Raw genomic sequence first — 288358 nt, 5'->3', positions numbered from 1 at the left:
ACGCAGGTTATGGAGGATCTCGCAGGACGTTGTGCCAAACATCTTGTATCACTGACCCCAGATCTTCTGTGTATGAGGCTCGTGCGGATCCTTCTGTCTCTTCATGTGATCCCAGACAGACGAGACGAGGTGAGATCAGGGATCTGTGGGGCGGTTGATCATTTCCAGGACTCCTAGTTATGACATTGGCTGGATGTTTGGGGTTGTTATTTGGCTGCAAAATACATTTGAAGCCAACCAGACGCCTCCTGATGGTTATTACATGCTGGAGGATTTATCACTATTGAGGACACCATTAATCCTGACTAAATCCCCAACTACATCTGATAAATTGCAGCCTTAACCTTATAGGAGCCTCCACCATGCTTTACTGTTCCTGCAGACCCTCATCATTCTGCCAGTCTCCAGCCCTTTTGGTGCAGCTGAATATTTCACATTCCAACCCCTTTTGGCTAAAATTCTTCCATGAAGAAAATTTCTGGTCAGACTTTGCTGAAAACTATATGGGTGCAGCTGGTCGTACTGGTGTCTTCTGGTGCTAATGGCACTGCTGTGCATCTGACTTAGAAGAGATCTGACATCACGTGTCTTTCATCTGCTGCACTAACTTCCCTTGGCCGAACTCTCCGTCTATGGTTCCCAACATTGCTGATTTCTTGGTGCACATCTTTAACTCCAGTCTGCCTATAAATCTTTGTATTTTACATTCTTGATGCACTATAAATGCCTCGTGTCTTGTTGCTGCGCTCAGTCTCGCCATGTGCGACCTGTGACGTTAAACTCTTCCAGAATCTCACCTAGATTTAAGCCAACTACGCATCTGCTTCTGTTTGTTATTGACCATGTGTCAACTTATCTATGAAAATGATAATCCTTGTTACCTGTGTGGTATAATACGGTACTTATACATCTCACTGTATTCTTAGGCTATGTGCACACGTAGGAAATGTGGTGCAGAATTTTCTGCACTAAATCTGCATCTACAGATTTGATGCAGTTTCTGTGCAGTTTCCTACATGTGCACATAGCCTTGCTGTGTAAATACAAGTGTACCAAGAAGAAATGATGAAAGGTAAACGCTGTCACTAAACACTGTAGTGCTATAGTGTAGTATTATAGTAGTTATATTCTTGTACATAGGGGCAGTATTATAGTAGTTATATTCTTGTACATAGGGGGCAGTAGTATAGTAGTTATATTCTTGTACATAGGGGCAGTATTATAGTAGTTATATTCTTGTACATAGGGGGCAGTAGTATAGTAGTTATATTCTTGTACATAGGGGCAGTATTATAGTAGTTATATTCTTGTATATAGGGGTAGTATTATAGTAGTTATATTCTTGTATATAGGAGCAGTATTATAGTAGTTATATTCTTGTACATAGGGGGCAGTATTATAGTAGTTATATTCTTGTACATAGGAGCAGTATTATAGTAGTTATATTCTTGTACATAGGGGCAGTATTATAGTAGTTATAATCTTGTACATAGAGAGCAGTATTATAGTAGTTATATTCTTGTACATAGGAGCAGTATTATAGTAGTTATATTCTTGTACATAGGGGACAGTATTATAGTAGTTATAATCTTGTACATAGAGAGCAGTATTATAGTAGTTATATTCTTGTACATAGGAGCAGTATTATAGTAGTTATATTCTTGTACATAGGAGCAGTAGTATAGCAGTTATATTCTTGTACATAGGGGCAGTAGTATAGTAGTTATATTCTTGTACATAGGAGCAGTATTATAGTAGTTATATTCTTGTACATAGGGGCAGTATTATAGTAGTTATATTCTTGTACATAGGAGCAGTATTATAGTAGTTATATTCTTGTACATAGGGGCAGTAGTATAGTAGTTATATTCTTGTACATAGGGGCAGTATTATAGTAGTTATATTCCTGTACATATGAGGCAGTATTATAGTAGTTATATTCCTGTACATAGGTACAGTATTATAGTAGTTATATTCTTGTACATAGAAGCAGTATTATAGTAGTTATATTCTTGTACATAGGGGACAGTATTATAGTAGTTATATTCTTGTACATAGGGGCAGTATTATAGTAGTTATATTCCTGTACATAGGGGCAGTATTATAGTAGTTATATTCTTGTACATAGGGGCAGTATTATATTAGTTATATTCTTGTACATAGGAGCAGTATTATAGTAGTTATATTCTTGTACATAGGGGCAGTATTATAGTAGTTATATTCCTGTACATAGGGGCAGTATTATAGTAGTTATATTCTTGTACATAGGGGCAGTATTATATTAGTTATATTCTTGTACATAGGAGCAGTATTATAGTAGTTATATTCTTGTATATAGGGGCAGTATTATAGTAGTTATATTCCTGTACATATGAGGCAGTATTATAGTAGTTATATTCCTGTACATAGGTACAGTATTATAGTAGTTATATTCTTGTACATAGAAGCAGTATTATAGTAGTTATATTCTTGTACATAGGGGACAGTATTATAGTAGTTATATTATTGTACATAGGAGCAGTATTATAGTAGTTATATTCTTGTACATAGGAGCAGTATTATAGTAGATATATTCTTGTACATAGGGGCAGTATTATAGTAGTTATATTCTTGTACATAGGGGGCAGTATTATAGTAGTTATATTCTTGTACATAGGAGCAGTATTATAGTAGTTATATTCTGTACATAGGGGCAGTATTATAGTAGTTATATTATTGTACATAGGAGCAGTATTATAGTAGTTATATTCTTGTACATAGGGGCAGTATTATAGTAGTTATATTCTTGTACATAGGAGGCAGTATTATAGTAGTTATATTCTTGTACATAGGGGCAGTATTATAGTAGATATATTCTTGTACATAGGGGCAGTATTATAGTAGTTATATTATTGTACATAGGAGCAGTATTATAGTAGTTATATTCTTGTACATAGGGGCAGTATTATAGTAGTTATATTCTTGTACATAGGAGCAGTATTATAGTAGTTATATTCTTGTACATAGGAGGCAGTATTATAGTAGTTATATTCTTGTACATAGGGGCAGTATTATAGTAGATATATTCTTGTACATAGGGGCAGTATTATAGTAGTTATATTCTTGTACATAGGAGCAGTATTATAGTAGTTATATTCTTGTACATAGGGGCAGTAGTATAGTAGTTATATTCTTGTACACAGGAGCAGTATTATAGTAGTTATATTCTTGTACATAGGGGAGTATTATAGTAGTTATATTCTTGTACATAGGGGCAGTATTATAGTAGTTATATTCTTGTACATAGGGGGCAGTATTATAGTAGTTATATTCTTGTACATAGGGGCAGTAGTATAGTAGTTATATTCTTGTACATAGGGGCAGTATTATAGTAGTTATATTCTTGTACATAGGGGCAGTATTATAGTAGTTATATTCTTGTACACAGGAGCAGTATTATAGTAGTTATATTCTTGTACATAGGGGAGTATTATAGTAGTTATATTCTTGTACATAGGAGCAGTATTATAGTAGTTATATTCTTGTACATAGGGGGCAGTATTATAGTAGTTATATTCTTGTACACAGGAGCAGTATTATAGTAGTTATATTCTTGTACATAGGGGAGTATTATAGTAGTTATATTCTTGTACATAGGGGCAGTATTATAGTAGTTATATTCTTGTACATAGGGGGCAGTATTATAGTAGTTATATTCTTGTACATAGGGGCAGTAGTATAGTAGTTATATTCTTGTACATAGGGGCAGTATTATAGTAGTTATATTCTTGTACATAGGAGCAGTATTATAGTAGTTATATTCTTGTACATAGGAGCAGTATTATAGTAGTTATATTCTTGTACATAGGAGCAGTATTATAGTAGTTATATTCTTGTACATAGGAGCAGTATTATAGTAGTTATATTCTTGTACATAGGAGCAGTATTATAGTAGTTATATTCTTGTACATAGGGGCAGTATTATAGTAGTTATATTATTGTACATAGGAGCAGTATTATAGTAGTTATATTCTTGTACATAGGAGCAGTATTATAGTAGTTATATTCTTGTACATAGGGGCAGTATTATAGTAGTTATATTCTTGTACATAGGGGCAGTATTATAGTAGTTATATTCTTGTACATAGGGGGCAGTATTATAGTAGTTATATTCTTGTACATAGGAGCAGTATTATAGTAGTTATATTCTTGTACATAGGGGCAGTATTATAGTAGTTATATTCTTGTACATAGGGGCAGTATTATAGTAGTTCTATTCTTGTACATAGGAGCAGTATTATAGTAGTTATATTCTTGTACATAGGGGCAGTATTATAGTAGTTATATTCTTGTACATAGGGGCAGTATTATAGTAGTTATATTCTTGTACATAGGGGACAGTATTATAGTAGTTATATTCTTGTACATAGGGGACAGTATTATAGTAGTTATATTCTTGTACATAGGGGCAGTATTATAGTAGTTATATGTTCCTTTATCTTCTATAGTATAGCTTGGTTATTGCTGATCATTTAGTACCTCCTGTTTGTCTGATAATATCGTGTCTTACGTTTGCACTTTATGTTCTTTAGTTGCAATTATCGCTCCTTCTCTTTTTTCCTGTGTATTTTTTTGCCATAGAGAAATTTGAATTGAAAAAAAATACTAAAATTGTTTTTCTTCAGTTGAGGTTTAAAGGGTTAAATGTGATATAAAGTGGATATTGATCTTTCGGCTGCTTGATTAGATAGCGCAGTGGTGCACTGTAACCCACGGCAACCAAGAGAAGAGATCAGTTTTGCAGGACTGTGAGCGCTGTCCGTGGTGTAATAATCTGCAGGATCTGTCACATATGTCAGTGCTCGGGAGGTAGAGGGGCAATGCTCTGCAGAGACTTCACTGACTGGTGTTGTCTCTTCACAGTTCTATACTTCACCATTAGGTGGCGCTGTCTGAGTACTTTCTTGAGCATATAGATATTTTAGTGCCTCTTCCTGCTCACTTCTGTCCGTTTTATTTCTTTGTTGCTGTATCTGGCTGCCAGGATTAAATATGTATCATGCTCTCCTCCCTGCATCGCCATACATCTTGACATTGACTGAGAACAGAATAGTGAGTGCAGCTCTGGGGTATAATACAGGATGTGAGTTCTCTTGCTCTTTGTGTCTAGGGCAGAGGTCTTCAATTGAATGGTCCAGCTTCCAGGAATCTGCAGCTGTTAGGGCATGCTGGTATTTGTAGTTTTGTAACATGTTTAGGGTCAGGTTGGTGTACAGGATCCTGCCCTGTGCAGGGCACTAATGATGGGTGACTGGGTTGAATGTCAGGTGCACTGCGCCTCCTTGTGGGTGGCTGTGGTACTGCAGACCACTGTAGTATTCTGCCATTAGACATGGGGGCAGTTTGGTGACTTTGCCCCCTGCCCGTGTGCTGACAGCGGTGTACATCTGCCGGGAGCTGTAATCACACAGCAGCTGCAGAGCATCGCACGGTGTCCCTCCCTGGTGTGCGTTCCTCGGTGTCGCCTTCCTCGGTCTCTGTGTTTGCCACTGGGTTGTAAAGTTTGGCGGTGGCCATCAGGAGTGACGATGGATAGATAAGTGACCCGTGTGCAGCCTGTGCTGGGTGCAGGGTGTGATAACTCCTCCGCCCTGCAGCCCGCACAGCTGGCCGGCTCATGTCCTATATGTTGTGTCGTCATTATATGGCAGCACGATGACTCGGTGCATCCGGGTGCACGGACCGCTGCGTCCTGACGATGCCCGTACCACTGACACTGGACGTGCGCCTAAATCTAGAGAAGACGGAAGGCCGACAGCACTAAGTATGGAGGCTCCGTCATATTCCAAGGAGCCGCCTGCAGAATCAGCAGCACAGACGTGAAGGACAGAGTCCAGGACTTAGTATTAAAGCCTTGTCCTCTGGAATTCATCACCTGGGATCGGGCGCTGGTGTTTTACTTCTATCTAGCTTCCTTAATCTGTGCGTGATCCACTGGATCCAGAAGGGTGAAAACATAAACGATCCCCCCGTGGTGCATGGGAGGTCTCGGAACTTGGCCCTATATGAGTCTGGGGTGATAGCATGGTAATCCAGGATAGTCCACTATACAATGTTATAATCCAGGTTCCACTGGGAGTCAATGGTTCGGTAAGCCTCCGCCATGCTACCGTTCAGGAGTCCCACTAACAAACGCATCCAGCCAGAATGGGGCACCTCCATCACAGCACACTGCTGCTCAAAGTCCTTGAAGAACCCATCCACATCTCCGGAAGCCTCATCAAATGGCTTAAACTCTGTCCGGGTGATCCGTACAGACTCCTGGATCGTGGGGTTTACATTCCACATCGCGTTACTCCCTCTTTCCAGCTCCATTGCTTCTTGTCTCCGCTGTGCCCGGCGGGCAGCCTCCTCCTTATTCTCCTGAGAGACGTCTGGGCCCAGAACCGCCATCTTTTCTTCATACCACACCACCCACTGGCTTTTTGGGGTGGGGGTCCTCGTCTCCAGTGCTCGTCCTTCAGACATATGGGAGTAGGTGGTCTGGCTGGCACCCACCAGTAGCTCAATTAAGGCCTCTTTAGTCAGTCCCTGGTAGTTCAGGCCCAGGTCTCTGGCTCTCTCCTGTAAACTGGATACAGTACAATTTATGGACTCTGTGGATGGTTCTCCATTACGTTACGCTCTGTTGATCCCACCGCTGCCACCAGTTGTCACGGGGTCCTTCTCCGGTACCATACAATCAACAGAGCAAGAGAATAGTGAGCAACTCCAAAACCTTTATTTAGGCAAAAATACGAAAGGTCCATATACGATCCACCACACAAAGGATAAAATAGTCCAGAATTCGAATACAGTTCAGTAAGAAGATAAAAGCCCTGGGAGGTGAGAGTCCAACAATCCAGCAGAGGATAACAGTCCATATTCGCTTCTTTCTCTCTGAGATGCTGTGAACACATCATCATTTCACACAGGACTGATCTGTGTCTCCCCTCCCTGATATTTACAAGTCTCCCTCCTCATTCACAGGTCAGGAGGGGGAAGGTCTCAGGGGCTCATTGTTTCAGCAAGGGAGGTCAACATGTCATTAGCATATTAGCAAACAATACAGAACTGTGGGGGCTGATATCAGATGGCAGCAACAGCCATTCATCAATTAGCAAATAAGTACAAGAGAACAGCATGAAAATAAGTAAAATATAAATATACACAAAAATGATCCCCACATAGCATATCACACCATCACAACCTCTCCCCCTCATAATAAGTGGGCACGCTATGAGGTCTACACAGACCTCTGCTCACTTTAGCCCACATTGCTCCACTTGTTTATAGTTCCTTGTACAGTGGCAGGGGTTACAATAATCATGAACACTTGTCCATAAAGTCCCGGGTCCTGGCTTTATGGTCATACCAGGCTTTTTGACTGGACTGGGCCGTTCGCTGATGTTCATTAGCCAAGGTAGCTAGCTGGGCGAGACGGTCTCTGAACTCTAGAGTGTAGGGAATGATGGGCGTCCCGGTATCTGCGATATCTCCCTCCAATTGTTCTTTCAGAAGAGTGAGAGGCCCATGGACCTTCTGCTCCCACAAAATGACTTTGTAACTCCCCAATGTCATTTCCAAGGAGGATATCTGCAGGAAGTCCTCCCATAACTCCAATCCAACACAGTTTTTCTCCAAAACCATAATCCAAATGTACCAAAGCTCGCTGTATATATATGCGGACACCCCCCGCCAGGACAATGGGAATTCCCGGACCCTGGTGATATGCCTCAGGTCGATTCACACGGGGGTCAGCGATGGTCAGGAATGCGGCTGGGTGGAAGGGCAGATATAATCGGAGGGGGACGGGGCGCAGGAGCAGGCCGTGGTTCATTGTCCAGAAGCCTCCTCCATTGCGGTCGGATAGTAAGGGCTTCATCGGCCAGGGCTGCAGCTCTATCCACGGTGCACGCCGTTTGCTCCCGGACCCATTCCGGTACCTCTGCGGGGCACTTGACAAGAAATTGTTCTATAATGAACGCCGGTATAACATCTTCCACAGTAAAGGCGTTTTCTGCTTCCCGCCATCTCCGACATGCCTGGGACATCTTATGTGCATACATCCTAAACGATCCCCCCGTGGTGCATGGGAGGTCTCGGAACTTGGCCCTATATGAGTCTGGGGTGATAGCATGGTAATCCAGGATAGTCCACTATACAATGTTATAATCCAGGTTCCACTGGGAGTCAATGGTTCGGTAAGCCTCCGCCATGCTACCGTTCAGGAGTCCCACTAACAAACGCATCCAGCCAGAATGGGGCACCTCCATCACAGCACACTGCTGCTCAAAGTCCTTGAAGAACCCATCCACATCTCCGGAAGCCTCATCAAATGGCTTAAACTCTGTCCGGGTGATCCGTACAGACTCCTGGATCGTGGGGTTTACATTCCACATCGCGTTACTCCCTCTTTCCAGCTCCATTGCTTCTTGTCTCCGCTGTGCCCGGCGGGCAGCCTCCTCCTTATTCTCCTGAGAGACGTCTGGGCCCAGAACCGCCATCTTTTCTTCATACCACACCACCCACTGGCTTTTTGGGGTGGGGGTCCTCGTCTCCAGTGCTCGTCCTTCAGACATATGGGAGGAGGTGGCCAGGCTGGCACCCACCAGTAGCTCAATTAAGGCCTCTTTAGTCAGTCCCTGGTAGTTCAGGCCCAGGTCTCTGGCTCTCTCCTGTAAACTGGATACAGTACAATTTATGGACTCTGTGGATGGTTCTCCATTACGTTACGCTCTGTTGATCCCACCGCTGCCACCAGTTGTCACAGGGTCCTTCTCTGATACCACACAATCAACAGAGCTAGAGTATAGTAAACCACTCCAAGACCTTTATTTAGGCAAAAATACGAAAGGTCCATATACGATCCACCACACAAAGGATAAAATAGTCCAGAACACAAATGCAGTTCAGTAACAGGATAAAAGTCCAACAATCCAGCAGAGGAGAACAGTCCATATACTCTTCTTTCTCTCTGAGGTGCTGTCTTCACATCATCACAGGTCAGGAGGGGGAAGGTCTCAGGGGCTCATTGTTTCCACAAGCTAGGTCAACATGTCATTAGCATATTAGCAAACAATACAGAACTGTGGGGGCTGATATCACATGGCAGCAACAGCCATTCATCAATTAGGTAACGTTCACATTAGCGTTATGCTAGTTTGCGTCATGCGCCCCTATATTTAACATGGGGGACGCATGTGTTTTTGTTTGTTGCGTTGTGCGACGCATGCGTCTTTTTTGCCGCAAGCGTCGGACCAAGAAAATGCAACAAGTTGCATTTTTCTTGCGTCCAAATTTCGGCAAAAAACGACGCATGCGTCGCAAAACGCAGCATTTTTGCGTGCGTTTTGGCGCGTTTTTGCGTGCGTTGTGCATTGCGTCGCCGACGCAGCGGCGCACAACGCTAATGTGAACGTAGCCTTAGCAAATAACTACAAGAGAACACCATGAAAAGAAGTAAAATAGAAATATACACAAAAATGATACCCACATAACATATCACCCCATCACAACCGTGCTATACCGCCATATACTAATCAGAGGAAAAGTGACCAATCGGGGTCCAGCTTTCATTTACCAGTGATCAAAGGGAAGATATAATCACTGATCGGATTGGTTTTTAAAAGCAATATCACTGCTTTCCTGAAAACCAGTATCATAACATCTTCCTCAATGTGTCCAACAGAATAGTGAGTGCAGCTTTGGGGTATAATACAGGATGTAACTCAGGATCAGTAATGTAATGTATGTACACAGTGACTGCACCAGCAGAATAGTGAGTGCAGCTCTGTGGTATAATACAGGATGTAACTCAGGATCAGTAATGTAATGTATGTACACAGTGACTGCACCAGCAGAATAGTGAGTGCAGCTCTGGGGTATAATACAGGGTGTAACTCAGGATCAGTAATGTAATGTATGTACACAGTGACTGCACCAGCAGAATAGTGAGTGCAGCTCTGGAGTATAATACAGGATGTAACTCAGGATCAGTAATGTAATGTATGTACACAGTGACTGCACCAGCAGAATAGTGAGTGCAGCTCTGGAGTATAATACAGGATATAACTCAGGATCAGTAATGTAATGTATGTACACAGTGACTGCACCAGCAGAATAGTGAGTGCAGCTCTGGAGTATAATACAGGATGTAACTCAGGATCAGTAATGTAATGTATGTACACAGTGACTGCACCAGCAGAATAGTGAGTGCAGCTCTGGGGTATAATACAGGATGTAACTCAGGATCAGTAATGTAATGTATGTACACAGTGACTGCACCAGCAGAATAGTGAGTGCAGCTCTGGAGTATAATACAGGAGGTAACTCAGGATCAGTAATGTAATGTATGTACACAGTGACTGCACCAGCAGAATAGTGAGTGCAGCTCTGGGGTATAATACAGGATGTAACTCAGGATCAGTAATGTAATGTATGTACACAGTGACTGCACCAGCAGAATAGTGAGTGCAGCTCTGGAGTATAATACAGGAGGTAACTCAGGATCAGTAATGTAATGTATGTACACAGTGACTGCACCAGCAGAATAGTGAGTGCAGCTCTGGGGTATAATACAGGATGTAACTCAGGATCAGTAATGTAATGTATGTACACAGTGACTGCACTAGCAGAATAGTGAGTGCAGCTCTGGGGTATAATACAGGATGTAACTCAGGATCAGTAATGTAATGTATGTAGACAGTGACTGCACTAGCAGAATAGTGAGTGCAGCTCTGGGGTATAATACAGGATGTAACTCAGGATCAGTAATGTAATGTATGTACACAGTGACTGCACCAGCAGAATAGTGAGTGCAGCTCTGGGGTAAAATACAGGATGTAACTCAGGATCAGTAATGTAATGTATGTACACAGTGAGTGCACCAGCAGAATAGTGAGTGCAGCTCTGGAGTATAATACAGGATGTAACTCAGGATCAGTAATGTAATGTATGTACACAGTGACTGCACCAGCAAAACAGTGAGTGCAGCTCTGGGGTATAATACAGGATGTAACTCAGGATCAGTAATGTAATGTATGTACATAGTGACTGCACCAGCAGAATAGTGAGTGCAGCTCTGGGGTATAATACAGGATGTAACTCAGGATCAGTAGTGTAATGTATGTACACAGTGATTACACCAGCAGAATAGTGAGTGCAGCTCTGGAGTATAATACAGGATGTAACTCAGGATCAGTAATGTAATGTATGTACACAGTGACTGCACCAGCAGAATAGTGAGTGCAGCTCTGGGGTATAATGCAGGAGGTAACTCAGGATCAGTAATGTAATGTATGTACACAGTGACTGCACCAGCAGAATAGTGAGTGCAGCTCTGGGGTATAATACAGGAGGTAACTCAGGATCAGTAATGTAATGTATGTACACAGTGACTGCACCAGCAGAATAGTGAGTGCAGCTCTGGGGTATAATACAGGAGGTAACTCAGGATCAGTAATGTAATGTATGTGCACAGTGACTGTACCAGCAGAATAGTGAGTGCAGCTCTGGAGTATAATACAGGATGTAACTCAGGATCAGTAATGTAATGTATGTGCACAGTGACTGTACCAGCAGAATAGTGAGTGCAGCTCTGGGGTATAATACAGGATGTAACTCAGGATCAGTAATGTAATGTATGTACACAGTGACTGCACCAGCAGAATAGTGAGTGCAGCTCTGGGGTATAATACAGGAGGTAACTCGGGATCAGTAATGTAATGTATGTGCACAGTGACTGTACCAGCAGAATAGTGAGTGCAGCTCTGGAGTATAATACAGGATATAACTCAGGATCAGTAATGTAATGTATGTACACAGTGACTGCACCAGCAGAATAGTGAGTGCAGCTCTGGGGTATAATACAGGAGGTAACTCAGGATCAGTAATGTAATGTATGTGCACAGTGACTGTACCAGCAGAATAGTGAGTGCAGCTCTGGAGTATAATACAGGATGTAACTCAGGATCAGTAATGTATGTACACAGTGACTGCACCAGCAGAATAGTGAGTGCAGCTCTGGGGTATAATACAGGAGGTAAATCAGGATCAGTAATGTAATGTATGTACACAGTGACTGCACCAGCAGAATAGTGAGTGCAGCTCTGGGGTATAATACAGGATGTAACTCAGGATCAGTAATGTATGTACATAGTGACTGCACCAGCAGAATAGTGAGTGCAGCTCTGGGGTATAATACAGGATGTAACTCAGGATTAGTAATGTAATGTATGTACATAGTGACTGCACCAGCAGAATAGTGAGTGCAGCTCTGGGGTATAATGCAGGAGGTAACTCAGGATCAGTAATGTAATGTATGTATACAGTGACTGCACCAGCAGAATAGTGAGTGCAGCTCTGGGGTATAATACAGGAGGTAACTCAGGATCAGTAATGTAATGTATGTACACAGTGACTGCACCAGCAGAATAGTGAGTGCAGCTCTGGGGTATAATGCAGGAGGTAACTCAGGATCAGTAATGTAATGTATGTATACAGTGACTGCTCCAGCAGAATAGTGAGTGCAGCTCTGGAGTATAATACAGGAGGTAACTCAGGATCAGTAATGTAATGTATGTACACAGTGACTGCACCAGCAGAATAGTGAGTGCAGCTCTTGGCTATAATACAGGATGTAACTCAGGATCAGTAATGTAATGTATGTACACAGTGACTGCACCAGCAGAATAGTGAGTGCAGCTCTGGGGTATAATACAGGAGGTAACTCAGGATCAGTAATGTAATGTATGTACACAGTGACTGCACCAGCAGAATAGTGAGTGCAGCTCTGGAGTATAATACAGGATGTAACTCAGGATCAGTAATATAATGTATGTACACAGTGACTGCACCAGCAGAATAGTGAGTGCAGCTCTGGGGTATAATGCAGGAGGTAACTCAGGATCAGTAATGTAATGTATGTACACAGTGACTGCACCAGCAGAATAGTGAGTGCAGCTCTGGGGTATAATACAGGATGCAACTCTGGATCAGTAATGTATGTACACAGTGACTGCACCAGCAGAATAGTGAGTGCAGCTCTGGAGTATAATACAGGATGTAACTCAGGATCAGTAATATAATGTATGTACACAGTGACTGCACCAGCAGAATAGTGAGTGCAGCTCTGGGGTATAATACACGATGTAACTCAGGATCAGTAATGTAATGTATGTACACAGTGACTGCACCAGCAGAATAGTGAGTGCAGCTCTGGAGTATAATACAGGATGTAACTCAGGATCAGTAATATAATGTATGTACACAGTGACTGCACCAGCAGAATAGTGAGTGCAGCTCTGGGGTATAATGCAGGAGGTAACTCAGGATCAGTAATGTAATGTATGTACACAGTGACTGCACCAGCAGAATAGTGAGTGCAGCTCTGGGGTATAATGCAGGAGGTAACTCAGGATCAGTAATCTAATGTATGTACACAGTGACTGCACCAGCAGAATAGTGAGTGCAGCTCTGGGGTATAATGCAGGAGGTAACTCAGGATCAGTAATGTAATGTATGTACACAGTGACTGCACCAGCAGAATAGTGAGTGCAGCTCTGGAGTATAATACAGGAGGTAACTCAGGATCAGTAATGTAATGTATGTACACAGTGACTGCACCAGCAGAATAGTGAGTGCAGCTCTTGGCTATAATACAGGATGTAACTCAGGATCAGTAATATAATGTATGTGCACAGTGACTGTACCAGCAGAATAGTGAGTGCAGCTCTGGGGTATAATACAGGAGGTAACTCAGGATCAGTAATATAATGTATGTGCACAGTGACTGTACCAGCAGAATAGTGAGTGCAGCTCTGGGGTATAATACAGGAGGTAACTCAGGATCAGTAATGTAATGTATGTACACAGTGACTGTACCAGCAGAATAGTGAGTGCAGCTCTGGAGTATAATACAGGATGTAACTCAGGATCAGTAATATAATGTATGTGCACAGTGACTGTACCAGCAGAATAGTGAGTGCAGCTCTGGGGTATAATACAGGAGGTAACTCAGTATTACAGATTATTATTATTTATTATTATAGCGCCATTTTTTCCATGGCTCTTTACATGTGAGGAGGGGTATACATAATAAAACAAGTACAATAATCTTAAACAATACAAGTCATAACTGGTACAGGAGGAGAGGACCCTGCCCGCGAAGGTTCACAATCTACAAGGGATGGGTGAGAATACAGTAGGTGAGGGTAGAGCTGGTCGTTCAGTGGTTTGGTGGTCAGTGGTTACTGCAGGTTGTAGGCTTGTCGGAAGAGATGAGTCTTCAGGCTCTTTTTGAAGGTTTCGATGGTAGGTGAGAGTCTGATGTGTTGGGGTAGAGGGTTCCAGAGTAGGGGTGATGTGCGAGAGAAGTCTTGTATACGATTGTGGGAAGAGGAGATAAGAGGGGAGTAGAGAAGGAGATCTTGTGAGGATCGGAGGTTGCGTGTAGGTAAGTACCGGGAGACGAGGTCACAGATGTATGGAGGAGACAGGTTGTGGATGGCTTTGTACGTCATGGTTAGGGTTTTGTACTGGAGTCTCTGGGCAATGGGGAGCCAGTGAAGGGATTGATAGAGGGGAGAGGCCGGGGAATAGCGGGGGGACAGGTGGATTAGTCGGGCAGCAGAGTTTAGAATAGATTGGAGGAGAGCGAGAGTGTTAGAAAGGAGGCCACAAAGCAGGAGGTTGCAGTAGTCGAGGCGGGAGATGATGAGGGCATGGATCAGGGTTGTTGCAGATTCTTGGTTGAGGAATGTACGGATCCGGTAATGTAATGTACACAGTGACTGCTGATATTTAAAGAAACCAGTCTCAGGATGTGGACACGCCATTTAAAGGTGCAGACCATAAACTGGATTAGTGGAAAAAGAAGAGAAAACTCCACATCCCGATTCATTGTATAAGAACATCCACATTGTCTTCCATCTTGATAGATAGAACAACATGTCGCATTATTGTGTTTATTCCAGAGATGACATCTGACGCGTTTCTGGCGTGGAAAAAACGCAAAACTATAAGCAATGTAAAACCCTCAACGACACATAATAATTCTAATGAAACGTCTCCTATTCCGGAGCGGTGCCGCTGTGGAGGGCTTTATGGCTTCGAAAAAGTCAATTATCGCCATGAGGTGGAGATGGTGGGGGAAGCAGCATGGAGTCCGAACCTAAACGCCACATATCCTAATGGTGAGAATTATCCGCAGGATTAATCGTCCGTCTATTCCTCTGGATTATGGAGGCTCGGTCTTTCTCTCGCTGGTGAGCTCTGTTCACACGTCGGTGGTTTCGGTCAGATTTTTGCTGGAATATACGCAATAATACGACTTGTTGTTCTGTCAATCAAGATGGCAGACAATGTGGATGTTTTTATATGAGGTTTTGGGATGTGAAGTCTTCGCTCATTTTTCCTCTGATATCGCGCCCTTGCTGCCCGACGTCGTCAGCCGTGGTGATGCAGCCGGCGCTCGCTCGTTATCTCTTGGCAGCTGAGCTAACGCTCCGTAGGTTCTTTCCTATAATTAGAGAGCAAACACTCTGCTGTGGAGAGAATCGGCCATGACCCCAGGAGACCCCGTTATCTGCCCCACCTTCCTGCCCCCCAGCTGTCCTGCCCCGATCCGGCTGTTTGCTCAGGAGGTGGATTATTACCATAAACCCAAACTCTGCCATATAAATATCACCCAGAGCGCTGCGCTCATCCCAGAGACCCACGACTCCTGACAGGTGAGCGCTGAGCTGCGGGGCCGATCTGATGGAGATCCTGAGGGTCTTCAAAGCAACATTTAAGTCGTCTTTACTGGGGGATGATCAGAGATTTGTTCTGTTCTGTGGTTTTATATCACTCGTGTTGTGGTGTCATCTTATCAGAACGACGTGACGTGTGTTCATCTCATTTCCTTTGCAGAATGTTGCTCTGGATCCTCCTCGGTATTTGCTGTATCGCTGCAGGTAGGACGGGACCCCCTCATATATGTGACCACACGCCCCTGCAATTCACAGACCCGAATATCTAACCCTATTCTTCTCATACCAGCTCAGCCCCGTAGCTCCTCTTACTCTGGAGAATATGGCGGTGGTGGCGGCAAACGCTTCTCACACTCTGGAAACCAACTGGACGGACCAATTACAGCCCTGAGGGTTCGCACAAACCGCTACTACATTACCGGGTGAGAAGCCCATTACACACCGACCAAAACACTGCCCCCCTATGTGCAGGGATATTACTACTATAATACTGCCCCTGTGTACAAGAACATAACTACTATAATACTGCCCCTATGTACAAGAACATAACTACTATAATACTGCCCCTATGTGCAAGAATATAACTACTATAATACTGCTCCTATGTACAAGAATATAACTACTATAATACTGCCCACTATGTACAAGAATATAACTACTATAATACTGCCCCTATGTACAAGAATATAACTAATATAATACTGCCCCTATGTGCAAGAATATAACTACTATAATACTGCTCCTATGTACAAGAATATAACTACTATAATACTGCCCCTATGTACAAGAACATAACTACTATAATACTGCCCCTATGTACAAGAACATAACTACTATAATACTGCCCCTATGTACAAGAATATAACTACTATAATACTGCCCCTATATACAAGAATATAACTACTATAATACTGCCCCTATGTACAAGAATATAACTACTATAATACTGCCTCTATGTACAAGAATATAACTACTATAATACTGCCCCTATATACAAGAATATAACTACTATAATACTGCCCCTATGTACAAGAATATAACTACTATAATACTGCCCCTATATACAAGAATATAACTACTATAATACTGCCCCTATGTACAAGAATATAACTACTATAATACTGCCTCTATGTACAAGAATATAACTACTATAATACTGCTCCTATGTACAAGAATATAACTAATATAATACTGCCCCTATGTACAAGAATAGAACTACTATAATACTGCTCCTATGTACAATAATATAACTACTATAATACTGCCCCTATATACAAGAATATAACTACTATAATACTGCCCCTATGTACAAGAATATAACTACTATAATACTGCCCCTATATACAAGAATAGAACTACTATAATACTGCCCCTATGTACAAGAATAGAACTACTATAATACTGCCCCTATATACAAGAATAGAACTACTATAATACTGCCCCTATGTACAAGAATAGAACTACTATAATACTGCCCCTATGTACAAGAATAGAACTACTATAATACTGCCCCTATGTACAAGAATATAACTACTATAATACTGCCCCTATGTACAAGAATATAACTACTATAATACTGCCCCTATGTACAAGAATATAACTACTATAATACTGCCCCTATGTACAAGAATATAACTACTATAATACTGCCCCTATATACAAGAATATAACTACTATAATACTGCCCCTATATACAAGAATATAACTACTATAATACTGCCCCTATGTACAAGAATATAACTACTATAATACTGCTCCTATGTACAAGAATATAACTACTATAATACTGCCCCTATGTACAAGAATATAACTACTATAATACTGCCTCTATGTACAAGAATATAACTGCTATAATACTGCCCCTATGTACAAGAATATAACTACTATAATACTGCCCATATGTACAAGAATATAACTACTTTAATACTGCCCCTATATACAAGAATATAACTACTATAATACTGCCCCTATATACAAGAATATAACTGCTATAATACTGCCCCTATGTACAAGAATATAACTACTATAATACTGCCCATATGTACAAGAATATAACTACTATAATACTGCCCATATGTACAAGAATATAACTACTATAATACTGCCCCTATATACAAGAATATAACTACTATAATACTGCCCCTATGTGAGGATTTCATATGTGTTTTTCCCCTCAGGATACAGGTCCGTTATGGGACCACCTGGTCAGACTATAAAGGGGGCTCCGCTGGAGATTTGGAGGAGATCTTCCTGCACCCCGGGGAGAACGTCATCCAGGTATCTGGGAAATATTCCACTTATCTCAGGAAGTTGGTGTTTATCACAAATAAGGGGCGTCAGTTCTCCATCGGTAAAGAGTACGGCACCAGTTTCAATGGCGCCCCCCTGTACCCCAACACCGTCCTGAGGTACATCAGCGGCAGCTCCGGCTCCGTCATCGACGCCATCGGCTTCCACTGGGACTATGCCAGCAGTAACTGTGTCCACTGTGCCAAGTAGTGCACCAAGTCGCCGCGCTCCGGCTGTAGATCTGTATTTTATCTGCCCGTCATCAATGTAAATCTCCCCGAAATAAAACCTGAAGCTGAAACCGTCTGATGTCTCCTGTACTGACAGCGCGCGGGCGGAGCCGACCCAAGTGTACCACCACTCCTCACCCCCTAGGTAATAGCTAACTGCGGCACTGCAGAGTATCACACAGGATTAGATACATGGCTCAGAGAGTATCACACAGGATTAGATACACGTCTTAGAGAGTATCACGCAGGATTAGATACATGGCTCAGAGAGTATCACGCAGGATTAGATACATGGCTCAGAGAGTATCACACAGGATTAGATACACGTCTTAGAGAGTATCACACAGGATTAGATACACGTCTTAGAGAGTATCACGCAGGATTAGATACATGGCTCAGAGAGTATCACACAGGATTAGATACATGGCTCAGAGAGTATCACGCAGGATTAGATACACGTCTCAGAGAGTATCACGCAGGATTAGATACACGTCTCGGAGAGTATCACGCAGGATTAGATACATGGCTCAGAGAGTATCACACAGGATTAGATACACGTCTCGGAGAGTATCACGCAGGATTAGATACATGGCTCAGAGTATCACACAGGATTAGATACACGTCTCAGAGAGTATCACGCAGGATTAGATACATGGCTCAGAGAGTATCACACAGGATTAGATACACGGCTCAGAGAGTATCACACAGGATTAGATACACGGCTCAGAGAATATCACACAGGATGAGATACATGGCTCTGCAGTCAGTATCACACAGGAGAGGATTAGATACACAGCTCAGCAGTCAGTATCACACAGGAGAGGATTAGATACACAGCTCAGCAGACAGTATCACAGGAGAGGACTAGATACACAGCTCAGCAGACAGTATCACACAGGATAGGATTAGATACACGGCTCAGCAGTCCGTATCACACAGGATAGGATTAGATACACGGCTCAGCAGACAGTATCACACAGGAGAGGATTAGATACACGGCTCAGCAGTCAGTATCATACAGGATAGGATTAGATACACGGCTCAGCAGTCAGTATCACACAGGATAGGATTAGATACACGGCTCAGCAGTCAGTATCACACAGGATAGGATTAGATACCCGGCTCAGCAGACAGTATCACAGGAGAGGATTAGATACACAGCTCAGCAGACAGTAACACACAGGATAGGATTAGATACACAGCTCAGCAGTCAGTATCACACAGGAGAGGATTAGATACACGGCTCAGTAGACAGTATCACAGGAGAGGATTAGATACACGGCTCAGCAGACAGTAACACACAGAAGAGGATTAGATACACAGCTCAGCAGACAGTATCACACAGGATACAATTAGATACACGGCTCAGCAGTCAGTATCACACAGGAGAGGATTAGATACACGGCTCAGCAGACAGTATCACACAGGAGAGGATTAGATACACGGCTCAGCAGACAGTATCACACAGGAGAGGATTAGATACACGGCTCAGCAGACAGTATCACACAGGAGAGGATTAGATACACGGCTCAGCAGACAGTATCACACAGGATAGGATTAGATACACGGCTCAGCAGACAGTATCACACAGGATACAATTAGATACACGGCTCAGCAGTCAGTATCACACAGGATAGGATTAGATACACGGCTCAGCAGTCAGTATCACACAGGAGAGGATTAGATACACGGCTCAGCAGACAGTATCACACAGGAGAGGATTAGATACACGGCTCAGCAGTCAGTATCACACAGGAGAGGATTAGATACACAGCTCAGCAGACAGTATCACACAGGATACAATTGGATACACGGCTCAGCAGTCAGTATCACACAGGATAGGATTAGATACACGGCTCAGCAGACAGTATCACACAGGAGAGGATTAGATACACTGCTCAGCAGTCAGTATCACACAGGAGAGGATTAGATACACAGCTCAGCAGACCGTATCACACAGGAGAGGATTAGATACACGGCTCAGCAGTCAGTATCACACAGGAGAGGATTAGATACACAGCTCAGAGTCAGCAGACAGTATCACACAGGAGAGGATTAGATACACGGCTCAGCAGTCAGTATCACACAGGAGAGGATTAGATACACAGCTCAGCAGACAGTATCACACAGGATACAATTGGATACACGGCTCAGCAGTCAGTATCACACAGGAGAGGATTAGATACACTGCTCAGCAGACAGTATCACACAGGAGAGGATTAGATACACGGCTCAGCAGTCAGTATCACACAGGAGAGGATTAGATACACGGCTCAGCAGTCAGTATCACACAGGAGAGGATTAGATACACAGCTCAGCAGACAGTATCACACAGGAGATGATTAGATACATGGCTCAGCAGTCAGTATCACACAGGAGAGGATTAGATACACGGCTCAGCAGACAGTATCACACAGGATAGGATTAGATACACGGCTCAGCAGACAGTATCACACAGGAGAGGATTAGATACACTACTCAGCAGACAGTATCACACAGGAGAGGATTAGATACACGGCTCAGCAGACAGTATCACAGGAGAGGATTAGATACACGGCTCAGCAGACAGTATCACACAGGATAGGATTAGATACACGGCTCAGCAGACAGTATCACACAGGAGAGGATTAGATACACGGCTCAGCAGACAGTATCACACAGAATAGGATTAGATACACGGCTCAGCAGTCAGTATCACACAGGATAGGATTAGATACATGGCTCAGCAGTCAGTATCACACAGGAGAGGATTAGATACACAGCTCAGCAGTCAGTATCACACAGGATAGGATTAGATACATGGCTCAGCAGTCAGTATCACACAGGAGAGGATTAGATACACAGCTCAGCAGACAGTATCACACAGGAGAGGATTAGATACATGGCTCAGCAGTCAGTATCACACAGGAGAGGATTAGATACACGGCTCAGCAGACAGTATCACACAGGATAGGATCAGATACACGGCTCAGCAGACAGTATCACACTGGAGAGGATTAGATACACTGCTCAGCAGACAGTATCACACAGGATAGGATTAGATACACGGCTCAGCAGACAGTATCACAGGAGAGGATTAGATACACGGCTCAGCAGACAGTATCACACAGGATAGGATTAGATACACGGCTCAGCAGTCAGTATCACACGAGAGGATTAGATACATGGCTCAGCAGTCAGTATCACACGAGAGGATTAGATACATGGCTCAGCAGTCAGTATCACACAGGAGAGGATTAGATACACAGCTCAGCAGACAGTATCACACAGGAGAGGATTAGATACATGGCTCAGCAGTCAGTATCACACAGGAGAGGATTAGATACACGGCTCAGCAGACAGTATCACACAGGATAGGATCAGATACACGGCTCAGCAGACAGTATCACACTGGAGAGGATTAGATACACTGCTCAGCAGACAGTATCACACAGGATAGGATTAGATACACGGCTCAGCAGACAGTATCACAGGAGAGGATTAGATACACGGCTCAGCAGACAGTATCACACAGGATAGGATTAGATACACGGCTCAGCAGACAGTATCACACAGGATAGGATTAGATACACGGCTCAGCAGACAGTATCACACAGAATAGGATTAGATACACGGCTCAGCAGTCAGTATCACACAGGATAGGATTAGATACACGGCTCAGCAGACAGTATCACACAGGATAGGATTAGATACACGGCTCAGCAGACAGTATCACACAGGAGAGGATTAGATACACGGCTCAGCAGACAGTATCACACAGGAGAGGATTAGATACACAGCTAAGCAGTCAGTATCACACAGGAGAGGATTAGATACACGGCTCAGCAGTCAGTATCACACAGGAGAGGATCAGATACACGGCTCAGCAGTCAGTATCACACAGGATAGGATCAGATACACGGCTCAGCAGTCAGTATCACACAGGAGAGGATTAGATACACGGCTCAATCCTATGTACATTGTGTGTATGCGCAGTTCCGAATGTGTCCACTAGATGTCCTTGTTGTTCAGCTGCTTTCAGTGATTTCCGCCTTTTTTATCCCTTTTTTTATGTATTTATTTTCCCTCTTATACAGCGCTATCTTATTTTGCAGCTTTACGGACACTATCCTCGTTGTCCCCATTGGGGCTCACAATCTAAATTCCGTATCCGTGGGTCTTCGGAGTGTGGGAGGAAACCCACGCAAACATTGGGAGAACATACAAACTCCATGTAGATATTGTACTGGGTGGCATTTGAGCCCAGGACCCCAGTGCTGCAAAGCACCAGTGTTAATCACTGAGCCACCGTCATGTGCTAATCACTGAGCCACCGTATGTGCTAATCACTGAGCCACCGTATGTGCTAATCACTGAGCCACCGTCATGTGCTAATCACTGAGCCACCGTATGTGCTAATCACTGAGCCACCGTCATGTGCTAATCACTGAGCCACCGTCATGTGCTAATCACTGAGCCACCGTCATGTGCTAATCACTGAGCCACCGTATGTGCTAATCACTGAGCCACCGTATGTGCTAATCACTGAGCCACCGTCATGTGCTAATCACTGAGCCACCGTCATGTGCTAATCACTGAGCCACCGTAATGTGCTAATCACTGAGCCACCGTATGTGCTAATCACTGAGCCACCGTATGTGCTAATCACTGAGCCACCGTATGTGCTAATCACTGAGCCACCGTCATGTGTTAATCACTGAGCCACCGTCATGTGCTAATCACTGAGCCACCGTAATGTGCTAATCACTGAGCCACTGTATGTGCTAATCACTGAGCCACCGTCATGTGTTAATCACTGAGCCACCGTCATGTGCTAATCACTGAGCCACCGTATGTGCTAATCACTGAGCCACCGTATGTGCTAATCACTGAGCCACCGTCATGTGCTAATCACTGAGCCACCGTCATCTGCTAATCACTGAGCCACCGTATGTGCTAATCACTGAGCCACCGTATGTGCTAATCACTGAGCCACCGTCATGTGCTAATCACTGAGCCACCGTATGTGCTAATCACTGAGCCACCGTATGTGCTAATCACTGAGCCACCGTATGTGCTAATCACTGAGCCACCGTCATGTGTTAATCACTGAGCCACCGTCATGTGCTAATCACTGAGCCACCGTATGTGCTAATCACTGAGCCACCGTATGTGCTAATCACTGAGCCACCGTCATGTGTTAATCACTGAGCCACCGTCATGTGCTAATCACTGAGCCACCTGTTGTGAATTCTGTGGCTGAGTTCACTTCTGTGGTCACAAGTGGTATTGCAGTCTCTGGGCTTCCTCCCTCAGGTGTTTTGGTGAGCTCGTTGGCTGCCTTGCTATTTAGCTCCACCTGAGTCTGTCTTCCTTGCTCCTTGTCAATGTTCCAGTGTTGGATCTGAGCTACTGCATCTTTCCTTGGGCCTGCTGCTCTGCTAGATAAGTGCTTCTAGTTTGTTTTCTGTTTTTTCTGTCCAGCTTGCTATTAACTTTTGCTGGAAGCTCTGAGAAGCAGAGGGGTGCACCGCCGTGCTGTTAGTTCGGCACGGTGGGTCTTTTGCCCCTTTGCGTGGTTTTCGTTTTAGGGTTTTTTGTAGACTGCATAGTTCTCTTTGCTATCCTCGCTCTGTCTAGAATATCGGGCCTCACTTTGCTGAATCTATTTCATTCCTACGTTTGTCTTTTCATCTTGCTAACAGTCATTATATGTGGGGGGCTGCCTATTCCTTTGGGGTATTTCTCTGAGGTAAGTCAGGCTTGTATTTCTATCTTCAGGCTAGTCAGCTCCTCAGGCAGTGCCGAGTTGCATAGGTAGTTGATAGGCGCAATCCACTGCTGCTTATAGTTGTGTGAGGATAGATCAGGTACTGCAGTCTACAGAGATTCCACGTCTCAGAGCTCGTCCTATTGTTTTTGGTTATTGCCAGATCTCTGTATGTGCGCTGATTACTGCACGCTGTGTTGCCTGATTGCCAGCCATAACAGTACAAGGAGCCTCACCAATGATTCCCAATAGAGGGAAAAAAGAAATCCTGACATCATTTTTTTTTCTTAGCTCTGTCTTCAGTCTTTTTTTTCCCCTAGACATTAGAGTGCTTCAGGACACAGCTGTGGACATGGATATTCAGGCTCTGTGCTCCTCAATGGATAATCTCGTTGTAAATGTACAAAAGATTCAAGATACTATTGATCAGAAATCGATGCTAGAACCAAGAATTCCGATTCCTGATTTGTTTTTTGGTGACAGAACTAAGTTCCTGAGCTTCAGAAATAATTGTAAGCTATTTTTGGCCTTGAAACCTCATTCTTCTGGTAATCCTATTCAACAGGTTTTGATTATTATTTCTTTTTTGCGCGGCGACCCACAGGACTGGGCGTTTTCTCTTGCACCAGGAGATTCTGCATTGAGTAATGTTGATGCATTTTTCCTGGCGCTCGGATTGCTTTACGATGAGCCTAATTCAGTGGATCAGGCTGAGAAAAATCTGCTGGCTTTATGCCAGGGTCAGGATGATGTAGAAGTATATTGTCAGAAATTTAGGAAGTGGTCAGTACTCACTCTGTGGAATGAATCTGCACTAGCAGCTTTGTTCAGAAAGGGTCTCTCTGAAGCTCTTAAGGATGTAATGGTGGGATTTCCTATGCCTGCTGGTTTGAATGAGTCTATGTCCTTGGCCATTCAGATCGGTCGTCGCTTGCGCGAGCGTAAATCTGTGCACCATCTGGCGGTACTGCCTGAGAGTAAACCTGAGCCTATGCAGTGCGACAGGACTATGACTAAAGTAGAACGGCAAGAACACAGACGTCTGAACAGACTGTGTTTCTATTGTGGTGATTCTACTCATGCTATTTCTAATTGTCCTAAACGCACTAGGCGGTTCGATAGCTCTGCCGTTATTGGTACTGTACAGTCCAAATTCCTTTTGTCCATTACCTTAATGTGCTCTTTGTCATCGTATTCTGTCATGGCGTTTGTGGATTCAGGCGCTGCCCTGAATCTGATGGATTTGGATTATGCTAAACGTTGTGGATTTTTCTTGGAGCCTTTGCGGTGTCCTATTCCGTTGAGAGGAATTGATGCTACACCTTTGGCCAAGAATAAGCCTCAGTACTGGGCCCAGCTGACCATGTGCATGGCTCCTGCACATCAGGAAGTTATTCGCTTTCTGGTACTGCATAATTTGCATGATGTGGTCGTGTTGGGGTTGCCATGGCTACAAACCCATAATCCAGTATTGGATTGGAACTCTATGTCGGTAACCAGCTGGGGTTGTCAGGGAGTACATGGTGATGTTCCATTTTTGTCTATTTCGTCATCCATTCCTTCTGACATCCCAGAGTTCTTGTCGGACTTTCAGGATGTATTTGAAGAGTCCAAGTCTGATGCCCTACCTCCGCATAGGAATTGTGATTGTGCTATCGATTTGATTCCTGGTAGTAAATTCCCTAAGGGTCGTTTATTTAATTTGTCCGTACCTGAACACACCGCTATGCGCAGTTATGTGAAGGAGTCCCTGGAGAAGGGACATATTCGCCCATCGTCGTCACCATTGGGAGCAGGGTTCTTTTTTGTAGCCAAGAAGGATGGTTCGCTAAGACCGTGTATTGATTACCGCCTTCTTAATAAGATCACTGTTAAGTTTCAGTATCCCTTGCCATTGATTTCTGACTTGTTTGCTCGGATTAAGGGGGCTAGTTGGTTTACTAAGATTGATCTTCGTGGTGCGTATAATCTGGTGAGAATCAGGCAGGGAGATGAATGGAAAACGGCATTTAATACGCCCGAGGGTCATTTTGAGTATCTGGTGATGCCGTTCGGACTTGCCAATGCTCCATCTGTTTTTCAGTCTTTTATGCATGACATTTTCCGTGAGTATCTGGATAAATTCTTGATTGTTTACTTGGATGACATTTTGATCTTCTCAGATGATTGGGAGTCTCATGTGAAGCAAGTCAGAATGGTTTTCCAGGTACTGCGTGCTAATTCCTTGTTCGTGAAGGGATCAAAGTGTCTCTTCGGTGTGCAGAAAGTTTCATTTTTGGGGTTCATCTTTTCCCCTTCTACTATCGAGATGGATCCGGTTAAGGTTCAGGCCATCCAGGATTGGACTCAGCCGACATCTCTAAAAAGTCTGCAGAAATTCCTGGGCTTTGCTAATTTTTATCGTCGCTTCATCTGTAATTTTTCTAGCATTGCCAGACCATTGACCGATTTGACCAAGAAGGGTGCTGATTTGGTTAATTGGTCTTCTGCTGCCGTGGAAGCTTTTCAGGAGTTGAAGCGTCGTTTTTGCTGTGCCCCTGTGTTGTGTCAACCTGATGTTTCTCTTCCGTTCCAGGTCGAGGTTGATGCTTCTGAGATTGGTGCAGGGGCGGTTTTGTCACAGAGAGGTTCTGGTTGCTCAGTGTTCAAACCATGTGCTTTCTTTTCCAGGAAATTTTCTGCTGCTGAGCGTAATTATGATGTGGGCAACCGAGAGTTGCTGGCCATGAAGTGGGCATTCGAGGAGTGGCGTCATTGGCTTGAGGGTGCTAAGCATCGCGTGGTGGTATTGACTGATCATAAGAACTTGACTTATCTCGAGTCTGCCAAGCGCTTGAATCCTAGACAGGCCCGTTGGTCGTTATTTTTTGCTCGTTTTGATTTTGTGATTTCATACCTTCCGGGCTCTAAAAATGTGAAGGCGGATGCTCTGTCTAGGAGTTTTGTGCCCGACTCTCCGGGGTTATCTGAGCCGGCGAGTATCCTCAAGGAAGGAGTCATTGTGTCTGCCATCTCCCCTGATTTGCGGAGAGTGTTGCAGAAATTTCAGGCTAATAAACCTGATCGTTGTCCGGCCGAGAAACTGTTCGTCCCTGATAGGTGGACTAGTAAAGTTATCTCTGAACTTCATTGTTCGGTGCTGGCCGGTCATCCAGGAATCTTTGGTACCAGGGAGTTGGTTGCTAGATCCTTCTGGTGGCCATCTCTGTCACGGGATGTGCGTGCTTTTGTGCAGTCCTGTGGAATTTGTGCTAGGGCTAAGCCCTGCTGTTCACGTGCCAGTGGGTTGCTTTTGCCCTTGCCGGTCCCGAAGAGGCCTTGGACACATATGTCGATGGATTTCATTTCTGACCTTCCCGTTTCTCAAAAAATGTCGGTCATTTGGGTGGTCTGTGATCGCTTTTCTAAAATGGTCCATCTGGTGCCCTTGGTTAAATTGCCTTCCTCCTCTGATTTGGTGCCTTTGTTCTTCCAGCATGTGGTTCGTTTACATGGCATTCCTGAGAATATTGTTTCTGACAGAGGTTCCCAGTTTGTCTCGAGGTTCTGGCGAGCCTTTTGTGGTAGGATGGGCATTGACCTATCTTTCTCCTCGGCCTTCCATCCTCAGACTAATGGCCAGACCGAACGAACCAATCAGACCTTGGAAACATATCTGAGATGTTTTGTTTCCGCTGACCAGGATGATTGGGTGTCATTTTTGCCGTTGGCTGAGTTCGCCCTTAATAATCGGGCCAGCTCGGCTACCTTGGTCTCTCCATTTTTTTGCAATTCTGGGTTCCATCCTCGTTTCTCTTCAGGACAGGTTGAGTCTTCGGACTGTCCTGGTGTGGATTCTGTGGTGGACAGGTTGCAGCAGATCTGGACTCAGGTAGTGGACAATTTGACCTTGTCCCAGGAGAAGGCTCAGCTTTTCGCTAATCGCAGACGCCGTGTGGGACCCCGACTTCGTGTTGGGGATTTGGTTTGGTTATCTTCTCGTCATATTCCTATGAAGGTTTCCTCTCCTAAATTTAAACCTCGTTTTATTGGTCCGTATAGGATTTCTGAGATTCTCAATCCGGTGTCTTTTCGTCTGACCCTCCCAGACTCCTTTTCCATACATAATGTATTCCATAGGTCGTTGTTGAGGAGATACGTGGCACCTATGGTTCCATCTGTGGAGCCTCCTGCCCCTGTTTTGGTGGAGGGGGAATTGGAGTATATTGTGGAGAAGATTTTGGATTCTCGTGTCTCTAGACGGAAACTCCAGTATCTGGTCAAATGGAAGGGTTATGCTCAGGAAGATAATTCCTGGGTTTTTGCCTCTGATGTCCATGCCCCAGATCTTGTTCGTGCCTTTCATGTGGCTCATCCTGGTCGGCCTGGGGGTTCTGGTGAGGGTTCGGTGACCCCTCCTCAAGGGGGGGGTACTGTTGTGAATTCTGTGGCTGAGTTCACTTCTGTGGTCACAAGTGGTATTGCAGTCTCTGGGCTTCCTCCCTCAGGTGTTTTGGTGAGCTCGTTGGCTGCCTTGCTATTTAGCTCCACCTGAGTCTGTCTTCCTTGCTCCTTGTCAATGTTCCAGTGTTGGATCTGAGCTACTGCATCTTTCCTTGGGCCTGCTGCTCTGCTAGATAAGTGCTTCTAGTTTGTTTTCTGTTTTTTTCTGTCCAGCTTGCTATTGTCTTTTGCTGGAAGCTCTGAGAAGCAGAGGGGTGCACCGCCGTGCTGTTAGTTCGGCACGGTGGGTCTTTTGCCCCTTTGCGTGGCTTTCGTTTTAGGGTTTTTTGTAGACTGCATAGTTCTCTTTGCTATCCTCGCTCTGTCTAGAATATCGGGCCTCACTTTGCTGAATCTATTTCATTCCTACGTTTGTCTTTTCATCTTGCTAACAGTCATTATATGTGGGGGGCTGCCTATTCCTTTGGGGTATTTCTCTGAGGTAAGTCAGGCTTGTATTTCTATCTTCAGGCTAGTCAGCTCCTCAGGCAGTGCCGAGTTGCATAGGTAGTTGTTAGGCGCAATCCACTGCTGCTTATAGTTGTGTGAGGATAGATCAGGTACTGCAGTCTACAGAGATTCCACGTCTCAGAGCTCGTCCTATTGTTTTTGGTTATTGCCAGATCTCTGTATGTGCGCTGATTACTGCACGCTGTGTTGCCTGATTGCCAGCCATAACAGCCACCGTCATGTGCTAATCACTGAGCCACCGTCATGTGCTAATCACTGAGCCACCATGCTTAGATATGTTTCCTCTTGGAGATGAACACAGTATGGTAATCCGGCAGCATCATTTTATTATTATTATTTATTTATATAGCACCATTAATTCCATGGTGCTGTACATGAGAATGCGTTACATACAGGGTTATAGATATCGTTTACAGTGACAGACTGGTACAGAGGGGAGAGGACCCTGTCCTTGCGGACTCACATTCTATGGGATTTTTACCTCCTTTACCATTCAGACACTGCCCATGGCTGTCATCAGGGATCTGCCCATCATTGTATACATGCGGCCTTCATGGTGACAGGTATTCCGGGCCAGGTGCCCATTAGGTGCCAGTCTACTGCTAGGCAGTGTGAGGCTTCAGGTGCCGCAGACACGGTCCCAGCACGAGCCTGCGCCGCTCCCAGATCTATACAGCCCCCTACACATGGCACCAGGAGTCCTGGAGGGGCACTGAGACCGGGGTATAGACATCACTATGTACAGGCAGCAGAATAATCACAGCTTATCTATAACATAGTAACATAGTTAGTAAGGCCGAAAAAAGACATTTGTCCATCCAGTTCAGCCTATATTCCATCATAATAAATACCCAGATCTACGTCCTTCTACAGAACCTAGTAATTGTATGATACAATATTGTTCTGCTCCAGGAAGACATCCAGGCCTCTCTTGAACCCCTCGACTGAGTTCGCCATCACCACCTCCTCAGGCAAGCAATTCCAGATTCTCACTGCCCTAACAGTAAAGAATCCTCTTCTATGTTGGTGGAAAAACCTTCTCTCCTCCAGACGCAAAGAATGCCCCCTTGTGCCCGTCACCTTCCTTGGTATAAACAGATCCTCAGCGAGATATTTGTATTGTCCCCTTATATACTTATACATGGTTATTAGATCGCCCCTCAGTCGTCTTTTTTCTAGACTAAATAATCCTAATTTCGCTAATCTATCTGGGTATTGTAGTTCTCCCATCCCCTTTATTAATTTTGTTGCCCTCCTTTGTACTCTCTCTAGTTCCATTATATCCTTCCTGAGCACCGGTGCCCAAAACTGGACACAGTACTCCATGTGCGGTCTAACTAGGGATTTGTACAGAGGCAGTATAATGCTCTCATCATGTGTATCCAGACCTCTTTTAATGCACCCCATGATCCTGTTTGCCTTGGCAGCTGCTGCCTGGCACTGGCTGCTCCAGGTAAGTTTATCATTAACTAGGATCCCCAAGTCCTTCTCCCTGTCAGATTTACCCAGTGGTTTCCCGTTCAGTGTGTAATGGTGATATTGATTCCCTCTTCCCATGTGTATAACCTTACATTTATCATTGTTAAACCTCATCTGCCACCTTTCAGCCCAAGTTTCCAACTTATCCAGATCCATCTGTAGCAGAATACTATCTTCTCTTGTATTAACTGCTTTACATAGTTTTGTATCATCTGCAAATATCGATATTTTACTGTGTAAACCTTCTACCAGATCATTAATGAATATGTTGAAGAGAACAGGTCCCAATACTGACCCCTGCGGTCCCCACTGGTCACAGCGACCCAGTTAGAGACTATACCATTTATAACCACCCTCTGCTTTCTATCACTAAGCCAGTTACTAACCCATTTACACACATGTTCCCCCAGACCAAGCATTCTCATTTTCTGTACCAACTTCTTGTGCGGCACGGTATCAAACGCTTTGGAAAAATCGAGATATACCACGTCCAATGACTCACCGTGGTCCAGCCTATAGCTTACCTCTTCATAAAAACTGATTAGATTGGTGACAGGAGCGATTTCTCATAAACCCATGCTGATATAGAGTTACACAGTTATTCTCATTGAGATAATCCAGAATAACATCCCTCAGAAACCCTTCAAATATTTTACCAACAATAGAGGTTAGACTTACTGGCCTATAATTTCCAGGTTCACTTTTAGAGCCCTTTTTGAATATTGGCACCACATTTGCTATGCGCCAGTCCTGCGGAACAGACCCTGTCGCTATAGAGTCACTAAAAATAAGAAATAATGGTTTATCTATTACATTACTTAGTTCTCTTAGTACTCGTGGGTGTATGCCATCCGGACCCGGAGATTTATCTATTTTAATCTTATTTAGCCGGTTTCGCACCTCTTCTTGGGTTAGATTGGTGACCCTTAATATAGGGTTTTCATTGTTTCTTGGGATTTCACCTAGCATTTCATTTTCCACCGTGAATACCGTGGAGAAGAAGGTGTTTAATATGTTAGCTTTTTCCTCGTCATCTACAACCATTCTTTCCTCACTATTTTTTTAAGGGGCCTACATTTTCAGTTTTTATTCTTTTACTATTGATATAGTTGAAGAACAGTTTGGGATTAGTTTTACTCTCCTTAGCAATGTGCTTCTCTGTTTCCTTTTTGGCAGCTTTAATTAGTTTTTTAGATAAAGTATTTTTCTCCCTATAGTTTTTTAGAGCTTCAATGGTGCCATCCTGCTTTAGTAGTGCAAATGCTTTCTTTTTACTGTTAATTGCCTGTCTTACTTCTTTGTTTAGCCACATTGGGTTTTTCCTATTTCTAGTCCTTTTATTCCCACAAGGTATAAACCGCTTACACTGCCTATTTAGGATGTTCTTAAACATTTCCCATTTATTATCTGTATTCTCATTTCTGAGGATATTGTCCCAGTCTACCAGATTAAGGGCATCTCTAAACTGTTCAAACTTTGCCTTCCTAAAGTTCAATGTTTTTGTGACTCCCTGACAAGTCCCCCTAGTGAAAGACAGGTGAAACTGTACAATATTGTGGTCGCTATTTCCTAGATGCCCAACCACCTGCAGATTTGTTATTCTGTCAGGTCTATTAGATAGTATTAGCTCCGAGGCCGCACACTGGACCAGAGCCACGGGAACAGCACAGCTGGGTACTGATAATGTGTGCACGGGCAAGCTGTGTATCTAATCCTCTCCTGTGTGATACTGACTGCTGAGCTGTGTATCCAATCCTCTCCTGTGTGATACTGTCTGCTGAGCCGTGTATCTAATCCTCTCCTGTGTGATACTGACTGCTGAGCTGTGTATCCAATCCTCTCCTGTGTGATACTGACTGCTGAGCCGTGTATCTAATCCTCTCCTGTGTGATACTGACTGCTGAGCCGTGTATCTAATCCTCTCCTGTGTGATACTGACTGCTGAGCTGTGTATCCAATCCTCTCGTGTGTGATACTGACTGCTGAGCCGTGTATCTAATCCTCTCCTGTGTGATACTGACTGCTGAGCCGTGTATCTAATCCTCTCCTGTGTGATACTGACTGCTGAGCTGTGTATCCAATCCTCTCCTGTGTGATACTGACTGCTGAGCCGTGTATCTAATCCTCTCCTGTGTGATACTGACTGCTGAGCCGTGTATCTAATCCTCTCCTGTGTGATACTGACTGCTGAGCTGTGTATCCAATCCTCTCGTGTGTGATACTGACTGCTGAGCCGTGTATCTAATCTTCTCCTGTGTGATACTGACTGCTGAGCCGTGTATCTAATCCTCTCCTGTGTGATACTGACTGCTGAGCTGTGTATCCAATCCTCCTGTGTGATACTGTCTGCTGAGCTGTGTATCTAATCCTCTCCTGTGTGATACTGTCTGCTGAGCTGTGTATCCTATCCTCTCCTGTGTGATACTGACTGCTGAGCCGTGTATCCAATCCTCTCCTGTGTGATACTGTCTGCTGAGCTGTGTATCTAATCCTCTCCTGTGTGATACTGACTGCTGAGCCGTGTATCTAATCCTCTCCTGTGTGATACTGACTGCTGAGCTGTGTATCTAATCCTCTCCTGTGTGATACTGACTGCTGAGCTGTGTATCCAATCCTCTCCTGTGTGATACTGTCTGCTGAGCCGTGTATCTAATCCTCTCCTGTGTGATACTGACTGCTGAGCTGTGTATCCAATCCTCTCCTGTGTGATACTGTCTGCTGAGCCGTGTATCTAATCCTCTCCTGTGTGATACTGACTGCTGAGCTGTGTATCCAATCCTCTCCTGTGTGATACTGACTGCTGAGCCGTGTATCTAATCCTATCCTGTGTGATACTGACTGCTGAGCCGTGTATCTAATCCTCTCCTGTGTGATACTGACTGCTGAGCTGTGTATCCAATCCTCTCCTGTGTGATACTGTCTGCTGAGCCGTGTATCTAATCCTCTCCTGTGTGATACTGACTGCTGAGCCGTGTATCTAATCCTCTCCTGTGTGATACTGTCTGCTGAGCCGTGTATCCAATCCTCTCCTGTGTGATACTGTCTGCTGAGCCGTGTATCTAATCCTCTCCTGTGTGATACTGACTGCTGAGCTGTGTATCCAATCCTCTCCTGTGTGATACTGTCTGCTGAGCTGTGTATCTAATCCTATCCTGTGTGATACTGACTGCTGAGCCGTGTATCTAATCCTCTCCTGTGTGATACTGACTGCTGAGCTGTGTATCCAATCCTCTCGTGTGATACTGTCTGCTGAGCTGTGTATCCAATCCTCCTGTGTGATACTGTCTGCTGAGCTGTGTATCTAATCCTCTCCTGTGTGATACTGTCTGCTGAGCTGTGTATCCAATCCTCTCCTGTGTGATACTGACTGCTGAGCCGTGTATCCAATCCTCTCCTGTGTGATACTGTCTGCTGAGCTGTGTATCCAATCCTCTCCTGTGTGATACTGACTGCTGAGCCGTGTATCTAATTCTCTCCTGTGTGATATTGTCTGCTGAGCCTTGTATCTAATCCTCTCCTGTGTGATACTGTCTGCTGAGCCATGTATCTAATCCTATCCTGTGTGATACTGACTGCTGAGCCGTGTATCTAATCCTCTACTGTGTGATACTAACTGCTGAGCCTTGTATCTAATCCTCTCCTGTGTGATACTGTCTGCTGAGCCATGTATCTAATCCTATCCTGTGTGATACTGACTGCTGAGCCGTGTATCTAATCCTATCCTGTGTGACACTGACTGCTGAGCCGTGTATCTAATCCTCTCCTGTGTGATACTGTCTGCTGAGCCGTGTATCTAATCCTCTCCTGTGTGATACTGACTGCTGAGCCGTGTATCTAATCCTCTCTTGTGTGATACTGTCTGTTGAGCCGTTTATCTAATCCTCTCCTGTGTGATACTGTCTGCTGAGCCATGTATCTAATCCTATCCTGTGTGATACTGACTGCTGAGCCGTGTATCTAATCCTATCCTGTGTGATACTGTCTGCTGAGCCGTGTATCTAATCCTCTCCTGTGTGATACTGACTGCTGAACCTTGTATCTAATCCTATCCTGTGTGATACTGTGTGCTGAGCCGTGTATCTAATCCTCTCCTGTGTGATACTGTCTGCTGAGCCGTGTATCTAGTCTTATCCTGTGTGATACTGTCTGCTGAGCCGTGTATCTAATCCTATCCTTTGTGATACTGACTGCTGAGCCGTGTATCTAATCCTCTCCTGTGTGATACTGTCTGCTGAGCCGTGTATCCAATCCTATCCTGTGTGATACTGTGTGCTGAGCCGTGTATCTAATCCTCTCCTGTGTGATACTGACAGTTGAGCCGTGTATCTAATCCTCTCCTGTGTGATACTGACTGCTGAGCCGTGTATCTAATCCTATCCTTTGTGATACTGACTGCTGAGCCGTGTATCTAATCCTCTCCTGTGTGATACTGTCTGCTGAGCCGTGTATCTAATCCTATCCTGTGTGATACTGTCTGCTGAGCTGTGTATCTAATCCTCTCCTGTGTGATACTGCCTGCTAAGCCTTGTATCTAATCCTCTCCTGTGTGATACTGCCTGTTGAGCCGTGTATCTAATCCTATCCTGTGTGATACTGTCTGCTGAGCTGTGTATCTAATCCTCTCCTGTGTGATACTGACTGCTGAGCCGTGTATCTAATCCTATCCTGTGTGATACTGTCTGCTGAGCTGTGTATCTAATCCTCTCCTGTGTGATACTGCCTGCTGAGCCTTGTATCTAATCCTCTCCTGTGTGATACTGACTGCTGAGCCGTGTATCTAATCCTATCCTGTGTGATACTGACTGCTGAGCCGTGTATCTAATCCTATCCTGTGTGATACTGACTGCTGAGCCGTGTATCTAATCCTATCCTGTGTGATACTGACTGCTGAGCCGTGTATCTAATCCTCTCCTGTGTGATACTGTCTGCTGAGCCGTGTATCTAATCCTCTCCTGTGTGATACTGTCTGCTGAGCCATGTATCTAATCCTCTCCTGTGTGATACTGACTGCTGAGCCGTGTATCTAATCCTCTCCTGTGTGATACTGTCTGCTGAGCCGTGTATCTAATCCTATCCTGTGTGATACTGACTGCTGAGCCGTGTATCTAATTTTAAAAAACTGAACGTCACATCAAAACATAGACTAAGGCTATGTGCACACGTTCAGGTTTTTTTGCGTTTTTTCGCGGGTAAAACGCAATAAAAACTCATTAAAAACGCATACATTATGCATCCTATCATTTAGAATGCATTCTGCATGTTTTGTGCACATGATGCGTTTTTTTTCCGCGAACAAAAACGCATCGCGGTAAGAAAAGCAGCATGTTCATTAATTTTGCCGATTTTCTGCCTTTTTCCCCGCTATTCTATGCATTTGGGAAAAAACGCATAAAAAACGCGGTAAAATCGCGGCAAAAACGCATGCGGATTTCTGGCAGAAATGTCCGGCTTTTGTCAGGAAAATTTCTGCAAGAAATCCTAACGTGTGCACATACCTTTAGTGTGAACAGGTGCTGAACCTAGAGTCACCAACTCATATACAGTCAAATAAATAAGGCAGCACACTGCGGCGCTAAAACATGCAAACATGAAAATTAAACTGCATTACTGCACTAGAAATATGAAAAATGAGAGCGTTTAGCGCATAAATTGGCCAATTCATGTGTACCTGGTAGCCACATTAGGGCATCTCTCGTTCGTATACCAGGTCCTACACTTTCCTTTCCACGCTGAGAATAAACGTCTTCATCTGAATGGGTACCTGTGAAACCTCCTCTGAGACTAAATTTCTCTCTCTCTGTGGAGGGGTAATGGACCTGCTGCGATTAAAACACCTGTGGCTAAGAGGCGGAGTGCTCAGTCAGAAGGCTAGTGAATACAAATTTTAAAAAACTGACCGAAAGTGTAGGACCTGGTATACGAGAGATGCCCTAATGTGGCTACCAGGTACACATGAATTGGCCAATTTATGAGCTAAACGCTCTAATTTTTTCATATTTCCAGTGCAGTAATGCAGTTCAATCTTCATGTTTGCATGTTTTAGCACCGCAGTGTGCTGCCTTATTTGACTGTATATGAGTTGGTGACTCTAGGTTCAGCACCTGTTAACACTTAGTCTATGTTTGTATGTGACGGTCGTTTTTTTTAAATTTGTATTCATTAGCCTTCTGACTGAGCACTCCGCCTCTTAGCCACAGGTGTTTTAATTGCAGCAGGTCCATTACCCTTCCACAGAGAGAGAGAAATTTAGTCTCCGAAGAGGTTTCACAGGTACCCATTCAGATGGAGACGTTTATTCTCAGCGAGGAAAGGAAAGTGTAGGACCTGGTATACGAGAAATGCCCTAATGTGGCTACCAGGTACACATGAATTGGCCAATTTATGAGCTAAACGCTCTAATTTTTTCATATTTCCAGTGCAGTAATGCAGTTCAATTTTCATGTTTGCAGGTTTTAGCGCCGCAGTGTGCTGCCTTATTTATTTGAGCCGTGTATCTAATCCTATCCTGTGTGATACTGTCTGCTGAGCTGTGTATCTAATCCTATCCTGTGTGATACTGTCTGCTGAGCCGTGTATCTCATCCTCTCCTGTGTGATACCATCTGCTGATCTGTGTATCTAATCCCATCCTATGTGATACCGTGCCTTAGAGCTCTGTAATGCTACCATATAGTGCTAATCTATCACTTCCATGTGTTAAAATAACCCCCCATATAGTGAACATGCAGCAATGCATAAATAATGCCGCCATATATTGCTAGTATACCTGTGCCATCTGATGCTGAAACAGCACTACATAAGTAAATGGGGAGGAGGCCGCATACTGTGCTGTCGATCTTTGTTACAGATGTCTGTAAATCATCCGCTGATGGTAAAATTTCCCCGTTTAACCGCCATATGAGCCTCGCCCTGCTAATGACAGCGCTATAATATGGCTATGGAGACTCGCGGAAATATTCTCCTCCCCTTTTAATAAATCTTCCCCAGTCCATTATGTACAATTCTCCCCATCCCCCATTCTTGCCTTTACACACTGTGCCATATAATATAGAGGGATCAAGGCTGATACCAGGGAGCAGTAGATGTCTGCAGGGTTACAATGTCATAAATGTGTAGATCTAGTGGAGGATTTAAAGCAGGTGATGCTCAGGGCCAGCAGTGGAATGATAAACCTGACTCGTTCCAGCTTCTCGCACTCAGGATAGATCAGGATCTGCATCCAGATCCGAGGAGTCGGCAAGTGAGGAGTCAGAGGAAGAGTCAGAGAAGTCAGCAAGTGAGGAGTCAGAGGAAAAGTCAGAGAAGTCAGCAAGTGAGGAGTCAGAGGAAGAGTCAGAGAAGTCAGCAAGTGAGGAGTCAGAGGAAGAGTCAGAGAAGTCAGCAAGTGAGGAATCAGAGAGGTCAGCAAGTGAGGAGTCAGAGGAAGACTCAGAGAAGTCAGCAAGTGAGGAGTCAGAAGGAGAGTCAGAGAGAAGTCAAGTGAGGAGTCAGAGGAAGAGTCAGAGAAGTCAGCAAGTGAGGCGTCAGGAAGAGTCAGATAGAGAAGTCAGCAAGTGAGGAGTCAGGAAGAGTCAGAAAGAGGAGTCAGGAAGAGTCAGATAGAGAAGTCAGCAAGTGAGAAGTCAGAGGAAGAGTCAGATGGAGTCAGAGGAAGAGTCTTACAGAGATGGCTCCTTATACTTACAGAGATGCTCCTTATACTTGCAGAGATGGCTCCTTATACTTACAGAGATGCTCCTTATACTTACAGAGATGCTCCTTATACTTACAGAGATGGCTCCTTATACTTACAGAGATGCTCCTTATACTTACAGAGATGCTCCTTATACTGACAGAGATGCTCCTTATACTTACAGAGATGCTCCTTATACTGACAGAGATGACTCCTTATACTTACAGAGATGCTCCTTATACTTACAGAGATGGCTCCTTATACTTACAGAGATGCTCCTTATACTTACAGAGATGCTCCTTATACTGACAGAGATGCTCCTTATACTTACAGAGATGCTCCTTATACTGACAGAGATGACTCCTTATACTTACAGAGATGCTCCTTATACTTACAGAGATGGCTCCTTATACTTACAGAGATGCTCCTTATACTTACAGAGATGCTCCTTATACTGACAGAGATGCTCCTTATACTTACAGAGATGCTCCTTATACTGACAGAGATGACTCCTTATACTTACAGAGATGGCTCCTTATACTTACAGAGATGGCTCCTTATACTGACAGAGATGCTCCTTATACTTACAGAGATGCTCCTTATACTTACAGAGATGCTCCTTATACTTACAGAGATGCTCCTTATACTTACAGAGATGCTCCTTATACTTACAGAGATGGCTCCTTATACTTACAGAGATGCTCCTTATACTTACAGAGATGCTCCTTATACTGACAGAGATGCTCCTTATACTGACAGAGATGGCTCCTTATACTTACAGAGATGACTCCTTATACTTACAGAGATGCTCTTTATACTTACAGAGATGCTCCTTATACTTACAGAGATGCTCCTTATACTTACAGAGATGCTCCTTATACTAACAGAGATGCTCCTTATACTTACAGAGATGCTCTTTATACTTAGAGATGCTCCTTATACTTGCAGAGATGCTCCTTATACTTACAGAGATGCTCCTTATACTTACAGAGATGCTCCTTATACTTACAGAGATGCTCCTTATACTTACAGAGATGCTCCTTATACTTACAGAGATGCTCCTTATACTGACAGAGATGCTCCTTATACTGACAGAGATGCTCCTTATACTTACAGAGATGTTCCTTATACTTACAGAGATGCTCCTTATACTTACAGAGATGCTCCTTATACTTACAGAGATGCTCCTTATACTTACAGAGATGCTCCTTATACTTACAGAGATGCTCCTTATACTTACAGAGATGCTCCTTATACTTACAGAGATGCTCCTTATACTTACAGAGATGTGTCATGCAGCTGCAGTGCAGTACAGCGCAACCTCCACCAGGGGGAGCCTGGTAGTGAAGCCAGACTGCACACACAGAGCAACTGAACAGACGCCACCTAGTGGCGAGAGCGAGGTCAGGAAAACCAAGTCAGAGCACAACAGTACAAACGGATTCCGACAGAACGGATAGTCAGGATATAGCAAGGGATCAATAAACCAGGACGGGCAAAATACGGTACCAAAGGGATAAACTGAAACAGAGTCAAAGAGCCAAGCCAAGATATCATAACCAGGGAGTCAAGCAGATAAACAGACAGACAAAGACACTGGGAAAGGGCAGGCGGGGGGATAACAGACACAGGACAAGTCAGGGTTCAGTAGGACAAACCAAGGGCTTCCAGAGTCAGGTTCACACGCCAAAGACAGAGCTATAGCTGACACCACCCTCAGGATACCTGGAAGCTAAATAGCAAACCCGAGTCCAGAAGGAGGCAGATCAAAATTAACCCTTGACATGATCCACCCAGAGAAAAGGCAGACAGAACTAAACTCCGGAACGGATCATGACAGATGCTCCTTATACTTACAGAGATGCTCCTTATACTTACAGAGATGCTCCTTATACTTACAGAGATGCCTCCTTATACTTACAGAGATTCTCCTTATACTTACAGAGATGCTCCTAATACTGACAGAGATGCTCCTTATACTTACAGAGATGCTCCTTATACTTACAGAGATGTTCCTTATACTTACAGAGATGCTCCTTATACTTACAGAGATGCTCCTTATGCTTAGAGATGCTCCTTATACTTACAGAGATGCTCCTTATACTTACAGAGATGCTCCTTATACTGACAGAGATGCTCCTTATACTGACAGAGATGCTCCTTATACTTACAGAGATGTTCCTTATACTTACAGAGATGCTCCTTATACTTACAGAGATGCTCCTTATACTTACAGAGATGTTCCTTATACTTACAGAGATGCTCCTTATACTTACAGAGATGCTCCTTATACTGACAGAGATGCTCCTTATACTGACAGAGATGTTCCTTATACTTACAGAGATGCTCCTTATACTGACAGAGATGCTCCTTATACTGACAGAGATGCCTCCTTATACTTACAGAGATGCTCCTTATACTTACAGAGATGCTCCTTATACTTACAGAGATGCTCCTTATACTTACAGAGATGTTCCTTATACTTACAGAGATGCTCCTTATACTTACAGAGATGCTCCTTATACTTACAGAGATGCTCCTTATACTTACAGAGATGCTCCTTATACTTACAGAGATGCTCTTTATACTTACAGAGATGGCTCCTTATACTTACAGAGATGCTCCTTATACTTACAGAGATGCTCCTTATACTGACAGAGATGCTCCTTATACTTACAGAGATGCTCTTTATACTTACAGAGATGCTCCTTATACTTACAGAGATGCTCTTTATACTTACAGAGATGCTCCTTATACTTACAGAGATGCTCCTTATACTTACAGAGATGCTCCTTATACTTACAGAGATGTTCCTTATACTTACAGAGATGCTCCTTATACTTACAGAGATGCTCCTTATACTTACAGAGATGCTCCTTATACTTACAGAGATGGCTCCTTATACTTACAGAGATGCCTCCTTATACTGACAGAGATGCCTTCTTATACTTACAGAGATGCTCCTTATACTTACAGAGATGTTCCTTATACTTACAGAGATGCTCCTTATACTTACAGGGATGCTCCTTATACTTACAGAGATGGCTCCTTATACTTACAGAGATGCTCCTTATACTTACAGAGATGGCTCCTTATACTGACAGAGATGCTCCTTATACTTACAGAGATGCTCCTTATACTTACAGAGATGCTCCTTATACTTACAGGGATGCTCCTTATACTTACAGAGATGGCTCCTTATACTTACAGAGATGCTCCTTATACTTACAGAGATGGCTCCTTATACTTACAGAGATGCTCCTTATACTTACAGAGATGCTCCTTATACTGACAGAGATGCTCCTTATACTTACAGAGATGTTCCTTATACTTACAGAGATGCTCCTTATACTTACAGAGATGGCTCCTTATACTTACAGAGATGGCTCCTTATACTTACAGAGATGCTCCTTATACTTACAGAGATGCCTCCTTATACTGACAGAGATGGCTCCTTATACTTACAGAAATGCTCCTTATACTTACAGAGATGGCTCCTTATACTGACAGAGATGCCTCCTTATACTGACAGATGCCTCCTTATACTGACAGAGATGCTCCTTATACTGACAGAGATGCTCCTTATACTGACAGAGATGCTCCTTATACTTACAGAGATGCTCCTTATACTTACAGAGATGGCTCCTTATACTTACAGAGATGGCTCCTTATACTGACAGAGATGCCTCCTTATACTGACAGAGATGCTCCTTATACTGACAGAGATGCTCCTTATACTGACAGAGATGCTCCTTATACTTACAGAGATGCTCCTTATACTTACAGAGATGCCTCCTTATACTTACAGAGATGGCTCCTTATACTGACAGAGATGCCTCCTTATACTTACAGAGATGCTCCTTATACTTACAGAGATGGCTCCTTATACTTACAGAGATGGCTCCTTATACTTACAGAGATGCTCCTTATACTTACAGAGATGCCTCCTTATACTGACAGAGATGGCTCCTTATACTTACAGAGATGCTCCTTATACTTACAGAGATGTTCCTTATACTTACAGAGATGCTCCTTATACTTACAGAGATGCTCCTTATACTTACAGAGATGCTCCTTATACTTACAGAGATGCTCCTTATACTTACAGAGATGCTCCTTATACTTACAGAGATGCTCCTTATACTTACAGAGATGCTCCTTATACTTACAGAGATGCTCCTTATACTGACAGAGATGCTCCTTATACTGACAGAGATGCTCCTTATACTGACAGAGATGCTCCTTATACTTACAGAGATGCTCCTTATACTTACAGAGATGCTCCTTATACTTACAGAGATGGCTCCTTATACTTACAGAGATGCTCCTTATACTTACAGAGATGCCTCCTTATACTTACAGAGATGCTCCTTATACTTACAGAGATGTTCCTTATACTTACAGAGATGCTCCTTATACTTACAGAGATGCTCCTTATATTTACAGAGATGCTCCTTATACTTACAGAGATGCTCCTTATACTTACAGAGATGCTCCTTATACTTACAGAGATGGCTCCTTATACTTACAGAGATGGCTCCTTATACTGACAGAGATGCTCCTTATACTTACAGAGATGCTCCTTATACTTACAGAGATGCTCCTTATATTTACAGAGATGCTCCTTATACTTACAGAGATGATCCTTATACTTACAGAGATGCTCCTTATACTTACAGAGATGCCTCCTTATACTTACACAGATGGCTCCTTATACTTACAGAGATGCTCCTTATACTTACGGAGATGCTCCTTATACTTACAGAGATGGCTCCTTATACTTACAGAGATGGCTCCTTATACTTACAGAGATGGCTCCTTATACTGACAGAGATGCTCCTTATACTTACAGAGATGGCTCCTTATACTTACAGAGATGCTCCTTATACTTACAGAGATGGCTCCTTATACTGACAGAGATGCTCCTTATACTTACAGAGATGCTCCTTATACTTACAGAGATGCTCCTTATACTTACAGAGATGCTCCTTATACTTACACAGATGGCTCCTTATACTTACAGAGATGGCTCCTTATACTTACAGAGATGGCTCCTTATACTTACAGAGATGCTCCTTATACTTACAGAGATGCTCCTTATAATGACAGAGATGCTCCTTATACTAACAGAGATGCTCTTTATACTTACACAGATGGCTCCTTATACTTACAGAGATGCTCCTTATACTTACAGAGATGCTCCTTATACTTACACAGATGGCTCCTTATACTTACAGAGATGGCTCCTTATACTTACAAAGATGCTCCTTATACTTACAGAGATGCTCCTTATACTTACAGAGATGGCTCCTTATACTTACAGAGATGGCTCCTTATACTGACAGAGATGCTCCTTATACTTACAGAGATGCTCCTTATACTGACAGAGATGCTCCTTATACTTACAGAGATGTTCCTTATACTTACAGAGATGCTCCTTATACTTACAGAGATGCTCCTTATACTTACAGAGATGGCTCCTTATACTTACAGAGATGGCTCCTTATACTGACAGAGATGCCTCCTTATACTGACAGAGATGCTCCTTATACTGACAGAGATGCTCCTTATACTGACAGAGATGCTCCTTATACTTACAGAGATGCTCCTTATACTTACAGAGATGCTCCTTATACTTACAGAGATGGATCCTTATACTTACAGAGATGGCTCCTTATACTGACAGAGATGCTCCTTATACTGACAGAGATGCTCCTTATACTGACAGAGATGCTCCTTATACTAACAGAGATGCTCCTTATACTTACAGAGATGCTCCTTATACTTACAGAGATGCCTCCTGATACTTACAGAGATGGCTCCTTATACTGACAGAGATGCTCCTTATACTTACAGAGATGCTCCTTATACTTACAGAGATGCCTCCTGATACTTACAGAGATGGCTCCTTATACTGACAGAGATGCTCCTTATACTTACAGAGATGCTCCTTATACTTACAGAGATGGCTCCTTATACTTACAGAGATGGCTCCTTATACTTACAGAGATGCTCCTTATACTTACAGAGATGTTCCTTATACTTACAGAGATGCTCCTTATACTTACAGAGATGCTCCTTATACTTACAGAGATGCTCCTTATACTTACAGAGATGCCTCCTTATACTTACAGAGATGCTCCTTATACTTACAGAGATGTTCCTTATACTTACAGAGATGCTCCTTATACTTACAGAGATGCTCCTTATATTTACAGAGATGCTCCTTATACTTACAGAGATGCTCCTTATACTTACAGAGATGCTCCTTATACTTACAGAGATGCTCCTTATACTTACAGAGATGGCTCCTTATACTTACAGAGATGGCTCCTTATACTGACAGAAATGCTCCTTATACTTACAGAGATGCTCCTTATACTTACAGAGATGCTCCTTATATTTACAGAGATGCTCCTTATACTTACAGAGATGATCCTTATACTTACAGAGATGCTCCTTATACTTACAGAGATGCTCCTTATACTTACAGAGATGGCTCCTTATACTGACAGAGATGCCTCCTTATACTGACAGAGATGCTCCTTATACTGACAGAGATGCTCCTTATACTGACAGAGATGCTCCTTATACTTACAGAGATGCTCCTTATACTTACAGAGATGCCTCCTTATACTTACAGAGATGGCTCCTTATACTGACAGAGATGCCTCCTTATACTTACAGAGATGCTCCTTATACTTACAGAGATGGCTCCTTATACTTACAGAGATGGCTCCTTATACTTACAGAGATGCTCCTTATACTTACAGAGATGCCTCCTTATACTGACAGAGATGGCTCCTTATACTTACAGAGATGCTCCTTATACTTACAGAGATGTTCCTTATACTTACAGAGATGCTCCTTATACTTACAGAGATGCTCCTTATACTTACAGAGATGCTCCTTATACTTACAGAGATGCTCCTTATACTTACAGAGATGCTCCTTATACTTACAGAGATGCTCCTTATACTTACAGAGATGCTCCTTATACTTACAGAGATGCTCCTTATACTGACAGAGATGCTCCTTATACTGACAGAGATGCTCCTTATACTTACAGAGATGCTCCTTATACTTACAGAGATGCTCCTTATACTGACAGAGATGCTCCTTATACTGACAGAGATGCTCCTTATACTGACAGAGATGCTCCTTATACTTACAGAGATGCTCCTTATACTTACAGAGATGGCTCCTTATACTTACAGAGATGCTCCTTATACTTACAGAGATGCCTCCTTATACTTACAGAGATGCTCCTTATACTTACAGAGATGTTCCTTATACTTACAGAGATGCTCCTTATACTTACAGAGATGCTCCTTATATTTACAGAGATGCTCCTTATACTTACAGAGATGCTCCTTATACTTACAGAGATGCTCCTTATACTTACAGAGATGGCTCCTTATACTTACAGAGATGGCTCCTTATACTGACAGAGATGCTCCTTATACTTACAGAGATGCTCCTTATACTTACAGAGATGCTCCTTATATTTACAGAGATGCTCCTTATACTTACAGAGATGATCCTTATACTTACAGAGATGCTCCTTATACTTACAGAGATGCCTCCTTATACTTACACAGATGGCTCCTTATACTTACAGAGATGCTCCTTATACTTACGGAGATGCTCCTTATACTTACAGAGATGGCTCCTTATACTTACAGAGATGGCTCCTTATACTTACAGAGATGGCTCCTTATACTGACAGAGATGCTCCTTATACTTACAGAGATGGCTCCTTATACTTACAGAGATGCTCCTTATACTTACAGAGATGGCTCCTTATACTGACAGAGATGCTCCTTATACTTACAGAGATGCTCCTTATACTTACAGAGATGCTCCTTATACTTACAGAGATGCTCCTTATACTTACACAGATGGCTCCTTATACTTACAGAGATGGCTCCTTATACTTACAGAGATGGCTCCTTATACTTACAGAGATGCTCCTTATACTTACAGAGATGCTCCTTATAATGACAGAGATGCTCCTTATACTAACAGAGATGCTCTTTATACTTACACAGATGGCTCCTTATACTTACAGAGATGCTCCTTATACTTACAGAGATGCTCCTTATACTTACACAGATGGCTCCTTATACTTACACAGATGGCTCCTTATACTTACAGAGATGGCTCCTTATACTTACAAAGATGCTCCTTATACTTACAGAGATGCTCCTTATACTTACAGAGATGGCTCCTTATACTTACAGAGATGGCTCCTTATACTGACAGAGATGCTCCTTATACTTACAGAGATGCTCCTTATACTGACAGAGATGCTCCTTATACTTACAGAGATGTTCCTTATACTTACAGAGATGCTCCTTATACTTACAGAGATGCTCCTTATACTTACAGAGATGGCTCCTTATACTTACAGAGATGGCTCCTTATACTGACAGAGATGCCTCCTTATACTGACAGAGATGCTCCTTATACTGACAGAGATGCTCCTTATACTGACAGAGATGCTCCTTATACTTACAGAGATGCTCCTTATACTTACAGAGATGCTCCTTATACTTACAGAGATGGATCCTTATACTTACAGAGATGGCTCCTTATACTGACAGAGATGCTCCTTATACTGACAGAGATGCTCCTTATACTGACAGAGATGCTCCTTATACTAACAGAGATGCTCCTTATACTTACAGAGATGCTCCTTATACTTACAGAGATGCCTCCTGATACTTACAGAGATGGCTCCTTATACTGACAGAGATGCTCCTTATACTTACAGAGATGCTCCTTATACTTACAGAGATGCCTCCTGATACTTACAGAGATGGCTCCTTATACTGACAGAGATGCTCCTTATACTTACAGAGATGCTCCTTATACTTACAGAGATGGCTCCTTATACTTACAGAGATGGCTCCTTATACTTACAGAGATGCTCCTTATACTTACAGAGATGTTCCTTATACTTACAGAGATGCTCCTTATACTTACAGAGATGCTCCTTATACTTACAGAGATGCTCCTTATACTTACAGAGATGCCTCCTTATACTTACAGAGATGCTCCTTATACTTACAGAGATGTTCCTTATACTTACAGAGATGCTCCTTATACTTACAGAGATGCTCCTTATATTTACAGAGATGCTCCTTATACTTACAGAGATGCTCCTTATACTTACAGAGATGCTCCTTATACTTACAGAGATGCTCCTTATACTTACAGAGATGGCTCCTTATACTTACAGAGATGGCTCCTTATACTGACAGAAATGCTCCTTATACTTACAGAGATGCTCCTTATACTTACAGAGATGCTCCTTATATTTACAGAGATGCTCCTTATACTTACAGAGATGATCCTTATACTTACAGAGATGCTCCTTATACTTAGAGATGGCTCCTTATACTTACAGAGATGGCTCCTTATACTTACAGAGATGGCTCCTTATACTTACAGAGATGGCTCCTTATACTGACAGAGATGCTCCTTATACTTACAGAGATGCTCCTTATACTTACAGAGATGCTCCTTATACTTACAGAGATGCTCCTTATACTTACAGAGATGGCTCCTTATACTTACAGAGATGGCTCCTTATACTGACAGAGATGCTCCTTATACTTACAGAGATGCTTCTTATACTTACAGAGATGCTCCTTATATTTACAGAGATGCTCCTTATACTTACAGAGATGATCCTTATACTTACAGAGATGGCTCCTTATACTTACAGAGATGGCTCCTTATACTTACAGAGATGGCTCCTTATACTTACAGAGATGGCTCCTTATACTTACAGAGATGGCTCCTTATACTGACAGAGATGCTCCTTATACTTACAGAGATGCTCATTATACTTACAGAGATGGCTCCTTATACTTACAGAGATGGCTCCTTATACTTACAGAGATGGCTCCTTATACTGACAGAGATGCTCCTTATACTTACAGAGATGCTCCTTATAGTGACAGAGATGCTCCTTATACTTACAGAGATGCTCCTTATACTTACAGAGATGGCTCCTTATACTTATAGAGATGCTCCTTATACTGACAGAGATGCTCCTTATACTTACAGAGATGGCTCCTTATACTTACAAAGATGCTCCTTATACTTACAGAGATGCTCCTTATACTTACAGAGATGGCTCCTTATACTGACAGAGATGCTCCTTATACTTACAGAGATGGCTCCTTATACTTACAGAGATGCTCTTTATACTGACAGAGATGGCTCCTTATACTGACAGAGATGCTCCTTATACTTACAGAGATGGCTCCTTATACTTACAGAGATGCTCTTTATACTTACAGAGATGCTCCTTATACTTACAGAGATGGCTCCTTATACTTACAGAGATGCCCCTTATACTTACAGAGATGGCTCCTTATACTTACAGAGATGGCTCCTTATACTTACAGAGATGCTCCTTATACTGACAGAGATGCTCCTTATACTGAGAGAGATGGCTCCTTATACTTACAGAGATGCCCCTTATACTTACAGAGATGGCTCCTTATACTTACAGAGATGCTCCTTATACTTACAGAGATGCTCCTTATACTGACAGAGATGGCTCCTTATACTTACAGAGATGCCCCTTATACTTACAGAGATGGCTCCTTATACTTACAGAGATGGCTCCTTATACTTACAGAGATGGCTCCTTATACTTACAAAGATGGCTCCTTATACTTACAGAGATGATCCTTATACTTACAGAGATGCTCCTTATACTGACAGAGATGGCTCCTTATACTTACAGAGATGCTCCTTATACTTACAGAGATGCTCCTTATACTTACAGAGATGGCTCCTTATACTTACAGAGATGGCTCCTTATACTTACAGAGATGCTCCTTATACTTACAGAGATGCTCCCTATACTGACAGAGATGCTCCTTATACTGACAGAGATGCTCCTTATACTTACAGAGATGGCTCCTTATACTTAGAGATGGCTCCTTATACTTACAGAGATGCTCCTTATACTTACAGAGATGCTCCTTATACTGACAGAGATGGCTCCTTATACTTACAGAGATGCCCCTTATACTTACAGAGATGCTCCTTATACTTACAGAGATGCTCCTTATACTGACAGAGATGGCTCCTTATACTTACAGAGATGGCTCCTTATACTTACAGAGATGCCTCCTTATACTTACAGAGATGCCTCCTTATACTTACAGAGATGCCTCCTTATACTTACAGAGATGCTCCTTATACTTACAGAGATGCTCCTTATACTTACAGAGATGCTCCTTATACTTACAGAGATGCTCCTTATACTTACAGAGATGCTCCTTATACTGACAGAGATGCTCCTTATACTTACAGAGATGCTCCTTATACTGACAGAGATGCTCCTTATACTTACAGAGATGGCTCCTTATACTTACAGAGATGGCTCCTTATACTTACAGAGATGCTCCTTATACTTACAGAGATGCTCCTTATACTGACAGAGATGGCTCCTTATACTTACAGAGATGCCCCTTATACTTACAGAGATGCTCCTTATACTTACAGAGATGCTCCTTATACTGACAGAGATGGCTCCTTATACTTACAGAGATGGCTCCTTATACTTACAGAGATGCCTCCTTATACTTACAGAGATGCTCCTTATACTTACAGAGATGCTCCTTATACTTACAGAGATGCTCCTTATACTTACAGAGATGCTCCTTATACTTACAGAGATGCTCCTTATACTTACAGAGATGCTCCTTATACTGACAGAGATGCTCCTTATACTTACAGAGATGGCTCCTTATACTTACAGAGATGGCTCCTTATACTTACAGAGATGGCTCCTTATACTTACAGAGATGCTCCTTATACTTACAGAGATGCTCCTTATACTTACAGAGATGTCCACTGACCCGGGAGTCACCTGTTTTATTTTACACTTGCCATTTTGTCTGAGGTTTGGGGTTTTCAGACATTTTACTGTGATTCGTCATTGATGACTTTTGAAAAAGTTTCACATTTGGGCGCACATGTACACCAATTCCTTACCGGAGAGATTGTATGAACGGCAGATAATTTGGCACAATTTTAGCTAAATATGCAAGACAAAAAAATAAAGAGCATTTTTTATTTTGGGCGTTTTTAAAGAATTTGGTGCAAAAACATCAATGAATATCACAAGACAAAAAAAAAAAAGAAAAATGACTCCAGAGAAACCCCACAAATGATGAATCGGACCCTCAATGTTTCTGTTTCTCACAAATCTCAAGACCTCTGTTTGCAGTCAGTGAGTTCCCTACCTAGCCCTGCCCAAATAGCTGAGGATTTGTTACAATGTATCAGTGCAGGTGCGATCCATCAGCCGCAGGTCCTGTGTCCTGCTGGGTGCTGCTCACGGAGTCCATGCTACACTTCAATGATGAGGGTACAATGACCCTCTGGACTGGCTCATTGCCCCAGCTGCTGCAGAACTTCTAGTTTTAGATCCACCTTGGACTGGGATGAGTGGATTACACCACAGTTTGCTTTCAGGGCGCAGCTGCTAATCCTCCCACTGAGATACAGGCTCCATGTGTCCAGGGTGGAGTGCGAGCAATGACTTCTCGTACTGATCTCCCTCCAGACTCATTACAGGTCAATGTCCGGAGCTTTCCTTCCTTTTGAATAAGGAAAGACTATGAAGACCACAGCGCTGTCCAGTGTCTACTGTATACTGTCATGTAGTGCTAATGTAATACTGCCATGCAGTGCTGAAATGCCACCATATAGTGCTATACAGTGTCTACATAATACATTCATATAGTAATAATATGACAGTGCTGGAACAACACAAGCCTGTATCAGGCAGTGAGCATCAAGACCACTGGGCTCCAGAGAGGTCAGGGGTGACACCAGAGAACAGTAGATGACTGCAGGGGAAGAATGTACGAGTTTCACAGCATGCGATAAAACATATACATTAGATTGTCCCTCTCAGGCTGCCATAGATCCTGGGCTGCAGAGAGTGGGAGCTTTGCATCTGTATGGAGCCCGGGTGGCTCTGGGACTGAATGGCAGCTGCTTATTAATGGCTACTAAAAGAGATGATGGGCTGACAGAGGAGGAGAACAGCACTCGGCGTTGAGAGACACCAGACCCAACAATGCAGACGGCTGCTATCAAAGCAACCTGGGCTTCCATAACCCCTCAGCAGCGCCACGGGCTGATCGCCTCCATGCCACGCCGCATTGATGCAGTAATTGATGCAAAAGGAGCCGCGACCAAGTATTGAGTGCATTTACTGCACAGACATTTCAGTAGGAAACATTTCAGATTTTACAATCATTTTTCAAGCTGGTGTTATAATCTAATTTACTGAGATGATGACTTTTGGGTTTTCATTGGCTGTAAGCCATAATCATCAACATTAACAGAAATAAACACATGAAATAGATCACTCTGTGTAATGGCTCTATAGAAGAGGATTCTTTACTGTTAGGGCAGTGAGAATCTGGAATTGCTTGCCTGAGGAGGTGGTGATGGCGAACTCAGTCGAGGGGTTCAAGAGAGGCCTGGATGTCTTCCTGGAGCAGAACAATATTGTATCATATAATTATTAGGTTCTGTAGAAGGACATAGATCTGGGTATTTATTATGATGGAATATAGGCTGAACTGGATGGACAAATGTCTTTTTTCGGCCTTACTAACTATGTTACTATGTTACTATGTAATGTAGGAGATTCACTTTTGTATTGAAGAACTGAGATAAATTCACTTTTCTTCCTGTGATCCCCCACTTCCCCATACTGCCTCCTTGTGTACCGTGTGCGGAGTCATTGATATAATTATATGAGCCGCCATAAAGTGATATCTGCTGGGCGCCAGATGTTGTGCAGGGGATGAGGGGCAGAGGATGTATACAGGGACCCGGATCACCTCTTATCTCCCTGCGCCCTTTGTATCTCCGGTCTCAGCCGTGCTCGGGTCCTGGAAACTAAGAACACTGCAGTAAAATTCCTGAGATGGGCAGTGATAGGGTTAAGGTGTTGTCACTGCACTGCCCTGTATGATGGCGCCATATGGTACCCGGATGTCAGGAGGCCATATATACCGCTGACAAGAGCCACAGTCACATCCCCACGACCGACACCAGGTGAGTGGCTCTTCCAGGAGTAACGGGACCATGGGGGCCACACTGGCCGAGGCAACGTAAGAGCCCTGATACTATGACTCCCTGTATGAAGACTTCCAGATGTAGGCATTGATGGTATACAGCACTGTAATACGGGGGGTACTCCTATAGGAGGTCATTATCTGTATACCAGCGGTGGTACTCCTATAGGAGGTCATTATCAGTATACCAGCGGTGGTACTCCTATAGGAGGTCATTATCAGTATACCAGCGGTGGTACTCCTATAGGAGGTCATTATCAGTATACCAGCGGTGGTACTCCTATAGGAGGTCATTATCTGTATACCAGCGGTGGTACTCCTATAGGAGGTCATTGTCAGTATACCAGCGGTGGTACTCCTATAGGAGGTCATTATCTGTATACCAGCGGTGGTACTCCTATAGGAGGTCATTGTCAGTATACCAGCGGTGGTACTCCTATAGGAGGTCATTATCAGTATACCAGCGGTGGTACTCCTATAGGTCATTGTCAGTATACCAGCGGTGATACTCCTATAGGAGGTCATTATCTGTATACCAGCGGTGGTACTCCTATAGGAGGTCATTATCTGTATACCAGCAGTGGTGCTCCTATAGGAGGTCATTATCAGAATACCAGCAGTGGTACTCCTATAGGAGGTCATTATATTATACCAGCGGTGGTACTCCTATAGGAGGTCATTATAGTATACCAGCGGTGGTACTCCTATAGGAGGTCATTATCAGTATACCAGCGGTGGTGCTCTCAGTGGTGGGTTATTATCAGTATACCAGCGGTGGTACTCTCAGTGGTGGGTTATCAGTATACCAGCGGTGGTGCTCTCAGTGGTGGGTTATCAGTATACCAGCGGTGGTACTCCTATAGGAGGTCATTGTCAGTATACCAGCGGTGGTACTCCTATAGGAGGTCATTATCAGTATACCAGCGGTGGTACTCCTATAGGTCATTGTCAGTATACCAGCGGTGGTACTCCTATAGGAGGTCATTATCAGTATACCAGCGGTGGTACTCCTATAGGAGGTCATTATCTGTATACCAGCAGTGGTGCTCCTATAGGAGGTCATTATCTGTATACCAGCGGTGATACTCCTATAGGAGGTCATTATCTGTATACCAGCGGTGGTACTCCTATAGGAGGTCATTATCTGTATACCAGCGGTGGTACTCCTATAGGAGGTCATTATCAGAATACCAGCAGTGGTACTCCTATAGGAGGTCATTATATTATACCAGCGGTGGTACTCCTATAGGAGGTCATTATAGTATACCAGCGGTGGTACTCCTATAGGAGGTCATTATCAGTATACCAGCGGTGGTGCTCTCAGTGGTGGGTTATTATCAGTATACCAGCGGTGGTACTCTCAGTGGTGGGTTATCAGTATACCAGCGGTGGTGCTCTCAGTGGTGGGTTATCAGTATACCAGCGGTGGTACTCCTATAGGAGGTCATTGTCAGTATACCAGCGGTGGTACTCCTATAGGAGGTCATTATCAGTATACCAGCGGTGGTACTCCTATAGGTCATTGTCAGTATACCAGCGGTGGTACTCCTATAGGAGGTCGTTATCAGTATACCAGCGGTGGTACTCCTATAGGAGGTCATTATCTGTATACCAGCAGTGGTGCTCCTATAGGAGGTCATTGTCAGTATACCAGCGGTGGTACTCCTATAGGAGGTAATTATCTGTATACCAGCGGTGGTACTCCTATAGGAGGTCATTGTCAGTATACCAGCGGTGGTACTCCTATAGGAGGTCATTATGTGTATACCAGCGGTGGTACTCCTATAGGAGGTCATTGTCAGTATACCAGCGGTGGTACTCCTATAGGAGGTCATTATCTGTATACCAGCGGTGGTACTCCTATAGGAGGTCATTGTCAGTATACCAGTGGTGGTACTCCTATAGGAGGTCATTATCAGTATACCAGCGGTGGTACTTCTATAGGAGGTCATTGTCAGTATACCAGCGGTGGTACTCCTATAGGAGGTCATTATCTGTATACCAGCGGTGGTACTCCTATAGGAGGTCATTATCAGTATACCAGCGGGGGTACTCCTATAGGAGGTCATTGTCAGTATACCAGCGGTGGTACTTCTATAGGAGGTCATTGTCAGTATACCAGCGGTGGTACTCCTATAGGAGGTCATTATCAGAATACCAGCAGCGGTACTCCTATAGGAGGTCATTATATTATACCAGCGGTGGTACTCCTATAGGAGGTCATTATATTATACCAGCGGTGGTACTCCTATAGGAGGTCATTATAGTATACCAGCGGTGGTACTTCTATAGGAGGTCATTGTCAGTATACCAGCGGTGGTACTCCTATAGGAGGTCATTATCAGAATACCAGCAGTGGTACTCCTATAGGAGGTCATTATATTATACCAGCGGTGGTACTCCTATAGGAGGTCATTATAGTATACCAGCGGTGGTGCTCTCAGTGGTGGGTTATTATCAGTATACCAGCGGTGGTACTCTCAGTGGTGGGTTATCAGTATACCAGCGGTGGTGCTCTCAGTGGTGGGTTATCAGTATACCAGCGGTGGTACTCCTATAGGAGGTCATTGTCAGTATACCAGCGGTGGTACTCCTATAGGAGGTCATTATCAGTATACCAGCGGTGGTACTCCTATAGGTCATTGTCAGTATACCAGCGGTGGTACTCCTATAGGAGGTCATTATCAGTATACCAGCGGTGGTACTCCTATAGGAGGTCATTATCAGTATACCAGCAGTGGTACTCCTATAGGAGGTCATTATCTGTATACCAGCGGTGGTACTCCTATAGGAGGTCATTATCTGTATACCAGCGGTGGTACTCCTATAGGAGGTCATTGTCAGTATACCAGCGGTGGTACTCCTATAGGAGGTCATTATCTGTATACCAGCGGTGGTGCTCCTATAGGAGGTCATTGTCAGTATACCAGCGGTGGTACTTCTATAGGAGGTCATTGTCAGTATACCAGCGGTGGTACTCCTATAGGAGGTCATTATCTGTATACCAGCGGTGGTACTCCTATAGAGGTCATTATCTGTATACCAGCGGTGGTACTCCTATAGGAGGTCATTATCTGTATACCAGCGGTGGTACTCCTATAGGAGGTCATTATCAGTATACCAGCGGTGGTACTTCTATAGGAGGTCATTGTCAGTATACCAGCGGTGGTACTCCTATAGGAGGTCATTATCTGTATACCAGCGGTGGTACTCCTATAGGAGGTCATTATCAGTATACCAGCGGGGGTACTCCTATAGGAGGTCACTATCAGTATACCAGCGGTGGTACTCCTATAGGAGGTCATTATCTGTATACCAGCGGTGGTACTCCTATAGGAGGTCATTATCTGTATACCAGCGGTGGTACTCCTATAGGAGGTCATTATCTGTATACCAGCGGTGGTACTCCTATAGGAGGTCATTATCTGTATACCAGCGGTGGTACTCCTATAGGAGGTCATTATCTGTATACCAGCAGTGGTACTCCTATAGGAGGTCATTATAGTATACCAGCGGTGGTACTCCTATAGGAGGTCATTATCAGTATACCAGCGGTGGTGCTCTCAGTGGTGGGTTATTATCAGTATACCAGCGGTGGTACTCTCAGTGGTGGGTTATCAGTATACCAGCGGTGGTGCTCTCAGTGGTGGGTTATCAGTATACCAGCGGTGGTACTCCTATAGGAGGTCATTGTCAGTATACCAGCGGTGGTACTCCTATAGGAGGTCATTATCAGTATACCAGCGGTGGTACTCCTATAGGTCATTGTCAGTATACCAGCGGTGGTACTCCTATAGGAGGTCATTATCAGTATACCAGCGGTGGTACTCCTATAGGAGGTCATTATCAGTATACCAGCAGTGGTACTCCTATAGGAGGTCATTATCTGTATACCAGCGGTGGTACTCCTATAGGAGGTCATTATCTGTATACCAGCGGTGGTACTCCTATAGGAGGTCATTGTCAGTATACCAGCGGTGGTACTCCTATAGGAGGTCATTATCTGTATACCAGCGGTGGTGCTCCTATAGGAGGTCATTGTCAGTATACCAGCGGTGGTACTTCTATAGGAGGTCATTGTCAGTATACCAGCGGTGGTACTCCTATAGGAGGTCATTATCTGTATACCAGCGGTGGTACTCCTATAGAGGTCATTATCTGTATACCAGCGGTGGTACTCCTATAGGAGGTCATTATCTGTATACCAGCGGTGGTACTCCTATAGGAGGTCATTATCAGTATACCAGCGGTGGTACTTCTATAGGAGGTCATTGTCAGTATACCAGCGGTGGTACTCCTATAGGAGGTCATTATCTGTATACCAGCGGTGGTACTCCTATAGGAGGTCATTATCATTATACCAGCGGGGGTACTCCTATAGGAGGTCACTATCAGTATACCAGCGGTGGTACTCCTATAGGAGGTCATTATCTGTATACCAGCGGTGGTACTCCTATAGGAGGTCATTATCTGTATACCAGCGGTGGTACTCCTATAGGAGGTCATTATCTGTATACCAGCGGTGGTACTCCTATAGGAGGTCATTATCTGTATACCAGCGGTGGTACTCCTATAGGAGGTCATTATCTGTATACCAGCAGTGGTACTCCTATAGGAGGTCATTATCTGTATACCAGCGGTGGTACTCCTATAGGAGGTCATTATCTGTATACCAGCGGTGGTGCTCCTATAGGAGGTCATTATCTGTATACCAGCGGTGGTACTCCTATAGGAGGTCATTATCAGAATACCAGCAGTGGTACTCCTATAGGAGGTCATTATATTATACCAGCGGTGGTACTCCTATAGGAGGTCATTATAGTATACCAGCGGTGGTACTCCTATAGGAGGTCATTATCAGTATACCAGCGGTGGTGCTCTCAGTGGTGGGTTATTATCAGTATACCAGCGGTGGTACTCTCAGTGGTGGGTTATCAGTATACCAGCGGTGGTGCTCTCAGTGGTGGGTTATCAGTATACCAGCGGTGGTACTCCTATAGGAGGTCATTGTCAGTATACCAGCGGTGGTACTCCTATAGGAGGTCATTATCAGTATACCAGCGGTGGTACTCCTATAGGTCATTGTCAGTATACCAGCGGTGGTACTCCTATAGGAGGTCATTATCAGTATACCAGCGGTGGTACTCCTATAGGAGGTCATTATCTGTATACCAGCAGTGGTGCTCCTATAGGAGGTCATTATCTGTATACCAGCGGTGATACTCCTATAGGAGGTCATTATCTGTATACCAGCGGTGGTACTCCTATAGGAGGTCATTATCTGTATACCAGCGGTGGTACTCCTATAGGAGGTCATTATCAGAATACCAGCAGTGGTACTCCTATAGGAGGTCATTATATTATACCAGCGGTGGTACTCCTATAGGAGGTCATTATAGTATACCAGCGGTGGTACTCCTATAGGAGGTCATTATCAGTATACCAGCGGTGGTGCTCTCAGTGGTGGGTTATTATCAGTATACCAGCGGTGGTACTCTCAGTGGTGGGTTATCAGTATACCAGCGGTGGTGCTCTCAGTGGTGGGTTATCAGTATACCAGCGGTGGTACTCCTATAGGAGGTCATTGTCAGTATACCAGCGGTGGTACTCCTATAGGAGGTCATTATCAGTATACCAGCGGTGGTACTCCTATAGGTCATTGTCAGTATACCAGCGGTGGTACTCCTATAGGAGGTCATTATCAGTATACCAGCGGTGGTACTCCTATAGGAGGTCATTATCTGTATACCAGCAGTGGTGCTCCTATAGGAGGTCATTGTCAGTATACCAGCGGTGGTACTCCTATAGGAGGTCATTATCTGTATACCAGCGGTGGTACTCCTATAGGAGGTCATTGTCAGTATACCAGCGGTGGTACTCCTATAGGAGGTCATTATGTGTATACCAGCGGTGGTACTCCTATAGGAGGTCATTGTCAGTATACCAGCGGTGGTACTCCTATAGGAGGTCATTATCTGTATACCAGCGGTGGTACTCCTATAGGAGGTCATTGTCAGTATACCAGCGGTGGTACTCCTATAGGAGGTCATTATCAGTATACCAGCGGTGGTACTTCTATAGGAGGTCATTGTCAGTATACCAGCGGTGGTACTCCTATAGGAGGTCATTATCTGTATACCAGCGGTGGTACTCCTATAGGAGGTCATTATCAGTATACCAGCGGGGGTACTCCTATAGGAGGTCATTGTCAGTATACCAGCGGTGGTACTTCTATAGGAGGTCATTGTCAGTATACCAGCGGTGGTACTCCTATAGGAGGTCATTATCAGAATACCAGCAGTGGTACTCCTATAGGAGGTCATTATATTATACCAGCGGTGGTACTCCTATAGGAGGTCATTATATTATACCAGCGGTGGTACTCCTATAGGAGGTCATTATAGTATACCAGCGGTGGTACTTCTATAGGAGGTCATTGTCAGTATACCAGCGGTGGTACTCCTATAGGAGGTCATTATCAGAATACCAGCAGTGGTACTCCTATAGGAGGTCATTATATTATACCAGCGGTGGTACTCCTATAGGAGGTCATTATAGTATACCAGCGGTGGTACTCCTATAGGAGGTCATTATCAGTATACCAGCGGTGGTGCTCTCAGTGGTGGGTTATTATCAGTATACCAGCGGTGGTACTCTCAGTGGTGGGTTATCAGTATACCAGCGGTGGTGCTCTCAGTGGTGGGTTATCAGTATACCAGCGGTGGTACTCCTATAGGAGGTCATTGTCAGTATACCAGCGGTGGTACTCCTATAGGAGGTCATTATCAGTATACCAGCGGTGGTACTCCTATAGGTCATTGTCAGTATACCAGCGGTGGTACTCCTATAGGAGGTCATTATCAGTATACCAGCGGTGGTACTCCTATAGGAGGTCATTATCAGTATACCAGCAGTGGTACTCCTATAGGAGGTCATTATCTGTATACCAGCGGTGGTACTCCTATAGGAGGTCATTATCTGTATACCAGCGGTGGTACTCCTATAGGAGGTCATTGTCAGTATACCAGCGGTGGTACTCCTATAGGAGGTCATTATCTGTATACCAGCGGTGGTGCTCCTATAGGAGGTCATTGTCAGTATACCAGCGGTGGTACTTCTATAGGAGGTCATTGTCAGTATACCAGCGGTGGTACTCCTATAGGAGGTCATTATCTGTATACCAGCGGTGGTACTCCTATAGAGGTCATTATCTGTATACCAGCGGTGGTACTCCTATAGGAGGTCATTATCTGTATACCAGCGGTGGTACTCCTATAGGAGGTCATTATCAGTATACCAGCGGTGGTACTTCTATAGGAGGTCATTGTCAGTATACCAGCGGTGGTACTCCTATAGGAGGTCATTATCTGTATACCAGCGGTGGTACTCCTATAGGAGGTCATTATCAGTATACCAGCGGGGGTACTCCTATAGGAGGTCACTATCAGTATACCAGCGGTGGTACTCCTATAGGAGGTCATTATCTGTATACCAGCGGTGGTACTCCTATAGGAGGTCATTATCTGTATACCAGCGGTGGTACTCCTATAGGAGGTCATTATCTGTATACCAGTGGTGGTACTCCTATAGGAGGTCATTATCTGTATACCAGCGGTGGTACTCCTATAGGAGGTCATTGTCAGTATACCAGCGGTGGTACTCCTATAGGAGGTCATTATCAGTATACCAGCGGTGGTACTCCTATAGGTCATTGTCAGTATACCAGCGGTGGTACTCCTATAGGAGGTCATTATCAGTATACCAGCGGTGGTACTCCTATAGGAGGTCATTATCAGTATACCAGCAGTGGTGCTGCTATAGGAGGTCATTGTCAGTATACCAGCGGTGGTACTTCTATAGGAGGTCATTGTCAGTATACCAGCGGTGGTACTCCTATAGGTCATTATCTGTATACCAGCGGTGGTACTCCTATAGGAGGTCATTATCTGTATACCAGCGGTGGTACTCCTATAGGAGGTCATTGTCAGTATACCAGCGGTGGTATTCCTATAGGAGGTCATTATCAGTATACCAGCGGTGGTACTTCTATAGGAGGTCATTGTCAGTATACCAGCGGTGGTACTCCTATAGGAGGTCATTATCTGTATACCAGCGGTGGTACTCCTATAGGAGGTCATTATCAGTATACCAGCGGGGGTACTCCTATAGGAGGTCACTATCAGTATACCAGCGGTGGTACTCCTATAGGAGGTCATTATCTGTATACCAGCGGTGGTACTCCTATAGGAGGTCATTATCTGTATACCAGCGGTGGTACTCCTATAGGAGGTCATTATCTGTATACCAGCGGTGGTACTCCTATAGGAGGTCATTATCTGTATACCAGCGGTGGTACTCCTATAGGAGGTCATTATCTGTATACCAGCGGTGGTACTCCTATAGGAGGTCATTATCTGTATACCAGCGGTGGTACTCCTATAGGAGGTCATTATCTGTATACCAGCGGTGGTACTCCTATAGGAGGTCATTATCTGTATACCAGCGGTGGTACTCCTATAGGAGGTCATTATCTGTATACCAGCGGTGGTACTCCTATAGGAAGTCATTATCTGTATACCAGCGGTGGTACTTCTATAGGAGGTCATTGTCAGTATACCAGCGGTGGTACTCCTATAGGAGGTCATTATCTGTATACCAGCGGTGGTACTCCTATAGGAGGTCATTATCAGAATACCAGCGGTGGTACTCCTATAGGAGGTCATTATCTGTATACCAGCGGTGGTACTCCTATAGGAGGTCATTATCTGTATACCAGCGGTGGTACTCCTATAGGAGGTCATTATCAGAATACCAGCAGTGGTACTCCTATAGGAGGTCATTATATTATACCAGCGGTGGTACTCCTATAGGAGGTCATTATCTGTATACCAGCGGTGGTACTTCTATAGGAGGTCATTGTCAGTATACCAGCGGTGGTACTCCTATAGGAGGTCATTATCTGTATACCAGCGGTGGTACTCCTATAGGAGGTCATTATCTGTATACCAGCGGTGGTACTCCTATAGGAGGTTATTATCTGTATACCAGCGGTGGTACTCCTATAGGAGGTCATTATCAGTATACCAGCGGTGGTACTTCTATAGGAGGTCATTGTCAGTATACCAGCGGTGGTACTCCTATAGGAGGTCATTATCTGTATACCAGCGGTGGTACTCCTATAGGAGGTCATTATCAGTATACCAGCGGGGGTACTCCTATAGGAGGTCACTATCAGTATACCAGCGGTGGTACTCCTATAGGAGGTCATTATCTGTATACCAGCGGTGGTACTCCTATAGGAGGTCATTATCTGTATACCAGCGGTGGTACTCCTATAGGAGGTCATTATCTGTATACCAGCGGTGGTACTCCTATAGGAGGTCATTATCTGTATACCAGCGGTGGTACTCCTATAGGAGGTCATTATCTGTATACCAGCGGTGGTACTCCTATAGGAGGTCATTATCTGTATACCAGCGGTGGTACTCCTATAGGAGGTCATTATCTGTATACCAGCGGTGGTACTCCTATAGGAGGTCATTGTCAGTATACCAGCGGTGGTACTCCTATAGGAGGTCATTATCAGTATACCAGCGGTGGTACTCCTATAGGTCATTGTCAGTATACCAGCGGTGGTACTCCTATAGGAGGTCATTATCAGTATACCAGCGGTGGTACTCCTATAGGAGGTTATTGTCAGTATACCAGCAGTGGTGCTCCTATAGGAGGTCATTGTCAGTATACCAGCGGTGGTACTTCTATAGGAGGTCATTGTCAGTATACCAGCGGTGGTACTCCTATAGGAGGTCATTATCTGTATACCAGCGGTGGTACTCCTATAGGAGGTCATTATCTGTATACCAGCGGTGGTACTCCTATAGGAGGTCATTGTCAGTATACCAGCGGTGGTACTCCTATAGGAGGTCATTATCAGTATACCAGCGGTGGTACTTCTATAGGAGGTCATTGTCAGTATACCAGCGGTGGTACTCCTATAGGAGGTCATTATCTGTATACCAGCGGTGGTACTCCTATAGGAGGTCATTATCAGTATACCAGCGGGGGTACTCCTATAGGAGGTCAATATCAGTATACCAGCGGTGGTACTCCTATAGGAGGTCATTATCTGTATACCAGCGGTGGTACTCCTATAGGAGGTCATTATCTGTATACCAGCGGTGGTACTCCTATAGGAGGTCATTATCTGTATACCAGCGGTGGTACTCCTATAGGAGGTCATTATCTGTATACCAGCGGTGGTACTCCTATAGGAGGTCATTATCTGTATACCAGCGGTGGTACTCCTATAGGAGGTCATTATCTGTATACCAGCGGTGGTACTCCTATAGGAGGTCATTATCTGTATACCAGCGGTGGTACTCCTATAGGAGGTCATTATCTGTATACCAGCGGTGGTACTCCTATAGGAGGTCATTATCTGTATACCAGCGGTGGTACTCCTATAGGAGGTCATTATCTGTATACCAGCGGTGGTACTCCTATAGGAGGTCATTATCTGTATACCAGCGGTGCTACTCCTATAGGAAGTCATTATCTGTATACCAGCGGTGGTAATCCTATAGGAGGTCATTATCAGAATACCAGCAGTGGTACTCCTATAGGAGGTCATTATATTATACCAGCGGTGGTACTCCTATAGGAGGTCATTATAGTATACCAGCGGTGGTACTCCTATAGGAGGTCATTATCAGTATACCAGCGTTGGTGCTCTCAGTGGTGGGTTATCAGTATACCAGCGGTGGTGCTCTCAGTGGTGGGTTATCAGTATACCAGCGGTGGTACTCTCAGTGTATATCCTTTATCTGGTCTCCTTGGTTACAGCTCTGCCCGGTGACCCCTCCACGACTGCGCTGCGCTCTCTTCCTGCACCATGCTGGCTCTGCTGTGCCTGTGTCTGCTCCTGGGCTCCTCGGTGGCCTCCAGTGGTGAGTGACGTTATTACAGCTTGTCCTGCTGTCATCCATATAATCTGCTGGTGTAATATGTCATTGTATATCTGTGTATATGACATTGCGTCTCTTTTCCTTCCATAGTGCAATCCCGTATGTCTTCCTTTGTGGGGGAGTACGGGGCAGGCGGGGGCACTGCATTTTCCTTCTCATCTGAGCAGCTGAATGGGCCGATAACAGGACTGCGAGTGCGTGAGAATCCAAGTCATGTCATCGGGTGAGATACTTGAGATTTTACTCTGTTATATTTCTATATTGCTTTTTTATTGCACTGCATGATGGTGCTGACCTGTAAGGTGAATGTTGTAGGGTCCAGAGACAGAAGTCGTGGCAATAATCTGTCAGTGTGCCAAAGTGTTTGTCACTTGGTTATTTAGCTGGAATAATAATCATTTCCACAATTGAATGTGTTAAAAATTTTTTCCTGTGCTGAGATAATCTTATATATGTGCCCCTGCTGTGTACTGTGTAATGGTCGTGTCCGACCATACAGGAATATGGCCTGATCATACCACAGTTACCAGGGGAGGAAGCAAAAGAGTCTACAAACAGGACAACATGGGATCACAGCTGTTTATATCTGTGAGGTAAAACTTTTGTCTGCCTGTTTTATCACAGGAGCGAGGGTTTCTGCCTCATGCCCAGCCCTCCAAGCTCACTATAAATCAAGTTAGTGACATTTGAGCCCAGTGGCAGCCGAAGCTTCTACATTACTGACGTGATTTTATGATGAGCTCAGGGGATTGAAGAACCAGCAGAAATAATTGCTCCTGTGATAAAACAGGCAGAGAAAAGTTTTATCTCACAGAAAGCAGCAGCTTCAACCCACTGCTATGTAGTCTGTATAATCACTTATATGGCCAGGAATTGCGGTACGTGCCAACCATGATCACAACAATTGAGACATTGCATAGCAGTAGCACATTTATAAACGTATCTCAGAGCAGGGTTTTTTTTAAGACCTCCAACTGGGAATTATTATTAGTCAAAGATCTATAATTAAAATGTACTTTGTTTGTGGACAGCCCTTTTAACCTTGTGGTATACTGTCATACTGAACACTGCAGCAATATAGTGAGTGAAGAGTTAAAGGGACTCTGTCACCTGAATTTGGAGGGAACAATCTTCAGCCATGGAGGCGGGGTTTTGGGGTGTTTGATTCACCCTTTCCTTACCCGCTGGCTGCATGCTGGCTGCAATATTGGATTGAAGTTCATTCTCTGTCCTCCATAGTACACGCCTGCACAAGGCAAGATTGCAGGCATGTACTACGGAGGACAGTTTTTCAACGCATCCGCTACCCATTCTATGTCCCGGAGAGGAAGGGGCGGAGTTGCGGCCGCGCATGCGCGGTCGGAAATGACGGATCCGACCTACGAAAAAACGTTACATTGAACGTTTTTTCGTGACGACGGTCTGCCAAAACACGACGGATCCAGTGCACGACGGACGCGACGTATGGCCATACGTCGCGATCCGTCGGCAATACAAATCTATGGGCAAAAAACGCATCCTGCGGGCACATTTGGAAGGAGGCATGCGAAGTACATGCGAAGTAGGCAGCGTGCAAGTGTGACGCTACCTGTACCCGTAAGGGTACGTGCAGACGATCAGTAATCGCTGCTGGTTGGACGCTGTGTACTTGCGCAGAGTCCAGATGTTACAGTGTAGTGGATGAGACTTCAAGAAATCCCATGTCCACTATGCTTGCACGGAAAGTGGAGACGGACATGCGGCGCATCTTTCCAGACCACAGCATGTCAGTAAGAGAAATTTCTCCGATAGAATGTATTATCCGCGCGGTTTAGTGAACACATGCGGAATCACCTGCGTTCAATAGACAGCAGCTCTTTCAGATCGTCTGCACATACCCTAAGAGGAAAATCGCGGCAGCTAAAAAACAGAAAACCCATCTGTGCCACATCTATGGCCTATAGGGCAGAGTCCGCATCATACCAGGATTCCAGATCGGGTGCGCTGGCCTTGTTATTGAACTGTGTTTTGCCCGATCTTGCTGGTCTCCTTGTAATATAAAGGTGCTTGGTTAAATAGTTGTAGCGTAACCAGCGGGCCGCAGATCGATGGAAAAGCCTAGAGATCCAGTTTTGCGACTGGACCTGTGAGCGTGCGCCATATTGGAGCGCGAGACGGGTGATTGCCTGTGACAGACTGGGCGCAATGCTGACCATGTGGCAGAAGAAGCGGCCCAATGAGGGCCAATATGGCTGACAATGGGGAAGATCCCGACAGTCTGTCTTGCGCCCTCACGTTCTCCTCTTGCTAGTGGCGGAGCATCGTCTCTCCCCGCAGATCGTCTCTCCCCGCAGATCGTCTCTCCCCGCAGATCGTCTCCCCCCGCAGATCGTCTCCCCCCGCAGATCGTCTCTCTTACTCAGGTTCTTATCTCCTCAGGATCCAGTTCAAGCATGGCGATATCTGGGGAACTTATTACGGGAACCCCTCAGGAACGCTCTTTGAGGTCCTTCTACATAAAGGAGAGAATATCGTACAAGTGTCCGGGAAGGTGGCCTCATACGTGAATGAGCTGGTCTTCGTGACAAGCCGTGGGAGAATTCTAAAATTTGGACAACCTTCCGGAAACAGCTTCAATGATTTCCCCCTGTACGAAACCACCGTCCTCCGCTACGTGAGCGGCCGCTATTCATCCGTTCTGCACAGCATTGGTTTCCACTGGGGAATCAACCCAGGCTGTGTCCACTGCAAAGATGAGTCCAAATGATGAGACCGTCATTCAAGAATGATCTAGAGGGTCCAAGAACCCGACCGACAGATCTCCCACACACACAGTACCCATATATGTTATCCCAAAAAATGAGCTTTTACCTGGTGTTTCTGCCCCTACGGTCACTTTGCATTTACCTGCACTATACAGTTTTTGGGAGCTGCCACTGTCTGGCCTCAGTATTGGTGCAACTTACTAAAATCTGCCATTGTCAAAATATATAATAATGCATAAACTTGCAAAGTATTAATATGACCACAAGGTGGCGCTGTCCTGTCACTTCTCTAGAAAACAATCACTAAATAAATAATAAAAATAATAAATGATTTTTCTATGATAACTTTTTTTTAGATGTATCTGTCAGTCTAACACTCACTAGTGGAGTCACTGTGTACATACATTACATTACTGATCCTGAGTTACCTCCTGTATTATACCCCAGAGCTGCACTCACTATTCTGCTGGTGCAGTCACTATGTACATACATTACATTACTGATCCTGAGTTACCTCCTGTATTATACCCCAGAGCTGCACTCACTATTCTGCTGGTGCAGTCACTATGTACATACATTACATTACTGATCCTGAGTTACCTCCTGTATTATACCCCAGAGCTGCACTCACTATTCTGCTGGTGCAGTCACTATGTACATACATTACTGATCCTGAGTTACCTCCTGTATTATACCCCAGAGCTGCACTCACTATTCTGCTGGTGCAGTCACTATGTACATACATTACATTACTGATCCTGAGTTACCTCCTGTATTATACCCCAGAGCTGCACTCACTATTCTGCTGGTGCAGTCACTATGTACATACATTACTGATCCTGAGTTACATCCTGTATTATACTCCAGAGCTGCACTCACTATTCTGCTGGTGCAGTCACTGTGTACATACATTACATTACTGATCCTGAGTTACCTCCTGTATTATACCCCAGAGCTGCACTCACTATTCTGCTGGTGCAGTCACTATGTACATACATTACTGATCCTGAGTTACATCCTGTATTATACTCCAGAGCTGCACTCACTATTCTGCTGGTGCAGTCACTGTGTACATACATTACATTACTGATCCTGAGTTACATCCTGTATTATACTCCAGAGCTTCACTCACTATTCTGCTGGTGCAGTCACTGTGTACATACATTACATTACTGATCCTGAGTTACATCCTGTATTATACTCCAGAGCTGCACTCACTATTCTGCTGGTGCAGTCACTGTGTACATACATTACATTACTGATCCTGAGTTACATCCTGTATTATACCCCAGAGCTGCACTCACTATTCTGCTGGTGCAGTCACTGTGTACATACATTACATTACTGATCCTGAGTTACATCCTGTATTATACCCCTGAGCTGCACTCACTATTCTGCTGGTGCAGTCACTGTGTACATACATTACATTACTGATCCTGAGTTACACCCTGCACTATACCCCAGAGCTGCACTCACTATTCTGCTGGTGCAGTCACTGTGTACATACATTACATTACTGATCCTGAGTTACCTCCTGTATTATACCCCAGAGCTGCACTCACTATTCTGCTGGTGCAGTCACTATGTACATACATTACTGATCCTGAGTTACATCCTGTATTATACTCCAGAGCTGCACTCTCTATTCTGCTGGTGCAGTCACTGTGTACATACATTACATTACTGATCCTGAGTTACATCTTGTATTATACTCCAGAGCTGCACTCACTATTCTGCTGGTGCAGTCACTGTGTACATACATTACATTACTGATCCTGAGTTACATCCTGTATTATGCTCCAGAGCTGCACTCACTATTCTGCTGGTGCAGTCACTGTGTACATACATTACATTACTGATCCTGAGTTACATCCTGTATTATACTCCAGAGCTGCACTCACTATTCTGCTGGTGCAGTCACTGTGTACATACATTACATTACTGATCCAGAGTTACATCCTGTGTTATGCTCCAGAGCTGCACTCACTATTCTGCTGGTGCAGTCACTGTGTACATACATTACTGATCCTGAGTTACATCCTGTATTATACCCCAGAGCTGCACTCACTATTCTGCTGGTGCAGTCACTATGTACATACATTACATTACTGATCCTGAGTTACATCCTGTATTATCTTCCAGAGCTGCACTCACTATTCTGCTGGTGCAGTCAGTGTGTACATACATTATATTACTTATCCTGTTTTGATCCTGAGCTGTAGTGAGGCTGTGACCAGGAGCGGGGCTGTGATCAGAAGAGGCTTTGTGCCTAGGAGCAGGACTGTTACTGAGAGGAGGGCTGTGACTGGGATCTGGGCTGTGATCAGGAGCAAGGCTATGATCAGGAGCGGGGCTGTGATCAGGAGTGGGGTTGTGACCAAGAAGCGGGGCTGTGATTGGGAGCTGGGCCGTGATCAGGAGCGGGGTTGTGACCAGGTGCGGAGCTGTGATCAGGACCGGGGCAGTGACCAGGAGAGGTTCTGTGACCAGGTGTGGAGCTGTGACCAGGAGCTGGGCTGTGATCAGGAGCTGGGCTGTGATCAGGAGCTGGGCTGTGATCAGGAGCCGGGCTGTGATCAGGAGCCGGGCTGTGATCAGGAGCCGGGCTGTGATCAGGAGCTGGGCTGTGATCAGGAGCCAGGCTGTGAACAGGAATGGGGCTGTGACCAGGAGCGGGGCTGTGAACAGGAATGGGGCTGTGATTGGGAGCGGTGCTGTGATCAGGAGCCGGGCTGTGATCGGGAACGGGGCTGTGATCAGGAGCTGGGCTGTGATCGGGAACGGGGCTGTGATTGGGAGCGGTGCTGTGAACAGGAATGGGGCTGTGACCAGGAGCGGGGCTGTGACCAGGAGCGGGGCTGTGATCAGGAGCGGGGCTGTGACCAGAAGCCGGGCTGTGATCAGGAGCAGTGCTGTGACCAGGAGCGGGGCTGTGATCAGGAGCGGGGCTGTGACCAGGAGCGGGACTGTGACCAGGAGCGGGGCTGTGATCAGGAGCGGGGCTGTGATCAGGAGCGGGACTGTGACCAGGAGCGGGGCTGTGATCAGGAGCGGGGCTGTGATCAGGAGCGGGGCTGTGACCAGGAGCGGGACTGTGACCAGGAGCGGGGCTGTGATCAGGAGCGGGGCTGTGATCAGGAGCGGGGCTGTGACCAGGAGTCGGGCTGTGATCAGGAGCTGGGCTGTGATCAGGAGCTGGGCTGTGACCAGGAGCGGGGCTGTGATTGGGAGCGGTGCTGTGATCAGGAGCCGGGCTGTGATCGGGAACGGGGCTGTGATCAGGAGCTGGGCTGTGAACAGGAATGGGGCTGTGACCAGGAGCGGGGCTGTGACCAGGAGCCGGGCTGTGATTGGGAGCGGTGCTGTGATCAGGAGCCGGGCTGTGATCGGGAACGGGGCTGTGATTGGGAGCGGTGCTGTGACCAGGAGCGGGGCTGTGACCAGGAGCTGGGCTCTGATCGGGAGCGGCGCTGTGATCGGGAGCGGGGCTGTAATCAGGAGCAGGGCTGTGAACAAGTGCTAGGCTGTGATCGGGAGCGGGGCTGTGACCAGGAGCTGGGCTCTGATCGGGAGCAGCGCTGTGATCAGGAGCGGGGCTGTGATCAGGAGCAGGGCTGTGACCAAGTGCTAGGCTGTGATCGGGAGCGGGGTTGTGATCAGGAGCGGGGCTGTGATCAGGAGCAGGGCTGTGAATATATCACATTGGTTTGTTCTTAGTTTCTATCATACTTGTATTTTTTTAACACTGTCTTTCTGGATTAAACATTTAATATCTTTGTTCCTTTTGTTCTGTAAACCGCACCCCTGAAGCCAATCGCTACCTGTAATGGGCGTCCAATCGGCCGGTATAAACGATTGGTGATGGCAGCGAGTAGTTCTTTTGTTATTGTGGAGCTGGCAGTGACAGCACCAGGGTGTACATATATATTCCATGCGTTCCCCAATAACCGGCCTAGTAGTGGAGGCAGCCTCGTCCATCACACGTCAGTCAATTGCTTACTTGTCCTGATGATTGGAGGCAGCGGAGTTGTGTCCCATGACAAACTGGTGGCAGTGATGGGATCTGCGTGATCTCTCCTGTGTCATCTGTGAGAAATGGTGGGATCCGCGTGACCTTTCCCGCTGTTATCCTTGACACCGAAAACACCTAAACAGCCGTGTGTATCTGTGACTGACTCCCCTATCAGATACACCCACCATGTCAGTCACACACGAGCGCCCTCCACAGAGAACACCGACTGACAGGAAGGAGGTAGAGTGACACTGCTGAGGTAGAGTGAAAGCTGAGCGCTGATTGGTTGCTTTGGTGATATAAAAGCTGAGCGCTCAGCTGATTGGTTACTCTAGTAATATATAAGCTGAGCGTTGATTGGTTGCTATGAAGAGTGAGACCCATTCATCCTGTACAGACCACATGAGGAATCCGGGGAGGTTATGGCGGCCATCTTGTCTGATCAGTGGTCACTGTATATGTGGAGCTGTGGGGTCTGGAGTCCGATGATGAAGACGTTGGTGACTTCACAAGATGGGGGATGGAAATGTCTCAATAAGAACAGCGTATAAAATCCTCCATCTTAAGAAGCTCTGACCAAAGCCTGATGCCAAGAGCTCACCATCTAATGGGTCCGATGCTGATGTGAGGAGAGAGACATGAGGACCTGCATCTACTGCTTGGGGAAGTCTTCCCTGTGTGTAGCCATGACACCCAAATGAACACCACCATGCTTTACACTACAGGCTGCATCCAAGAAGATCAGCGGAAAATAATAACAATAAACTACGGAGGGCGCCGTTGAGTAGCAGCACTGCAGCTGCCATCAGGGCTTCGAAGACTCAGAGGATGAGAGTTGTCCCCCAACTTATACAGACGCTTACAGAAGAGGGCGACCGTCGTTTTTTCAGGAGGGGAGGTCATCCCATTAAGTGGACATGTTTTCCTGTGAGCTGAAGATAATGTCCCAGGTGAGGCTGACACCTCTAGAATCCTCTCTGCACCTGACGGGCGTCATGGTTGTCAGCTTTCGGGCCTTGAGCAGCTGTCAGGGAGCTCCTGGGACTCCGTCGCCTCCGGGAAAGATATTTCCACCTTGCAGCTTATGACGGATCAGGGCAGCTCATAAATGCCTGGTGTCTGCGCCTCTTCTAGAAGTCTCCACTGCTTATCCTCACAGTCCCAGGTCACAAGAGCTGTACTACTCCCTTTGTTTCACCACCACTTTCCACTCTGCAATTGGCAGCGAGCTCTCCGCACTCCCTGCGTGGCATACAGTATACGTTCCCCTCTCCGCACTCCCTGCGTGGCATACAGTATACGTTCCCCTCTCCGCACTCCCTGCGTAGCATACAGTATACGTTCCCCTCTCCGCACTCCCTGCGTAGCATACAGTATACATTCCCCTCTCCGCACTCCCTGCGTGGCATACAGTATACGTTCCCCTCTCCGCACTCCCTGCGTAGCATACAGTATACGTTCCCCTCTCCGCACTCCCTGCGTAGCATACAGTATACGTTCCCCTCTCCGCACTCCCTGCGTGGCATACAGTATACGTTCCCCTCTCCGCACTCCCTGCGTGGCATACAGTATACGTTCCCCTCTCCGCACTCCCTGCGTAGCATACAGTATACGTTCCCCTCTCCGCACTCCCTGCGTAGCATACAGTATACGTTCCCCTCTCCGCACTCCCTGCGTAGCATACAGTATAAGTTCCCCTCTCCGCTCTCCCTCCGTGGCATACAGTATAAGTTCCCCTCTCCGCTCTCCCTCCGTGGTATACAGTATACGTTCCCCTCTCCACTCTCCCTCCGTGGTATACAGTATACGTTCCCCTCTCCGCACTCCCTGCGTAGCATACAGTATACGTTCCCCTCTCCGCTCTCCCTCCGTGGTATACAGTATACGTTCCCCTCTCTGCACTCCCTGCGTGGTATACAGTATACATTCCCCTCTCCACACTCCCTGCGTGGTATACAGTATACATTCCCCTCTCCACACTCCCTGCGTGGCATACAGTATACATTCCCCTCTCCGCTCTCCCTGCGTGGCATACAGTATGCGTTCCCCTCTCCGCACTCCCTGCGTGGTATACAGTATACATTCCCCTCTCCGCACTCCCTGCGTGGCATAAAGTATACATTACCCTCTCCGCTCTCCCTGCGTGGCATACAGTATACGTTCCCCTCTCCGCTCTCCCTGCGTGGCATACAGTATACGTTCCCCTCTCCGCACTCCCTGCGTGGCATACAGTATATATTCCCCTCTCCACACTCCCTGCGTGGCATACAGTATACGTTCCCCTCTCTGCACTCCCTGCGTGGCATACAGTATACATTCCCCTCTCCGCTCTCCCTGCGTGGCATACAGTATACATTCCCCTCTCCGCACTCCCTGCGTGGCATATAGTATACATTCCCCTCTCCGCACTCCCTGCGTGGCATACAGTATACATTCCCCTCTCCGCTCTCCCTGCGTGGCATATAGTATACATTCCCCTCTCTGCACTCCCTGCGTGGCATACAGTATACATTCCCCTCTCTGCTCTCCCTGCGTGGCATACAGTATACATTCCCCTCTCCGCTCTCCCTGCGTGGCATACAGTATACATTCCCCTCTCCGCTCTCCCTGCGTGGCATACAGTATACACTCCCCTCTCCGCACTCCCTGCGTGACATACAGTATACATTCCCCTCTCCACACTCCCTGCGTGGCATACAGTATACATTCCCCTCTCCGCTCTCCCTGCGTGGCATACAGTATACATTCCCCTCTCCGCACTCCCTGCGTGACATATAGTATACATTCCCCTCTCCGCTCTCCCTGCGTGGCATACAGTATACATTCCCCTCTCCCCACTCCCTGCGTGGCATACAGTATACATTCCCCTCTCCGCTCTCCCTGCGTGGCATACAGTATACATTCCCCTCTCCGCTCTCCCTGCGTGGCATACAGTATACATTCCCCTCTCCGCACTCCCTGCATGACATATAGTATACATTCCCCTCTCCACACTCCCTGCGTGGCATACAGTATACATTCCCCTCTCCGCACTCCCTGCGTGGCATATAGTATACATTCCCCTCTCCGCTCTCCCTGCGTGGCATACAGTATACATTCCCCTCTCCGCTCTCCCTGCGTGGCATACAGTATACATTCCCCTCTCCGCTCTCCCTGCTTGGCATACAGTATACATTCCCCTCTCTGCTCTCCCTGCGTGGCATACAGTATACATTCCCTGCTCCACACTCCCTGCGTGGCATACAGTATACATTCCCCTCTCCGCACTCCCTGCGTGGCATACAGTATACATTCCCCTCTCCGCTCTCCCTGCGTGGCATACAGTATACATTCCTCTCTCCGCACTCCCTGCGTGGCATACAGTATACGTTCCCCTCTCCGCACTCCCTGCGTTACATACAGTATACATTCCCCTCTCCACACTCCCTGCGTGGCATACAGTATACGTTCCCCTCTCCGCACTCCCTGCGTTACATACAGTATACATTCCCCTCTCCGCACTCCCTGCGTGGCATACAGTATACATTCCCCTCTCCGCACTCCCTGCGTGGCATACAGTATACGTTCCCCTCTCCGCACTCCCTGCGTTACATACAGTATACATTCCCCTCTCCGCACTCCCTGTGTGGCATACAGTATACATTCCCCTCTCCACACTCCCTGCGTGGCATACAGTATACATTCCCCTCTCTGCTCTCCCTGCGTGGCATACAGTATACATTCCCCTCTCCGCTCTCCCTGCATGGTATACAGTATACATTCCCCTCTCCGCACTCTCTGCATGGCATACAGTATACGTTCCCCTCTCCGCACTCCCTGCGTGGCATACAGTATACATTCCCCTCTCCGCACTCTCTGCATGGCATACAGTATACGTTCCCCTCTCCGCACTCCCTGCGTGGCATACAGTATACATTCCCCTCTCCGCACTCCCTGTGTGGCATACAGTATACATTCCCCTCTCCACACTCCCTGCGTGGCATACAGTATACATTCCTCTCTCCGCACTCCCTGCGTGGCATACAGTATACGTTCCCCTCTCCGCACTCCCTGCGTGGCATACAGTATACATTCCTCTCTCCGCACTCCCTGTGTGGCATACAGTATACATTCCTCTCTCCGCACTCCCTGCGTGGCATATAGTATACATTCCCCTCTCCGCACTCCCTGCGTGGCATACAGTATACATTCCTCTCTCCGCACTCCCTGCGTGGCATACAGTATACGTTCCCCTCTCCGCACTCCCTGCGTGGCATACAGTATACATTCCTCTCTCCGCACTCCCTGTGTGGCATACAGTATACATTCCTCTCTCCGCACTCCCTGCGTGGCATACAGTATACACTCCCCTCTCCACACTCCCTGCGTGGCATATAGTATACATTCCCCTCTCTGCACTCCCTGCGTGGCATACAGTATACATTCCCCTCTCTGCTCTCCCTGCGTGGCATACAGTATACATTCCCCTCTCCGCTCTCCCTGCGTGGCATACAGTATACATTCCCCTCTCCGCTCTCCCTGCGTGGCATATAGTATACATTCCCCTCTCTGCACTCCCTGCGTGGCATACAGTATACATTCCCCTCTCTGCTCTCCCTGCGTGGCATACAGTATACATTCCCCTCTCCGCTCTCCCTGCGTGGCATACAGTATACATTCCCCTCTCCGCTCTCCCTGCGTGGCATACAGTATACACTCCCCTCTCCGCACTCCCTGCGTGACATACAGTATACATTCCCCTCTCCACACTCCCTGCGTGGCATACAGTATACATTCCCCTCTCCGCTCTCCCTGCGTGGCATACAGTATACATTCCCCTCTCCGCACTCCCTGCGTGACATATAGTATACATTCCCCTCTCCGCTCTCCCTGCGTGGCATACAGTATACATTCCCCTCTCCCCACTCCCTGCGTGGCATACAGTATACATTCCCCTCTCCGCTCTCCCTGCGTGGCATACAGTATACATTCCCCTCTCCGCTCTCCCTGCGTGGCATACAGTATACATTCCCCTCTCCGCACTCCCTGCATGACATATAGTATACATTCCCCTCTCCACACTCCCTGCGTGGCATACAGTATACATTCCCCTCTCCGCACTCCCTGCGTGGCATATAGTATACATTCCCCTCTCCGCTCTCCCTGCGTGGCATACAGTATACATTCCCCTCTCCGCTCTCCCTGCGTGGCATACAGTATACATTCCCCTCTCCGCTCTCCCTGCTTGGCATACAGTATACATTCCCCTCTCTGCTCTCCCTGCGTGGCATACAGTATACATTCCCTGCTCCACACTCCCTGCGTGGCATACAGTATACATTCCCCTCTCCGCACTCCCTGCGTGGCATACAGTATACATTCCCCTCTCCGCTCTCCCTGCGTGGCATACAGTATACATTCCTCTCTCCGCACTCCCTGCGTGGCATACAGTATACGTTCCCCTCTCCGCACTCCCTGCGTTACATACAGTATACATTCCCCTCTCCACACTCCCTGCGTGGCATACAGTATACGTTCCCCTCTCCGCACTCCCTGCGTTACATACAGTATACATTCCCCTCTCCACACTCCCTGCGTGGCATACAGTATACATTCCCCTCTCCGCACTCCCTGCGTGGCATACAGTATACGTTCCCCTCTCCGCACTCCCTGCGTTACATACAGTATACATTCCCCTCTCCACACTCCCTGCGTGGCATACAGTATACATTCCCCTCTCTGCTCTCCCTGCGTGGCATACAGTATACATTCCCCTCTCCGCTCTCCCTGCATGGTATACAGTATACATTCCCCTCTCCGCACTCTCTGCATGGCATACAGTATACGTTCCCCTCTCCGCACTCCCTGCGTGGCATACAGTATACATTCCCCTCTCCGCACTCTCTGCATGGCATACAGTATACGTTCCCCTCTCCGCACTCCCTGCGTGGCATACAGTATACATTCCCCTCTCCGCACTCCCTGTGTGGCATACAGTATACATTCCCCTCTCCACACTCCCTGCGTGGCATACAGTATACATTCCTCTCTCCGCACTCCCTGCGTGGCATACAGTATACGTTCCCCTCTCCGCACTCCCTGCGTGGCATACAGTATACATTCCTCTCTCCGCACTCCCTGTGTGGCATACAGTATACATTCCCCTCTCCACACTCCCTGCGTGGCATACAGTATACATTCCTCTCTCCGCACTCCCTTCGTGGCATACAGTATACATTCCCCTCTCCGCACTCCCTGCCTGGTATACAGTATACATTCCCCTCTCCGCACTCCCTGCGTGGCATACAGTATACATTCCCCTCTCCGCTCTCCCTGCGTGGCATACAGTATACATTCCCCTCTCCGCACTCCCTGCGTGGCATACAGTATACATTCCCCTCTCCACACTCCCTGCGTGGCATACAGTATACGTTCCCCTCTCCGCACTCCCTGCGTGGCATACAGTATACGTTCCCCTCTCCGCACTCCCTGCGTGGCATACAGTATACATTCCCCTCTCCGCACTCCCTGCGTGGCATACAGTATACATTCCCCTCTCCGCACTCCCTGCGTGGCATACAGTATACATTCCCCTCTCCGCTCTCCCTGCGTGGCATACAGTATACGTTCCCCTCTCCGCACTCCCTGCGTGGCATACAGTATACATTCCCCTCTCCGCACTCCCTGCGTGGCATACAGTATACATTCCCCTCTCCCTGCGTGGCATACAGTATACGTTCCCCTCTCCGCTCTCCCTGCGTGGCATACAGTATACATTCCCCTCTCCGCACTCCCTGCATGGCATACAGTATACATTCCCCTTTCTGCACTCCCTGCGTGGCATACAGTATACATTCCCCTCTCCGCTCTCCCTGCGTGGCATACAGTATACATTCCCCTCTCAGCACTCCCTGCGTGGCATACAGTATACGTTCCCCTCTCCGCACTCCCTGCGTGGCATACAGTATACATTCCCCTCTCCACTCTCCCTGCGTGGCATACAGTATACATTCCCCTCTCCACTCTCCCTGCGTGGCATACAGCGTACATTCCCCTCTCCGCACTCCCTGCGTGGCATACAGTATACGTTCCCCTCTCCGCACTCCCTGCGTGGCATACAGGATACATTCCCCTCTCCACACTCCCTGCGTGGCATACAGTATACGTTCCCCTCTCTGCACTCCCTGCGTGGCATACAGTATACATTCCCCTCTCCGCACTCCCTGCGTGACATACAGTATACATTCCCCTCTCTGCACTCCCTGCGTGGCATACAGTATACATTCCCCTCTCCGCACTCCCTGCGTGACATACAGTATACATTCCCCTCTCTGCACTCCCTGCGTGGCATACAGTATACATTCCCCTCTCCGCACTCCCTGCGTGGCATACAGTATACATTCCCCTCTCCGCACTCCCTGCGTGGCATACAGTATACATTCCCCTCTCCGCACTCCCTGCGTGGCATACAGTATACATTCCCCTCTCCGCACTCCCTGCGTGGCATACAGTATACGTTCCCCTCTCCGCACTCCCTGCGTGGCATACAGTATACATTCCCCTCTCCGCACTCCCTGCGTGACATACAGTATACGTTCCCCTCTCCGCTCTCCCTGCGTGGCATACAGTATACGTTCCCCTCTCCGCTCTCCTTCCGTGGCATACAGTATACGTTCCCCTCTCCGCACTCCCTGCGTGGCATACACTATATATTCCCCTCTCCGCACTCCCGGCGTGGGATACAGTATACATTCCCCTCTCCGCACTCCCTGCGTGGCATACAGTATACATTCCCCTCTCCGCACTCCCTGCGTGGCATACAGTATACATTCCCCTCTCCGCACTCCCTGCCTGGTATACAGTATACATTCCCCTCTCCGCTCTCCCTGCGTGGCATACAGTATACATTCCCCTCTCTGCACTCCCTGCGTGGCATACAGTATACATTCCCCTCTCCGCTCTCCCTGCGCGGCATACAGTATACATTCCCCTCTCTGCACTCCCTGCGTGGCATACAGTATACATTCCCCTCTCCGCTCTCCCTGCGTGGCATACAGTATACATTCCCCTCTCCACTCTCCCTGCGTGGCATACAGTATACATTCCCCTCTCTGCACTCCCTGCGTGGCATACAGTATACATTCCCCTCTCCGCACTCCCTGCGTGGCATACAGTATACATTCCCCTCTCCGCACTCCCTGCGTGGCATACAGTATACATTCCCCTCTCAGCACTCCCTGCGTGGTATACAGTATACATTCCCCTCTCCGCTCTCCCTGCGTGGCATACAGTATACATTCCCCTCTCCGCACTCCCTGCGTGGCATACAGTATACATTCCCCTCTCCGCACTCCCTGCGTGGCATACAGTATACATTCCCCTCTCCGCTCTCCCTGCGTGGCATACAGTATACATTCCCCTCTCTGCACTCCCTGCGTGGCATACAGTATACATTCCCCTCTCCGCACTCCCTGCGTGGCATACAGTATACATTCCCCTCTCCGCACTCCCTGCGTGGCATACAGTATACATTCCCCTCTCCGCACTCCCTGCGTGGCATACAGTATACATTCCCCTCTCTGCACTCCCTGCGTGGCATACAGTATACATTCCCCTCTCCGCACTCCCTGCGTGGCATACAGTATACATTCCCCTCTCCGCACTCCCTGCGTGGCATACAGTATACATTCCCCTCTCCCCACTCCCTGCGTGGCATAGAGTATACGTTCCCCTCTCCACACTCCCTGCGTGGTATACAGTATACATTCCCCTCTCCGCACTCCCTGCGTGGCATACAGTATACATTCCCCTCTCCGCACTCCCTGCGTGGCATACAGTATACGTTCCCCTCTCCGCTCTCCCTGCGTGGCATACAGTATACATTCCCCTCTCCGCTCTCCCTGCATGGTATACAGCATACACTCCGCTCTCCCTGCGTGGCATACAGTATACGTTCCCCTCTCCGCTCTCCCTGCGTGGCATACAGTATACGTTCCCCTCTCCGCTCTCCCTGCGTGGCATACAGTATACATTCCCCTCTCCGCACTCCCTCCGTGGCATACAGTATACATTCCCCTCTCCGCTCTCCCTGCGTGGCATACAGTATACATTCCCCTCTCCACACTCCCTGCGTGGCATACAGTATACATTCCCCTCTCCGCTCTCCCTGCGTGGCATACAGTATACATTCCCCTCTCCGCACTCCCTCCGTGGCATACAGTATACATTCCCCTCTCCGCTCTCCCTGCGTGGCATACAGTATACATTCCCCTCTCCGCACTCCCTGCATGGCATACAGTATACATTCCCCTCTCCGCTCTCCCTGCGTGGCATACAGTATACGTTCCCCTCTCTGCACTCCCTGCGTGGCATACAGTATACGTTCCCCTCTCCGCACTCCCTGCATGGCATACAGTATACATTCCCCTCTCCGCTCTCCCTGCGTGGCATACAGTATACATTCCCCTCTCCGCACTCCCTGCGTGGCATACAGTATACGTTCCCCTCTCCGCACTCCCTGCGTGGCATACAGTATACGTTCCCCTCTCTGCACTCCCTGCGTGGCATACAGTATACGTTCCCCTCTCCGCACTCCCTGCTTGGCATACAGTATACATTCCCCTCTCCGCTCTCCCTGCGTGGCATACAGTATACGTTCCCCTCTCCGCTCTCCCTGCGTGGCATACAGTATACATTCCCCTCTCCGCACTCCCTGCATGGCATACAGTATACGTTCCCCTCTCCGCTCTCCCTGCGTGGCATACAGTATACATTCCCCTCTCCGCTCTCCCTGCGTGGCATACAGTATACGCTCCCCTCTCCGCACTCCCTGCATGGCATACAGTATACATTCCCCTCTCCGCTCTCCCTGCGTGGCATACAGTATACATTCCCCTCTCCGCACTCCCTGCGTGGCATACAGTATACGTTCCCCTCTCCGCTCTCCCTGCGTGGCATACAGTATACGTTCCCCTCTCCGCACTCTCTGCATGGCATACAGTATACATTCCCCTCTCCGCACTCCCTGCGTGGCATACAGTATACGTTCCCCTCTCCGCTCTCCCTGCGTGGCATACAGTATACATTCCCCTCTCCGCTCTCCCTGCGTGGCATACAGTATACGTTCCCCTCTCCGCACTCCCTGCGTGGCATACAGTATACATTCCCCTCTCCGCACTCCCTGCGTGGCATACAGTATACGTTCCCCTCTCCGCACTCTCTGCATGGCATACAGTATACATTCCCCTCTCCGCACTCCCTGCGTGGCATACAGTATACGTTCCCCTCTCCGCTCTCCCTGTGTGGCATACAGTATACATTCCCCTCTCCGCACTCCCTGCATGGCATACAGTATACGTTCCCCTCTCCGCTCTCCCTGCGTGGCATACAGTATACGTTCCCCTCTCCGCACTCTCTGCATGGTATACAGTATACATTCCCCTCTCCGCACTCCCTGCGTGGCATACAGTATACGTTCCCCTCTCCGCTCTCCCTGTGTGGCATACAGTATACATTCCCCTCTCCGCACTCCCTGCATGGCATACAGTATACATTCCCCTCTCCGCTCTCCCTGCGTGGCATACAGTATACGTTCCCCTCTCCGCACTCCCTGCATGGCATACAGTATACATTCCCCTCTCCGCTCTCCCTGCGTGGCATACAGTATATGTTCCCCTCTCCGCTCTCCCTGCGTGGCATACAGTATACATTCCCCTCTCCGCACTCCCTGCGTGGCATACAGTATACGTTCCCCTCTCCGCTCTCCCTGCGTGGCATACAGTATACGTTCCCCTCTCCGCTCTCCCTGCGTGGCATACAGTATACGTTCCCCTCTCCGCACTCTCTGCATGGTATACAGTATACATTCCCCTCTCCGCACTCCCTGCGTGGCATACAGTATACATTCCCCTCTCCGCTCTCCCTCCGTGGCATACAGTATACATTCCCCTCTCCGCTCTCCCTGCGTGGCATACAGTATACATTCCCCTCTCCGCACTCCCTGCATGGCATACAGTATACATTCCCCTCTCCGCTCTCCCTGCGTGGCATACAGTATACGTTCCCCTCTCTGCACTCCCTGCGTGGCATACAGTATACGTTCCCCTCTCCGCACTCCCTGCATGGCATACAGTATACATTCCCCTCTCCGCTCTCCCTGCGTGGCATACAGTATATGTTCCCCTCTCCGCTCTCCCTGCGTGGCATACAGTATACATTCCCCTCTCCGCACTCCCTGCGTGGCATACAGTATACGTTCCCCTCTCCGCACTCCCTGCATGGCATACAGTATACATTCCTCTCTCCGCTCTCCCTGCGTGGCATACAGTATACATTCCCCTCTCCGCTCTCCCTGCGTGGCATACAGTATACGTTCCCCTCTCCGCTCTCCCTGCGTGGCATACAGTATACGTTCCCCTCTCCGCACTCTCTGCATGGCATATAGTATACATTCCCCTCTCCGCACTCCCTGCGTGGCATACAGTATACGTTCCCCTCTCCGCTCTCCCTGCGTGGCATACAGTATACATTCCCCTCTCCGCTCTCCCTGCGTGGCATACAGTATACATTCCCCTCTCCACACTCCCTGCGTGGCATACAGTATACGTTCCCCTCTCCGCACTCTCTGCATGGCATACAGTATACATTCCCCTCTCCACACTCCCTGCGTGGCATACAGTATACGTTCCCCTCTCCGCTCTCCCTGCGTGGCATACAGTATACATTCCCCTCTCTGCACTCCCTGCGTGGCATACAGTATACGTTCCCCTCCCCGCTCTCCCTGCGTGGCATACAGTATACATTCCCCTCTCCGCTCTCCCTGCGTGGTATACAGTATACGTTCCCCTCTCTGCACTCCCTGCGTGGCATACAGTATACGTTCCCCTCTCCGCACTCCCTGCATGGCATACAGTATACATTCCCCTCTCCGCTCTCCCTGCGTGGCATACAGTATACGTTCCCCTCTCCGCACTCCCTGCGTGGCATACAGTATACATTCCCCTCTCCGCTCTCCCTGCGTGGCATACAGTATACGTTCCCCTCTCCGCACTCCCTGCGTGGTATACAGTATACATTCCCCTCTCCGCTCTCCCTGCGTGGCATACAGTATACATTCCCCTCTCCGCACTCCCTGCGTGATATACAGTATGCATTCCCCTCTCCGCACTCCCTGCGTGGCATACAGTATACATTCCCCTCTCCGCACTCCCTGCGTGATATACAGTATGCATTCCCCTCTCCACTCTCCCTGCGTGGCATACAGTATACGTTCCCCTCTCCGCACTCCCTGCGTGGCATACAGTATACATTCCCCTCTCCGCTCTCCCTGCGTGGCATACAGTATACATTCCCCTCTTCCTCTTAGATATGTCAGTCTTCACTGTAGTTTTGGGATTGTGTTCATGAACCAGGACCTTTTGGATGAACCTGGCCACTAATCCCTCCAGTAGAAAGAAGTGCTGCAGTGTAAAGCAGTATTGGGTAATCACAAGACAGATTAACGGCAGGACGCTCATCTATACTAATTGCATATATTATATATATATATATATATATATATATATATATATATATATATATATATATATATATACCAGAAACCTGTGTCCGCTCCAACATAGAAACTAATGGAAAGTGACATTCTCCTGCCATTGATATCCTGCCTTCAATTAGTGGGATCCAGACCGCCGGGGTCAGCTGACCGATCAATCAATCCATTTACTGCCGCCATTTTGGTAGCATTATCAGGGGCCGCAGTGGAGGGGTCACTGATTTAATTGACTCAGTCACAGATATTCTCTCCTTTCATTCATGTCTTGGCTGAAAACCCTGAAGGATTGTGCAGTAATTCCATCAGTGAGTGGCCACATCACAGCCGCAGGGAATAAGATCCTGAGATAATCCAGACTCTTCTCTGACACTGGGAATTAATTACATGAGATTAACGAGGGAAGTTACAGCCAAACCAGACATAACTGTCCTTATTCCCGGGAGGAAGCGGCGCCACGAGAAAAAACGTTGAAATATTGATAAATACGAGATGGATGAATATAAGCGTTATGGGCTCACATGGTGGGGTGGATTCTCTGCGCTACAGGTCTAGGCCAGAAGCACAAACCAGGGGCTATTGTGCAATGGAGAAGGTAACGGATGACACATGGATCAGTGAGGAGCAGGATATCAGGGTGAGTAGGACAGTAGACAAGAAAGTTGAGCAGGTGAAGGAGAGTCAGGTGTGGGGATGCACACAAGAGCAGTAACTATAAAGGAAACTTGCAGGGATGCAGTTAATCACAGGAATGCAGTCTGGTATCTTCTAGCAGGACAATGGTTAATAGCAGCAATGTGGCAGACAACTAAATGCAGTCTGGTACTTTCCAGAAGGACAATAGTTAATAGCAGCATTTTAAGGGACTAGTAATTACAGCTTGTTACCTTCCAGTAGGACACTGGTTAACAGCATCAATGTAACAGAGAAGTAAATTCAGTCTGGTACTTTACAGCAGGACAATAGTTACTAGCAGCAATGTAACAGCGCAGTAAATGCAAACTGGAGATTGACTTGAAGAGATACCTTGATTGCAGAGGCCATGTGTGCACAGCACTAAGAACAGTTGTGAGGAGTTGGTAACTTGCTCCCTGAGAGTTTGTTTTGGACTATGCAGCGCCCCAGAGTCCTGGTTTGTTGCAGTAATGTTATTCTTCCTCCAGGAGGAGTGATGTTACGTCTGAAGCCAATGAAGGAGATCTTCTGTCCAGGTATCATAACCATTACATACATTTCACACTCCAGTCCACCAGGGGGAGCAAAGGTTCTATCTACTAGACCACTCCTCACACAGGGTAAAACTGGTGGGTTGGTTAGAAAGTGAGAGTCAGAATCAGTCGGAGGAGGAGAGGAGAGCAGACGGAAGGTCTACAGAGGGAGAAGGATACGGAGCTGCGCCTGCATCCCATGCGGCAGCATCCTAGGAAAGGACACGAAAGGAAGTGTGTGCAGTGAGTTAGCAACGAAGTCATAGCAACAGGAGTGAAACATCAGAGGGAGACCAGCTAGAAGCATGCTGCCTCCTTCTGAAGCGCAGAACCGGTAGCCAGAATACCGAGGGAGTAAAGAGCTCTATGCCGTTACTTCAGAGACTGGCAGGACAGTTAATTCCACGTTGGCTGTCCGACCCATCATACACAGGAGGCTCGGTGGCAACTTGTGGGGGCTGGGGCATCTCTAGGGTCCCTATAAAAAGCCTCAGGCCACCAGTCATACATGTTTTGTTCTATCCGACCACGGGGAACAGTGAGAGGAGTAACAACAGTGAGGACCTTATTGGAGCAAGTAGGGACCTACTGTATTACTGTGCGCTAGGGGAAGGCTACTGATTTCCACCTGGATAAGAGGACTCTGGATTTGCCTTCAGACCAACCGGACTCTGCCTGCCCTGTGGTCCCTACCCTGGGCTGTGGATGCTGAAGCCTTCAGTAAAAGGTAAAGAGAATGCACCCATTGTGTCCTCGTTATTCACTGCGCCTTGCACCATCCACCATCTACACACCGGGAAGCCCTGAGGACATACTTCACATGTGGGAAGGTATAACATCTAGCTGCCATCACATCACCCCAGCGGACCCCTAAGCAGCGCCGGTCATCCTGACTGAACACCACAGGTGGCGTCACGAACATTATCCTATAAACTTCAGTCCTTTTATTGGACGCCCCTCAAAGGGCCACGGGCTGGGTCCAGACACCGTGACATCCCCACCGACTACAGAAGGGGCCCGGTACCGAGTACCCCATTGCCCTGACGTGGGGGCGCTCCAACTACACCTAGTAAACTGGACTGAGCTTGGGAATAACCTTGTAGCATGGAAGTCAGGAGTAGTGGAGGAGACGATAGACACCTGGCCGGTGCGGAGCCAAGGAAAGAACATGAAATCTCCCAACAATCTTAAGCAAACTGTGGACAAAGCCTTAAAGGCCTAGGGCTATGATATCAGAGGAGGTCGGCGAGAAACCCAGCATGGATTCCTGCAAAAGGAGGCGACCAGAGAAGAAGGGAGACGGGCACGACGCTTGTGCTGGGACAGGCAAGTAACAATACAGATAGATAATAGATAGACAGATAATAGATAGATAATAGACAGATAATAGATAGATATAGATAATAGATAGATAATAATAGATAGATAGATAATAGATAGATAATAGACAGATAATAGACAGATAATAGGTGATAGAGGGATCGCTGTGTCCTCTCAGTATTGGGGGCCGTGGCTGTAGCCTGATGCTGGGGTCTCCACATTGCTGCCCTTTACTCTGGGGGTCCCCGTGGTTGCTGGGCGGCAGCGGTGCCAGGAGCGCCCCTCATTCCGCAGAGCCCCCAGCGCTGTGTGAGCACAGAGCGAGTATAATGTGCGAGATGATGCAAGTAAAGCACGATGAATAAATGACAAGCTGTGGGTATTAATTCCCCGCCATCCAGAGAGCGTCAGCAAGGAGGGGGCACAATGGGGATGTGAGGAGGGGGCTGTACGGGAGCGGGAGATCAGGGGGGGGCAGCCGCTAATTATTACACGGTTATGACCAACGAATCGTCCGTGAACGTAATAGATTAAATGATTCCGAAGATTTCAATTGGTCGGATCTAATGGCACCAGCGCCACCATGATCGCTATATTCACTCACTATTGTCGTCAGTGTTTACTGCGGTTCTGGGATTCTACTCATAAAGTGGGTGAATCAGGATGAACATAAGGGGGTCTGCAGCCAATATAATATGAGAGACTCCGCAAGTCGCCCCTATAGAGAGCGGCCGGGGGATTTGTGTAATTTCCGTAAACTGTGCTAAACAAATGGAGAAGCAAAAGTGAAGGAAGAGGACGGCAGCAAGTGATGGATGGCGGCGGCTAACGTTATCACTACAGCGCAATATACCGGAGGAACAATGGAGCCGTGTGCCAGGCAGACAGCAGGCCGTTATACATATGCCGCGGCTATAAAACCGCCGCCGAGCGCTGATTAAACTGCTGCCAAAGAAATAAAATACCTCATTATCCCATCCCCCTCTCCACTGGAACGAGCTGGATGTTTCCAAATGCGATAAAACTCCCTCAGCAGTGTATATACACATCCGGGAAAGGTGGGTGACAGTGGTACTGTCCCTAATACAGGGGTACAGGTCGTCCGCATACAGAATCCAAGGATCTTGGCTGAAAGGAGGCACTGTCCCTTTAAGAGTTTGGACTGGGCCTCCATATGTTTCCATTGCCATAGTATGTAATAAACCCAATCATCATCAGGAGAGCTCTAGGAAGGCTCCTGTAAATGCCCACCCAGTGTTCCTGGTTTGTAGGAGGGGGAATAATCGTGTCGGGGAGTCGGTGCGTCGGGGGAATAATCGTGTCGGGGGAGTCGGCGCGTCGAGGGAATAATCGTGTCGGGGAGTCGGTGCATCGAGGGAATAATCGTGTCGGGGAGTCGGCGCGTCGGGGGAATAATCGTGTCGGGGAGTCGGTGCGTCGGGGGAGTCGGCGCGTCGAGGGAATAATCGTGTCGGGGAGTCGGCGCGTCGGGGGAATAATCGTGTCGGGGAGTCGGTGCGTCGGGGAATAATCGTGTCGGGGGAGTCGGCGCGTCGGGGGAATAATCGTGTCGGGGAGTCGGTGCGTCGGGGGAATAATCGTGTCGGGGAGTCGGTGCGTCGGGGGAATAATCGTGTCGGGGGAGTCGGCTCGTCGAGGGAATAATCGTGTCGGGGAGTCGGTGCGTCGGGGGAATAATCGTGTCGGGGAGTCGGTGCGTCGGGGGAATAATCGTGTCGGGAGAGTCGGCACGTTGGGAGAATAATCGTGTCGGGGGAGTCGGCACGTCGGGGGAATAATCGTGTCGGGGGAGTCAGCACGTCGGGGAATAATCGTGTCGGGGAGTCGGTGCGTCGGGGGAATAATCGTGTCGGGAGAGTCGGCACGTTGGGAGAATAATCGTGTCGGGGGAGTCGGCACGTCGGGGGAATAATCGTGTCGGGGAGTCGGTGCGTCGGGGGAATAATCGTGTTGGGGGAGTCGGCGCGTCGGGGGAATAATCGTGTCGGGGAGTCGGCGCGTCGAGGGAATAATCGTGTCGGGGAGTCGGCGCGTCGGGGGAATAATCGTGTCGGGGAGTCGGTGCGTCGGGGAATAATCGTGTCGGGGGAGTCGGCGCGTCGGGGGAATAATCGTGTCGGGGAGTCGGTGCGTCGGGGGAATAATCGTGTCGGGGAGTCGGTGCGTCGGGGGAATAATCGTGTCGGGGGAGTCGGCTCGTCGAGGGAATAATCGTGTCGGGGAGTCGGTGCGTCGGGGGAATAATCGTGTCGGGGAGTCGGTGCGTCGGGGGAATAATCGTGTCGGGAGAGTCGGCACGTTGGGAGAATAATCGTGTCGGGGGAGTCGGCACGTCGGGGGAATAATCGTGTCGGGGGAGTCAGCACGTCGGGGAATAATCGTGTCGGGGAGTCGGTGCGTCGGGGGAATAATCGTGTCGGGAGAGTCGGCACGTTGGGAGAATAATCGTGTCGGGGGAGTCGGCACGTCGGGGGAATAATCGTGTCGGGGAGTCGGTGCGTCGGGGGAATAATCGTGTTGGGGGAGTCGGCGCGTCGGGGGAATAATCGTGTCGGGGGAGTCGGCACGTTGGGAGAATAATCGTGTCGGGGGAGTCGGCACGTCGGGGGAATAATCGTGTCGGGGAGTCGGTGCGTCGGGGGAATAATCGTGTCGGGGGAGTCGGCACGTTGGGAGAATAATCGTGTCGGGGGAGTCGGCACGTCGGGGGAATAATCGTGTCGGGGGAGTCGGCACGTTGGGGGAATAATCGTGTCGGGGAGTCGGCACGTTGGGAGAATAATCGTGTCGGGGGAGTCGGCACGTCGGGGGAATAATCGTGTCGGGGGAGTCGGCACGTTGGGGGAATAATCGTGTCGGGGAGTCGGTGCGTCGGGGGAATAATCGTGTTGGGGGAGTCGGCGCGTCGGGGGAATAATCGTGTCGGGGGAGTCGGCGTGTCGGGGAAATAATCGTGTCGGGAGAGTCGGCACGTTGGGAGAATAATCGTGTCGGGGAGTCGGTGCGTCGGGGGAATAATCGTGTCGGGGGAGTCGGCACGTTGGGAGAATAATCGTGTCGGGGGAGTCGGCACGTCGGGGGAATAATCGTGTCGGGGGAGTCGGCACGTTGGGGGAATAATCGTGTCGGGGAGTCGGTGCGTCGGGGGAATAATCGTGTTGGGGGAGTCGGCGCGTCGGGGGAATAATCGTGTCGGGGGAGTCGGCGTGTCGGGGAAATAATCGTGTCGGGAGAGTCGGCACGTTGGGAGAATAATCGTGTCGGGGGAGTCGGCGCGTCGGGGGAATAATCGTGTCGGGGGAGTCGGCGCGTTGGGGGAATAATCGTGTCGGGGGAGTCAGGCGCGTCAGGGGAATAATCGTGTCGAGGGATTCGGACCGTCGGGGGAATAATCGTGTCGGGAGAGTCGGCACGGTGGGAGAATAATCGTGTCGTGGGAGTCGGCGCGTCGGGGGAATAATCGTGTCGGAGGAGTCGGCGCGTCGGCGGAATAATCGTGTCGGAGGAGTCGGCGCGTCGGGGGAATAATCGTGTCGGGGGAGTCGGCACGTCGGGGGAATAATCGTGTCGGGGGAGTCGGCGCGTCGGGGGAATAATCGTGTCGGAGGAGTCGGCGCGTCAGGGGAATAATCGTGTCGGGGGAGTCGGCGCGTCAGGGGAATAATCGTGTCGAGGGAGTCGGCACGTCGGGGGAATAATCGTGTTGGGAGAGTCGGCACATTGGGAGAATAATCGTGTCGGGGGAGTCGCCGTGTCGGGGGAATAATCGTGTCGGGGGAGTCAGCGCGTCGGGGAAATAATCGTGTCGGGGGAGTCGGCGCGTTGGGAGAATAATAATTTCGGGGGAGTCGGCACGTTGGGAGAATAATCGTGTCGGGGGAGTCGCCGTGTCGGGGGAATAATCGTGTCGGGGGAGTCGGCGCGTCAGGGAAATAATCGTGTCGGGGGAGTCGGCGCGTTGGGAGAATAATAATTTCGGGGGAGTCGGTGCGTTGGGAGAATAATCGTGTCGGGAGAGTCGGCGCGTTGGGAGAATAATCGTGTCGGGGGAGTCGGCGCGTCAGGGAAATAATCGTGTCGGGGGAGTCGGCGCGTTGGGAGAATAATAATTTCGGGGGAGTCGGTGCGTTGGGAGAATAATCGTGTCGGGAGAGTCGGCACGTTGGGAGAATAATCGTGTCGGGAGAGTCGGCGCGTTGAGGGAATAATCGTGTCGGGGGAATAATCGTGTTGGGGAAGTCGGCGCGTTGAGGGAATAATCGTGTCGGGGGAGTCGGCGCGTTGGGAGAATAATCGTGTCGGGGGAGTCGGCGCGTCAGGGGAATAGTCGGGGGAGTCGGCGCGTTGGGAGAATAATAATTTTGGGGGAGTCGGTGCGTTGGGGGACTCCAGATGTATAATCCCGCTACTTAAATTTGCTGATGATGCTTAATTTCTAATCTGACAGCTGAGATACCAGAGATTAAACAGAGGATGAAACACGACATACAGGAGCCGCATCAGTGAGAGAGAGACACAAAAGAGAAATATAGAGCTGAGAGAAAGCAGAAAACAGACATAGAAGAGAAAGATACAGAAGAGAGAGACTTAGAAGAGTAAAAGAGAGACAAAGGAGAGAGAGACAGCAGAGAGGGACGTAGAGAGACACAGAAGACAAAGACGTAGAAGAGAAAGACAAGACACATTAGAGGGAAGCGTAGAACACAAAGAAGACACAGAAGAGAGCGATAACACATATAGTGGCTTCCGAAATTATTTCCCCCCCCCCCCCCCCCTATCTCTTGGCATTTTTCTTGTTTTGCTTCCTCACAACCTGGAATTTCACTGTTTCTTCAGGGTTTCCATTAGTTCACGTAGAGAACGTGCCGACAGCTGTGAAGATTTGGTTTTATTTTCATTGTGAAACAGACAACAAAAAGGACAAAATATCTGAAAACCTCAGTGTGCAGAACTATTCACCCCCTAAAGTCAGTACTGTGTGGAGCCTCCTTTTGGGGTAATTACAGCTGCAGTCACTTTGGATAAGTCTCTATGATCTTTCCACATCTGGCCACTGGGATTTTTGCTTTTTCCTGAAGGAAAAACTTCTCCAGGTCCTTCAGGTTAGATGTTTCCTCTGGTGAACAGCGATCTTCACGTCTGACCACAGATTCTCCAGTGGATGAAGGTCCTGGCTGGGACTCGGCCGCTCCAGAACATTTACACGTCTCCCCTTACACCCCTCAGTGTGGCTTTAGCAGTATGCTTTGGGTCATTGTATTGTAGGAAGGCGAACCTCCGTCCTGGTCTCACATCACTGACAGACTGAAACAGGTTTTCCTCAAGAATATCTCTGTATTTCGCACCATCCATCTTCGCCTCTACTTGGACCATTTTCCCTGTACATGCTGCCGAATAAAACTCCCCACAGCATGATGCTGCCGCCACCATGTTTCACTGTAGGGATGGTCTTCTTGGGGTGATGAGCTGTGTTGGTTTGGTGCTAGACATAACATTTACCTTGTTGGCCAAAAAGTTCCACTTTGGTCTCCTCTGACCACAGCACCTTCCTCTGTACATTTGTGGAGTCTCCCACATGTCTTTTCTCATACTCAAAACAAGCCTTACAATGTTTGTGTGTAAGTAAAGGCTTTTTTCTGCCCACTCATCTATAAAAGCCACCTCTATGGAGTGTACGGCTTATTGTGGTCGTGTGGACAGATACTCCAGTCTCTGCTTGGGAACTCTGCTGCTCCTTCAGGATTACCTTTGGTCTCTGTGCTGCCTTTCCTGCCTGATTAATGCCCCCTTGCCCGGGCTGAGAATTTTCGCCCTCTCTTGGCAGGTTTGTTGTGGCACCATGTTTTTTACATTTGATGATAATAGATTTAAAGTGAGTCTGTCACCCCAAAATTCGAGTATGAGTTGTGGCCACCAGGTATGAGGGGCTTATCTACAGCATTCTGGCAGGAAGACAAGAAGAGGACGTCATCGTATGAAGATGGGAGGCGCTGGACCCGGACCGCGAATTGGACCGGACCGCAGCGGGAAAGCCCCTGGGTGAGTATAATCTAACCTGTTTTTCTTATCTTTCAGGTTATATCAGGGGCTTATCTACAGCATTACAGAAGGCTATATGTAAGCCCCTGATGCCGGTGGCCACAGCTCATACTCAAATTTTGGGGTGACATTCCCTTTAATGGTGCTCTGGGGATCATCAGAGAGACACAGAAGAGACACAAAAAAAGACAAAAAGAGGAGATATACACAAAAGAGAGACACACCGGAGAGACACAGAAGAGAGACACAAAAGAGAGACACAGAAGAGTGACACAGAAGAGAGACACACAGGAGAGAGAAACAGAAGAGAGAGACACAGAAGAGACACAAAAGAGAGACACAGAAGTGAGACACAGAAGAGTGAGACACAGAAGAGTGAGACAGAAGAGAGACACAGAAGAGAGACACAGAAGAGAGACACAAAAGAGAGAGACACAGAAGAGACACAGAAGAGAGACGCAGAAGAGAGACGCAGAAGAGAGAGACACAGAAGAGAGACACAGAAGAGAGAGACACAGAAGAGACACAGAAGAGAGACACAGAAGAGTGAGACAGAAGAGAGACACAGAAGAGAGACACAGAAGAGACACAGAAGAGACACAGAAGAGAGACGCAGAAGAGAGACGCAGAAGAGAGAGACACAGAAGAGAGACACAGAAGAGAGACACAGAAGAGAGAGACACAGAAGAGAGACACAGAAGAGAGACACAGAAGAGAGACACAGAAGAGAGACACAGAAGAGACACAGAAGAGAGAGACACAGAAGAGAGACACAGAAGAGAGACACAGAAGAGAGAGACACAGAAGAGAGACACAGAAGAGAGATGCAGAAGAGAGACGCAGAAGAGAGACACAGAAGAGACACAAAAGAGAGACACAGAAGAGAGACACAGAAGAGTGAGACACAGAAGAGAGACACAGAAGAGAGACACAGAAGAGAGAGACACAGAAGAGACACAGAAGAGAGACACAGAAGAGTGAGACAGAAGAGAGACACAGAAGAGAGACACAGAAGAGACACAGAAGAGACACAGAAGAGAGACGCAGAAGAGAGACGCAGAAGAGAGAGACACAGAAGAGAGACACAGAAGAGAGACACAGAAGAGAGAGACACAGAAGAGAGACACAGAAGAGAGACACAGAAGAGAGACACAGAAGAGAGACACAGAAGAGACACAGAAGAGAGAGACACAGAAGAGAGACACAGAAGAGAGACACAGAAGAGAGAGACACAGAAGAGAGACACAGAAGAGAGATGCAGAAGAGAGACGCAGAAGAGAGACACAGAAGAGACACAAAAGAGAGACACAGAAGAGAGACACAGAAGAGTGAGACACAGAAGAGTGAGACACAGAAGAGTGAGACAGAAGAGAGACACAGAAGAGAGACACAGAAGAGAGACACAGAAGAGTGAGACAGAAGAGAGACACAGAAGAGAGACACAGAAGAGAGACACAAAAGAGAGACACAGAAGAGTGACACAGAAGAGAGACACACAGGAGAGAGAAACAGAAGAGAGAGACACAGAAGAGACACAAAAGAGAGACACAGAAGAGAGACACAGAAGAGTGAGACAGAAGAGAGACACAGAAGAGAGACACAGAAGAGAGACACAGAAGAGAGACACAGAAGAGACCCAGAAGAGACACAGAAGAGAGACGCAGAAGAGAGACGCAGAAGAGAGACACAGAAGAGAGAGACACAGAAGAGAGACACAGAAGAGAGACACAGAAGAGAGAGACACAGAAGAGAGACACAGAAGAGAGACACAGAAGAGAGACACAGAAGAGACACAGAAGAGACACAGAAGAGAGAGACACAGAAGAGAGACACAGAAGAGAGACACAGAAGAGAGAGACACAGAAGAGAGACACAGAAGAGAGACGCAGAAGAGAGACGCAGAAGAGAGACACAGAAGAGAGACACAGAAGAGAGAGACACAGGAGAGAGAAACAGAAGAGAGACACAGAAGAGAGACACACAGGAGAGAGAAACAGAAGAGAGAGACACAGAAGAGACACAAAAGAGAGACACAGAAGAGAGACACAGAAGAGTGAGACAGAAGAGAGACACAGAAGAGAGACACAGAAGAGAGACAGAAGAGAGACACAGAAGAGAGACACAGAAGAGAGAGACACAGAAGAGAGACACAGAAGAGAGACACAGAAGAGAGACACAGAAGAGAGACACAGAAGAGTGAGACAGAAGAGAGACACAGAAGAGAGACACAGAAGAGAGACACAAAAGAGAGACACAGAAGAGACACAGAAGAGACACAGAAGAGAGGTGTAGGAGAGCCGTGAAGAGATGTTATAATTAATAACCCTCCCACGCCTTAATAACATAGGGAGACTTTCAGGCAATGCTCCCTGGGAAATGTATGCAAATACCGGAGCAGGTGTTTTTCCAGCCTTTAGATGCCGGAGACCTGGGGAGGAGGCGATGACTGTGGAGGGCTCAGTAGGACGATGGTACAATGATTTTGGAGTGGGGGAGAGGAAAGTCAGACAAGGAAATGAATGGGAAGATCTGAGAGCGAGAGATTCACAGAGACGGATCGGGGGGATTTTTTATTTCGTGCTTCTGTTTCATAACCCAGCTCCTGGCGGAGAGTGAAATGGGGTCACACTGAGTGGGTAAAGCCGCAGCTTCCACCGCCGTCTGCCGGGTTATATATAGTCTGGAAGTGTCTCCGCTATGATTCTGCTTTCTAAAGCCGGAGCCACATGGAGCCGCTGAAATATTTATTGGGCAGAAGTTCTATCATTTCTCCATCCAGTGAGGCTGGAAAAGTTTCCGAGCGAGGCCCAAGCTGCAGGCATCCTCCATAGCTACAGCTGTGCGATACATAGGCTGACTGGCCGGCTCGGACTGGCCCCAGGGCAACAGGGGCATCATAAGAGTGCCGAGGAGAAGGAACAGAGGGGGCCGGGAGCAGGAGCTGTGCCCGCCGGTGTCAGATGTGCGTGTAAGACCGCGTTCACACTGGCGCATAAACCGGACACGTGCAATCCCATAAGAAATCAGACCAATGTTATTCAATGATTCAGTGCAGATCTGCGGATCTTTTCTCAGCTGTATTCAGCATGCTGTGATTACACTCCGAAATGGTAAAAAAATTACATACCACACGGACCATCAGTGTAATGACCACCATTATACAGACCATCAGTGTAAGGACCACCATTATACAGACCATCAGTATACGGACCACCATTATACAGACCATCAGTATACGGACCACCATTATACAGACCATCAGTATACGGACCACCATTATACAGACCATCAGTATATGGACCACCATTATACAGACTATCAGTATACGGACCACCATTATACAGACCATCAGTATATGGACCACCATTATACAGACCATCAGTGTAAGGACCACCATTATACAGACCATCAGTGTAAGGACCACCATTATACAGACCATCAGTATACGGACCACCATTATACAGACCATCAGTGTAATGACCACCATTATACAGACCATCAGTGTAAGGACCACCATTATACAGACTATCAGTATACGGACCACCATTATACAGACCATCAGTGTAATGACCACCATTATACAGACCATCAGTGTAAGGACCACCATTATACAGACCATCAGTATACGGACCACCATTATACAGACCATCAGTGTAAGGACCACCATTATACAGACCATCAGTGTAAGGACCACCATTATACAGACCATCAGTGTAAGGACCACCATTATACAGACCATCAGTATACGGACCACCATTATACAGACCATCAGTATACGGACCACCATTATACAGACCATCAGTATACAGACCATCAGTATACGGACCACCATTATACAGACCATCAGTATACGGACCACCATTATACAGACCATCAGTATACAGACCATCAGTATACGGACCACCATTATACAGACCATCAGTATATGGACCACCATTATACAGACTATCAGTATACGGACCACCATTATACAGACCATCAGTGTAAGGACCACCATTATACAGACCATCAGTATATGGACCACCATTATACAGACCATCAGTGTAAGGACCACCATAATACAGACCATCAGTATATGGACCACCATTATACAGACCATCAGTATACGGACCACCATTATACAGACCATCAGTATACGGACCACCATTATACAGACCATCAGTATATGGACCACCATTATACAGACCATCAGTATATGGACCACCATTATACAGACCATCAGTATATGGACCACCATTATACAGACCATCAGTGTAAGGACCACCATTATACAGACCATCAGTATACGGACCACCATAATACAGACCATCAGTATATGGACCACCATTATACAGACCATCAGTATATGGACCACCATTATACAGAACATCAGTATATGGACCACCATTATACAGACCATCAGTGTAAGGACCACCATTATACAGACCATCAGTGTAAGGACCACCATTATACAGACCATCAGTATATGGACCACCATTATACAGACCATCAGTGTAAGGACCACCATTATACAGACCATCAGTGTAAGGACCACCATTATACAGATCATCAGTATACGGACCATCATTATATGGACCATCAGTAGACATACCACCATTATACTCCAGCAGAATAGTGAGTGCAGCTCTGGGGTATAATACAGGAGGTAACTCAGGATCAGTAATGTAATGTATGTACACAGTGACTGCACCAGCAGAATAGTGAGTGCAGCTCTGGGGTATAATACAGGATGTAACTCAGGATCAGTAATGTAATGTATGTACACAGTGACTGCACCAGCAGAATAGTGAGTGCAGCTCTGGAGAAAAATAATACAGGATGTAACTCAGGATCAGTAATGTATGTACACAGTGACTGCACCAGCAGAATAGTGACTGCAGCTCTGGAGTATAATACAGGATGTAACTCAGGATCAGTAATGTAATGTATGTACACAGTGACTGCACCAGCAGAATAGTGAGTGCAGCTCTGGGGTATAATACAGGAGGTAACTCAGGATCAGTAATGTAATGTATGTACACAGTGACTGCACCAGCAGAATAGTGAGTGCAGCTCTGGGGTATAATACGGGATGTAACTCAGGATCAGTAATGTAATATACACAGTGACTGCACCAGCAGAATAGTGAGTGCAGCTCTGGAGTATAATACAGGATGTAACTCAGGATCAGTAATGTAATGTATGTACACAGGGACTGCACCAGCAGAATAGTGAGTGCAGCTCTGGAGTATAATACAGGATGTAACTCAGGATCAGTAATGTAATGTATGTACACAGTGACTGCACCAGCAGAATAATGAGTGCAGCTCTGGAGTATAATACAGGATGTAACTCAGGATCAGTAATGTAATGTATGTACACAGTGACTGCACCAGCAGAATAGTGAGTGCAGCTCTGGGGTATAATACAGGAGGTAACTCAGGATCAGTAATGTGATGTATGTACACAGTGACTGCACCAGCAGAATAGTGAGTGCAGCCCTGGGGTATAATACAGGATGTAACTCAGGATCAGTAATGTAATGTATGTACACAGTGACTGCACCAGCAGAATAGTGAGTGCAGCTCTGGGGAATAATACAGGATGTAACTCAGGTCAGTAATGTAATGTATGTACACAGTGACTGCACCAGCAGAATAGTGAGTGCAGCTCTGGAGTATAATACAGGATGTAACTCAGGATCAGTAATGTAATGTATGTACACAGTGACTGCACCAGCAGAATAGTGAGTGCAGCACTGGGGTATAATACAGGAGGTAACTCATGATCGGTAATGTATGTACACAGTGACTGCACCAGCAGAATAGTGAGTGCAGCTCTGGGGTATAATACAGGATGTAACTCAGGATCAGTAATGTAATGTATGTACACAGTGACTGCACCAGCAGAATAGTGAGTGCAGCTCTGGGGTATAATACAGGAGGTAACTCAGGATCAGTAATGTAATGTATGTACACAGTGACTGCACCAGCAGAATAGTGAGTGCAGCTCTGGGGTATAATACAGGATGTAACTCAGGATCAGTAATGTATGTACACAGTGACTGCACCAGCAGAATAGTGAGTGCAGCTCTGGGGTATAATACAGGATGTAACTCAGGATCAGTAATGTAATGTATGTACACAGTGACTGCACCAGCAGAATAGTGAGTGCAGCTCTGGGGTATAATACAGGATGTAACTCAGGATCAGTAATGTAATGTATGTACACAGTGACTGCACCAGCAGAATAGTGAGTGCAGCTCTGGAGTATAATACAGGATGTAACTCAGGATCAGTAATGTAATGTATGTACACAGTGACTGCACCAGCAGAATAATGAGTGCAGCTCTGGAGTATAATACAGGATGTAACTCAGGATCAGTAATGTAATATACACAGGGACTGCACCAGCAGAATAGAGAGTGCAGCTCTGGAGTATAATACAGGATGTAACTCAGGATCAGTAATGTAATGTATGTACACAGTGACTGCACCAGCAGAATAGTGAGTGCAGCTCTGGAGTATAATACAGGATGTAACTCAGGATCAGTAATGTATGTACACAGTGACTGCACCAGCAGAATAGTGAGTGCAGCTCTGGGGTATAATACAGGATGTAACTCAGGATCAGTAATGTAATGTATGTACACAGTGACTGCACCAGCAGAATAGTGAGTGCAGCTCTGGGGTATAATACAGGATGTAACTCAGGATCAGTAATGTAATGTATGTACACAGTGACTGCACCAGCAGAATAGTAAGTGCAGCTCTGGGGTATAATACAGGATGTAACTCAGGATCAGTAATGTAATGTATGTACACAGTGACTGCACCAGCAGAATAGTGAGTGCAGCTCTGGAGTATAATACAGGATGTAACTCAGGATCAGTAATGTATGTACACAGTGACTGCACCAGCAGAATAGTGAGTGCAGCTCTGGGGTATAATACAGGATGTAACTCAGGATCAGTAATGTAATGTATGTACACAGTGACTGCACCAGCAGAATAGTGAGTGCAGCTCTGGGGTATAATACAGGATGTAACTCAGGATCAGTAATGTAATGTATGTACACAGTGACTGCACCAGCAGAATAGTGAGTGCAGCTCTGGGGTATAATACAGGATGTAACTCAGGATCAGTAATGTAATGTATGTACACAGTGACTGCACCAGCAGAATAGTGAGTGCAGCTCTGGAGTATAATACAAGATGTAACTCAGGATCAGTAATGTATGTACACAGTGACTGCACCAGCAGAATAGTGAGTGCAGCTCTGGGGTATAATACAGGATGTAACTCAGGATCAGTAATGTAATGTATGTACACAGTGACTGCACCAGCAGAATAATGAGTGCAGCTCTGGAGTATAATACAGGATGTAACTCAGGATCAGTAATGTAATGTATGTACACAGTGACTGCACCAGCAGAATAGTGAGTGCAGCTCTGGAGTATAATACAGGATGTAACTCAGGATCAGTAATGTAATGTATGTACACAGTGACTGCACCAGCAGAATAGTGAGTGCAGCTCTGAAGAAATATTCACGCTGCAACTTAGAATCTATTTAACTCCGTGACATGTAGATGGATAAAAATAAATGCAATGATGGCTTCCTCTTTAACGCTGGTCCTGAGCTCGTTTTCGGGTGCTGCGGTGTGGACACATGAGGCTGTGGCATGGCTTGGGTCAGGCTGGTGCCGGCAGTTCCTTATGTCGCTGGCTCAGTTCTCACTGTGGATGCTTATTTGCTGCAGGCAGTGAACGCTCGAGTAGCCGCAGATCAATGACAACTAATCAATAGTATCAATCCGTGAGACAGGAATCCCTCCGTGCTGCTGCACATTATCCGCCTTCTCATCCCCTATATTAGTATTTGCCATTTCTCTTTTCTTTTTTTCCTCCATCTCAGCATTGAGGATTTATCTGCGTGCCCCTGTCTGCGGATCGCGCGCTCCCTCCTCCTCCGGAATCCCCATATTCCCCAAGGCTCTCGCTTTCCCGGATAAAGATCCCTTCAGATGCGAATAACAGCGCACAATTAATTCACAACAGCAACCAACATCCCCTGAACCAGCTGAGGTCACATGTAGCAGAACAGCCGCGACGTGAAATGGGGGGAAAGAGGGGCACAATACAGGGGACCGAGGATAATAATGGATATCAGAGGGGGTGAGCTTCATGCAGTGATGGAAAACGCCCGTAAACCCACCATGTATGCCGCATGTGAATGGGACTTTATACCATTACTCGAATGGCTGCTCTCTGGGCCAGGGACGGACTGATCGTTCAGCAAACGTTGGAAAGCCCAGACCAGAACTGGAGTATGAGTATGAAAATGTGGAATGAGGGACCATTGGGGGCATGAAGCTGGAGTCAATATGGGGGGAACATGAATGGTGGTCATGAAGGAGGAGAAAGTGGTGGGCCATGAAAGAGTAGAAAGGACGTCAGTGATGGTAGTGGTGATGTAGGAGTAGAGGTGACGCACTGTAGGTGGTGATAATCATGAAGGAGTAGATGAGACCTAAGCAGTACAATTGGTCATAAAGGAGCAGAGGGGACATCAGTGGTGCTCATGATGGACTTGATGAGACATTACTGATAGTGGACATGATGAGACATCAGCGGTGGTCATGAAGGACTTGATGAGACATTACTGGTAGTGGACATGATGGGACATCAGTGGTGCTCGTGAAGGACTTGAGACATTACTGGTAGTGGACATGATGGGACATCAGTGGTGTTCATGAAGGACTTGATGAGACATTACTGGTAGTGGACATGATGGGACATCAGTGGTGCTCGTGAACGACTTGATGAGACATTACTGGTAGTGGACATGATGGGACATCAGTGGTGTTCATGAAGGACTTGATGAGACATTACTGGTAGTGGACATGATGGGACATCAGTGGTGCTCGTGAACGACTTGATGAGACATTACTGGTAGTGGACATGATGGGACATCAGTGGTGTTCATGAAGGACTTGATGAGACATTACTGGTAGTGGACATGATGGGTCATCAGTGGTGCTCGTGAACGACTTGATGAGACATTACTGGTAGTGGACATGATGGGACATCAGTGGTGTTCATGAAGGACTTGATGAGACATTACTGGTAGTGGACATGATGGGACATCAGTGGTGCTCGTGAACGACTTGATGAGACATTACTGGTAGTGGACATGATGGGACATCAGTGGTGTTCATGAAGGACTTGATGAGACATTACTGGTAGTGGACATGATGGGACATCAGTGGTGCTCGTGAACGACTTGATGAGACATTACTGGTAGTGGACATGATGGGACATCAGTGGTGTTCATGAAGGACTTGATGAGACATTACTGGTAGTGGACATGATGGGTCATCAGTGGTGCTCATGAAGGACTTGATGAGACATTACTGGTAGTGGACATGATGGGTCATCAGTGGTGCTCGTGAAGGACTTGATGAGACATTACTGGTAGTGGACATGATGGGACATCAGTGGTGCTCATGAAGGACTTGATGAGACATTACTGGTAGTGGACATGATGGGTCATCAGTGGTGCTCGTGAACGACTTGATGAGACATTACTGGTAGTGGACATGATGGGACATCAGTGGTGCTCATGAAGGACTTGATGAGACATTACTGGTAGTGGACATGATGGGTCATCAGTGGTGCTCGTGAAGGACTTGATGAGACATTACTGGTAGTGGACATGATGGGACATCAGTGGTGCTCATGAAGGACTTGATGAGACATTACTGGTAGTGGACATGATGGGACATCATTAGTGCTCGTGAAGGACTTGATGAGACATTACTGGTAGTGGACATGATGGGACATCAGTGGTGCTCATGAAGGACTTGATGAGACATTAGTGGTAGTGGACATGATGGGACATCAGTGGTGCTCATGAAGGACTTGATGAGACATTAGTGGTAGTGGACATGATGGGTCATCAGTGGTGCTCGTGAAGGACTTGAGACATTTCTGGTAGTGGACATGATGGGACATCAGTGGTGCTCGTGAAGGACTTGATGAGACATTAGTGGTAGTGGACATGATGGGTCATCAGTGGTGCTCGTGAAGGACTTGATGAGACATTACTGGTAGTGGACATGATGGGACATCAGTGGTGCTCATGAAGGACTTGATGAGACATTACTGGTAGTGGACATGATGGGTCATCAGTGGTGCTCGTGAAGGACTTGATGAGACATTACTGGTAGTGGACATGATGGGACATCAGTGGTGCTCGTGAAGGACTTGATGAGACATTACTGGTAGTGGACATGATGGGACATCAGTGGTGCTCCTGAAGGACTTGATGAGACATTACTGGTAATGGACATGATGGGTCATCAGTGGTGCTCGTGAAGGACTTGATGAGACATTACTGGTAGTGGACATGATGGGACATCAGTGGTGCTCATGAAGGACTTGATGAGACATTACTGGTAGTGGACATGATGGGACATCAGTGGTGCTCGTGAAGGACTTGATGAGACATTACTGGTAGTGGACATGATGAGACATTAGCAGTCGGTTTTGATGGGACTGCAGTGATGGTGGTAGGGGTTACCGCCATTGTTTTCATCAGTCTTTCCCTGGGCCTCATTTTCCATTCTCTCCCTCCTCCATCCTCTCTTCTCCTTTTTCCTCCATTGCTTCCCTCAGTCCTTCTCCCTCACTCACCCTTTTCTCTCCCAATTCTCTATCCTTTTTCTTTTCCTCCATAGTTTCCATCAGTCCTTCTTCCAAACTCATCCTCCGCTCTCCCTCTCCTTCACCATCTCTACATCTTTTTCCTCCACAGTTTCCTTCAGCCTTTCTGATTCATTCTCCACTCTCCCTCTCCTCCTTCCTCACTTTTTTTTACCTCCATTGTTTCCATTAGTTTATCCCTCAGCCTCATTATTTTCTCTCCTTCTCCTCATTCCTCACTTCTTTCACCTCCATTGTTTCTATAAATCCTTCTCTCTGATTCATCCTCTGTTCTCCCTCTCCTCCTTCCTCCCGTCTTTTGCCTCCATCAGTCCATCCCTCAGCCTCATTCCCAGCACTCCTTCTCCATCCAGTCTTCTTTTACCTCCATTGTTTTTGTAGGTCCTTCTCTCAGACTCATCCTCTGATCTCCCTCTCTTCCATCTGCTCTTATTTTACCCCCACTACTTCCATCAGTCCTTCTCCCTAAATCATTCTCTTCTCTCCCTTTCCTCCATTCTCTGTTTTCTTTTACCTCCATTGTTTCCATCAGTCTTTTTCTCTGATTCATCCTCTGCTCTCCCTCTCCTTTTTCCTCACTCCTTTTACCTTTATTACTTCCATCAGTCCATCCCTTGGCCTCATTCCCCTCTTTCCTTCTCCTCCATCCTCTATTCTTCTACCTCCATTAGTTCTATAAGTCCTTCTCTTTGATTCATTCTCCACTCTCCCTCTCCTCCATCTTCTGTTTTTCTTTTACCTCCTCCATTTTTCTCCCTGACTCCTTCCCTGCTTTCCCTCTCCTCTTTGCCCACTTCATTTACCTCCATTGCTCCCATCAGTCCTTCCTTCAGTCTCATCCTCCGCTCTCCCTCTCCTCCATCCTCACTTCATCTTTTACCTCCATTGCTTCCATCAGTCCTTCCTTCAGCCTCATCCTCCTCTCGCCCTCTCCTCCATCCTCACTTCATCTTTTACCTCCATTGCTTCCATCAGTCCTTCCTTCAGCCTCATCCTCCTCTCGCCCTCTCCTCCATCCTCACTTCATCTTTTACCTCCATTGCTTCCATCAGTCCTTCCTTCAGCCTCATCCTCCTCTCGCCCTCTCCTCCATCCTCTCCTCTTCTTTTACCTCAATGGCTTATGGCTTTACCTCAATGGTTATTAGGTCGCCCCTCAGTCCTCTTTTTTCTAGACTAAATAATCCTAATTTTGCTAATCTCTCTAATGATCTTCTTGCTGAGGGAGACTCTTCACTTTTCCCAGAAGGCACCTGGAATATGCAAATCGTCCTCTTCAAGCTTCAATCCCTGGTTTTGAAGATTTATCTGCGAGCGCCTTAGTGATATTCCTCTCCTCAGTTCTATAAGATTTATGGAAAGGCGGACATTTATAAGCGGTCCTTCATGAAATATGTCACCCATTATAGGAAGCCTGGATGCGGAGTGAAGAGCTCAGGTCGGCGGGTCCATCCAAGGATATATTGTATATGACTCGTGCTGACAAAAGACAAACCCCTGGTTTATGTCACGATTCACCTGCCGTCGGCTCTGCGCAGCGCAGTCTCCCGGATCTTGTGTTCATTGTAGGAGAGGATAATACAAGAAGCGGAAATACTCGATGTGAGAACCTCAAGAACAGCTGGAAGGACGTCTATCTCTGGAGGACCCATCTTGGCCATGCGTTGATTCAGTAGGAGATGTGTAATGTTTCCTTACACCTGTGGGGGTGACAAACAGACAAACAGACGGAAGTGGACCTTAGATAATTATATATATCGACATGTATGTAAGTACTTGGATAAGAATACAGTAATTAACCAGAGCCAGCATGGGTTTGTAGCAAACAAGACATGCCAGACTCATCCAATTTCCTTCTATGATGGAATCACTGACTGGTTGGATCAGGGAAATGTGGTAGATATAGTATATCTGGACTTCAGCAAAGCATTTGATTGTGTATCTCATACTATCCTTATTGAAAAAATGACTAAGCATGGGATTGACAAGGCTACGGTTAGATGGATTTATGACTGGCTCAGTGATCGTACTCAAAGAGTGGTGATAAATGGTTATACATCCAGTGTTTTAAGTGGGAACCACAAGACGCTGTCCTGGCCTCAGTGTTGTTCAACATTTTTATAAATGCTCTAGATAAAGGAACTGAAGGTAAACTGATAAAATTTGCAGAAGATGCAAAGCTAGGAGGGATAGCTGACACTAGATAAGACAGAAAGGATTCAGAAGGATCTAGATAAGCTTGAACAATGGGCAGCAACTAATAATGGCATTTAACAGGGAGAAATGCAAGACTCCACATCTGGGCAAGAAAAACGAAAATTACATGTATTGAATGGGAGGAATAGAACTAAGCAACAGTACGTGAAAAAAACTTGGGTATACTAAAAGATCACAGATTGCACAGGAGTCAACAGTTTGATGCAGTAGCAAAAAGGCAAACATTGTTCTAGTATGTATTAGGAGAAGCATAGAGTCTAGATCACGTGAAGTAATTCTCCCCCTCTACTCCTCCTTGGTCAGACCTCATCTGGATACTGGGTCCAGTTCTGGGCACATTTTAAAAAAGACATCAACAAACTGGAGCAAATTCAAAGAAGAGCGACCATGATGGTGAGTGGACTGCAAACCATGTCCTACGAGGAACGACTGAAAGATCTGGGAATGTTTAGCTTCAAAAAAGAAGACGGAGAGGAGACTTAATAGCCGTCTACAAATATCTGAAGGGCTGTCACAGTGTAGTGGGATCATCATTATCCTCATTTGCACATGGAAAGACGAGAAGGAATGGGATGAAACTGAATGGGAGGAGACACAGATTAGATATTAGAAAAAAATTTTTTGACAGTGAGGGAGATCAGTGAGTGGAACAGGCGGCCACGAGAGGTGATGAGTTCTCCTTCAATGAAAGTCTTCAACCAGAAGCTGGACAGACATCTGTCTGGGATGGTTTAGTGAATCCTGCATTGAGCAGGGGGTTGGACATGAGGACCCCGGGGTCCCTTCCAACTCTAACATTCTAGGATTCTAGGATTCCAAACAGGCACATGTACCATAGACACACACACACCCTGCCTGGTGCTATTATAGGACTTTTCCGTATTGTAAAGGGCTCTAGGTTCCTGCACAGGGCTAATGGGGCATGGATCTGGGATAGTGAGCAGTGTATCTCAGTCCTCGCTATGAGGCCCTCTCTTGTCTACAGACGTTTAGTCCTAGCCCCCAGACCCTTTAATTCTGCCACATCCCATCAATGGTGGTGATCCCTGTACTCCATGTGCCTTGCTCCAGGAGAAGAAGGGTTAAGTCCGAGCTGTAGATCTCTCAGGCTCTCTGAGGATAACTAAGGATTATTTCCAGACGGAAAGATTTATGATCAGATATTCTGTTTTTGTGGGGGGGGGGGGGGGGGTGCACATGTCTGACCCATGGAGAAAGAAAGAAAAGAATAGACCCCAATCATAAAAACGTATATGTAGAGTCGTGGCCATCTTATCAAAAATTATCCTTAATGTGCTTAAAATAGCAAGTAACACAAACTAGTCATTTCTATCAATGATTCCAGTTATCAGCACGGCCCCAGGTCCCAGGTCCTCCTCTGCTTTGTACCAGATGCATTAGAGTGTGAAGGGGGCTGGCTGACTGCTCCCATACACCTAAGCCAGCCCCCTCCTCTGTCATTGTATTGGCTGTGACATAAAAGGGGGCTGACTTGGCTACTGAATTGAGCAGTCAACCATCCCTCTTCACACTCGGCACTTGTCACATGCCGACACCGGAAAAGCCGTGCCGACACCGGAAAAGCCGTGCCGACACCGGAAAAGCCGTGCCGACACCGGAAAAGCCGTGCCATCATGGTACAAACCGGAAAGTGAAGCCGTCAGGACTTGAGGCCGGAGATCACAGGATAACTTGCTATTTTAAGATAATATAGGGGGACTTTTTTTTTGCAGGCTGATCCCTTTAACGTAAAAAGGAAACTCTCGCCGTAATCGTACTGACTTGGAAAATCGGGTCACCAGGTCACGAACACCATAAAAATGAAACAAAGGAAAACCATGCAGAATTGTGGGTTATTTTATTAACCGCACTTTAGAACATTTCACAATTTTTCTGAATTTTATATTGCAAAATGAAGGGCGTCATTCAAAACTACAAAATCTAAAGTTATGGCTCTCTGAAGAAGGAAAGGTGAAACACAGAAGTGTCTAGGAGAATAATTGGCTTACTTGTACTTAGCAACCAATCACATCACAGCTTTCATTTCATATTCTGCTTTTAAAAAATGAAAGCTGTCCTGTGATTGGTTGCTATGGACAACAGAGACAGAATAACACAAGTGGGAGCCCAGTCCTTGTGTCTATATCAGCCAATCAGAGCCCAGCTTTCATTTTCTAAATGACTCTGTTAAAATGAAAGCTGTTCTGTGATTGGTTGCTATTGGAGACATAGTAAGGCGCATATCTGTAACGGCCGCCATATTGGTTGTCTCCCAGCTTTCCTGAAAACAAACACAATAAAGAAATGACTGAAAACAGTCGCCCTAGATTTTACATTTACAGGGGATTTTTCAGTCATTTTGGGACTCGGCGCTCAGCAGTCGTCCATATCTTTTGAGGCCCTGAGGAAAGGGGGAATTAACAAATAACTACAGTCAGGACAGTGGTTGTCGGTAACGATGGCGCCGGCAGATGATAACCCACCACATGAAATGTCTTCTTACCTCACAGGACAGCAGCCATATTGGTACAATACGTCACCATAGAAACCAACATGTCGGCATCATAAGAGCGGGGACAACCAGATGAACTTCCCATTGTGGTGAACTATTCTCAGTTTTGCTTTTTTTTCCTTCCTTTCACCAAGAACAATGACATTTCTTTTTTTCCTCCACCGCAGCGGAGCTTGTTTTTACTGGTATAACGAAATAAGAAATGTGAGCAAAAATTCCAAGTGCAGTAAAATGATGAAAAAAAAAAAACAATAGTTCCGTATTTTGTGATCATTATGTGGTAAAAGTAACCTGAAAATGTGATTTTGATGAGAGATAGCAAATTTATAAAGTTGTTTTTTTTTTCTGGTATATTTTTTTTTATGTAATAGGTTAAAAAAAATCTGAAATTTATAAAAAAAAATAATAATAATAATTTACCTTTTAAATGTTTTATGTTCAGGGCCTCCTTTTATGTGTTTTTTTTTTATGTGTACCATTATGGGGCGTATATGACATGATGACTTCTTTTGATTGTATTTTTTGGAGAAGGAGGTGCAAATATACTGTATATACCGGTGTATATATATATATATATATATCTATATATATATATATATATATAGATATATATATATATATATATATCTATATATATATATATATATATATATATACACACATATTATTTTATTTTGCTGTACATCATTTACTGTCTAGGTAAAATATGTGAACACATGCCGACACCGGAAAAGCCGTGCCGACACCGGAAAAGCCGTGCCGTCACGGTACAAACCGGAAAGTGAAGCCGTCAGGACTTGAGGCCGGAGATCAGAGGATAACTTGCTATTTTAAGATAATATAGGGGGACTTTTTTTTTGCAGGCTGATCCCTTTAACGTAAAAAGGAAACTCTTGCCATAATCGTACTGACTTGGAAAATCGGGACACCAGGTCACGAACACCATAAAAATGAAACAAAGGAAAACCATGCAGAATACTAGGTTTACACCATGGAGCCAAACGCCGCCACGATGGGCTGTTAAGCGTCACTATTTTTCATATTTTGTTATGTGCTGCCTCCAATTGTTTTTGTATATATATATTATTTATATATATATTCATTTTTTATTATTATATATATTATTTTTATTTATTTTTTGCCTAACCCTGTTTACTGACTTTTGCAGATGCAGCGATTACGGACAGGTTAATGTTTTATTTCTTTAAATAAAGGAAATAGACAGCTATGTTTGAATTTTTAAGTTTTTTTGTTTTTATAAAAATTTTTTCACTTTAATCTTTTGAGTCCCCTTTTGGGGTCCTGAACCTGCGGCCTGTCTATTGCGATACAACAAGACGGAAAAGTGCCTAATGGACGCTCGAGTGGATACCTGGACTCTAAGCTGCATCTAAGGGTCTTTAACAGCAGCGATCGGCGCTCGGCTCCTGAGCACCCGTCATAGGGTGCCACCGTCCACCAGCAGCCGCTGATGACACCACTCCGAAAATGCATTTATTTTAGGAAATATACAGTAAAGCTATAGGCAAAGTCTTCCATGAGCGACATGTCAGATGCGGTGAGCGTCACTGTCGCTGGTAGAAGAGAACGGGGGACGTATAATATCCCGGCTGCAGAATCAGGACCCCGAACTCATCATCATTCCTAAATAATATGATTTAAAGGGGTCCTTCAGTCACATGACTCATTCAAAAAGGACCCTTTTCAAAGGACTAGAATTGGAACTGTGTGAGTATACTAGGATTGTGATGGTAAGAAGCGCAGCACTGAAGCACAAACTGCAGCTCTGTGAAGAAAGCAGGAAGCAACAGGCCGGTGCCTGACCCATCCTGTATACATGATCATGTTCACACTGACCTCCGGCACAAATCCAGAATATTCCATAATCTGTCACTGATGTGGGATAAAGGAATTCATCTGATGTTACACATTGTGATTATTATTATATACGATCACACATGGTATACACATGTCACACCGCATTACAGCATAAATCCGTGCCAGGAGGCCTCCTCTGAGCTGCCGCTAATATGTAATAGCACCAGTCATTCTGCTTATGAAGGATGAGGAGAACAAATGGCATCTAGATAAAAAGGCAGAAAAGGGATTTATGGAAGGAAGAAAGGACGGGTTACAGTCTCCGAATGAACAATAAGAGAATGTGACAGGCTGACAGGAGCGCCACCGACCGCCGACCGCCAATGTCTGACACCAGAATGTAATAACTCCATAGTTACATGGAGATGGAGCGAAGCAAAGAGACGAGGAGACTCAATATAAGGAAATCACGAGCAAAACAGCTTCAAGGGAATGTCCACTTCTGAGCCCCATTGTAGATACAAGTATTAGATATAGTATGTATACAACAGAGTCACTGCGTACATACATTACATGACTGATCCTGAGTTACATCCTGTATTATACCCCAGAGCTGCACTCACTATTCTGCTGGTGCAGTCACTGTGTACATACATTACATTACTGATCCTGAGATACATCCTGTATTATACCCCAGAGCTGCACTCACTATTCTGCTGGTGCAGTCACTGTGTACATACATTACATGACTGATCCTGAGTTACATCCTGTATTATACCCCAGAGCTGTACTCACTATTCTGCTGGTGCAGTCACTGTGTACATACATTACATGACTGATCCTGAGTTACATCCTGTATTATACCCCAGAGCTGCACTCACTATTCTGCTGGTGCAGTCACTGTGTACATACATTACATTACTGATCCTGAGTTACATCCTGTATTATACCCCAGAGCTGCACTCACTATTCTGCTGGTGCAGTCACTGTGTACATACATTACATGACTGATCCTGAGTTACATCCTGTATTATACCCCAGAGCTGCCCTCACTATTCTGCTGGTGCAGTCACTGTGTACATACATTACATGACTGATCCTGAGTTACATCCTGTATTATACCCCAGAGCTGCACTCACTATTCTGCTGGTGCAGTCACTGTGTACATACATTACATGACTGATCCTGAGTTACATCCTGTATTATACCCCAGAGCTGCACTCACTATTCTGCTGGTGCAGTCACTGTGTACATACATTACATTACTGATCCTGAGTTACATCCTGTATTATACTCCAGAGCTGCACTCACTATTCTGCTGGTGCAGTCACTGTGTACATACATTACATTACTGATCCTGAGTTACATCCTGTATTATACCCCAGAGCTGCACTCACTATTCTGCTGGTGCAGTCACTGTGTACATACATTACATTACTGATCCTGAGTTACATCCTGTATTATACTCCAGAGCTGCACTCACTATTCTGCTGGTGCAGTCACTGTGTACATACATTACATTACTGATCCTGAGATACATCCTGTATTATACCCCAGAGCTGCACTCACTATTCTGCTGGTGCAGTCACTGTGTACATACATTACATTACTGATCCTGAGTTACATCCTGTATTATACCCCAGAGCTGCACTCACTATTCTGCTGGTGCAGTCACTGTGTACATACATTACATGACTGATCCTGAGTTACATCCTGTATTATACCCCAGAGCTGCCCTCACTATTCTGCTGGTGCAGTCACTGTGTACATACATTTCATTACTGATCCTGAGATACATCCTGTATTATACCCCAGAGCTGCACTCACTATTCTGCTGGTGCAGTCACTGTGTACATACATTACATTACTGATCCTGAGTTACATCCTGTATTATACCCCAAAGCTGCACTCACTATTCTGATGGTGCAGTCACTGTGTACATACATTACATTACTGATCCTGTATACAGAGATACATGATAAGATCCTGTCTGCAGCCATCACTAGGGGGAGCTCCCTGTATACAGAGATACATGATAAGATCCTGTCTGCAGTCACCACTAGGGGGAGCTCCCTGTATACAGAGATACATGATAAGATCCTGTCTGCAGCCACCACTAGGGGGAGCTCCCTGTATACAGAGATAGAGGATAAGATCCTGTCTGCAGTCACCACTAGGGGGAGCTCCCTGTATACAGAGATACATGATAAGATCCTGTCTGCAGACACCACTAGGGGGAGCTCCCTGTATACAGAGATACATGATAAGATCCTGTCTGCAGCCACCACTAGGGGGAGCTCCCTGTATATAGAGATACATGATAAGATCCTGTCTGCAGCCACGACTAGGGGGAGCTCCCTGTATACAGAGATACATGATAAGATCCTGTCTGCAGTCACCACTAGGGGGAGCTCCCTGTACACAGAGATACATGATAAGATCCTGTCTGCAGTCACCACTAGGGGGAGCTCCCTGTATATAGGGATACATGATAAGATCCTGTCTGCAGCCACCACTAGGGGGAGCTCCCTGTATATAGGGATACATGATAAGATCCTGTCTGCAGCCACCACTAGGGGGAGCTCCCTGTATACAGCGATACATGATAAGATGCTGTCTGCAGCCACCACTAGGGGGAGCTCCCTGTATACAGAGATACATAATAATAATAATAATCTTTATTTATATAGCGCCAACATATTCCGCAGCGCTTTACAGTTTAACAGTTTCAAACACAAAAGTCATAAGTAACAACGTTAACAATACAATAATTAAAGCAAAATAAGACGACCCTGCTCGTGAGAGCTTACAATCTACAATGAGGTGGGGGAGATACAAAGTACAGGTGTGTATTTACAATGATGTATTTACAATCATGGTCCAGCCATCTTCAGGGGTTGGGGAATAGATGGGGATAGTGAATGGGCTACACACAAACATAACATAACTTTGATTAGTGAACGTGATAGGCCGCTCTGAACAAATGTGTTTTGAGCGAGCGCCTAAAACTATGCAAATTATGGATGGTCCTAATATCTTGGGGTAGAGCATTCCAGAGGATTGGCGCAGCACGGGAGAAGTCTTGGAGTCGGGAGTGGGAGGTACGGATTAGTGCAGAGGTTAGCCGAAAGTCATTTGCAGAGCGCAATGGTCTGTTAGGCTGATAGACAGAAATGAGGGAGGAGATGTAAGGGGGTGCCGCACTGTGGAGAGCTTTGTGGGTGAGAACAAGTACTTTGAATTGTATCCTGTAATGAATGGGCAGCCAGTGTAACGACTGGCGAAGAGCGGACGCGTCCGAGTGATAAGATCCTGTCTGCAGCCACCACTAGGGGGAGCTCCCTGTATACAGAGATACATGATAAGATCCTGTCTGCAGCCACCATTATGGGGAGCTCCCTGTATACGGAGATACATGATAAGATCCTGTCTGCAGCCACCACTAGGGGGAGCTCCCTGTATACAGAGATACATGATAAGATCCTGTCTGCAGTTACCACTAGGGGGAGCTCCCTGTATACAGAGATACATGATAAGATCCTGTCTGCAGACACCACTAGGGGGAGCTCCCTGTATACAGAGATACATGATAAGATCCTGTCTGCAGCCACCACTAGGGGGAGCTCCCTGTATACAGAGATACATGATAAGATCCTGTCTGCAGTTACCACTAGGGGGAGCTCCCTGTATACAGAGATACATGATAATATCCTGTCTGCAGCCACCACTAGGGGGAGCTCCCTGTATACAGAGATGTTGTGAATTCTGTGGCAGAGCTCCCTCCTGTGGTCACAAGTGGTACTTCGGCTGGTTCTCTCTGTGAGCTTCCGTTGGTGGAGGAAAATGGTACTGCGGCTTCTGAGTTTCCTTCCTCAGGTGATGTGGTGAAGTCGTTAGGTGCTGCTCTATTTAACTCCACCTAGTGCTTTGATCCTGGCCTCCAGTCAATGTTCTAGTATTGGACCTGTTTCCTCCTGGATCGTTCCTGTGGCCTGCTGCTCTGCATAGCTAAGTTCCTCTTTGCTATTTGTTTGCTGTTTTTTCTGTCCAGCTTGTCAATTTGTTTTTTTCTGCTTGCTGGAAGCTCTGGGACGCAGAGGGTGTACCTCCGTGCCGTTAGTTCGGTACGGAGGGTCTTTTTGCCCCCTTTGCGTGGTTTTTGTAGGGTTTTGTGTTGACCGCAAAGTTACCTTTCCTATCCTCGCTCTGTTCAGAAAGTTGCGCCTCACTTTGCTAAATCTATTTCATCTCTACGTTTGTCTTTTCATCTTAACTCACAGTCATTATATGTGGGGGCTGCCTTTTCCTTTGGGGTATTTCTCTGAGGCAAGGTAGGCTTATTTTCTATCTTCAGGCTAGCTAGTTTCTCAGGCCGTGCCGAGTTGCATAGGGAGCGTTAGGCGCAATCCACGGCTGCCTCTAGTGTGGTTGGAGAGGATTAGGGATTGCGGTCAACAGAGTTCCCACGTCTCAGAGCTCGTTCTTGTTTTTTGGGTTATTGCCAGGTCACTGTATGTGCGCTGACCTCTATGTCCATTGTGGTACTGAATTACCTTTCATAACAGTACTGGAGGCCAAAAGTACTAATGATTCTCAATAGAGGGAAAAAAGAAGTTCTGAGACCATTTTTTTTTCTCTGCACTGTGTTTTGCCTTTTTTTTCCCCTAGACATTTGGGTGGTTCAGGACACAGGTGTAGCAATGGACATTAAAGGTCTGTCTTCATGTGTGGATCAGCTCACGGCAAGCGTACAAAGTATTCAAGACTTTGTGGTTCAGAATTCTATGTTAGAACCGAGAATTCCTATTCCTGATTTGTTTTTTGGAGATAGAACTAAATTTCTGAGTTTCAAAAATAATTGTAAACTATTTCTGGCTTTGAAACCTCGCTCCTCTGGTGACCCAGTTCAACAAGTTAGGATCGTTATTTCTTTTTTGCGTGGCGACCCTCAGGACTGGGCATTGTCTCTTGCGTCAGGAGATCCTGCATTAAGTAATATCGATGCATTTTTCCTGGCGCTCGGATTGCTGTACGATGAGCCTAATTCTGTGGATCAGGCAGAGAAGAATTTGCTGGCTCTGTGTCAGGGTCAGGATGAGATAGAGGTATATTGTCAGAAATTTAGAAAGTGGTCCGTACTCACTCAGTGGAATGAAGGTGCGCTCGCAGCTATTTTCAGAAAAGGTCTCTCTGAAGCCCTTAAGGATGTCATGGTGGGATTTCCTATGCCTGCTGGTCTGAATGAGTCTATGTCTTTGGCCATTCAGATCGGTCGACGCTTGCGCGAACGTAAATCTGTGCACCATTTGGCGGTATTACCTGAGCTTAAACCTGAGCCTATGCAGTGTGATAGGACTTTGACCAGAGTTGAACGGCAAGAACACAGACGTCTGAATGGGCTGTGTTTCTACTGTGGTGATTCCACTCATGCTATCTCTGATTGTCCTAAGCGCACTAAGTGGTTTGCTAGGTCTGCCACCATTGGTACGGTACAGTCAAAATTTCTTCTGTCCGTTACCTTGATCTGCTCTTTGTCATCGTATTCTGTCATGGCATTTGTGGACTCAGGCGCTGCTCTGAATTTGATGGACTTGGAGTATGCTAGGCGTTGTGGGTTTTTCTTGGAGCCCTTGCAGTGTCCTATTCCATTGAGAGGAATTGATGCTACACCTTTGGCCAAGAATAAGCCTCAGTACTGGACCCAGCTGACCATGTGCATGGCTCCTGCACATCAGGAGGTTATTCGCTTTCTGGTGTTGCATAATCTGCATGATGTGGTCGTGTTGGGGTTGCCATGGCTACAAGTCCATAATCCAGTATTGGATTGGAAATCCATGTCTGTGTCCAGCTGGGGTTGTCAGGGGGTACATGGTGATGTTCCATTTCTGACTATTTCGTCATCCACCCCTTCTGAGGTTCCTGAGTTCTTGTCTGATTACCAGGATTTATTTGATGAGCCCAAGTCCGATACCCTACCTCCGCATAGGGATTGTGATTGTGCTATCGATTTGATTCCTGGTAGTAAATTCCCAAAAGGTCGACTGTTTAATTTATCTGTGCCTGAGCACGCCGCTATGCGGAGTTATGTGAAGGAGTCTTTGGAGAAGGGGCATATTCGCCCGTCATCATCGCCATTGGGAGCACGGTTCTTTTTTGTAGCCAAGAAGGATGGTTCACTGAGACCTTGTATAGATTACCGCCTTCTAAATAAGATCACGGTTAAATTTCAGTACCCCTTGCCATTGTTATCTGATTTGTTTGCTCGGATTAAGGGGGCTAGTTGGTTCACTAAGATAGATCTTCGTGGTGCGTATAATCTTGTGCGTATTAAGCGAGGCGATGAGTGGAAAACTGCATTTAATACGCCCGAGGGCCATTTTGAGTATCTAGTTATGCCATTCGGACTTGCCAATGCTCCATCAGTGTTTCAGTCCTTTATGCATGACATCTTCCGAGAGTACCTGGATAAATTCCTGATTGTGTACTTAGATGACATTTTGATCTTCTCGGATGATTGGGAGTCTCATGTGAAGCAGGTCAGAACGGTGTTTCAGGTCCTGCGTGCTAATTCTTTGTTTGTGAAGGGATCAAAGTGTCTCTTTGGTGTTCAGAAGGTTTCATTTTTGGGGTTCATCTTTTCCCCTTCTACTATCGAGATGGACCCTGTTAAGGTCCAAGCCATCCATAATTGGACTCAGCCGACATCTCTGAAAAGTCTGCAAAAGTTCCTGGGCTTTGCTAATTTTTATCGTCGCTTCATCTGCAATTTTTCTAGTATTGCTAAACCATTGACCGATTTGACCAAGAAAGGTGCTGATGTGGTCAATTGGTCTTCTGCTGAGGTGGAAGCTTTTCAAGAGTTGAAGCGTCGTTTTTCTTCTGTCCCTGTGTTGTGTCAACCAGATGTTTCGCTTCCGTTCCAGGTCGAGGTTGATGCTTCTGAGATTGGAGCAGGGGCTGTTTTGTCGCAGAGAAGTTCTGATTGCTCGGTGATGAAACCATGTGCCTTCTTTTCCAGGAAGTTTTCGCCTGCTGAGCGAAATTATGATGTGGGCAATCGAGAGTTGCTGGCCATGAAGTGGGCATTCGAGGAGTGGCGTCTGTTGTGAATTCTGTGGCTGAGTTCACTTCTGTGGTCACAAGTGGTATTGCAGTCTCTGGGCTTCCTCCCTCAGGTGTTTTGGTGAGCTCGTTGGCTGCCTTGCTATTTAGCTCCACCTGAGTCTGTCTTCCTTGCTCCTTGTCAATGTTCCAGTGTTGGATCTGAGCTACTGCATCTTTCCTTGGGCCTGCTGCTCTGCTAGATAAGTGCTTCTAGCTTGTTTTCTGTTTTTTTTCTGTCCAGCTTGCTATTATCTTTTGCTGGAAGCTCTGAGAAGCAAAGGGGTGCACCGCCGTGCTGTTAGTTCGGCACGGTGGGTCTTTTTGCCCCTTTGCGTGGTTTTCGTTTTAGGGTTTTTGGTAGACTGCATAGTTCTCTTTGCTATCCTCGCTCTGTCTAGAATATCGGGCCTCACTTTGCTGAATCTATTTCATTCCTACGTTTGTCTTTTCATCTTGCTAACAGTCATTATATGTGGGGGGCTGCCTATTCCTTTGGGGTATTTCTCTGAGGTAAGTCAGGCTTGTATTTCTATCTTTAGGCTAGTCAGCTCCTCAGGCAGTGCCGAGTTGCATAGGTAGTGATAGGCGCAATCCACTGCTGCTTATAGTTGTGTGAGGATAGATCAGGTACTGCAGTATACAGAGATTCCACGTCTCAGAGCTCGTCCTATTGTTTTTGGTTATTGCCAGATCTCTGTATGTGCGCTGATTACTGCACGCTGTGTTGCCTGATTGCCGGCCATAACAGGCGTCATTGGCTTGAAGGAGCTAAGCATCGCGTGGTGGTCTTGACTGATCATAAGAACTTGACTTATCTCGAGTCCGCCAAGCGGTTGAATCCTAGACAAGCTCGTTGGTCGTTGTTTTTTGCCCGTTTTGACTTTGTGATTTCGTACCTTCCAGGCTCTAAAAATGTGAAGGCGGATGCTCTGTCTAGGAGTTTTGTGCCCGACTCCCCGGGTGTATCTGAGCCGGCGGGTATCCTCAAAGAAGGAGTAATTGTGTCTGCCATCTCCCCTGATTTGCGGCGGGTGCGGCAAAAATTTCAGGCTAATAAACCTGATCGTTGCCCAGCGGAGAAACTGTTTGTCCCTGATAGGTGGACGAATAAAGTTATCTCTGAGGTTCATTGTTCGGTGTTGGCTGGTCATCCTGGAATCTTTGGTACCAGAGATTTGGTGGCTAGATCCTTTTGGTGGCCGTCTCTGTCGCGGGATGTGCGTTCTTTTGTGCAGTCCTGTGGGATTTGTGCTTGGGCTAAGCCCTGCTGTTCTCGTGCCAGTGGGTTGCTTTTGCCCTTGCCGGTCCCGAAGAGGCCTTGGACACATATCTCTATGGATTTTATTTCAGATCTTCCTGTCTCTCAAAAAATGTCAGTCATTTGGGTGGTTTGTGATCGCTTCTCTAAGATGGTCCATTTGGTACCCTTGTCTAAATTGCCTTCCTCCTCTGATTTGGTGCCATTGTTTTTCCAGCATGTGGTTCGTTTACATGGCATTCCAGAGAATATCGTTTCTGACAGAGGTTCCCAGTTTGTTTCGAGGTTTTGGCGAACCTTTTGTGCTAGGATGGTCATTGACTTGTCTTTTTCCTCGGCTTTCCATCCTCAGACTAATGGCCAGACCGAACGAACCAATCAGACCTTAGAAACATATCTGAGATGCTTTGTTTCTGCTGATCAGGATGACTGGGTGTCCTTTTTGCCTTTGGCTGAGTTCGCCCTTAATAATCGGGCCAGCTCGGCTACCTTGGTTTCACCGTTTTTCTGCAACTCTGGGTTCCATCCTCGTTTCTCTTTAGGGCAGGTTGAGTCTTCGGACTGTCCTGGTGTGGATACTCTGGTGGACAGGTTGCAGCAGATTTGGACTCATGTAGTGGACAATTTGACTTTGTCCCAGGAGAAGGCTCAACGTTTCGCTAATCGCAGACGCTGTGTGGGTCCCCGACTTCGGGTTGGGGACTTGGTTTGGTTATCTTCTCGTCATATTCCTATGAAGGTTTCCTCTCCTAAGTTTAAACCTCGTTTTATTGGTCCGTATAGGATTTCTGAGGTTCTTAATCCTGTGTCTTTTCGTCTGACCCTTCCAGATTCTTTTTCCATACATAACGTATTCCATAGGTCATTGTTGCGGAGATACGTGGCACCTATGGTTCCATCTGTTGATCCTCCTGCCCCGGTTTTGGTGGAGGGGGAGTTGGAGTATATTGTGGAGAAGATTTTGGATTCTCGTGTTTCAAGGCGGAAACTCCAGTATCTGGTTAAGTGGAAGGGTTATGCTCAGGAAGATAATTCCTGGGTCTTTGCCTCTGATGTCCATGCTCCCGATCTTGTTCGTGCCTTTCATATGGCTCATCCTGGTCGTCCTGGGAGCTCTGGTGAGGGTTCGGTGACCCCTCCTCAAGGGGGGGGTACTGTTGTGAATTCTGTGGCAGAGCTCCCTCCTGTGGTCACAAGTGGTACTTCGGCTGGTTCTCTCTGTGAGCTTCCGTTGGTGGAGGAAAATGGTACTGCGGCTTCTGAGTTTCCTTCCTCAGGTGATGTGGTGAAGTCGTTAGGTGCTGCTCTATTTAACTCCACCTAGTGCTTTGATCCTGGCCTCCAGTCAATGTTCTAGTATTGGACCTGTTTCCTCCTGGATCGTTCCTGTGGCCTGCTGCTCTGCATAGCTAAGTTCCTCTTTGCTATTTGTTTGCTGTTTTTTTCTGTCCAGCTTGTCAATTTGTTTTTTTCTGCTTGCTGGAAGCTCTGGGACGCAGAGGGTGTACCTCCGTGCCGTTAGTTCGGTACGGAGGGTCATTTTGCCCCCTTTGCGTGGTTTTTGTAGGGTTTTGTGTTGACCGCAAAGTTACCTTTCCTATCCTCGCTCTGTTCAGAAAGTTGGGCCTCACTTTGCTAAATCTATTTCATCTCTACGTTTGTCTTTTCATCTTAACTCACAGTCATTATATGTGGGGGCTGCCTTTTCCTTTGGGGTATTTCTCTGAGGCAAGGTAGGCTTTTTTTCTATCTTCAGGCTAGCTAGTTTCTCAGGCCGTGCCGAGTTGCATAGGGAGCGTTAGGCGCAATCCACGGCTGCCTTTAGTGTGTGTTGGAGAGGATTAGGGATTGCGGTCAACAGAGTTCCCACGTCTCAGAGTTCGTTCTTGTATTTTGGGTTATTGCCAGGTCACTGTATGTGCGCTGACCTCTATGTCCATTTGTGGTACTGAATTACCTTTCATAACACAGAGATACATGATAAGATCCTGTCTGCAGCCACCACTAGAGGGAGCTTCCTGTATACAGAGATACATGATAAGATCCTGTCTGCAGCCACCACTAGGGGGAGCTCCCTGTATACAGAGATACATGATAAGATCCTGTCTGCAGCCACCACTAGGGGGAGCTCCCTGTATACAGAGATACATGATAAGATCCTGTCTGCAGCCACCACTAGGGGGAGCTCCCTGAATACAGAGATACATGATAAGATCCTGTCTGCAGCCACCACTAGGGGGAGCTCCCTGTATACAGAGATACATGATAAGATCCTGTCTGCAGCCACCACTAGGGGGAGCTCCCTGTATACAGCGATACATGATAAGATCCTGTCTGCAGCCACCACTAGTGGGAGCTCCCTGTATACAGAGATACATGATAAGATCCTGTCTGCAGCCACCACTAGGGGGAGCTCCCTGAATACAGCGATACATGATAAGATCCTGTCTGCAGCCACCACTAGGGGGAGCTCCCTGAATACAGAGATACATGATAAGATCCTGTCTGCAGCCACCACTAGGGGGAGCTCCCTGTATACAGAGATACATGATAAGATCCTGTCTGCAGCCACCACTAGGGGGAGCTCCCTGTATACAGAGATACATGATAAGATCCTGTCTGCAGCCATCACTAGGGGGAGCTCCCTGTATACAGAGATACATGATAAGATGCTGTCTGCAGCCATCACTAGGGGGAGCTCCCTGTATACAGAGATACATGATAAGATCCTTTCTGCAGCCACCACTAGGGGGAGCTCCCTGTATACAGAGATACACGATAAGATCCTGTCTGCAGTCACCACTAGGGGGAGCTTCCTGTATACAGAGATACATGATAAGATGCTGTCTGCAGCCACCACTAGGGGGAGCTCCCTGTATACAGAGATACATGATAAGATGCTGTCTGCAGCCATCACTAGGGGGAGCTCCATGTATACAGAGATACATGATAAGATCCTTTCTGCAGCCACCTCTAGGGGGAGCTCCCTGTATACAGAGATACATGATAAGATCCTGTCTGCAGCCACCACTAGGGGGAGCTCCCTGTATACAGAGATACATGATAAGATCCTGTCTGCAGCCACCACTAGGGGGAGCTCCCTGAATACAGAGATACATGATAAGATCCTGTCTGCAGCCACCACTAGGGGGAGCTCCCTGTATACAGAGATACATGATAAGATCCTGTCTGCAGCCACCACTAGGGGGAGCTCCCTGTATACAGCGATACATAATAAGATCCTGTCTGCGGCCACCACTAGGGGGAGCTCCCTGTATCCAGAGATACATGATAAGATGCTGTCTGCAGCCATCACTAGGGGGAGCTCCCTGTATACAGAGATACATGATAAGATGCTGTCTGCAGCCATCACTAGGGGGAGCTCCCTGTATACAGAGATACATGATAAGATCCTTTCTGCAGCCACCACTAGGGGGAGCTCCCTGTATACAGAGATACATGATAAGATCCTGTCTGCAGTCACCACTAGGGGGAGCTTCCTGTATACAGAGATACATGATAAGATGCTGTCTGCAGCCACCACTAGGGGGAGCTCCCTGTATACAGAGATACATGATAAGATGCTGTCTGCAGCCATCACTAGGGGGAGCTCCATGTATACAGAGATACATGATAAGATCCTGTCTGCAGCCACCACTAGGGGGAGCTCCCTGTATACAGAGATACATGATAAGATCCTGTCTGCAGCCACCACTAGGGGGAGCTCCCTGTATACAAAGATACATGATAAGATCCTGTCTGCAGCCACCACTAGAGGGAGCTCCCTGTATACAGAGATAGAGGATAAGATCCTGTCTGCAGCCACCACTAGGGGGAGCTCCCTGTATACAGAGATACATGATAAGATCCTGTCTGCAGCCACCACTATGGGGAACTCCCTGTATACGGAGATACATGATAAGATCCTGTCTGCAGCCACCACTAGGGGGAGCTCCCTGTATACAGAGATACATGATAAGATGCTGTCTGCAGCCATCACTAGAGGGCGCTCCCTGTACAGAGATACATGATAAGATCCTGTCTGCAGTCACCACTAGGGGGAGCTCCCTGTATACAGAGATACATGATAAGATGCTGTCTGCAGCCATCACTAGGGGGAGCTCCCTGTATACAGAGATACATGATAAGATGCTGTCTGCAGCCATCACTAGAGGGCGCTCCCTGTACAGAGATACATGATAAGATGCTGTCTGCAGCCATCACTAGGGGGAGCTCCCTGTATACAGAGATACATGATAAGATCCTTTCTACAGCCATCACTAGGGGGAGCTCCCTGTATACAGAGATACATGATAAGATGCTGTCTGCAGCCATCACTAGGGGGAGCTCCCTGTATACAGAGATACATGATAAGATCCTTTCTGCAGCCACCACTAGGGGGAGCTCCCTGTATACAGAGATACATGATAAGATCCTGTCTGCAGTCACCACTAGGGGGAGCTTCCTGTATACAGAGATACATGATAAGATGCTGTCTGCAGCCACCACTAGGGGGAGCTCCCTGTATACAGAGATACATGATAAGATGCTGTCTGCAGCCATCACTAGGGGGAGCTCCATGTATACAGAGATACATGATAAGATCCTGTCTGCAGCCACCACTAGGGGGAGCTCCCTGTATACAGAGATACATGATAAGATCCTGTCTGCAGCCACCACTAGGGGGAGCTCCCTGTATACAAAGATACATGATAAGATCCTGTCTGCAGCCACCACTAGAGGGAGCTCCCTGTATACAGAGATAGAGGATAAGATCCTGTCTGCAGCCACCACTAGGGGGAGCTCCCTGTATACGGAGATACATGATAAGATCCTGTCTGCAGCCACCACTAGGGGGAGCTCCCTGTATACAGAGATACATGATAAGATCCTGTCTGCAGACACCACTAGGGGGAGCTCCCTGTATACAGAGATACATGATAAGATCCTGTCTGCAGCCACCACTAGGGGGAGCTCCCTGTATACAGAGATACATGATAAGATCCTGTCTGCAGACACCACTAGGGGGAGCTCCCTGTATACAGAGATACATGATAAGATCCTGTCTGCAGCCATCACTAGGGGGAGCTCCCTGTATACAGAGATACATGATAAGATCCTTTCTGTAGCCACCACTAGGGGGAGCTCCCTGTATACAGAGATACATGATAAGATCCTGTCTGCAGCCACCACTATGGGGAACTCCCTGTATACGGAGATACATGATAAGATCCTGTCTGCAGCCACCACTAGGGGGAGCTCCCTGTATACAGAGATACATGATAAGATGCTGTCTGCAGCCATCACTAGAGGGCGCTCCCTGTACAGAGATACATGATAAGATCCTGTCTGCAGTCACCACTAGGGGGAGCTCCCTGTATACAGAGATACATGATAAGATGCTGTCTGCAGCCACCACTAGGGGGAGCTCCCTGTATACAGAGATACATGATAAGATCCTGTCTGCAGCCATCACTAGGGGGAGCTCCCTGTATACAGAGATACATGATAAGATGCTGTCTGCAGCCATCACTAGAGGGCGCTCCCTGTACAGAGATACATGATAAGATGCTGTCTGCAGCCATCACTAGGGGGAGCTCCCTGTATACAGAGATACATGATAAGATCCTTTCTACAGCCACCACTAGGGGGAGCTCCCTGTATACAGAGATACATGATAAGATCCTGTCTGCAGCCACCACTATGGGGAGCTCCCTGTATACGGAGATACATGATAAGATCCTGTCTGCAGCCACCACTAGGGGGAGCTCCCTGTATACAGAGATACATGATAAGATCCTGTCTGCAGACACCACTAGGGGGAGCTCCCTGTATACAGAGATACATGATAATATCCTGTCTGCAGCCACCACTAGGGGGAGCTCCCTGTATACAGAGATACATGATAAGATCCTGTCTGCAGCCACCACTAGGGGGAGCTCCCTGTATGCAGAGATACATGATAAGATCCTGTCTGTAGCCACCACTAGAGGGAGCTTCCTGTATACAGAGATACATGATAAGATCCTGTCTGTAGCCACCACTAGGGGGAGCTCCCTGTATACAGAGATACATGATAAGATCCTGTCTGCAGCCACCACTAGGGGGAGCTCCCTGTATACAGAGATACATGATAAGATCCTGTCTGTAGCCACCACTAGGGAAAGCTCCCTGTATACAGAGATACGCTGCCATTCTACAGTTTACGGTCACTTAGAAATGACCTTATTTGTGAAAGAAAAGCACAGTTGTTTTTTTTCAGTGAAGCTAACATTAAATGATTCAGAAATACACTCTATACATTGTTAGTGTGGTAAATGGCTATTAAAGCTGCTAACGTCTGGTTTGTAATGCAAAATCTTCATGTGTATAGAGGCCCATTTCCAACAACCATCACTCCAGTGTTCGTATGGTACTTTGCATTTACTAACTGTGTAAGAAGGCTAATGGATGGTTAGAATACCCTTGAAAACCCTTGTGCAAGTATGTCAGCACAGCTGAAAACAGTTTGGCTGATTAGAGAACCTATAAACCTGACCTTCCTTTGAGCTAGCTGAGAATCTGGAGCATTACATTGGTTGGTTCCATTAAACTTTCAAAATGGCCAGAAAAAAAGAACTTTGATGTGAAACTGGACAGTCTATTCTTGTTCTTAGAAATGAAGTTTATTCCATGCGAGAAACTGAAGATTTCCTACAACGGTGTGTACTACTCCCTTCAGAGGAGAGCACAAACAGGCTCTAACCAGAGTAGAAACAAGTGTGAGGCCGCGCTGCACAACTGAGCAACAAGACAAGTACATTAGAGTCTGTAGTTGAAGAAATCGACGCCTCACAGGTCCTCAACTGGCAGCTTCATTAAATAGCACACGCAAACACGCCAGTGTCAGCGTCTACAGTGAAGAGGCGACTCCAGGATGCTGGCCTTCAGAGCAGAGTGGCAAAGAAAAAGCCATATCTGAGACTGGCTAATAAAAGGAAAAGATTAATATGGGTAAAAGAACACAGACATTGGACAGGGGAAGATGGAAAAAAGTGTTATGGATAGATGAATCCAAGTGTGAGGTGATTGGATCACACAGAACATTTATGAGACGCAGAACAACTCAAAAGATGCTGGAAGAGTGTGACGCCATCTGTCAAGCATGGTGGAGGTAATATGATGGTCTGGGGTTGCCTTGGTGCTGGTAAAGTGGGAGATTTGTACAAGGTAAGGGATTTTGAATAAGGAAGGCTATCACTCCATTTTGCAGCGCCATGCCATACCCTGTGGACTGCGCTTGATTGGAGCCAATTTCATCCTACAACAGGACAATGACCCAAAGCCACCTCCAAATTATGCAAGAACTATTCAGGGAAGAAGCAGCAGCTGGTATTCTATCTGTAATGGAGTGGCCAGCGCAGTCACCGGATCTCAGCACCATTGAGCTGTTGTGGGAGCAGCTTGACCGGATGGTGCCAAAAAGTGCCCATCAGCCAAACCAACTGGAAGAAAGAATAGCAACTTTGAAACTCATCAAAGAGAATGAAAACTTTCTAGACAGAACAGAAGCATCTCTACTGGTCACAGAAGGTGAAAAAAGTGTCAGAGAACCTCCAAAAGCAGATGAGTGGAAGCATGTGACCAAAACAAGCAAGAAGACCATGGAGAAATCACCAACCACACAACTGAAGAACCGATATTAAATCTTTGTAGAGGATGAAGATGGCACACCTAAGGATGAAGCAATACCAGCAAGCAAAAAAGAAAAGGGCACACAGCAACAAGTGACAGCAAAAAGTACAGCCAAGAAGCAACGAAGAGTGGTGGTGGTGGGAGACTCACTACTGAGAGGCACAGAAGCAGCCACCTGCAGACCGGACATAACTGCAAGAGAAGTATGCTGCCTTCCAGGTGCGATGATCAAGGATGTGACCGATAGGATACCAAAGCTCTTCAGCTCCAAGGACGTCCACCCATTTCTTCTGATACATGTTGGCACCAATGACACGGAAAGGAAGGACCTACCGACAATCTGCAAAGACTTTGAAGAGTTGGGGAAGAAAGTAAAGGAACTGGATGCACAGGTAGTTTTTTCTTCTATCCTTCCAGTAGACGGGCATGGCACCAGGAGATGGAACAGGATCCTTGATGCGAACAACTGGCTAAGACGATGGTGCAGACAACAAGGATTCGGATTCCTGGACCACGGTGTGAATTACTTGTACGATGGACTCCTCGCCAGAGACGGACTACACCTCAACAAACCTGGGAAACACACATTCGCCAGAAGACTCGCTACACTCATCAGGAGGGCGCTAAACTAGAAGAAGAGGGGACGGGAAGAAAAACATTAGACTCGAACAAAGAAGACCCAGGAAAACATACTCAGAAGGGAGGTAAGAACATTTCTAAAACAATCCACAGCGAGGAGATTGGAACAAAACAAAATCCTCTAAACTGCATGCTCGCAAACGCCAGAAGCCTGACAAACAAGATGGAAGAACTAGAAGCAGAAATATCTACAGGTAACTTTGACATAGTGGGAATAACCGAGACATGGTTAGATGAAAGCTATGACTGGGCAGTTAACTTACAGGGTTACAGTCTGTTTAGAAAGGATCGTAAAAATCGGAGAGGAGGAGGGGTTTGTCTCTATGTAAAGTCTTGTCTAAAGTCCACTTTAAGGGAGAATATTAGCGAAGGAAATGAGGATGTCGAGTCCATATGGGTCGAAATTCATGGAGGGAAAAATGGTAACAAAATTCTCATTGGGGTCTGTTACAAACCCCCAAATATAACAGAAAGCATGGAAAGTCTACTTCTAAAGCAGATAGATGAAGCTGCAACCCATAATGAGGTCCTGGTTATGGGGGACTTTAACTACCCGGATATTAACTGGGAAACAGAAACCTGTGAAACCCATAAAGGCAACAGGTTTCTGCTAATAACCAAGAAAAATTATCTTTCACAATTGGTGCAGAATCCAACCAGAGGAGCAGCACTTTTAGACCTAATACTATCTAATAGACCTGACAGAATAACAAATCTGCAGGTGGTTGGGCATCTAGGAAATAGCGACCACAATATTGTACAGTTTCACCTGTCTTTCACTAGGGGGACTTGTCAGGGAGTCACAAAAACACTAAACTTTAGGAAGGCAAAGTTTGACCAGCTTAGAGATGCCCTTAATCTGGTAGACTGGGACAATATACTCAGAAATGAGAATACAGATAATAAATGGGAAATGTTTAAGAACATCCTAAATAGGCAGTGTAAGCGGTTTATACCTTGTGGGAATAAAAGGACTAGAAATAGGAAAAACCCAATGTGGCTAAACAAAGAAGTAAGACAGGCGATTAACAGTAAAAAGAAAGCATTTGCACTACTAAAGCAGGATGGCACCATTGAAGCTCTAAAAAACTATAGGGAGAAAAATACTTTATCTAAAAAACTAATTAAAGCTGCCAAAAAGGAAACAGAGAAGCACATTGCTAAGGAGAGTAAAACTAATCCCAAACTGTTCTTCAACTATATCAATAGTAAAAGAATAAAAACTGAAAATGTAGGCCCCTTAAAAAATAGTGAGGAAAGAATGGTTGTAGATGACGAGGAAAAAGCTAACATATTAAACACCTTCTTCTCCACGGTATTCACGGTGGAAAATGAAATGCTAGGTGAAATCCCAAGAAACAATGAAAACCCTATATTAAGGGTCACCAATCTAACCCAAGAAGAGGTGCGAAACCGGCTAAATAAGATTAAAATAGATAAATCTCCGGGTCCGGATGGCATACACCCACGAGTACTAAGAGAACTAAGTAATGTAATAGATAAACCATTATTTCTTATTTTTAGGGACTCTATAGCGACAGGGTCTGTTCCGCAGGACTGGCGCATAGCAAATGTGGTGCCAATATTCAAAAAGGGCTCTAAAAGTGAACCTGGAAATTATAGGCCAGTAAGTCTAACCTCTATTGTTGGTAAAATATTTGAAGGGTTTCTGAGGGATGTTATTCTGGATTATCTCAATGAGAATAACTGTTTAACTCCATATCAGCATGGGTTTATGAGAAATCGCTCCTGTCAAACCAATCTAATCAGTTTTTATGAAGAGGTAAGCTATAGGCTGGACCACGGTGAGTCATTGGACGTGGTATATCTCGATTTTTCCAAAGCGTTTGATACCGTGCCGCACAAGAGGTTGGTACACAAAATGAGAATGCTTGGTCTGGGGGAAAATGTGTGTAAATGGGTTAGTAACTGGCTTAGTGATAGAAAGCAGAGGGTGGTTATAAATGGTATAGTCTCTAACTGGGTCGCTGTGACCAGTGGGGTACCGCAGGGGTCAGTATTGGGACCTGCTCTCTTCAACATATTCATTAATGATCTGGTAGAAGGTTTACACAGTAAAATATCGATATTTGCAGATGATACAAAACTATGTAAAGCAGTTAATACAAGAGAAGATAGTATTCTGCTACAGATGGATCTGGATAAGTTGGAAACTTGGGCTGAAAGGTGGCAGATGAGGTTTAACAATGATAAATGTAAGGTTATACACATGGGAAGAGGGAATCAATATCACCATTACACACTGAACGGGAAACCACTGGGTAAATCTGACAGGGAGAAGGACTTGGGGATCCTAGTTAATGATAAACTTACCTGGAGCAGCCAGTGCCAGGCAGCAGCTGCCAAGGCAAACAGGATCATGGGGTGCATTAAAAGAGGTCTGGATACACATGATGAGAGCATTATACTGCCTCTGTACAAATCCCTAGTTAGACCGCACATGGAGTACTGTGTCCAGTTTTGGGCACCGGTGCTCAGGAAGGATATAATGGAACTAGAGAGAGTACAAAGGAGGGCAACAAAATTAATAAAGGGGATGGGAGAACTACAATACCCAGATAGATTAGCGAAATTAGGATTATTTAGTCTAGAAAAAAGACGACTGAGGGGCGATCTAATAACCATGTATAAGTCTATAAGGGGACAATACAAATATCTCGCTGAGGATCTGTTTATACCAAGGAAGGTGACAGGCACAAGGGGGCATTCTTTGCGTCTGGAGGAGAGAAGGTTTTTCCACCAACATAGAAGAGGATTCTTTACTGTTAGGGCAGTGAGCATCTGGAATTGCTTGCCTGAGGAGGTGGTGATGGCGAACTCAGTCGAGGGGTTCAAGAGAGGCCTGGATGTCTTCCTGGAGCAGAACAATATTGTATCATACAATTATTAGGTTCTGTAGAAGGACGTAGATCTGGGGATTTATTATGATGGAATATAGGCTGAACTGGATGGACAAATGTCTTTTTTCGGCCTTACTATGTTACTATGTTACTATGTTACTTGTGGAGGGGCTTCTGGAATCATGGGGGAAATTCCTCCAGATGACCTCAGCAAATTAACTGCTAGAATGCCAGAGGTCTGCAATGCTGGAACTGCTGCAAATGAGCATTCTGTGACGAAAGCAAAGTTTGAAAGAGAAAATTATTATCTTTTTTTTTTTCGAACCTTGTCAATGTCTGGACTCACTTGATTAATAAAAGTATGAATTTTCATGGAAAACACTACATTGTCTGGGTGACCCTAAACTTTTGAACGGTAGTGTAGATGATAAGAATTGTGCTCCCCCTGGTGGTGACTCCAGGCGGACAGGCTTTATCATGGAACTCTTTATATTAGCAGTGGCTTTGGAGCTCTGTGTCAGGAGGTTTGATATCAGATACCTTCCTTATGATGGAGTAAGACTTATTCCCGGCTCTTCTTTCTGGCTGTCGAAGTTTCTTCCTCCCTGTTCCGCTCGTCACCTGATTGTCTCCTTTTGTAAATCAGACAGTATCAGGCAATTATTTAGGGATACATCCGAGATTCTAATGTGGGCTATACTCTATTTCTAACCCCAGACTATGATAGTGGGAGAATGTTACAAATTAGGAATCCCCCCCAATGCCCCATAGAATTAATTAGAGATCAACTTAATGATCTTTATGAGCGATTTTTCCAAGTCGCTCTCATTGCATCCCGAAGTCTTATGACTCCGCAGATCCTGAGTCCGCGGCTCTGCGTTATCACGTACGTTCCCTGCCGCTCTGGCGCTGCCGCAGACAGATGGACAGCCGGTATTCCCTGCTCAGACATTACAGCTATATTGGAAGGATTATTCTCTCTCTCTTTCCTGTGGAAAATGCACATGAAAATGTATTCTAAAGGCAACACAAAACACATCGACATCTCTCCATCGTTAGGACCCTCATACAGCGCCCCCCACCTCAGTTTCCTTAGATAGAGGATTGGGTTTAACTTCCCTGCAACCTAAACACCAAATATCATCAGATGGATCCATAACACTTAAGTTTTCAGAGTTGTACTGCTCTTACTGTAAAAAATCCTTTCCGATGCTTCATGTGTGATATTTCTGAAGTTGCTTATCCCAGATATTATGTGCAGTATAATCTTATGTCCTCACTTATTTCTATGTAGAGTATAATTCTGGATTTGCTCATATTTACAGCAAAAATAAATTGCCTTTACTGTGAAGAATCCTTCCCAAAGCTGAACATTTTGTCCTTTCAAACTCAAGCGTTATATGAGGTGCTTGGTTATAGCAGGTTCTTCGATCTATTTGTGTATATGCACTTTACATAGAATCTATCTTTTCTCTGGACTGAATAAACTTTGTGTTCACTAATGAAAATGTATAATTCAGTGAACGTTTTTTTCAGTCTCCATTTTTTTAAAATTACTGTTCCAGCATGGATTTCCTATAGGATTTGCACTAACTGTTAAGAATCCTTTCCTTTGTACTATGTTTTTTGAGGAGCCGTTCCTGTTGCTCATTGGCACTATATATGCCTGTTTTGTCTGGAGCCCTATTTCGTATCTTGCCTAAGTCCAGATTTCTCTTAGTTGCAACTGTTAACTGCTCTTACTGCAAAGAACTCTTTTCATTGCAGGAGATAAAACATCTTGTCTTCCAAACTGTAAAAGTAATTTATGCATTCTATATATTTCTGTAGAGAATTTCCTGCCATTGATTAATTATATTACTAGCCTTCAAAACTCAAGAGGTTATTTGTGATTTTCTGGAAGAGGAGGAGCTATTTTTTTTCCCAAAGAATGTTTAAAAATTCCATTGTTTATTTGCTCTTACTGTAAATAATCCTTCCCATTCTAGTATTTTACAGGTCGTTTTTGTATCCTATTGGTAGTCATTTATGTCTTCCATAGTTAAAGCCATGCCTGCACTCTCAGCTATTGGTTACGCTAACGCCATCTCACTAGTTCTTCCTTAATTTTATCTAATCAAATAATATAACTGCTCTTACTATAAAGAAGACTTTCCACTACTGAAAATGACACCTTTATCTTTTCGCTGGCAATAGATGAATGTGGTAAATTGTGTTTAGTGAGTCGTTACTCTTGAAGCAATGCTCTTACTGTAAAGAACCCTTTTGTATCGTTTTATTACAGCTGACTATGTGTCAAGGTTATTTGCACCATAGATGCAACTCATGCGGCTGCTCTGAGGCTCCTGAAAAGAAAGAGCCCATGTCAGGTTGGTCTTATTCGCCCGGTTTGATGGGCGGTAGGTAATGTACCTGTTCAGGGAGGGATTTTTTACATTCACTGTATTGAAAATATAATCTGTGTTTGACCCGATGTACCAAGTCCTGTCTGGTGGCTGTGAGTGTGATAGTGCCAATCAGCTCCTGAAAGGGGGCTCATCTTTACCATGGGGCCCTGTCACGTGCGATCATGCTCGGGGGGCTAACTGCTTCTCATGAACTGGAAGCCTGAAAACTGAGCTGCCTGATCGCGATAAAAGCCTAAGCCGCAATATCTGCCGCATTATTGCACGTGGATGATGGCTCCACGTCCACTCAGATTCGTCCTCCTCATTAAACAAGCAGAGGATCGGCGCATTGCATGTGATTACCGAGCGGCGCACACGGGGCTCTGCGGCAACAAACACTCAAATATTGACATGAAATCCTGCAATTAGGAGATTAACGAGGGCCCGAGGGAAATTCCCATTGGAACAAAGCAGGGAGGCATCTCTGAGGGCATTTCTGGAGGTATCTCTGAGAGAATATCTGGTAGCATTTTTTTTAGGCATCTCTGAGGCCATCTCTGGCAGGAGACATCTCTGGAGGCATCTCAGGGCATGTCTGAGGACATCTCTGGAAACATCCTTGGAAGTATCTCTGGGGCATCTCTGTATTTCTGGAGGCCTCTCTGGGTACATCTTTGGTTGTATGCATCTCTGGGGGTACTTCTGGAGGTATCTCTAAGGGTATCTCGGAGCATTTTCTGAGGCATCTCTGGCTGGTGGCATCTCTGAGGGTATCTCTGCAGGCATTTCTGGAGGTATCTCTAAGGGCATCTAGGATTTCTTGAGGCATCTCTGTAAACATCTTTGGAGGAACCTCAAAGGGCATCTCTGGGGCATCTGTGAGACATCTCCGGAAGAATCTTTGGAGGCAACTCTAAGGGCATATCTGGGGCATCTCTGGAGGCATCTCTGGAGCATCTCTGTGGGCATCTCTGAGGGCAGCTCTTGGGGTATCTCTGTGGGCAGCTCTGGGGGCATCTGGGGGCATCTGGGGGCATCTCTGAGACATCTCTGGAAGCATCTTTGGAGGCATCTCTAAGGGCATATCAGGGGCATTTCTGAGGCATCTCTGGAGGCATTTCTGGGGTATCTCTCAGGGCATCTCTGGGGGCATCTTTCGAGGCTTGTCTGTGAGCTACAGACCATGCCCAGGCTGATGGATGGGTCTGGGATGAGCAGATCATCATTAAGGCGGTGGTGGTGGTGGTGTCTGGTCTTTCCTGCGATTGTTTTCCTTCACCTCTGTCCACACTCTTTTCTTTCTTGCTCTTTATTCATTTGCTCTTTCTCTTTGTCTCCTCCTCTGCCTCTCACCCTCCCTCCATCTCCTGCTGTGAACACACAGCAGTGAGGGAGAAAGCAGCAGCAACAGAGGCGCTCCAGCCCTTCCCCTCCACATCTCCTCGCATCTCTGCTCGGATCCGCTCTCCTCTCCACCTGTGGTCCTCGGGCTGCCGGGGTGAGAGGTAAGTTCAACTTAAAGGCATAATGAGACAAGACGAAGCCGTCCCGGGTGATATTCCTCAGGTTGCACTTACATGATGGGATGGCGGGGGAGGATGGGGTTGGAGTTGCATGGTTATACTGGCGCAGAAAGGGTTAATGGCGAAATGCTCTCCGTGTGCATCCTGCGGGTTTTCTTTGCAGTTCTGGAGGTAAAATGCTCTGCAGAGATGGCGAGAAGTTCATGGGCAGGTGCAGAATATACGGTTCATGGGCAGGTGCAGAATATACGGTCCATGGGCAGGTGCAGAATATACGGTCCATGGGCATGTGCAGAATATACAGTCCATGGGCAGGTGCAGAATATACGTCCATGGGCAGGTGCAGAATATACGGTCCATGGGCAGGTGCAGAATATACGGTCCATGGGCATGTGCAGAATATACAGTCCATGGGCAGGTGCAGAATATATGGTCCATTGGCATGTGCAGAATATATGGTCCATTGGCATGTGCAGAATATATGGTCTATGGGTAGATGCAGAATATACAGTTCATGGGCAAGTGCAGAATATACGGTCCATGGGCAGGTGCAGAATATACGGTCCATGGGCAGGTGCAGAATATATCGTCCATGGGCAGGTGCAGAATGTACGTCCATGGGCAGGTGCAGAATATACAGTCCATGGGCAGGTGCAGAATATATGGTCCATTGGCATGTGCAGAATATATGGTCTATGGGCAGATGCAGAATATACAGTTCATGGGCAAGTGCAGAATATACGGTCCATGGGCAGGTGCAGAATATACGGTCCATGGGCAGGTGCAGAATGTGCGGTCCATGGGCAGGTGCAGAATATACAGTCCATGGGCAGGTGCAGAATATACAGTCCATGGGCAGGTGCAGAATATACGGTCCATGGGCAGGTGCAGAATATACGGTCCATGGGCAGGTGCAGAATATACGGTCCATGGGCTGGTGCAGAATATATCGTCCATGGGCAGGTGCAGAATGTACGTCCATGGGCAGGTGCAGAATGTATGGTCCATTGGCATGTGCAGAATATATGGTCTATGGGCAGATGCAGAATATACAGTTCATGGGCAAGTGCAGAATATACGGTCCATGGGCAGGTGCAGAATATACGGTCCATGGGCAGGTGCAGAATGTGCGGTCCATGGGCAGGTGCAGAATATACAGTCCATGGGCAGGTGCAGAATATACAGTCCATGGGCATGTGCAGAATATACGGTCCATGGGCAGGTGCAGAATATACGGTCCATGGGCAGGCGCAGAATATACGGTCCATGGGCAGGCGCAGAATATACGGTCCATTGGCATGTGCAGAATATACGGTCCATGGGCAGTTACAGGATATACGGTCCATTGGCAGGTGCAGACTATACAGTCCATGGGCAGGTGAATATACAGTCCATGGCCAGGTGCAGAATATACGGTCCATGGACATGTGCAGAATAGTCCATGGGCAGGTGCAGACTATAAAGTCCATGGGCATGTGCAGAATATACAGTCCATGGGCAGGTGCAGAATATACGGTCCATGGGCAGGCGCAGAATATACGGTCCATGGGCAGGCGCAGAATATACGGTCCATTGGCAGTTACAGGATATACGGTCCATTGGCAGGTGCAGACTATACAGTCCATGGGCAGGTGAATATACAGTCCATGGCCAGGTGCAGAATATACAGTCCATGGGCAGGTGCAGAATAGTCCATGGGCAGGTGCAGACTATAAAGTCCATGGGCAGGTGCAGAATATACAGTCCATGGGCATGTGCAGAATATACGGTCTATGGGCAGGTGCAGAATATACAGTCCATGGGCAGGTGCAGAATATACAGTCCATGGGCATGTGCAGAATATACAGTCCATGGGCATGTGCAGAATATAGTCCATGGGCAGGTGCAGAATATGCGGTCCATGGGCAGGTGCAGAATATGCGGTCCATGGGCAGATGCAGAATATACAGTCCATGGGCAGGTGCAGAATATACAGTCCATGGGCATGTGCAGAATATACAGTCCATGGGCAGGTGCAGAATATGCGGTCCATGGGCAGGTGCAGAATATGCGGTCCATGGGCAGATGCAGAATATACGGTCCATGGGCAGGTGCAGAATATACAGTCCATGGGCAGGTGCAGAATATGCGGTCCATGGGCAGGTGCAGAATATACAGTCCATGGGCAGGTGCAGAATATACAGTCCATGGGCATGTGCAGAATATACAGTCCATGGGCAGGTGCAGAATATACGGTCCATGGGCAGATGCAGAATATACGGTCCATGGGCAGATGCAGAATATACGGTCCATGGGCAGATGCAGAATATACGGTCCATGGGCAGATGCAGAATATACGGTCCATGGGCAGGTGCAGAATATACAGTCCATGGGCAGGTGCAGAATATACGGTCCATGGGCAGGTGCAGAATATACGGTCCATGGGCAGGTGCAGAATATACGGTCCATGGGCAGATGCAGAATATACGGTCCATGGGCAGGTGCAGAATATACGGTCCATGGGCAGGTGCAGAATATACGGTCCATGGGCAGATGCAGAATATACGGTCCATGGGCAGGTGCAGAATATACGGTCCATGGGCATGTGCAGAATATACAGTCCATGGGCAGGTGCAGAATATACAGTCCATGGGCAGGTGCAGAATATACGGTCCATGGGCAGATGCAGAATATATGGTCCATGGGCAGGCGCAAAATATACGGTCCATGGGCAGGTGCAGAATATACGGTCCATGGGCAGGTGCAGAATATACGGTCCATGGGCAGGTGCAGAATATACAGTCCATGGGCAGGTGCAGAATATACGGTCCATGGGCAGGTGCAGAATATACGGTCCATGGGCAGGTGCAGAATATACAGTCCATGGGCAGGTGCAGAATATACGGTCCATGGGCAGGTGCAGAATATACGGTCCATGGGCAGGTGCAGAATATACGGTCCATGGGCAGGTGCAGAATATACAGTCCATGGGCAGGTGCAGAATATACGGTCCATGGGCAGGTGCAGAATATACGGTCCATGGGCAGGTGCAGAATATACGGTCCATGGGCAGGTGCAGAATATACGGTCCATGGGCAGATGCAGAATATATGGTCCATGGGCAGGCGCAAAATATATGGTCCATGGGCAGGTGCAGAATATACGGTCCATGGGCAGGTGCAGAATATACGGTCCATGGGCAGGTGCAGAATATACAGTCCATGGGCAGGTGCAGAATATACGGTCCATGGGCAGGTGCAGAATATACGGTCCATGGGCAGGTGCAGAATATACAGTCCATGGGCAGGTGCAGAATATACGGTCCATGGGCAGGTGCAGAATATACGGTCCATGGGCAGGTGCAGAATATACGGTCCATGGGCAGATGCAGAATATACGGTCCATGGGCAGGTGCAGAATATACGGTCCATGGGCAGGTGCAGAATATACGGTCCATGGGCAGATGCAGAATATACGGTCCATGGGCAGGTGCAGAATATACGGTCCATGGGCATGTGCAGAATATACAGTCCATGGGCAGGTGCAGAATATACAGTCCATGGGCAGGTGCAGAATATACGGTCCATGGGCAGGTGCAGAATATACGGTCCATGGGCAGATGCAGAATATATGGTCCATGGGCAGGCGCAAAATATACGGTCCATGGGCAGGTGCAGAATATACGGTCCATTGGTAGGTGCAGAATATACAGTCCATGGGCATGTGCAGAATATACAGTCCATGGGCAGGTACAGGATATACGGTCCATTGGCAGGTGCAGAATATACAGTTCATGGGCAGGTGAATATACAGTCCATGGGCAGGTGCAGAATATACGGTCCATGGGCAGGTGAATATACGGTCAATGGGCATGTGCAGAATAGTCCATGGGCAGGTGCAGAATATATGGTCCATGGGCAGGTGCAGAATATACAGTCCATGGGCATGTGCAGAATATACAGTCCATGGGCATGTGCAGAATATACAGTCCATGGGCAGGTGCAGAATATACGGTCTATGGGCAGGTGCAGAATATACGGTCCATGGGCAGGTGCAGAATATACAGTCCATAGGCATGTGCAGAATATATGGTCCATGGGCAGGTGCAGAATGTACGTCCATGGGCAGGTGCAGAATATATGGTCCATTGGCATGTGCAGAATATATGGTCCATTGGCATGTGCAGAATATATGGTCTATGGGTAGATGCAGAATATACAGTTCATGGGCAAGTGCAGAATATACGGTCCATGGGCAGGTGCAGAATATACGGTCCATGGGCAGGTGCAGAGTGTGCGGTCCATGGGCAGGTGCAGAATATACAGTCCATGGGCAGGTGCAGAATATACAGTCCATGGGCATGTGCAGAATATACGGTCCATGGGCATGTGCAGAATATACAGTCCATGGGCAGATGCAGAATATACGGTCCATTGGCATGTGCAGAATATACGGTCCATGGGCAGTTACAGGATATACGGTCCATTGGCAGGTGCAGACTATACAGTCCATGGGCAGGTGAATATACAGTCCATGGCCAGGTGCAGAATATACGGTCCATGGACATGTGCAGAATAGTCCATGGGCAGGTGCAGACTATAAAGTCCATGGGCAGGTGCAGAATATACAGTCCATGGGCATGTGCAGAATATACGGTCTATGGGCAGGTGCAGAATATACAGTCCATGGGCAGGTGCAGAATATACAGTCCATGGGCATGTGCAGAATATACAGTCCATGGGCATGTGCAGAATATAGTCCATGGGCAGGTGCAGAATATGCGGTCCATGGGCAGGTGCAGAATATGCGGTCCATGGGCAGATGCAGAATATACAGTCCATGGGCAGGTGCAGAATATACAGTACATGGGCATGTGCAGAATATACAGTCCATGGGCAGGTGCAGAATATGCGGTCCATGGGCAGATGCAGAATATACGGTCCATGGGCAGGTGCAGAATATACAGTCCATGGGCAGGTGCAGAATATACGGTCCATGGGCAGGTGCAGAATATACGGTCCATGGGCAGGTGCAGAATATACGGTCCATGGGCAGATGCAGAATATACGGTCCATGGGCAGATGCAGAATATACGGTCCATGGGCAGATGCAGAATATACGGTCCATGGGCAGATGCAGAATATACAGTCCATGGGCAGGTGCAGAATATACGGTCCATGGGCAGGTGCAGAATATACAGTCCATGGGCAGGTGCAGAATATACGGTCCATGGGCAGGTGCAGAATATACGGTCCATGGGCAGGTGCAGAATATACGGTCCATGGGCAGGTGCAGAATATACAGTCCATGGGCAGGTGCAGAATATACGGTCCATGGGCAGGTGCAGAATATACGGTCCATGGGCAGGTGCAGAATATACGGTCCATGGGCAGATGCAGAATATATGGTCCATGGGCAGGCGCAAAATATACGGTCCATGGGCAGGTGCAGAATATACGGTCCATTGGCATGTGCAGAATATACGGTCCATGGGCAGGTACAGGATATACGGTCCATTGGCAGGTGCAGAATATACAGTTCATGGGCAGGTGAATATACAGTCCATGGGCAGGTGCAGAATATACGGTCCATGGGCAGGTGAATATACGGTCAATGGGCATGTGCAGAATAGTCCATGGGCAGGTGCAGAATATATGGTCCATGGGCAGGTGCAGAATATACAGTCCATGGGCATGTGCAGAATATACAGTCCATGGGCATGTGCAGAATATACAGTCCATGGGCATGTGCAGAATATACAGTCCATGGGCAGGTGCAGAATATACGGTCTATGGGCAGGTGCAGAATATACGGTCCATGGGCAGGTGCAGAATATACAGTCCATAGGCATGTGCAGAATATACAGTCCATGGGCATGTGCAGAATATACAGTCCATGGGCATGTGCAGAATATACAGTCCATGGGCATGTGCAGAATATACGGTCCATGGGCATGTGCAGAATATACGGTCCATGGGCAGGTGCAGAATATACAGTCCATGGGCATGTGCAGAATATACGGTCCATGGGCAGGTGCAGAATATACGGTCCATGGGCATGTGCAGAATATACTGTCCATGGGCAGGTGCAGAATATACAGTCCATAGGCATGTGCAGAATATACAGTCCATGGGCATGTGCAGAATATACAGTCCATGGGCATGTGCAGAATATACAGTCCATGGGCAGGTGCAGAATATGCGGTCCATGGGCATGTGCAGAATATACAGTCCATGGGCAGGTGCAGAATATGCGGTCCATGGGCAGGTGCAGAATATACAGTCCATGGGCAGGTGCAGAATATACAGTCCATGGGCAGGTGCAGAATATGCGGTCCATGGGCAGGTGCAGAATATACAGTCCATGGGCAGGTGCAGAATATACGGTCCATGGGCAGGTGCAGAATATACAGTCCATAGGCATGTGCAGAATATACAGTCCATGGGCATGTGCAGAATATACAGTCCATGGGCAGGTGCAGAATATACAGTCCATGGGCAGGTGCAGAATATGCGGTCCATGGGCAGGTGCAGAATATACAGTCCATGGGCAGGTGCAGAATATACGGTCCATGGGCAGGTGCAAAATATACGGTCCATGGGCATGTGCAGAATATACTGTCCATGGGCAGGTGCAGAATATACAGTCCATGGGCATGTGCAGAATATACAGTCCATGGGCAGGTGCAGAATATACAGTCCATGGGCAGGTGCAGAATATGCGGTCCATGGGCAGGTGCAGAATATACGGTCCATGGGCAGGTGCAGAATATACGGTCCATGGGCAGGTGCAGAATATATGGTCCATGGGCAGGTGCAGAATATACGGTCCATGGGCAGATGCAGAATATACGGTCCATGGGCAGGTGCAGAATATACGGTCCATGGGCAGATGCAGAATATACGGTCCATGGGCAGGCGCAAAATATACGGTCCATGGGCAGGTGCAGAATATACGGTCCATTGGCATGTGCAGAATATACGGTCCATGGGCAGGTACAGGATATACGGTCCATTGGCAGGTGCAGAATATACGGTCCATTGGCAGGTGCAGAATATACGGTCCATGGGCAGGTGAATATACAGTCCATGGGCAGGTGCAGAATATACGGTCCATGGGCAGGTGAATATACGGTCAATGGGCATGTGCAGAATAGTCCATGGGCAGGTGCAGAATATATGGTCCATGGGCAGGTGCAGAATATACAGTCCATGGGCAGGTGCAGAATATACAGTCCATGGGCATGTGCAGAATATACAGTCCATGGGCAGGTGCAGAATATACGGTCTATGGGCAGGTGCAGAATATACGGTCCATGGGCAGGTGCAGAATATACAGTCCATGGGCATGTGCAGAATATACAGTCCATGGGCATGTGCAGAATATACGGTCCATGGGCATGTGCAGAATATACGGTCCATGGGCAGGTGCAGAATATACAGTCCATGGGCATGTGCAGAATATACGGTCCATGGGCAGGTGCAGAATATACGGTCCATGGGCATGTGCAGAATATACTGTCCATGGGCAGGTGCAGAATATACAGTCCATAGGCATGTGCAGAATATACAGTCCATGGGCATGTGCAGAATATACAGTCCATGGGCATGTGCAGAATATACGGTCCATGGGCATGTGCAGAATATACGGTCCATGGGCAGGTGCAGAATATACAGTCCATGGGCAGGTGCAGAATATACAGTCCATGGGCATGTGCAGAATATACGGTCCATGGGCAGGTGCAGAATATACAGTCCATGGGCAGGTGCAGAATATACAGTCCATGGGCATGTGCAGAATATATGGTCCATGGGCATGTGCAGAATATACGGTCCATGGGAAGGTGCAGAATATACAGTCCATGGGCAGGTGCAGAATATACGGTACATGGGCATGTGCAGAATATACGGTACATGGGCAGGTGCAGAATATACGGTACATGGGCAGGTGCAGAATATATGGTACATGGGCAGGTGCAGAATATACAGTCCATGGGCAGGTGCAGAATATACGGTCCATGGGCAGGTGCAGAATATACAGTCCATGGGCATGTGCAGAATATGCGGTACATGGGCAGGTGCAGAATATACGGTCCATGGGCAGGTGCAGAATATACGGTCCATGGGCATGTGCAGAATATATGGTCCATGGGCATGTGCAGAATATACGGTCCATGGGAAGGTGCAGAATATACGGTCCATGGGCATGTGCAGAATATATGGTCCATGGGCATGTGCAGAATATACGGTCCATGGGCAGGTGCAGAATATACAGTCCATGGGCAGGTGCAGAATATACAGTCCATGGGCAGGTGCAGAATATACGGTACATGGGCATGTGCAGAATATACGGTACATGGGCAGGTGCAGAATATACGGTACATGGGCAGGTGCAGAATATATGGTACATGGGCAGGTGCAGAATATACAGTCCATGGGCAGGTGCAGAATATACGGTCCATGGGCAGGTGCAGAATATACAGTCCATGGGCATGTGCAGAATATGCGGTACATGGGCAGGTGCAGAATATACGGTCCATGGGCAGGTGCAGAATATGCGGTACATGGGCAGGTGCAGAATATGCGGTACATGGGCAGGTGCAGAATATACGGTACATGGGCAGGTGCAGAATATACGGTCCATGGGCAGGTGCAGAATATACGGTCCATGGGCATGTGCAGAATATATGGTCCATGGGCATGTGCAGAATATACGGTCCATGGGCAGGTGCAGAATATACAGTCCATGGGCAGGTGCAGAATATACAGTCCATGGGCAGGTGCAGAATATACGGTACATGGGCATGTGCAGAATATACGGTACATGGGCAGGTGCAGAATATACGGTACATGGGCAGGTGCAGAATATATGGTACATGGGCAGGTGCAGAATATACAGTCCATGGGCAGGTGCAGAATATACGGTCCATGGGCAGGTGCAGAATATACAGTCCATGGGCATGTGCAGAATATGCGGTACATGGGCAGGTGCAGAATATACGGTCCATGGGCAGGTGCAGAATATGCGGTACATGGGCAGGTGCAGAATATGCGGTACATGGGCAGGTGCAGAATATACGGTACATGGGCAGGACCCTACAGTTCATAACCGGTTCAGGCGACCCCAATCCTAAAGCTACATGCTGTCTTCCATTTCTTATCCGCATACAAGGACCTGTCGCACTTCTCTGCCAGAATCTGCATGATCAGTCATCACCTACAGCCTGCAAGGTCTCACCAGAGCCTGACCCTCTATTCTCTCCTGCTCTCTACCTGCATGACACTCTACTCTCTCCTGCCTCTCTACTCTCTCTTGCCTGACCCTCAACTCTCCCCTGCTTTCTACCTGCCTGACCCTCTACTCTCTCCTTCCTGACCCTCTACTCACTTCTTCCTGACCCTCTACTCTCTCCTTCCTGACCTTTTACTCTCTCCTTCCTGACCCTCTATTCTCTCCTGCCTGACCTTCTACGCTCTCCTGCTCCCTACGTGCCTCACTTTCTACTCTCTCCTTCTTGATGATCTACTCTCTTGCCTGACCCTCTACTCTCTCCTGCACTCTACTTGCATGACTCTATACTCTCTCCTGTCTATTCGCCTACTCTCTCCTGCTCCATACCTGCCAAACTCTCTACTCTCTTCTTCCTGACCCTCTATGCTCTCCTGCCTGAACATTCTCTCTCTTCTACTCTCTACCTGCCTGACTCTCTACTCTCTCCTCGCTGACCCTCTACTTTCTCCTGCTTTATACCTGCCTCTCTTCTTCCTGACCCTCTACGCTCATTCCTAACCCTCTCCTCTCTCATGCCTGACCATCTACTCTCTCCTGCTCTATGCCTGCCTGACCCTCTACTCTCTCCTGCTCTCTACTTGTATGACTCTATACTCTCTCCTGTCTGAGCCCCTACTTTCTCCTGCTCCATACCTGCCTAACACTCTACTTTCTCGTTCCTGACCCACTACGCTCATTCCTGACCCTCTACTATCTCATGCCTGACCCTCTACTCTCTCCTGCTCGCTACCTGCCTGACTCTCTACTATCTCCTCACTGATTCTCTACTCTCTCCTGGTCTATACCTGCCTGACTCTCTACTCTCTCCTTCTTGATGATCTACTTTCTCCTGCCTGACCCTCTACTCTCTCCTGCTCTCTACTTGTATGACTCTATACTCTCTCCTGTCTGACCCCCTACTCTCTCCTGCTCCATACCTGCCTAACTTTCTACTCTCTCCTTCATGACCCTCTGCACTCCTGCCTGACCCTCTACGCTCTCATTCCTGACCCTCTACTCTTTCCTGCCTGAACTTCTACTCTCTCCTGCTCTATACTTGCCTAACTCTCTACTCTCTCCTGCCTGACCCTCTACTCTCTCCTGCTGTACACCTGCCAGACTCTATACTCTCAGAAGCTCTATACCTGCCTGACTCTATACTCTCTCCTTCCTGATCTTCTGCTCTTTTCTGCCTGACCCTCTACTCTCTCCTGCGTGACTAAATACTCTCTCTTGCCTGACCCTCTAATTTTTCCTGCCTGACCAACTCCTCTCTCCTTCCTGACCCTTTACTCTCTCCTTCCTGACTCTATTCTCTCTCCAGCCTGATCCTCTGCTCTTTCCTGCCTGACCCTCTACTCTTTCCTGCCTGACAAACTACTCTCTCCTTCCTGACTCTCTACTCTCTCCTGCCTGACCCTCTGCTTTCTCCTTCCTGACCCTCTACTCTCCCCTGCCTGACGTTCTGATCTCTCCTAACTGACCAACTACTCTCTCTTGCCTGACCCTCTGGTCTCTCCTGACCTAAACCTGCTTGACTCTATACTCTCTCCTGCCTGAACCTCTACTCTCTCCTTCTCTCTACCTGCAGACCTTTTATTACCTTCTGCTGTGTAATTGCCCGGCCCTCTACTCTTTCCTGCGCTACACCTGTCTGATCCCCTACTCTCTCCTGTGTGCTACCTACCATCTATTCTCTCCTGTGCTACATCTGCCTGACCTTCTGTTTGCTCATGCACTACACCTACATGACCCTCTACTTTCTACCTGCCTAACCACCTACTCTCTCCTGCCTGATCATGCACTTTTTCCTGAGTGCTACCTGCCTGGCCTTCTACTCCCGTCTGCGCCCTACCTGCCTGACCCTCTACCCTCTCTTGCATGCTGCCTGCCTGACCTTCTACTCTCTCCTGCGTACTAGCTGCCTGACCCTCTACTCTCTCCTGCGTACTACCTGCCTGACTCTCTTCTCTCTCCTGCATACTAGCTGCCTGACCCTCTACTCTCTCCTGCGTACTAGCTGCCTGACCCTCTACTCTCTCCTGCGTACTACCTGCCTGACCCTCTACTCTCTCCTGCGTACTACCTGCCTGACCCTCTACTCTCTCCTGCGTACTACCTGCCTGACCCTCTACTCTCTCCTGCGTACTAGCTGCCTGACCCTCTACTCTCTCCTGCGTACTACCTGCCTGACTCTCTACTCTCTCCTGCGTACTACCTGCCTGACCCTCTACTCTCTCCTGCGTACTACCTGCCTGACTCTCTACTCTCTCCTGCGTACTACCTGCCTGACCCTCTACTCTCTCCTGCGTACTAGCTGCCTGACTCTCTTCTCTCTCCTGCATACTACCTGCCTGACTCTCTTCTCTCTCCTGCATACTACCTGCCTGACCCTCTACTCTCTCCTGCGTACTACCTGCCTGACTCTCTACTCTCTCCTGCGTACTACCTGCCTGACCCTCTACTCTCTCCTGCGTACTACCTGCCTGACCCTCTACTCTCTCCTGCGTACTACCTGCCTGACCCTCTACTCTCTCCTGCGTACTACCTGCCTGACCTTCTACTCTCTGCTGCGTACTACCTGCCTGACCCTCTACTCTCTCCTGCGTACTAGCTGCCTGACTCTCTACTCTCTCCTGCATACTACCTGCCTGACCCTCTACTCTCTCCTGCGTACTAGCTGCCTGACTCTCTACTCTCTCCTGCGTACTAGCTGCCTGACTCTCTACTCTCTCCTGTGCTCCACATGTCTGAATTTCTACCATCTAATGCGCTACACCTGCTACACCTAATTTTCTCCTCTATGCTACATACCTGACAATCTACTGCTCTCTGCCTGCCTGACCCTCTATTGTCTCCAACGCTTTGCCTGGATAAGCATCTTTTCCCTCCTTTGCTCATCTGCCTGACCTTCTATTCTCTCCTGTGTCCTACCTGTCCTGCCTGACCCTCAACTCTCTCCTTTGCTCTTCCTGCCTGACCATAAATCTCTCAACATATCTACCCTCTACTCTCTCCTGCTCTCTACCTGCCTGACCTTCCTATTATTTCTTGTGCTCTATTTACCTGACCCTCTCCTCTCTCCCACTCTTTACCTCCCTCACCCTCTCCTCTCTCCTGCTCTTTACCTCCCTGACCCTCTCCTCTCTCCCACTCTTTACCTCCCTGACCCTCTCCTCTCTCCCGCTCTTTACCTCACTGACCCTCTCCTCTCTCCCTCTCTTTACCTCCCTGACCCTCTCCTCTCTCCCGCTCTTTACCTCCCTGACCCTCTCCTCTCTACTGCTCTTTACCTCCCTGACCCTCTCCTCTCTCCCGCTCTTTACCTCCCTGACCCTCTCCTCTCTCCCGCTCTTTACCTCCCTGACCCTCTCCTCTCTCCCGCTCTTTACCTCCCTGACCCTCTCCTCTCTCCCGCTCATTACCTCCCTGACCCTCTCCTCTCTCCCGCTCTTTACCTCCCTGACCCTATCCTCTCTCCCGCTCTTTACCTCCCTGACCCTCTCCTCTCTCCCGCTCTTTACCTCCCTGACCCTCTCCTCTCTCCCGCTCTTTACCTCCCTGACCCTCTCCTCTCTCCTGCTCTTTACCTCCCTGACCCTCTCCTCTCTCCCGCTCTTTACCTCCCTGACCCTCTCCTCTCTCCCGCTCTTTACCTCCCTGACCCTCTCCTCTCTCCCGCTCTTTACCTCCCTGACCTTCTCCTCTCTCCCACTCTTTACCTCCCTGACCCTCTTCTCTTTCCCGTTCTTTACCTCCCTGACCCTTTCCTCTCTCCCACTCTTTACCTCCCTGACCCTCTCCTCTCTCCTGCTCTTTACCTCCCTGACCCTCTCCTCTCTCCTGCTCTTTACCTCCCTGACCCTGTCCTCCCTCCTGCTCTTTACCTCCCTGACCATCTCCTCTCTCCTGCTCTTTACCTCCCTGACCCCCTCTTCTCTCCCGCTCTTTACCTCCCTGACCCTCTCCTCTCTCCTGCTCTTTACCTCCCTGACCCTCTCCTCTCTCCCGCTCTTTACCTCCCTGACCCTCTCCTCTCTCCTGCTCTTTACCTCCCTGACCCCCTCCTCTCTCCCGCTCTTTACCTCTCTGACCCTCTCCTCTCTCCTGCTCTTTACCTCCCTGACCCTCTCCTCGCTCCTGCACGCTACCTGACCAACATTCTACTTCATTCTGTGCTCTACATGCCTGACTTTCTACTCTCTCCTGCTCTCTACCTGCCTGACCCTCTACTCTCTCACATACTCTCTGTTTCCTGCACTCCTGTTATTATCTATGACCTGTTGTCATCCATGGTGCAGACCCCTGTCTCACATCTGAACACTATGTGCTGCAGTCTGACTGCTCTTCCCTCTGCTCTCCTCCTCATTATCTCCTCAATCTTCCTTTCTTTCCAGCCAATTCTTCAATATCTCCTGGTCTTATCTGTTCTTCATTACTGGAGTCTGCACAATCCCATCCCAATCCATCACCCCATGAATCCCCCTGCCCCGATCCGCTGATATCCAATAACTGCTGCCCCCACATCTCTGTACTGGTCCCAGTATATCCGAGCCTCGCGCTCATCATCTTCTGCATTTATCCTCAGAGTTCCAGATCAGATCACAATTTTCTCTATATGTCACGTATCTAACCTCATGTCTTCTGTATGTCATGTATCTAACCTCATGTCTTCTGTATGTCATGTATCTAACCTCATGTCTTCTGTATGTCACGTATCTAACCTCATGTCTTCTCTATGACATGTATCTAACCTCATGTCTTCTGTATGTCATGTATCTAACCTCATGTCTTCTGTATGTCATGTATCTAACCTCATGTCTTCTGTATGTCACGTATCTAACCTCATGTCTTCTCTATGTCATGTATCTAACCTCATGTCTTCTCTATGTCACGTATCTAACCTCATGTCTTCTGTATGTCACGTATCTAACCTCATGTCTTCTGTATGTCACGTATCTAACCTCATGTCTTCTGTATGTCACGTATCTAACCTCATGTCTTCTGTATGTCATGTATCTAACCTCATGTCTTCTCTATGTCATGTATCTAACCTCATGTCTTCTCTATGTCATGTATCTAACCTCATGTCTTCTGTATGTCATCTATCTAACCTCATGTCTTCTGTATGTCACGTATCTAACCTCATGTCTTCTCTATGTCATGTATCTAACCTCATGTCTTCTGTATGTCACGTATCTAACCTCATGTCTTCTCTATGTCATGTATCTAACCTCATGTCTTCTGTATGTCATGTATCTAACCTCATGTCTTCTCTATGTCATGTATCTAACCTCATGTCTTCTCTATGTCATGTATCTAACCTCATGTCTTCTCTATGTCATGTATCTAACCTCATGTCTTCTGTATGTCACGTATCTAACCTCATGTCTTCTGTATGTCACGTATCTAACCTCATGTCTTCTCTATGTCACGTATCTAACCTCATGTCTTCTGTATGTCACGTATCTAACCTCATGTCTTCTCTATGTCATGTATCTAACCTCCCTGTCTTCTGTATGCCATGTATCTAACCTCATGTCCTCTGTATGTAATGTATCTAACCTTATGTCTTCTCTATGTCATGTATCTAACCTCATGTCTTCTGTATGTCATGTATCTAATCTCCCTGTCTTCTGTATGTCATGTATCTAACCTCATGTCTTCTGTATGTCATGTATCTAACCTCATGTCTTCTGTATGTCATGTATCTAACCTCATGTCTTCTGTATGTCATGTATCTAATCTCCCTGTCTTTTGTATGTCATGTATCTAACCTCATGTCTTCTGTATGTCATGTATCTAACCTCATGTCTTCTTTATGTCATGTATCTAACCTCATGTCTTCTGTATGTCATGTATCTAACCTCATGTCTTCTGTATGTCATGTATCTAACCTCATGTCTTCTTTATGTCATGTATCTAACCTCATGTCTTCTGTATGTCATGTATCTAATCTTCCTGTCTTTTGTATGTCATGTATCTAACCTCATGTCTTCTGTATGTCATGTATCTAATCTTCCTGTCTTTTGTATGTCATGTATCTAACCTCATGTCTTCTGTATGTCATGTATCTAACCTCATGTCTTCCGTATGTCATGTATCTAACCTCATGTCTTCTGTATGTCATGTATCTAACCTCATGTCTTCTCTATGTCATGTATCTAACCTCATGTCTTCTGTATGTCATGTATCTAACCTCATGTCTTCTGTATGTCATGTATCTAACCTCATGTCTTCTCTATGTCATGTATCTAACCTCATGTCTTCTCTATGTCATGTATCTAACCTCATGTCTTCTCTATGTCATGTATCTAACCTCATGTCTTCTCTATGTCATGTATCTAACCTCATGTCTTCTCTATGTCATGTATCTAACCTCATGTCTTCTCTATGTCATGTATCTAACCTCATGTCTTCTCTATGTCATGTATCTAACCTCATGTCTTCTTTATGTCATGTATCTAACCTCATGTCTTCTCTATGTCATGTATCTAACCTCATGTCTTCTGTATGTCATGTATCTAATCTCATGTCTTCTCTATGTCATGTATCTAATCTCATGTCTTCTCTATGTCATGTATCTAACCTCATGTCTTCTCTATGTCATGTATCTAACCTCATGTCTTCTCTATGTCATGTATCTAACCTCATGTCTTCTGTATGTCATGTATCTAATCTCATGTCTTCTCTATGTCATGTATCTAATCTCATGTCTTCTCTATGTCATGTATCTAACGTCGTGTCTTCTCTATGTCATGTATCTAACGTTGTGTCTTCTCTATGTCATGTATCTAACGTTGTGTCTTCTCTATGTCATATATCTAACCTCATGTCTTCTCTATGTCATGTATCTAACCTCATGTCTTCTCTATGTCATGTATCTAACCTCATGTCTTCTGTATGTCATGTATCTAACCTCATGTCTTCTCTATGTCATGTATCTAACCTCATGTCTTCTCTATGTCATGTATCTAACCTCATGTCTTCTCTATGTCATGTATCTAACCTCATGTCTTCTCTATGTCATGTATCTAACCTCATGTCTTCTCTATGTCATGTATCTAACCTCATGTCTTCTCTATGTCATGTATCTAACCTCATGTCTTCTCTATGTCATGTATCTAACCTCATGTCTTCTCTATGTCGTGTATCTAACCTCATGTCTTCTCTATGTCATGTATCTAACCTCATGTCTTCTCTATGTCATGTATCTAACCTCATGTCTTCTTTATGTCATGTATCTAACCTCATGTCTTCTCTATGTCATGTATCTAACCTCATGTCTTCTGTATGTCATGTATCTAACCTCATGTCTTCTGTATGTCATGTATCTAACCTCATGTCTTCTTTATGTCATGTATCTAACCTCATGTCTTCTGTATGTCATGTATCTAACCTCATGTCTTCTGTATGTCATGTATCTAACCTCATGTCTTCTTTATGTCATGTATCTAACCTCATGTCTTCTGTATGTCATGTATCTAATCTTCCTGTCTTTTGTATGTCATGTATCTAACCTCATGTCTTCTGTATGTCATGTATCTAATCTTCCTGTCTTTTGTATGTCATGTATCTAACCTCATGTCTTCTGTATGTCATGTATCTAACCTCATGTCTTCCGTATGTCATGTATCTAACCTCATGTCTTCCGTATGTCATGTATCTAACCTCATGTCTTCTGTATGTCATGTATCTAACCTCATGTCTTCTCTATGTCATGTATCTAACCTCATGTCTTCTGTATGTCATGTATCTAACCTCATGTCTTCTGTATGTCATGTATCTAACCTCATGTCTTCTCTATGTCATGTATCTAACCTCATGTCTTCTCTATGTCATGTATCTAACCTCATGTCTTCTCTATGTCATGTATCTAACCTCATGTCTTCTCTATGTCATGTATCTAACCTCATGTCTTCTCTATGTCATGTATCTAACCTCATGTCTTCTCTATGTCATGTATCTAACCTCATGTCTTCTTTATGTCATGTATCTAACCTCATGTCTTCTTTATGTCATGTATCTAACCTCATGTCTTCTGTATGTCATGTATCTAATCTCATGTCTTCTCTATGTCATGTATCTAATCTCATGTCTTCTCTATGTCATGTATCTAACCTCATGTCTTCTCTATGTCATGTATCTAACCTCATGTCTTCTCTATGTCATGTATCTAACCTCATGTCTTCTCTATGTCATGTATCTAACCTCATGTCTTCTCTATGTCATGTATCTAACCTCATGTCTTCTCTATGTCATGTATCTAACCTCATGTCTTCTCTATGTCATGTATCTAACCTCATGTCTTCTGTATGTCATGTATCTAATCTCATGTCTTCTCTATGTCATGTATCTAATCTCATGTCTTCTCTATGTCATGTATCTAACGTCGTGTCTTCTCTATGTCATGTATCTAACGTTGTGTCTTCTCTATGTCATGTATCTAACGTTGTGTCTTCTCTATGTCATGTATCTAACCTCATGTCTTCTCTATGTCATGTATCTAACCTCATGTCTTCTCTATGTCGTGTATCTAACCTCATGTCTTCTCTATGTCATGTATCTAACCTCATGTCTTCTCTATGTCATGTATCTAACCTCATGTCTTCTTTATGTCATGTATCTAACCTCATGTCTTCTCTATGTCATGTATCTAACCTCATGTCTTCTGTAAGTCATGTATCTAATCTCATGTCTTCTCTATGTCATGTATCTAATCTCATGTCTTCTCTATGTCATGTATCTAACGTCGTGTCTTCTCTATGTAATGTATCTAACGTTGTGTCTTCTCTATGTCATGTATCTAACGTTGTGTCTTCTCTATGTCATGTATCTAACCTCATGTCTTCTGTATGTCATGTATCTAACCTCATGTCTTCTTTATGTCATGTATCTAACCTCATGTCTTCTCTGTCATGTATCTAACCTCATGTCTTCTCTATGTCATGCATCTAACCTCATGTCTTCTCTATGTCATGTATCTAACCTCATGTCTTCTCTATGTCATGTATCTAACCTCATGTCTTCTCTATGTCATGTATCTAACCTCATGTCTTCTCTATGTCATGTATCTAACCTCATGTCTTCTCTATGTCATGTATCTAACCTCATGTCTTCTCTATGTCATGCATCTAACCTCATGTCTTCTCTATGTCATGTATCTAACCTCATGTCTTCTCTATGTCATGTATCTAACCTCATGTCTTCTCTATGTCATGTATCTAACCTCATGTCTTCTCTATGTCATGTATCTAACCTCATGTCTTCTCTATGTCATGTATCTAACCTCATGTCTTCTCTATGTCATGTATCTAACCTCATGTCTTCTTTATGTCATGTATCTAACCTCATGTCTTCTCTATGTCATGTATCTAACCTCATGTCTTCGCTATGTCATGTATCTAACCTCATGTCTTCTGTATGTCATGTATCTAATCTCATGTCTTCTTTATGTCATGTATCTAACCTCATGTCTTCTCTATGTCATGTATCTAACCTCATGTCTTCTGTATGTCATGTATCTAATCTCATGTCTTCTCTATGTCATGTATCTAATCTCATGTCTTCTCTATGTCATGTATCTAACGTTGTGTCTTCTCTATGTCATGTATCTAACCTCATGTCTTCTCTATGTCATGTATCTAACCTCATGTCTTCTGTATGTCATGTATCTAACCTCATGTCTTCTTTATGTCATGTATCTAACCTCATGTCTTCTCTGTCATGTATCTAACCTCATGTCTTCTCTATGTCATGCATCTAACCTCATGTCTTCTCTATGTCATGTATCTAACCTCATGTCTTCTCTATGTCATGTATCTAACCTCATGTCTTCTGTATGTCATGTATCTAACCTCATGTCTTCTCTATGTCATGTATCTAACCTCATGTCTTCTCTATGTCATGTATCTAACCTCATGTCTTCTCTATGTCACGTATCTAACCTCATGTCTTCTGTATGTCATGTATCTAACCTCATGTCTTCTGTATGTCACGTATCTAACCTCATGTCTTCTGTATGTCATGTATCTAACCTCATGTCTTCTCTATGTCATGTATCTAACCTCATGTCTTCTTTATGTCATGTATCTAACCTCATGTCTTCTCTATGTCATGTATCTAACCTCATGTCTTCTCTATGTCATGTATCTAACCTCATGTCTTCTTTATGTCATGTATCTAATCTCATGTCTTCTGTATGTCATGTATCTAACCTCATGTCTTCTCTATGTCATGTATCCAACCTCATGTCTTCTCTATGTCATGTATCTAACCTCATGTCTTCTCTATGTCATGTATCTAACCTCATGTCTTCTCTATGTCATGTATCTAACCTCATGTCTTCTTTATGTCATGTATCTAATCTCATGTCTTCTGTATGTCATGTATCTAACCTCATGTCTTCTCTATGTCATGTATCCAACCTCATGTCTTCTCTATGTCATGTATCTAACCTCATGTCTTCTCTATGTCATGTATCTAACCTCATGTCTTCTCTATGTCATGTATCTAACCTCATGTCTTCTCTATGTCATGTATCTAATCTCATGTATTCTGTATGTCATGTATCTAACCTCATGTCTTCTGTATGTCATGTATCTAACCTCATGTCTTCTCTATGTCATGTATCTAACCTCATGTCTTCTGTATGTCATGTATCTAACCTCATGTCTTCTTTATGTCATGTATCTAACCTCATGTCTTCTCTATGTCATGTATCTAACCTCATGTCTTCTCTATGTCATGTATCTAACCTCATGTCTTCTGTATGTCATGTATCTATCCTCATGTCTTCTCTATGTCATGTATCTAACCTCATGTCTTCTCTATGTCATGTATCTAACCTCATGTCTTCTCTATGTCATGTATCTAACCTCATGTCTTCTCTATGTCATGTATCTAACCTCATGTCTTCTCTATGTCATGTATCTAACCTCATGTCTTCTCTATGTCATGTATCTAACCTCATGTCTTCTCTATGTCATGTATCTAACCTCATGTCTTCTCTATGTCATGTATCTAACCTCATGTCTTCTGTATGTCATGTATCTAACCTCATGTCTTCTTTATGTCATGTATCTAACCTCATGTCTTCTCTATGTCATGTATCTAACCTCATGTCTTCTCTATGTCATGTATCTAATCTCATGTCTTCTCTATGTCATGTATCTAACCTCATGTCTTCTCTATGTCATGTATCTAACCTCATGTCTTCTCTATGTCATGTATCTAACCTCATGTCTTCTCTATGTCATGTATCTAACCTCATGTCTTCTCTATGTCATGTATCTAACCTCATGTCTTCTTTATGTCATGTATCTAACCTCATATCTTCTCTATGTCATGTATCCAACCTCATGTCTTCTCTATGTCATGTATCTAACCTCATGTCTTCTCTATGTCATGTATCTAACCTCATGTCTTCTTTATGTCATGTATCTAACCTCATGTCTTCTCTATGACATGTATCTAACCTCATGTCTTCTCTATGTCATGTATCTAACCTCATGTCTTCTGTATGTCATGTATCTAACCTCATGTCTTCTCTATGTCATGTATCTAACCTCATGTCTTCTCTATGTCATGTATCTAACCTCATGTCTTCTTTATGTCATGTATCTAACCTCATGTCTTCTCTATGTCATGTATCTAACCTCATGTCTTCTTTATGTCATGTATCTAACCTCATGTCTTCTCTATGTCATGTATCTAACCTCATGTCTTCTCTATGTCATGTATCTAACCTCATGTCTTCTCTATGTCATGTATCTAACCTCATGTCTTCTCTATGTCATGTATCTAACCTCATGTCTTCTTTATGTCATGTATCTAACCTCATGTCTTCTCTATGTCATGTATCTAACCTCATGTCTTCTCTATGTCATGTATCTAACCTCATGTCTTCTCTATGTCATGTATCTAACCTCATGTCTTCTGTATGTCATGTATCTAACCTCATGTCTTCTCTATGTCATGTATCTAACCTCATGTCTTCTCTATGTCATGTATCTAACCTCATGTCTTCTCTATGTCATGTATCTAACCTCATGTCTTCTCTATGTCATGTATCTAACCTCATGTCTTCTGTATGTCATGTATCTAACCTCATGTTTTCTCTATGTCATGTATCTAACCTCATGTCTTCTCTATGTCATGTATCTAACCTCATGTCTTCTCTATGTCATGTATCTAACCTCATGTCTTCTCTATATCATGTATCTAACCTCATGTCTTCTCTATGTCACGTATCTAACCTCATGTCTTCTGTATGTCACGTATCTAACCTCATGTCTTCTCTATGTCATGTATCTAACCTCCCTGTCTTCTGTATGCCATGTATCTAACCTCATGTCCTCTGTATGTAATGTATCTAACCTCATGTCTTCTCTATGTCATGTATCTAACCTCATGTCTTCTGTATGTCATGTATCTAATCTCCCTGTCTTCTGTATGTCATGTATCTAACCTCATGTCTTCTGTATGTCATGTATCTAACCTCATGTCTTCTGTATGTCATGTATCTAACCTCATGTCTTCTGTATGTCATGTATCTAATCTCCCTGTCTTTTGTATGTCATGTATCTAACCTCATGTCTTCTGTATGTCATGTATCTAACCTCATGTCTTCTTTATGTCATGTATCTAACCTCATGTCTTCTGTATGTCATGTATCTAACCTCATGTCTTCTGTATGTCATGTATCTAACCTCATGTCTTCTTTATGTCATGTATCTAACCTCATGTCTTCTGTATGTCATGTATCTAATCTTCCTGTCTTTTGTATGTCATGTATCTAACCTCATGTCTTCTGTATGTCATGTATCTAATCTTCCTGTCTTTTGTATGTCATGTATCTAACCTCATGTCTTCTGTATGTCATGTATCTAACCTCATGTCTTCCGTATGTCATGTATCTAACCTCATGTCTTCCGTATGTCATGTATCTAACCTCATGTCTTCTGTATGTCATGTATCTAACCTCATGTCTTCTCTATGTCATGTATCTAACCTCATGTCTTCTGTATGTCATGTATCTAACCTCATGTCTTCTGTATGTCATGTATCTAACCTCATGTCTTCTCTATGTCATGTATCTAACCTCATGTCTTCTGTATGTCATGTATCTAACCTCATGTCTTCTCTATGTCATGTATCTAACCTCATGTCTTCTCTATGTCATGTATCTAACCTCATGTCTTCTCTATGTCATGTATCTAACCTCATGTCTTCTCTATGTCATGTATCTAACCTCATGTCTTCTCTATGTCATGTATCTAACCTCATGTCTTCTCTATGTCATGTATCTAACCTCATGTCTTCTCTATGTCATGTATCTAACCTCATGTCTTCTCTATGTCATGTATCTAACCTCATGTCTTCTTTATGTCATGTATCTAACCTCATGTCTTCTCTATGTCATGTATCTAACCTCATGTCTTCTGTATGTCATGTATCTAATCTCATGTCTTCTCTATGTCATGTATCTAATCTCATGTCTTCTCTATGTCATGTATCTAACCTCATGTCTTCTCTATGTCATGTATCTAACCTCATGTCTTCTCTATGTCATGTATCTAACCTCATGTCTTCTCTATGTCATGTATCTAACCTCATGTCTTCTCTATGTCATGTATCTAACCTCATGTCTTCTGTATGTCATGTATCTAATCTCATGTCTTCTCTATGTCATGTATCTAATCTCATGTCTTCTCTATGTCATGTATCTAACGTCGTGTCTTCTCTATGTCATGTATCTAACGTTGTGTCTTCTCTATGTCATGTATCTAACGTTGTGTCTTCTCTATGTCATGTATCTAACCTCATGTCTTCTCTATGTCGTGTATCTAACCTCATGTCTTCTCTATGTCATGTATCTAACCTCATGTCTTCTCTATGTCATGTATCTAACCTCATGTCTTCTTTATGTCATGTATCTAACCTCATGTCTTCTCTATGTCATGTATCTAACCTCATGTCTTCTGTATGTCATGTATCTAACCTCATGTCTTCTGTATGTCATGTATCTAACCTCATGTCTTCTTTATGTCATGTATCTAACCTCATGTCTTCTGTATGTCATGTATCTAACCTCATGTCTTCTGTATGTCATGTATCTAACCTCATGTCTTCTTTATGTCATGTATCTAACCTCATGTCTTCTGTATGTCATGTATCTAATCTTCCTGTCTTTTGTATGTCATGTATCTAACCTCATGTCTTCTGTATGTCATGTATCTAATCTTCCTGTCTTTTGTATGTCATGTATCTAACCTCATGTCTTCTGTATGTCATGTATCTAACCTCATGTCTTCCGTATGTCATGTATCTAACCTCATGTCTTCCGTATGTCATGTATCTAACCTCATGTCTTCTGTATGTCATGTATCTAACCTCATGTCTTCTCTATGTCATGTATCTAACCTCATGTCTTCTGTATGTCATGTATCTAACCTCATGTCTTCTGTATGTCATGTATCTAACCTCATGTCTTCTCTATGTCATGTATCTAACCTCATGTCTTCTCTATGTCATGTATCTAACCTCATGTCTTCTCTATGTCATGTATCTAACCTCATGTCTTCTCTATGTCATGTATCTAACCTCATGTCTTCTCTATGTCATGTATCTAACCTCATGTCTTCTCTATGTCATGTATCTAACCTCATGTCTTCTCTATGTCATGTATCTAACCTCATGTCTTCTTTATGTCATGTATCTAACCTCATGTCTTCTCTATGTCATGTATCTAACCTCATGTCTTCTCTATGTCATGTATCTAACCTCATGTCTTCTGTATATCATGTATCTAACCTCATGTCTTCTGTATGTCATGTATCTAATCTCATGTCTTCTCTATGTCATGTATCTAATCTCATGTCTTCTCTATGTCATGTATCTAACCTCATGTCTTCTCTATGTCATGTATCTAACCTCATGTCTTCTCTATGTCATGTATCTAACCTCATGTCTTCTCTATGTCATGTATCTAACCTCATGTCTTCTCTATGTCATGTATCTAACCTCATGTCTTCTGTATGTCATGTATCTAATCTCATGTCTTCTCTATGTCATGTATCTAATCTCATGTCTTCTCTATGTCATGTATCTAACGTCGTGTCTTCTCTATGTCATGTATCTAACGTTGTGTCTTCTCTATGTCATGTATCTAACGTTGTGTCTTCTCTATGTCATGTATCTAACCTCATGTCTTCTCTATGTCATGTATCTAACCTCATGTCTTCTCTATGTCGTGTATCTAACCTCATGTCTTCTCTATGTCATGTATCTAACCTCATGTCTTCTCTATGTCATGTATCTAACCTCATGTCTTCTGTATGTCATGTATCTAACCTCATGTCTTCTTTATGTCATGTATCTAACCTCATGTCTTCTCTATGTCATGTATCTAACCTCATGTCTTCTGTAAGTCATGTATCTAATCTCATGTCTTCTCTATGTCATGTATCTAATCTCATGTCTTCTCTATGTCATGTATCTAACGTCGTGTCTTCTCTATGTAATGTATCTAACGTTGTGTCTTCTCTATGTCATGTATCTAACGTTGTGTCTTCTCTATGTCATGTATCTAACCTCATGTCTTCTGTATGTCATGTATCTAACCTCATGTCTTCTTTATGTCATGTATCTAACCTCATGTCTTCTCTGTCATGTATCTAACCTCATGTCTTCTCTATGTCATGCATCTAACCTCATGTCTTCTCTATGTCATGTATCTAACCTCATGTCTTCTCTATGTCATGTATCTAACCTCATGTCTTCTTTATGTCATGTATCTAACCTCATGTCTTCTCTATGTCATGTATCTAACCTCATGTCTTCGCTATGTCATGTATCTAACCTCATGTCTTCTGTATGTCATGTATCTAATCTCATGTCTTCTTTATGTCATGTATCTAACCTCATGTCTTCTCTATGTCATGTATCTAACCTCATGTCTTCTGTATGTCATGTATCTAATCTCATGTCTTCTCTATGTCATGTATCTAATCTCATGTCTTCTCTATGTCATGTATCTAACGTTGTGTCTTCTCTATGTCATGTATCTAACGTTGTGTCTTCTCTATGTCATGTATCTAACCTCATGTCTTCTCTATGTCATGTATCTAACCTCATGTCTTCTGTATGTCATGTATCTAACCTCATGTCTTCTTTATGTCATGTATCTAACCTCATGTCTTCTCTGTCATGTATCTAACCTCATGTCTTCTCTATGTCATGCATCTAACCTCATGTCTTCTCTATGTCATGTATCTAACCTCATGTCTTCTCTATGTCATGTATCTAACCTCATGTCTTCTGTATGTCATGTATCTAACCTCATGTCTTCTCTATGTCATGTATCTAACCTCATGTCTTCTCTATGTCATGTATCTAACCTCATGTCTTCTCTATGTCACGTATCTAACCTCATGTCTTCTGTATGTCATGTATCTAACCTCATGTCTTCTGTATGTCACGTATGTAACCTCATGTCTTCTGTATGTCATGTATCTAACCTCATGTCTTCTCTATGTCATGTATCTAACCTCATGTCTTCTTTATGTCATGTATCTAACCTCATGTCTTCTCTATGTCATGTATCTAACCTCATGTCTTCTCTATGTCATGTATCTAACCTCATGTCTTCTTTATGTCATGTATCTAATCTCATGTCTTCTGTATGTCATGTATCTAACCTCATGTCTTCTCTATGTCATGTATCCAACCTCATGTCTTCTCTATGTCATGTATCTAACCTCATGTCTTCTCTATGTCATGTATCTAACCTCATGTCTTCTCTATGTCATGTATCTAACCTCATGTCTTCTTTATGTCATGTATCTAATCTCATGTCTTCTGTATGTCATGTATCTAACCTCATGTCTTCTCTATGTCATGTATCCAACCTCATGTCTTCTCTATGTCATGTATCTAACCTCATGTCTTCTCTATGTCATGTATCTAACCTCATGTCTTCTCTATGTCATGTATCTAACCTCATGTCTTCTTTATGTCATGTATCTAACCTCATGTCTTCTCTATGTCATGTATCTAACCTCATGTCTTCTCTATGTCATGTATCTAACCTCATGTCTTCTCTATGTCATGTATCTAATCTCATGTATTCTGTATGTCATGTATCTAACCTCATGTCTTCTGTATGTCATGTATCTAACCTCATGTCTTCTCTATGTCATGTATCTAACCTCATGTCTTCTGTATGTCATGTATCTAACCTCATGTCTTCTTTATGTCATGTATCTAACCTCATGTCTTCTCTATGTCATGTATCTAATCTCATGTCTTCTTTATGTCATGTATCTAACCTCATGTCTTCTCTATGTCATGTATCCAACCTCATGTCTTCTCTATGTCATGTATCTAACCTCATGTCTTCTTTATGTCATGTATCTAACCTCATATCTTCTCTATGTCATGTATCCAACCTCATGTCTTCTCTATGTCATGTATCTAACCTCATGTCTTCTCTATGTCATGTATCTAACCTCATGTCTTCTTTATGTCATGTATCTAACCTCATGTCTTCTCTATGACATGTATCTAACCTCATGTCTTCTCTATGTCATGTATCTAACCTCATGTCTTCTGTATGTCATGTATCTAACCTCATGTCTTCTCTATGTCATGTATCTAACCTCATGTCTTCTCTATGTCATGTATCTAACCTCATGTCTTCTTTATGTCATGTATCTAACCTCATGTCTTCTCTATGTCATGTATCTAACCTCATGTCTTCTTTATGTCATGTATCTAACCTCATGTCTTCTCTATGTCATGTATCTAACCTCATGTCTTCTCTATGTCATGTATCTAACCTCATGTCTTCTCTATGTCATGTATCTAACCTCATGTCTTCTCTATGTCATGTATCTAACCTCATGTCTTCTTTATGTCATGTATCTAACCTCATGTCTTCTCTATGTCATGTATCTAACCTCATGTCTTCTCTATGTCATGTATCTAACCTCATGTCTTCTCTATGTCATGTATCTAACCTCATGTCTTCTGTATGTCATGTATCTAACCTCATGTCTTCTCTATGTCATGTATCTAACCTCATGTCTTCTCTATGTCATGTATCTAACCTCATGTCTTCTCTATGTCATGTATCTAACCTCATGTCTTCTCTATGTCATGTATCTAACCTCATGTCTTCTGTATGTCATGTATCTAACCTCATGTTTTCTCTATGTCATGTATCTAACCTCATGTCTTCTCTATGTCATGTATCTAACCTCATGTCTTCTCTATGTCATGTATCTAACCTCATGTCTTCTCTATGTCATGTATCTAACCTCATGTCTTCTGTATGTCATGTATCTAACCTCATGTCTTCTCTATGTCATGTATCTAACTTCATGTCTTCTTTATGTCATGTATCTAACCTCATGTCTTCTCTATGTCATGTATCTAACCTCATGTCTTCTGTATGTCATGTATCTAATCTCATGTCTTCTCTATGTCATGTATCTAATCTCATGTCTTCTCTATGTCATGTATCTAACCTCATGTCTTCTCTATGTCATGTATCTAACCTCATGTCTTCTCTATGTCATGTATCTAACCTCATGTCTTCTCTATGTCATGTATCTAACCTCATGTCTTCTCTGTGTCATGTATCTAACCTCATGTCTTCTTTATGTCATGTATCTAACCTCATGTCTTCTCTATGTCATGTATCTAACCTCATGTCTTCTGTATGTCATGTATCTAATCTCATGTCTTCTCTATGTCATGTATCTAATCTCATGTCTTCTCTATGTCATGTATCTAACGTCGTGTCTTCTCTATGTCATGTATCTAACGTTGTGTCTTCTCTATGTCATGTATCTAACCTCATGTCTTCTCTATGTCGTGTATCTAACCTCATGTCTTCTCTATGTCCTGTATCTAACCTCATGTCTTCTCTATGTCATGTATCTAACCTCATGTCTTCTTTATGTCATGTATCTAACCTCATGTCTTCTCTATGTCATGTATCTAACCTAATGTCTTCTGTATGTCATGTATCTAATCTCATGTCTTCTCTATGTCATGTATCTAACCTCATGTCTTCTCTATGTCATGTATCTAACGTCGTGTCTTCTCTATGTAATGTATCTAACGTTGTGTCTTCTCTATGTCATGTATCTAACGTTGTGTCTTCTCTATGTCATGTATCTAACCTCATGTCTTCTGTATGTCATGTATCTAACCTCATGTCTTCTTTATGTCATGTATCTAACCTCATGTCTTCTCTGTCATGTATCTAACCTCATGTCTTCTCTATGTCATGCATCTAACCTCATGTCTTCTGTATGTCATGTATCTAACCTCATGTCTTCTCTATGTCATGTATCTAACCTCATGTCTTCGCTATGTCATGTATCTAACCTCATGTCTTCTCTATGTCATGTATCTAACCTCATGTCTTCTTTATGTCATGTATCTAACCTCATGTCTTCTCTATGTCATGTATCTAACCTCATGTCTTCGCTATGTCATGTATCTAACCTCATGTCTTCTGTATGTCATGTATCTAATTTCATGTCTTCTTTATGTCATGTATCTAACCTCATGTCTTCTCTATGTCATGTATCTAACCTCATGTCTTCTGTATGTCATGTATCTAATCTCATGTCTTCTCTATGTCATGTATCTAATCTCATGTCTTCTCTATGTCATGTATCTAACGTCGTGTCTTCTCTATGTCATGTATCTAACATTGTGTCTTCTCTATGTCATGTATCTAACGTTGTGTCTTCTCTATGTCATGTATCTAACCTCATGTCTTCTCTATGTCATGTATCTAACCTCATGTCTTCTGTATGTCATGTATCTAACCTCATGTCTTCTTTATGTCATGTATCTAACCTCATGTCTTCTCTGTCATGTATCTAACCTCATGTCTTCTCTATGTCATGCATCTAACCTCATGTCTTCTCTATGTCATGTATCTAACCTCATGTCTTCTCTATGTCATGTATCTAACCTCATGTCTTCTGTATGTCATGTATCTAACCTCATGTCTTCTCTATGTCATGTATCTAACCTCATGTCTTCTCTATGTCATGTATCTAACCTCATGTCTTCTCTATGTCACGTATCTAACCTCATGTCTTCTGTATGTCATGTATCTAACCTCATGTCTTCTGTATGTCACGTATCTAACCTCATGTCTTCTGTATGTCATGTATCTAACCTCATGTCTTCTCTATGTCATGTATATAATCTCATATCTTCTGTATGTCATGTATCTAACCTCATGTCTTCTGTATGTCATGTATCTAACCTCATGTCTTCTCTATGTCATGTATCTAACCTCATGTCTTCTCTATGTCATGTATCTAACCTCATGTCTTCTCTATGTCATGTATCTAACCTCATGTCTTCTTTATGTCATGTATCTAATCTCATGTCTTCTGTATGTCATGTATCTAACCTCATGTCTTCTCTATGTCATGTATCTAACCTCATGTCTTCTCTATGTCATGTATCTAATCTCATGTCTTCTGTATGTCATGTATCTAACCTCATGTCTTCTGTATGTCATGTATCTAACCTCATGTCTTCTCTATGTCATGTATCTAACCTCATGTCTTCTGTATGTCATGTATCTAACCTCATGTCTTCTCTATGTCATGTATCTAACCTCATGTCTTCTCTATGTCATGTATCTAACCTCATGTCTTCTGTATGTCATGTATCTAACCTCATGTCTTCTCTATGTCATGTATCTAACCTCATGTCTTCTCTATGTCATGTATCTAACCTCATGTCTTCTCTATGTCATGTATCTAACCTCATGTCTTCTCTATCTCATGTATCTAACCTCATGTCTTCTCTATGTCATGTATCTAACCTCATGTCTTCTGTATGTCATGTATCTAACCTCATGTCTTCTCTATGTCATGTATCTAACCTCATGTCTTCTGTATGTCATGTATCTAACCTCATGTCTTCTTTATGTCATGTATCTAACCTCATGTCTTCTCTATGTCATGTATCTAACCTCATGTCTTCTCTATGTCATGTATCTAATCTCATGTCTTCTCTATGTCATGTATCTAACCTCATGTCTTCTCTATGTCATGTATCTAACCTCATGTCTTCTCTATGTCATGTATCTAACCTCATGTCTTCTCTATGTCATGTATCTAACCTCATGTCTTCTCTATGTCATGTATCTAACCTCATGTCTTCTCTATGTCATGTATCTAACCTCATATCTTCTTTATGTCATGTATCTAACCTCATGTCTTCTCTATGACATGTATCTAACCTCATGTCTTCTCTATGTCATGTATCTAACCTCATGTCTTCTGTATGTCATGTATCTAACCTCATGTCTTCTCTATGTCATGTATCTAACCTCATGTCTTCTCTATGTCATGTATCTAACCTCATGTCTTCTTTATGTCATGTATCTAACCTCATGTCTTCTCTATGTCATGTATCTAACCTCATGTCTTCTTTATGTCATGTATCTAACCTCATGTCTTCTCTATGTCATGTATCTAACCTCATGTCTTCTCTGTCATGTATCTAACCTCATGTCTTCTCTATGTCATGTATCTAACCTCATGTCTTCTCTATGTCATGTATCTAACCTCATGTCTTCTCTATGTCATGTATCTAACCTCATGTCTTCTCTATGTCATGTATCTAACCTCATGTCTTCTCTATGTCATGTATCTAACCTCATGTCTTCTCTATGTCATGTATCTAACCTCATGTCTTCTTTATGTCATGTATCTAACCTCATGTCTTCTCTATGTCATGTATCTAACCTCATGTCTTCTCTATGTCATGTATCTAATCTCATGTCTTCTCTATGTCATGTATCTAACCTCATGTCTTCTCTATGTCATGTATCTAACCTCATGTCTTCTCTATGTCATGTATCTAACCTCATGTCTTCTCTATGTCATGTATCTAACCTCATGTCTTCTCTATGTCATGTATCTAACCTCATGTCTTCTCTATGTCATGTATCTAACCTCATGTCTTCTGTATGTCATGTATCTAACCTCATGTCTTCTCTATGTCATGTATCTAACCTCATGTCTTCTCTATGTCATGTATCTAACCTCATGTCTTCTCTATGTCATGTACAGTATCTAACCTCATGTCTTCTCTATGTCATGTATCTAACCTCATGTTTTCTCTATGTCATGTATCTAACCTCATGTCTTCTCTATGTCATGTATCTAACCTCATGTCTTCTCTATGTCATGTATCTAACCTCATGTCTTCTCTATGTCATGTATCTAACCTCATGTCTTCTGTATGTCATGTATCTAACCTCATGTCTTCTCTATGTCATGTATCTAACCTCATGTCTTCTCTATGTCATGTATCTAACCTCATGTCTTCTCTATGTCATGTATCTAACCTCATGTCTTCTCTATGTCATGTATCTAACCTCATGTCTTCTCTATGTCATGTATCTAACCTCATGTCTTCTGTATGTCATGTATCTAACCTCATGTCTTCTGTATGTCATGTATCTAACCTCATGTCTTCTCTATGTCATGTATCTAACCTCATGTCTTCTCTATGTCATGTATCTAACCTCATGTCTTCTCTATGTCATGTATCTAACCTCATGTCTTCTCTATGTCATGTATCTAACCTCATGTCTTCTGTATGTCATGTATCTAACCTCATGTCTTCTGTATGTCATGTATCTAACCTCATGTCTTCTCTATGTCATGTATCTAACCTCATGTCTTCTCTATGTCATGTATCTAACCTCATGTCTTCTCTATGTCATGTATCTAACCTCATGTCTTCTGTATGTCATGTATCTAACCTCATGTCTTCTGTATGTCATGTATCTAACCTCATGTCTTCTCTATGTCATGTATCTAACCTCATGTCTTCTGTATGTCATGTATCTAACCTCATGTCTTCTGTATGTCATGTATCTAACCTCATGTCTTCTCTATGTCATGTATCTAACCTCATGTCTTCTCTATGTCATGTATCTAACCTCATGTCTTCTCTATGTCATGTATCTAACCTCATGTCTTCTGTATGTCATGTATCTAACCTCATGTCTTCTCTATGTCATGTATCTAAACTCATGTCTTCTCTATGTCATGTATCTAACCTCATGTCTTCTCTATGTCATGTATCTAACCTCATGTCTTCTCTATGTCATGTATCTAACCTCATCTAATCTCAAGTGTTTATCTTTGTCTACATTAGCGTGTATGTATCCAAAAAAAATGTGTTTACCAAATTGCACATTTGTAGCTGAGCTCATGTATCTACCTAATGTAATTTGTGTATCTAAGGCTACGTTCACATTTGCGTTGTGCGGGGCTGCGTCGGCGATGCAACGTACAACGCAAACAAGAACGCATGCAAAACGCATAGTTTTGCGACGCATGCGTCCTTTTTTTGCCGGATTTTGGATGCAAAAAAATGCATCTTGCTGCGTCCTCTGCGCCCTAACGCTTGCAGCAAAAAAGAAGCATGCATCGTAAAACGCATGCAAACGCATGTCCATGCGCCCCCATGTAAAATATAGGGGCGCATGCGTCGCCGCGGTGGCGCCCGACGCAGCCCGGCAGAACGCAAATGTGAACGTAGCCTAAGCTCATGTATCTATGTAATTTGTGTATCTAAGCTCGTGTCTGTTCTCACCCTTCTCTCGCCCTCAGACACCCTGATGACGGTGCGGCGTGGTGATAAGGTTCCCATCAACATCCAGGAGCACATGGCGATAAACGTGTGTCCCGGACCCATCCGACCCATCCAGCAAATCTCTGCCTACTTCCCGAGATACAGTCCGTGGCCGGAGGGCGCCCCGTCCCCCACAGGACAACCCCACAACATGGCACCACTGGACATACCGCACCAGGCAGCCGAACACGTGGATGACGCCGACGACCTAGACAACTACGACTCCGACGATGGCAGTATGTAATTATGTCACATACACTGGGACTGAGGGCGCTCACACAGGCTGCTCCCCACCCCTCCACTCACACAGGCTGCTCCCCACCCCTCCACTCACACAGGCTGCTCCCCACCCCTCCACTCACACAGGCTGCTCCTCACCCCTCCACTCACACAGGCTGCTCCCCACCCCTCCACTCACACAGGCTGCTCCCCACCCCTCCACTCACACAGGCTGCTCCTCACCCCTCCACTCACACAGGCTGCTCCCCACCCCTCCACTCACACAGGCTGCTCCCCACCCCTCCACTCACACAGGCTGCTCCCCACCCCTCCACTCACACAGGCTGCTCCCCACCCCTCCACTCACACAGGCTGCTCGCCACCCCTCCACTCACACAGGCTGCTCCCCACCCCTCCACTCACACAGGCTGCTCCCCACCCCTCCACTCACACAGGCTGCTCCCCACCCCTCCACTCACACAGGCTGCTCCCCACCCCTCCACTCACACAGGCTGCTCCCCACCCCTCCACTCACACAGGCTGCTCGCCACCCCTCCACTCACACAGGCTGCTCCCCACCCCTCCACTCACACAGGCTGCTCCCCACCCCTCCACTCACACAGGCTGCTCCCCACCCCTCCACTCACACAGGCTGCTCCCCACCCCTCCACTCACACAGGCTGCTCCTCACCCCTCCACTCACACAGGCTGCTCCCCACCCCTCCACTCACACAGGCTGCTCCCCACCCCTCCACTCACACAGGCTGCTCCCCACCCCTCCACTCACACAGGCTGCTCCCCACCCCTCCACTCACACAGGCTGCTCCTCACCCCTCCACTCACAAAGGCTGCTCCCCACCCCTCCACTCACACAGGCTGCTCGCCACCCCTCCACTCACACAGGCTGCTCCCCACCCCTCCACTCACACAGGCTGCTCCCCACCCCTCCACTCACACAGGCTGCTCCCCACCCCTCCACTCACACAGGCTGCTCCCCACCCCTCCACTCACACAGGCTGCTCCTCACCCCTCCACTCACACAGGCTGCTCCCCACCCCTCCACTCACACAGGCTGCTCCCCACCCCTCCACTCACACAGGCTGCACCCCACCCCTCCACTCACACAGGATGCTCCTCACCCCTCCACTCACACAGGCCGCTCCCCACCCCTCCACTCACACAGGATGCTCCTCACCCCTCCACTCACACAGGCCGCTCCTCACCCCTCCACTCACAGGCCGCTCCCCACCCCTCCACTCACACAGGCTGCTCCCCACCCCTCCACTCACACAGGCCGCTCCCCACCCCTCCACTCACACAGGCCGCTCCCCACCCCTCCACTCACACAGGCCGCTCCCCACCCCTCCACTCACACAGGCTGCTCCTCACCCCTCCACTCACACAGGCTGCTCCTCACCCCTCCACTCACACAGGCTGCTCCCCACCCCTCCACTCACACAGGCTGCTCCCCACCCCTCCACTCACACAGGCTGCTCCCCACCCCTCCACTCACACAGGCTGCTCCTCACCCCTCCACTCACACAGGCTGCTCCCCACCCCTCCACTCACACAGGCTGCTCCCCACCCCTCCACTCACACAGGCTGCTCCCCACCCCTCCACTCACACAGGCTGCTCCCCACCCCTCCACTCACACAGGCTGCTCCCCACCCCTCCACTCACACAGGCTGCTCCCCACCCCTCCACTCACACAGGCTGCTCCCCACTCCTCCACTCACACAGGCTGCTCCCCACCCCTCCACTCACACAGGCTGCTCCCCACCCCTCCACTCACACAGGCTGCTCCCCACCCCTCCACTCACACAGGCTGCTCCTCACCCTTCGACTCACACAGGCTGCTCCTCACCCCTCCACTCACACAGGCTGCTCCTCACCCCTCCACTCACACAGGCTGCTCCCCACCCCTCCACTCCCACAGGCCGCTCCCCACCCCTCCACTCACACAGGCCGCTCCCCACCCCTCCACTCACACAGTCCGCTCCTCACCCCTCCACTCACACAGGCTGCTCCCCACCCCTCCACTCACACAGGCTGCTCCCCACCGCTCCACTCACACAGGCTGCTCCCCACCGCTCCACTCACACAGGCTGCTCCCCACCCCTCCACTCACACAGGCTGCTCCCCACCCCTCCACTCACACAGGCTGCTCCTCACCCCTCCACTCACACAGGCTGCCCCCACCCCTCCACTCACACAGGCTGCTCCCCACCCCTCCACTCACACAGGCTGCTCCTCACTCCTCCACTCACACAGGCTGCTCCTCACCCCTCCACTCACACAGGCTGCCCCCACCCCTCCACTCACACAGGCTGCTCCCCACCCCTCCACTCACACAGGCTGCTCCTCACTCCTCCAATCACACAGGCTGCTCCTCACCCCTCCACTCACACAGGCTGCTCCTCACCCCTCCACTCACACAGGCTGCTCCTCACCCCTCCACTCACACAGGCTGCACCCCACCCCTCCACTCACACAGGCTGCTCCTCACCCCTCCACTCACACAGGCTGCTCCTCACTCCTCCACTCACACAGGCTGCTCCTCACCCCTCCACTCACACAGGCTGCTCCTCACCCCTCCACTCACACAGGCTGCTCCTCACCCCTCCACTCACACAGGCTGCTCCTCACCCCTCCACTCACACAGGCTGCTCCTCACCCCTCCACTCACACAGGCTGCTCCCCACCCCTCCACTCACACAGGCTGCACCTCACCCCTCCACTCACACAGGCTGCACCCCACCCCTCCACTCGCACAGGCTGCTCCTCACCCCTCCACTCACACAAGCTGCTCCCCACCCCTCCACTCACACAGGCTGCTCCTCACCCCTCCACTCACACAGGCTGCACCCCACCCCTCCACTCGCACAGGCTGCTCCTCACCCCTCCACTCACACAAGCTGCTCCTCACCCCTCCACTCACACAGGCTGCTCCTCACCCCTCCACTCACACAGGCTGCACCCCACCCCTCCACTCGCACAGGCTGCTCCTCACCCCTCCACTCACACAGGCTGCTCCCCACCCCTCCACTCACACAGGCTGCTCCCCACCCCTCCACTCGCACAGGCTGCTCCTCACCCCTCCACTCACACAAGCTGCTCCCCACCCCTCCACTCACACAGGCTGCTCCTCACCCCTCCACTCACACAGGCTGCACCCCACCCCTCCACTCGCACAGGCTGCTCCTCACCCCTCCACTCACACAGGCTGCTCCCCACCCCTCCACTCACACAGGCTGCTCCCCACCCCTCCACTCACACAGGCTGCTCCTCACCCCTCCACTCACACAGGCTGCTCCCCACCCCTCCACTCACACAGGCTGCTCCCCACCCCTCCACTCACACAGGCTGCTCCCCACCCCTCCACTCACACAGGCTGCTCCTCACCCCTCCACTCACACAGGCTGCTCCTCACCCCTCCACTCACACAGGCTGCTCCCCACCCCTCCACTCACACAGGCTGCTCCTCACCCCTCCACTCACACAGGCTGCTCCCCACCCCTCCACTCACACAGGCTGCTCCCCACCCCTCCACTCACACAGGCTGCTCCTCACCCCTCCACTCACACAGGCTGCTCCCCACCCCTCCACTCACACAGGCTGCTCCCCACCCCTCCACTCACACAGGCTGCTCCCCACCCCTCCACTCACACAGGCTGCTCCTCACCCCTCCACTCACACATGCTGCTCCTCACCCTTCCACTCACACAGGCTGCTCCCCACCCCTCCACTCACACAGGCTGCTCCTCACCCCTCCACTCACACAGGCTGCACCCCACCCCTCCACTCGCACAGGCTGCTCCTCACCCCTCCACTCACACAAGCTGCTCCCCACCCCTCCACTCGCACAGGCTGCTCCTCACCCCTCCACTCACACAGGCTGCTCCCCACCCCTCCACTCACACAGGCTGCTCCCCACCCCTCCACTCACACAGGCTGCTCCCCACCCCTCCACTCACACAGGCTGCTCCTCACCCCTCCACTCACACAAGCTGCTCCCCACCCCTCCACTCACACAGGCTGCTCCTCACCCCTCCACTCACACAGGCTGCACCCCACCCCTCCACTCGCACAGGCTGCTCCTCACCCCTCCACTCACACAAGCTGCTCCCCACCCCTCCACTCGCACAGGCTGCTCCTCACCCCTCCACTCACACAGGCTGCTCCCCACCCCTCCACTCACACAGGCTGCTCCCCACCCCTCCACTCACACAGGCTGCTCCCCACCCCTCCACTCACACAGGCTGCTCCTCACCCCTCCACTCACACAGGCTGCTCCTCACCCTTCCACTCACACAGGCTGCTCCCCACCCCTCCACTCGCACAGGCTGCTCCTCACCCCTCCACTCACACAGGCTGCTCCTCACCCCTCCACTCACACAGGCTGCTCCCCACCCCTCCACTCACACAGGCTGCACCCCACCCCTCCACTCGCACAGGCTGCTCCTCACCCCTCCACTCACACAGGCTGCTCCCCACCCCTCCACTCACACAGGCTACTCCCCACCCCTCCACTCACACAGGCTGCTCCTCACCCCTCCACTCACACAGGCTGCTCCTCACCCCTCCACTCACACAGGCTGCTCCTCACCCCTTAGTCATAACCATGGGGTGAGACAGGTAGCCGGGGGCTTCGCTCTATGTGAGTTTACTTGGGGGAGAAGATGAGGTCCCCCCACCCTGGTACACGGACGACCACTCATCAGCGGGGGTCTGTACACCGCTCCGCGGCTAATGAGCCTCCGCCGCTCATCCTGTCACATTTAGACCAATGGTTCATTAGATCAGAAAGATGCTCAGATCAAGTCGTTCCAGAGCCGACACCTGACATCACCTGATGTAACCGCACAATTATGGATGCAGCTTCGGGTGTGACTGGAGTAAAATACATTTATATAGCAGAATTATGGATGCAGCTCCAGGTGTGACTGGAGTAAAATACATTTATATAGCAGAATTATGGATGCAGCTCCAGGTGTGACTGGAGTAAAATACATATTATATAGCAGAATTATGGATGCAGCATCGGGTGTGACTGGAGTAGAATACACATTATATAGCAGAATTATCGATGCAGCATCGGGTGTGACTGGAGAAGACATAATTGCAGTATTTCACCACATTTGATAGATACAGGTGTTTCTCACTAAATTAGAATATTGTCAAAAAGTGAATTTATCTCAGTTCTTCAATACAAAAAGTGAATCTCCTATATTCTATAGAGTGATTACACACAGAGTGATCTATTTCACGGGTTTATTTCTGTTAATGTTGATGATTATGGCTTACAGCCAATGAAAAGCCAAAAGTCATTATCTCAGTAAATTAGAATACTTTATAACAAAAAATACCCACAAAGGCTCCTAAGTGTTAATAAAGGTCCTTACACACATGCTAGCCACCTTATTTAGAAATCCGCAGCATTGCACGCTTGGCGGTTCCAAGCGCTGTGGATTAGACTGGGGTGGAAAGAGATGATTTGCATAGCTCCGCCTACTGCAAAGGATTCTGGGTAAACCTGCTATTCTTTGTATTATGCTGCTTGCAAGTACTTTCCGTTTCAGGAAAGCATCCACTATGTAAAGGTCCTTAGTCTGTTTCAGTAGCTCCACAATCATGGAGAAGACTCTGACCTGACAGATGTCCAGAAGGCGACACTGACACACTCCACAAGGAGGGGAAGCCACAAAAGGTCATTGGTAAAGAAGCCGGCTGTTCACACAGTGCTGTATCCAAGAATATGAATGGAAAGTGGAGTGGAAGGAAAAAGTGTGGTAGAAAAAGATGAGAGACACCAGACCGCACAATGCAGTCGAGATGAAGGCTGCTATCAAAGCAACCTGGGCTTCCATAACCCCTCAGCAGCGCCACAGGCTGATCACCTCCATGCCACGCCGCATTGATGCAGTAATTTATGCAAAAGGAACCACGACCAAGTACTGAGTGCATTTACTGAACTGACATTTCAGTAGGGAACATTTCGGGTTTTCAAATAATTTTTCAAGCCGGTGTTATTAAGTATTCTAATTTACTGAGATAATGACTTTTGGGTTCTCATTGTCTGTAAGCCATAATCATCAACATTAACAGAAATAAACACGTGAAATAGATCACTCTGTGTGTAATGACTCTATAGAATATACGGGATTCACTTTCTGATGATATTCTGGTCTGGTGAGAAGCCCCTGTGTTCTGCGGGCGGTGGGGGAGGGGACCCTTACCTGTGTTCTGCGATGTGCGGGCGGTGGGGGAGGGGACGCTTATTTCTGACATTTCATCTTCTTGTCGTTTCAGCGTCGCTGGGAACTCTGGAATTTGAATTATTTTATGATCAAGAAAAATGCATCTTACAGTGCGAGATCCTGAGAGCGAAGGTGGGCGAGCGCCATGACGGGGGCGGGGTACAATGAGGCGGCCATGTCTGCGACTGTCCCTTCTAATGAGCTGCCTGCGCGGCCTACCTGCTGACATCTGTCATGTATCCGACTGTGCGCCGTGTGATACATGTATCCAATCCTGATATAATTATCATGGAGGAGCGCCGCTGGTAATGTATCCGGCACCGCAGGCCGCAGTGAGGCCCCCGGGCCCCGTGTATGGTCTGTGCGGCACCTATAATACTGGGGTGAGTGGTCGCCCGCCCCGTACACTGCAGGACCACCACACAATGACCTGTGCTGCCCCCGGGCCCCGTGTACGGTCTGTGCGGCCCCTATAATACTGGGGTGAGTGGTCGCCCGCCCCGTACACTGCAGGACCACCACACAATGACCTGTGCTGCCCCCGGGCCCCGTGTACGGTCTGTGCGGCACCTATAATACTGGGGTGAGTAGTCGCCCGCCCCGTACACTGCAGGACCACCACACAATGACCTGTGCTGCCCCCGGGCCCCGTGTACGGTCTGTGCGGCACCTATAATACTGGGGTGAGTGGTCGCCCGCCCCGTACACTGCAGGACCACCACACAATGACCTGTGCTGCCCCCGGGCCCCGTGTACGGTCTGTGCGGCACCTATAATACTGGGGTGAGTGGTCGCCCGCCCCGTACACTGCAGGACCACCACACAATGACCTGTGCTGCCCCCTGGCCCCGTGTACGGTCTGTGCGGCACCTATAATACTGGGGTGAGTGGTCGCCCGCCCCGTACACTGCAGGACCACCACACAATGACCTGTGCTGCCCCCGGGCCCCGTGTACGGTCTGTGCGGCACCTATAATACTGGGGTGAGTGGTCGCCCGCCCCGTACACTGCAGGACCACCACACAATGACCTGTGCTGCCCCCTGGCCCCGTGTACGGTCTGTGCGGCACCTATAATACTGGGGTGAGTGGTCGCCCGCCCCGTACACTGCAGGACCACCACACAATGACCTGTGCTGCCCCCTGGCCCCGTGTACGGTCTGTGCGGCACCTATAATACTGGGGTGAGTGGTCGCCCGCCCCGTACACTGCAGGACCACCACACAATGACCTGTGCTGCCCCCGGGCCCCGTGTACGGTCTGTGCGGCACCTATAATACTGGGGTGAGTGGTCGCCCGCCCCGTACACTGCAGGACCACCACACAATGACCTGTGCTGCCCCCGGGCCCCGTGTACGGTCTGTGCGGCACCTATAATACTGGGGTGAGTGGTCGCCCGCCCCGTACACTGCAGGACCACCACACAATGACCTGTGCTGCCCCCTGGCCCCGTGTACGGTCTGTGCGGCACCTATAATACTGGGGTGAGTGGTCGCCCGCCCAGTACACTGCAGGACCACCACACAATGACCTGTGCTGCCCCCTGGCCCTGTGGTGGTCCTGGCCCGAGGATGGTACCGGCGGGTGACTCGGGGCCGCTGTCGTCCTCCATGGCGCCTGATGCGCCTCATCCGTCCCTATATTCTCCGCTCCTCCATAAACCCCAGCAGGAATTACCCGTAATCCCCGGCGGACACATGAAATCCGCTAAGCCTGTTAGTGACACGCGGGATCAGCGCCATGAGCGCCACCGAGGATCCGTGGTGAGGTCGTGATGCCGGAAACATAGGATATCCTAAGATCCAAACCCCCAGATTTAATGATGGCGTCCGCTGCTCTAGTCACACCACAAGCTGCAGTCCCAAATCACCCACTGACCTTATGTAAGCACTACATCCCATAGCATGCCCTATAGGAGAGTGCGTCACATACAGACAATGAACCTATAAAGTGCAGCAGTGAGACAAGAGGTTCTGCAGCGGCAGGACACAGTGGAGCTGTGACTGGAGACCAGTGCAGGGAGCTGCGGCGGCGACCAATTCTCTCTTCTACTTTTCAGGGACTGAAACCAATGGACTTCAATGGCCTTGCTGACCCGTACGTGAAGATCCATCTCCTGCCGGGAGCCTGCAAGGTGCTGCCCACATTACTGTCTGCCCACTCCTCCGCAAAATACAGCCTGGCACTGTAGAAAGTAGAGCGCCACAGTACATGCCCCGCAGGCTGGGACTGATGGAGACTGGCACTGCCCCTGGGATGGAGACTGGCACTGCCCCTGGGATGGAGACTGGCACTGCCCCTGGGATGGAGACTGGCACTGCCCCTGGGATGGAGACTGGCACTGCCCCTGGGATGGAGACTGGCACTGCCCCTGGGATGGAGACTGGCACTGCCCCTGGGAAGGAGACTGGCACTGCCCCTGGGATGGAGACTGGCACTGCCCCTGGGATGGAGACTGGCACTGCCTCTGGGATGGAGACTGGCACTGCCCCTGGGATGGAGACTGGCAGTGCCCCTGGGATGGAGACTGGCACTGCCCCTGGGATGTAGACTGGCACTGCCCCTGGGATGGAGACTGGCACTGCCCCTGGGATGGAGACTGGCGCTGCCCCTGGGATGTAGACTGGCGCTGCCTCTGTGATGTAGACTGGCGCTGCTCCTGGGATGTAGACTGACACTGCCTATGTGATGCAGACTGGCGCTGCCCCTGGGATGTAGACTGGCACTGCCCCTTGGGATGTAGACTGGCACTGCCCCTGGGATGTAGACTGGCACTGCCCATGGGATGTAGACTGGCACTGCCCCTGGGATGTAGACTGGCACTGCCCCTGGGATGTAGACCGGCGCTGCCCCTGGGATGTAGACTGGCACTGCCCATGGGATGTAGACTGGCACTGCCCCTGGGATGTAGACTGGCACTGCCCCTGGGATGGAGACTGGCACTGCCCCTGGGATGTAGACTGGCGCTGCCCCTGGGATGTAGACTGGTGCTGCCCCTGGAATGTAGACTGGCACTGCCCCTGGGATGTAGACTGGCGCTGCCCCTGGGATGTAGACTGGCGCTGCCCCTGGGATGTAGACTGGCACTGCCCCTGGGATGGAGACTGGCACTGCCCCTGGGATGTAGACTGGCACTGCCCCTGGGATGGAGACTGGCACTGCCCCTGGGATGGAGACTGGCACTGCCCCTGGGAAGGAGACTGGCACTGCCCCTGGGATGGAGACTGGCACTGCCCCTGGGATGGAGACTGGCACTGCCTCTGGGATGGAGACTGGCACTGCCCCTGGGATGGAGACTGGCACTGCCCCTGGGATGGAGACTGGCACTGCCCCTGGGATGTAGACTGGCACTGCCCCTGGGATGGAGACTGGCACTGCCCCTGGGATGGAGACTGGCGCTGCCCCTGGGATGTAGACTGGCGCTGCCTCTGTGATGTAGACTGGCGCTGCCCCTGGGATGTAGACTGACACTGCCTATGTGATGCAGACTGGCGCTGCCCCTGGGATGTAGACTGGCACTGCCCCTGGGATGTAGACTGGCACTGCCCCTGGGATGTAGACTGGCACTGCCCATGGGATGTAGACTGGCACTGCCCCTGGGATGTAGACTGGCACTGCCCCTGGGATGTAGACCGGCGCTGCCCCTTGGAATGTAGACTGGCACTGCCCATGGGATGTAGACTGGTGCTGCCCCTGGAATGTAGACTGGCACTGCCCCTGGGATGGAGACTGGCGCTGCCCCTGGGATGTAGACTGGCGCTGCCCCTGGGATGTAGACTGGCACTGCCCCTGGGATGGAGACTGGCACTGCCCCTGGGATGTAGACTGGCGCTGCCCCTGGGATGCAGACTGGCGCTGCCCCTGGGATGGAGACTGGCACTGCCTCAGGGATGTAAACTGGCACTGCCCCTGGGATGTAGACTGGCACTGCCCCGGGATGTAGACTGGCACTGCCCCTGGGATGTAAACTGGCACTGCCCCTGGGATGTAGACTGGTGCTGCCCCTGTGATGTAGACTGGCACTGCCCCTGGGATGTAGACTGGCGCTGCCCTTGGGATGTAGACTGACACTGCCTATGTGATGCAGACTGGCGCTGCCCCTGGGATGTAGACTGGCACTGCCCCTGGGATGTAGACTGGCACTGCCCCTGGGATGTAGACTGGCACTGCCCATGGGATGTAGACTGGCGCTGCCCCTGGGATGTAGACTGGCACTGCCCCTGGGATGTAGACTGGCGCTGCCCCTGGGATGTAGACTGGCACTGCCCATGGGATGTAGACTGGCACTGCCCCTGGGATGTAGACTGGCACTGCCCCTGGGATGGAGACTGGCACTGCCCCTGGGATGTAGACTGGCGCTGCCCTTGGGATGTAGACTGGCACTGCCCCTGGGATGGAGACTGGCACTGCCCCTGGGATGGAGACTGGCACTGCCCCTGGGATGTAGACTGGCGCTGCCCCTGGGATGCAGACTGGCGCTGCCCCTGGGATGGAGACTGGCACTGCCTCTGGGATGTAAACTGGCACTGCCCCTGGGATGTAGACTGGCACTGCCCGGGATGTAGACTGGCACTGCCCCTGGGATGTAAACTGGCACTGCCCCTGGGATGTAGACTGGTGCTGCCCCTGTGATGTAGACTGGCACTGCCCCTGGGATGTAGACTGGCGCTGCCCCTGGGATGGAGACTGGCATTGCCCCGGGATGTAGACTGGCACTGCCCGTGGGATGTAGACTGGTGCTGCCCCTGTGATGTAGACTGGCACTGCCCCTGGGATGGAGACTGGCACTGCCCCTGGGATGGAGACTGGCACTGCCCCTGGGATGTAGACTGGCACTGCCCCTGGGATGTAGACTGGTGCTGCCCCTGGGATGGAGACTGGTGCTGCCCTTGGGATGTAAACTAGCACTGCCCCTGGGATGTAGACTGGCACTGCCCCTGGGATGTAGACTGGTGCCGCCCTTGGGATGTAGACTGGCACTGCCCCGGGATGTAGACTGGCACTGCCCCTGGGATGTAGACTGGCACTGCCCCTGGGATGTAGACTGGTGCTGCCCCTGTGATGTAGACTGGCACTGCCCCTGGGATGGAGACTGGCACTGCCCCTGGGATGGAGACTGGCACTGCCCCTGGGATGTAGACTGGCACTGCCCCTGGGATGTAGACTGGTGCTGCCCCTGGGATGTAGACTGGCACTGCCCCTGGGATGTAGACTGGCACTGACCCTGGGATGTAGACTGGCGCTGCCCCTGGGATGTAGACTGGCGCTGCCCCTGGGATATAGACTGGCGCTGCCTCTGTGATGTAGACTGGCGCTGCCCCTGGGATATAGACTGACACTGCCTATGTGATGCAGACTGGCGCTGCCCCTGGGATGTAGACTGGCACTGCCCCTGGGATGTAGACTGGCACTGCCCCTGGGATGTAGACTGGCACTGCCCCTGGGATGTAGACTGGCACTGCCCCTGGGATGTAGACTGGCGCTGCCCCTGGGATGTAGACTGGTGCTGCCCCTGGAATGTAGACTGGCACTGCCCCTGGGATGTAGACTGGCACTGCCCCTGGGATGTAGACTGACACTGCCTATGTGATGCAGACTGGCGCTGCCCCTGGGATGTAGACTGGCGCTGCCCCTGGGATGTAGACTGGCGCTGCCCCTGGGATGTAGACTGGTGCTGCCCCTGGGATGGAGACTGGCACTGCCCCTGGGATGTAGACTGGCGCTGCCCCTGGGATGCAGACTGGCGCTGCCCCTGGGATGGAGACTGGCACTGCCTCTGGGATGTAAACTGGCACTGCCCCTGGGATGTAGACTGGCACTGCCCCGGGATGTAGACTGGCACTGCCCCTGGGATGTAGACTGGCACTGCCCCGGGATGTAGACTGGCACTGCCCCTGGGATGTAGACTGGCACTGCCCCTGGGATGGAGACTGGTGCTGCCCTTGGGATGTAAACTAGCACTGCCCCTGGGATGTAGACTGGTGCTGCCCCTGTGATGTAGACTGGCGCTGCCCCTGGGATGGAGACTGGCACTGCCCCGGGATGTAGACTGGCACTGCTCCTGGGATGGAGACTGGTGCTGCCCTTGGGATGTAGACTGGTGCCGCCCTTGGGATGTAGACTGGCACTGCCCCCCGGGATGTAGACTGGCACTGCCCCTGGGATGTAGACTGGCACTGCCCCTGGGATGTAGACTGGTGCTGCCCCTGTGATGTAGATGGCACTGCCCCTGGGATGTAGACTGGCACTGCCCCTGGGATGTAGACTGGTGCCGCCCTTGGGATGTAGACTGGCACTGCCCCCCGGGATGTAGACTGGCACTGCCCCTGGGATGTAAACTGGCACTGCCCCTGGGATGTAGACTGGTGCTGCCCCTGTGATGTAGACTGGCACTGCCCCTGGGATGTAGACTGGCACTGCCCCTGGGTTGTAGACTGGTGCCGCCCTTGGGATGTAGACTGGCACTGCCCCTGGGATGTAGACTGGAACTGCCCCTGGGATGTAGACTGGTGCCGCCCTTGGGATGTAGACTGGCACTGCCCCGGGATGTAGACTGGCACTGCCCCTGGGATGTAGACTGGCACTGCCCCTGGGATGTAGACTGGCACTGCCCCGGGATGTAGACTGGCACTGCCCCTGGGATGTAGACTGGCACTGCCCCTGGGATGTAGACTGGTGCTGCCCTTGGGATGTCGACTGGCACTGCCCCTGGGATGTAGACTGGTGCTGCCCTTGGGATGTAAACTGGCACTGCCCCTGGGATGTAGACTGGTGCTGCCCCTGTGATGTAGACTGGCACTGCCCCTGGGATGTAGACTGGCGCTGCCCCTGGGATGCAGACTGGCACTGCCCCTGGGATGTAGACTGGCACTGCCCCTGGGACATAGACTGGCACTGCCCTGGGATGTAGACTGGCACTGCCCATGGGATGTAGACTGGTGCTGCCCTTGGGATGTAAACTGGCGCTGCTCCTGGGATATAGACTGGTGTTGCTCCTGGGATGTAGACTGGCACTGCCCCTGGGATGTAGACTGGCACTGCCCCTGGGATGTAGACTGGCAATGCCCCTGGGATGTAGACTGGCACTGCCCCTGGGATGTAGACTGGTGCTGCCCCTGGGATGTAGACTGGCGCTGCCCTTGGGATGTAGACTGGCGCTGCCTCTGTGATGTAGACTGGCGCTGCCCCTGGGATGTAGACTGGCGCTGCCCCTGGGATGTAGACTGACACTGCCTATGTGATGCAGACTGGCGCTGCCCCTGGGATGTAGACTGGCACTGCCCCTGGGATGTAGACTGGCACTGCCCCTGGGATGTAGACTGGCACTGCCCATGGGATGTAGACTGGCACTGCCCCTGGGATGTAGACTGGCACTGCCCCTGGGATGTAGACCGGCGCTGCCCCTTGGAATGTAGACTGGCACTGCCCATGGGATGTAGACTGGTGCTGCCCCTGGAATGTAGACTGGCACTGCCCCTGGGATGGAGACTGGCGCTGCCCCTGGGATGTAGACTGGCGCTGCCCCTGGGATGTAGACTGGCACTGCCCCTGGGATGGAGACTGGCACTGCCCCTGGGATGTAGACTGGCGCTGCCCCTGGGATGCAGACTGGCGCTGCCCCTGGGATGGAGACTGGCACTGCCTCAGGGATGTAAACTGGCACTGCCCCTGGGATGTAGACTGGCACTGCCCCGGGATGTAGACTGGCACTGCCCCTGGGATGTAAACTGGCACTGCCCCTGGGATGTAGACTGGTGCTGCCCCTGTGATGTAGACTGGCACTGCCCCTGGGATGTAGACTGGCGCTGCCCTTGGGATGTAGACTGACACTGCCTATGTGATGCAGACTGGCGCTGCCCCTGGGATGTAGACTGGCACTGCCCCTGGGATGTAGACTGGCACTGCCCCTGGGATGTAGACTGGCACTGCCCATGGGATGTAGACTGGCGCTGCCCCTGGGATGTAGACTGGCACTGCCCCTGGGATGTAGACTGGCGCTGCCCCTGGGATGTAGACTGGCACTGCCCATGGGATGTAGACTGGCACTGCCCCTGGGATGTAGACTGGCACTGCCCCTGGGATGGAGACTGGCACTGCCCCTGGGATGTAGACTGGCGCTGCCCTTGGGATGTAGACTGGCACTGCCCCTGGGATGGAGACTGGCACTGCCCCTGGGATGGAGACTGGCACTGCCCCTGGGATGTAGACTGGCGCTGCCCCTGGGATGCAGACTGGCGCTGCCCCTGGGATGGAGACTGGCACTGCCTCTGGGATGTAAACTGGCACTGCCCCTGGGATGTAGACTGGCACTGCCCGGGATGTAGACTGGCACTGCCCCTGGGATGTAAACTGGCACTGCCCCTGGGATGTAGACTGGTGCTGCCCCTGTGATGTAGACTGGCACTGCCCCTGGGATGTAGACTGGCGCTGCCCCTGGGATGGAGACTGGCATTGCCCCGGGATGTAGACTGGCACTGCCCGTGGGATGTAGACTGGTGCTGCCCCTGTGATGTAGACTGGCACTGCCCCTGGGATGGAGACTGGCACTGCCCCTGGGATGGAGACTGGCACTGCCCCTGGGATGTAGACTGGCACTGCCCCTGGGATGTAGACTGGTGCTGCCCCTGGGATGGAGACTGGTGCTGCCCTTGGGATGTAAACTAGCACTGCCCCTGGGATGTAGACTGGCACTGCCCCTGGGATGTAGACTGGTGCCGCCCTTGGGATGTAGACTGGCACTGCCCCGGGATGTAGACTGGCACTGCCCCTGGGATGTAGACTGGCACTGCCCCTGGGATGTAGACTGGTGCTGCCCCTGTGATGTAGACTGGCACTGCCCCTGGGATGGAGACTGGCACTGCCCCTGGGATGGAGACTGGCACTGCCCCTGGGATGTAGACTGGCACTGCCCCTGGGATGTAGACTGGTGCTGCCCCTGGGATGTAGACTGGCACTGCCCCTGGGATGTAGACTGGCACTGACCCTGGGATGTAGACTGGCGCTGCCCCTGGGATGTAGACTGGCGCTGCCCCTGGGATATAGACTGGCGCTGCCTCTGTGATGTAGACTGGCGCTGCCCCTGGGATATAGACTGACACTGCCTATGTGATGCAGACTGGCGCTGCCCCTGGGATGTAGACTGGCACTGCCCCTGGGATGTAGACTGGCACTGCCCCTGGGATGTAGACTGGCACTGCCCCTGGGATGTAGACTGGCACTGCCCCTGGGATGTAGACTGGCGCTGCCCCTGGGATGTAGACTGGTGCTGCCCCTGGAATGTAGACTGGCACTGCCCCTGGGATGTAGACTGGCACTGCCCCTGGGATGTAGACTGACACTGCCTATGTGATGCAGACTGGCGCTGCCCCTGGGATGTAGACTGGCGCTGCCCCTGGGATGTAGACTGGCGCTGCCCCTGGGATGTAGACTGGTGCTGCCCCTGGGATGGAGACTGGCACTGCCCCTGGGATGTAGACTGGCGCTGCCCCTGGGATGCAGACTGGCGCTGCCCCTGGGATGGAGACTGGCACTGCCTCTGGGATGTAAACTGGCACTGCCCCTGGGATGTAGACTGGCACTGCCCCGGGATGTAGACTGGCACTGCCCCTGGGATGTAGACTGGCACTGCCCCGGGATGTAGACTGGCACTGCCCCTGGGATGTAGACTGGCACTGCCCCTGGGATGGAGACTGGTGCTGCCCTTGGGATGTAAACTAGCACTGCCCCTGGGATGTAGACTGGTGCTGCCCCTGTGATGTAGACTGGCGCTGCCCCTGGGATGGAGACTGGCACTGCCCCGGGATGTAGACTGGCACTGCTCCTGGGATGGAGACTGGTGCTGCCCTTGGGATGTAGACTGGTGCCGCCCTTGGGATGTAGACTGGCACTGCCCCCCGGGATGTAGACTGGCACTGCCCCTGGGATGTAGACTGGCACTGCCCCTGGGATGTAGACTGGTGCTGCCCCTGTGATGTAGATGGCACTGCCCCTGGGATGTAGACTGGCACTGCCCCTGGGATGTAGACTGGTGCCGCCCTTGGGATGTAGACTGGCACTGCCCCCCGGGATGTAGACTGGCACTGCCCCTGGGATGTAAACTGGCACTGCCCCTGGGATGTAGACTGGTGCTGCCCCTGTGATGTAGACTGGCACTGCCCCTGGGATGTAGACTGGCACTGCCCCTGGGTTGTAGACTGGTGCCGCCCTTGGGATGTAGACTGGCACTGCCCCTGGGATGTAGACTGGAACTGCCCCTGGGATGTAGACTGGTGCCGCCCTTGGGATGTAGACTGGCACTGCCCCGGGATGTAGACTGGCACTGCCCCTGGGATGTAGACTGGCACTGCCCCTGGGATGTAGACTGGCACTGCCCCGGGATGTAGACTGGCACTGCCCCTGGGATGTAGACTGGCACTGCCCCTGGGATGTAGACTGGTGCTGCCCTTGGGATGTCGACTGGCACTGCCCCTGGGATGTAGACTGGTGCTGCCCTTGGGATGTAAACTGGCACTGCCCCTGGGATGTAGACTGGTGCTGCCCCTGTGATGTAGACTGGCACTGCCCCTGGGATGTAGACTGGCGCTGCCCCTGGGATGCAGACTGGCACTGCCCCTGGGATGTAGACTGGCACTGCCCCTGGGACATAGACTGGCACTGCCCTGGGATGTAGACTGGCACTGCCCATGGGATGTAGACTGGTGCTGCCCTTGGGATGTAAACTGGCGCTGCTCCTGGGATATAGACTGGTGTTGCTCCTGGGATGTAGACTGGCACTGCCCCTGGGATGTAGACTGGCACTGCCCCTGGGATGTAGACTGGCAATGCCCCTGGGATGTAGACTGGCACTGCCCCTGGGATGTAGACTGGTGCTGCCCCTGGGATGTAGACTGGCGCTGCCCTTGGGATGTAGACTGGCGCTGCCTCTGTGATGTAGACTGGCGCTGCCCCTGGGATGTAGACTGGTGCTGCCCCTGGGATGTAGACTGGCGCTGCCCTTGGGATGTAGACTGGCGCTGCCTCTGTGATGTAGACTGGCGCTGCCCCTGGGATGTAGACTGGTGCTGCCCCTGGGATGTAGACTGGCGCTGCCTCTGTGATGTAGACTGGCAATGCCCCTGGGATGTAGACTGGTGCTGCCCCTGGGATGTAGACTGGTGCTGCCCCTGGGATGTAGACTGGCGCTGCCTCTGTGATGTAGACTGGCGCTGCCCCTGGGATGTAGACTGACACTGCCCCTGGGATGTAGACTGGCACTGCCTATGTTATGCAGACTGGCGCTGCCCCTGGGATGTAGACTGGCACTGCTCCTGGGATGTAGACTGGCACTGCCCATGGGATGTAGACTGGCACTGCCACTGGGATGTAGACTGGCACTGCCCCTGGGATGTAGACTGGCACTGCCCCTGGGATGTAGACTGGCGCTGCCCCTGGGATGTAGACTGGTGCTGCCCCTGGAATGTAGACTGGCGCTGCCCCTGGGATGTAGACTGGCACTGCCCCTGGGATGTAGACTGGCACTGCCCCTGGGATGTAGACTGGCACTGCCCCTGGGATGTAGACTGGCACTGCCCATGGGATGTAGACTGGCACTGCCACTGGGATGTAGACTGGCACTGCCCCTGGGATGTAGACTGGTGCTGCCCCTGGGATGTAGACTGGCGCTGCCCTTGGGATGTAAACTGGCACTGCCCCTGGGATGTAGACTGGTGCTGCCCCTGTGATGTAGACTGGCACTGCCCCTGGGATGTAGATTTGCATGTCTGCTGTGATGTAGACTGGCACTGTCTTTGGGATGTAGACTGGTGCTACCCCTGGGATGTTGACTGGCACTGCCCCTGGGATGTAGGTTTGCATGGCTGCTGTGATGTAGCGTGGTACTTCCAAGGTGCTTTAGGTTGGCATCACCTGGGTGGGGCAGTTTGGGATGGCCTGAGTGATGTAATTAGCCGCTATCCAGATTACACAGGTTGGCACTGTACGTATGATCTAGACTGGCATTTCCAAGGTGGTATAAGTTGTAATTGCACTAGTGGTTTTGATTGGCAATGCCCAGGTTGTGTAGGCTGCTGCTGTGCATGTAATCTAGATGGACAATTCCAAGGTGCTGAAGCTTGGCACTGCCCGGGTCATGTAGTATGGCACTGCCCAGGTTAAATAAATTGGCATTTCTAAGGACGTGAAGGTTGGCAGTGTCCAGATGGTATAAATTGTCTCTGTCAGAGTGATGTAGATCGGCACATCCGAGGTTGTGTAGATTGGCACTAACCTGATGGTGTAACATGGAAGTGCCCTGGTGATGTACGCTGGCAGTGCCAGAGTGAGCTGTGCGGGCAGTGACCTCACTAATATGTCCATGATATCACTCACTTCAGTTTAATCCTGTCTGCAGTGCCCCTGCCCACCCTGGTCGTGCGTGCCCACCCTGGTCGTGCGTGCCCACCCTGGTCGTGTGTGCCCACCCTGGTCGTGCGTGTTCACCCTGGTCGTGCGTGTTCACCCTGGTCGTGCGTGCCCACCCTGGTCGTGGTGCCCACCCTGGTCGTGCGTGCTCACCCTGGTCGTGCGTGCCCACCCTGGTCATGTGTGCTCTTCTTAATATTTATTCCACAGTGAGCCGATCATTCTGCCATCTGTACGGATCACCGGCGGGCGCTGCTGCCACCGCCCAGTCTGGCACTGGATTAGTGAGTCTCTCTGGGCTCGCCTATTAGGGCCTAATGTAATAACCTCCATCCCAGGAATCCACCTCTGCGCTCCCCTAGTCTGGCCTGGATCGATGCTAATTGTATCATCGATCATCTGATTAGTCAGGTCCGGCTGGACACTGTGGGGCCCTGAGAGTAAGGACAGGAAGAACTGTGAGGGGGTCCCTGATATACAGGTCCTTCTCAAAAAATTAGCATATAGTGTTAAATTTCATTAATTACCATAATGTAATGATTACAATTAAACTTTCATATATTATAGATTCATTATCCACCAACTGAAATTTGTCAGGTCTTTTATTGTTTCAATACTGATGATTTTGGCATACAACTCCTGATAACCCAAAAAACCTGTCTCAATAAATTAGCATATTTCACCCATCCAATCAAATAAAAGTGTTTTTTAACCCTGCTGTTCTGTTCGGTCTGGGGAGACCTATTTTGAACTTTGGTATTTTTTGGGGTGTTCAAGATGCGGTTCTGAAACTTGTGGTTGATTGACTTAAATGAGGATGGGTCGGTCGGCCACGGGTTTCAGAGCCGCATCTTGAATATTTTAAAGAATATTGAAGTTCAAAGTCGGTCATTTTTGACCAACAGAACAGCAGGGTTTTAATAACAAACAAAAAAACCATCAAATAATAATGTTCAGTTATGCACTCAATACTTGGTGGGGAATCCTTTGGCAGAAATGACTGCTTCAATGCGGCGTGGCATGGAGGCAATCAGCCTGTGACACTGCTGAGATGTTATGGAGGCCCAGGATGCTTCAATAGCGGCCTTAAGCTCATCCAGAGTGTTGGGTCTTGCGTCTCTCAACTTTCTCTTCACAATATCCCACAGATTCTCTATGGGGTTCAGGTCAGGAGAGTTGGCAGGCCAATTGAGCACAGTAATACCATGGTCAGTAAACCATTTACCAGTGGTTTTGGCACTGTGAGCAGGTGCCAGGTCGTGCTGAAAAAATGAAATCTTCATCACCATAAAGCATTTCAGCCGATGGAAGCATGAAGTGCTCCAAAATCTCCTGATAGCTAGCTGCATTGACCCTGCCCTTGATGAAACACAGTGGACCAACACCAGCAGCTGACATGGCACCCCACACCATCACTGACTGTGGGTACTTGACACTGGACTTCAGGCATTTTGGCATTTCCTTCTCCCCAGTCTTCCTCCAGACTCTGGCACCTTGATTTCCGAATGACATGCAAAATTTGCTTTCATCAGAAAAAAGTACTTGGGACCACTTAGCAACAGTCCAGTGCTGCTTCTCTGTAGCCCAGGTCAGGCGCCTCTGCCGCTGTTTGTGGTTCAAAAGTGGCTTTACCTGGGGAATGCGGCACCTGTAGCCCATTTCCTGCACACGCCTGTGCACGGTGGCTCTGGATGTTTCCACACCAGACTCAGTCCACTGCTTCCTCAGGTTCCCCAAGGTCTGGAATCGCTCCTTCTCCACAATCTTCCTCAGGGTCCGGTCTCCTCTTCTCGTTGTACAGCGTTTTCTGCCACATTGTTTCCTTCCAACAGACTTACCATTGAGGTGCCTTGATACAGCACTCTGGGAACAGCCTATTTGTTGAGAAATTTCTTTCTGGGTCTTACCCTCTTGCTTGAGGGTGTCAATGATGGCCTTCTTGACATCTGTCAGGTCGCTAGTCTTACCCATGATGGGGGTTTTGATTAATGAACCCGGCAGGGAGTTTATATAAGCCTCAGGTATCTTTTGCATGTGTTTAGAGTTAATTAGTTGATTCAGAAGATTAGGGTAATAGGTCGTTTAGAGAACCTTTTCCTGATATGCTAATTTATTGAGACAGGTTTTTTGGGTTATCAGGAGTTGTATGCCAAAATCATCAGTATTAAAACAATAAAAGACCTGACAAATTTCAGTTGGTGGATAATGAATCTATAATATATGAAAGTTTAATTGTAATCATTACATTATGGTAAATAATGACATTTAACACTATATGCTAATTTTTTGAGAAGGACCTGTATTACCCATTAGAATCCCCGTAGAATGAGACCCTGCTCTAGGCAATGACTGATGTTCTTCTCTCAGGCAAACAAGCTGAAGACCCGAATTGTGAGGAACACCCTAAACCCCACGTGGAACGAAAATCTCACCTACTGCGGCATCACCCCCGAGGACATGGCCAAAAAGATCCTGAGGTGAGCGGGCGTCTGATGATGTACCACGACATGTTTCCGGTGGCTTTACAGCAGAACGTTGACATGAGATGAGCAGTCATGTGACCTGTACCAGGAAGGAGGCGACAGTTAAACGTCAAAAGAATTATAAAGAGGTCTTGTCACCGGGTCAAAAGTGACCAGTTTTTTTACTTGTTTTATTCCTGCTGCTCCCCTGAGCATTTATTTCTTTATTTTTTTTTAAATCCGCCATACGGTTCCAGAGATATAGACCTTTTTATTTAGTGCTAATTTCTATGGTTTTACTAAAGGGGCGTGGCTCACAGATCCTCTGGGGAGTGTCTTTAGGCTGTTTTGCATAATTACACTAAGAGTCACGCCCCCTTACTAAAATCACTAAATAAAAAGATCCATATCTCTAGAACCGTATGGCGGATTTCTAAAAAACAAAAAAAACAGAAAACTCAGGGGAGAAACGGAAATAAAATGAGCGCAAAATCGGCCACTTTTCACTTGGTGACAGGTCCTCTGGGAAGGGACTCGAAACTATTTTTGGAAAAGCAGGGTGCATATTATATGGGCACTATTATTACCCATGATGTAAATGACAGTATAATCTTGGAACTACATGGCGGTATTATGAGGGCACTTTTATGAAATATATGAAACACCACTCTGACACTATAATACGGTATTTTGTGGGTGGCATATGGCAGCATAATCTTTGCACTATATGGTTTTATATCAGGTCTCAGTAAAATGGAATATTGCATATGATTTGGGCTCCTAATGGAGGTATTATAGGGATTTTATATAGCAGTATTACCTTTCACCATATGGTGGCGCTATAGGGAATCTTCAAGGTAGAATTATTATAGCATATTGAATGTTATTTGGACACTGGCAGTATTATGTGTGCTGAATATGTCAGTATTAGGTTAGCACTGTATGACAGTATTGTGTGCTGAATATACTATATGGCAGTATTATGTGTGCTGAATATGTCAATATTAGGTTATCACTGTATGACAGTATTGTGTGCTGAATATACTATATGGCAGTATTATGTGTGCTGAATATGTCAATATTAGGTTAGCACTATATGGCAGCATTATGTGTGCTGAATATGTCAGTATTAGGTTAGCATTTTATGGCAGTATTATGTGTGCTGAATATGTCAGTATTAGGTTAGCACTATATGGCAGTATTATGTGTGCTGAATATGTCAGTATTAGGTTAGCACTGTATGGCAGTATTATGTGTGCTGAATATGTCAATATTAGTTTAGCACTGTATGGCAGTATTATGTGTGCTGAATATGTCAGTATTAGGTTAGCACTATATGGCAGTATTATGGGTGCTGAATATGTCAATATTAGGTTAGCACTATATGGCAGTATTATGTGTGCTGAATATGTCAATATTAGTTTAGCACTGTATGGCAGTATTATGTGTGCTGAATATGTCAGTATTAGGTTAGCACTATATGGCAGTATTATGTGTGCTGAATATGTCAATATTAGGTTAGCACTATATGGCAGTATTATGTGTGCTGAATATGTCAATATTAGTTTAGCACTGTATGGCAGTATTATGTGTGCTGAATATGTCAGTATTAGGTTAGCACTATATGACAGTATTATGTGTGCTGAATATGTCAATATTAGGTTAGCACTATATGGCAGTATTATGTGTGCTGAATATGTCAATATTAGTTTAGCACTGTATGGCAGTATTATGGGTGCTGAATATGTCAATATTAGGTTAGCACTATATGGCAGTATTATGTGTGCTGAATATGTCAGTATTAGGTTAGCATTTTATGGCAGTATTATGGGTGCTGAATATGTCAATATTAGGTTAGCACTATATGGCAGTATTATGTGTGCTGAATATGTCAGTTTTAGGTTAGCATTTTCTGGCAGTATTATGTGTGCTGAATATGTCAGTATTAGGTTAGCACTATATGGCAGTATTATGTGTGCTGAATATGTCAGTATTAGGTTAGCACTGTATGGCAGTGTTATGTGTGCTGAATATGTCAATATTAGGTTAGCACTGTATGGCAGTGTTATGTGTGCTGATTATGTCAGCATTAGGTTAGCACTGTATGGCAGTATTATGTGTGCTGAATATGTCAGTATTAGGTTAGCACTGTATGGCAGTATTATGTGTGCTGAATATGTCAGTATTAGGTTAGCACTGTATGGCAGTGTTATGTGTGCTGAATATGTCAGCATTAGGTTAGCACTATATGGCAGTATTATGTGTGCTGAATATGTCAGTATTAGGTTAGCACTGTATGGCAGTGTTATGTGTGCTGAATATGTCAATATTAGGTTAGCACTGTATGGCAGTGTTATGTGTGCTGAATATGTCAGCATTAGGTTAGCACTGTATGGCAGTATTATGTGTGCTGAATATGTCAATATTAGGTTAGCACTGTATGGCAGTGTTATGTGTGCTGAATATGTCAGCATTAGGTTAGCACTATATGGCAGTATTATGTGTGCTGAATATGCCAGTATTAGGTTAGCACTATATGGCAGTATTATGTGTGCTGAATATGTCAGTATTAGGTTAGCACTGTATGGCAGTGTTATGTGTGCTGAATATGTCAGCATTAGGTTAGCACTATATGGCAGTATTATGTGTGCTGAATATGTCAGAATTAGGTTAGCACTATATGGCAGTATTATGTGTGCTGAATATGTCAGTATTAGGTTAGCACTATATGACAGTATTATGTGTGCTGATTATGTCAGTATTTGGTTAGCACTATATGGCAGTATTATGTGTGCTGAATATGTCAGCATTAGGTTAGCACTATATGGCAGTATTATGTGTGCTGAATATGCCAGTATTAGGTTAGCACTATATGGCAGTATTATGTGTGCTGAATATGTCAGCATTAGGTTAGCACTGTATGGCAGTATTATGTGAGCTGAATATGTCAGCATTAGGTTAGCACTATATGGCAGTATTATGTGTGCTGAATATGCCAGTATTAGGTTAGCACTATATGGCAGTATTATGTGTGCTGAATATGTCAGTATTAGGTTAGCACTGTATGGCAGTGTTATGTGTGCTGAATATGTCAGCATTAGGTTAGCACTATATGGCAGTATTATGTGTGCTGAATATGTCAGTATTAGGTTAGCACTATATGGCAGTATTATGTGTGCTGAATATGTCAGTATTAGGTTAGCACTATATGACAGTATTATGTGTGCTGATTATGTCAGTATTTGGTTAGCACTATATGGCAGTATTATGTGTGCTGAATATGTCAGTATTAGGTTAGCACTATATGGCAGCATTATGTGTGCTGAATATGTCAGTATTAGGTTAGCACTATATGGCAGTATTATGTGTGCTGAATATGTCAGTATTAGGTTAGCACTATATGGCAGTATTATGTGTGCTGATTATGTCAGTATTTGGTTAGCACTATATGGCAGTATTATGTGTGCTGAATATGTCAGTATTAGGTTAGCACTATATGGCAGTATTATGTGTGCTGAATATGTCATGTGAGGCAGTGACTCGTGTCACAGGTAGGGGTTGCTGTGTGCTCTCCCCAGGTTGTGCATGGAAATGTATGAAGTCCATAGGTGTGCATGGCAGTCATGGGCGTAGCGGTGACTGTAATGCAGATTAAATGTAATAATCTCCCCAGGTTGTGCTTGGAGACGGATGAAGTCCATAGGTGTGCATGGGAGTCACGGATTTCCAATCCGGGATTTCCATGTGGCTGAAGGCCACAGATTTGTGTGTTAAAAAGCCCCGCAGTAAGGGCTATGGGTGTGTCAGGTGCAACGTCAGTGTCAGTTTGGTGTGTGTTGGTGTGCAGAGCAGAGGCCTGCAGAGCGCTGGCTGAGTGTATGGAGGCACAGGCCAGCAGAGCCAGCACCCAGGGCAGCTGAATAGCCTGGCACCCGCAGCGTATACAGCGATACAAGTCGTCCATGGTAGTGGTCTTGGATGTGGATAGTCCTGTGCCCGGAGGTGGAGGTCCTGTGCCCTGAGGAGTCGGATGTGGACAGTCCTGTGCCCAGAGGTGGATGTCCTGTGCCCAGAGGAGTCGGATGTGGACAGTCCTGTGCCCGGAGGTGGATGTCCTGTGCCCGGAGGAGTCGGATGTGGACAGTCCTGTGCCCGTAGGTGGATGTCCTGTGCCCAAAAGAGGACTAGCATGTGTAACGATTGAAAACAGGTGGATATGGTGCCCAGCTGCTATCCGGAGGATATTCTTAGCTGTGAGTAAAGAGACTGTGATACAGCGGTGCAGGACACCCACGAGAACTAGTCAGAGGACGGCTGGAGTGTGTAGTGTCTGCAACATATGAGGCTGTGTGTATGGAGTCTGTAATATGGCATGCGGTCGCCCCATGGATACTGGACAAGGAGATGTCCAGTGTGTTTAGGGACTGTAATCTAAAAGCCATATGATGTGTATTGCTATGAACCGGTGTGAACTGAACACTGATAATATACACAGATGTTATATGCATTTGTGTGGGAATTGGACTTTAATGCTGTGAGGAAACATATTAAAGAGCCTTTGTGTTGGAACTTTGTGGGTCACTGCCTCTTCACTGCGTACAATGCTAGCGGTGCCTCACAGTCAGTATTAGGTTGGCACTCTATGGCAGTATTATGTGTGCTGAATATGTCAGCACTCTATGGCAGTATTATGGGGTATTTTTCTAGGATGCTTTATATTGTTTCGGTACCATAGGGTGGTATGATGTAGGCTTAATATTGCAGTATTATCTTGATGCCATATGGCGGTATTATAAGAGCTGAAATTGTTAAAGAAAACTGCCAAAAACCTGCCTGTGGGATGGGTGTATTTTTGCCCTTGGTTGTGAATGAATCCGGCTGTTATGCGAGTGCGAGGTGGGAAACGTCCATCTTCCTCACGAGACTCCGCTCTCTCCTCAGGATCTCTGTCTGTGATGAAGACAAACTGAGTCATAACGAGTTCATTGGAGAAACGCGCGTCCCGCTGCGGAGGCTGAAGCCGGGAGAGAAGAAGCACTTCAACCTGTGCCTGGAGAGGCAGATCCCTGTAAGAGACCGCAGAGACAGCAATAGTGAGCGAGACATCACTGCTGAGAGACGTCGGTACGAGGAGACGTCGGTACGAGGAGACGTCGGTACGAGGTGACGTCGGTACGAGGAGACGTCGGTACGAGGAGACGTCGGTACGAGGAGACGTCGGTACGAGGAGACATCAGTACTAGGAGAGATTAATACGAGGAGATAGGAGAGATTAATACGAGGAGACGTCGGTACGAGGAGACGTCGGTACTAGGAGACGTCGGTACGAGGAGACATCAGTACTAGGAGAGATTAATACGAGGAGACGTCGGTACGAGGAGACGTCGGTACGAGGAGACGTCGGTACGAGGAGACGTCGGTACGAGGAGACGTCGGTACGAGGAGACGTCGGTACGAGGAGACATCAGTACTAGGAGAGATTAATACGAGGAGACGTCGGTACGAGGAGACGTCGGTACGAGGAGACGTCGGTACGAGGAGACGTCAGTACGAGGAGACGTCGGTACGAGGAGACGTCGGTACGAGGAGAGATTAATACGAGGAGATAGGAGAGATTAATACGAGGAGACGTCGGTACGAGGAGACGTCGGTACGAGGAGACGTCGGTACTAGGAGACGTCGGTACGAGGAGACATCAGTACTAGGAGAGATTAATACGAGGAGACGTCGGTACGAGGAGACGTCGGTACGAGGAGACGTCGGTACGAGGAGACGTCGGTACTAGGAGACATCAGTACTAGGAGAGATTAATACGAGGAGACGTCGGTACGAGGAGACGTCGGTACGAGGAGACGTCGGTACTAGGAGACGTCGGTACTAGGAGAGATTAATACGAGGAGACGTCGGTACGAGGAGACGTCGGTACTAGGAGACGTTGGTACTAGGAGACGTCGGTAGGAGGAGACGTCGGTACGAGGAGACGTCGGTACGAGGAAACGTCAGTACGAGGAGACGTCGGTACTAGGAGACGTCGGTACGAGGAGACGTCGGTACTAGGAGACATCAGTACTAGGAGAGATTAATACGAGGAGACGTTGGTACGAGGAGACGTTGGTACGAGGAGACGTTGGTACGAGGAGACGTCGGTACTAGGAGACGTCAGTACTAGGAGACGTCGGTACTAGGAGATGTCAGTACTAGGAGATATCACTACTAGGAGACGTCGGTACTAGGAGACGTCGGTACTAGGAGACAATGTACTAGGAGAGATTAATACGAGGAGACATCGGTACGAGGAGACGTCGGTACGAGGAGACATCGGTACGAGGCGACGTCTGTACGAGGAGACGTCGGTACGAGGAGACGTCGGTACGAGGAGACGTCGGTACGAGGAGACATCAGTACTAGGAGAGATTAATACGAGGAGACGTCGGTACGAGGAGACGTCGGTACGAGGAGACGTCGGTACGAGGAGACGTCGGTACGAGGAGACGTCGGTACTAGGAGACATCAGTACTAGGAGAGATTAATACGAGGAGACGTCGGTACGAGGAGACGTCGGTACGAGGAGACGTCGGTACTAGGAGACGTCGGTACTAGGAGAGATTAATACGAGGAGACGTCGGTACGAGGAGACGTCGGTACTAGGAGACGTTGGTACTAGGAGACGTCGGTAGGAGGAGACGTCGGTACGAGGAGACGTCGGTACGAGGAGACGTCGTTACGAGGAAACGTCAGTACGAGGAGACGTCGGTACTAGGAGACGTCGGTACGAGGAGACGTCGGTACTAGGAGACATCAGTACTAGGAGAGATTAATACGAGGAGACGTTGGTACGAGGAGACGTTGGTACGAGGAGACGTCGGTACTAGGAGACGTCAGTACTAGGAGACGTCGGTACTAGGAGATGTCAGTACTAGGAGATATCACTACTAGGAGACGTCGGTACTAGGAGACGTCGGTACTAGGAGACAATGTACTAGGAGAGATTAATACGAGGAGACATCGGTACGAGGAGACGTCGGTACGAGGAGACATCGGTACGAGGCGACGTCTGTACGAGGAGACGTCGGTACGAGGAGACGTCGGTACGAGGAGACGTCGGTACGAGGAGACATCAGTACTAGGAGAGATTAATACGAGGAGACGTCGGTACGAGGAGACGTCGGCATGAGGGGACGTCGGTACTAGGAGAGATTAATACTAGGAGACGTCGGTACTAGGAGACGTCGGTACGAGGAGACGTCGGTACTAGGAGACGTCGGTACTAGGAGACAATGTACTAGGAGAGATTAATACGAGGAGACATCGGTACGAGGAGACGTCGGTACGAGGAGACATCGGTACGAGGCGACGTCTGTACGAGGAGACGTCGGTACGAGGAGACGTCGGTACGAGGAGACGTCGGTACGAGGAGACGTCGGTACGAGGAGACATCAGTACTAGGAGAGATTAATACGAGGAGACATCAGTACTAGGAGAGATTAATACGAGGAGACGTCGGTACGAGGAGACGTCGGTACTAGGAGACGTCGGTACTAGGAGACGTCGGTACTAGGAGACATCAGTACTAGGAGAGATTAATACGAGGACACGTCGGTACGAGGAGACGTCGGTACGAGGAGACGTCGGTACTAGGAGAGATTAATACGAGGAGACGTCGGTACGAGGAGACGTCGGTACTAGGAGAGATTAATACGAGGAGACGTCGGTACGAGGAGACATCACTACTAGGAGAGATTAATACGAGGAGACGTCAGTACGAGGAGACGTCGGTACGAGGAGACGTCGAGTACGAGGAGACGTCGGTACAAGGAGACGTCGGTACGAGGAGACGTCGGTACTAGGAGAGATTAATACGTGGAGACGTCGGTACGAGGAGACATCACTACTAGGAGAGATTAATACGAGGAGACGTCGGTACGAGGAGACATCGGTACGAGGAGACGTCGGTACGAGGAGAGATTAATACGAGGAGACGTCAGTACGAGGAGACGTCGGTACGAGGAGACGTCGGTACGAGGAGACGTCGGTACTAGGAGACGTCGGTACTAGGAGAGATTAATACGAGGAGACGTCGGTACGAGGAGACGTCGGTATGAGGAGACGTCGGTACTAGGAGAGATTAATACTAGGAGACGTCAGTACGAGGAGACGTCGGTACGAGGAGACGTCGGTACGAGGAGACGTCGGTATGAGGAGACGTCGGTACTAGGAGACGTCGGTACGAGGAGACGTCGGCATGAGGGGACGTCGGTACTAGGAGAGATTAATACTAGGAGACGTCGGTACTAGGAGACGTCGGTACGAGGAGACGTCGGTACTAGGAGACATCAGTACTAGGAGAGATTAATACGAGGAGACGTTGGTACGAGGAGACGTTGGTACGAGGAGACGTTGGTACTAGGAGACGTCAGTACTAGGAGACGTCGGTACTAGGAGATGTCAGTACTAGGAGATATCACTACTAGGAGACGTCGGTACTAGGAGACGTCGGTACTAGGAGACAATGTACTAGGAGAGATTAATACGAGGAGACATCGGTACGAGGAGACGTCGGTACGAGGAGACGTCGGTACGAGGAGACATCAGTACTAGGAGAGATTAATACGAGGAGACGTCGGTACGAGGAGACGTCGGTACGAGGAGACGTCGGTACTAGGAGAGATTAATACGAGGAGACGTCGGTACGAGGAGACGTCGGTACTAGGAGAGATTAATACGAGGAGACGTCGGTACGAGGAGACATCACTACTAGGAGAGATTAATACGAGGAGACGTCAGTACGAGGAGACGTCGAGTACGAGGAGACGTCGGTACGAGGAGACGTCGGTACTAGGAGAGATTAATACGAGGAGACGTCGGTACGAGGAGACGTCGGTACGAGGAGACGTCGGTACGAGGAGAGATTAATACGAGGAGACGTCAGTACGAGGAGACGTCGGTACTAGGAGACGTCGGTATGAGGAGACGTCGGTACTAGGAGAGATTAATACGAGGAGACGTCGGTACGAGGAGACGTCGGTACGAGGAGACGTCGGTACGAGGAGACGTCGGTATGAGGAGACGTCGGTACTAGGAGAGATTAATACGAGGAGACGTCGGTACGAGGAGACGTCGGTACGAGGAGACGTCGGTACGAGGAGACGTCGGCATGAGGGGACGTCGGTACTAGGAGACGTCGGCATGAGGGGACGTCGGTACTAGGAGAGATTAATACTAGGAGACGTCGGTATGAGGAGACATCGGTACTAGGAGACGTCGGTACGAGGAGACGTCGGTACGAGGAGACGTCGGTACGAGGAGACGTCGGTATGAGGAGACGTCGGTATGAGGAGACATGACTCGCAGTGTGGACGGCCCTCACTACACTTTGTCGCCGCTCGTGTGATATTATTGTGTGTGAGATATTTTTTCCTTCTCTTCCCCCTGTAGTTGGCCTCTCCTTCATCAATGTCAGCCGCTCTACGGGGAATTTCTTGTTATCTGAAAGAGGTGAGACCTATAATCAGGCTCCATAATATTCTGTATTCTGCCCCGGGGTTTTATGGGACCTCCAGTATAATAGACCGTTCCCCCCCCCCCCTCAGTTACTAGTGAAAATCCCCAAATATAGACAGCGCCCCCTCCTCTGTGTACTCAGCGCTGCCCCTGGTGGAGATGGTCTCCTGTATTATAGACAGCGCCTCCTCCTCTGTGTACTCAGTGCTGCCCCTGGTGGAGATGTTCTCCTGTATTATACAGCGCCCCCTCCTCTGTGTACTCAGTGCTGCCCCTGGTGGGGATGTTCCCCTCTATTATAGACAGCGCCCCCTCCTCTGTGTACTCAGCGCTGCCCCTGGTGGGGATTTTCTCCTGTATTATACACAGCGCCTCCTCCTCTGTGTACTCAGCGCTGCCCCTGGTGGGGATGTTCTCCTGTATTATAGACAGCGCCTCCTCCTCTGTGTACTCAGTGCTGCCCCTGGTGGAGATGTTCTCCTGTATTATACAGCGCCCCCTCCTCTGTGTACTCAGTGCTGCCCCTGGTGGGGATGTTCTCCTGTATTATAGACAGCGCCTCCTCCTCTGTGTACTCAGTGCTGCCCCTGGTGGGGATGTTCTCCTGTATTATATACAGCGCCCCCTCCTCTGTGTACTCAGCGCTGCCCCTGGTGGGGATGTTCTCCTGTATTATAGACAGCGCCCCCTCCTCTGTGTACTCAGTGCTGCCCCTGGTGGGGATGTTCTCCTGTATTATAGACAGCGCCTCCTCCTCTGTGTACTCAGTGCTGCCCCTGGTGGAGATGTTCTCCTGTATTATACAGCGCCCCCTCCTCTGTGTACTCAGTGCTGCCCCTGGTGGGGATGTTCTCCTGTATTATAGACAGCGCCCCCTCCTCTGTGTACTCAGTGCTGCCCCTGGTGGGGATGTTCTCCTGTATTATAGACAGCGCCCCCTCCTCTGTGTACTCAGTGCTGCCCCTGGTGGGGATGTTCTCCTGTATTATAGACAGCGCCCCCTCCTCTGTGTACTCAGTGCTGCCCCTGGTGGGGATGTTCTCCTGTATTATAGACAGCGCCTCCTCCTCTGTGTACTCAGTGCTGCCCCTGGTGGAGATGTTCTCCTGTATTATACAGCGCCCCCTCCTCTGTGTACTCAGTGCTGCCCCTGGTGGGGATGTTCTCCTGTATTATAGACAGCGCCCCCTCCTCTGTGTACTCAGCGCTGCCCCTGGTGGGGATGTTCTCCTGTATTATAGACAGCGCCCCCTCCTCTGTGTACTCAGCGCTGCCCCTGGTGGGGATGTTCTCCTGTATTATACAGTGCCTCCTCCTCTGTGTACTCAGCGCTGCCCCTGGTGGAGATGTTCTCCTGTATTATAGACAGCGCCCCCTCCTCTGTGTACTCAGTGCTGCCCCTGGTGGGGATGTTCTCCTGTATTATAGACAGCGCCCCCTCCTCTGTGTACTCAGTGCTGCCCCTGGTGGGGATGTTCTCCTGTATTATAGACAGCGCCCCCTCCTCTGTGTACTCAGTGCTGCCCCTGGTGGGGATGTTCTCCTGTATTATAGACAGCGCCTCCTCCTCTGTGTACTCAGTGCTGCCCCTGGTGGGGATGTTCTCCTGTATTATAGATAGCGCCCCCTCCTCTGTGTACTCAGCGCTGCCCCTGGTGGAGATGTTCTCCTGTATTATATACAGCGCCCCCTCCTCTGTGTACTCAGCGCTGCCCCTGGTGGGGATATTCTCCTGTATTATAGATAGTGCCCCCTCCTCTGTGTACTCAGCGCTGCCCCTGGTGGGGATGTTCTCCTGTATTATAGACAGCGCCTCCTCCTCTGTGTACTCAGTGCTGCCCCTGGTGGAGATGTTCTCCTGTATTATAGACAGCGCCCCCTCCTCTGTGTACTCAGTGCTGCCCCTGGTGGGGATGTTCTCCTGTATTATAGACAGCGCCCCCTCCTCTGTGTACTCAGCGCTGCCCCTGGTGGGGATGATCTCCTGTATTATAGACAGCGCCTCCTCCTCTGTGTACTCAGCGCTGCCCCTGGTGGGGATGTTCTCCTGTATTATAGATAGCGCCCCCTCCTCTGTGTACTCAGTGCTGCCCCTGGTGGGGATGTTCTCCTGTATTATAGACAGCGCCCCCTCCTCTGTGTACTCAGTGCTGCCCCTGGTGGGGATGTTCTCCTGTATTATAGACAGCGCCCCCTCCTCTGTGTACTCAGTGCTGCCCCTGGTGGGGATGTTCTCCTGTATTATAGACAGCGCCCCCTCCTCTGTGTACTCAGCGCTGCCCCTGGTGGGGATGATCTCCTGTATTATAGACAGCGCCTCCTCCTCTGTGTACTCAGCGCTGCCCCTGGTGGGGATGATCTCCTGTATTATAGACAGCGCCTCCTCCTCTGTGTACTCAGTGCTGCCCCTGGTGGGGATGTTCTCCTGTATTATAGACAGCGCCTCCTCCTCTGTGTACTCAGTGCTGCCCCTGGTGGGGATGTTCTCCTGTATTATAGATAGCGCCCCCTCCTCTGTGTACTCAGCGCTGCCCCTGGTGGAGATGTTCTCCTGTATTATATACAGCGCCCCCTCCTCTGTGTACTCAGCGCTGCCCCTGGTGGGGATATTCTCCTGTATTATAGATAGCGCCCCCTCCTCTGTGTACTCAGCGCTGCCCCTGGTGGGGATGTTCTCCTGTATTATAGACAGCGCCTCCTCCTCTGTGTACTCAGTGCTGCCCCTGGTGGAGATGTTCTCCTGTATTATAGACAGCGCCCCCTCCTCTGTGTACTCAGCGCTGCCCCTGGTGGGGATGTTCTCCTGTATTATAGACAGCGCCCCCTCCTCTGTGTACTCAGCGCTGCCCCTGGTGGAGATGTTCTCCTGTATTATAGACAGCGCCCCCTCCTCTGTGTACTCAGTGCTGCCCCTGGTGGGGATGTTCTCCTGTATTATAGATAGCGCCCCCTCCTCTGTGTACTCAGCGCTGCCCCTGGTGGAGATGTTCTCCTGTATTATATACAGCGCCCCCTCCTCTGTGTACTCAGTGCTGCCCCTGGTGGAGATGTTCTCCTGTATTATATACAGCGCCCCCTCCTCTGTGTACTCAGCGCTGCCCCTGGTGGGGATGTTCTCCTGTATTATAGACAGCGCCTCCTCCTCTGTGTACTCAGTGCTGCCCCTGGTGGAGATGTTCTCCTGTATTATAGACAGCGCCCCCTCCTCTGTGTACTCAGCGCTGCCCCTGGTGGGGATGTTCTCCTGTATTATAGACAGCGCCTCCTCCTCTGTGTACTCAGCGCTGCCCCTGGTGGAGATGTTCTCCTGTATTATAGACAGCGCCCCCTCCTCTGTGTACTCAGCGCTGCCCCTGGTGGGGATGTTCTCCTGTATTATACAGTGCCTCCTCCTCTGTGTACTCAGCGCTGCCCCTGGTGGAGATGTTCTCCTGTATTATAGACAGCGCCCCCTCCTCTGTGTACTCAGTGCTGCCCCTGGTGGGGATGTTCTCCTGTATTATAGACAGCGCCCCCTCCTCTGTGTACTCAGTGCTGCCCCTGGTGGGGATGTTCTCCTGTATTATAGACAGCGCCCCCTCCTCTGTGTACTCAGTGCTGCCCCTGGTGGGGATGTTCTCCTGTATTATAGACAGCGCCTCCTCCTCTGTGTACTCAGTGCTGCCCCTGGTGGGGATGTTCTCCTGTATTATAGATAGCGCCCCCTCCTCTGTGTACTCAGCGCTGCCCCTGGTGGAGATGTTCTCCTGTATTATATACAGCGCCCCCTCCTCTGTGTACTCAGCGCTGCCCCTGGTGGGGATATTCTCCTGTATTATAGATAGCGCCCCCTCCTCTGTGTACTCAGCGCTGCCCCTGGTGGGGATGTTCTCCTGTATTATAGACAGCGCCTCCTCCTCTGTGTACTCAGTGCTGCCCCTGGTGGAGATGTTCTCCTGTATTATAGACAGCGCCCCCTCCTCTGTGTACTCAGTGCTGCCCCTGGTGGGGATGTTCTCCTGTATTATAGACAGCGCCCCCTCCTCTGTGTACTCAGCGCTGCCCCTGGTGGGGATGATCTCCTGTATTATAGACAGCGCCTCCTCCTCTGTGTACTCAGCGCTGCCCCTGGTGGGGATGTTCTCCTGTATTATAGATAGCGCCCCCTCCTCTGTGTACTCAGTGCTGCCCCTGGTGGGGATGTTCTCCTGTATTATAGACAGCGCCCCCTCCTCTGTGTACTCAGTGCTGCCCCTGGTGGGGATGTTCTCCTGTATTATAGACAGCGCCCCCTCCTCTGTGTACTCAGTGCTGCCCCTGGTGGGGATGTTCTCCTGTATTATAGACAGCGCCCCCTCCTCTGTGTACTCAGCGCTGCCCCTGGTGGGGATGATCTCCTGTATTATAGACAGCGCCTCCTCCTCTGTGTACTCAGCGCTGCCCCTGGTGGGGATGTTCTCCTGTATTATAGACAGCGCCTCCTCCTCTGTGTACTCAGTGCTGCCCCTGGTGGGGATGTTCTCCTGTATTATAGATAGCGCCCCCTCCTCTGTGTACTCAGTGCTGCCCCTGGTGGAGATGTTCTCCTGTATTATAGACAGCGCCCCCTCCTCTGTGTACTCAGCGCTGCCCCTGGTGGAGATGTTCTCCTGTATTATATACAGCGCCCCCTCCTCTGTGTACTCAGCGCTGCCCCTGGTGGGGATATTCTCCTGTATTATAGATAGCGCCCCCTCCTCTGTGTACTCAGCGCTGCCCCTGGTGGGGATGTTCTCCTGTATTATAGACAGCGCCTCCTCCTCTGTGTACTCAGTGCTGCCCCTGGTGGAGATGTTCTCCTGTATTATAGACAGCGCCCCCTCCTCTGTGTACTCAGTGCTGCCCCTGGTGGGGATGTTCTCCTGTATTATAGACAGCGCCCCCTCCTCTGTGTACTCAGCGCTGCCCCTGGTGGGGATGATCTCCTGTATTATAGACAGCGCCTCCTCCTCTGTGTACTCAGTGCTGCCCCTGGTGGGGATGTTCTCCTGTATTATAGACAGCGCCCCCTCCTCTGTGTACTCAGTGCTGCCCCTGGTGGGGATGTTCTCCTGTATTATAGATAGCGCCTCCTCCTCTGTGTACTCAGTGCTGCCCCTGGTGGGGATGTTCTCCTGTATTATAGACAGCGCCTCCTCCTCTGTGTACTCAGTGCTGCCCCTGGTGGGGATGTTCTCCTGTATTATAGATAGCGCCCCCTCCTCTGTGTACTCAGCGCTGCCCCTGGTGGAGATGTTCTCCTGTATTATATACAGCGCCCCCTCCTCTGTGTACTCAGCGCTGCCCCTGGTGGGGATATTCTCCTGTATTATAGATAGCGCCCCCTCCTCTGTGTACTCAGCGCTGCCCCTGGTGGGGATGTTCTCCTGTATTATAGACAGCGCCTCCTCCTCTGTGTACTCAGTGCTGCCCCTGGTGGAGATGTTCTCCTGTATTATAGACAGCGCCCCCTCCTCTGTGTACTCAGTGCTGCCCCTGGTGGGGATGTTCTCCTGTATTATAGACAGCGCCCCCTCCTCTGTGTACTCAGCGCTGCCCCTGGTGGGGATGATCTCCTGTATTATAGACAGCGCCTCCTCCTCTGTGTACTCAGCGCTGCCCCTGGTGGGGATGTTCTCCTGTATTATAGATAGCGCCCCCTCCTCTGTGTACTCAGTGCTGCCCCTGGTGGGGATGTTCTCCTGTATTATAGACAGCGCCCCCTCCTCTGTGTACTCAGTGCTGCCCCTGGTGGGGATGTTCTCCTGTATTATAGACAGCGCCCCCTCCTCTGTGTACTCAGTGCTGCCCCTGGTGGGGATGTTCTCCTGTATTATAGACAGCGCCCCCTCCTCTGTGTACTCAGCGCTGCCCCTGGTGGGGATGATCTCCTGTATTATAGACAGCGCCTCCTCCTCTGTGTACTCAGCGCTGCCCCTGGTGGGGATGTTCTCCTGTATTATAGACAGCGCCTCCTCCTCTGTGTACTCAGTGCTGCCCCTGGTGGGGATGTTCTCCTGTATTATAGATAGCGCCCCCTCCTCTGTGTACTCAGTGCTGCCCCTGGTGGGGATGTTCCCCTGTATTATAGACAGCGCCCCCTCCTCTGTGTACTCAGCGCTGCCCCTGGTGGGGATGTTCTCCTGTATTATAGACAGCGCCCCCTCCTCTGTGTACTCAGCGCTGCCCCTGGTGGAGATGTTCTCCTGTATTATAGACAGCGCCCCCTCCTCTGTGTACTCAGCGCTGCCCCTGGTGGAGATGTTCTCCTGTATTATATACAGCGCCCCCTCCTCTGTGTACTCAGCGCTGCCCCTGGTGGGGATATTCTCCTGTATTATAGATAGCGCCCCCTCCTCTGTGTACTCAGCGCTGCCCCTGGTGGGGATGTTCTCCTGTATTATAGACAGCGCCTCCTCCTCTGTGTACTCAGTGCTGCCCCTGGTGGAGATGTTCTCCTGTATTATAGACAGCGCCCCCTCCTCTGTGTACTCAGTGCTGCCCCTGGTGGGGATGTTCTCCTGTATTATAGACAGCGCCCCCTCCTCTGTGTACTCAGCGCTGCCCCTGGTGGGGATGATCTCCTGTATTATAGACAGCGCCTCCTCCTCTGTGTACTCAGTGCTGCCCCTGGTGGGGATGTTCTCCTGTATTATAGACAGCGCCCCCTCCTCTGTGTACTCAGTGCTGCCCCTGGTGGGGATGTTCTCCTGTATTATAGACAGCGCCTCCTCCTCTGTGTACTCAGTGCTGCCCCTGGTGGGGATGTTCTCCTGTATTATAGACAGCGCCCCCTCCTCTGTGTACTCAGTGCTGCCCCTGGTGGGGATGTTCTCCTGTATTATAGATAGCGCCCCCTCCTCTGTGTACTCAGTGCTGCCCCTGGTGGAGATGTTCTCCTGTATTATAGACAGCGCCCCCTCCTCTGTGTACTCAGTGCTGCCCCTGGTGGGGATGATCTCCTGTATTATAGACAGCGCCCCCTCCTCTGTGTACTCAGTGCTGCCCCTGGTGGGGATGTTCTCCTGTATTATAGACAGCGCCCCCTCCTCTGTGTACTCAGTGCTGCCCCTGGTGGAGATGTTCTCCTGTATTATAGACAGCGCCCCCTCCTCTGTGTACTCAGCGCTGCCCCTGGTGGGGATATTCTCCTGTATTATAGACAGCGCCTCCTCCTCTGTGTACTCAGTGCTGCCCCTGGTGGGGATGATCTCCTGTATTATAGACAGCGCCCCCTCCTCTGTGTACTCAGCGCTGCCCCTGGTGGAGATGTTCTCCTGTATTATATACAGCGCCCCCTCCTCTGTGTACTCAGCGCTGCCCCTGGTGGGGATATTCTCCTGTATTATAGACAGCGCCTCCTCCTCTGTGTACTCAGTGCTGCCCCTGGTGGGGATGTTCTCCTGTATTATAGATAGCGCCTCCTCCTCTGTGTACTCAGTGCTGCCCCTGGTGGGGATGTTCTCCTGTATTATAGATAGCGCCCCCTCCTCTGTGTACTCAGCGCTGCCCCTGGTGGGGATGTTCTCCTGTATTATAGACAGTGCCCCCTCCTCTGTGTACTCAGTGCTGCCCCTGGTGGGGATGTTCTCCTGTATTATAGAGAGCGTCCCCTCCTCTGTGTACTCAGCGCTGCCCCTGGTGGGGATGTTCTCCTGTATTATAGACAGTGCCCCCTCCTCTGTGTACTCAGTGCTGCCCCTGGTGGGGATGTTCTCCTGTATTATAGATAGCGCCCCCTCCTCTGTGTACTCAGTGCTGCCCCTGGTGGGGATGTTCTCCTGTATTATAGATAGCGCCCCCTCCTCTGTGTACTCAGCGCTGCCCCTGGTGGGGATGTTCTCCTGTATTATAGACAGTGCCTCCTCCTCTGTGTACTCAGTGCTGCCCCTGGTGGGGATGTTCTCCTGTATTATAGACAGCGCCTCCTCCTCTGTGTACTCAGTGCTGCCCCTGGTGGAGATGTTCTCCTGTATTATACAGCGCCCCCTCCTCTGTGTACTCAGTGCTGCCCCTGGTGGGGATGTTCTCCTGTATTATAGACAGCGCCCCCTCCTCTGTGTACTCAGTGCTGCCCCTGGTGGGGATGTTCTCCTGTATTATAGACAGCGCCTCCTCCTCTGTGTACTCAGCGCTGCCCCTGGTGGGGATGTTCTCCTGTATTATAGACAGCGCCCCCTCCTCTGTGTACTCAGCGCTGCCCCTGGTGGGGATGTTCTCCTGTATTATAGACAGCGCCTCCTCCTCTGTGTACTCAGTGCTGCCCCTGGTGGGGATGTTCTCCTGTATTATAGATAGCGCCCCCTCCTCTGTGTACTCAGTGCTGCCCCTGGTGGGGATGTTCTCCTGTATTATAGACAGCGCCTCCTCCTCTGTGTACTCAGTGCTGCCCCTGGTGGGGATGTTCTCCTGTATTATAGACAGCGCCTCCTCCTCTGTGTACTCAGTGCTGCCCCTGGTGGAGATGTTCTCCTGTATTATAGACAGCGCCCCCTCCTCTGTGTACTCAGTGCTGCCCCTGGTGGGGATGTTCTCCTGTATTATAGACAGCGCCCCCTCCTCTGTGTACTCAGCGCTGCCCCTGGTGGGGATGATCTCCTGTATTATAGACAGCGCCTCCTCCTCTGTGTACTCAGTGCTGCCCCTGGTGTGGATGTTCTCCTGTATTATAGACAGCGCCTCCTCCTCTGTGTACTCAGCGCTGCTCCTGGTGGGGATGTTCTCCTGTATTATAGACAGCGCCTCCTCCTCTGTGTACTCAGTGCTGCCCCTGGTGGGGATGTTCTCCTGTATTATAGACAGCGCCCCCTCCTCTGTGTACTCAGTGCTGCCCCTGATGGGGATGTTCTCCTGTATTATAGACAGGGCCTCCTCCTCTGTGTACTCAGTGCTGCCCCTGGTGTGGATGTTCTCCTGTATTATAGACAGCGCCTCCTCCTCTGTGTACTCAGTGCTGCCCCTGGTGGGGATGTTCTCCTGTATTATAGACAGCGCCCCCTCCTCTGTGTACTCAGTGCTGCCCCTGATGGGGATGTTCTCCTGTATTATAGACAGGGCCTCCTCCTCTGTGTACTCAGTGCTGCCCCTGGTGTGGATGTTCTCCTGTATTATAGACAGCGCCTCCTCCTCTGTGTACTCAGCGCTGCCCCTGGTGGAGATGTTCTCCTGTATTATATACAGCGCCCCCTCCTCTGTGTACTCAGCGCTGCCCCTGGTGGGGATGTTCTCCTGTATTATAGACAGCGCCTCCTCCTCTGTGTACTCAGTGCTGCCCCTGGTGGGGATGATCTCCTGTATTATAGACAGCGCCCCCTCCTCTGTGTACTCAGTGCTGCCCCTGGTGGGGATGTTCTCCTGTATTATAGATAGCGCCCCCTCCTCTGTGTACTCAGTGCTGCCCCTGGTGGAGATGTTCTCCTGTATTATAGACAGCGCCCCCTCCTCTGTGTACTCAGCGCTGCCCCTGGTGGAGATGTTCTCCTGTATTATATACAGCGCCCCCTCCTCTGTGTACTCAGCGCTGCCCCTGGTGGGGATATTCTCCTGTATTATAGATAGCGCCCCCTCCTCTGTGTACTCAGCGCTGCCCCTGGTGGGGATGTTCTCCTGTATTATAGACAGCGCCTCCTCCTCTGTGTACTCAGTGCTGCCCCTGGTGGAGATGTTCTCCTGTATTATAGACAGCGCCCCCTCCTCTGTGTACTCAGTGCTGCCCCTGGTGGGGATGTTCTCCTGTATTATAGACAGCGCCCCCTCCTCTGTGTACTCAGCGCTGCCCCTGGTGGGGATGATCTCCTGTATTATAGACAGCGCCTCCTCCTCTGTGTACTCAGCGCTGCTCCTGGTGGGGATGTTCTCCTGTATTATAGACAGCGCCCCCTCCTCTGTGTACTCAGTGCTGCCCCTGATGGGGATGTTCTCCTGTATTATAGACAGGGCCTCCTCCTCTGTGTACTCAGTGCTGCCCCTGGTGGGGATGTTCTCCTGTATTATAGACAGCGCCTCCTCCTCTGTGTACTCAGTGCTGCCCCTGGTGGGGATGTTCTCCTGTATTATAGACAGCGCCTCCTCCTCTGTGTACTCAGTGCTGCCCCTGGTGGGGATGTTCTCCTGTATTATAGACAGCGCCCCCTCCTCTGTGTACTCAGTGCTGCCCCTGGTGGGGATGTTCTCCTGTATTATAGACAGCGCCCCCTCCTCTGTGTACTCAGTGCTGCCCCTGATGGGGATGTTCTCCTGTATTATAGACAGCGCCCCCTCCTCTGTGTACTCAGTGCTGCCCCTGGTGGGGATGTTCTCCTGTATTATAGACAGCGCCCCCTCCTCTGTGTACTCAGTGCTGCCCCTGATGGGGATGTTCTCCTGTATTATAGACAGGGCCTCCTCCTCTGTGTACTCAGTGCTGCCCCTGGTGGGGATATTCTCCTCTATTATAGACAGCGCCTCCTCCTCTGTGTACTCAGTGCTGCCCCTGGTGTGGATGTTCTCCTGTATTATAGACAGCGCCTCCTCCTCTGTGTACTCAGTGCTGCCCCTGGTGGGGATGTTCTCCTGTATTATAGACAGCGCCCCCTCCTCTGTGTACTCAGCGCTGCCCCTGGTGGGGACGTTCTCCTGTATTATAGACAGCGCCTCCTCCTCTGTGTACTCAGCGCTGCCCCTGGTGGAGATGTTCTCCTGTATTATAGACAGCGCCCCCTCCTCTGTGTACTCAGTGCTGCCCCTGGTGGGGATGTTCTCATGTATTATAGACAGCGCCCCCTCCTCTGTGTACTCAGTGCTGCCCCTGGTGGGGATTTTCTCCTGTATTATAGACAGCGCCTCCTCATCTGTGTACTCAGTGCTGCCCCTGGTGGGGATGTTCTCCTCTATTATAGGCAGCGCCTCCTCCTCTGTGTACTCAGTGCTGTCCCTGGTGGGGATGTTCTCCTGTATTATAGACAGCGCCTCCTCCTCTGTGTACTCAGCGCTGCCCCTGGTGGGGATGTTCCCCTGTATTATAGACAGCGCCTCCTCATCTGTGTACTCAGTGCTGCCCCTGGTGGGGATGTTCCCCTGTATTATAGACAGCGCCTCCTCCTCTGTGTACTCAGTGCTGCCCCTGGTGGGGATGTTCTCCTGTATTATAGACAGCGCCCTCTCCTCTGTGTACTCAGTGCTGCCCCTGGTGGGGATTTTCTCCTGTATTATAGACAGCGCCTCCTCCTCTGTGTACTCAGTGCTGCCCCTGGTGGAGATGTTCTCCTGTATTATAGACAGCGCCCCCTCCTCTGTGTACTCAGCGCTGCCCCTGGTGGGGATGTTCTCCTGTATTATAGACAGCGCCTCCTCCTCTGTGTACTCAGTGCTGCCCCTGGTGGAGATGTTCTCCTGTATTATAGACAGCGCCTCCTCATCTGTGTACTCAGCGCTGCCCCTGGTGGGGATTTTCTCCTGTATTATACACAGCGCCTCCTCCTCTGTGTACTCAGTGCTGCCCCTGGTGGAGATGTTCTCCTGTATTATAGACAGCGCCCCGTCCTCTGTGTACTCAGCGCTGCCCCTGGTGGGGATGTTCTCCTGTATTATAGACAGCGCCTCCTCCTCTGTGTACTCAGCGCTGCCCCTGGTGGGGATGTTCTCCTGTATTATAGACAGCGCCCCCTCCTCTGTGTACTCAGCGCTGCCCCTGGTGGAGATGTTCCCCTGTATTATAGACAGCGCCCCCTCCTCTGTGTACTCAGTGCTGCCCCTGGTGGGGATGTTCTCCTGTATTATAGACAGGGCCTCCTCCTCTGTGTACTCAGTGCTGCCCCTGGTGGGGATGTTCTCCTGTATTATAGACAGCGCCCCCTCCTCTGTGTACTCAGTGCTGCCCCTGGTGGAGATGTTCTCCTGTATTATAGACAGCGCCTCCTCCTCTGTGTACTCAGCGCTGCCCCTGGTGGAGATGTTCTCCTGTATTATAGACAGCGCCCTCTCCTCTGTGTACTCAGCGCTGCCCCTGGTGGAGATGTTCTCCTGTATTATAGACAGCGCCTCCTCCTCTGTGTACTCAGTGCTGCCCCTGGTGGGGATGTTCCCCTGTATTATAGACAGGGCCTCCTCCTCTGTGTACTCAGCGCTGCCCCTGGTGGGGATGTTCTCCTGTATTACAGACAGCGCCCCCTCCTCTGTGTACTCAGTGCTGCCCCTGGTGGGGATGTTCTCCTGTATTATAGACAGGGCCTCCTCCTCTGTGTACTCAGCGCTGCCCCTGGTGGGGATGTTCTCCTGTATTACAGACAGCGCCCCCTCCTCTGTGTACTCAGCGCTGCCCCTGGTGGGGATGTTCTCCTGTATTATAGATAGCGCCCCCTCCTCTGTGTACTCAGTGCTGCCCCTGGTGGGGATGTTCTCCTGTATTATAGACAGCGCCCCCTCCTCTGTGTACTCAGCGCTGCCCCTGGTGGGGATGTTCTCCTGTATTATACAGCGCCTCCTCCTCTGTGTACTCAGCGCTGCCCCTGGTGGAGATGTTCTCCTGTATTATAGACAGCGCCCCCTCCTCTGTGTACTCAGCGCTGCCCCTGGTGGAGATGTTCTCCTGTATTATAGACAGCGCCCCCTCCTCTGTGTACTCAGTGCTGCCCCTGGTGGGGATGTTCTCCTGTATTATAGACAGTGCCCCCTCCTCTGTGTACTCAGTGCTGCCCCTGGTGGGGATGTTCTCCTGTATTATACAGCGCCCCCTCCTCTGTGTACTCAGCGCTGCCCCTGGTGGGGATGTTCTCCTGTATTATAGACAGCGCCCCCTCATCTGTGTACTCAGCGCTGCCCCTGGTGGAGATGTTCCCCTGTATTATATACAGGGCCTCCTCCTCTGTGTACTCAGCGCTGCCCCTGGTGGAGATGTTCTCCTGTATTATATACAGGGCCTCCTCCTCTGTGTACTCAGTGCTGCCCCTGGTGGGGATGTTCTCCTGTATTATATACAGGGCCTCCTCCTCTGTGTACTCAGTGCTGCCCCTGGTGGGGATGTTCTCCTGTATTATAGACAGCGCCTCCTCCTCTGTGTACTCAGTGCTGCCCCTGGTGGAGATGTTCTCCTGTATTATAGACAGCGCCTCCTCCTCTGTGTACTCAGTTCTGCCCCTGGTGTGGATGTTCTCCTGTATTATAGACAGCGCCCCCTCCTCTGTGTACTCAGCGCTGCCCCTGGTGGGGATGTTCTCCTGTATTATACACAGCGCCTCCTCCTCTGTGTACTCAGTGCTGCCCCTGGTGGGGATGTTCCCCTGTATTATAGACAGCGCCTCCTCCTCTGTGTACTCAGCGCTGCCCCTGGTGGGGATGTTCTCCTGTATTATAGACAGCGCCCCCTCCTCTGTGTACTCAGCGCTGCCCCTGGTGGGGATGTTCTCCTGTATTATACACAGCGCCTCCTCCTCTGTGTACTCAGTGCTGCCCCTGGTGGGGATGTTCCCCTGTATTATAGACAGCGCCTCCTCCTCTGTGTACTCAGCGCTGCCCCTGGTGGGGATGTTCTCCTGTATTATAGACAGCGCCCCCTCCTCTGTGTACTCAGCGCTGCCCCTGGTGGAGATGTTCTCCTGTATTATAGACAGCGCCTCCTCCTCTGTGTACTCAGTGCTGCCCCTGGTGGGGATGTTCTCCTGTATTATAGACAGCGCCCCCTCCTCTGTGTACTCAGTGCTGCCCCTGGTGGAGATGTTCTCCTGTATTATAGAGAGCGCCTCCTCCTCTGTGTACTCAGTGCTGCCCCTGGTGGGGATGTTCTCCTGTATTATAGACAGCGCCCCCTCCTCTGTGTACTCAGTGCTGCCCCTGGTGGGGATGTTCTCCTGTATTATAGACAGCGCCCCCTCCTCTGTGTACTCAGTGCTGCCCCTGGTGGAGATGTTCTCCTGTATTATAGAGAGCGCCTCCTCCTCTGTGTACTCAGTGCTGCCCCTGGTGGGGATGTTCTCCTGTATTATAGACAGCGCCCCCTCCTCTGTGTACTCAGTGCTGCCCCTGGTGGGGATGTTCTCCTGTATTATATACAGCGCCTCCTCCTCTGTGTACTCAGCGCTGCCCCTGGTGGGGATGTTCTCCTGTATTATAGACAGCGCCTCCTCCTCTGTGTACTCAGTGCTGCCCCTGGTGGAGATGTTCTCCTGTATTATAGACAGCGCCTCCTCCTCTGTGTACTCAGTGCTGCCCCTGGTGGGGATTTTCTCCTGTATTATACAGTGCCTCCTCCTCTGTGTACTCAGTGCTGCCCCTGGTGGGGATTTTCTCCTGTATTATAGACAGCGCCTCCTCCTCTGTGTACTCAGCGCTGCCCCTGGTGGGGATGTTCTCCTGTATTATAGACAGCGCCTCCTCCTCTGTGTACTCAGTGCTGCCCCTGGTGGAGATGTTCTCCTGTATTATAGACAGGGCCTCCTCCTCTGTGTACTCAGTGCTGCCCCTGGTGGGGATGTTCTCCTGTATTATAGACAGCGCCTCCTCCTCTGTGTACTCAGTGCTGCCCCTGGTGGGGATGTTCTCCTGTATTATAGACAGCGCCCCCTCCTCTGTGTACTCAGTGCTGCCCCTGGTGGAGATGTTCTCCTGTATTATAGACAGCGCCTCCTCCTCTGTGTACTCAGTGCTGCCCCTGGTGGAGATGTTCTCCTGTATTATACACAGCGCCCCCTCCTCTGTGTACTCAGTGCTGCCCCTGGTGGGGATGTTCTCCTGTATTATAGACAGCGCCCCCTCCTCTGTGTACTCAGTGCTGCCCCTGGTGGGGATGTTCTCCTGTATTATAGACAGCGCCCCCTCCTCTGTGTACTCAGTGCTGCCCCTGGTGGAGATGTTCTCCTGTATTATAGACAGCGCCTCCTGCTCTGTGTACTCAGCGCTGCCCCTGGTGGAGATGTTCTCCTGTATTATAGACAGCGCCCCCTCCTCTGTGTACTCAGCGCTGCCCCTGGTGGGGATGTTCTCCTGTATTATACAGCGCCCCCTCCTCTGTGTACTCAGTGCTGCCCCTGGTGGAGATGTTCTCCTGTATTATAGAGAGCGCCTCCTCCTCTGTGTACTCAGTGCTGCCCCTGGTGGGGATGTTCTCCTGTATTATAGACAGCGCCTCCTCCTCTGTGTACTCAGCGCTGCCCCTGGTGGGGATGTTCTCCTGTATTATAGACAGCGCCCCCTCCTCTGTGTACTCAGTGCTGCCCCTGGTGGGGATGTTCTCCTGTATTATAGACAGCGCCTCCTCCTCTGTGTACTCAGCGCTGCCCCTGGTGGGGATGTTCTCCTGTATTATACAGCGCCCCCTCCTCTGTGTACTCAGTGCTGCCCCTGGTGGAGATGTTCTCCTGTATTATAGAGAGCGCCTCCTCCTCTGTGTACTCAGTGCTGCCCCTGGTGGGGATGTTCTCCTGTATTATAGACAGCGCCTCCTCCTCTGTGTACTCAGCGCTGCCCCTGGTGGGGATGTTCTCCTGTATTATAGACAGCGCCCCCTCCTCTGTGTACTCAGTGCTGCCCCTGGTGGGGATGTTCTCCTGTATTATAGACAGCGCCTCCTCCTCTGTGTACTCAGTGCTGCCCCTGGTGGGGATGTTCTCCTGTATTATAGACAGCGCCCCCTCCTCTGTGTACTCAGTGCTGCCCCTGGTGGGGATGTTCTCCTGTATTATAGACAGCGCCCCCTCCTCTGTGTACTCAGTGCTGCCCCTGGTGGGGATGTTCTCCTGTATTATAGACAGCGCCCCCTCCTCTGTGTACTCAGTGCTGCCCCTGGTGGGGATGTTCTCCTGTATTATAGACAGCGCCTCCTCCTCTGTGTACTCAGCGCTGCCCCTGGTGGAGATGTTCTCCTGTATTATAGACAGTGCCTCCTCCTCTGTGTACTCAGTGCTGCCCCTGGTGTGGATGTTCTCCTGTATTATAGACAGCGCCCCCTCCTCTGTGTACTCAGCGCTGCCCCTGGTGGGGATGTTCTCCTGTATTATAGACAGCGTCCCCTCCTCTGTGTACTCAGTGCTGCCCCTGGTGGGGATGTTCTCCTGTATTATAGACAGCGCCTCCTCCTCTGTGTACTCAGTGCTGCCCCTGGTGGGGATGTTCTCCTGTATTATAGACAGCGCCCCCTCCTCTGTGTACTCAGCGCTGCCCCTGGTGGGGATGTTCTCCTGTATTATAGACAGCGTCCCCTCCTCTGTGTACTCAGTGCTGCCCCTGGTGGGGATGTTCTCCTGTATTATAGACAGCGCCTCCTCCTCTGTGTACTCAGTGCTGCCCCTGGTGGAGATGTTCTCCTGTATTATAGACAGCGCCTCCTCTGTGTACTCAGTGCTGCCCCTGGTGGGGATGTTCTCCTGTATTATACAGCGCCCCCTCCTCTGTGTACTCAGTGCTGCCCCTGGTGGGGATGTTCTCCTGTATTATAGACAGCGCCTCCTCCTCTGTGTACTCAGTGCTGCCCCTGGTGGGGATGTTCTCCTGTATTATACACAGCGCCTCCTCCTCTGTGTACTCAGTGCTGCCCCTGGTGGGGATGTTCTCCTGTATTATACACAGCGCCTCCTCCTCTGTGTACTCAGTGCTGCCCCTGGTGGAGATGTTCTCCTGTATTATAGAGAGCGCCTCCTCCTCTGTGTACTCAGTGCTGCCCCTGGTGGGGATGTTCTCCTGTATTATAGACAGCGCCTCCTCCTCTGTGTACTCAGTGCTGCCCCTGGTGTGGATGTTCTCCTGTATTATAGACAGCGCCCCCTCCTCTGTGTACTCAGCGCTGCCCCTGGTGGGGATGTTCCCCTGTATTATACAGCGCCCCCTCCTCTGTGTACTCAGTGCTGCCCCTGGTGGAGATGTTCTCCTGTATTATAGAGAGCGCCTCCTCCTCTGTGTACTCAGTGCTGCCCCTGGTGTGGATGTTCTCCTGTATTATAGACAGCGCCCCCTCCTCTGTGTACTCAGCGCTGCCCCTGGTGGGGATGTTCTCCTGTATTATACAGCGCCCCCTCCTCTGTGTACTCAGTGCTGCCCCTGGTGGAGATGTTCTCCTGTATTATAGAGAGCGCCTCCTCCTCTGTGTACTCAGTGCTGCCCCTGGTGGGGATGTTCTCCTGTATTATAGACAGCGCCTCCTCCTCTGTGTACTCAGTGCTGCCCCTGGTGGGGATGTTCTCCTGTATTATACACAGCGCCCCCTCCTCCGTGTACTCAGCGCTGCCCCTGGTGGAGATGTTCTCCTGTATTATAGACAGCGCCTCCTCCTCTGTGTACTCAGTGCTGCCCCTGGTGGGGATGTTCCCCTGTATTATAGACAGCGCCCCCTCCTCTGTGTACTCAGCGCTGCCCCTGGTGGGGATGTTCCCCTGTATTATAGACAGCGCCCCCTCCTCTGTGTACTCAGCGCTGCCCCTGGTGGGGATGTTCTCCTGTATTATAGACAGCGCCCCCTCCTCTGTGTACTCAGCGCTGCCCCTGGTGGGGATGTTCCCCTGTATTATAGACAGCGCCCCCTCCTCTGTGTACTCAGCGCTGCCCCTGGTGGGGATGTTCTCCTGTATTATAGACAGCGCCCCCTCCTCTGTGTACTCAGTGCTGCCCCTGGTGGAGATGTTCTCCTGTATTATAGACAGCGCCCCCTCCTCTGTGTACTCAGCGCTGCCCCTGGTGGGGATGTTCCCCTGTATTATATACAGCGCCCCCTCCTCTGTGTACTCAGCGCTGCCCCTGGTGGAGATGTTCTCCCGTATTATAGACAGTGCCCCCTCCTCTGTGTACTCAGCGCTGCCCCTGGTGGGGATGTTCTCCTGTATTATAGACAGCGCCCCCTCCTCTGTGTACTCAGCGCTGCCCCTGGTGGAGATGTTCTCCTGTATTATAGACAGCGCCCCCTCCTCTGTGTACTCAGTGCTGCCCCTGGTGGGGATGTTCTCCTGTATTATAGACAGCGCCCCCTCCTCTGTGTACTCAGTGCTGCCCCTGGTGGGGATGTTCTCCTCTATTATAGACAGCGCCCCCTCATCTGTGTACTCAGCGCTGCCCCTGGTGGGGATTTTCTCCTGTATTATACACAGCGCCTCCTCCTCTGTGTACTCAGTGCTGCCCCTGGTGAGGATGTTCTCCTGTATTATACAGCGCCCCCTCCTCTGTGTACTCAGTGCTGCCCCTGGTGAGGATGTTCTCCTGTATTATAGACAGCGCCCCCTCCTCTGTGTACTCAGTGCTGCCCCTGGTGGAGATGTTCTCCTGTATTATAGACAGCGCCCCCTCCTCTGTGTACTCAGTGCTGCCCCTGGTGGGGATATTCTCCTCTATTATAGACAGCGCCCCCTCATCTGTGTACTCAGCGCTGCCCCTGGTGGGGATTTTCTCCTGTATTATACACAGCGCCTCCTCCTCTGTGTACTCAGTGCTGCCCCTGGTGGGGATGTTCCCCTGTATTATATACAGCGCCCCCTCCTCTGTGTACTCAGCGCTGCCCCTGGTGGGGATGTTCTCCTGTATTATAGACAGCGCCCCCTCCTCTGTGTACTCAGCGCTGCCCCTGGTGGGGATTTTCTCCTGTATTATACACAGCGCCTCCTCCTCTGTGTACTCAGTGCTGCCCCTGGTGGGGATTTTCTCCTGTATTATACACAGCGCCCCCTCCTCTGTGTACTCAGCGCTGCCCCTGGTGGGGATTTTCTCCTGTATTATAGACAGCGCCCCCTCCTCTGTGTACTCAGCGCTGCCCCTGGTGGGGATGTTCTCCTGTATTATACACAGCGCCTCCTCCTCTGTGTACTCAGTGCTGCCCCTGGTGGAGATGTTCTCCTGTATTATAGACAGCGCCTCCTCCTCTGTGTACTCAGTGCTGCCCCTGGTGGAGATGTTCTCCTGTATTATAGACAGCGCCTCCTCCTCTGTGTACTCAGTGCTGCCCCTGGTGGGGATTTTCTCCTGTATTATACACAGCGCCTCCTCCTCTGTGTACTCAGTGCTGCCCCTGGTGGAGATGTTCTCCTGTATTATACACAGCGCCTCCTCCTCTGTGTACTCAGCGCTGCCCCTGGTGGAGATGTTCTCCTGTATTATAGACAGCGCCTCCTCCTCTGTGTACTCAGCGCTGCCCCTGGTGGGGATGTTCTCCTGTATTATACACAGCGCCTCCTCCTCTGTGTACTCAGTGCTGCCCCTGGTGGAGATGTTCTCCTGTATTATACACAGCGCCTCCTCCTCTGTGTACTCAGCGCTGCCCCTGGTGGAGATGTTCTCCTGTATTATAGACAGCGCCTCCTCCTCTGTGTACTCAGCGCTGCCCCTGGTGGGGATGTTCTCCTGTATTATAGACAGCGCCTCCTCCTCTGTGTACTCAGCGCTGCCCCTGGTGGGGATGTTCTCCTGTATTATAGACAGCGCCTCCTCCTCTGTGTACTCAGTGCTGCCCCTGGTGGGGATGTTCTCCTGTATTATACACAGCGCCTCCTCCTCTGTGTACTCAGTGCTGCCCCTGGTGGGGATGTTCTCCTGTATTATACACAGCGCCTCCTCCTCTGTGTACTCAGTGCTGCCCCTGGTGGGGATGTTCTCCTGTATTTTATACAGCGCCCCCTCCTCTGTGTACTCAGTGCTGCCCCTGGTGGGGATGTTCTCCTGTATTATAGACAGCGCCCCCTCCTCTGTGTACTCAGCGCTGCCCCTGGTGGGGATGTTCTCCTCTATTATAGACAGCGCCCCCTCCTCTGTGTACTCAGTGCTGCCCCTGGTGGGGATGTTCTCCTGTATTATAGACAGCGCCTCCTCCTCTGTGTACTCAGCGCTGCCCCTGGTGGGGATGTTCTCCTGTATTATAGACAGCGCCCCCTCCTCTGTGTACTCAGTGCTGCCCCTGGTGGGGATGTTCTCCTGTATTATAGACAGCGCCTCCTCCTCTGTGTACTCAGCGCTGCCCCTGGTGGGGATGTTCTCCTGTATTATAGACAGCGCCCCCTCCTCTGTGTACTCAGTGCTGCCCCTGGTGGGGATGTTCTCCTGTATTATAGACAGCGCCTCCTCCTCTGTGCACTCAGTGCTGCCCCTGGTGGGGATGTTCTCCTGTATTATAGACAGCGCCTCCTCCTCTGTGTACTCAGCGCTGCCCCTGGTGGGGATGTTCTCCTGTATTATAGACAGCGCCTCCTCCTCTGTGTACTCAGCGCTGCCCCTGGTGGGGATGTTCTCCTGTATTATATACAGCGCCCCCTCATCTGTGTACTCAGCGCTGCCCCTGGTGGGGATGTTCCCCTGTATTATAGACAGCGCCTCCTCCTCTGTGTACTCAGTGCTGCCCCTGGTGGAGATGTTCTCCTGTATTATAGACAGCGCCCCCTCCTCCGTGTACTCAGCGCTGCCCCTGGTGGGGATGTTCTCCTGTATTATACAGCGCCCCCTCCTCTGTGTACTCAGCGCTGCCCCTGGTGGAGATGTTCTCCTGTATTATAGACAGCGCCTCCTCCTCTGTGTACTCAGCGCTGCCCCTGGTGGGGATGTTCTCCTGTATTATAGACAGTGCCTCCTCCTCTGTGTACTCAGTGCTGCCCCTGGTGGAGATGTTCTCCTGTATTATAGACAGCGCCCCCTCCTCTGTGTACTCAGCGCTGCCCCTGGTGGAGATGTTCCCCTGTATTATACAGCGCCTCCTCCTCTGTGTACTCAGCGCTGCCCCTGGTGGAGATGTTCTCCTGTATTATAGACAGCGCCTCCTCCTCTGTGTACTCAGTGCTGCCCCTGGTGGGGATGTTCTCCTGTATTATAGACAGCGCCTCCTCATCTGTGTACTCAGCGCTGCCCCTGGTGGAGATGTTCTCCTGTATTATAGACAGCGCCTCCTCCTCTGTGTACTCAGCGCTGCCCCTGGTGGAGATGTTCTCCTGTATTATAGACAGCGCCTCCTCCTCTGTGTACTCAGCGCTGCCCCTGGTGGAGATGTTCTCCTGTATTATAGACAGCACCCCCTCATCTGTGTACTCAGCGCTGCCCCTGGTGGGGATGTTCCCCTGTATTATACAGCGCCTCCTCCTCTGTGTACTCAGCGCTGCCCCTGGTGGAGATGTTCTCCTGTATTATAGACAGCGCCTCCTCCTCTGTGTACTCAGCGCTGCCCCTGGTGGAGATGTTCTCCTGTATTATAGACAGCACCCCCTCATCTGTGTACTCAGCGCTGCCCCTGGTGGGGATGTTCCCCTGTATTATACACAGCGCCTCCTCCTCTGTGTACTCAGCGCTGCCCCTGGTGGGGATGTTCCCCTGTATTATAGACAGCGCCCCCTCCTCTGTGTACTCAGCGCTGCCCCTGGTGGGGATGTTCCCCTGTATTATACACAGCGCCTCCTCCTCTGTGTACTCAGCGCTGCCCCTGGTGGGGATGTTCCCCTGTATTATAGACAGCGCCCCCTCCTCTGTGTACTCAGTGCTGCCCCTGGTGGAGATGTTCCCCTGTATTATAGACAGCGCCTCCTCCTCTGTGTACTCAGTGCTGCCCCTGGTGGAGATGTTCCCCTGTATTATAGACAGCGCCTCCTCATCTGTGTACTCAGCGCTGCCCCTGGTGGGGATGTTCTCCTGTATTATAGACAGTGCCTCCTCCTCTGTGTACTCAGCGCTGCCCCTGGTGGAGATGTTCTCCTGTATTATAGACAGCGCCCCCTTCCCCCCTTTTCCTCTATGATTTGCCTTTTCCTACCTGTCTCATCTGTTCTGTAATTCAGCTTTTTATTTTAGCCCCCCTGTCTGTATCCTCAGTCTGTCTCCCCCACATCTTCCTTTCTTCTGCTTTCCATACACTTTTTTTCCTTCGGCACCTGCGGGGGTTGGGAACAGATTCAGTGTGAAGTGCACAGAGATGCACAATGACAGCTTCTGCGCACAATGACAGCTTCTGCGGATGTCCCTGAACTCTATGGCTGAGTTATATGTGCGTCTCTGTGCTCTCAGCCAATATATAATGCAGCATCGGGAGAGGAGAAATATTAAGAGTTGTCGAGGAGGAAGAAAACGCCGCCTCTCTGAGCCATGGGTTGTGTCTGGTAGTGCCGCTCTCCTCCATTCAGGTCAATAGGGCTCAACTGCAATACCAGACACAACCTGTGGCCAGGAGGGGCGCTGGTTTTGAACGACGGAAGGCATGTATTTTTAATCCTACTTTTACCAGTTCTTGTGTAATAATACTATAAATTAGGAATCTAAAATCCTATTCCGGGTAACGAGTCTGTGCCCCCTTCTCTGTGTCCTCAGCTGGAGCGCTGTCAAGAGTGGGAACTAGAGGAACGAGGGCGGATCCTTCTGTCTCTCACATACAGCACTGAACGCGGGGGGCTCGTAGTTGGCATCATACGTTGCGCCCATCTCGCTGCTATGGACGTCAATGGATTTTCTGACCCTTATGTCAAAACGTAAGTAGTCATTGTCACTAGTGGGGGAAGACCCGAGAAAAACGGTATCATTGGAGGTCTTCTTGCATTGCTCCAGTTTTATGGGTTTTTATGTGATTGGTGACATCTTGAAAACAAGAAAGGAAAAAAGAAATGTTGCCACAACGTGACTGTGTGACCTCTGTGCAGATCAGTTTGGTCCTGGTTTTAAAAACTCCTCGGTGAAATCCAGTCTAGATTGCGATTAATAGTTGATTTTTCTGTTCTCAAATTGTAGATGGATCGGATCTTCTAGTAGTTCTTCATTCTTGGGTCTTCTCTTCATTCGTAGTTCCTCCTTCATCCTAAACTTTGTCCTAGTAGATCCCTAATGTTTCTTGAACTCATTGGCTCTCTTCTTAGAAGTATTTTTTCCTCCTGGCCGCTAGCTCCTGCCACAATGTTATTCTTCTGCTTTTGGATGGTTGCTCCCTTCTTATTTGTTGGCCCTCATGTCCAAGCTTGTCCCTGGTTTTAGATGTATTTCTACCTTTCAATGGTAACTTCAGCCGTTCTTCTGCCCTAATGTCGTTGGATTTAGTTCAAGCTGTATTTCTGCCCTTGGATGGTGGCTCCAGCTTCTTCTTTGGTCTTGTCTTTGCCTTCAGTGCTAAACCTGTTTATGTTCTTGCTTTTGAACGGTGGCTCTAGCTTTCTTTTTAGCATCTCCTCTAGTCTGTTCATAGACTTTGCTCTTGGTCTTACATAATGGCTCCAAATTTCCTTTAGCCTCATCTGCGCACTAGTCATTGGCTTTAAGGATAGACGTATTTCTGCTCTTGAGTGAATTCTGCAGCCTTTAATTTGTCCCTAACCCAATCTTGCCTTTGGCATAAGTTCTAAACTACCTCTGCTTTTGGATCGTGGCTTCAGACGTCTTCTATTTCCTTACAATTTTAAACATCCATTCTGTCCTTGGTTGTAGATGATGGCTCCTACCTTTCTTTTGGCCTCTTCTCCAGTCTTGTTATTGGCTTTAGTTCTAAATGTATATTTGCGCTTAGTTTTAGATGGTGGCTCCTACCTTTCTTTTACCCTTATTTTCAGTTTTGCCTTTGGATTTAATTCTAGATGTAATCCTGCTTTTTGGATGGTGGCTCCAGGCATTGTTTTGTCACTGCACCGCTCCTCTTCTATATTGTCCTTATCTGTAGATTTTTTATTTCCCTTCAGTTCTAGACATATTTCTATTCTTGGACTTAGACGGTGGCTCCAGCTTTTTTTTTTTTCTCTTCTCTTCAGTTATGTTGTTAGATTTATTTCTAGACACATGTTTGCTCTTGGACGGTAGATCCAACCTTTCTTTTGACGGCTTCTATTGTCTTGTCTTTTCCTTCATTTCTAGACATACTTCTGTTCTTGATCTTAGATTGTCGCTCCAGGCTTTCATTTGCCCTCATGTCCTTCTTCTCTTGTTTTTACCATCAGTTCTAAACATATGTTTGCTCTTGATTTTATGTTGTGGCTCTACACTTCCTTTTGGTGTCTTCTCCAGTCTTGTCGTAGACTTTAGATCTAGCTATATGTTTGCTCTTGGTTTTAAATTGTGGCTCCTACCTTCCTTTTAGCTTTTTCTCCAGTCTTGTCTTTGCTTTTAATTGTAGACTTGGAGACTCATTTCTGCCTTTGGTTTTAGATGGTGGATCCAATCTTCCCTTTGCCCTCATTTCCAGTCTTGTCATTGGCTTTAGTTCTAGATGTAATTCTTCTTTTAGTTGGTGTCTCCAGCCTCTCACTTGGGTTTTGTGTCAAGCCTTTTATTTGCCTTCAGTTTTAAACATATTTCTTATTTTGCTTAGTTGCTCTAGTCTCTCTTTGGCCTCTTCTTCAGTCTTGTCTTAGCCTTAAAAGGTGATTTTGGGTGGTGGCTCCAACCCTTCATCGGGTCTTATCTCCCAGCCTATCATTGGCTTTGGTTCTAAGTGCATTAATGCTTAGATGGTGGCTCCAAACTCTCATTTGATCTTTTCTCTAGTATTGTATTTGCCTTTAGTTTGAGATGTATTACTACTTTTTGTCTTCGATGTGTCTTACCCATTTTCTTTTGGCCTCTCCTCGAGTCTTGCCATTGGCTTTAGTTCAGGATATATTTCTGCTATTAATTTTAGATTTTGGCTCTTAGTTTTTCCTTTGTCTTTACCCCGTCCTTGACTTTACTTCTCTTGGTATACCTGCTATTGCTCTTGACGCCTCCACTATCTTGAATTTTTGTATTTTTTGGCATCTCTCTTCTCCCTTTGCTTCTTAGCTCTGCTGCAAATCACATTCCTATGTTTTATACCAATTTTAGGGGTTTCAATATTATTGTTTATACAGAGGCTGTAGTCACCCAAATTTAACAGAGAGTGTAACACTTGGGTTTGTGTCATATATATTACGAAAGGTCCTGAGATTCCAATCAGGGAGTAACCTTTGTGGTCTTCATGGATGAAACAGATGCAAATCGCTGCCTAGTCATGACCAAGCTTTCCAATGTCCCCTATTGACATATAAACCAGGATTGTTATGTCATTGCACCCATCCTCTTCTATATGTATTGCCTACCCATTTATCAGTCTTGACAGTAGTCCACTCATAAGCTTGAAAGCTTTGGATATGGGTTGGAGTCACATAATTAGGTTGGTCGGACCCGGTGGCTCTAATAAGCCTTTGATTGAAGTAGAATTATGTTGCACAGAGGATGGGTAATGGTGAAGTTCAGGATTTTAGTGGCGTTATCTTGTATCTGTCATCTGCCTGTGTCTTTCGAGGCTCCCTGGTGCAATGCTGCTCTCAGGCTATGAGCCCCCGGCACGGAGTGTTTCTGCATGAAAGGCTAATTGTATGCAGGGCTGAGGCGTGAACCGGGCTTGTGCAGTTGTGGCAATGTCGCTATGTAGCACCTATATTAAGCACAATTATTTCAGGCAAATTACCGAAGAGCAGCTCTGGGATGGTTGCCTGGGTTCACTTATCTCGGCACATTAGAACATTGTTAATCACATGCACACGGGGCGTCAAATACACGGCGGGCTCGATAATTTATTCACATCTATGACTTAACCTTTTATGTAGTAAGAGTGAAAACAATAACGCAGAAAGATAGCTAATTATCAGATAATCTATAGACTTGTGGGTAAATTAGTGACTTGTGATATTTCAAGGCTCCAGGAGGGATAGGATATAAGCAGGAGTCGCCAATGCGCCAGGAGTTTGGTACTCACAATACCCCTGATGTTTTACCGGCCTGTCTTACTGCAGGGGCTTTTCTAATACATTGATGGCAAAAAAACTGTCCTTATCCTAAGATCAATTATTGACCAGGGCAGCAGAAGCCAATGAAGGATGTAGTTTTGCAGCACTAGAGCCATACGTCATCTACAGCAGTTCCTATTCATCATGGCGGTCCATGCATTAAGAGTTCATTAAGCTGGAATAAGACAATACTGAAGCCTGAAGATCTGGAGGGGACGCAGCAAGGCAATTAGACCTCACACATTGACTTATTCCTACCTGCGAATTTCCTCAGGCTTAAAGAAATGGAGTTAATTGGAGAGTGATGGTCAAGGTCCTGACGTTTAGAACGTCTGCATGATTTTTGCCCCAGCTCAGGAATGATTAAAAAGTAACCTACATCAGAGAATGGTCCTAGATGTTCGGGGCTGTTAGGTGTCTACTCGTGTGATCAGTCATAATTCAGACCCGAGGCTACCAAACCATTGTTTTCTCCAGCCAGTGATCATGTTTGAGTGGTCACCTCTTCATATCTTCTCCAGCCAGTGATCATGTATAAGTAGTTAAGGCCCCGTCACACTTAGCGACGCTAAAGCGATCCCGACAACGATACCTGTCAGGGATCGTTGCTGCGTCGCTATGTGGTCGCTGGTGAGATGTCAAACAGTGAGATCTTCCCAACGACGCAGCAGCGATGCCGCGACCTGTAGCGACCTGTACAACGATGTCGTTGTGACCCTGTCACATGGCTGCTATTATGACGATTCAGACCTCGATGAGGGACGTCCTGTGTGACGTTGTAATCACACAGGCGTGCATTTGCGTTGCCTTTTCCGCGCCCATTCAGTTCCGATTGGTGGTCGCTACTGCGTTCTGATTGGTGGCGGCCTTGCCTTATGAGGCGACACAATAGCCCTTCCGTCCTTTGTTCCTGACCGCGTGGTGGTTTGCAGATCGTTGTAGAGTTCTCCGGCCTGCGACTCCTCTTCGATTTATCTATTCTTCAACGGTTCTTCTGACACCTAGGACGGAAGCGCTACTATGACGCCTTCTGTTGAAGGCATGACCGCCAATCAGAACGCAGTAGCGACCACCAATCGGAGCGGAGGGGTGCGGAAAAGGCAACGCAAATGCACGGCTATGTGTCGGTGTCTGAGTCGTCAACGAGGTCATTGGTAAGGTGTCAAACACAGCGATGTGTGCTACCCAGCGGGACCTCAACGATCAATAAAAGGTCCAGGCCATTCCGACACGACCAGCGATCTCACAGCAGGGGCCTGGTCGCTGCTACCTGTCAAACATAGCGAGATCGCTACTGAGGTCGCTGTTGCATCACAAAACTTGTGACTCAGCAGCAATCTCGCTAGCGACCTCGCTTAGTGTGAAGGTACCTTTACTCCTCCAAGTCTTTTCCAGCCAGTGAGTCACTTCTCCATGTCTTCTCCAGCCAGTGATGACGTATGAGTGGTCTCCTCTACAAGTCTTCTTCAGACATTCATTATGCATGAGTGGTCACTTCTCAATGTCTTCTCCAGCCAGTGATCATATATGAGTGGTCTCACCTTCATGTCTTGTCAGCCAATAATCACGTATGAGTGGTCATCTCTCCACATCTTCTTTGGCCAGTGATCATGGTATGAGTGGTCACCTATTCATATCTTCTGCAGCCAGTGATCACATATGAGTGGTCTCATCTTCATGTCTTGTCCAGCCAATAATCACGTATGAGTAGTCAGTTCACATCTTCTTTGGCCAGTGAACATGTATGAATGGTCACCTCTCCATGTCTTGTCTAGCCAGTGATCATGTATCATTGGTCACCTCTCTATATCTTCTCTGACCAGTGATCATGTATGAGTAGTCACCTCTCTACATTTTCTTCAGTCAGTAATCATGTATGAGTGGTCATCTTTCCACATCTTCTTTGACCAGTGATCATTTATGAGTGGTCACCTGCTCACTTTTTTGGCCAGTGATCATGGTATGAGAAGGTATGAGTGGTCACCTATTCATATCTTCTGCAGCCAGTGGTAATGAGTGGTCTCATCTTCATGTCTTCTCCAGCCAGTGATAATGAATGAATAGTCCCCTCGTCATATCTTATCCAATCAGTGATCATACATGAGTGGTCACTTCTCCATGTTTTCTCCTGTCAGTGATCATGTATGAGTAGTCATCTTTCCATATCTTATTTGGCCAGTGAACATGTATGAACGGTCACTTCTCCATGTCTTGTCTAGCCAGAGATCATATCAGTGGTCACCTCTCTATATCTTCTCCAACCAGTGATCATGTATGGATCGTCACCTCTCAATGTTTTCTCCAGCCATTGATCATGTATGAGTGGTCATCTCTCCATATCTTCTTTGGCCAGTGATCATTTGAGTGATCACCTCCTCACTTCTTCTTTGGTCAGAAGGTATGGATGGTCACCTCTTGAACAATGTTCTCATTTGCCGACAACAAGCGGTGACCTTGCAAATGGCGAGGAACTGAAACACAAAGCTGCAGAATAGGACTGGTCAGCTGCTATGATGTATTTTTGGGTCTGATGCACATATTGTGTGTTGTCAGTTCGGCTGACTGGTCATGGGTCCTCTATATTTAGGGCGAAGGCTCACTTTCCACCACTGGTTTACCATTACCCGTAATGATTCTTTAGTAAACATCGCAGAGTGATAATTAACAGTTAAATGTCAGTGAGCAGCCATGTTGCCCAGTGGAGATCACCAAAAGATGAGTGCAACGAATTATGACTTCTTCCATACAGAAGTAGTCCCCCTGGAGAGACTTTGGTAAATCGCAGGTCTCTGCTGGAGCAAGGCGTACACGGCGGAGGGCTGCATCAATGACTGGGCACGTTCTCCCTCTTCACGCCTGGTGCCCAGCAGTAATTACCCCTCACATCCCACCATATATCGTTTCGTCTACAAGGACATTGTGACTCATCTCACACTCATGGATTTAATTGTAGTCTTCAGACTTTCCTGCACCTGTGAGTAATCCCACCGCAGAGAATGGCTGTGAAGCCGATGAAGTGGCATCTCACGCTCACCATGGACCCTGGGCTGTACCTCAGACGTCTCCTCACTGCCGACATAATAGAAGTGAGGGGAGGATACAGAACAGAGATGCCTATCTGATCCAATACACATGGTCTACCAAGTAATCTCACAGTCTATCGTGTGATATAGCTAATCTGTTGTGTCTAAGGGTACCGTCACACAGTGGCATTTTGATCGCTACGACGGCACGATTCGTGACGTTCCAGCGATATAGATACGATCTCGCTGTGTTTGACACGCTCCTGCGATCAGGGACCCCGCTGAGAATCGTATGTCGTAGCAGATCGTTTGAAAATTTCTTTCGTCGTCTAGTGTCCCGCTGTGGCGGCATGATCGCATGGTGTAACAAAGGTGTGCACGATATTGTATACGATGTGCGTATAGTAACCAACGGCTTCTACATCGCACATACGTCATGAAATTATCGCTCCAGCGTCGTACATTGCAAAGTGTGACAGCAGTCTACGACGCTGGAGCGATATTGTTACGATGCTGGAGCGTCACGGATCGTGCCATCGTAGCGATCAAAATGTCACTGTGTGACGGTACCCTAATCCTAACGTCGTGCCCAGATGACACAGCCATATACAGATATATAATACCATCATATAGCGTATACACTATGTGAAGTATACAAATATTACCGCCATTGAAGAATACCAACATAACGCAAAATACATGATTTTCATCTGCTTCCGAGGTTCCCTTTTTCAGGGGTACCAAGTAAATAAGGGGCCCAAACCCTTAACCATAAAATCGGCCCTACATATTCCTCCAATTAAGCCTCAGTCTGCCATTTGTACTTAGGTGAAGCCTCGGCCCCTGGGGACAAGTGGCTTATTCTTAGTTGTGGGACGAGAGGTGGCAGTAATCCGGGTCTGCCGAGTGTTGGCAGATTTGTGGGAGACGGGCAGAGAAGAGGACTGAAGGAGCTGGGGGTGGTGGTCCTACTTCTGGGGACCCTGATACATCCAGATAAAATGTAAAAAAAAAAAACATATGGTTGTCAACAACCCGCCTCCATCTTTGAGGTCATCCTTAAATGGATTGTCCATTTTGTCCTGGCAGGGTACATATAAGAAACAGTCGTCTCTTGTCTTCCAGTTATCTGAAGCCAGATGTGGAGAAAAAGTCAAAGCACAAGACGGCGGTGAAGAAGAAGACGCTGAACCCAGAATTTAATGAGGTAAACTGTGGGGTTTGGTCACCGTATTGGCGGCCATTTTGTATTTGGGAGTTTCATCTTTTAAAATGGCTGCCACCATTGTACTTAACATCCTGTCATTATTCAGGAGTTCTTCTACAAAATCGCTCTGCATGAACTGCAGAAGCGGAGCTTGGAGGTGACCGTGTGGGATTACGACCTGGGAAAGTCAAACGATTTCATAGGTGAGCTTAAACATGGCTACCATGGGAGGCGCCAGCTACACGTAGATGACAGGCCTCACGTGTTGGCTTAAGCCCCATAGTTGGGTTTTGAGGTCATCATGCATATCACTGCAATGCTCTGATTAGACAGCTAGAACGTATCCACCATTTCAAACTGAACGTATGGGGCGCCTACTGCGTCATCCACACCATAACCTTACTCTTCTTCTGTACTACAGGGGGCGTTACGCTCGGAATGAATGCAAAAGGAGAGTGTCTTAGACACTGGATGGAATGCCTCTCTTCCACCAATCAGAGGGCAGAACACTGGCACACGTTGACCAATGAGCTTCCGGGATCCACCTTCACTGACTAAAGAAGAGCGTTTAGAGATGGCAGGGAGCTGAGAGGGATCACTCACCTGCACACTCACCCCACTAAATGCACTTCATGGAAAGTTATGGTCCTTGTAAATATGGCTGCCAACAAGATGGATGAATATGTCTACGTTTGCGCCATAACAAGATGTCATCGGTTTATTCTGTCGCTGCTGGATTTTGGAAAGGAGGCGGCAATAGGGCAAAAAAAATGTCCTCACCCACTGGAAGCAATGACTATGTAAATATTCATATCAATATAAATCCATGACAATGGCTGATTTATGACGACCTCATCGTATGGGAATCGCCGATCAAAACGGTCCTAAACCAATCCAGCATCCCTTTAACTAAATTTACCTCTGTCTGGTCAGTAGGGGACAATAGCATATCTCAGGTGGTAACTAATATTGATAGTAGAAGCCAACAAAATGGAGGCCTGGGATCTCATTGAAGGCCACTATTTTGTAAGACCTCTAGAAGTCAATGAAGAACAAGGACATAAAATGGTGCAATCCAGTCTATGACTACCACAAAATGGCAGAGACAACCAAGGGACCAATAAAATGCACAAATGTACTTTTTCAAAATGGTGGAATCCAGTATACAATTGCCACAAAACGGTGTAATCATCCGAACGATTGACACAAAATGGTGGCACAAAATGTAGAAAACCAGTCACAAAATGGCGAAACATCCAAGTAATGGACAAAATGGGAAAATCTGCAGTGTTACTCTCCAAAAACGAAGGACAAGTTTATATGGTTACTCTCTCATAATGTCAGACGCCAACAAAATGGTGGAATCCACTATGCCAATCTCAAAATGGAAGAAATGACTAAAAGAATGGACGAATCTCTTCAGTGTTTCTCTCACAAAAAGGTGTAATCTTGTCTACGATTGCCACAAAATGGAGGAATCAAGTGAAGAATAAAATGGACAAGTCTACAGTATTACTCTCCAAAAATGGTGGTCAGACTGCTGCAAAATTATGGAGTCCAGAAAATGGACGAATCTACAGTGTTACTCTCGCAAAATAGCAAATTGTGAGTCACAAAATGGCTGTATCCGCTAAGGAAAGGGCCTAACCTATAATATTGAGATCAATTAGTATTTTCCAAGAGGTTCGGGGACGCCCGCCCAGCGCCGCGCCTCCCTAGTGAGGCCTCATTACTCCGCGGCGGATTAGACAGCGCCTCGTCTCTCATTGTCTGAGATTTCAGTCTGGTAATTGGATTTAATTAGTCCTCGCTCCTGTCGGGTCACATGGTGGCTGAGCGCTGCTAATCTGTAAGTGATCCACCGGCTTCTGTCAGGCTAATGCCATTATGGGGAGCGGGAGGACAGTGAAGGCCCGAAGCCTGATCTGAGAGAACATGCCGCAGTCGCCCATGGCAACCTCTCAGCGCAGCTCTGCCAATAAAAGCAACAGCTGTTATGGGCGACGCAGACATGTTTTCCTAGATGTTCGAACCCCCAGCGACACGAAAAAGTATAATTGGCGACTAGTACTCCGCACTGTACACGTGTCACCACAAACATTCCTCACAGCCGCTATTTACCTCTTGCCAATAAAGGTATGCGCACTGAAACTTCCATTAATCTGGCAACTTGGCGGCCATATTTGAGAGGACCAGAAATTATAGCTAGATTGCATTCCCATCCCTGTGAACCCGTGTGACGGCAGCCATATAACCCAGGAGCGAGCACAAACCGCCAGTCGCCTAATTACTGGCGTCCACGATTACCGACTCGCCCCAACGATCAGTTCTCTTCTCTCTAGTCTTCACAGAATCGTAATGACGCGGTGAAAAAGCAGCAGCGTTCTCTAATCCCGCCGACATCTGACTGGCTGCATATTTGTAATGGGGTCACATCCCAGACAAGATGGCGGCTCAGGACAGATTAGGCCTCGTGTATCTATGGGCAGCACCTCCATAACAACCAGACTCCAGTGAGGGTTAGCTGATGGCGAGCGTCCTCCGATCCCACGGCACACACTATGCACACCCGTCGCTCGGGGCTATGCACACAGCTCACACTTTCACTCTTTGCACGTCTTGTTTTTTTTAATGTTTTGTGACTTCACGTTTTGTATGTGGGGGGGGGGGGGGGGAAGGGACGTGTGTGATGTTTTGTACAACGGGGTGGGGGGGGGGGGGAAGTCAGTGCTCGATCCTCGCACGCCGGCACTGTGTTTATGCAAAAATCGTGTATTTTGTAACTTTATTAAATACTCTATTTGTTTCCCGCTGACAAAGTGGGAGTGGTCAGAACGTCAGCTGGCGCAAACCCAAAAATCTTCCAGGGTGGAGAGTACATCAGGGTCCTCAACGATCAAACCAGAAAATGCCATGTTCTGTATACCCTATACCGCTGCACAAGAAACGCGGTCACATGACGCGCGTCCTCTATTACCATCAAAGCAGCGGCTGCCAAAGGGCGTAAGAGACTTCAAAACAGAGGCCTGTGCCAGAACCGTGACCGCTGACACCCCATTCAGTCATGTTGCTATTGTGCTTGCTCTGGGGTTGTCATGGAAGCACCAAACATGGACTTCATGTCATGTGACCTTCACGCATAAGAACACAAGAGATCACATGATAGGGAGTCTAAGTATGATTGGTCTATGGATGTTACCATGGCAATCCTAGAGTGAGCACAACTACCAAGCAAACAGTCCTCTTCCTGTATCAAAAACGAGCCAGTTCCTTAGGTCCGCTTGTCCCAAGGCCATTTAAAGGGACAGTGACAGGGCTGGTGCTGCCTTGTATATAGGGCTCTGACACCGTCATGATGATGGGGTACGGGACCACTGAGTATTGCCCGATTTAATAACATCAGGCCACTCGTGACCAATTGTGTTTTGTGTCGTGTGTGTCAGGTTTGGATCGGGGTGCGCTGGAGGCGAAGCACCCCATATTTGCATGTCACGGCCTCCTTCTGATAACTGCACTCAATAAAGGCAAAAAATGAGTTGTCCCGTGTCATGATTTACTAAAAAAGAAAATCCCCAAAGTTTTTATCAAACGGCTAACAATTATACTGCTCCTTGCCTGCCCTCTACTGGTCAGAGCTGAGTATTGCACTAATGTAAATGGAGAAAGTATGTTCCCCCCACATCCATCTTCGGGGGCTTCTCTGTACTCCTTATACAGGTGCTTCTCACAAAATTAGAATTCAATTCAAAAAGTGAATCTCCTACATTCTATAGAGTGATTACACACAGAGTGATCTATTTCACGTGTTTATTTCTGTTAATGTTGATGATTATGGCTTACAGCCAATGAAAACCCAAAAGTCATTATCTCAGTAAATTAGAATAACTAACAATAATCACATGCAAAAGCTTCCTGAGCATTTATAAAGGTCCCTCAGTCTGTTTCAGTAGCTCCACAATCATGGGGAAGACTGCTGACCTGACAGATGTCCAGAAGGCATCACTGACACACTCCACAAGGAGGGGAAGCCACAAAAGGTCATTGCCAAAGAAGCCGGCTGTTCACACAGTGCTGTATCCAAGAATATTAATGAAAAGTGGAAGGAAAAAGTGTGGTAGAAGAAGGTGCACAAGCAACCGGGATAACCGCAGCCTGGAAAGGATTGTTAAGAAAAGACCATTCAGTAATGTGGGGGAGATTCACTAGGAGCGGACTGCTGCTGGAGTCATTGCTTCACCACACACAGACGTCTCCAGGACATGGGCTACAAGTGTCACATTCCTTGTGTCCGCCCACTCATGACCAATAGACAACGCCAGAAGCGTCTTACCTGGGCCAAGGAGAAAAAGAACTGGACTGTTGTCAGTGGTCCAAGGTGTTTGTTGTGAATTCTGTTGTCGGGCTCCCTCCTGTGGTCATGAATGGTACTTCGGCTGGTTCTGTCCATGGACTTCCTCTGGTGGGTGTTTCTGAGTTTCCTTCCACAGGTGACAAGGTTAATTCGTTAGCTGGCTGCTCTATTTAACTCCACTTAGATCTTTGCTCCATGCCACCTGTCAATGTTCCAGTATTGGTCTAGTTCACTCCTGGATCGTTTTTGTGACCTGTCTTCCCATCAGAAGCTAAGTTCCAGCCTTGTATTTCTTTGGTTTGCTATTTTTCTGTCCAGCTTGCTATTTTTATTGTTGTCTTGTTGCTGGAAGCTCTGGGACGCAGAGGGAGCGCCTCCGCACCGTGAGTCGGTGCGGAGGGTCTTTTTGCGCCCTCTGCGTGGTCTTTTTGTAGGTTTTTGTGCTGACCGCAAAGTAACCTTTCCTATCCTCGGTCTGTTCAGTAAGTCGGGCCTCACTTTGCTAAATCTATTTCATCTCTGTGTTTGTATTTTCATCTTTACTCACAGTCATTATATGTGGGGGGCTGCCTTTTCCTTTGGGGAATTTCTCTGAGGCAAGGTAGGCTTTATTTTTCTATCTTCAGGGCTAGCTAGTTCCTTAGGCTGTGCCGAGTTGAATAGGGAGCGTTAGGCGCAATCCACGGCTATTTCTAGTGTGTTTGATAGGATTAGGGATTGCGATCAGCAGAGTTCCCACGTCCCGGAGCTCGTCCTTTATTATCAGTAACTATCAGGTCATTCCGTGTGCTCTTAACCACCAGGTCCATTATTGTCCTGACCACCAGGTCATAACAGGTGTTGTCTTCAGATGAAAGTAAATTCTGCATTTCATTTAGAAATCAAGGTCCCAGAGTCTGGAGGAAGAGTGGAGGCCACAATCCAAGCTGCTGGAGGTCTAGTGTGAAGTTTCCACAATCAGTGATGGTTTGGGGGCCATGTCATCTGCTGGTGTAGGTCCACTGTGTTTTATCAAGAGCAAAGTCAGCGCAGCCATCTACCAGGACATTGTAGAGCATTTCATGCTTCCCTCTGCCGACAAGCTTTTTGGACATGGAAATATCATTCTCCAGCAGGACTTGGCCCTTGTCCACACTGCCAAAAGGACCAATACCTGGTGTAAAAACAACAGTATCACTGGGCTTGATTGGCAGCAAACTCGCCTGACCTTAACCCTATAGAGAATCTATGGAGTATTGTCAAGAGGAAGATGAGACACCAGACCCAACAATGCAGACGAGCTGAGGGCTGATATCAAAGCAACCTGGGCTTCCATAGCCCCTCAGCAGCGCCACAGGCTGACTGCCTCCATGCCACGCCGCATTGATGCAGTAAGGGCAGCACGGTGGCGTAGTGGTTAGCACTGCAGCCTTGCAGCGCTGGGGTCCTGGGTTCTAATCCCACCCAGGACAACATCTGCAAAGAGTTTGTATGTTCTCTCCGTGTTTGCGTGGGTTTCCTCCGGGCACTCCGGTTTCCTCCCACATTCCAAAGACATACTGATAGGGATTCTAGATTGTGAGCCCCATCGGGGACAGTGATGATAATGTGTGCAAAACTGTAAAGCGCTGCGGAATATGTTAGCGCTATATAAAAATAAAGATTATTATTATTTTATTATTAATTGATGCAAAAGGAGCCGCGACCAAGTATTGAGTGCATTTACTGAACAGACATTTCAGTAGGGAACATTCAGATTTTACAATCATTTTTCCAGCTGGTGTTATAAAGTATTCTAATTTACTGAGATAATGACTTTTGGGTTTTCATTGGCTGTAAGCCATAATCATCAACATTAACAGAAATAAACACGTGAAATAGAATCACTCTGTGTGTAATGACTCTAGAAAATATGAGATTCACTTGTTGTATTGAAGAACTGAAAAATTCACTTTTTGATGATATTCTAAATTTTGTTAGAAGCCCCTGTACATCCATAGAGATTAATATAGAGAAGTATGTGCCCAACACATCCACCTCCGCGGGGGTTTCTCTGTCCTCATCTACATCCATAAACATTAAGAGTTGCACCTCTGTGATTCGGAGGCATCTGTGAGAATTTTGGCCCCTTTTCAAGAAGAGCATTTGTGAAGTCAGACCCTGATGTTGGGGGAGGCCGGGCACACAATCACATATCTGTTGGGTGGGGCCGAGGGCCGGGCTCTGGGCGGTCGATCATGTTCTCCCCTCCTCCATGTCTGTATGGACCTTGTGCACTGGGCAGAGTCATGGGGGACAGAGAAGGGTCTTCCCCAAACTGTTCCCACAAAGCTGAAGCTACAATTGTCCACAATGTCTTGTGCTCAAGATTAAGATTTCCCATCACTGAAGCCGAGGGTCCGTGGCCGCCCCCTGATGGGTGTAACGTCCTCCTGGAATCACCAAACCCAGACTCCTCCATCAGTCGCAGATAGAGAAGTGTGATCCGTCACTGCACAGAACACTTCTCCTTCAGAGTCATAGAGCCCTAGAATGTCAGAGTAGGAAGGGACCTCTGGGGTCCTCGTGTCCACCCCCTGCTCAATGCAGGATTCACTAAACTATGTCTGTCCAGCCTCTGTTTGAAAACTTCCATTGAAGGAGAACTCACCACCTCTCGTGGACGCCTGTTCCACTCATTGATCGTCTTCACTGTCCAAAAGTTTTTCCTAAGATCTGATCTGTGTCTCCGCCTATTCAGTTTCATCCCATTGCTTCTCGTGTGTCCATGTGCAAATGGAAATTATGATGATCCTTCTACACTGTGACAGCCCTTCAGATATTTGTAGATGGCTATTAAGTCTCCTCTTAGCTTTCTTGTTTGCAACTAAACATTGCCAGATCCTTCAACCATTCCTTGTAGGACATACTTTGCAGTCCGCTGACCATCCTGGTAGCTCTTCTCTGAACTTGCTCCAGTTTGTTGGTCTTTTTTTTTTTTTTACAATGTGGAGCCCAGAACTGGACACAGTATCCAGATGAGGCCTGACCAAGGAGGAGTAGAGGGGAAGAATTACTTCACGTGATCTAGACTCTATGCTTCTCTTAATACAGCCTAGAACTGTGTCTTTTTGCTGCTGCATCAAACTGTTGACTCATGTGCAGTCTGTGATCTATTAGGTATACTGAACCAGCATGGCTACCACAGCATCTTGCAGCGGCATGCTATTCCATCCGGTTTGCGTTTAGTTGGACCATCATTTATTTTTCAACAGGACAATGACACCAAACACACCTCCAGGCTGTGTAAGGGCTATGTGACCAAGAAGGAGAGTGATGATTCCTTCGATGTCACCGTGAAGATCAGTTGTTGAAGTTCCATTTGCTTTCTTAGAGAACACAGAGGCAAAATAGGAATTTAAAAGTTTCTTTCTCGACATCATGTTTGAACACTTCACTCTTTCCATCCTGTAAAAATCCTCTAGCAGTCCGGTGGTAGGGCTTTACACCGCTCCATCTCACAGTCGACATTGTGCTTGGTGATGTACGGTTGCATGCAGTTGCTCGGCAATGATGCCCCCAGTGGGGGCGCAGTATTTGTACCAGAGGTCTGGACTCCAGAGCTTTGGGGTCAGCGTTGACTTTTCTGCCCTCAGCTCTATAACATCACAGGGCCTCCACTTTGTGGCTGTAGTTCTTTCCACTTCTCAGGAATATCACTCACAAGTGATTGGGGGGGAGGGGATCTAGGATGAAATGTCATGGACGGACTTGTTACCCCAGGGGCTCCTATTTCAGGACCGGGCTGGTATCAGGGAGCTCTGCACCACCAGCCGCTGTTACATGGCAGATAGCATGGCGGGGGGAGGTTATACACTGGGAGTGGTGGGCTGTAGGTAACACACAGGGGTCGGAGGATATACAGTGGGGGAAGAGGTTACACAGCAAGGGGTCGGGGGTTATACACTGGGAGTGGTGGGCTGTAGGTAATACACTGGGAGGGGGGGTTGGGAAACGCTATGCACTAAGGGGGCAACTTGTGTCCTTTACTTTTCTCCAGAACCTGCATGTACAATATGGAGGAAATCAGACATCGGCGTCTCGTGTATTTTTTATCTTTATTCAATCATTACAATCACTGATACAGGATTTAATCTTGCTGCAGTGTCACCCTGTCACCACCAGGTGGCACTATAATAAAATTCATAATGAATGGTGCAGGGTGCCGGTCTCCCCTCTCAGGCTCCTTGTAAACGTAGGACCCGGGGCCACAACTCCAAGGTCTTTTAGTATTCATGAGGGATGCGCTCTGCTGCGTTGCAGGGTGGGAGATGTCGGGTTACATGAGACATTGTACATTTCCCACAATGCACTGTGGCACACTCCCAGGGATCGGGGGGCACACTCTGCATTGCTGGGGATTTAGTGGCCCCCGCAGTAGCCGATGCAGCCTACGCTCGCAGTGACAGGCGCACGCTCCCACACTCTTACTCCGGGATGTCTATGACCAGGTCATCCTCCTCGTCCCCGTCCATGGGCCCCTCATCTCCGCTGCCTTCTCCGCCATCGCTGAACATCTGCTGGGGCACGGTGCTTAGGACGGGTGGGGGAGGGGCGTGCTTGCTGGAGGAGGACAGCGGGGGCAGTCCGGATGAGCGGGGGCTGAAGGGCAGGACCCCTGAGGGTGAGCTCAGTGCTATCTGCAGACAGAGGAGAGGTGGTCAGAGCGGGGCGACGGCGGAGGCCACGCTCACACACAGCGGCTCGCACAGTACCTTGGGCTTCCTGGGCTTCACCCCGCGGCTCCTTCGGTCTCTCTTGACTCGCTCAGGTATGGGGGACGTGGAGTTGGGGAGAGGAGCCAGATATTCTGAGGGGAACGGGGTGTAGGGGGGTGAGCTCATCTGATGAAAGAAATCAAGAAATGGGATGAGTGACAGGGAGAAGTCACGTGACAACCCCGCAATATGGCGGCCCCAAACCCCTCCCCCACTCGCCGTGACACTACACCTCCCATCATGCCCTGGCGCAATGTGAAGGTTTCCATCTCTCCGGGCTCGTACTCACCGCACTGAGGTAGGGGCCCCCAGACGTGTGCAGGGATAGGGCCGAGGAGGAGGACGGGGGCGGGGAGGACGGGCCGGCGGAGGGGCTCCTCTTCCTGCGGAGATTAAGAGTAGTCACCACTGCAGAGACCCCCGCCCGCTGCTGGTGGGTAGATCTAAGTATGCGGAGGCTATTCTGGTCTTACCTCTTGGCGGTGGGGGTGCTGGTGTCACGGCCGCCCTCAGTGTCGCTGTTGTCTGAAGACGCTGTCAGATCAGAATCTGCAAGTGAGAAGACTCAGTTACTCCTCCTGGAAGGCGGCAGACCGCTCAGTCCGGCACTGCAGCCTCTGTACACCACCGCTCAAAGCCAGTCCTCAGCCGTACCTGATGAGTCGTCATCGACGTTCTCGTACTGGATGATCCGGTCCAAAAGGAAGCTGAGGAGACAAAGAGAGCGGTGAGGGAGGAGACAAAGAGAGCGGTGAGGGAGGAGACAAAGAGAGCGGTGAGGGAGGAGACAAAGAGAGCGGTGAGGGAGGAGACAAAGAGAGCGGTGAGGGAGGAGACAAAGAGAGCGGTGAGGGAGGAGACAAAGAGAGCGGTGAGGGAGGAGACAAAGAGAGCGGTGAGGGAGGAGACAAAGAGAGCGGTGAGGGAGGAGACAAAGAGAGCGGTGAGGGAGGAGACAAAGAGAGCGGTGAGGGAGGAGACAAAGAGAGCGGTGAGGGAGGAGACAAAGAGAGCGGTGAGGGAGGAGACAAAGAGAGCGGTGAGAAAGGAGACAAAGAGAGCGGTGAGAAAGGAGACAAAGAGAGCGGTGAGAAAGGAGACAAAGAGAGCGGTGAGAAAGGAGACAAAGAGAGCGGTGAGGGAGGAGACAAAGAGAGCGGTGAGGGAGGAGACAGAGAGCGGTGAGGGAGGAGACAAAGAGAGCGGTGAGGGAGGAGACAAAGAGAGCGGTGAGGGAGGAGACAAAGAGAGCGGTGAGAAAGGAGACAAAGAGAGCGGTGAGGGAGGAGACAAAGAGAGCGGTGAGGGAGGAGACAGAGAGCGGTGAGGGAGGAGACAAAGAGAGCGGTGAGGGAGGAGACAAAGAGAGCGGTGAGGGAGGAGACAAAGAGAGCGGTGAGGGAGGAGACAGAGAGCGGTGAGGGAGGAGACAAAGAGCGGTGAGGGAGGAGACAAAGAGAGCGGTGAGGGAGGAGACAAAGAGAGCGGTGAGGGAGGAGACAAAGAGAGCGGTGAGGGAGGAGACAAAGAGAGCGGTGAGGGAGGAGACAGAGAGCGGTGAGGGAGGAGACAAAGAGAGCGGTGAGGGAGGAGACAAAGAGAGCGGTGAGGGAGGAGACAAAGAGAGCGGTGAGGGAGGAGACAAAGAGAGCGGTGAGGGAGGAGACGAGGGGTCAGGGGTCGGGGGGGATGAGGCTGGAGGAAATGGGTGATGCAAGGTGAGGCTGGGGAAAAGGACAACGCGGGGCCAGGGGTGAGGTGAGGCTGGGGATAAGGTGAGGCCGGCAGTGGGGTGAGGCTGGGGGTGAGGTGACGCCGGCGGTGAGGTTGGCGGTGGGGCGAGGCTGTGGTGGGGCGTGGTGAGGTTGGGGATGAGGTGAGGCCGGCGGTGAGGCGCGGTTGGCGGTGGGGGAGGTTGGGGGTGAGGTTGGCGGTGGGGCAAGGCTGGGGGTGAGGTGAGGTTGGTGGTGGGGCGTGGTGAGGTTGGGGATGAGGTGAGGCTGGGGGTGACGTGATGCCGGCGGTGAGGTTGGCGGTGGGGCGAGGTTGGGGGTGAGGCCGGCGGTGGGGCGAGGTTGGGGGTGAGGCCGGCGGTGGGGCGAGGTTGGCGGTGGGGCGAGGTTGGGGGTGAGGTGAGGTCGGCGGTGAGGCGAGGTTGGGGGTGAGGTGAGGTTGGTGGTGGGGCGTGGTGAGGTTGGGGATGAGGTGAGGCTGGGGGTGACGTGATGCCGGCGGTGAGGTTGGTGGTGGGGCGAGGTTGGGGGTGAGGTGAGGCCGGCGGTGGGGCGAGGTTGGGGGTGAGGCCGGCGGTGGGGCGAGGTTGGGGGTGAGGTGAGGCCAGCGGTGGGGCGAGGTTGGGGGTGAGGTGAGGTCGGCGGTGGGGCGAGGTTGGGGGTGGGGTGAGGCTGGCGGTGGGGCGAGGTTGGGGTTGAGGTGAGGCCGGCGGTGGGGCGAGGTTGGGGGTGGGGTGAGGCCGGCGGTGGGGCGAGGTTGGGGGTGGGGTGAGGCAGGCGGTGGGGTGAGGTTAGGCCGGCGGTGAGGTTGGCGGTGGGGTGAGGTTGGGGGTGGGGTGAGGCCGGCGGTGGGGCGAGGTTGGGGGTGAGGTGAGGCCAGCGGTGGGGCGAGGTTGGGGGTGAGGTGAGGCCGGCGGTGGGGCGAGGTGAGGCCGGCGGTGGGGTGAGGCTGGGGATGAGGTGAGGTTAGTGAAGAGGTGAGGCCGGTGGTGAGGTTGGTGGAGAGGCCGGCGGTGAGGTTGGCGGTGAGGTGAGGCTGGGGATGCGGTGAGGCCGGCGGTGAGGTTGGCGGCGAGGCCGGCGGTGAGGTTGGCGGTGAGGTGAGGCCGGCGGTGAGGTGAGGCCAGCGGTGAGGTGAGGCCGGCGGTGAGGTGAGGCCGGCGGTGAGGCTGGGGATGAGGTGAGGCCGGCGGTGAGGTTGGCGGTGAGGTGAGGCCGGCGGTGAGGTTGGCGGTGAGGTGAGGCCGGCGGTGAGGTTGGCGGTGAGGCTGGGGATGAGGTGAGGCCGGCGGTGAGGTTGGCGGTGAGGTGAGGCCGGCGGTGAGGTTGGCGGTGAGGTGAGGCCGGCGGTGAGGTTGGCGGTGAGGCCGGCGGTGAGGTTGGCGGTGAGGCTGGGGATGAGGTGAGGCCGGCGGTGAGGTTAGTGAAGAGGTGAGGCCGGCGGTGGGGTGAGGTTGGTGGAGAGGCCGGAGGTGAGGTTGGTGGAGAGGCCGGCGGTGAGGTGAGGCCGGCGGTGAGGTTGGTGTTGAGGCGAGGCTGGGGATGAGGTGAGGCCGGCGGTGGGGTGAGGCTGGGGATGAGGTGAGGCTGGGGATGAGGTGAGGCTGGGGATGAGGTGAGGCTGGGGATGAGGAGAGGCTGGGGATGAGGAGAGGCTGGGGATGAGGTGAGGCTGGGGATGAGGTGAGGTTGGCGGTGAGGTTGGTGTTGAGGAGAGGCTGGGGATGAGGTGAGGCCGGCGGTGAGGTGAGGCCGGCGGTGAGGTTGGCGGTGAGGTGAGGCCGGCGGTGAGGTTGGCGGTGAGGTGAGGCCGGCGGTGAGGTTGGCGGTGAGGCTGGGGATGAGGTGAGGCCGGCGGTGAGGTTGGCGGTGAGGTTAGTGAAGAGGTGAGGCCGGCGGTGGGGTGAGGTTGGTGGAGAGGCCGGCGGTGAGGTGAGGTTGGTGGAGAGGCCGGCGGTGAGGTGAGGCCGGCGGTGAGGTTGGTGTTGAGGCGAGGCTGGGGATGAGGTGAGGCCGGCGGTGGGGTGAGGCTGGGGATGAGGTGAGGCTGGGGATGAGGTGAGGCTGGGGATGAGGTGAGGCTGGGGATGAGGAGAGGCTGGGGATGAGGAGAGGTTGGCGGTGAGGCCGGCGGTGAGGTTGGTGTTGAGGAGAGGCTGGGGATGAGGCGAGGCCGGCGGTGAGGTGAGGCCGGCGGTGAGGTGAGGCCGGCGGTGAGGTTGGCGGTGAGGTGAGGCCGGCGGTGAGGTTGGCGGTGAGGCTGGGGATGAGGTGAGGCCGGCGGTGAGGTTGGCGGTGAGGTTAGTGAAGAGGTGAGGCCGGCGGTGGGGTGAGGTTGGTGGAGAGGCCGGCGGTGAGGTGAGGCCGGCGGTGAGGTTGGTGTTGAGGCGAGGCTGGGGATGAGGTGAGGTTGGCGGTGAGGTTGGTGTTGAGGAGAGGCTGGGGATGAGGTGAGGCCGGCGGTGAGGTTGGTGTTGAGGTGAGGCTGGGGATGAGGTGAGGTTGGCGGTGAGGCCGGCGGTGAGGTTGGTGTTGAGGAGAGGCTGGGGATGAGGTGAGGCTGGGGATGAGGAGAGGCTGGGGATGAGGAGAGGCTGGGGGTGAGGCCGGCGGTGAGGTTGGTGTTGAGGAGAGGCTGGGGATGAGGAGAGGCTGGGGATGAGGTGAGGCTGGGGATGAGGTGAGGTTGGCGGTGAGGCCGGCGGTGAGGTTGGTGTTGAGGAGAGGCTGGGGATGAGGTGAGGCCGGCCGTGAGGTTGGTGCTGGGGATGAGGTGAGGCCGGCGGTGAGGTTGGCGGTGAGGCTGGGGATGAGGTGAGGCCGGCAGTGAGGTTGGCGGTGAGGTTAGTGAAGAGGTGAGGCCGGCGGTGAGGTTGGTGTTGAGGCGAGGCTGGGGATGAGGTGAGGCCGGCGGTGAGGTTGGCGGTGAGGCTGGGGATGAGGTTAGTGAAGAGGTGAGGCCGGCGGTGAGGTTGGTGTTGAGGAGAGGCTGGGGATGAGGTGAGGCCGGCGGTGAGGTTGGCGGTGAGGTTAGTGAAGAGGTGAGGCCGGCGGTGAGGTTGGTGTTGAGGCGAGGCTGGGGATGAGGTGAGGCCGGCGGTGAGGTTGACGGTGAGGTGAGGCCGGCGGTGAGGTGAGGTTGGCGGTGAGGTGAGGCCGGCGGTGAGGTGAGGCCGGCGGTGAGGTGAGGCCGGCGGTGAGGTTGGCGGTGAGGCTGGGGATGAGGTGAGGCCGGCGGTGAGGTTGGCGGTGAGGTTAGTGAAGAGGTGAGGCCGGCGGTGAGGTTGGTGTTGAGGAGAGGCTGGGGATGAGGTGAGGCCGGCGGTGAGGTTGGTGTTGAGGAGAGGCTGGGGATGAGGTGAGGTTGGCGGTGAGGCCGGCGGTGAGGTTGGTGTTGAGGAGAGGCTGGGGATGAGGAGAGGCTGGGGATGAGGAGAGGCTGGGGATGAGGAGAGGCTGGGGATGAGGAGAGGCTGGGGATGAGGAGAGGCTGGGGATGAGGAGAGGCTGGGGATGAGGAGAGGCTGGGGATGAGGAGAGGCTGGGGATGAGGAGAGGCTGGGGATGAGGAGAGGCTGGGGATGAGGAGAGGCTGGGGATGAGGAGAGGCTGGGGATGAGGAGAGGCTGGGGATGAGGAGAGGCTGGGGATGAGGAGAGGCTGGGGATGAGGAGAGGCTGGGGATGAGGAGAGGCTGGGGATGAGGAGAGGCTGGGGATGAGGAGAGGCTGGGGATGAGGAGAGGCTGGGGATGAGGAGAGGCTGGGGATGAGGTGAGGCTGGGGATGAGGTGAGGCCGGCGGTGAGGAGAGGCTGGGGATGAGGTGAGGCTGGGGATGAGGTGAGGTTGGTGTTGAGGAGAGGCTGGGGATGAGGTGAGGTTGGTGGAGAGGCCGGCGGTGAGGTGAGGCCGGCGGGGAGGTTGGTGTTGAGGAGAGGCTGGGGATGAGGTGAGGCTGGGGATGAGGTGAGGTTGGCGGTGAGGCCGGCGGTGAGGTTGGTGTTGAGGCGAGGCTGGGGATGAGGTGAGGCTGGGGATGAGGTGAGGCCGGCGGTGAGGAGAGGCCGGCGGTGAGGAGAGGCCGGGGATGAGGAGAGGCTGGGGATGAGGAGAGGCTGGGGATGAGGAGAGGCTGGGGATGAGGAGAGGCTGGGGATGAGGAGAGGCTGGGGATGAGGAGAGGCTGGGGATGAGGAGAGGCTGGGGATGAGGAGAGGCTGGGGATGAGGAGAGGCTGGGGATGAGGTGAGGCTGGTGTTGAGGAGAGGCTGGGGATGAGGTGAGGCCGGCGGTGAGGTTGGCGGTGAGGTGAGGTTGGCGGTGAGGTGAGGACGGCGGTGAGGTTGGCGGTGAGGTGAGGCCGGCGGTGAGGTGAGGTTGGCGGTGAGGTGAGGCCGGCGGTGAGGCTGGGGATGAGGTGAGGCTGGGGATGAGGTGAGGCCGGCGGTGAGGAGAGGCTGGGGATGAGGTGAGGCTGGGGATGAGGTGAGGCCGGCGGTGAGGTTGGTGTTGAGGAGAGGCTGGGGATGAGGTGAGGCTGGGGATGAGGTGAGGCCGGCGGTGAGGAGAGGCTGGGGATGAGGTGAGGCTGGGGATGAGGTGAGGCCGGCGGTGAGGTTGGTGTTGAGGAGAGGCTGGGGATGAGGAGAGGCTGGGGATGAGGTGAGGCTGGGGATGAGGTGAGGCCGGCGGTGAGGAGAGGCTGGGGATGAGGTGAGGCTGGGGATGAGGTGAGGCCGGCGGTGAGGTTGGTGTTGAGGAGAGGCTGGGGATGAGGAGAGGCTGGGGATGAGGTGAGGCTGGGGATGAGGTGAGGTTGGTGTTGAGGAGAGGCTGGGGATGAGGAGAGGCTGGGGATGAGGTGAGGCCGGCGGTGAGGTTGGTGTTGAGGAGAGGCCGGCGGTGGGGTGAGGTTGGTGTTGAGGAGAGGCCGGCGGTGGGGTGAGGTTGGTGTTGAGGAGAGGCTGGGGATGAGGTGAGGTTGGTGGAGAGGCCGGCGGGGAGGTTGGTGTTGAGGAGAGGCTGGGGATGAGGTGAGGCCGGCGGTGAGGTGAGGCTGGGGATGAGGTGAGGCCGGCGGTGAGGAGAGGCTGGGGATGAGGTGAGGCCGGCGGTGAGGAGAGGCTGGGGATGAGGAGAGGCTGGGGATGAGGAGAGGCTGGGGATGAGGAGAGGCTGGGGATGAGGAGAGGCTGGGGATGAGGTGAGGTTGGCGGTGAGGTGAGGCTGGGGATGAGGTGAGGCCGGCGGTGAGGAGAGGCTGGGGATGAGGAGAGGTTGGTGTTGAGGAGAGGCTGGGGATGAGGTGAGGCCGGCGGTGAGGAGAGGCTGGGGATGAGGTGAGGCCGGCGGTGAGGTGAGGCTGGGGATGAGGTGAGGCCGGCGGTGAGGAGAGGCTGGGGATGAGGAGAGGCTGGGGATGAGGTGAGGCCGGCGGTGAGGAGAGGCTGGGGATGAGGTGAGGCCGGCGGTGAGGAGAGGCTGGGGATGAGGTGAGGCCGGCGGTGAGGAGAGGCTGGGGATGAGGTGAGGCCGGCGGTGAGGTGAGGCTGGGGATGAGGTGAGGCCGGCGGTGAGGAGAGGCTGGGGATGAGGAGAGGCTGGGGATGAGGTGAGGCCGGCGGTGAGGTTGGTGTTGAGGAGAGGCTGGGGATGAGGTGAGGAGAGGCTGGGGATGAGGAGAGGCTGGGGATGAGGTGAGGCCGGCGGTGAGGTTGGTGTTGAGGAGAGGCTGGGGATGAGGTGAGGAGAGGCTGGGGATGAGGAGAGGCTGGGGATGAGGTGAGGCCGGCGGTGAGGTTGGTGTTGAGGAGAGGCTGGGGATGAGGTGAGGCCGGCGGTGAGGAGAGGCTGGGGATGAGGAGAGGCCGGCGGTGAGGAGAGGCTGGGGATGAGGAGAGGCTGGGGATGAGGAGAGGCTGGGGATGAGGAGAGGCTGGGGATGAGGAGAGGCTGGGGATGAGGAGAGGCCGGCGGTGAGGAGAGGCTGGGGATGAGGAGAGGCTGGGGATGAGGAGAGGCCGGCGGTGAGGCTGGGGATGAGGTGAGGCCGGCGGTGGGGTGAGGCTGGGGATGAGGTGAGGCCGGCGGTGAGGTTGGCGGAGAGGCCGTCGGTGATTTCGGTCGTGACCCCGCGCCCCCCTCTCACCTCTTGTCCCGGGACACCCTCAGCAGCTTCTTCTGCGCCCTCCGCAGCTCCTCCTGGAAGCATTCTTGCTCCTAGACACAGAACACATGAGCGCTGCAGACCTCCCCGCCGCCCCCCGGACACCGCCCGCACTCACATAGATCAGGAACTTGAGCTTGCGCTTCAGGTTCTTGTAGCGCCTCTTGTAGTCCTCCGCCTCCCCGCCCGCCGGACCGTTCATCCTCACTGCAAAACATACAAAGAAACAGTCAACAATCAGCAGCAAGACCACTGCAGGAAGGAGAGGGTTAACCAAACACGCGCTGCGGTCATGTGTTGTCAGCAGCCAATAAGAGCCGAGCTCTCATCTCTGGAGAATGAAAGCCGGGGTCCCATTGGTTGCTGTTACCAGCTGAGAGAACAAACATCTCGACCAACTCTAGTCGCCCTTTCCGTTCAGAACAGATGAAGCACGCTGGGACTTGTGGTTCCTCTGACTGTCACTCATTGTAACGGAGTCTTACCTCTCCGCGTTCACAAGGGCAGACCCCGCCCCGTCACTGTGATAACATGACGTCACTTCCCGTGAGTCCACATTACATATGCGTCGTGCCGCCATGAGTGACACTGAGAACCTCCGACAAAATGGCGGCCGCCCTGTGACGCAGGGAGCGCAGTTGCTGGTCCTCCAATCAGAAGCCCGAAGTCTAAAGCCTCCTAGTATCGACCAATCAAAAATCAGCAGACGGGTCCGGACCAATGAGAGGTGGGGGCGGAGCCTGGTGGCGGAGGTGCGGAGTTTAAACATGGCGGGAGATGTGGAGCGCGATATGCGGCTCTTCACCCGGGAGCTCTTCCAGCAGAGCCCGGATCTGAGGTGAGAGCGGAGCGCGGGCGGCGGAGCGAGGACGTCATCCTCATCACCGTGCGGCCTCTCCTGGGGGTGACGTCACTGCGTGCGGCCTATAGTACCGAGGGGTGACGTCACTGCGTGCGGCCTGTACTGAGGGTGACGTCACTGCGCGCGGCCTGTACTGAGGGTGACGTCACTGCGTGCGGCCTGTACTGAGGGGTGACGTCCCTGCGTGCGGCCTGTACTGAGGGTGACGTCCCTGCGTGCGGCCTATAGTACCGAGGGGTGACGTCACTGCGTGCGGCCTGTACTGAGGGTGACGTCACTGCGCGCGGCCTGTACTGAGGGTGACGTCACTGCGTGCGGCCTGTACTGAGGGGTGACGTCACTGCGTGCGGCCTGTACTGAGGGTGACGTCACTGCGTGCGGCCTGTACTGAGGGGTGACGTCACTGCGTGCGGCCTGTACTGAGGGTGACGTCACTGCGTGCGGCCTGTACTGAGGGGTGACGTCACTGCGCGCGGCCTGTACAGAGGGGTGACGTCACTGCGTGCGGCCTGTACTGAGGGGTGACGTCACTGCGTGCGGCCTGTACTGAGGGGCGACGTCACTGCGTGCGGCCTGTACTGAGGGTGACGTCCCTGCGTGCGGCCTGTACTGAGGGGTGACGTCCCTGCGTGCGGCCTGTACTGAGGGTGACGTCCCTGCGTGCGGCCTGTACTGAGGGGTGACGTCCCTGCGTGCGGCCTGTACTGAGGGTGACGTCACTGTGCGGCCTGTACTGAGGGGCGACGTCACTGCGTGCGGCCTGTACTGAGGGGCGACGTCACTGCGTGCGGCCTGTACTGAGGGGCGACGTCACTGCGTGCGGCCTGTACTGGGGGTGACGTCACTGCGTGCGGCCTGTACTGAGGGGCGACGTCACTGCGTGCGGCCTGTACTGAGGGGCGACGTCACTGCGTGCGGCCTGTACTGGGGGTGACGTCACTGCGTGCGGCCTGTACTGAGGGGTGACGTCACTGCGTGCGGCCTGTACTGAGGGGTGACGTCCCTGCGTGCGGCCTGTACTGAGGGGTGACGTCCCTGCGTGCGGCCTGTACTGAGGGTGACGTCCCTGCGTGCGGCCTGTACTGAGGGGTGACGTCCCTGCGTGCGGCCTGTACTGAGGGTGACGTCACTGTGCGGCCTGTACTGAGGGGCGACGTCACTGCGTGCGGCCTGTACTGAGGGGCGACGTCACTGCGTGCGGCCTGTACTGAGGGGCGACGTCACTGCGTGCGGCCTGTACTGAGGGGCGACGTCACTGCGTGCGGCCTGTACTGAGGGGCGACGTCACTGCGTGCGGCCTGTACTGAGGGGCGTCGTCACTGCGTGCGGCCTGTACTGAGGGGCGACGTCACTGCGTGCGGCCTGTACTGAGGGGCGACGTCATTGCGTGCGGCCTGTACTGAGGGGCGACGTCACTGCGTGCGGCCTGTACTGAGGGGTGACGTCACTGCGTGCGGCCTGTACTGAGGGGTGACGTCACTGCGTGCGGCCTGTACTGAGGGGTGACGTCACTGCGTGCGGCCTGTACTGAGGGGTGACGTCACTGCGTGCGGCCTGTACTGAGGGGCGACGTCACTGCGTGCGGCCTGTACTGAGGGGCGACGTCACTGCGTGCGGCCTGTACTGAGGGGCGACGTCACTGCGTGCGGCCTGTACTGAGGGGCGACGTCACTGCGTGCGGCCTGTACTGAGGGGCGACGTCACTGCGTGCGGCCTGTACTGAGGGGCGACGTCACTGCGTGCGGCCTGTACTGAGGGGCGACGTCACTGCGTGCGGCCTGTACTGAGGGGCGACGTCACTGCGTGCGGCCTGTACTGAGGGGCGACGTCACTGCGTGCGGCCTGTACTGAGGGGCGACGTCACTGCGTGCGGCCTGTACTGAGGGGCGACGTCACTGCGTGCGGCCTGTACTGAGGGGCGACGTCACTGCGTGCGGCCTGTACTGAGGGGCGACGTCACTGCGTGCGGCCTGTACTGAGGGGCGACGTCACTGCGTGCGGCCTGTACTGAGGGGCGACGTCACTGCGTGCGGCCTGTACTGAGGGGCGACGTCACTGCGTGCGGCCTGTACTGAGGGGCGACGTCACTGCGTGCGGCCTGTACTGAGGGGCGACGTCACTGCGTGCGGCCTGTACTGAGGGGCGACGTCACTGCGTGCGGCCTGTACTGAGGGGCGACGTCACTGCGTGCGGCCTGTACTGAGGGGCGACGTCACTGCGTGCGGCCTGTACTGAGGGGCGACGTCACTGCGTGCGGCCTGTACTGAGGGGCGACGTCACTGCGTGCGGCCTGTACTGAGGGGCGACGTCACTGCGTGCGGCCTGTACTGAGGGGCGACGTCACTGCGTGCGGCCTGTACTGAGGGGCGACGTCACTGCGTGCGGCCTGTACTGAGGGGCGACGTCACTGCGTGCGGCCTGTACTGAGGGGCGACGTCACTGCGTGCGGCCTGTACTGAGGGGCGACGTCACTGCGTGCGGCCTGTACTGAGGGGCGACGTCACTGCGTGCGGCCTGTACTGAGGGGCGACGTCACTGCGTGCGGCCTGTACTGAGGGGCGACGTCACTGCGTGCGGCCTGTACTGAGGGGCGACGTCACTGCGTGCGGCCTGTACTGAGGGGCGACGTCACTGCGTGCGGCCTGTACTGAGGGGCGACGTCACTGCGTGCGGCCTGTACTGAGGGGCGACGTCACTGCGTGCGGCCTGTACTGAGGGGCGACGTCACTGCGTGCGGCCTGTACTGAGGGGCGACGTCACTGCGTGCGGCCTGTACTGAGGGGCGACGTCACTGCGTGCGGCCTGTACTGAGGGGCGACGTCACTGCGTGCGGCCTGTACTGAGGGGCGACGTCACTGCGTGCGGCCTGTACTGAGGGGCGACGTCACTGCGTGCGGCCTGTACTGAGGGGCGACGTCACTGCGTGCGGCCTGTACTGAGGGGCGACGTCACTGCGTGCGGCCTGTACTGAGGGGCGACGTCACTGCGTGCGGCCTGTACTGAGGGGCGACGTCACTGCGTGCGGCCTGTACTGAGGGGCGACGTCACTGCGTGCGGCCTGTACTGAGGGGCGACGTCACTGCGTGCGGCCTGTACTGAGGGGCGACGTCACTGCGTGCGGCCTGTACTGAGGGGCGACGTCACTGCGTGCGGCCCGTACTGAGGGGCGACGTCACTGCGAGCGGCCCGTACTGAGGGGCGACGTCACTGCGCGCGGCCCGTACTGAGGGGCGACGTCACTGCGCGCGGCCCGTACTGAGGGGCGACGTCACTGCGCGCGGCCCGTACCGAGGGGGTGACGTCACTGCGCGCGGCCCGTACCGAGGGGGGTGACGTCACTGCGCGCGGCCCGTACCGAGGGGGTGACGTCACTGCGCGCGGCCCGTACCGAGGGGGTGACGTCACTGCGCGCGGCCCGTACCGAGGGGGTGACGTCACTGCGCGCGGCCCGTACCGAGGGGGTGACGTCACGTTGTGCGGCCTGTACTTGGGGGCTGATGTCTTCATGTACTGGGGGTGACATCGCTGTGTGCGGTCCGGTCTGTGTGCCGTCATGGCGTACGGTGGTCACATGACTCTCCTCTCTCCGCAGCGTCCTGTCCCAGTTGTCGGTGCGCTCCAGGTTCTTGTCTCACTGCGGCCGGTCAGCGCTGTCCTTATCCGAGCGACAAATTTTGAAGAAAATAGTGGAGGAAGAGCTGCTGAAGATGCAGGTGACGGGGGGCTCTGGGGACCACCTGCATCGCTGCCACCACTGCTCCAGTCACACCCAGAGCCGACGTCACATCTCTGCAGCCTTTTGGGCTAGAAATACAGTGTATGTGTGGGGGGGCACGGCAGGCAGTACGGCGGGGGGCACAGCAGGCAGTACGGCGGGGGGGCACAGCAGGCAGTACGGCGGGGGGGCACGGCAGGCAGTACGGCGGGGGGGCACGGCAGACAGTACGGCGGGGGGGCACGGCAGACAGTACGGCGGGGGGCACGGCAGACAGTACGGCGGGGGGGCACGGCAGGCAGTACGGCGGGGGGCACGGCAGGCAGTACGGCGGGGGCACGGCAGGCAGTATGGCGGGGGGGCACAGCAGGCAGTACGGCGGGGGGGCACGGCAGGCAGTACGGCGGGGGGGCACGGTAGGCAGTACGGCGGGGGGCACGGCAGGCAGTACGGCGGGGGGCACGGCAGGCAGTACGGCGGGGGGTTACACAAACCTTACAAAACTGGTAACAGGAGGAGGTAAATGATGTAACGTTTATTAAGAACAATGGCAAAACAAATATCAACACAAACTGAAATAAACCTGTAACCATTAAATCTCTATATAAAGACTTTGAAGGTGGGATCCAGTGGTCGCCTTCCCCCGCAGTGCTCCCTGTACAGTATATTCCTGGCAGCATTATTTAGTGTAACCGCAGTACGGTGTCCGTGATCTACAATAATGGCAGCATTGAAGCCACGCCACATAGATCAGTGATCCCCAACTCCAGTCCTCAAGAGCCACCAAGAGGTCGTGTTTTCAGGATTTCCTTAGTATGGCCCAGGTGATGGAATTGTTGCCTGTCTAGATGATGGAATTCTCACCTGTGCAATACTAAGGAAATCCTGAAAACATGACCCGTTGGTGGCTCTTGAGGACCGGACTTGGGGAACACTGACATAGATGATGAAGACCGGGGTGAGGGAGGAGCGGACCGTCACGTATCGCGGCCTCCCAGCAGCTTCTTCAGGGGTCAGTGACGCAGGGGCCCTGGAGGATCTGATCTGTTTTTGAGCTGCGGGAGGAGAGCAGGGTTTCTTCACCAGCCACAGAGTGAGATGATAGTTGTGGGCTCCTTAAATTGATGACTTTTTTTCCATCTGAGAAGGGTCCGAGGACGAGTTTTGGAAATTTGTAACGGGGTTAGATGTCACAGCCATGAGCTCCCTAATAAGACAGGGGCAGTAATCACCCTGAATAGTGGGATCCCATAAGGGCCGTATCTAAGGATACAAAGGATCTGGTCAGAAGAGAAGTCGTTTGGAAACAAGCAAAAAGATCTGAGTGACAGATTCCTTGACAGAGGAGATCCCAAGGGATCCTAAGGGGGGCTTGTAGTGAAGCAAAACATAGGATAATGGTGAGGTTATGTGTTTGGCATGTGACTATACAGTGAGTTGCAAAAGTAATCACAGCCCCACCCCCTTGGCATTTTACCAATTTGTTACATTACAGCCTGTATGTAAATATTTCTGCAATCTGATGTGTGTGAGATGTATGAGCACTATATAGTCTTAAGTTGATTAAATGAGAAAAATATCGGCATAAATTTATACATTTATGGGATCAAATAACTAAAAATTGGCATCTGCATATGTATTCACCCCATAGCTATGAAGCCTCTAACAATTTCTGGTGCAAGCAATTCCCTTCATAAGTCCCATGCTGAGTGACAGGACGTCCCCCTGTGTGCAATGTAAGGGTCACATGTCTGTTACTATATACACTTTACCTTCTCTGAAAGGCCACAGAGGCTGCAACTACATTAACAAGAGGCACCACTAACCAAAGAACACCATGGAGACCAAGGAGGTCTCGAAACGCCACCATGGAGACCAAGGAGGTCTCGAAACGCCACCATGGAGACCAAGGAGGTCTCGAAACGCCACCATGGAGACCAAGGAGGTCTCGAAACGCCACCATGGAGACCAAGGAGGTCTCGAAACGCCACCATGGAGACCAAGGAGGTCTCGAAACGCCACCATGGAGACCAAGGAGGTCTCGAAACGCCACCATGGAGGTCGCATTTTGCAGACCAAGTCAGGGACAGAGTTGTAGAAACTGTCCCATTCTCTGATGATCCCCCGAAGCACCATCTATTCCATTATCATCAAATGGAAAGAACATGGTCCTGTAGCAAACCTGCCAAGAGAGGACGTCCACCAAAACTCTCAGCTTGGGCAAGGAGGGCATTAATCAGAGAGGCAGCACAGAGACCAAAGGAAACCCCGAAGGAGCAGCAGAGTTCTCTAGAGACTGGATTATCAGTCCATACGACCACAATAAGCCGTGCACTCCATAGAGGTGACCTTTATGGAAGAGTTAGCAGAAAAAGCCTTTACTTACATACAAAAATTGTAAGGCTTGTTTTGCCAATAGACATGTCGGAGACTCACCTAATGTCTGGAGGAAAGTGCTGCGGTCAGATGAGACGAAAATTGAACCTTTAGGCCGCAAAGGTAAATGCTATGTATGGAACCAAACCAACAGCTCATTGCTCCAAGAAGACCATCCCCACAGTGAAACATGGTGGTGGCAGCATCATGGCGGCAGGGACAAGGAAAATGGTCGGAGTAGAGGGGAAGATGGATGGTGCGAAATACAGAAATGTTCTTGAGGAAAACCTGTTTCAGTCTGTCAGTGATGTGAGATCGGGACGGAGGTGCGCCTTCCAACAATACAATGACCCAAAGCATACTGCTAAAGCCACACTGAGGGGTGTAAGGGGAGACGTGTAAATGTTCTGGAGCGGCCGAGTCCCAGCCCCGACCTTCATCCACCGGAGAATCTGTGGTCAGATGTGAAGATCGCTGTTCACCAGAGGAAACATCTAACCTGAAGGACCTGGAGAAGTTTTGCCTTGAGAAATAAGCAAAAATCCCAGTGGCCAGATGTGGAAAGCTCATAGAGACTTATCCAAAGTGTCTGCAGCTGTAATTACCGCAAAAGGAGGCTCTACACAGTACTGACTTTAGGGGGGTGAATAGTTCTGCACACTGAGGTTTTCAGATATTTTGTCCTATTTGTTTGTTTCACAATGAAATTAAAACCAAATGTTCACAGCTGTCGGCACGTTCTCTACGTGAACTGATGGAAACCCTGAAGAAACAGTGAAATTCCAGGTTGTGGGGAAGCAAAACCCAAAAAGTGCCAAGAAATGGGGGGGGGGGGGGGGAGGGGGGTGAATACTTTCCCAAGCCACTGTACTTGACTGGTAACAATGACGGCCGCACTGATGACGCGTTTATGGGTCACGTGAAATAGAAATCCCGTACCCAGAACAATGTGCGCTGGTGACACTGTTGAGGGAGGATCTAAAGTGATCCTTCATGGTTGACTCAGTGATTTCCAAATTAATCTACAGGGCGTTGCCGGCAACTGAAAATAACCAGACGGAGACGCGTGCCTCTGTGTGGGGGATCGAGCAGATCTCTGGGCCCCCGTTTATTGTGTTGCAGTTTTATCATATTAGCAAATGCTACTTCCACCAATCAGCATAAGAACACGCTAACAGTTCTTAACCTATAAGAATGCAGGAAAAACTTAACCCATAAAGATACAGGAAAAAACGGAAACTACATATATGGTCGTGTCTTTTTGGCATAAAAAATTTATTAACAGATGCCTAAAAGTCTTATCTAGCGATACACTCCCGAGTCCCCTCCCTGCCTCGAGTTAGAACACTCAAGGTCTTTATACCAATTATAAACCATAGCCTAGTTGAATAACAAAATGTTATCTTCGTGAGAAACAGGACAGAGTTACTTCATGGCAGCTGTAACCTTCTACCTAAGTAAATAACAGAATTTATCTTTAACCAACAAGAAAATGGAGTCAAAGCACAAAATGGAGAATCTAGCACAAAATGGAGAATCTTTCATAATTTGTTCCTTCACATTTCCCCCTAGATAAATTTTGTTAATTAATGTCCAGCATCAGAGGTACTATCCCAAGCTATAAGCTTGAGGGGTACTGGTCTTCACATGACTGGTGCCATGTTACCAGCCATGGCTGTTGCGGCGTACCCGTCTCCCCTGTATACTAGAATTTACGAATAACAATTATTGATGACGGTGGTGGGGATCTTTTGAAGATAGCCATGCGGTTGGCTTCAACATCTTCATCAGGTAACTTTGTGAAATCGGTGTAGAGAAGAGCAGGGGTGGCAACGCTTTTGGTTTCATCATTAGTTGTCTTAGTGCAGAATTTGCTAATACATACAGAAATACACCAAAGAACAAGTTTTAGTATTACATACATGACAAGGATAAAGGCAGCGATGTGTAACAAACTTCCAGCTATCCAGCCCCCAAAGTCCCTCAAACCAATTGGCTGGATTAAGAAAGGAGAAGGTGTCTGCCCACTAACTGTCCCTATTACGGTCATTGTCTTTATCATATTGATCTCTGAGTCTCTTAATGTCTTCTAACTTTAGAGTACTATTGGGATCTGAATAATAACAGCATGCGGGTCCAATAACCTGACACATACCACCCTGTGCTGCTGTTAAGTAGTCCAGTACTACAGTATATTGATTAGTGACTATGATAAGTTAGTTTTGGACAACGACAGTAGTATTAAGTATATTCAATATATCCCAAATTTGATCATCTGGACAATCTGTGGCCCTAACCAATTTATCCCACATTTGTGTAATCATAGGGTAAATGAAAATAGAACTGACAATTTTATTGGCTATACCCATCTGTACTATTAATTTTTCATGATATTGTACAAACTTATTATTCAAGGATGTTGGGGAATTTAGGCTGTCCCATGCGGTTATCAATATTATTATATAGCAGTACGAAAAACCAAAATATTATGTTCCCTTATTTGCTACTAGTCTGTTTGACCAGCTTGCAGTGCGATACGTGGATCCACGTCGGCCTTCCTTCCAGCTTTACTGACATAGGAGTGATGAGGAGGACTTGGTAGGGACCGTCATACAAGGGTTCTAGTCCGTGTTTTCTGACATAGCTTTTCACGACCATAAAACCACCAGGCTTCAAATTGTGACAAGTGTCGGTTTCTGCTTAAAGGGAACCTGTCACCCCGAAAATCGCGGGTGAGGTAATCCCACCGGCATCAGGGGCTTATCTGCAGCATTCTGTAATGCTGTAGATAAGCCCCCGATGTTACCTGAAAAAGGAGAAAAAGAGGTTATATTATACTCACCCAGGGGCGGTCCCGCTGCTGGTCAGGTCGGATGGGCGTCTCAGGTCCGCTGCGGCGCCTCCTATCTTCTTTCCATGACGTTCTCTTCTGATCTTCAGCTCCGGCGCAGGCGTACTTTGCTCTGCCCTGTTGAGGGCAGAGGATAGTACTGCAATGCGCAGGCGCCGGAAAGGTCAGAGGCCCGGCGCCTGCGCACTGCAGTACTTTGTGTACTGCAGTGCGCAGGCGCCGGGCCTCTGACCTTTCCGGCGCCTGCGCATTGCAGTACTATCCTCTGCCCTCAACAGGGCAGAGCAAAGTACACCTGCGCCAGAGCCGTGGCTGAAGATCAGAAGAGGACGTCATGGAAAGAAGATAGGAGGCGCCGGAGCCGACCGGAGACGCCCATCCGACCTGACCAGCAGCGGGACCGCCCCTGGGTGAGTATAATATAACGTCTTTTTCTCCTTTTTCAGGTAACATCGGGGGCTTATCTACAGCATTACAGAATGCTGAAGATAAGCCACTGATGCCGGTGGGATTACCTCACCCGCGATTTTCGGGGTGACAGGTTCCCTTTAATCTGGAAGGGAAGAAAAAAACTAAAACATGGGTGTTAGCAACATTTTTACTAAGCTGAATAACATATTGAACAGCACGGTCAGTTTCTTCTGATAACTACTGAGGCTGGAAATTTGCAACTGAGAACCTAGCACCAAACAATATCTCATATGGGGACAGGCCATGTTTTGCAATAGGGGTAGTACGAATGTGTAAGAGCCCTGGCCATGGAGCCGTAGTCTCCTGCATCATTTTGGTCAATTGTCCCTTCAGTGTGCCGTTCAGCCTCTTAACTTTCCCACTGGATTGTGGATGGTACGGAGTATGGAGGGCTACAGTGGATCCAAGCATTGTCAGAACCTCCTGATACACATGAGAAGAAAAGACCGGACCCTGGTCACTTTCATCGACTTCTGGAACACCATATCTGCATATAACTTCCATCACCAGTTTCTTTGCTGTGGTCTTTGTAGTCATGTTGGTAACGGGGAATGCTTCTGGCCAACTGGAGAACATGTCGACAACCACCAGACAATATTCATACCTTCCAGACTTAGGCAACGTGATGTGGTCCACCTGGAGCCTTTGGAAAGGATAGTCAGGCTTAGCAAGATGCTTCGGGGGTACACGTTGAAGTTGACCGGGATTGCAGGTCTGACAGATATTACATGCACGGTTGAGTGCTGTCAGGACTGTAGAAACACCTGGAGCCCAGTAGAATTTTTTGTACCAGGGCTAGGGCCTGTTTTTCCCTCGGTGTGTGGGCCCATGTGACCACGTGGCAATAGCAGGGTACATCCGCTTAGGGAGACACACAAGTGGGTCCTTTTTCCAGAGACCATTGTCCATACATGCTCCATCAGCCTTTCACCGCTTCACTTCTTCCTTTTGGGGACATTCTCTGCATCGTCATTAAGCGGTCTCGCGGGGTCCGACAGAAAACCTCAGTCTGGCACAGATCATCAGGCTCCTGTAGAGTCAGTGTTTCTTGTAACTGTTTACGCTGAGAGCGTGTGGTCACCATAGCTTGTATGGGCGGTTCAACGGGTAGAAGAGCAGCAGCTTTTGCTTGCATATCCGCAAAGGTGTTACCAACAGTCTGTGGACTGTTCCATAGTACCGTGCTCCTTAACCTTGATAATGGCCACCTGAGTAGGTAATTTGATTGAGTCCATGAGGGTTTTAACAGCTTCAGCATTCTTCACTGAGTCCCGGCGGTAGTAACAAACCCTCGATTGGCCCATAGGGCTCCGAAATCATGAGCAATACCAAATGCATACTGTGAGTCCGTGTATATATTAGCCCGCCTGTCTTTGGCCAGAACACATGCAGTAGACAGAGCCTGAAGTTCTGCTTCTTGTGCTGACAGTGAGGGAGGGAGTGCAGCTCCGTGCACTACAATGTCTTCCGTAGTAACAGTGTATCCTGTGTGGAATCTGCCAAAATCATCACCATATCTTGAACCGTCTTTCAGGACATTGTAGAGAGGTAGCATTATGCGGGATGCGTCCGGTATTCACTGACAACAATAAATACATAGTCCAAGAAAACGCTGGAGTTCAGTCTCATCTTTTGGGAAAGGAAGGGAGCTGACGGCTATTTTTTTTGTTTTTTCTTCTGTGAGGTGTCTGGCACCCTGAAGGAGACAGTGACCCAAAAATATCACTTGACCAAGGCAGAACCGAAGTTTCGAGGCCGAAACCCGACAGTCCAGATCTGCCAGATACTTGAGGCTAACAGTGGCAACAATGGCTTCCTGCTGTGTCCGTGCACACAACAAAAGATTACCCACATACTGAAGCAGCGTGACATAGGGATATTCTAACTGCCAGGGTAAAAGACATTGGCCCATATTTTTTGCAAACTGATTGGGACTATTTTGGGCCCCTTGTGGCATAACTGTCCACGTCAATTGTCGTCCCTGATAAATGAATGCAAACAGGAACTGGCAATCTGGGTGTAATGGAATGCTGAAGAAGGCATTGGCGAGGTCGATGACTGTGAACCAAGCAGCATCCTGAGATATCTGGGACAAGAGAGTATGTGGATTAGGCACCGGAGTTTCCAGAACAGTAGCTGCATTAACTGCCCATAGATCTTGTACGAGCCGGTACACAGGGGGTTGGCCGGGTGGGGTCTTTTTCTTAACAGGAAACAAAGGCGTGTGTCACATGGGGAAACATAGGGTACCAGGGCACCATTATCGAGTAACGTTTGTATTTGACCCTTGAGGCCCCGCTCCTGATCATGTCTCAAAGGGTACTGATGGACTTTGGGAAAAGGGGCACCAGGTTTGAGAAACACTTTTACTGGTTCTACAGGCATTATTGGGGGTGGATCTGGGCCTATCAGGGCCATCATAACCGTGGGAAGGACATGTAAGATACACATCTCATTATATTAATCTGCATAGGGGTTATATAACGTAAGTACCATCTGACCATCATCTTGGAATTATATTCTGGAGCGGAACTGTGATAATAAATCTGCCCCCAGTAAATTTACCGGACATGAGGGAGAGATTATGAACTGAGCAGTAACTTCAGGGAAAGGTCCCACAGGGATAGGTTTTGTGAGAGCATATTTATTGGGTCTGCCATCTACTCCAATTAAAACAAGCTCTTGATCTGAGAATTAACATGACAAGGGAGATTCCCAGACATAGGGTTAAAAAGGGATATTGGAGTATGGGACTGGATTTGTGTAAAGGTACCGTCACACTTAGCGACGCTGCAGCGATACCGACAACGATCCGGATCGCTGCAGCGTCGCTGTTTGGTCGCTGGAGAGCTGTCACACAGACCGCTCTCTCCAGCGACCAACGATCAGGGGAAAGACTTCGGCATCGTTGAAACTGTCTTCAACGATGCCGAAGTCCCCGGTAACCAGGGTAAACATCGGGTTACTAAGCGCAGGGCCGCGCTTAGTAACCCGATGTTTACCCTGGTTACCATCGTTAAAGTAAAAAAAACAAACACTACATACTTACCTACTGCTGTCTGTCCCCAGCGCTCTGCTTCTCTGGTCTGGCTGTGAGCACAGCGGCCGGAAAGCAGAGCGGTGACGTCACCGCTCTGCTTTCCGGCTGCCCGGCGCTCACAGCCAGACCAGAGAAGCAGAGCGCTGGGGACAGACAGCGGTAGGTAAGTATGTAGTGTTTGTTTTTTTTACTTTAACGATGGTAACCAGGGTAAACATCGGGTTACTAAGCGCGGCCCTGCGCTTAGTAACCCGATGTTTACCCTGGTTACCAGCGAAGACCTCGCTGAATCGGCGTCACACACGCCGATTCAGCGATGTCAGCAGGACCTTAACGATCAAAAAATGGCCCAGGCCATTCCGACACGACCAGCGATCTCACAGCAGGGGCCTGATCGCTGGTACGTGTCACTCATAGCGAGATCGCTACTGAGATCGCTGTTGCGTCACAAAACTTGTGACTCAGCAGCGATCTCGCTAGCGATCTCGCTATGTGTGACGGGGCCTTAAGGCAGGAGGGCTGGAGCTGGAGTCTGGGCCACTGATAAGGAACCAGCTGTGTCCTTGTAACTGTGGGGGGGGGGGGGGGCGGAGATTGGAGCAGAAATCGCTGCGGCTACTGATTTAACCCTTGATTTCTCTGCTGATGTAGAGTGGGTTAAGTTCTTCTGAAAACTTTGTACTACTTTTTTTTCAATGCAGTGTCCAGAATGGAAGTCTCAGTATCGGGTCTGACTGACATTGTTGCCTCTTTCAATTCAGATTTAAGGCCGGACATCAAAGCTGCCACAAAAAGGTGTGAATGGGCTTTATTATACAGTGAAAACCCCAGAACTTTAAATACTACCATAAGACGCCCATAGAACTTCTCGGCAGTCCAGGATATATTAGTGCCTTGGGGTTAAGGGGCATAGGGCTTACAGTCGGGAGAAGAGGCTTAATTTCCTGGGGAGGGACCATATTACCTAACAGGGAGCCCCCCTGTCCCAAATTATTATTTTTAATTATTTGTCTTTCTAACACATTACCCTCAATCACTTTCTCAGTTCCTTCTTGCACCACAAACATCCAGTTTTTGTCATAGTAATAGACAATTTTCCTTTTTCAATGTAACAAAAACAAATCAGAATTCACTTCCTCTATTAATCCTTAATTTGCTATATATCAACCACTCAACTTGAAGCAGGTGAATCTTTTACCAATCTTTCAATTACACTGATAACCAAACAATCTCTTACAAGTTTCCTTCTAAAACGAGGCGCCATATTTTACTTTAAACTTACAATATTTCTTTCTAATTCAATACAATATTGTTGTTTTAAAGGGAACCTGTCACCCCGTTTTTTCAGATTGAGATAAAAATACTGTTAAATAGGGCCTGCGCTGTGCGTTACAATAGTGTATGTAGTGCACCGATTCCCCACCTATGCTGCGAAATACATTACCAAAGTCACCGTTTTCGCCTGTCAATCAGGCTGGTCGGGTGGGCGTGGTCAAATCAGGCTGGTCAGGTCGGGTGGGCGTGGTCACAGCGCTGTTTCTTCCCCAGCTTTACGTTGGTGGTGTGCGCATGTCCCAGTGCCGAATCCACTGCGCGCACGTGAAGAAACCGCGCGATCTGCGCTATTACTGTCATCGGTGGGGGCGGCCATCTTCCTGGGGCCACGTGTGCGCAGATGGAGTGCTCTGCTGCACGGGGCTTCAGGAAAATGGCAGCGGGATGCCGCGCGTGCGCAGAAGAGATCGCGGCGGCCATTTTCCCAAAGCCGAGTTTGCATCTCGGCTTCAGGAAAATGGCCGCCCCCACCGATGACAGTAATAGCGCAGATCGCGCGCTGTTTCTTCACGTGCGCGCAGTGGATTTGGCACTGGGACATGCGCACACCACTACGCCACCAACGTAAAGCTGGGGAAGAAATAGCGCTGTGACCACGCCCACCCGACCTGACCAGCCTGATTTGACCACGCCCACCCGACCTGACCAGCCTGATTGATAGGCGAAAACGGCGACTTTGGTAATGTATTTCGCAGCATAGGTGGGGAATCGGGGTACACTACATACACTATTGTAACGCACAGCGCAGGCCCTATTTAACAGTATTTTTATCTCAATCTGAAAAAACGGGGTGACAGGTTCCCTTTAAACAAAACACAGATCTCCCAGCGCGTTCTACACCAAGGATATAAAATTCAGAGAGGACGCAGCTATGTGCCCCCTCCATACCAGAGATACAGAACAGATAAGAACATCACAGCATTCCTCAACACAGAAAGAAGAAAGCAATAGCGCAGATGTTTGACTCCCCCCTCCCATCGGGTATCTTAGAAATTTACACACAGCAACGGAATACAGCGGTTCTCAGACTTAATTAATTTCTACAAAACCTTCATCACACAATTCATATGCCAGAACACCTTAGAAAAACCAATGATTGAGAATATTTTCCTCATCTTTGGGCTAACAATATCAGATTCATCACACAAATTCAAAGTCTTCTCTTACTTCCATGGAAACATGATTCTCCTTTAGAGCTAAATATCCTTACTTTACTTGTGCACAATACAGAGCGGCCTTATGGTTTGTTTCACGGGTCTCTCTGTCCCCCACTGACTGGGACAACCCATAAACGCGGTACTCAGTGAAAGGAGGAGGGCGTCTTAGACTTCCCTCCAGCCACCTCTGGATATATATATACTGTATACTTCTATATATTCCTGAGTTACGCATCCTACCCAATCTTCGATCACCTCACCGCGCCTGATTCTAACAATGATCAGGAATTCAGGATATTTTGACTATAAAGAGAATTACATCACTGGTCAATCCGGGGTGTCCGTCCCTTATGAGGTGCGGTTCGAGCACTGGGCTCCCAACGGAACTACACCTCTATATGATTCCACCCAAAAATCACCCCACCATCGGGGACAAACCTCAGATCCTCTTTGCAGCACAAACACAGGAAAACCACACCAAACGGTCAGTCTGGACAGTATAACTGCCAACTTACTGTGGTTGTTGTGGGGGATGATCAGTCCCAATTTTCCAGTGCCTGTGTCCGCTCCGAGGGTCCTTTGTCTGGTTGTCCTCCGGGGGGCAGAGGCGTTTCTGTTTGGGGCCCCACGTTACGGGCGCCAAGCTGTTGAGGGAGGATCTAAAGTGATCCTTCACGGTTGACTCAGTGATTTCCAAATTAATCTACAGGGCGTTGCCGGCAACTGATAATGACCAGACGGAGACACATGCCTCTGTGTGGGGGATCGAGCAGATCTCTGGGCCCCCGTTTATTGTGTATGAGTTTTATCATATTAGCAAATTCTACTTCCAATCAGCATAAGAACACGCTCACAGTTCTTAACCTATAAGAATGCAGGAAAAACTTAACCCATAAAGATACAGGAAAAAACGGAAACTACATATATGGTCGTGTCTTTTTGGCATAAAAAATGTATAAACAGATGCCTAAAAGTCTTATCTAGCGATACACTCCCGAGTCCCCTCCCTGGCTCAAGGTCTTTATACCAATTATAAACCATAGCCTAGTTGAATAACAAAATGTTATCTTCGTGAGAAACAGGACAGAGTTACTTCATGGCAGCTGTAACCTTCTACCTAAGTAAATAACAGAATTTATCTTTAACCAACAAGAAAATGGAGTCAAAGCACAAAATGGAGAATCTAGCACAAAATGGAGAATCTTTCATAATTTGTTCCTTCACAACACAGATCTGAGAAGCCACGGGACGCGGCTGTGTACGGGACCACCTGTCTGGACAGTGACCCCAGGGGTGGCAATTATATACCGGATCTCCCTTTTTCTGTGATATGTGACCGGGTCTTGTGTGATCTCTGACAGGAGGAAGACGTTAGTGACGACGAGCCCCTCATCATGAAGGTGCAGAAGAGGGGCCGCCAGGACAGCAGCGAGGACAAGGAGCCCCCGGGGAAGAGACAGCGGCAGCTGGGCGGTACGTACCGCGGCATTACCGGCCGCACAGCGAACCTTAGACTGCCGCACCAGGACTAACGTCATGTCTGTCCCTGCAGGTAACGACTCTGAGGAGGATTCTGGAATCGAGCAGCGAGACAGCAAGAGACTGTCCGGGAGCTCCCCCGAGGCCCCAGTGTCCGTGACAACCCCTACAAAAGCGGAAGAGACCGCAGCCGCGAAGAAAGGAGAAGGATCGAAGAGGAGGGTGAAGACAACACCTAAAAGGGGCAAAGGGACCGCACCAGAGAGCTCGGAGGAAGAAACAGGCCAGAAAAAAGTGACTGCCAGCGGTGACATAGAGGAGACCGCCACAAGGTTTCAGGACGTGGACTCGGATAGCGAGGCAGAGGCGATCAAGCCGAAGGTCACCCACAAAGAGACTGCACGGGCCGACGGAAAAGAGAGAGTCAAAGCCACGAAGAGTCCGACGAAAAATGAGTCCGACGTCGAGAGCTGCGGAGAGGAATCCGGGAGAAAAGCTGAAAAAGGGAAGAGAGCACAAATCAAGGAAAAGAGAGTGCAAGGAAAAGACTATAATGAAGAGACCGCAACAAAGAGAGCGCCCAAGAAGAAAGTGGCTAAGACAGAGACTGACAGTGAGGAGGAAGAGACCGCAAGAAAAATAGCGCCCAAGAAGAAAGCGACTAAGAAAGAGAGTGATAGTGAGGAGGAAGAGACCGCAAGAAAGAGAGCACCCAAGAAGAAAGTGGCTAAGAAAGAGAGTGACAGTGAGGAGGAAGAGACCGCAAGAAAAATAGCGCCCAAGAAGAAAGTGGCTAAGACAGAGAGTGACAGTGAGGAGGAAGATACCGCAAGAAAAATAGCGCCCAAGAAGAAAGTGGCTAAGACAGAGAGTGACAGTGAGGAGGAAGATACCGCAAGAAAAATAGCGCCCAAGAAGAAAGCGACTAAGAATGAGAGTGATAGTGAGGAGGAAGAGACCGCAAGAAAGAGAGCGCCCAAGAAGAAAGTGGCTAAGACAGAGACTGACAGTGAGGAGGAAGAGACCGCAAGAAAAATAGCGCCCAAGAAGAAAGTGGCTAAGACCGAGAGTGACAGTGAGGAGGAGGAGGAGGAGGAGGAAGAGACCGCAAGAAAAATAGCGCCCAAGAAGAAAGCGACTAAGAAAGAGAGTGATAGTGAGGAGGAAGAGACCGCAAGAAAGAGAGCGCCCAAGAAGAAAGTGGCTAAGAAAGAGAGTGACAGTGAGGAGGAAGAGACCGCAAGAAAGAGAGCGCCCAAGAAGAAAGTGGCTAAGACAGAGAGTGACAGTGAGGAGGAGGAAGAGACCACAAGAAAAATAGCGCCCAAGAAGAAAGTGGCTAAGAAAGAGAGTGACAGTGAGGAGGAAGAGACCGCAAGAAAAATAGCGCCCAAGAAGAAAGTGGCTAAGACAGAGAGTGACAGTGAGGAGGAGGAGGAAGAGACCGCAAGAAAAATAGCGCCCAAGAAGAAAGCGACTAAGAAAGAGAGTGATAGTGAGGAGGAAGAGACCGCAAGAAAGAGAGCGCCCAAGAAGAAAGTGGCTAAGAAAGAGAGTGACAGTGAGGAGGAAGAGACCGCAAGAAAGAGAGTGCCCAAGAAGAAAGTGGCTAAGACAGAGAGTGACAGTGAGGAGGAAGAAGAGAGTTTAGGGTCAAACAAAGACAGTGATAGTGAAGAGGAAGAGACTGCACGCAATAGAGCTTCAATCAAAAAGACTCCCAAAAAAGACAGTAACGAAGAGAGCGCAGGAGAGACGAGGGCATCAAAGGACAGCAGTGATAGCGATGAGAGTGCAGCCGACAAGAGAGACAGCGCTGGTGAGAGTGATGAGAAAGGGAGGACTGGAAAGAGAGCGCCAAAGACTGACAGTAAGAATCAAGCTGAGAGATCTCCCTATACAAAGAATGACAGCGAGGAGGACGACAGCGACCTGAATACGGAGAGTGAGGAGGAGACGGCGGCACAGAAGCCCAGGACTGCGGCAAGTGAGCGCAAAGAGACAGACGGCAAAGGAGCGAAGGACAAGAGAGCGGAGAGCGACTCCAAGGACAGAGCCAAGAAGAACAGCGAAGGAAAAGATGAAGACGACAGCGACTCCTCTGCCAGATCGGAGCCCGGCACCAAGGGGAAGAGCGCCAAGAAACAGGTAAAGTCCGCGGGAGTGTGGGGGGGGGGAGGAACCGTGACCGCCATCATTTCAGCCCTCCGCTCTCCACAGGGCGTGTCCAAGGAGGAGCACCCCTCCATCCTGCGCCTCAAGAAGTACATCCTGACCTGCGGGGCCCGGAGGAACTACAAGAAGCTGTTCCAGAACTGCCGCTCGGTGAAGGCCATGGTGGAGGTGCTGAAGAAGGAGCTGGAGGACCTGGGGGTCAAAGGTGAGACAGGTGGAGGGGGTCACTGAGAGTGCGGAATAACGGTAGGTACTGGGGAGCGCGTGGTGACGAGCGGTCCGATGTCTTCCTGCAGGACAGCCATCGCTGGAGAAATGCCGCGTGGTGCGACTGAAGAGGGAGGAGGCGGCCGAGCTGGCGGAACTGGACACCGGCAACATCATCGCCATCGCCGGTGAGTCCGCGGGAGGGAGAGAAACCCGTAAAACCGCGCAAGTCGTACTGGAGAAAAGCACACTGGGGTAAAACATGTTCTGGCCAAACACACAGCGCAACACTGGTAATGTGAGCGCCAACTACACGTCCGTCTGCACCGAACATCTCCTATCTGTCCATTCACAAGGCTGGCGGAAATAATGCATTGTTCTGTTATCAGTCACTTCAGTGCAGAGGCCAACACTCATCCCAAAACCCAGTATAAATATATACAGGGAGCTCCCCCTAGTGGTGGCTGCAGAAAGAATGTTATCATGTATCTCTGTATACAGGGAGCTCCCCCTAGTGGTGACTGCAGACAGAATCTTATCATGTATCTCTGTATACAGGGATCTCCCCCTAGTGGTGGCTGCAGACAGAATCTTATCATGTATCTCTGTATACAGGGATCTCCCCCTAGTGGTGGCTGCAGACAAAATCTTATCATGTATCTCTGTGTACAGGGAGCTCCTCCTAGTGGTGACTGCAGACAGGATCTTATCATGTAGCTCTGTATACAGGGAGCTCCCCCTAGTGGTGGCTGCAGACAGGATCTTATCATGTATCTCTGTATACAGGGAGCTCCCCCTAGTGGTGGCTGCAGACAGGATCTTATCATGTATCTCTGTATACAGGGAGCTCCCCCTAGTGGTGACTGCAGACAGGATCTTATCATGTATCTCTGTATACAGGGAGCTCCCCCTAGTGGTGGCTGCAGACAGGATCTTATCATGTATCTCTGTATACAGGGAGCTCCCCCTAGTGGTGACTGCAGACAGGATCTTATCATGTATCTCTGTATACAGGGCGCTCCCCCTAGTGGCGGCTGCAGACAGGATCTTATCGTGTATCTCTGTATACAGGGAGCTCTCCCTAGTGGTGACTGCAGACAGGATCTCATCATGTATCTCTGTATACAGGGAGCTCCCACTAGTGGTGGCTGCAGACAGGATCTTATCATGTAACTCTGTATACGGGGAGCTCCCCCTAGTGGTGACTGCAGACAGGATCTTATGTTTATCTGTATACAGGGAGCTCCCCCTAGTGGTGGCTGCAGACTGGATCTTCTCATGTATCTCTGTATACAGGGAGCTCCCCCTAGTGGTGACTGCAGACAGGATCTTATCATGTATCTCTGTGTACAGGGAGCTCCCCCTAGTGGTGGCTGCAGACAGGATCTTATCATGTATCTCTGTATACAGGGAGCTCCCCCTAGTGGTGGCTGCAGACAGGATCTTATCATGTATCTCTGTATACAGGGAGCTCCCCCTAGTGGTGGCTGCAGACAGAATCTTATCATGTATCTTTGTATACAGGGAGCTCCCCCTAGTGGTGGCTGCAGACAGGATCTTATCATGTATCTCTGTATACAGGGAGCTCCCCCTAGTGGTGGCTGCAGACAGGATCTTATCATGTATCTCTGTATACAGGGAGCTCCCCCTAGTGGTGACTGCAGACAGGATCTTGTGTATCTCTGTATACAGGGAGCTCCCCCTAGTGGTGGCTGCAGACAGGATCTTATCATGTATCTCTGTATACAGGGAGCTCCCCCTAGTGGTGGCTGCAGACAGGATCTTATCATGTATCTCTGCATACAGGGAGCTCCCCCTAGTGGTGGCTGCAGACAGGATCTTATCATGTATCTCTGCATACAGGGAGCTCCCCCTAGTGGTGGCTGCAGACAGGATCTTATCATGTATCTCTGTATACAGGGAGCTCCCCCTAGTGGTGGCTGCAGACAGGATCTTATGTATCTCTGTATACAGGGAGCTCACCCTAGTGGTGGCTGCAGACAGGATCTTATCATGTATCTCTGTATACAGGGAGCTCCCCCTAGTGGTGGCTGCAGACAGGATCTTATGTATCTCTGTATACAGGGAGCTCCCCCTAGTGGTGGCTGCAGACAGGATCTTATGTATCTCTGTATACAGGGAGATCCCCCTAGTGGTGGCTGCAGACAGGATCTTATCTTGTATCTCTGTATACAGGGAGCTCCCCCTAGTGGTGGCTGCAGACAGAATCTTATCATGTATCTCTGTATACATGGAGCTCCCCCTAGTGGTGGCTGCAGACAGGATCTTATCATGTATCTCTGTATACATGGAGCTCCCCCTAGTGGTGGCTGCAGACAGGATCTTATCATGTATCTCTGTATACAGGGAGCTCCCCCTAGTGGTGGCTGCAGACAGGATCTTATCATGTATCTCTGTATACAGGGAGCTCCCCCTAGTGGTGGCTGCAGACAGGATCTTATCATGTATCTCTGTATACAGGGAGCTCCCCCTAGTGGTGGCTGCAGACAGGATCCTATGTATCTCTGTATACAGGGAGCTCCCCCTAGTGGTGGCTGCAGACAGGATCTTATGTTTCTCTGTATACAGGGAGCTCCCCCTAGTGGTGACTGCAGACAGGATCTCATCATGTATCTCTGTATACAGGGAGCTCCCCCTAGTGGTGGCTGCAGACAGGATCTTATGTATCTCTGTATACAGGGAGCTCCCCCTAGTGGTGACTGCAGACAGGATCTCATCATGTATCTCTGTATACAGCGAGCTCCCCCTAGTGGTGGCTGCAGACAGGATCCTATGTATCTCTGTATACAGGGAGCTCCCCCTAGTGGTGGCTGCAGACAGGATCTTATGTTTCTCCGTATACAGGGAGCTCCCCCTAGTGGTGACTGCAGACAGGATCTCATCATGTATCTCTGTATACAGGGAGCTCCCCCTAGTGGTGACTGCAGACAGAATTTTATCATGTATCTCTGTATACAGGGAGCTCCCCCTAGTGGTGGCTGCAGACAGAATCTTATCATGTATCTCTGTATACAGGGAGCTCCCCCTGTGGTGACTGCAGACAGGATCTTATCATGTATCTCTGTATACAGGGAGCTCCCCCTAGTGGTGACTGCAGACAGGATCTTATCATGTAGCTGTATACAGGGAGCTCCCCCTAGTGGTGACTGCAGACAGGATATTATCATGTATCTGTATACAGGGAGCTCCCCCTAGTGGTGACTGCAGACAAGATCCTATCATGTATCTCTGTATACAGGGAGCTCCCCCTAGTGGTGACTGCAGACAGGATCTTATGTATCTCTGTATACTGGGAGCTCCCCCTAGTGGTGACTGCAGACAGGATCTTATCATGTATCTCTGTATACAGGGAGCTCCCCCTAGTGGTGGCTGCAGACAGGATCTTATGTATCTCTGTATACTGGGAGCTCCCCCTAGTGGTGGCTGCAGACAGGATCTCATCATGTATCTTTATACAGGGAGCTCCCCCTGTGGTGACTGCAGACAGGATCCTATCATGTATCTCTGTATACAGGGAGCTCCCCCTAGTGGTGGCTGCAGACAGGATCTTATCATGTATCTCTGTATACAGGGAGCTCCCCCTAGTGGTGGCTGCAGACAGGATCTTATCATGTATCTCTGTATACAGGGAGCTCCCCCTAGTGATGACTGTAGACAGGATCTTATGTTTCTCTGTATACAGGGAGCTCCCCCTAGTGGTGGCTGCAGACAGGATCTTATCATGTGTCTCTGTATGCAGGGAGCTCCCCCTAGTGGTGACTGCAGACAGGATCTTATCATGTATCTCTGTATACAGGGAGCTCCCCCTAGTGATGGCTGCAGACAGGATCTCATCATGTATCTCTGCATACAGGGAGCTCCCCCTAGTGGTGACTGCAGACAGGATCTCATCATGTATCTCTGTATACAGGGAGCTCCCCCTAGTGGTGGCTGCAGACAGGATCTTATCATGTATCTCTGTATACGGGGAGCTCCCCCTAGTGGTGGCTGCAGACAGAATCTTATCATGTATCTCTGTATACGGGGAGCTCCCCCTAGTGGTGGCTGCAGACAGGATCTCATCATGTATCTCTGTATACAGGGAGCTCCCCCTGTGGTGACTGCAGACAGGATCTTATCATGTATCTCTGTATACAGGGAGCTCCCCCTAGTGGTGACTGCAGACAGGATCTTATCATGTAACTGTATACAGGGAGCTCCCCCTAGTGGGGGCTGCAGACAGGATCTTATCATGTATCTGTATACAGGGAGCTCCCCCTAGTGGTGGCTGCAGACAGGATCTTATCATGTATCTCTGTATACACGGAGCTCCCCGTAGTGGTGGCTGCAGACAGGATCTCATCATGTATCTCTGTATACAGGGAGCTCCCCCTAGTGGTGGCTGCAGACATGATCTTATCATGTATCTCTGTATACAGGGAGCTCCCCCTAGTGCTGACTGCAGACAGGATCTTATCATGTATCTCTGTATACAGGGAGCTCCCCCTAGTGGTGGTTGCAGACAGGATCTTATCATGTATCTCTGTATACAGGGAGCTCCCCCTAGTGGTGACTGCAGACAGAATCTTATCATGTATCTCTGTATACAGGGAGCTCCCCCTAGTGGTGGCTGCAGACAGAATCTTATCATGTATCTCTGTATACAGGGAGCTCCCCCTAGTGGTGACTGCAGACAGAATCTTATCATGTATCTCTGTATACAGGGAGCTCCCCCAGTGGTGGCTGCAGACAGGATCTTATCATGTATCTATGTATACGTGGAGCTCCCCCTAGTGGTGGCTGCAGACAGGATCTTATCATGTACCTCTGTATACAGAGAGCTCCCCCTAGTGGCGGCTGCAGACAGGATCTTATCATGTATTTCTGTATACAGGGAGCTCCCCCTAGTGGTGGCTGCAGACAGGATCTTATCATGTATCTCTGTATACAGGGAGCTCCCCCTAGTGGTGGCTGCAGACAGGATCTTATCATGTATCTCTGTATACGGGGTGCTCCCCCTAGTGGTGGCTGCAGCCCGGATCTTATCATGTATCTCTGTATACATGGAGCTCCCCCTAGTGGTGACTGCAGACAGGATCTTATCATGTATCTCTGTATACAGGGAGCTCCCCCTAGTGGTGGCTGCAGACAGGATCTTATCATGTATCTCTGTATACAGGGAGCTCCCCCTAGTGGTGGCTGCAGACAGGATCTTATCATGTATCTCTGTATACAGGGAGCTCCCCGTAGTGGTGGCTGCAGACAGGATCTTATCATGTATCTCTGTATACAGGGAGCTCCCCCTAGTGGTGGCTGCAGGCAGGATCTTATCATGTACCTCTGTATACAGGGATCTCCCCCTAGTGGTGACTGCAGACAGGATCTTATCATGTACCTCTGTATACAGGGCGCTCCCCCTAGTGGCGGCTGCAGACAGGATCTTATCATGTATCTCTGTATACAGGGAGCTCCCCCTAGTGGTGACTGCAGACGGATCTTATCATGTATCTCTGTATACAGGGAGCTCCCCCTAGTGGTGGCTGCAGACAGGATCTTATCATGTATCTCTGTATACAGGGAGCTCCCCCTAGTGGTGACTGCAGACAGGATCTTATCATGTACCTCTGTATACAGAGAGCTCCCCCTAGTGGCGGCTGCAGACAGGATCTTATCATGTATTTCTGTATACAGGGAGCTCCCCCTAGTGGTGGCTGCAGACAGGATCTTATCATGTATCTCTGTATACAGGGAGCTCCCCCTAGTGGTGACTGCAGACAGGATCTTATCATGTATCTCTGTATACAGGGAGCTCCCCCTAGTGGTGGCTGCAGACAGGATCTTATCATGTACCTCTGTATGCAGGGCGCTCCCCCTAGTGGCGGCTGCAGACAGGATCTTATCATGTATTTCTGTATACAGGGAGCTCCCCCTAGTGGTGGCTGCAGACAGGATCTTATCATGTATCTCTGTATACAGGGAGCTCCCCCTAGTGGTGACTGCAGACAGGATCTTATCATGTACCTCTGTATACAGGGCGCTCCCCCTAGTGGCGGCTGCAGACAGGATCTTATCATGTATCTCTGTATACAGGGAGCTCCCCCTAGTGGTGGCTGCAGACAGGATCTTATCATGCATCTCTGTACACAGGGAGCTCCCCCTAGTGGTGGCTGCAGACAGGATCTTATCATGTATCTCTGTATACAGGGAGCTCCCCCTAGTGGTGACTGCAGACAGGATCTTATCATGTATCTCTGTATACAGGGAGCTCCCCCTAGTGGTGACTGCAGACAGGATCTTATCATGTATCTCTGTATACAGGGAACTCCCCCTAGTGGTGACTGCAGACTGGATCTTATCACGTATCTCTGTATACAGGGAGCTCCCCCTAGTGGTGGCTGCAGACAGAATCTTATCATGTATCTCTGTATACAGGGAGCTCCCCCTAGTGGTGACTGCAGACAGAATCTTATCATGTATCTCTGTATACATGGAGCTCCCCCTAGTGGTGGCTGCAGACAGAATCTTATCATGTATCTCTGTATACAGGGAGCTCCCCCTAGTGGTGACTGCAGACAGAATCTTATCATGTATCTCTGTATACAGGGAGCTCCCCCTAGTGGTGACTGCAGACAGAATCTTATCATGTATCTCTGTATACAGGGAGCTCCCCCTAGTGGTGGCTGCAGATAGGATCTTATCATGTATCTCTGTATACAGGGAGCTCCCCCTAGTGGTGACTGCAGACAGAATCTTATCATGTATCTCTGTATACAGGGAGCTCCCCCTGTGGTGACTGCAGACAGGATCTTATCATGTATCTCTGTATACAGGGAGCTCCCCCTAGTGGTGGCTGCAGACAGGATGTTATGTATCTCTGTATACAGGGAGCTCCCCCTAGTGGTGGCTGTAGACAGGATGTTATCATGTATCTCTGTATACAGGGAGCTCCCCCTAGTGGTGACTGCAGACAGGATCTTATCATGTAGCTGTATACAGGGAGCTCCCCCTAGTGATGACTGCAGACAGGATTTTATCATGTATCTCTGTATACAGGGAGCTCCCCCTAGTGGTGACTGCAGACAGGATCTTATCATGTATCTCTGTGTACAGGGAGCTCCCCCTAGTGGTGACTGCAGACAGGATCTTATCATGTATCTCTGTATACAGGGAGCTCCCCCTAGTGGGGGTTGCAGACAGGATCTTATCATGTATCTGTATACAGGGAGCTCCCCCTAGTGGTGGCTGCAGACAGGATCTTATCATGTATCTCTGTATACAGGGAGCTCCCCCTAGTGGTGACTGCAGACAGGATCTTATCATGTATCTCTGTGTACAGGGAGCTCCCCCTAGTGGTGGCTGCAGACAGGATCTTATGTATCTCTGTATACAGGGAGCTCCCCCTAGTGGTGGCTGCAGACAGGATCTTATCATGTATCTCTGTATACAGGGAGCTCCCCCTAGTGGTGGCTGCAGACAGGATCTTATCATGTATCTCTGTATACAGGGAGCTCCCCCTAGTGATGGCTGCAGACTGGATCTTATCATGTATCTCTATATACAGGGAGCTCCCCCTAGTGGTGGCTGCAGACAGGATCTTATCATGTATCTCTGTATACAGGGAGCTCCCCCTAGTGGTGGCTGCAGATAGGATCTTATCATGTATCTCTGTATACAGGGAGCTCCCCCTAGTGGTGGCTGCAGACAGGATCTTATCATGTACCTCTGTATACAGGGAGCTCCCCCTAGTGGTGGCTGCAGACAGGATATTATCATGTATCTCTGTATACGGGGAGCTCCCCCTAGTGGTGGCTGCAGACAGGATCTTATCATGTATCTCTGTATACAGGGAGCTCCCCCTAGTGGTGGCTGCAGACAGGATCTTATCATGTATCTCTGTATACAGGGAGCTCACCCTAGTGGTGGCTGCAGACAGGATCTTATCTTGTATCTCTGTATACAGGGAGCTCCCCCTAGTGGTGGCTGCAGACAGGATCTTATCTTGTATCTCTGTATACAAGGAGCTCCCCCTAGTGGTGGCTGCAGACAGGATCTTATCATGTATCTCTGTATACAGGGAGCTCCCCCTAGTGGTGGCTGCAGACAGGATCTTATGTTTCTCTGTATACAGGGAGCTCCCCCTAGTGGTGGCTTCAGACAGGACCTTATGTATCTCTGTATACAGGGAGATCCCCCTAGTGGTGACTGCAGACATGATCTTATCATGTATCTCTGTATACAGGGAGCTCCCCCTAGTGCTGACTGCAGACAGGATCTTATCATGTATCTCTGTATACAGGGAGCTCCCCCTAGTGGTGGCTGCAGACAGGATCTTATCATGTATCTCTGTATACAGGGAGCTCCTCCTAGTGGTGGTTGCAGACAGGATCTTATCATGTATCTCTGTATACAGGGAGCTCCCCCTAGTGGTGGCTGCAGACAGGATCTTATCATGTATCTCTGTATACACGGAGCTCCCCGTAGTGGTGGCTGCAGACAGGATCTCATCATGTATCTCTGTATACAGGGAGCTCCCCCTAGTGGTGGCTGCAGACATGATCTTATCATGTATCTCTGTATACAGGGAGCTCCCCCTAGTGCTGACTGCAGACAGGATCTTATCATGTATCTCTGTATACAGGGAGCTCCCCCTAGTGGTGGCTGCAGACAGGATCTTATCATGTATCTCTGTATACAGGGAGCTCCCCCTAGTGGTGGTTGCAGACAGGATCTTATCATGTATCTCTGTATACAGGGAGCTCCCCCTAGTAGTGACTGCAGACAGAATCTTATCATGTATCTCTGTATACAGGGAGCTCCCCCTAGTGGTGGCTGCAGACAGAATCTTATCATGTATCTCTATACAGGGAGCTCCCCCTAGTGGTGGCTGCAGACAGGATCTTATCATGTATCTATGTATACGTGGAGCTCCCCCTAGTGGTGACTGCGGACAGGATCTTATCATGTATCTCTGTATACAGGGAGCTCCCCCTAGTGGTGACTGCAGACAGGATCTTATCATGTATCTCTGTATACAGTGAGCTCCCCCTAGTGGTGGCTGCAGACAGGATCTTATGTATCTCTGTATACAGGTAGCTCCCCCTAGTGGTGGCTGCAGACAGGATCTTATCATGTATCTCTGTATACAGGGAGCTCCCCCTAGTGGTGACTGCAGACAGGATCTTATCATGTATCTCTGTATACAGGGAGCTCCCCCTAGTGGTGGCTGCAGACAGGATCTTATCATGTATCTCTGTATACAGGGAGCTCCCCCTAGTGGTGGCTGCAGACAGGATCTTATCATGTACCTCTGTATACAGGGATCTCCCCCTAGTGGTGACTGCAGACAGGATCTTATCATGTACCTCTGTATACAGGGCGCTCCCCCTAGTGGCGGCTGCAGACATGATCTTATCATGTATCTCTGTATACAGGGCGCTCCCCCTAGTGGCGGCTGCAGACAGGATCTTATCATGTACCTCTGTATACAGGGCGCTCCCCCTAGTGGTGACTGCAGACAGGATCTTATCATGTATCTCTGTATACAGGGAGCTCCCCCTAGTGGTGGCTGCAGACATGATCTTATCATGTATCTCTGTATACAGGGAGCTCCCCCTAGTGCTGACTGCAGACAGGATCTTATCATGTATCTCTGTATACAGGGAGCTCCCCCTAGTGGTGGCTGCAGACAGGATCTTATCATGTATCTCTGTATACAGGGAGCTCCCCCTAGTGGTGACTGCAGACAGGATCTTATCATGTATCTCTGTATACAGGGAGCTCCCCCTAGTGGTGGCTGTAGACAGGATCTTATCATGTATCTCTGTATACAGGGAGCTCCCCCTAGTGGTGACTGCAGACAGGATCTTATCATGTATGTCTGTATACAGGGAGCTCCCCCTAGTGGTGACTGCAGACAGGATCTTATGTATATCTGTATACTGGGAGCTCCCCCTAGTGGTGACTGCAGACAGGATCTTATCATGTATCTCTGTATACAGGGAGCTCCCCCTAGTGGTGACTGCAGACAGGATCTTATCATGTATCTCTGTATACAGGGAGCTCCCCCTAGTGGTGACTGCTGACAGGATCTTATCATGTATCTCTGTATACAGGGAGCTCCCCCTAGTGGTGACTGCAGACAGGATCTTATCATGTATCTCTGTATACAGGGAGCTCCCCCTAGTGGTGGCTGCAGACAGGATCTCATCATGTTTCTCTATACAGGGAGCTCCCCCTAGTGGTGGCTGCAGACAGGATCTTATCATGTATCTCTGTATATGGGGAGCTCCCCCTAGTGGTGACTGCAGACAGGATCTTATGTATATCTGTATACAGGGAGCTCCCCCTAGTGGTGGCTGCAGACTGGATCTTATCATGTATCTCTGTATACAGGGAGCTCCCCCTAGTGGTGGCTGTAGACAGGATCTTATCATGTATCTCTGTATACAGGGAGCTCCCCCTAGTGGTGACTGCAGACAGGATCTTATCATGTATGTCTGTATACAGGGAGCTCCCCCTAGTGGTGGCTGCAGACAGAATCTTATCATGTATGTCTGTATACAGGGAGCTCCCCCTAGTGGTGGCTGCAGACAGGATCTTATCATGTATCTCTGTATACAGGGAGCTCCCCCTAGTGGTGACTGCAGACAGGATCTTATCATGTATCTCGGTATACAGGGAGCTCCCCCTAGTGGTGGCTGCAGACAGGATCTCATCATGTATCTCTATACAGGGAGCTCCCCCTAGTGGTGGCTGCAGACAGGATCTTATCATGTATCTCTGTATACTGGGAGCTCCCCCTAGTGGTGACTGCAGACAGGATCTTATCATGTATCTCTGTATACAGGGAGCTCCCCCTAGTGGTGGCTGCAGACAGGATCTTATCATGTATCTCTGTATACAGGGAGCTCCCCCTAGTGGTGGCTGCAGACAGGATCTTATCATGTATCTCTGTATACATGGAGCTCCCCCTAGTGGTGACTGCAGACAGGATCTTATCATGTATCTCTGTATACAGGGAGCTCCCCCTAGTGGTGACTGCAGACAGGATCTTATCATGTATCTCGGTATACAGGGAGCTCCCCCTAGTGGTGGCTGCAGACATGATCTCATCATGTATCTCTATACAGGGAGCTCCCCCAAGTGGTGGCTACAGACAGGATCTTATGTATCTCTGTATACGGGGAGCTCCCCCTAGTGGTGGCTGCAGACAGGATCTTATCATATATCTCTGTATACAGGGAGCTCCCCCTAGTGGTGGCTGCAGACAGGATCTTATCATGTATCTCTGTATACAGGGAGCTCCCCCTAGTGGTGACTGCAGACAGGATCTTATCATGTATCTCTGTATACAGGGAGCTCCCCCTAGTGGTGACTGCAGACATGATCTTATGTATCTCTGTATACAGGGAGCTCCCCCTAGTGGTGGCTGCAGACAGGATCTTATGTATCTCTGTATACAGGGAGATCCCCCTAGTGGTGGCTGCAGACAGGATCTTATCTTGTATCTCTGTATACAGGGAGCTCCCCCTAGTGGTGGCTGCAGACAGAATCTTATCATGTATCTCTGTATACAGGGAGCTCCCCCTAGTCGTGACTGCAGACAGGATCTTATCATGTATCTCTGTATACACGGAGCTCCCCCTAGTGGTGGCTGCAGACAGGATCTTATCATGTATCTCTGTATACAGGGAGCTCCCCCTAGTGGTGGCTGCAGACAGGATCTTATGTATCTCTGTATACAGGGAGCTCCCCCTAGTGGTGGCTGCAGACAGGATCTTATCTTGTATCTCTGTATACAGGGAGCTCCCCCTAGTGGTGGCTGCAGACAGGATCTTATCATGTGTCTCTGTATACAGGGAGCTCCCCCTAGTGGTGGCTGCAGACAGGATCTTATCATGTATCTCTGTATACAGGGAGCTCCCCCTAGTGGTGGCTGCAGACAGGATCTTATCTTGTATCTCTGTATACAGGGAGCTCCCCCTAGTGGAGGCTGCAGACAGAATCTTATCATGTATCTCTGTATACAGGGAGCTCCCCCTAGTGGTGACTGCAGACAGGATCTTATCATGTATCTCTGTATACACGGAGCTCCCCCTAGTGGTGGCTGCAGACAGTATCTTATCATGTATCTCTGTATACACGGAGCTCCCCCTAGTGGTGGCTGCAGACAGGATCTTATCATGTATCTCTGTATACACGGAGCTCCCCCTAGTGGTGGCTGCAGACAGTATCTTATCATGTATCTCTGTATACACGGAGCTCCCCCTAGTGGTGGCTGCAGACAGGATCCTATGTATCTCTGTATACAGGGAGCTCCCCCTAGTGATGGCTGCAGACAGGATCTCATCATGTATCTCTGCATACAGGGAGCTCCCCCTAGTGGTGACTGCAGACAGGATCTCATCATGTATCTCTGTATACAGGGAGCTCCCCCTAGTGGTGGCTGCAGACAGGATCTCATCATGTATCTCTGCATACAGGGAGCTCCCCCTAGTGGTGGCTGCAGACAGGATCTTATGTATCTCTGTATACAGGGAGCTCCCCCTAGTGATGGCTGCAGACAGGATCTTATCACGTATCTCTGTATACAGGGAGCTCCCCCTAGTGGTGACTGCAGACAGGATCTCATCATGTATCTCTGTATACAGGGAGCTCCCCCTAGTGCTGACTGCAGACAGGATCTTATCATGTATCTCTGTGTACAGGGAGCTCCCCCTAGTGCTGACTGCAGACAGGATCTCATCATGTATCTCTGTATACAGGGAGCTCCCCCTAGTGGTGGCTGCAGACAGGATCTTATGTATCTCTGTATACAGGGAGCTCCCCCTAGTGATGGCTGCAGACAGGATCTCATCATGTATCTCTGTATACAGGGAGCTCCCCCTAGTGATGGCTGCAGACAGGATCTCATCATGTATCTCTGTATACAGGGAGCTCCCCCTAGTGGTGGCTGCAGACAGGATCTTATGTATCTCTGTATACTGGGAGCTCCCCCTAGTGGTGACTGCAGACAGGATCTTATCATGTATCTCTGTATACAGGGAGCTCCCCCTAGTGGTGACTGCAGAGAGGATCTTATCATGTATCTCTGTGTACAGGGAGCTCCCCCTAGTGGTGGCTGCAGACAGGATCTTATCATGTATCTCTGTATACAGGGAGCTCCCCCTAGTGGTGACTGCAGACAGGATCTTATGTATCTCTGTATACAGGGAGCTCCCCCTAGTGGTGGCTGCAGACAGGATCTTATCATGTATCTCTGTATACAGGGAGCTCCCCCTAGTGGTGGCTGCAGACAGGATCTTATCATGTATCTCTGTATACAGGGAGCTCCCCCTAGTGGTGGCTGCAGACAGGATCTTATCTTGTATCTCTGTATACAGGGAGCTCCCCCTAGTGGTGGCTGCAGACAGGATCTTATCTTGTATCTCTGTATACAGGGAGCTCCCCCTAGTGGTGGCTGCAGACAGGATCTTATGTATCTCTGTATACAGGGAGCTCCCCCTAGTGGTGGCTGCAGACAGGACCTTATGTATCTCTGTATACAGGGAGATCCCCCTAGTAGTGGCTGCAGACAGGATCTTATCATGTATCTCTATATACAGGGAGCTCCCCCTAGTGGTGGCTGCAGACAGGATCTTATCATGTATCTCTGTATACAGGGAGCTCCCCCTAGTGGTGGCTGCAGACAGGATCTTATCATGTATCTCTGTATACAGGGAGCTCCCCCTAGTGGTGGCTGCAGACAGGATCTTATCATGTATCTCTGTATACACGGAGCTCCCCCTAGTGATGGCTGCAGACAGGATTTCATCATGTATCTCTGTATACAGGGAGCTCCCCCTAGTGCTGACTGCAGACAGGATCTTATCATGTATGTCTGTATACAGGGAGCTCCCCCTAGTGGTGGCTGCAGACAGGATCTTATCATGTATCTCTGTATACAGAGAGCTCCCCCTAGTGGTGGCTGCAGACAGGATCTTATCATGTATCTCTGTATACAGGGAGCTCCCCCTAGTGGTGGCTGCAGACAGGATCTTATGTATCTCTGTATACAGGGAGCTCCCCCTAGTGATGGCTGCAGACAGGATCTTATCACGTATCTCTGTATACAGGGAGCTCCCCCTAGTGGTGACTGCAGACAGGATCTCATCATGTATCTTTGTATACAGGGAGCTCCCCCTAGTGATGGCTGCAGACAGGATCTCATCATGTATCTCTGTGTACAGGGAGCTCCCCCTAGTGGTGGCTGCAAACAGGATCTTATCATGTATCTCTGTATACAGGGAGCTCCCCCTAGTGGTGGCTGCAGACAGGATCTTATGTATCTCTGTATACAGGGAGCTCCCCCTAGTGGTGACTGCAGACAGGATCTTATCATGTATCTCTGTATACAGGGAGCTCCCCCTAGTGGTGACTGCAGACAGGATCTTATGTATCTCTGTATACAGGGAGCTCCCCCTAGTGGTGGCTGCAGACAGGATCTTATGTATCTCTGTATACAGGGAGCTCCCCCTAGTGGTGACTGCAGACAGGATCTTATCATGTATCTCTGTATACGTGGAGCTCCCCCTAGTGGTGACTGCAGACAGGATCTTATCATGTATCTCTGTATACAGGGAGCTCCCCCTAGTGGTGACTGCAGACAGGATCTTATCATGTATCTCTGTATACAGGGAGCTCCCCCTAGTGGTGGCTGCAGACAGGATCTCATCATGTATCTCTATACAGGGAGCTCCCCCTAGTGGTGGCTGCAGACAGGATCTTATCATGTATCTCTGTATATGGGGAGCTCCCCCTAGTGGTGACTGCAGACAGGATCTTATGTATATCTGTATACAGGGAGCTCCCCCTAGTGGTGGCTGCAGACTGGATCTTATCATGTATCTCTGTATACAGGGAGCTCCCCCTAGTGGTGGCTGCAGACAGGATCTTATCATGTATCTCTGTATACAGGGAGCTCCCCCTAGTGGTGACTGCAGACAGGATCTTATCATGTATGTCTGTATACAGGGAGCTCCCCCTAGTGGTGGCTGCAGACAGAATCTTATCATGTATGTCTGTATACAGGGAGCTCCCCCTAGTGGTGGCTGCAGACAGGATCTTATCATGTATCTCTGTATACAGGGAGCTCCCCCTAGTGGTGACTGCAGACAGGATCTTATCATGTATCTCGGTATACAGGGAGCTCCCCCTAGTGGTGGCTGCAGACAGGATCTCATCATGTATCTCTATACAGGGAGCTCCCCCTAGTGGTGGCTGCAGACAGGATCTTATCATGTATCTCTGTATACAGGGAGCTCCCCCAGTGGTGACTGCAGACAGGATCTTATCATGTATCTCTGTATACAGGGAGCTCCCCCTAGTGGTGGCTGCAGACAGGATCTTATCATGTATCTCTGTATACAGGGAGCTCCCCCTAGTGGTGGCTGCAGACAGGATCTTATCATGTATCTCTGTATACAGGGAGCTCCCCCTAGTGGTGACTGCAGACAGGATCTTATCATGTATCTCTGTATACAGGGAGCTCCCCCTAGTGGTGACTGCAGACAGGATCTTATCATGTATCTCGGTATACAGGGAGCTCCCCCTAGTGGTGGCTGCAGACATGATCTCATCATGTATCTCTGTATACAGGGAGCTCCCCCTAGTGGTGACTGCAGACAGGATCTTATCATGTATCTCTGTATACAGGGAGCTCCCCCTAGTGGTGACTGCAGACAGGATCTTATCATGTATCTCTGTATACAGGGAGCTCCCCCTAGTGGTGGCTGCAGACAGGATCTTATCATGTATCTCTGTATACAGGGAGCTCCCCCTAGTGGTGACTGCAGACAGGATCTTATCATGTATCTCTGTATACAGGGAGCTCCCCCTAGTGGTGGCTGCAGACAGGATCTTATCATGTATCTCTGTATACAGGGAGCTCCCCCAAGTGGTGGCTGCAGACAGGATCTTATCATGTATCTCTGTATACAGGGAGCTCCCCCTAGTGGTGACTGCAGACAGGATCTTATCATGTATCTCTGTATACAGGGAGCTCCCCCTAGTGGTGGCTGCAGACAGGATCTTATCATGTATCTCTGTATACAGGGAGCTCCCCCTAGTGGTGGCTGCAGACAGGATCTTATCATGTATCTCTGTATACAGGGAGCTCCCCCTAGTGGTGACTGCAGACAGGATCTTATCATGTATCTCTGTATACAGGGAGCTCCCCCTAGTGGTGGCTGCAGACAGGATCTTATCATGTATCTCTGTATACAGGGAGCTCCCCCTAGTGGTGGCTGCAGACAGGATCTTATCATGTATCTCTGTATACAGGGAGCTCCCCCTAGTGGTGACTGCAGACAGGATCTTATCATGTATGTCTGTATACAGGGAGCTCCCCCTAGTGGTGGCTGCAGACAGGATCTTATCATGTATCTCTGTATACAGGGAGCTCCCCCTAGTGGTGGCTGCAGACAGGATCTTATCTTGTATCTCTGTATACAGGGAGCTCCCCCTAGTGGTGGCTGCAGACAGGATCTTATGTATCTCTGTATACAGGGAGCTCACCCTAGTGGTGGCTGCAGACAGGATCTTATGTATCTCTGTATACAGGGAGATCCCCCTAGTGGTGGCTGCAGACAGGATCTTATCTTGTATCTCTGTATACAGGGAGCTCCCCCTAGTGGTGGCTGCAGACAGAATCTTATCATGTATCTCTGTATACAGGGAGCTCCCCCTAGTGGTGACTGCAGACAGGATCTTATCATGTATCTCTGTATACATGGAGCTCCCCCTAGTGGTGGCTGCAGACAGTATCTTATCATGTATCTCTGTATACACGGAGCTCCCCCTAGTGGTGGCTGCAGACAGGATCTTATCATGTATCTCTGTATACAGGGAGCTCCCCCTAGTGGTGGCTGCAGACAGGATCTTATGTATCTCTGTATACAGGGAGATCCCCCTAGTGGTGGCTGCAGACAGGATGTTATGTATCTCTGTATACAGGGAGCTCCCCCTAGTGGTGACTGCAGACATGATCTTATCATGTAGCTGTATACAGGGAGCTCCCCCTAGTGGTGGCTGCAGACAGGATCTTATGTATCTCTGTATACAGGGAGATCCCCCTAGTGGTGGCTGCAGACAGGATCTTATCTTGTATCTCTGTATACAGGGAGCTCCCCCTAGTGGTGGCTGCAGACAGAATCTTATCATGTATCTCTGTATACAGGGAGCTCCCCCTAGTGGTGACTGCAGACAGGATCTTATCATGTATCTCTGTATACACGGAGCTCCCCCTAGTGGTGGCTGCAGACAGTATCTTATCATGTATCTCTGTATACACGGAGCTCCCCCTAGTGGTGGCTGCAGACAGGATCTTATCATGTATCTCTGTATACAGGGAGCTCCCCCTAGTGGTGGCTGCAGACAGGATCTTATCTTGTATCTCTGTATACAGGGAGCTCCCCCTAGTGGAGGCTGCAGACAGAATCTTATCATGTATCTCTGTATACAGGGAGCTCCCCCTAGTGGTGGCTGCAGACAGATTCTTATCATGTATCTCTGTATACAGGGAGCTCCCCCTAGTGGTGGCTGCAGACAGGATCTTATCATGTATCTCTATACAGGGAGCTCCCCCTAGTGGTGGCTGCAGACAGGATCTTATCATGTATCTCTGTATACAGGGAGCTCCCCCTAGTGGTGGCTGCAGACAGAATCTTATCATGTATCTCTGTATACAGGGAGCTACCCCTAGTGGTGACTGCAGACAGGATCTTATCATGTATCTCTGTATACAGGGAGCTCCCCCTAGTGGTGACTGCAGACAGGATCTTATCATGTATCTCTGTATACACGGAGCTCCCCCTAGTGGAGGCTGCAGACAGAATCTTATCATGTATCTCTGTATACAGGGAGCTACCCCTAGTGGTGACTGCAGACAGGATCTTATCATGTATCTCTGTATACAGGGAGCTACCCCTAGTGGTGACTGCAGACAGGATCTTATCATGTATCTCTGTATACAGGGAGCTCCCCCTAGTGGTGACTGCAGACAGGATCTTATCATGTATCTCTGTATACACGGAGCTCCCCCTAGTGGAGGCTGCAGACAGAATCTTATCATGTATCTCTGTATACACGGAGCTCCCCCTAGTGGTGGCTGCAGACAGTATCTTATCATGTATCTCTGTATACACGGAGCTCCCCCTAGTGGTGGCTGCAGACAGGATCTTATCATGTATCTCTGTATACACGGAGCTCCCCCTAGTGGTGGCTGCAGACAGTATCTTATCATGTATCTCTGTATACACGGAGCTCCCCCTAGTGGTGGCTGCAGACAGGATCCTATGTATCTCTGTATACAGGGAGCTCCCCCTAGTGATGGCTGCAGACAGGATCTCATCATGTATCTCTGCATACAGGGAGCTCCCCCTAGTGGTGACTGCAGACAGGATCTCATCATGTATCTCTGCATACAGGGAGCTCCCCCTAGTGGTGGCTGCAGACAGGATCTTATGTATCTCTGTATACAGGGAGCTCCCCCTAGTGATGGCTGCAGACAGGATCTTATCACGTATCTCTGTATACAGGGAGCTCCCCCTAGTGATGGCTGCAGACAGGATCTTATCATGTATCTCTGTATACAGGGAGCTCCCCCTAGTGGTGGCTGCAGACAGGATCTTATGTATCTCTGTATACAGGGAGCTCCCCCTAGTGATGGCTGCAGACAGGATCTCATCATGTATCTCTGTATACAGGGAGCTCCCCCTAGTGATGGCTGCAGACAGGATCTCATCATGTATCTCTGTATACAGGGAGCTCCCCCTAGTGGTGACTGCAGACAGGATCTTATCATGTATCTCTGTGTACAGGGAGCTCCCCCTAGTGGTGGCTGCAGACAGGATCTTATGTATCTCTGTATACTGGGAGCTCCCCCTAGTGGTGACTGCAGACAGGATCTTATCATGTATCTCTGTATACAGGGAGCTCCCCCTAGTGGTGACTGCAGACAGGATCTTTTCATGTATCTCTGTATACAGGGAGCTCCCCCTAGTGGTGGCTGCAGACAGGATCTTATCATGTATCTCTGTATACAGGGAGCTCCCCCTAGTGGTGACTGCAGACAGGATCTTATCATGTATCTCTGTATACAGGGAGCTCCCCCTAGTGGTGGCTGCAGACAGGATCTTATCATGTATCTCTGTATACAGGGAGCTCCCCCTAGTGGTGGCTGCAGACAGGATCTTATCATGTATCTCTGTATACAGAGAGCTCCCCCTAGTGGTGACTGCAGACAGGATCTTATCATGTATCTCTGTATACAGGGAGCTCCCTCTAGTGGTGACTGCAGACAGAATCTTATCACGTATCTCTGTTTACGGGGAGCTCCCCCTAGTGGTGACTGCAGACAGGATCTTATCATGTATCTCTGTATACGGGGAGCTCCCCCTAGTGGTGGCTGCAGACAGGATCTTATCATGTATCTCTGTATACAGGGAGCTCCCCCTAGTGGTGGCTGCAGACAGGATCTTATCATGTATCTCTGTATACACGGAGCTCCCCCTAGTGGAGGCTGCAGACAGAATCTTATCATGTATCTCTGTATACACGGAGCTCCCCCTAGTGGTGGCTGCAGACAGTATCTTATCATGTATCTCTGTATACACGGAGCTCCCCCTAGTGGTGGCTGCAGACAGGATCTTATCATGTATCTCTGTATACACGGAGCTCCCCCTAGTGGTGGCTGCAGACAGTATCTTATCATGTATCTCTGTATACACGGAGCTCCCCCTAGTGGTGGCTGCAGACAGGATCCTATGTATCTCTGTATACAGGGAGCTCCCCCTAGTGATGGCTGCAGACAGGATCTCATCATGTATCTCTGCATACAGGGAGCTCCCCCTAGTGGTGACTGCAGACAGGATCTCATCATGTATCTCTGCATACAGGGAGCTCCCCCTAGTGGTGGCTGCAGACAGGATCTTATGTATCTCTGTATACAGGGAGCTCCCCCTAGTGATGGCTGCAGACAGGATCTTATCACGTATCTCTGTATACAGGGAGCTCCCCCTAGTGATGGCTGCAGACAGGATCTTATCATGTATCTCTGTATACAGGGAGCTCCCCCTAGTGGTGGCTGCAGACAGGATCTTATGTATCTCTGTATACAGGGAGCTCCCCCTAGTGATGGCTGCAGACAGGATCTCATCATGTATCTCTGTATACAGGGAGCTCCCCCTAGTGATGGCTGCAGACAGGATCTCATCATGTATCTCTGTATACAGGGAGCTCCCCCTAGTGGTGACTGCAGACAGGATCTTATCATGTATCTCTGTGTACAGGGAGCTCCCCCTAGTGGTGGCTGCAGACAGGATCTTATGTATCTCTGTATACTGGGAGCTCCCCCTAGTGGTGACTGCAGACAGTATCTTATCATGTATCTCTGTATACAGGGAGCTCCCCCTAGTGGTGACTGCAGACAGGATCTTTTCATGTATCTCTGTATACAGGGAGCTCCCCCTAGTGGTGGCTGCAGACAGGATCTTATCATGTATCTCTGTATACAGGGAGCTCCCCCTAGTGGTGACTGCAGACAGGATCTTATCATGTATCTCTGTATACAGGGAGCTCCCCCTAGTGGTGGCTGCAGACAGGATCTTATCATGTATCTCTGTATACAGGGAGCTCCCCCTAGTGGTGGCTGCAGACAGGATCTTATCATGTATCTCTGTATACAGAGAGCTCCCCCTAGTGGTGACTGCAGACAGGATCTTATCATGTATCTCTGTATACAGGGAGCTCCCTCTAGTGGTGACTGCAGACAGAATCTTATCACGTATCTCTGTTTACGGGGAGCTCCCCCTAGTGGTGACTGCAGACAGGATCTTATCATGTATCTCTGTATACGGGGAGCTCCCCCTAGTGGTGGCTGCAGACAGGATCTTATCATGTATCTCTGTATACAGGGAGCTCCCCCTAGTGGTGGCTGCAGACAGGATCTTATCATGTATCTCTGTATACAGGGAGCTCCCCCTATTGGTGGCTGCAGACAGGATCTTATCATGTATCTCTGTATACAGGGAGCTCCCCCTAGTGGTGGCTGCAGACAGGATCTTATCATGTACCTCTGTATACAGGGAGCTCCCCCTAGTGGTGGCTGCAGACAGGATATTATCATGTATCTCTGTATACGGGGAGCTCCCCCTAGTGGTGGCTGCAGACAGGATCTTATTATTATTATTATTATTATTATTATTATTATTTATTATTATAGCGCCATTTATTCCATGGCGCTTTACATGTGAGGAAGGGGTATACATAATAAAACAAGTACAATAATCTTGAAAAATACAAGTCACAACTGGTACAGGAGGAGAGAGGACCCTGCCCGCGAGGGCTCACAATCTACAAGGGACGGGTGAGGATACTGTAGGTGAGGATAGAGCTGGCCGTGCAGCGGTTTGGTCAATCGGTGGTTACTGCAGGTTGTAGGCTTGTCGGAAGAGGTGGGTCTTCAGGTTCTTTTTGAAGGTTTCGATGGTAGGCGAGAGTCTGATATGTTGTGGTAGAGCATTCCAGAGTAGGGGGGATGCACGAGAGAAATCTTGTATGCGATTGTGGGAAGAGGAGATAATAGGGGAGTAGAGAAGGAGATCTTGTGAGGATCGGAGGTTGCGTGCAGGAAAGTACCGGGAGACGAGGTCACAGATGTATGGAGGAGACAGGTTGTGGATGGCTTTGTATGTCATGGTTAGGCTTTTGTACTGGAGTCTCTGGGTGATGGGGAGCCAGTGCAGGGATTGACAGAGGGGAGAGGCCGGGGAATAGCGGGGGGACAGGTGGATTAGTCGGGCAGCAGAGTTTAGAATAGATTGGAGGGGTGCAAGAGTGTTAGAGGGGAGGCCACAGAGCAGGAGGTTACAGTAGTCAAGGCGGGAGATGATGAGGGCATGGACTAGGGTTTTTGCAGATTCTTGGTTTAGGAATGTGCGGATCCGTGAAATATTTTTGAGTTGGAGGCGGCAGGAAGTGGAAAGGGTTTGGATATGTGGTTTAAAGGAGAGATCAGTGTCAAGGATTACCCCAAGACAGCGGGCTTGTGGGACTGGGGAGAGTGGGCAGCCGTTTACTGTAATGGATAGGTTCGTTGGGGAGATCGCGTGAGATGGGGGAAAGATGATGAATTCTGTTTTGTCCATGTTAAGTTTTAGAAATCTAGTGGAGAAGAAGGAGAAGAATCTTATCATGTATCTCTGTATACAGGGAGCTCCCCCTAGTGGTGGCTGCAGACAGGATCTTATCATGTATCTCTGTATACAGGGAGCTCCCCCTAGTGGTGGCTGCAGACAGGATCTTATCTTGTATCTCTGTATACAGGGAGCTCCCCCTAGTGGTGGCTGCAGACAGGATCTTATCTTGTATCTCTGTATACAGGGAGCTCCCCCTAGTGGTGGCTGCAGACAGGATCTTATGTATCTCTGTATACAGGGAGCTCCCCCTAGTGGTGGCTGCAGACAGGACCTTATGTATCTCTGTATACAGGGAGATCCCCCTAGTGGTGGCTGCAGACAGGATCTTATCATGTATCTCTGTATACAGGGAGCTCCCCCTAGTGGTGGCTGCAGACAGGATCTTATCATGTATCTCTGTATACACGGAGCTCCCCCTAGTGGTGGCTGCAGACAGGATCTCATCATGTATCTCTGTATACAGGGAGCTCCCCCTAGTGGTGTCTGCAGACAGGATCTTATCATGTATCTGTATACAGGGCGCTCCCCCTAGTGCTGACTGCAGACAGGATCTTATCATGTATGTCTGTATACAGGGAGCTCCCCCTAGTGGTGGCTGCAGACAGGATCTTATCATGTATCTCTGTATACAGAGAGCTCCCCCTAGTGGTGGCTGCAGACAGGATCTTATCATGTATCTCTGTATACAGAGAGCTCCCCCTAGTGGTGGCTGCAGACAGGATCTTATGTATCTCTGTATACAGGGAGCTCCCCCTAGTGATGGCTGCAGACAGGATCTTATCACGTATCTCTGTATACAGGGAGCTCCCCCTAGTGGTGACTGCAGACAGGATCTCATCATGTATCTTTGTATACAGGGAGCTCCCCCTAGTGATGGCTGCAGACAGGATCTCATCATGTATCTCTGTGTACAGGGAGCTCCCCCTAGTGGTGGCTGCAAACAGGATCTTATCATGTATCTCTGTATACAGGGAGCTCCCCCTAGTGGTGACTGCAGACAGGATCTTATCATGTATCTCTGTATACAGGGAGCTCCCCCTAGTGGTGACTGCAGACAGGATCTTATGTATCTCTGTATACAGGGAGCTCCCCCTAGTGGTGGCTGCAGACAGGATCTTATGTATCTCTGTATACAGGGAGCTCCCCCTAGTGGTGGCTGCAGACAGGATCTTATCATGTATCTCTGTATACAGGGAGCTCCCCCTAGTGGTGACTGCAGACAGGATCTTATCATGTATCTCTGTATACAGGGAGCTCCCCCTAGTGGTGGCTGCAGACAGAATCTTATCATGTATCTCTGTATACAGGGAGCTCCCCCTGTGGTGACTGCAGACAGGATGTCATGTATCTCTGTATACAGGGAGCTCCCCCTGTGGTGACTGCAGACAGGATCTTATCATGTATCTCTGTGTACAGGGAGCTCCCCCTAGTGGTGGCTGCAGACAGGATGTCATGTATCTCTGTATACAGGGAGCTCCCCCTGTGGTGACTGCAGACAGAATCTTATCATGTATCTCTGTATACAGGGAGCTCCCCCTAGTGGTGGCTGCAGACAGGATCTTATCATGTATCTCTGTATACAGGGAGCTCCCCCTAGTGGTGACTGCAGACAGGATCTTATCATGTATCTCTGTGTACAGGGAGCTCCCCCTAGTGGTGGCTGCAGACAGGATGTTATCATGTATCTCTGTATACAGGGAGCTCCCCCTAGTGGTGGCTGCAGACAGGATCTTATCTTGTATCTCTGTATACAGGGAGCTCCCCCTAGTGGTGGCTGCAGACAGGATCTTATCTTGTATCTCTGTATACAGGGAGCTCCCCCTAGTGGTGGCTGCAGACAGGATCTTATCATGTATCTCTGTATACAGGGAGCTCCCCCTAGTGGTGGCTGCAGACAGGATCTTATGTTTCTCTGTATACAGGGAGCTCCCCCTAGTGGTGGCTGCAGACAGGACCTTATGTATCTCTGTATACAGGGAGATCCCCCTAGTGGTGGCTGCAGACAGGATCTTATCATGTATCTCTATATACAGGGAGCTCCCCCTAGTGGTGGCTGCAGACAGGATCTTATCATGTATCTCTGTATACAGGGAGCTCCCCCTAGTGGTGGCTGCAGACAGGATCTTATCATGTATCTCTGTATACAGGGAGCTCCCCCTAGTGGTGGCTGCAGACAGGATCTTATCATGTATCTCTGTATACACGGAGCTCCCCGTAGTGGTGGCTGCAGACAGGATCTCATCATGTATCTCTGTATACAGGGAGCTCCCCCTAGTGCTGACTGCAGACAGGATCTTATCATGTATCTCTGTATACAGGGAGCTCCCCCTAGTGGTGGCTGCAGACAGGATCTTATCATGTATCTCTGTATACAGGGAGCTCCCCCTAGTGGTGGCTGCAGACAGGATCTTATCATGTATCTCTGTATACAGGGAGCTCCCCCTAGTGGTGGTTGCAGACAGGATCTTATCATGTATCTCTGTATACAGGGAGCTCCCCCTAGTGGTGGCTGCAGACAGAATCTTATCATGTATCTCTGTATACAGGGAGCTCCCCCTAGTGGTGACTGCAGACAGGATCTTATCATGTATCTCTGTATACAGGGAGCTCCCCCTAGTGGTGGCTGCAAACAGGATCTTATCATGTATCTATGTATACGTGGAGCTCCCCCTAGTGGTGACTGCGGACAGAATCTTATCATGTATCTCTGTATACAGGGAGCTCCCCCTAGTGGTGGATGTAGTCAACATTTTATTGTATAATAGTACAGAAACTTTGCTTTCCACATCTTGTACTATATTGTCCTGTATTCCAGTCACCTGCTGAGCTTCCTCTGTTTTTCTGTGCTGCAGTGTGGGTGATGGAGAGTTCCTGCCTGTCTGTGTGTATAGAAATATCTCCCATTTCCCACTGTTTGTTCTGCAGGACGACCTCAACGTCGGAATACCTGGAACCCCTATCGGGCCTCCCCAGTCCGTGATGACTCCCCCTATAGGAAAACTGTAGGATCTGACTCAGAAGGAGAGGAAAGTCCACCCCGCAAAAAGAGGCCAATGGACTGGTCCAGTTTAAAGGGGATAATCAGTGATGACGGTGACAGTGATTGATGGGTTAATCTCTGGGATCTCATGTTCATAGGACTCGTAGAAGAATTGGAGGTGTCGTCGCCAATAAGTCTCTGGTTGTTCCTTTACTGTACATGCTGCACTCCTGTGAAAGGACTACAATGCCCAGCATTCCAAGCATGCTAGGATCTGCCATCTTAGTGCAATGGTCTATAACTTGGCAATGCCCAGCGCGGTGTGGGCTCTGCTGTGCCTCATGTCACTGGGTGTAGTATTGTGTCCCCCCATTGGTATATGTGTGTTCTGCGGTGGTCCGTTGCGTCATTTCTGCTTTTTTATTTCACTTTTACATGTTGTTAATGTTTTTGCTGTAAATAAATCTTTTTCCACTAACATTTGGTAAATTTATCTTTATTTAGAAATCTACATTTATGTCGCCCCCAGAGCTGAAAAATAAGGATTCTATAGCGAGAAGTTGTGCAGTTCGCACGCAAAAAAATAAATGAGGGGCCGTCCATGGGGAAAACGCCCGCCCGTGACGCCATCGTCCTCCAATCCCATAAAAATAAAATCAACTATATATCTTGTAACGTTCTGAGCGACCCGAGCCGCCTCCTCGGCTCCCCCCCACAACCCGAGCCACCTCCGCGACCCGAGCCGCCTCCTCGGTTCCCCCCACCCGTGATCCGAGCCGCCTCCTCGGCTCCCCCCCGCAACCCGTCTCCTCCCACCCGCGACCTGAGCCGCCTCCTCAGCCAGCCCCCTGCGCCGCCTCTTCAGCCTCCCCCCGCGACCCGAGCCGCCACCCCCCACCCTTGACCCGAGCCACCTCCTCGGCTCCCCCCGCAACCCGTCTCCTCCCACCCGCGACCTGAGCCGCCTCCCCCCGCGACCCGAGCAGCCTCCTCAGCCTCCCCCGCAACCCGAGCCGCCTCCTCAGCCTCCCCCCGCGACCCGCCTC

The 288358-nt window shown here is 48.9% G+C and overlaps 5 protein-coding genes and 1 long non-coding RNA gene across 6 annotated transcripts; 4 read left to right on the top strand and 2 right to left on the bottom strand.

Annotated features, from left to right (window-relative positions):
* The first annotated feature begins 15690 nt into the window (after positions 1-15690).
* LOC138645596 (zymogen granule membrane protein 16-like) lies at positions 15691-18360 on the top strand. The gene is made up of 4 exons (XM_069735016.1): positions 15691-15749; positions 15931-15974; positions 16060-16192; positions 17948-18360. The coding sequence occupies exons 2-4, from the start codon at positions 15932-15934 to the stop codon at positions 18267-18269; spliced, it is 498 nt and encodes a 165-aa protein (XP_069591117.1). The 5' UTR covers positions 15691-15749; position 15931; the 3' UTR covers positions 18270-18360.
* Positions 18361-63059: 44699 nt separating this feature from the next.
* Positions 63060-66323, top strand: LOC138645595 (zymogen granule membrane protein 16-like). The gene is made up of 3 exons (XM_069735015.1): positions 63060-63216; positions 63325-63457; positions 65653-66323. The coding sequence occupies exons 1-3, from the start codon at positions 63162-63164 to the stop codon at positions 65978-65980; spliced, it is 516 nt and encodes a 171-aa protein (XP_069591116.1). The 5' UTR covers positions 63060-63161; the 3' UTR covers positions 65981-66323.
* Positions 66324-103169: 36846 nt separating this feature from the next.
* Positions 103170-171288, bottom strand: LOC138645594 (uncharacterized). Its single transcript, XR_011314742.1, has 3 exons — positions 171203-171288; positions 106528-106718; positions 103170-103507 (listed from the first exon to the last, which is right to left on the bottom strand). It is a non-coding gene; the product is annotated as an uncharacterized lncRNA (long non-coding RNA).
* Positions 131651-228977, top strand: DOC2A (double C2 domain alpha). The gene is made up of 11 exons (XM_069735013.1): positions 131651-131782; positions 164725-164982; positions 171276-171355; positions 173282-173356; positions 185989-186098; positions 191025-191151; positions 195519-195578; positions 217803-217960; positions 225361-225442; positions 225549-225645; positions 225864-228977. Exons 2-11 carry the CDS (start codon positions 164733-164735, stop codon positions 225998-226000), a joined length of 1176 nt encoding a protein of 391 aa, XP_069591114.1. The 5' UTR covers positions 131651-131782; positions 164725-164732; the 3' UTR covers positions 226001-228977.
* A 4874-nt stretch (positions 228978-233851) lies between these two features.
* On the bottom strand, positions 233852-243037 carry INO80E (INO80 complex subunit E). Its single transcript, XM_069735012.1, has 8 exons — positions 242915-243037; positions 242548-242636; positions 242412-242482; positions 235184-235236; positions 235003-235078; positions 234819-234912; positions 234527-234655; positions 233852-234451 (listed from the first exon to the last, which is right to left on the bottom strand). Exons 2-8 carry the CDS (start codon positions 242629-242631, stop codon positions 234239-234241), a joined length of 720 nt encoding a protein of 239 aa, XP_069591113.1. The 5' UTR covers positions 242632-242636; positions 242915-243037; the 3' UTR covers positions 233852-234238.
* HIRIP3 (HIRA interacting protein 3) lies at positions 242993-287790 on the top strand. Its single transcript, XM_069735011.1, has 7 exons — positions 242993-243267; positions 246884-247004; positions 259598-259709; positions 259789-261863; positions 261936-262095; positions 262187-262285; positions 287258-287790. Exons 1-7 carry the CDS (start codon positions 242993-242995, stop codon positions 287437-287439), a joined length of 3024 nt encoding a protein of 1007 aa, XP_069591112.1. The 3' UTR covers positions 287440-287790.
* The last annotated feature ends 568 nt before the right edge of the window (positions 287791-288358 follow it).

The sequence above is a fragment of the Ranitomeya imitator genome, chromosome 7 (assembly GCF_032444005.1).
Source record: "Ranitomeya imitator isolate aRanImi1 chromosome 7, aRanImi1.pri, whole genome shotgun sequence".
Lineage (NCBI taxonomy): Eukaryota > Metazoa > Chordata > Amphibia > Anura > Dendrobatidae > Ranitomeya > Ranitomeya imitator.
The sequence above is the reverse complement of the archived record's forward strand: the minus strand, read 5'-3'. Positions and strand labels throughout refer to the sequence as shown.

Excerpts from the sequence above, each read along its gene's own strand:
- DOC2A (XM_069735013.1), top strand. The coding sequence starts at position 164,733 with ATGACGGTGCGGCGTGGTGATAAGGTTCCCATCAACATCCAGGAGCAC. Across the intron at positions 225,443-225,548 it reads TGAACCCAGAATTTAATGAG|GAGTTCTTCTACAAAATCGC; the intron begins GTAAACTGTGGG and ends GTCATTATTCAG. Across the intron at positions 225,646-225,863 it reads AAAGTCAAACGATTTCATAG|GGGGCGTTACGCTCGGAATG; the intron begins GTGAGCTTAAAC and ends TCTGTACTACAG.
- HIRIP3 (XM_069735011.1), top strand. The coding sequence starts at position 242,993 with ATGCGTCGTGCCGCCATGAGTGACACTGAGAACCTCCGACAAAATGGC. Across the intron at positions 247,005-259,597 it reads AAGAGCTGCTGAAGATGCAG|GAGGAAGACGTTAGTGACGA; the intron begins GTGACGGGGGGC and ends GATCTCTGACAG. Across the intron at positions 259,710-259,788 it reads GAGACAGCGGCAGCTGGGCG|GTAACGACTCTGAGGAGGAT; the intron begins GTACGTACCGCG and ends CTGTCCCTGCAG.
- INO80E (XM_069735012.1), bottom strand. The coding sequence starts at position 242,631 with ATGAACGGTCCGGCGGGCGGGGAGGCGGAGGACTACAAGAGGCGCTAC. Across the intron at positions 242,483-242,547 it reads AGCTCAAGTTCCTGATCTAT|GAGCAAGAATGCTTCCAGGA; the intron begins GTGAGTGCGGGC and ends TTCTGTGTCTAG. Across the intron at positions 234,913-235,002 it reads AGCACCCCCACCGCCAAGAG|GAAGAGGAGCCCCTCCGCCG; the intron begins GTAAGACCAGAA and ends TAATCTCCGCAG.
- LOC138645595 (XM_069735015.1), top strand. The coding sequence starts at position 63,162 with ATGCTGGCTCTGCTGTGCCTGTGTCTGCTCCTGGGCTCCTCGGTGGCC. Across the intron at positions 63,217-63,324 it reads CTCCTCGGTGGCCTCCAGTG|TGCAATCCCGTATGTCTTCC; the intron begins GTGAGTGACGTT and ends TTCCTTCCATAG. Across the intron at positions 63,458-65,652 it reads AATCCAAGTCATGTCATCGG|GATCCAGTTCAAGCATGGCG; the intron begins GTGAGATACTTG and ends TTATCTCCTCAG.
- LOC138645596 (XM_069735016.1), top strand. The coding sequence starts at position 15,932 with ATGTTGCTCTGGATCCTCCTCGGTATTTGCTGTATCGCTGCAG. Across the intron at positions 15,975-16,059 it reads TATTTGCTGTATCGCTGCAG|CTCAGCCCCGTAGCTCCTCT; the intron begins GTAGGACGGGAC and ends TTCTCATACCAG. Across the intron at positions 16,193-17,947 it reads AACCGCTACTACATTACCGG|GATACAGGTCCGTTATGGGA; the intron begins GTGAGAAGCCCA and ends TTTTCCCCTCAG.